Source organism: Bidens hawaiensis, unplaced genomic scaffold (genome assembly GCF_021521415.1).
Source record: "Bidens hawaiensis isolate Kalapana, Puna unplaced genomic scaffold, B.hawaiensis_p1.1 tig00003141_1, whole genome shotgun sequence".
Classification (NCBI taxonomy): domain Eukaryota; kingdom Viridiplantae; phylum Streptophyta; class Magnoliopsida; order Asterales; family Asteraceae; genus Bidens; species Bidens hawaiensis.
Genome location: NW_027491170.1, coordinates 2529136 through 2817493, shown reverse-complemented (window position 1 = coordinate 2817493; position 288358 = coordinate 2529136). Strand labels below are relative to the sequence as shown.

Here is a 288358-nt window from a genome sequence, read left to right as displayed (position 1 = left end):
ATGATTCTATAACACACAGGTGGTCTTTCACATAAACTCTGTAAGCTTTTGAGTGTGTAGAATATCCAACAAAGAAACAATCTAGGGATTTTGTTTGAAACTTGTTCAAATAGTCCTTTGTGTTCAGAAGAAAACATTTGCATCCAAAGGGCTTGAAAACTTGATATAAGGCTTTCTGTTGTGAAATATTTCATATGGAGTTTTGTTATGCCTTTTGTTCACAGGTACCCTGTTCTGAACATAGCACGCTGTATTTATGGCTTCAGCCCAGAAAGTGTTGGGTCAAGAATTTAACCCAAATGAGGAGATTTGACCGAAAACGAAGAATATGGAAGATTGGAATCTTCTCAACCTCCTCAGAAACTGCTAAGTGTTGAATCCGAGCACACCTTGGACCTTCGAGTAAGCTTTTACTTAGCCGAGTACGAGATTTTTCCTTCCGAGCAAGGTTTACTTCAAATAGTCTTCTTAAGTGGATATCCGAGCAAGGTATGCTTTTTGGTGACTTCCCGAGTAAGGATCACTGACTTGGCATCTCCGAGCAAGGTTCACTTTGTCAAGCAGGGTTGTTCTTCAAGATCAAGTATTTTACTCTTCCGAGTAAGGTTTGGTCAACCAAGTCCATGAAGCCAAGTGATTGGAAGACCGGGCAAGGTATTCTTTAATAAATATGGTCCGAGTATACTTGATGAGTTAAGAGAATATTTCTAAGTTATATCGAGTAAGGTTCAGCTCAAGCAAGGTATGTACTCCCGAGTACGCCTTATCAATAAGTTGTTCAACTGACAATGAGCCGAACAGGACCATAGAAGAACAAGGTTGCTCGTAAGGATTTGTCGGGCAAAGTTTGATAAGTCCAAGAAGATTGAAGTCTACTCGGTGAATATTTTACTTGGTAAAATATTCTTTAAGTAAAGTCTACCCGGAAACTGATTCCGAGTACACTTCTATGTTTACCAAGTCTGAAGGAAGGCCGAGTACACTGCGTACTCGGAAACTGAAGATTAATGAAAAGCCTACCCGGAAGACTTGTTTTACACTTAGTTTTATTTTTGAATATGTAATTTGAATATGTATTATCGGATAGGGTTTCTAGAAGGAATGACAGCTGTCTTAGGTTGGAAGGCCTATAAATAGAATATTTAGGGCACGCCGCCAAGTGAGACGGACAGAGGACAGTGACAGACACAAAAACGAGAAAAAAATATTGCACAACTGACGGCTGTCTTAGGATTCCTAGAAAACCCTAAATCGATTATCCTTTTGTATGATTAACATTATATAAATGGAAATCTTTTGAGTGAATCCTGTGTGTGCCTTCTGTCCCTGAATATTCATTGCAACCGTATGTTTGTTATTGATTCCGCCTTTAACAAACGGTCATCTTTCTAAATATAGTAACCCATCATTAACTCTCTTGTCAAAACGATTAATTTTTGTGCGAGTTATGACATGATTGATTAAGATCCGAGTCGAATCGAACACAATTAAGTGGGACCAGACAAGTGGTATCAGAGCCGATTACTGCTATTTTTAGAAAGAGTGTTGCTGATTGAAGATTTGAAGAAGAATGACGTAAGCAGACCACTGTTCGATTGATTTGTGACGTCAGCAACTCTGTTTTTTCATTTTTCTTCCAGATCTACAATCTACCGGTGTTTTCTCTTCCTTATTTCAATTAAAGTTTAAATCTTTATATCTAAATCTTCTTCTAATCACATCAGACACATCAGATCTGAGCATTCTGTTTTCAGATCTGGTTATTTTGAAATTTTTATCAAAGAAACTGATTTTTGACTTCTCAAAATGTCTGGATATGAGGAACAAGAGGTGTCTACTAACAAGATACCTAGGTTGTATGGACAGGAAAACTTTATCAAATGGAAGGTACTCTTTGAAGCAGCCGTATGCTACAATGACATTGACATGTGGAACTCCATCAAGAATGGTCCACAAACTACTGTTGAAGAAGGTGCAAATGCTACTGCAACTGCTGCTGTAAGAGAAAAAATAAGGAAGGTGGATGACAAAGCCTTAGCTATGATTAAGCTAGGTTTGTCTTGGGAGATTCTGACCAAGGTGGCTCATCACACAACAGCCAAACAAATGTATGATGCCATCCTTGAAATGTATGAAGGGAATACTGAACTGAAGAACATAAAGAAGCAAAGATTGAAGCAACAGTTGGAAGGTTCAAGTATAGAGATGGAGAAAGGTTGAAATCAATACTAGAACGATTTCTAAGTATTGTGAATGAGTTGAGAACAACTGATTATGTAATGACTGACTTTGATTTGAATACAAAGTTGCTCAACTCAATGCCAAAATAATGGTATACTGCTTGCAAATTCATCCTTCAAAAGCAGAATTTCAATGAATTGAAATTGGATGATGTGGTATGTTTTCTTCAAGCTGCTGAACTTGAAATGATTGAAAATGAAATGATCAAGGAAGATAGACCAAGCTTCAATATTTCAAATGCATTAATTGCACCTATGGGAAACCTGTCAACAAAGAACCAACAACAAATTCCCATCATAGAAGAACCTGCTGAACATAATGTTGTGACTCCGAAGTCTTTCATTGGGGGTAGTACAAGTACTCAAGGAAATCAGCAGAGGTTCAATGTGCAACTAATTGATGATTATGACTCTGCCTCTATGTCCAGTGGAAATGTTACTAACCCTGTAACAGGACATGTTTAAAACAATGAAACACAAGCATTGTTGTCTATGTTCACTGAGTCTTATAATGCATTTGTTGCAAAGAACATGATTCACACAAGTGTGGTTCAAGACGATTTAGAACAAATTGATGCAGATGACTTAGAAGACATGGATTTGAAATGGCAAGCTGCCATGTTGGGTTTGAGAAGTAGAAGGCTATATAACAGAACTGGTAGAACTCTGGTTTCTGGTCCTAATGACAGGATTGGTTTTAACAAGTCAAAAGCAATATGCTACAATTGTCAGCAACCTGGTCATTTTGCAAGAGAATGCAATCAACCAAGAAATTTTCAAATGAATCAATTCCAGAACCAACAACCAGGAGGTCAGCATCAATATCAACAGAATCAGTCAAGAAGTCAGCAGCATTACCAGCAAGATCAGCTAAGATTCAACCACAACAGCAATCAAATGAACAACTTCAATAACAACAACAGTTACAATCCAAACTTCAACAACTTTCAGCCTCAGATGAACAATCAACAACAGGGTATGCAACAGACTCAAGGGTTTCAGCCTCAAATGAATCACAATCAAAACCTTCAGTCAGTTCAAAATGTTCCAAACAACACTATTCCAGCAAATCAAAATCAGATTAGAAATCAAGGAAATGTGGCAGTGACTACACAACATGAAGGAAGTTTTGATAGGAGCAGTCATGAAGAGGATATTGCTGATGATATCAGGAAGGCAAATGTGGCATTCATGGCCATAATTGAAAAAGAAAAGGGAACCTCCTCTCAGGTACACTCTGCTCCTACAGTTGATTTGAATGAACTTATAAGTGAACTAAAAACAAAAGTAGGAAAGCTGGAAGGTGAGTGTTTTAGAAGGCAAAGTATCATAAATGAGTATGAGGTAAGTGAAATGATTAGTGATGAAAAGATAAAGAGCCTTTTAGATGATTGCATGATCATCTACAGAACTCAAACCAGGTACATCACTGAGATTGATGGTTTAAAGAAGATGTTGGTTGAAGAAAAGGTGCAAAACACAAGACTAAAGATTGAAACTGAATTTCTTAAGAATTTGGTCTCAACTGGCAACATATGTGGAATACTGAATCAAGTGAAAGAACAGGACAAATACAAGACAGTTCCACCTTCATTCAACAACAACTTCATTCCAAAAGTTGACAAAGAGAAAAGAGATGCATACTTAAAACAATTCAAAGATGTCTTTCAAGACAGGGAAGAATTTGTTGATTTATACAGAAACGTAGAAGTGAATGAAGATGGAGAGTTTGTGATTAAGAAAGAAGTGAAAATGGAAAAGTCAATTGGAGTTCAAGTCTCTGAGGATGACTTTGATTCAGATGAGTTGGATCAAGATGATCTGAGTGATTTGAGTGATCAAATTACTGAAAAAGAAATTCAAGCTGCTGAAAAAGGAAAAAAGTATAAAAAACCTGAATCTATTGACAAGCTTCCAAAGTATCCACCAATCCCACCAAAATCAAAGAAGCAAAAGGACAACATTAAAAGGGAACATGTCTCTTTTGACATCTGTGAAGGGAGGAAGATAAACTACAATGCAGTTAGACCTCCAAGCAAGACTGTATTGAATAGGATAAAGCAGAACAAGAAGAAGAAGAAGGTGAATGAAAAGATTGATACAGAAAACTTTATCCTAATTTATCCAATCTTTTCTAGTCATGAAGTGTTGGATGTTGGAGAAGTGGAGACAATGGAAGAATATGAGAAAAGACGGTCAAGGGTTAGAGAAAGCAGTGATGAGGAACATATGATTATGAAGAAGATTGTCTTTGTCAAAAGCAATGTTGAAAGACAAGACATCAAGATTGAGGAATTTTTTCCTTTTTCAATTGACTTTGATGGTTTAAAAAATCAGAAGACTTTAGGAGTCAATTCACCTAAGCCAAGTGAAAGATTCAAGAAACCAAAAGAACATGAAGTTTTCAAAGGCAAGGTTTGGTGCAAAAGGTGTGATGAATATGGTCACCACACAGATTCATGCCATGAGAGATTCAAACTCAAACCATTTCATGTACCAGATGGAAAAACGTATGGTCAAGACTTTGTTCTGTACAAAGAGAAGTATGAAATGTATTTGGGAAAAGGAAATCTGTGTGGAAAGAAGACAAGTAATGAAGAGAATGCTGAAATCAAAGGAAAGAAACAAGTGACTGAGTATGTAGGAAGAAGTAAGTCACCACTGAAGCACAAGAAGATGACAAAGAAGAAAAATCAGTCATTGAAGATTAATCAAGACATTCAATCAGTTAAGTCTGATGACTCTCAAGGATCATCAAACAATGAAAAGACAAGAAGAAAAGATACTTATCAGAGAATGAAATCAACTGAACTTACTGGTGATGAGAAGTTCTTGATGAAACATGGATATGAACCACAAGGTTTCACTTGGAAACCTAAAGCAGAAACTGAAATTGAAGTTGTGGCTGTTGTAAGAGACTACTCAGAAACAAAGGACTATGTCTTGAAAGAGAATGTCACTAACTCAGTTGAGCCTCAATGTTCAGTTTCACTTTTTAAAACACCAAGAGAATGTGGCAATGAAACTGATCATTCTGATAATCTGGAAATCACTCATGCAGATTCTGAACCTACAACACTCACTTCCCAGGCTGCCACTGAATTTGACATTGATATGTTGCAAGTTGATGAAGCTTGCACCTCATCACTTAACTAATGAAATTTCTCTTTGTGCAGGAACAGGCCACTCCATTGAATGACATATGGTATATGGATAGTGGTTGTTCTAGGCACATGACTTGTGACAAGAGGTCACTTGTGAACTATGAAGAGAAATATGAAGGTCCTGTTGCCTTTGGGAGTGATGAAAACGGTGGAAAGATTGTGGGAAAAGGAATCTTGACAAATGGAAAGGTGTCATTTGATAATGTGTTTCATGTTGAGGGACTTCAATACAATCTTCTGAGCATATCACAGATGTGTGATAAAGGTTACAAAGTTAGTTTCGATGATTCTCATTGCTTCATCTTAAAACCTGAATTTGTGATTCCACCTGAGATGATTATGATGATGGCACCCTGAAATGGCAACTTATATGAGTTGAATATGAAAGAAGCTATTTCAAGAGGTGGTGCATGTTTTGTTTCCAAAGCCACTGAAAATGAATCAAAATTGTGGCATAGGTAATTGTATCATGTAAACTTAAAGAACATGAATAGACTGGTCAAGGGTGAACATGTGATTGGCTTACAGACAAGAGAATTTAAGTTTGATGATCACTGTGATTCATGTCAAAAGGGAAAGCAACACAAGTCTACTCATAAGACAAAGCTCATCAACTCAATTGATCAACCACTTGAGTTACTTCACATGGATCTTTTTAGTCCTGTGAGTGTGCCAAGTATTGGAAAGAAAAGATACTGTTTGGTGATCATTGATGACTATTCTAGATATACTTGGGTCTATTTCCTAAGTACCAAGGATGAGTCTGCTGAGTTGATTATGGGTTGTGTTACAATGATTGAGAACAAGCTGAATAAGAAAGTCAAAATGATGAGAAGTGACAATGGTACGGAGTTCAAAAATGGAGTTATGGAAAAATTCTGCACAAAGAAAGGAATATTTCAACAATTCTCAGCTCCTAGAACTCCTGAACAAAATGGTGTGGCAGAAAGAAGAAACAGAACTTTGATAGAAGCTGCCAGAACCATGTTGACTGATGCAAATCTGCTTGTCACTTTTTGGGCTGAAGCAATCAATACAGCATGTTATGTACAGAACAGGGTACTTGTAAACAAAAGACATAACAAGACTCCATATGAAATTTTCAATAACAGAAAGCCTTACATCAAGTTTTTCAAGTCCTTTGGTTGCAAATGTTTTCTTTTGAACACTAGAGATTATTTGAACAAGTTTCAAACTAAGTCACTAGATTGTTTCTTTGTTGGATATTCTACTCACTCAAAGGCATACAGAGTTTATGTGAAAGATCACATGAGTGTGATAGAGTCATCTGACATCATTTTTAATGAAAATCAATTCAACACAGTCAGTGGTGCAACATGGCTGTTTGATCATGAAAAGTTAATAAAGTCATTCAAGATTTATTCTAAAGACTTTGATGATTCATTCTACAAGACCAGTACACATATTGAAGAGACTAAGATGAAAGAACTGGACTTGGAAGAATTGTGGGAAAAGGTTGCAAGAAAAGAAAAGGAATATACTTTTGTGAAAAGCTCCTCAAGCAATGCCATTGAACAAGATGAGGAAGTAAACAATCAGGACATTTCAAATGTACAAAATGATCATGTTCAGAATGGGAGTGACACATGCAACCAATCAAATGAAGATGAAAATGCTTCCACAGCAAGATTTCAAGACTTGTTTCAAAGCTTGAATCTGGGAAACAATGGTGCATCTACTTCAGGACAAACCAATGATGAAGCACCAGAGTTTCATGATGCAGAAGCTGATTTGATCATTGAAGAACCTGAACTCAATAAATCAAATCTTGACACAAATTTGTCTACAAATATGATAATACAAACTCCTACTGTTGAAAAGAATCATCCTGCTGAAAATATCATTGGTGACTTGCATGAAAGAGTAACAAGGAGTCATTCTGAGATAGCAAACATCTGTCTTTACTCTTGTTTTCTATCCCAATTAGAACCACAGAATATTGCTCAAGCCTTAAAAGACAATAGTTGGGTAGAGGCTATGCAAGAAGAATTGGCCCAGTTTAGAGATCTACACGTGTGGGATCTTGTAGACAAGCCACATGACAGATATGCTATTGGAACCAAATGGGTGTTCAGAAACAAAAGGGATGAAAGGGGTTTGGTGATTAAGAACAAAGCAAGACTTGTAGCACTAGGATGTCTTCAAGAAGAAGGGATAGACTTTGAGGAAGTGTTTGCACCAGTTGCAAGACTGGAAGCCATAAGAATTTTCCTTGCATATGCTGCCTCAAAGAACATAAGAGTATTCCAGCTTGATGTTAAATCTGCATTCCTAAATGGAAATATTGATGAAGAATGTATGTGGCTCAACCACCAGGTTTTGAGGATCCCATGTATCCAAACATGGTGTATAAGTTAAACAAAGCCCTTTATGGATTGCATCAGGCTCCTAGAGCATGGTATGATGAACTGTCAACTCATTTACTTGAAAATGGTTTCACAAGGGGAGCCATTGACAAGACACTCTTCTACAAACGAAAAGGGTCAGATTTGCTGCTTTTACAAGTCTATGTTGATGATATCATCTTTGGATCTACAAATGAAAATATGTTTTTGGAGTTTGAAGAGGTGATGAAGTCCAAGTACAGCATGAGTTCCATGGGAGAAATGAACTTCTTTTTGGGGCTACAAGTTCAACAAAAGGATGAAGGGATTTTCATTCACCAAACTAAGTATGTGCAGGACATTTTGAATAGGTTCAACTGTCATGATTACAAGACTGCTTCAACTCCAATGGACACCAAAGAAAAGATGATAGCTGATGAAAAGGGAGAGTCAGTTGATGAGCATGAATACAGAGCCAAGATTGGATCTCTGATGTATCTGACTGCAACAAGGCCAAATATCATGTTTGCTGTGTGTGTGTGTGTGCTAGGTTCCAGTCAAATCCAAAAGTCTCCCACATGAATGCTGTTAAAAGAATATTCAGATACTTGAAGGGAAGACCAGACTTAGGGATTTGGTATCCAAAGAACCAATCCTTTGATCTGATTGCATATACAGACAGTGATTATGATGGATGCAATATGAGTAGAAAGTCAACATCAGGGGGATGCCAGTTTTTGGGAGAAAGGCTAGTGTCATGGCAATACAAGAAACAGACTACAGTATCAATCTCCACTGCAGAAGCTGAATATGTTGCTACATCTGCCTGTTGTGCACAAGTTCTCTGGATTCAAAATCAGATGCTGGACTATGGTTTGAATTTTCTAAACACCCCTATTCTGATTGATAATACTGCTGCATATTTTACTATTAAAAATCCTGTGCAACATTCTAAGACTAAGCACATTGAGATCAGACATCACTTCATCAGGGATTGCAGTGAAAAAGGTCTGATTGAAATGCAAAGAGTTGATACAAGTGATAATTTGGCTGACTTATTCACCAAACCACTTGATAGAACCATATTCAACTTTCTTTTGAAAGCCCTGGGAATGATCAACTCTGATGAAATCTGATTAAGGATGTGTGCTTAGTTGGGTACCTCTATGTGCTACTTGAATATTTTAGAAGAGGTCACACATGTTGAATGTTACTGAGTATGTTACTGAATATGTTACTGAGTATGTTACTGAATATGTTACTGAATATGTTACTGAATTTGTTACTGAGTATGTTAAATGTTATGTGACTTAACTGTTTCTATGTGTGTCTCTCTGTGATAACTGATTATTTTATTAGAGATAACACATATTGATTATGTTTCAACTAAATGTTGATTGAATATGTTTTGATTATGTCACTGTTTTGATGTTAACTGATAGGTGCTTAAGTAACTATCTGTGCAATTTGCTTGAAATTGATGGTAATTCTTGACTATCATGTTAACTGATCTGATGTTATGATAAGCAGTTTGATCTGTTTAGGTGAAATTGAATGCTTAAGTGATGTCATGAGTAATCAATATTTATGGTTACTTGAATATGTTCTTAATCTGATCTTCTGAAGTTGTTAAGATAGGATAGACATTGAATGAGAGTACAGTCTGTTTTTCTTGATGATATTAAGAATGATTAAGATTTGAGTGTGTGATGCAACTGTTTGTGTCAAAATGTGTTTTATGTCAAAATTAAGTGATTCAATGAAATTTATAATGAATTTTGCATAAATACTATATTTTGGTCAAAACATGAGCAAGTTGATTAATGGTGTTGAGATATGATAAGATTATTCAGTTCAAGCTTTCAAGAAGCTTAAAAGAAAGATTTTTTTTAAAAGGGAAATGTCTCAAGTAGTTATTTTTGCTGAAAATTATGTCATTTGCCCAGTTGGAAGGACATGCACTTGTGTATGTTTGGTCCTTAAATCTCTATAGATTCAAAGGATAGCCATTGACCTGAAAACTGAATGCATTTGGGACAATTATGACTTGTTTCTTATTTCTTCACTTAAAACTATGTCAATAACTCTGACTTTGACAGGACATATATTCACATGTATGTTTGGTCCTGTTGACCACTTTTGGTCAAAACAGGATAGCCATTAACCTGATAAGAAAGAGATATTGGGGTGATTGAATATTAAACTGTATTTAATGGGAAATGATAGTACATTGACTACTTAGCTGATCATATGGAATTAATAGGCTAAAAAGACCTTAGTATAGTCATTAACATGTATGGTTGCTTTCCCATGATGATGTAAAATCTAAGGTGATATAAACATAATGAATATGCTAATCTTTATGTGGATATACATAGTTGTCTTTGCATGTCTCAAGATAAATCTCTCCCAATGATAGGCAGAAAAGTGATTACCCAATCATACACGAGCCTGTTGTTATTTGGTCAACCAAAAATGAAACATCTTTAAATATGACAAGGAAAATACTTTAAGAAAATTTGAAAAAATATCAAAAACAAGGGGAAGAATGAATAAATCAACCAAAAGTTGATAAGTGTTTTAAATATTTAATCAAACAAGAGGGTTACAACAAGAACTACAAAGATGTTGGCAAAATCTGTCTCATCTTGAATGAAAGGCTTGTTGCTAACTGTAAGTCCAACGTTCAACCTCTATATATGTTTGAATCTAAAAAATACAAAATACAATAAGTTCTGTCATACAAAAACAAGTTTTTGACCAAATACAGGAGGTTGGAGTCAAATTGGGGTGATCTGGGGAAAGCCAAATAAGCTTTGAGAAGGGATATGAGGCATTATAGAACAGTGTTGACCATTAATGCATTATGCTCTTAATTGAACCTTAAGCATATCACCAAGGAAATGAAATTCATGCTAAGTTTATACCTGCTGTTAACCTATCTATGTTGTCATAATAATGCTGAGAGTGAAGTATTGAGATAGCTACTTAGTCAATATGATCCCATTCTTGAGATCTTTTCAGAAAATTGAAGAAACTGTTTTGAAAAGAAATATAACTGAAATTTGATCTCTAAATGCACCATTTGCTCTTAAACTATGATCTGAAAAGAAAAATATATTTTGACAAAGTGGTTTAAGTCAAAAAGTGTTGCATTTTGCCTAAAATAGGTTGAATATGTAAGTTCGGGTAAGGTTTGATGCGTTATAACCTTCCTGGGCACAAACTGTTTGAATATGTATTTTCGGGTAAGGTTTAATGATTTACAACCTTTCCGGGTACAAAACAGTTGATTATGTGTGAATATGTTGTTTCGGGTAAGGTTTGATATTTTTCAACCTTTCCGAGTAAGCTTAGTCATTTTTGACTAACTATATGATTTTCGGGCATGCTTTGAAGTGTTTACACTTTCCGGGTAAAGTACACTGTTGTACACATTTCCCGAGCAAGCTTGAAGTCTTGAGATGATTATGTGTTGTTATAGCTATCTTTTAACAAGAAATTCTTGTTTCGGGCAAGCTATGCATGTTATACGCTGATTGTGATTCCAAGCGAAATTTATGAACATAGTCAAGTACATCAAGTAAGCTTTGTGATTTGTGTGAATATGTTGTTAGGAAAGGTTTGTTAATCTTTCCGGGCATGCTTAGATATTACTATTTAAGTTTGTCATTTTCCGGGTATGGTTTGGCATGTTGAAATCCCTCGGGTAAGGGCATACCTGATGATTGAATGTGTTTATCCTAGCAAGCTTAGTGCTAACATAGGTTTTTCGGGCAAGCTCTATGAAATTTTAGACTATAGCACACTTAAATGTTTATGTGTTTTAATTTCATTCCGAGAATGCTCTGTGATATGTGTGTTTATGATTTCTTTGAAATTACATGTGTTTTCAGGCAAACTTTGTTTTCCGGGCTCACTTTATATTTCGGGTACACTTTTGTTCCCTCAATATACTTGGTAATTTCAAAACTTAACTTTCCGAGTACACTGTCTGCTAGAAATCCTTTTCCGGGCACACTTTGTACTAGATGAAGGTTATTCGGGTATACTTTGCATTAGAAAGGTGTTCGGGCACACTATTCTCTTGAATGGTTCCTCGGGCACACTATGTTTTCAAGTATGATTGATTGAATATGGTATTTAGTATGATAAAATTTGATTATGATTTTTATTTGGGTTTATGTAGATAAGTTTTTAATTTGAGATTGAGAAATCTATATGGGTGTCTTGATTGATTCCTAGTAAGGATGTTTATTTGATGATTATACTTGATTATTTGCCTTGTGATTAATTTCTCAAGAAATCTAGTATTTCTGGTAAGCTCTCTTCATTATGTCTTAACTTTAAAATAATTTGCTTGAACGAGCAAGGTTTATAAATAGAAGTATTCGGGCAAACTTTGTATATTCAAAAATGAAAATTTTCCAAGCAAAGTTTGACCGGGTAAGCTTTGTAAGTGGATGTATACCGAGTAGACTTTGAAAAGAATAATTCCGAGTAAGGTTTTATTAACTTAAAAAGATAAATATTGTTTTTAATATCAAGTGGATAGTGTTACTGTTTGACAGCTAATAATTCACAAAAAGACAAAGAGCATTTTAAACCCACTTTCAAAAAGTATATAAGAGGGAGTTAGGCAAAATTTTCAACATTATTTTTCCATCTCTCTCCTTCCACTGCAAACTGCTTACTCTCAAAGAAACCCAAACCGACTTATCACATTCTATTATTCCTAACCCTAACTTGAATTAGCCCTCTAATTCCGACTCGGTAAGCAACATTAATCTGTTTTCCGACGACAATTAGACTATAATGGGCTTTGATTATGTATCTGATTACTAATACTCTGTTTATGTGTGTAGGTTATAAATTTGTCGAAGAACAGGTTCTTGATGATTTTCTCTCTTTTCTTTCTTCTTCATTTTATATCTTGAAATTATCTAAAGTACTGAACTTTATGACTAATTTCACTTTGAATATGTTTGTTTATGTGATTCAGATATGGCAGACGATGAACCCAAGTATGTCTTCGAACCAAAACATAATATGTGTGCACATCTACAAGTGACACCTGACAATGAGCCGATGGCTAGGATGATAACTTAGATGGCTCGGTCCAACGTCAGTTTTGCGTTCACCGAAAGCAGTGTCATATAAAGAAATCATTCTTTGGATTTCTGGAGATCTGCTGAACTGATTGAGGACATAAATGTTAAAAGAATCGAGGCAACCATGGCTAGACAAGAGATACATATTACGGAGAGAATGATAAGAAGATGTCTCCGGTTGAATGATGGTGATCACAACTCAATAAACTTCAGCACAACCCACATAATGAATATATTTGAAGAGACAATGGGTTATCAAGGAAATGTTCATGATGGACAGTTTCAGAAGGGCATGTTTCCTATGCTGTACAGATTTCTTATTCACCATGTTATACACGGATTTGCTCCAAGGAAGGGATCGTGGACCTTGATGAGTCACGACTTGGAAAATGCCACAGTTGGGATTGTATATGATTTGCCCTTCAATTTCTCTAAGAAGATATTTGAAGGATTAGTAGGAAATCTGAAGAAGCCTGAAAGAAAAAGATTTTTACAATATCCAAGATTCCTACAGATAATCTTCAATAGTGAGCTTCAAGATCTACCCACTATTGGAACTACACACCAACTGCAAGACCCTGACACATATAGAAGAATCAAAAATCCAGGTGTCTCAAATACATACAACTCAAATGTTCCATTTGAGATATTGCCATGGTTATTGGACCATGACTTGCAAGTGATGCCAGTACCTGAGTTAAGCTCAGAGGAGGAAGGAGGAGAGGATGACAGTGATGATGATGGAAACTCTGATGATGGAGATGGTAATGGAGATGAAGGAGGAGACGGAGTGAATATTGAAGTTGTTGCACCTATTCAGGGGGAGCAACTTGAGCACATTGAACAACAAATTATTTCATCACCACCACAAACTCCACCACACCAGATCACTCACACACCACCTCAAACCCTAACCATTAGCCAACCTGAAACCTCATCACATACATCACCACCACCACAAACACCACCTACATATAGCCCAACCCACACAGACTCACTCATTCCAAGCCCAGTTCATACACAATCACCACCACCATCCACTTACCAAACTCACACCACATAATAACCTGAACATGAAACATTCTTCACAACGCCACCCACATCACCACTCACTAACACAGACCTGTTCCAGAGTAATCTAGATTTGAGGTTAGAGAATGCTGAATTGAAAAGAAGAAATGAGGAGGTGACTAATGAAAATGTGATGCTGTTAGAGAAGTTGGTTCAAGCTAACATGAGAATTCAAGCCCTGGTGCAGGAGGTTGAGAAGACCTCAGCTACCCCAAAACAGGGGGAGAATGAATCTAGGCTAACTGTCTCAAATGTGAATGTTGAAGAGATTGTAGCAGTTGTTGAGACTACAGACAGTTTAAAGCTGATTATGAGTATGTATGATGATGGAGAGGAAAGCAGTGATGAAAGGATGATTGATGACGATGAGTATGAATGAGATATGTCTGAGGGTGCAGAACAAGACTATGAATACATTAATGAAGAAGTGATGAAGAGACTGTTGAGAAAGTAAATGAAATTGAAAAGATAAATGTTGAAGAGCAGGCTGAGACAGAGGAAAGGATTGAGGAGATAAATACATAAGAGAATGTGGCTATCACTGATATGGCTACTGATATTCCTACTGACATTGCTACTGATGTCTTGACTGATATACTTACAGAAGTAGACACTGAAGTAATGAATGATGAAGATACTGCTACTGAGGAGATTGTGCTCACTGAACCAGAAAATGAACAAGCAGAATGCTCCAAGACATCAGTTACAGAAAGTGAAGAAGATTTAAAGAAAAGGCTGGAAAAGGGAAAAGCCAAAGTTACAGAAGAAAACATTGAGAGAAACAAGAAAACAGTAGAGTTGGCAGTGAAATACTGGCCCAAACTATGGACCCTGTAGAGTTGGCAGAGCAGGAAAACTTGATCAATCAAGCCAAATTTGCAAGGAAATTCATTGAAGAAGAGGCTGATCAAGAAGTGATAGAGGCCTTGATTGAGTTAAGAAGAGATGAGGAAGTTGATAACTCCCTAGCTATGGTGGTCAGTATGTTCCAAACTGAAAGTCAACAAGAAACAAAGTCAAATGAGACTGCTGAACCAGTAAATCTGAATACTGATATGATGGCTAAAGAAGAAATTGGGGTGATTGAATATTAAACTGTGTTTAATGGGAAATGATAGTACATTGACTACTTAGCTGATCATATGGAATTAATAGGCTAAAAAGACCTTAGTATAGTCATTAACATGTATGGTTGCTTTCCCATGATGATGTAAAATCTAAGGAGATATAAAGAAAATGAATATGCTAATTTTTATGTGGAGATGCATAGTTGTCTTTGCATGTCTCAAGATAAATCTCTCCGAATGATATGGCAGAAAAGTGATTACCCAGTCATACACGAGCCTGTTGTTATTTGGTCAACCAAAAATGAAACATCTTTAAATATGACAAGGAACATACTTTGAGAAAATTTGAGAAAATATCAAAAACAAGGGGAAGAATGAATAAATCAACCAAAAGTTGATAAGTGTTTTAAATATTTTATCAAACAAGAGGGTTACAACAAGAACTACAAAGATGTTGGCAAATTCTATCTCATCTTGAATGAAAGGCATGTTCCTAACTGTAAGTCCAACGTTCAACCTCTATATATGTTTTAATCTAAAAATACAAAAATACAATAAGTTTTGTCATACAAAAACTATTTTTGACCAAATACAGGAGGTTGGAGTCAAATTGGGGTGATCTTGGGAAAGCCAAATAAGCTTTGAGAAGAGATATGAGGCATCATAGCACAGTGTTGACCATTATTGCATTATGCTCAAATTGAACTTTAATCATATCACCAAAGAAATGAAAATCATGCTAAGTTTAAACCTGCTGTTAACCTATCTAAGTTGTCATAATAATGCTGAGAGTGAAGTAATGAGATAGCTACTTAGTCAATATGATCCCATTCCTGAGATCTTTTCAGTTTAATAAAGATATTGTTTTGAAATGAATTATAACTGAAATTTGATCTCTAAATGCACCATTTGCTCTTAAACTATGTTCTGAAATGATACATAACTTAGAAATGTCTTTGACAAGTGGTTTAGGTAAAAAAGAGTTGCATTTTGCCTAAAATAGGTTGAATATGTAAGTTCGAGTAAGGTTTGATGCTTTATAACCTTCTCGAGCACAAACTGTTTGAATATGCATTTTCGGGTAAGGTTAATGAATTATAACCTTTCCGAGTACAAAACAGTTGATTATGTGTGAATATGTAAGTTCGAGTAAGGTTTGATGCTTTATAACCTTCTCGAGCACAAACTGTTTGAATATTCATTTTCGGGTAAGGTTAATGAATTATAACCTTTCCGAGTACAAAACAGTTGATTATGTGTGAATATGTTGTTTCGGGTAAGGTTTGAAAATTCTCAAACTTTCCGAGTAAGATTAGTCATGTTTGACTTTTTTATGTGTGAATATGTTGTTTCGGGTAAGGTTTGAAAATTCTCAAACTTTCCGAGTAAGATTAGTCATTTTTGACTTGTTTATGTGTGAATATGTTGTTTCGGGTAAGTTTTGATAATTTTCAAACTTTCCGAGTAAGCTTAGTCATTTCTGACTAACTTTATGATTTTTGAGCATGCTTTGAAGTGTTTACACTTTTTGGGTAGAGTACACTGTTGCACTCATTTTCCCGAGTAAGCTTGAAGTCTTGAGATGATTATGTGTTGAAATAGCTATCTTTTAACAAGAAATTCTTGTTTCGAGCAAGCTATGCATGTTATATGCGAGTTTCGAGCAAGCTATGCATGTTATATGCTGATTGTGTTTCCAAGCAAACCTTGTGAACTTAAGTGAGTACACCGAGTAAGCTTTGTGTGAATATGTTGTTAGGAAAGACTTATTAATCTTTCCGGGCACGCTTAGATGTTACTGTTTAAGTTTGTCATTTTTCGGGTATGGTTTGAAATGTTGAGTTTCCTCGAGCAAGGGAATACCTGATGATTGAATGTGTTTATCCTAGCGAGCTTAGTGCTAACTTAGGATTTTCGAGCAAGCTCTATGAAATTTTAGACTATAGCACACTTAAATGTTTATGTGTTTAATTTCATTCCGAGCATGCTCTGTGATATGTGTGTTTATGATTTCTTTGAAATTACAAGTGTTTTCGGGCAAACTTTGTTTTCCGAGCACACTTTATGTTTCGGGTACACTTGATACTTGGTAATTTCAAACTTTAACTTTCCGAGTACACTGTCTGCTAGAATTTCTTTTCGAGCACACTTTGTACTATATGAAAGTTATTCGGGTATAATGTACATAAGATTGTTGTCCGAGCACACTTTTCATTTGAAAGAGTGCTCGAGCACACTATGTATACAAGCATACTTGAATGAATGCGTTGATTGAATATGTTAGTTAGTATGATAAAATTGATTATGATTCTTATTAGGGTTCATGCTAAATAAGTTTTAATTTGAATTTGAGAAATCTTTGTGAGGATCTTAATTGATTCTTAGTAAGAATGTTTATTTGATAACTATATTTGATTATTTGCCTTGTGATTAATTTCTCAAGATATCAAGTATTTCGGGTAAGCTTTCTTCATTATGTCTTAACTTTAAATTAATTTACTTGATCGAGCATGGTTTGAAAATAAAAGAATTCGGGCAAACTTTGTATATTCCAAATTGAAAATTTGGGTGAGTAAAGTTTGACCGAGTAAGGTTTGTTAGTGGAAGTAGACCGAGTAGACTTTGGATATATTAAGCTTTCGAGTAAGGTCTTATGATCTTAAATGAAATTAAATGTTTTAATATATCAAGTGGATAATGTTACTGGGTGACAGCTAATAATTCACAAAATGACAAAAAGCATTTAAAACCCACTTTCAAAAAGGTATAAAAGAGGGACTTAAGAAAATTTTTCAACATTATTTCCCTCTCTCTCTCTTCTTCCACTGCAAATTCTCACGCACTAAGAAACATAACCGACTTATCAAATTCAACATTAATCCAAACCCTAATTTTTATCAGCTTCATAATTCCGACTCGGTAAGCATTAAATATTATGTTTTCCGATCATGATTAGATTGTAATGTGACTTGATTATGTATTTGAGCACTGACACTCTGTTTATGTGTTTAGGTTATTAATTTGTCGAAGAACAGGTTCATGAAGATTTCTTTCTTTCTTCTTCATTTTTATAACTTGAAATTATCTAAAGTATTAAACTTTATGTCTAATTTCACTTTGAATGTGTTTGTTTATGTATTACAGATATGGCAGACAACGAACCAAAGTATGTTTTTGAGCCAAAGCACAACATGTGCGCGTTACTACAAGTGACACCAGAGAATGAACCTATGGCTCGAATGATATTATGGATGGCACAGTCAAACATCAGCTTTGCACTCACTGAAAGCCCAATTATTTACAGAAATCACTCTTTGGATTTCTGGAGATCAGCAGAGCTCGTTGAAGATGTGAATGGAAAACGAATAGAAGCAACCGTGGCCAGACAGGAGATTCAGATCACTGAAAGGATGATCAGAAGGTGTTTGAGACTGAATGACGATGATCACAATCACATAAACTTCAATACAAAGCACTTATTGAAGATTTTTATAGAAACGATGGGGTATCAAGGAAATGTCCATGAAGGACAGTTTCAGAAGGGTCTGTTTCCGATGCTATACAGATTTCTTATTCATCATATTATTCATGGATTTGCTCCGAGGAAGGGATCATGGACTCTGATGAGTCATGACCTAGCAAATGCCACAGTTGGAACTATCTTTGATCTGCCCTTTAATTTTTCCAAGATGATTTTTGAGGGGTTAGTGGGGAATCTGAAGAAACCAGAAAGAAAAAGATTTTTACAGTACCCAAGATTCCTGCAGATCATATTCAACAGCACATTACAAGATTTACCAACAATTGGAGTCACACATAAACTGCAAGATCCTGATGCTTACAAGAGAATAAAAAATCCTGGTGTCTCAAATAACTTTAATGCAAATGTTCCGTTTGAGATCTTACCTTGGTTGTTAAACCATGATTTGGCTATAATACCTGTGCCTGAGCTAAGCTCAGAGGAGGAAGAAGGGGGTGATGATGATAGTGCTGAAGGAGACTCTGATGATGATGTTGATGGCAATGAAGGTGGAGATGGTTTGGAGATGGGGATTATGGCACTTGAACAGGGGGAGCAAAGAGAAGAACCTGAACAACCAATTCCAATACTACCACACTCACCACCACAGACCTCACCACATCAAACACCACTTCAAACCCTTACCCTAGACCAACCATAAACATCCACACATCAATACACACATCAATCACAAACACCACAAACACCTACCACCAACCAACCTGACTTTGAACCATTTACTACATCAAACCCTACAAGTCCACATGTTGATATGTTCCAAAGAAATGCCGAGTTGATGTTGGAAAATGATGAGTTGAAAAGACAAGTTGAGGAGGTTAGGGATGAGAATGTTGAGTTGAGAGAAAAGAATGAAGAGATAACTAGTGAAAATGAAATGTTATTGAGAAAGTTAGCTGATGCTGAAATGAAAATTCAAACCCTGATGCAGGAGGTTGAGAAGACCTCATCTGCCCCAAAACAGGGGGAGAATATAGATGATAATGATGTGGTTATGACTGATGTTGTAAGTGTTGAAAATGTTGATGGTTTGAAGATGATCATGAATGATTATGATGATAGTGATGAAAATGAAGTAGAAGTGAGTGGAGAGGAAACCAATGATAATGAAAATGAAAAGTCAAAAGATGATGAGAATGTGTTAACAGAAGAATTGACTGAGATTGTGGATGAGGAAATGAGTGTGGAGAATGCAAATGTGAATGCCACTACTGAGGAACTGGTAAACACTGAGCCTGAAGATGATCAAGAGGCTAGTTCCAAGAGGGTAGAACATGATTCTGAATTAGATCAACTGTTCAAAGAGATTGATGAGTATGAAACTTCTGATGAAGAAGAAGATGAAGAGCAGTTGAGAAAGAGAAAAGAAAAAGGTAAAGGGATAGCAACAGAGGAAGAACCGGTTGTGTATGTTGAAAAAAATGTAACTTTTAAAGATGATGCTGCTGCTGCTGCTGCTCTTGAAGAGCAAGAAAGAATAATCAAAGAAACTTTGGAGAGGGAGAAAATAGCCCTATCACTTACTCCAGAAGAAATAGCAGAGCAAGAAAATCTGATCAGACAAGCCAACATAGAAAAAGAACTGACTGAAGATGAGACTGAACAAGAAGTGATAGAAGAACTGATCAAAATGAGCAGGGTTGTGGAAGTGGACAACTCTCTGGCTTTGGTAGTAAGCATGTTTCAATCCCAAAGTCAAACATCTGAAACTGATAAACCAGCCAATGTGAATACGGGTATGATTCCTGAAGAGGAAATAGGTGAGTCAATTGCATCGATGGCTGCCAAGAAATGGGCTGAACAAGTAAAAGAGGATTTAAGAAAGAACCCTACTGGTAACTGGCCAGAAAGAAGATTTGAAAAGACTTATGAGAGAAGAAAAAGAACATCTGAACAAAGTCCTATCAGGGCTACACCTTTGCAAAGTCTAAAACATGGTGAACATATACAAGGTGTCCCTGATGTAACAACTAGAGATGAAGAAGATCATCCAGCTCCTGATGAACCAAAGATAGATGCTATGAATGAGCTAACATAAGAGGATGACTTTGAGAACTCTGATGATGACAATAATGACAAACCTGAGAATGATGAAGGGAAAATTGGAACAACAGCTAATGTTATGTCCCCACAAGTTGAAATGACTGATGTACACAGGGCAAACATTAAGCTGAGTATGTTGGAAGCCAAAAGGCTGATGGAACACAAGAACAAAGATGCCAAGAAATACAAAGATTATTTGAGAAGACATGGTTACTCTGAGAAAGATTTGGCACACTTTTCTTTTGATGAATTGCAAAATTTATACATGAATGAAAGAGAGAAAGTAGTGGAAATATGTGTTAAAGAAAATGAGGAAATTGAGTTGGAAGAGTTGAAAAGAAGATTCAATGGAATGTGTGGATATTTATTGGAGAAAGACATGAAGCCTGAAATTGTGAAAAACTTAGATAAAAAGACAGTTGTGGATCAGTATAACAGAAGGAAAAGAAAAGAAAAATCAACAAGGGTCCAAACTGAAAGCTCAATTCAAACTGAAATACCTGATGAGCCATCAAAGAAGAAAAGAAGAATTCAGACCTTAAGGGAAAAGGAAAGGGAGCAAGTCAAACCTGTTGAAATTCCTATCCCTCAAGAAGATGTAAAACCTGAACAAGAAACTGAACCATTCATGCCTTGGGAGAATGAGGAAATGATAAGCATCCTAAGAAACATAATGATAAACAAGAGAGGGATGACTGAAGCAGATTTTAATGTTTTGGAGAAAGAGGATTTGAAGACTCTTTTCTACCTTCAAAAAGATGAGTAGGAAAAGGCTTTGAGAGAAGGAGAAAATCCCAGATATTATGCTGATGGCAGATTTGTACCTGCTGGACTGGCAAGAACTCCAGGAATGATAAAATGTTAATTGAACTGGAGGCAGCAGGACATGACATTGTGGAGATAGCCAACCTTCCTACTGAGATGGTGGAAGCTATATATGTGAAGACATTCAACTTGGGACCTCAAAAGCCCAAGAAATCAATTCCATTCAGACCTCCATTCCATCAAAGATTTCCTAGAGGAAGAGGACAAGGAGGAAGAGGAGAATCAAGCAGCTCAGTACAACACAGAACAAGACCACAATCTGATGTGGATCTACCCAGAGAGCTGTATTATGATTCAGTCACTGATTCCCTCAAAGTGATTATGGAAAGCAGACTACTAAGGGAGATTGTGGTCAGAAGTGACTTCCGTGAGTATAATGAAGATCAATTAAGAAGAATGGCCACACTTCACTTGTATGACTACAGAAACAGGGACAGATCAGCAGGAAGACAGATGAATGACTTATCAAAGTATCTACATGAAGAAGCTGATAAGGGATTCAAGTTTTTAAAAGAAAAAAGAAGTTGGAGAATGATTCAACTTCACAGATCAAAAAGGTCAGAAAAGCTGAAGAAAATGGACAGGGCTGAACTGAACTACCAAATAAGTGTCCGAGATCAGAATCCACTGTCCAACATGGACACGTGTATAAGATTAGGAAGAAGAATGAGAAGGACAAACTATACAGTGCAGAAGAACGGTGTCATTGATGAAGTGGAATACAAAGAAGACACTGGTTATTATGTGCTAAGGAACTCTGATGGAAAAGCTTTGGCGACAATCAAAAAGGATGCAGATCTAACATGCTTACACAATGATGATCTTACAGATATAAGAGACTTGGTGATACCAGAAGGACACACTCACTACCAAGTGCTCAATATCTTCAGAGAAAGAGCTGCATCTGTAATCCAGCTGAGAAGACAAGCAGCCTACAACGAAAGAAGAAGACAAAATAGATAGAATAGCTTTGCTATGTAATGTCTTCGGACAGCTTTTGCTTATGTAATTTTTACTTATGTAATTTGATTATGAAATTTGACGTTTAATTTGATGTGTATTTTGCTAAGTGTAAGTAACCATAGAGTGTTTTGGGTCAGCTGAGGTGTTCCAATCTAGGGGGAGATTGTTGGGTCAAGAATTTGACCCAAATGAGGAGATTTGACTGAAAATGAAGAATATGGAAGATTGGAATCTTCTCAACCTTCTCAGAAACTGCTAAGTGTTGAATCCGAGCACACCTTGGACCTTCGAGTAAGCTTTTACTTAGCCGAGTACGAGATTTTGCCTTCCGAGCAAGGTTTACTTCAAATAGTCTTCTTAAGTGGATATCCGAGCAAGGTATGCTTTTTGGTGACTTCCCGAGTAAGGATCACTGACTTGGCATCTCCGAGCAAGGTTCACTTTGTCAAGTAGGGTTGTTCTTCAAGATCAAGTAATTTACTCTTCCGAGTAAGGTTTGGTCAACCAAGTCCATGAAGCCAAGTGATTGGAAGACCGGGCAAGGTATTCTTTAATAAATATGGTCCGAGTATACTTGATGAGTTAAGAGAATATTTCTAAGTTATATCGAGTAAGGTTCAGCTCAAGCAAGGTATGTACTCCCGAGTACGCCTTATCAATAAGTTGTTCAACTGAAAATGAGCCGAACATGACCATAGAAGAACAAGGTTGCTCGTAAGGATTTGTCGGGCAAAGTTTGATAAGTCCAAGAAGATTGAAGTCTACTCGGTGAATATTTTACTTGGTAAAATATTCTTTAAGTAAAGTCTACCCGGAAACTGATTCCGAGTACACTTCTATGTTTACCAAGTCTGAAGGAAGGCCGAGTACACTGCGTACTCGGAGACTGAAGATTAATGAAAAGCCTACCCGGAAGACTTGTTTTACACTTAGTTTTATTTTTGAATATGTAATTTGAATATGTATTATCGAATAGGGTTTCTAGAAGGAATGACAGCTGTCTTAGGTTGGCAGGCCTATAAATAGAATATTTAGGGCACGCCGCCAAGTGAGACGGACAGAGGACAGTGACAGACACAAAAATGAGAAAAAAATATTGCACAACTGACGGCTGTCTTAGGATTCCTAGAAAACCCTAAATCGATTATCCTTTTGTATGATTAACATTATATAAATGGAAATCTTTTGAGTGAATCCTGTGTGTGCCTTCTGTCCCTGAATATTCATTGCAACCGTATGTTTGTTATTGATTCCGCCTTTAACAAACGGTCATCTTTCTAAATATAGTAACCCGTCATTAACTCTCTTGTCAACACTATTAATTTTTGTGCGAGTTATGACATGATTGATTAAGATCCGAGCCGAATCGAACACAATTAAGTGGGACCAGACAGAAAGTGACAGGCAGATTAGCATCTGCTAACATGGTTCTTGCAGCTTCAATTAAAGTTCTATTTCTTCTTTCTGCTACACCATTTTGTTCAAGAGTTCTAGGAGCTGAGAATTGTTGTTGTATTCCTTTTGCTTCACAAAATTCTTGCATAACTCCATTCTTGAACTCAGTGCCATTGTCACTTCTCATCATCTTGACTTTCTTATTCAATTTGTTCTCAATCATTGTTACACAACCTTTTATCAACTCTGCAGTCTCATCCTTGGTACTTAGGAAATAAACCCAAGTATATCTTGAATAGTCATCAATGATCACAAGACAATATCTTTTCTTCCCTATACTTGGTACACTCACATGACCAAAGAGATCCATGTGAAGTAATTCAAGTGCTTGATCAATTGAGTTGATGAGTTTTGGCTTATGAGTAGATTTGTGTTGTTTTCCTTTTTGGCATGAACTACAATGATCTTCCAATTTGAACTCTCCTGTAGGTAAGCCTATGACATGCTCACCTTTAACAAGTCTATTCATGTTTTTCAAGTTCACATGACACAGTTTCCTATGCCACAATTTTGACTCATTTTCATTGGCTTTGGAAACAAAACACGCACCTCCTCTTGAAATAGCTTCTTTCATATTCAATTCATACAAGTTACCATTTCTTGGTGCCATCATCATAATCATTTCAGGTGGAATCACAAATTCAGGTTTTAGAATGAAACAGTGTGAATCATCAAAACTGACTTTGTATCCCTTATCACACATTTGTGATATACTCAGCAGATTGTACTGAAGACCTTCAACATGAAATACATTATCAAATGAGACTTTCCCATTTGTTAAGATTCCTTTTCCAACAATCTTTCCACCATTCTCATCACTCCCAAAAGCTACTGTACCTTCATACTTTTCTTCATAATTGACAAGAGATCTCTTGTCACAAGTCATGTGCCTAGAACATCCACTATCCATGTACCATATGTCATTTAGAGGAGTGGACTGTTCCTGCACATACAAAGAAAATTTGATTAGTTGAGTGATGAAGTGCAAGCCTTATCAACTTGCAGCTCATCAGATTCAGTTTCAGACACATCTTGGGAAGTGAGTGTTGTTGGTTCAGGATCTTCATGAGTGATTTTGTAGATTATCTGAATTATCTGTTTCATAACCACACTCTCTTAGGGTTTTAACTAGTGAGGTTGAGTTCTGATGCTCAGTAGAGTCAGTGTCACACTTCTTTATCACATAATCCTTCTTTTCATTGTAATCTCTCAGATCAGGAACTTGCTCAACCTTTGTTTTTGTTTTAGGTTTCCAAAGAAAACCTTGTGGTTCAAATCCATGCTTTAACAGAAATTTCTCATCACCAGTGAGTTATGTTGGTTTCTTTCTAGGATATGCATCTTTTCTTGTCTTCTCACTGCTTGATGATCCTTGAGAACTATCAGATTTGACAGATTGAGTATCCCTTTTTGGGATTGTTCTCAAGGGTTGAGAGCCCTTCTTAATAGTTTTTACATGCTTCACTGTAGATTTACCGTTGTTAACAGGTTTGTTCACATGTTTCTTTGCTTTCAGTGAATGCCCTTGGCTCTTGTTTTCTAGTACTTCCTCTTCACAAACCTTTCCCATACCCAAGTATTTTTCATACTTCATTTTGTAAGCCACAAAGTCTTGTCCATACTTTGTTTCATCTGGGACATGAAAAGGCTTGAATTTGAGTCTTTCATTACATGAGTCTGTATGGTGCCCATACTCATCACACTTCTTGCACCAAACCTTTCCTTTGAATATTTCATGTTCTTTTGGTTTCTTGAACCTTTCGCTTGGTCTTGGCTCATTGACTCCAATGGTCTTCTTAGATTTTAAACTTTCAAAATCAATTGAGAAGGGAACAAATTCAGCTATCCTTATGTCACTTCTTTCCACTTTCCCTTTAATAAAAACAATTTCTCTTATACTCAAGGTTTCTTCCTCAATGTTTTCCCTTTGTCTTGATTTCCTCTTTTCATATTCTTCCGTTGTTTCTACTTCTCCAATGTCAAAATCTTCAATGCTTGAGAAAATAGGGTAAACTGGAATAAAGTTTTCAACATTTACATCTTCTTTCACCCTTTTCTTGTTATTCTGTTTTATCCTTTCCAATACTTCTTGGCTTGGAGGCCTTACATCATTGTAGTTTACTTTCTTCCTTTCACATATGTCAAAGGACACATGTTCTCTTTTCATTCTTTCATTCTGATTCTTCATTCTTGATGTGACAGGTGGATATTTTGGAAGTTTGTCAATGGATTCTGGCTTCTTGTATCTTCTTCCTCTTTCAGCAGCTTTGAGTTCTTCTTCAGTAATTTGATCACTCAAATCACACAAGTCATCTTGATTCAAATCAATTGACTCAATGTCATCTTCAGAGACTTGAACTCCAATTGACTTTTCTTCTTTCAACTCTTTCTTCACAACAAACTCTCCTTCTTCACTCACCTCAACATTCTTGTACAAATCTACAAGTTCTTCTTTGTCTTGAAAGACATCTTTCAATTGTTGTAGATATGCATTTCTTTTCTCTTTATCAACTTTTGGCATAAAGTTGTTGTTGAATGGTGGTGGTACTGCTATGTATTTGTCTTCTTCCTTAACTTGGTTTAGAATTCCACAGATGTTTCCAGTGGAGACCAAGTTCTTCAAGAATTCATTGTTAACTTGTAGTTTTGTGTTCAGTAACTTCTCTTCTATAATCATTTTCTTCAACCCATCAATCTCAGTGGTGAATCTTTTCTGAGCTCTGTAATTGTTTACATAGTCTTCCTCCAAACTTTTCATTCTTTCTTCACTTACCAATTCACTTACCTTATATGCATTGATGATACTTTGTTTCTTAAAACACTCACTTTCCAGCCTGCCTACTTTCATTTTTAGTTCATTGATAACTTCAGTTAAATCAATAGTAGGAGCAGAATGTACCTGAGATGATGATCTAGCTTCTTTCTCAATTATGGCCATGAATGCCACATTTGCCTTCTTGATATCATCTGCAATGTCTTCTTCATGATTGCTCCAATCAAAATTTCCTTCATGTTGTGTAGTAATTGACACATTTCCTTGATTTCTTGGTTGATTTTGGTTGGCTGGAACAGTGTTGTTTGGAACATTTTGAACTGCTTGAAGGTTTTGATTGTTGTTCATTTGAAAACCTTGATTCTGTTGCATACTTTGATTAAGATTATTCATTTGAGGCTGAAAGTTGTTGAAGTTGGGATTGTAGTTGTTGTTGGTATTGAAGTTGTTGTTGAAGTTTTGATTGTTATTGAACTTTTGGTTGTTATTGAAGTTTTGGTTGTTGTTTCTTTGCTGATTTTGCTGGTATTGCTGCTGACCTCTTGGCTGTTGATTCTGGAATTGATTCATCTGATAGTTCCCTGGCAGGTTGCATTCTCTTGCAAAATGTCTAGGCTGTTGGCAGTTGTAGCAGATGGCTTTGACTTGTCAAAACCAATTCTTTCATTTGACCCTGATAGGAGTGACCTACCAGTCCTGTTGTAAAGCCTCTTGCTTCTAAGAGCTAACATAGCTGCTTGCCACTTTAAATCCATGTCCTCCAAATCATCAGCATCTATCTACTCAAGATCATCTTGTACTACACTTGTGTGAATTAGATTCTTTGCAACAAATGCATTATATGACTCAGTGAACATTGAAAGCAAGGCTTGTGTATCATTGCCTTGACCATTTCCACCACTTGTGTGAGGAACATTCCCACTTGCCATAGAGGCAGAATCAGTGTCATCAATCAGCTACACATTGAATCTTTGCTGGTTTCCTTGTTGCTAACACCAACAAATGATTTTGGAGTATCAGAATTAAGTTCAACAGGTTCTTCAATGATAGGAATCTGCTGTTGATTCTTGGTAGTCAAATTACCCATAGGTGCAATCAATGCATTTGAAAAATTGAAGCAGGGTCTTTCCTCCTTAATCATTTCATTCTCTATCATCTCTATTTCTGCAGCTTGAAGATAACACACTACATCATCCACTTTCAGCTCATTAAAGTTGTGCTTTGTAAGGATGAACTTGCAAGCAGTGTACCATTCCTTTGGCATAGAGTTGAGTAGTTTTGTATTCAGATCAAAGTCTGTCATAACATAGTCAGTGGTCCTGAGATCATTCACTATTCCCAAAAACCTTTCCAGAATTGATTTCAACCTTTCTCCTTCTTTATACTTGAATCTTTCTAGCTGCTGCTTCAATCTCTGCTTCTTGATGTTTTTGAGTTCAACATTTCCCTCAAACATTTCAAGTATTGCATCATACATTGCCTTGGCATTGGGATGATGTGCAACCTTCGTAAGTAGTTCCCAAGACAGACCTAGCTTCAACATAGCTAAACCCTTGTCATCTACCTTTCTTATTCTTTCTCTTACAACAGCAGTTGCAGCTGCATTTGCCCATTCTGCAACTTCTCCTTGTGGACCATTCTTGATGGAGTTCTACATATCAACATCATTATAGCAAACGGCGGCTTCAAACAAGACCTTCCATTTTGTGAAATTTTCATGTCCATACAACCTAGTAATCTTGTTAGTAGAGACTTCTTGTTCCTCGTAACCAGACATTTTGAGAAATCAAAAGTAGTTTCTTTGTAAAAACAGAGTTCAGAATAATCAGATCTGAAAACCGATTGTTTAGATCTGAGGTGTTTGATGCGATAAGAGCAAGATTTAAATATAAAGATTAAAACTTTGATTAAAAATTAGGAAGAGAAAACACCAAATGATTGTAGATCTGGAAGAAAAATGAAGAAAAATGCATCAATCTTCATTTTCCGAGTACGCTGTGTACTCTGCCATCCTTCAGGACTTGGTAACATAGAAGTGTGCCCGGGATCAGTTTCCGGGTAGACTTTACTTGAAGAGTATTTTACCAAGTAAAATACTCACCGGGTAGACTTCAATCTTCTTGACTTTGCCTGACAAACTCTTACGAGCAACCTTGTTCTTCAATGATCCATTTCAACTCTTTGCTATAAAATAACTTATTAGCAAAGTGTACTCGGGATTACTGTTCTTTGCTTGAGTTGAACCTTGCCTGATGTTACTTAGTGATATTTCATTTCAATCATCAAGCATGTTCGGATCACTATTATTAATGAATACCTTGCCCGGTCTTCCAATCACTTGGCTTCATGGACTTGGTTAGCCAAAAGCTTACTCGGGAGTGAACTTTACTTGGCTATGAAGAACAGACTTGCTTGATAAAGTGAACCTTGCCCGGATTTACATATACTAGTGAACCTTTCCCGGTAATACACTAATTTGCAAACCCTGCTCGGATATCCACTAAAAAAGACTACTTGAAGATAACCTTGCCCGATAGACAAAATATCGTACCCGGCTAAGTAAAACCTTGCTCGGATGTCTAAGGTGTGCCCGGATCCATACTTAGAGAATTCTGAGGAGGTTGAGAAGATTCCAATCTTCCATGTAATTCATCTTGGTCAAATCTTTGACTCAACAATCTCCCCCTTAGGTCAATTGTTTGACTCAACAATACCTACGATAATATCCATAATATGGGACATATGGACGGTGTAGACAGTTTCTAGCAATATGACCAGGAATGCCACAATTGAAACATGTTTGACGTTTGATGTGGAATTCATTGTGTTATAATCCTGGTCTGGACCTGTTGTGTGAGCTAGTTTGCTTTACTTGGCGTTTACCACCTAGCTTATTGCTTGGTTTATCACAATTTTGACCATTTGAACTTCCTTTTTTGATAAACTTAGGTGATATATATTTATGAGGATTCTTATTTTTATCAAATTTATTAAAAGACACACCACCATAGTTCATAGTTTTAAAGGAATCAACCACACAATTGTCTTTGCTCTTATAAATAGAGCCCACACAAACATTTGAAGTCACAGAATTCAAAGCAGGTAAATTTAAAGAAATATGAGAATTAATGTCTTTATTATTCAAAACAAACCAATCATCCTCATCAATCCAATCCTCGACAATTACGTCATCTGCATGTGAAGTAAATGCATTAGTATCATTCACCTCTGAGGTTGATTCAGTAGCTTTTACTAAATCAGGAGCATTTTTGCCATTTTCATTATTTTTACCTTATTGCATGGTTTTTACCCTTTCAACCTGCTCTTTGGTAAGAGGAAGACTAGTGTAATTCTCGTTGTATGGAGGGGGTACAACACTATACCCTATCCCCTCACCAGTGTTTTCTTTCCACCATAATTGATTTTCGATCATGGAGTTAACAACAGCACTGGAGCCCTTTGAATTTCTTTAAGTGTAGTACAGCTCTTTCAAAGTTATTAGTTAAATTTATAATCTCTAACTTAGAGGCTTCTAGTTCAGCAGTTAACTCAATAATTTTTTGTTTGACATCAAGGTGGTGAAAGCATTTATGCTGAAATCAAATTGAAGTTTAAAAAATCCCTTGTGCCTCAATTTTATCTTTGAAAGCTTTCTTATTCTTCTTAAGAGTAAAATTTTCAGATTTTATTCCTTCCATTTCTCTAAGCATGTTACAATTATGGGATTTGTATAAATCTACTTTACTAATACATGCTTGAGAACATAATTGGGAACTTACCTTGGATTAGCTTGAAGAAGTGAAGGCCATGAAAGCAAATTGAAGTTCCTTTACTTGTTCCTCAGCAAAATTTTCTTCTTCAGCGACTTCAATTCGAGCAAAGTTTGCAGCTTGATTATTGATTTTGAGAGCAGACATCTGATCATCCCAAGAGTATTGTTGAGCTACCAAACCTCGCTCACCTTCACCTGCACCTGCCCCATTTTCTCCTCTAGCATTTCCCACTGGGACCAGCACCCTTTCTCTGTTTCCTTCCTTTGCTGGGTTAGTGCATTCAAGAGCAAAATGACCCAGATCGTGACAGTTGTAGCACCTCAGAGTATCCTTGTTAAATCCTACCTTCTGATTTGCTGGCACATTCCAGTTGTTTCTGCCTGTTCTCTTAGTAAATTTCTTTGCGCGAAACACTGCCATGGCGATTTGCCAAGAGATGTCCATTTCCGCTACATCATCATGATGAATTTGATCCAGCTCAGCAACTACAACTTGTTGAACCAGGTCTCTAGCAAGAAAGGCGTTGCATCAGTTCATGAACCCTGCCATTAAGTTGATGTTTTCCTGAGTCTCCTTTAAAATAGAGGGAATCTGACTGGGAGACTAACTGGAAGAAGCAGTAGATGATTGGGGCTTAACAGCAGAAGCAGATGGTTGAGCAGGTTGAGGAAAGAACACAGGAGTTGGTTGTGGTGGTGTACCCTTGAGTAGACTTAAACATGGAGAAGTTGTTCTAAGGTTGATACTGCGGAGTGTACTGCCCTTGAGAAGACTAAAACATTGAGAAGTTGTCTTGCGAGATGAGTGCATTGTTAGACGCAGCACTATAGCCGGCTGCATTGTAGGAGTTTTCATGGTTTATGGCACGCTGCTTCTCATCCATGTCACAAGCCTTGTTGTTTGCCATGACTTCTGGCATAATTAGCCTGTTGAGATCCATCGTCTTCTTAATCACCGCGACATTCATATCCCATCTTTGAGGCAGGGAATTGACTGGTTTATTGTTTATCTTAGCAGCGGTCAGATTAATATTAGCAGATCTCATCTCAGTCACTAGAGATATGAATCTCTGAAGCTGTGTTTCCAAAGATTCTCCCAGAACATGATTAAACATATTGAACTTCTGTCGCAAGAGATCTTGACGGCTTCTCCTCATGTCCTCATTACCCTCATACACTTCTATTAGGGCTTCCCACAATGCCTCAACAGAATGTAATTCTCTAAATCCCAAGGAAATTTCGGGTGAAAGTGCCATTGTTAAAGTAGCAAGCGCCCTGTCGTCCTCTTCAACCTTTTCAAATTCTGCATCATCATACAGTTCAACAGGCTTCACAGCAACTTCTTCAGAGTTTTCACGTTGATACATGATAGCTTGAGAGCCTCTAACAGTACTTCTCTAAATCTTGGCATCTTTCATTTTCACATACTTTATAAACCGAAACTTCCACTCTGCAAACCCCTGATGAGACAACAGACGAGGGACACAAGTAGCAGTTCCCATTATGGAGTCCAGTTCATGATGCAGTGCAACATTTGTTGGGCTATTGGTTATTTGGTCCATTTGAATAAGTAATTAATAGTCTGGTCTAGTAATAAAGTCCAAATAATATATCAGTTATCCTGAAGCACAATAAGATCAGGCGCAGATTTATAGTCCAAGCTGAAAACTATCGTTGGCCGAGAACTTAGAAAGTCAACCGATAACTCTTTTAGTTGACCGAGAACAACCAAAAGTCAACAGAATAACACCAAACTCTGACCGAGAACTATCTAAAGCCACCGAGAACAATCTAAAACCACTGAGAACAATTGAACTCTTCCGAGAGCACACAAATTTTACCGAAAACGACCAGATTATGGCTGAAAATGATGATATCTTGCCGAGAACTCCCAAGAATCCCAAAGAGGCTTTGTCTAGGTAACTTTGGTAACAGAATAAACATCGAAATCTATGGGATTTGATGTAACATTCGTTAATTTTTAAACCCGAAAACCCGACCCGTTTTAAATTTTCGGTTTTGTTTCTATTTAAATTTATATATTTTTTAATATTATTAATTAATCTCAATTTTCGTTAATGTATTTTATGTGATCATTTCTATGCAATTATACTTTTCACCACCCTTGTAGTATTACATACAAACTTAAAACATTCATAATCAAGATCAAATATTTATGTACATGTCCCATGCAATTTACTAAAATTATTATTTAACTACTGCTACTGCTACTGCTACTGCTACTGCTACTGCTACTGCTACTGCTACTACTTTATTATTATTATTAGCATTATCATCATCTTTTCATATTATGTTGCTTACCTAATAAAAAAAACTAATATATGTTTTAATTACATAAAGTTTATTAAAAAAATTAAACCTTTTGAATGCCCCATTTAACTATTTTTAATTTTTGTTTTTAATTATATTAAATATGATTAATTTTCATAAATCCCATAAGACATAACTACATCATATCTTCACTATAAAAGGAGGACAAATCCTCCATTATTTTCACACCTCAATCCACTGTTTTCTTAAGATTGAAAGCACTAACAAGTAAGTTTTATGATTCCATGCATTTTATATTTTTTGTTTTGATTTAATGTTGAATGTTCATAATTTGTTCTTCATGATCATCTTACTTTTATCATAAAAATTTTATATTTTGGTCTTAAGAATCATTATGATCATGGATATCCAAAATAAACACTTTGATTTTTCTAAATCTTGGATCAAACCTAGTTATTTTGAAAGAACAAGCATGAATATATATATTTATCTAAATCTTTTGATTTGTTGATCATCATAAACAATTTACTAAATATTGTTTATTTTATTTCAACATAAACTATTATTTATAATTTCTTTAAAAGAATTTCATGCAAAACATTTAAGTTAATTATTAGTAAATTAATTAATTTTGTTACTAGAATAAACATAAATTGTTTAATCATAAATTGTTATTAATATTGTTATTTAATCTTATATTAATAAGTTATAATTATTTATTTACAAATAATTCTTCAACTAATAAGCATCAAATGATTTATATAAACTTTATTCATTTTTGTTAAACTCATTACAAATCCCCAAGTCCCCATTTGTCATATGTTAATGAAATATATATATTAAAATTAATGCCTAATTCCTAAAACTAATATTATTTAACTTTTATAATCCCAATAGTTAGTCTTTAAATTTTGTATTTTCTTTTTTAATTCTAGTTCGTGACGTTCAATTGCTTCGATTATTTCAAGTTTGTCTTCAACATCAAGGTGAGTTTCTCACACCCCCTTTTTACTCTTTAACTACTTTTGGGGGTAGCATATATATCCTATCCAAATTACGATTTCGTTTATTCATTATTTACAATCTACAATTCACTACATGGACTTGTGTGTTTACTTGTTACTTGTTCAAAATTACTTGCACATAGATTACTTCAATACAGTATGATCATACGCCCCCCTTTGCACTCAAGAAATTTGTTGTTATGAGTGGAAAAGGGCCTCATTATCCGAGTACGTTGGTGCACAATCCCAACTAGAAAGGACCTTACTTGTGCTTATCTGAGTACGCTGGTGCACAATCCCAGTTGGAAAGGACGTTACTTGCTCATTTACATTTGTTCATGGAATTGTATGATTTTTATGTACGTATATCAAAACTTGTGTGAACTCACCAACTATTAATTTAGTTGACTTTATTATATATATATATATGTTACATGTATAATTATTAGAGGATGAAACAGAGACGACACTAGAACTTAGGTTATATTAATAATGGACAAGTTGTTAATTATTATTGTATTTTCTTGTATTTCTTGTTACAAACTTGTGTACTTTATGTTTAAATTAATTAATGATAATATTGTCACTTAATAGTGTCACATGTGTTTTGGGCAATCTATACGTCACACTCGGGCGTATTCCGCTTTAGCCGGGGTGTTACAGATTGGTATCAAAGTCGTGAGTATAAGATAGGACATTAGACGTAATGTTCTAGTTAGTTATAGCTTATTTTTATTTATGTAGGGTTGCATGTTAGAAATTATGTGGGCCCTATTTGATTGTTCAAAGCACTTATTTGATACTATTATACTGATGATTCAATTACTTCAATTACACAAGCACACACAAGTCCAATGCTTATGCCTAAAAACAAAGAGTTTTCCAACATTTTCAATTATTGAATTTTATTGTGGTGTTCCGATATTTATTCTTCTTAAAGATGGTTCTATATGGCGGGTTGTAGTAAACTGTAAGGGGGATGTGCCTGTTTTCCGAAACTCTTGACACCAAGGTTATTTATACGATCATTTACGGCTTAAACTTTTAAAAGTTTGCAAAGTAATAACCGAATTTCAAACGATTCCTTTGTTATTTTACTATTATGTTTTAGAATTGAAAATTCAAAAAGTTATGGTGATACATAAATGGTTGAATTTCGATTCGATCACTATATTATTTTATTCATTTACTACTACGTTTTAGAATTGAAATTCGGAAGGTCATGGTGATACACGAATGGTCGAATTTCAATCCCATTACCTTATATCTATATTTATTTACTCTTGTGTTTTAGAATTAAAAATTCCCAAAACTCATAATGGTACATGAACACTCGATTTTCAATTCGTTTTCACTATTTATTGTTAAATTTAATACTTTTTTCTATATGAGTATTCAATAATTTATGAGATTTTTGTTTATTGAAATGTGAAAACAAACAATTTATGGGGATTCCAATTTCAATTTCAAATTTCGTTTCATACGATTCTTTTCTTTACTTATTTTTACTGAAGTATCTATTAGTCGTTTTCATACTTACGTCCCAAGTCACGCAAATTCTTCACGTTTCGTATCATGCTTCCTTGTTTTCCTAGTTGTCACACTCAACCGGCGAAATGACAATCCAAGTTATCAAGTAAACGGCCTCTGCAATCCCGATAACCCCACGTTTGACCGCACCTACCTTCATCGCTATAGTTAATTCAAATTCAAACCCAACATCATTCTTGGAAACGCAAACTAAGCTCAACCGAAAAGCCTCACGCTGAAACACACCCTTTGTACAGTATGTGTAAATTCCACCACTTTACTTCCCCGAAACGTTGATATGCTTCAATCCGTGGTAGATTCAGTTACAACTTATTTCTAAGACCTACCCAAACTCAACGCCCTCATCTGCAAGACCTGTACCTAACCATTTGTCTCAATCACATGTTTAACCTCATGCTTCAAGCCTACTAGAATTGTGGTGACCTTAGCACACTCGCCATACTTTGGAAGGCCTAACCTATTTCCACTATGCAATATCCTAACCCCGCATCCTTTTTCGACCTTATACGATTTTCCGGTTTCAATACTTAGATCTTTACAAAACTTATCAAAGTCGTCTATATTTTCTTTTGCATACTTTCCTACATTTTATTTCTTTTACTAACACCTCGTGCCTAATCCCAAATTCTCAGTTATTTTTAACTTTCAGTCAAAAGGATTTTCATTAAAAAGAATTTATTATCTCTATTATTATTGTTATTATTATTATTATCATTATCAAAATTATTAATATTATCATCAAAACTAATATTACCACTACTATTGTTATTAGTACCATCACTGTCATCATAATCATTATTGTTACGATAATTATCAATATATTTATTATTAGTAGTAGTAATATCATCATCACTACTATTAATATAATAATATTTAAAGTAAAATATTTGCTGCAAACAAGTTTTGAGCAATTTTGAAACTATTTTTCATTTAACAAGTCAAGTAAGCTAACAATTTTTTTTTATTTCCTATTCCATTGGCCAAAAGAAAACATTTGTTTTTACGTTTAAAGTTTCATAAAACTTGCAAGTCTTAGCGATAGCTAAAAATCTTTTATCTAAATAAAATAGAATAAATTTTATTTCACCATGAAATTTAAAAACATCACGATTTACAACTGATTTTCGTAAATTAGAATATATGTTATATCACTTCCTTTCCTTCCCTTTCGCCGGTGAGTTTCGGCTATGAAATCATGGCACCAACTCACACGTCAACTTTCATACCACAAACCGACATTCGAGAAGACAAGCGTCGCAAGCTGCGTTTTCTTTTCTTTAACTTCTCCTTCACGTATTTTTTTTCGAACTTACCCAAAGTGAGTTTTTTTATATCCACTTCTTTAGAATATTGTTTATGAAGTTTATTTTGATTGTTCATTGATCTTTGATCCATATTCGTTTGTATTTTACGAAACACAAATTCATACATCATTCTTAAATCGCATGTTTTTAATCGGTTTACGTTTGTTATCTCGGGGTCTATGACCAATTTCGCATCAATGTTACCTAGTTACCTAATAGAAACCGTATTAGGTAACTAGACCAATTTCGAAATTGGTCTATGACCAATTTCGCATCGGTTTACGTTTGTTAAGTGGAAATTGGGACTATGAACATGTATTGTACATAGTTACCTAATAGAAACCGTATTTTCATTTTATTTCTACATTTGACTATCGGTGACCGGTTGTCCCCAAACGAATTCGTTTACTTAGAACCAGGAATGTGTCCCATGTACATGTTGAGTTTATGTTATGCTATTTTTACACAAATTGTTTTGGTTATTCATTTAATTCTTTTTCACGCGATGTTTTATTTGAACCATTTGTTTGTTCTTGATATCATCAATATGAGACAAATGCTTTATTTTGATTTTGAGATTTCAATTGTTTACCTTGATAAACTCAAGGTTGCTATTGGAAATTTTTCTTTTTACAAACTTAACCGATTTTTTTTATGTATTAAAATTTCGTTCACTCATTTCATTTTATTATAAACTTACATGTTTGTAGGATGTAATTGTTTATTCATCTCAACGCCGCCATTGGTCACGTCAATGTTCTATTGGAGATTTTCATTTTTTTTAAACATCATGATATTTTGATACCTAAAAGTTTCGTTCATTTAAACTATTCTCGAACCCAATGCGTTAACAAATTACATGTTCATATTTCGTTGGTTAAATGCTACGTTTACTTACCACGTTATTCTCAACCCCATTATTTCAATTACATGTTACGATGTTCATAATTCAAATGCTTCATTCTTTAACTTCATTACCTCGTTTATTTCATTTTTTAAATCGTTTACTTGGTTTAGACCCGATGATTTTATTTACTTAACTTAGTGTTTCTTGTCGTCCTTGGTCTGAATGGTCTATCAATATGTTTTAGTAATGCTCACCCTTTAAATTCATTATTATTTTTATTTTCAACGTTCTATATGAGAATTTTATATATTTATCTAATGTCTATGTCTTAAAACCACACAATAGAGCAAGTTATATGGACCATCCGACGATAGAGGTAATTATGGGTCGACACGTAATTATAAAAGTCCTCGCATGGAAAATATAATAAGTTCGGTTGTGTGAAATAACTCGAAACTTGGAATGATTTTGGAAAAACGGGAGAAATGCAATATTATAAGGGCATGGTGATACGCCGCTGGTACATCCTATATAAGTGTCATTGTCATATTTCCCATTTGTGGCGTCTTTCGGTTCATTCAAAGATCGGCGTTATTTTTTTTATTATTTAAATATGCATGTATGTATAAATTTTGTTTAAACTTTGAACAACTTTTAGTTGTTTTCTTCTAAAATTTTATTTTTATTTTAATTTCGGGATGAAATTTCTAAAAGTTGTGAATCCTGTAACATTCTTTAATTTTAAAACTCGAAAACCCGACCCTTTTTAAATTTTCGGTTTTGTTTCTATTTAAATTCATATATTTTTATAATATTATTAATTAATCTCAATTTTTGTTAATGTATTTTATGTGATCATTTCTATGCAATTATACTTTTCATCACCCTTGTAGTATTACATACAAACTTAAAACATTCATAATCAAGATCAAATATTTATGTACATGTCCCATGCAATTTACTACTACTACTACTACTACTACTACTACTACTACTACTCCTCTACTGCTGCTGCTGCTGCTGCTGCTGCTGCTGCTGCTACTACTACTACTACTACTACTACGACTACTACTACGACTACTACGACTACGACTACGACTACTACGACTACTACTACGACTACGACTACTACTACGACTACGACGACGACGACGACGACGACGATTTTTATTATTATTATCTTTTCATATTATGTTACTTACCTAATAAAAAAACTAATATATGTTTTAATTACATAAAGTTTATTAAAAAAATTAAACCTTTTGAATGTCCCATTAAACTATTTTTAATTTTTGTTTTTAATTATATTAAATATGATTAATTTTCATAAATCCCATAAGATATAACTACATCATATCTTCACTATAAAAGGAGGACAAATCCTCAATTATTTTCACACCTCAATCCACTACTTTCTTAAGATTGAAAGCACTAACAAGTAAGTTTTATGATTTCATGCATTTTATAGTTTTTGTTTTGATTTAATGTTGAATTTTCATAATTTGTTCTTCATGATCATGTTACTTTTATCATAAAAATTTTATATTTTGGTCTTAAGAATCATTATGATCATGGATATCCAAAATAAACACTTTGATTTTTCTAAATCTTGGATCAAACCTAGTTATTTTGAAAGAACAAGCATGAATATATATTTATCTAAATCTTTTGATTTGTTAATCATCATAAACTTATATACTTTCTTTTAAATATAATGATTTATAAAAATTTCTTTTATTTAAAATATTTTACAATAGATATAGCATACTTCATATCTTTAAATTAATAATTGAGTAAATTAATTATTGTTTATTTTATTTCAACATAAACTATTATTTATAATTTCCGTAAAAGAATTTCATGCAAAACATTTAAGTTAATTAATTAGTAAATTAGTTAATTATGTTACTATAATAAACATAAATTGTTTAATCATAAATTGTTATTAATATTGTTATTTAATCTTATATTAATAAGTTATAATTATTTATTTACAAATCATTCTTCAACCAATAAGCATCAAATGATTTATATAAACTTTATTCATTTTTGTTAAACTCATTACAAATCCCCAAGTCCCATTTGCCATATGTTAATGAAATATATATATTAAAATTAATGCCTAATTCCTAAAACTAATATTATTTAACTTTTATAATCCCAATAGTTAGTCTTTAAATTTTGTATTTCCTTTTTTAATTCTAGTTTGTGACGTTCAATTGCTTCGATTATTTCAAGTTTGTCTTCAACATCAAGGTGAGTTTCTCACACCCCCTTTTTACTCTTTAACTACTTTTGGGGGTAGCATATATATCCTATCCAAATTACGATTTCGTTTATTCATTATTTACAAACTACAATTCACTACATGGACTTGTGTGTTTACTTGTTACTGGCTCAAAATTACTTGCACATGGATTACTTCAATACAGTATGATCATACGCCCCCCTTTGCACTCAAGACATTTGTTGTTATGAGTGGAAAAGGGCCTCATTATCCTAGTACGTTGGTGCACAATCCCAACTGGAAAGGACCTTACTTGTGCTTATCTGATTACGCTGGTGCACAATCCCAGTTGGAAAGGACATTACTTGCTCATTTACATTTGTTCATGGAATTGTATGATTTTTATGTTCGTATATCAAAACTTGTGTGAACCCACCAACTATTCATTTAGTTGACTTTATTTTATATATATGTTACAGGTATAATTATTAGAGGATGAAACGGAGACGACACTAGAACTTAGGTTATATTAATAATGGACAAGTTGTTAATTATTATTGTATTTTCTTGTATTTCTTGTTACAAACTTGTGTACTTGATGTTTAAATTAATTAATGATAATATTGTCACTTAATAGTGTCACATGTGTTTTGGGCAATCTGTACGTCACACTCGGGCGTATCTCGCTTTAGCCGTGGTGTTACATTTGAATTTAAAGCCTAAATCAAATCAAATCAAATCATCCCAAATTATCTCAACAACCCCGAAGAACACGAAGAACAGTTGTTCTTCAATTTCCTGAAATCTTCAAACACTTAACAACCAAAAACTAACTATTTAATCAAGGATATCACCTTAACCGAGCCTAGAATAGGTCAGTAGGCTCTGATACCAATTGTAAGTCCTTGGAACGGATCTTTCAATGTGATATCAAACGATCTCGTTGTTACGCAAAAACTAACAAGAGATGATTTAATGTTATGCAATCAAACGCACGAAAAACACAAACAAACTGCTTCAAAAAATACGTATATTACGTCTGGTGCTTAAGCACAATAGTTACACTGATATCTCATTTACTATCTTATGAATGGCCAACCTATGATAAACCTAGGTGCATAGTTTATATAGGCACAACACTTAAGCCCAAAACAACCCAAAAGCCCACCGAGATCCAAGAGTTCTCTTTTTACAATATAAGCACAATACCTAAAACAAACCTTACTAATACTAGCCCAACAAGTAAAGAGGCGATTTCAGCCTCGACTGCAGCGTCAGTCTCACGAGTTTTCTCAACCTCGTGTGGTGGATATTCATATCCCGCGTTATTTCCAGTGACATAACCATCATCACTATCATCACCATTTCCACCATCACCACCACGAGCTTCATCAAAGCTATTGTAGTCGTGGTCATCGTCATCATCATTCTCGTCATCCTCATCATCTTTCTCATTCTCATCATTGTCATCATCATTGTCTTCATCATTAGACTCATCTTCATCATCACCGTTTCAATCACCTCCACCACCACCTTGAGCTACATGTTGTTGTGGAACAAATGGAATCATTGCAGTTGTGACAGAAGCACTGACTTATGCACCTGTGGTAAGTACAACAAGTGGATAACTTGTGGAACTGACCTACCCAGTTGTGGCGGCAGTAGTAACCACGAGTTCGGTGCTCACAACGGTTCCAACAACAGAAGTAGGCTCGTCTACACTTGCTTTTACACCTGAACCTCCTGAATCATCATCTTTCCTAGCTTCTCCTATGATAGGAAACCATGTATGTTTCCTTGAGCTCTGACCCTTTCGGCATCAGCGACCAATTTGCCAAGAGCAGTTTGTCGTCTATTACTCTGCCCGGTCCTTGGCTCGTTTACATGGAGAAAGCCACGGAAGGTCCCCATCAAGTGTTCCTCAGGTTCTCCACATCCTCATCTGTTAACTGCATCACCTCCATGATTGCGAGGTAGCGGTTTACCAACGACTCGTTCACACGACCTTGATTGTCGCGTAGATCCTGCATTTCACCTTCTAGCTGCTCAATCATGTTACAGAGCCTCACACTTTCACCATTCAACCTATCCACGTCCCTTGAAGAACTGGATCCAATTTCCAACATGATGACTCTCGAGCTCAGACTCTCAAAGTATATCCAAACTCGATCAAGTGTGGAATTCAATTCCCCCTTAAAGTTGTTGGAAAATTTTGAGGAGAATGAAAGATCAGATTCCAAACCAGAGACTCGTGACTGGAGCCATTCAGTCTCATCATGAAGCTCAGCGTTCAGCAAGTAGTTTTGATTAGTCAACTCTTATTGATTATCGACTCTTCTTTGCAGATTTTCAATCCATTCCCTTTGACTCACTATCAAGGCTTGGTCCAAGTCTCTTTGCTCTTATAGGCAACCTAGTGGATCCCTGATCATTCTCTAGGTGTGACCTAAAAGGAAACGCTACGGAACGTATGATGCAAACCGGTTGGTTGGGTTACCTCTCAATCTCTCCAACAATATTAAAGTACTCTAATGACTAGATCACCTCTCAGTATCACTAATCACAATACATCCGGGAGTGTAAGGGACGTAAGGAGTAACCTAAATATGCTCAAAAAGATTCGGGATAGAAAAAACCAAAAAACAATAAGGAGAAATTCACTCTCGTGTAATCTATACCCAAACCACCTAATGAACAAGACAACCCCAACTATCCGTTACCTCTCAGTCTTAAGATAGGTAGAACACTTAATTTCTCTAAACCCTTAAACAACAGTTCCTATGGATTATGTCGACTATAAACCAAAAACTAGTTACGAACACATAGTAGGTAACCTAATATGCATCTACACATGAAAGACTTCCACAAAGACACATATAAAACTAATTGAATAAAAGTAAATTAATATTAAACATGCACATTCATCTTTTAAAACATTTGGTTACAATAATATTAGTCCGACACAAGTCACCAATAAACCAATAAGAAATCCAATACTCAACAAATATTCATTCAAATGCTAGGTAACTAAAAGAATTTAGCCAATAATCATGTTCAAGAAAACAAAGTAACTAAGTTCAATAATGGAGTTCATAATAAATAATAAAATCAAACCAAAAGAACCGTTTTAAATGAGTAGGTATGAACCCGAACACAAAACCACCTCCAGTCTCTTTGAATTTTGGGTGCCCTCTTCACGTGAGCAAAGCTCCAAATAGTAATAATGTTGCGGCTGTCTTAAGGAAAATAATAATAATAATGTTACGGCTGTTGTCTTGTGGCTCCAAAAACCCTCTTACCAATTATATTCTCTTTTCTCCTAAGCTTTCGTCCATCTCCAACTTGTAACAGCCCCCCCATTTAAATATTGATGTTGACCTCTTTGCCCTATATTTTGATGACTCCAACAACAACCCATAACCTGATTTTCGTTTATATGTTTTAAATCTTCTTTTGGGCTTATACAGAATCATACTAAATCTTCAAGTTAAGGGCCTCGCATAAATGTAATGTGCTTTTCACGTTTCTTTTGTTGTTGTCTCAATTCAATCTTGCAAAATTAATTCAACAAAATAATAACATCAGTTCATATAATAATTAAAATTTTGCAATGTAGATTGTTTGATTTTTAAATTAGTGTACTACTTGTTCATAACTTAGATTTTCATGTAACTATTTTCGAGCATTACCACAACTGGTTTTCATTAAAATATATTTGTAGTAAACTATTACAATCTTATCAAATAATCAACTTAGTGCTCATTGCCTGTTGAAACTTTTAAACTCACATATGAACCAACAAAAATTAATATTCAATAAAAAACCTGGCACAAAAGTATCTAAAAGTGTAGGAAATATATATATATATATATATATATATATATATATATATATTAGACCATATCAAATATCCCCACACTTGAACCTTTTTCGTCCTCGAAAAATATGTATTGCAATGGAATCATAGTTCAAGATCGATCTTTAAAACATATAGGTTAATTTTAGGCATTGATAAATGCAAAAATCGCGATTGCCGATATTGTTGTCCACTTAAACCCAACCACTAGCCTATCAAGCCCCTATCATATTTAATCGTCAAGTTCAAGTAATAATAATAAACCACGGGTCCCACACCTAGAGAGTTATAGATCTGCTTACCCCCATCTCAAGCATAATCAAGACAATTAAAACCAGGTTGAAGCATAATGTTTCAACCTATCACCGTAGCTAAAAACCCTTTAATGATAAGAAGAAAATGCACTTAGGTGGAAGATGGATGAAATGTCAAGTGAGGTCGTACGAGCATGCCCTAAGTACTATTGGACTTTGTCATATATATTCCCTAAGAAATATTTATTGACCAAGAACCTTGAACCCCAATAGTGCATCTTCAGAGTCACCATCCCCAAGGTAACACGTAAGCTCCCGACCCCGTCTAGTATGTGCACTTTGGCCTCTTTTTCTATTTTTGAGAATTCTTCTTTGGCATTTTACAATACATAATTTCTCACTTCATTCGTTTTTTTGACCAATTCTTGGAATACACTTTCAAAACATATTTTTCTTCTTCTTTTTTTCTTTTCTTTGTTTTTCTTTTTTTTTGTGTTGTGCTCTTAGGCATGTTTACCCTAAAAATATAACTAATATCTAAAGCTCGTATAAAGATGGACATAGCGGGCGCCACCACTCGTTATTTACTTTCATAAAACAAAGTGGTGTGCTAAATTTAAGTGCATGTAATTCTCACCACCTCAAGGTGTCAAATTACGGTAATACTCGCTATGCCTTATCGGAATTTCGGTTTCACTACCCCCCTCAAGATGAGAACCCACAAGGTTTATGGTTATTAGTTTTATTAATAATAATCAGGGGACACCTTTCAAAGCTAGTTGGGTCTACCGACACATCCCAAGTTAAGTACGCTATCTTTTATTTAATCTCATATATAATAGTAGTTTTAAAATATCAACCATAAACAATAATATCATTTTCCATTATGCGCAAAAGAATTTTTGGGACATTTTCTTTTTTCACTTTTTATTAAATACAACTCTTTTTTTCCGTTTTTTTTTCTAATTTATCTATTTTTATTTTTTGTATCTATATAAATATTTTTCCTTTTTTTTATAAGACTAAAAACGTTAATTTCCCATCCCCACACTTAAATTTCACATTGTCCTTAATGGAAAACTGGAAAAAGACAAAATTAAAGCAGGAAAAAAATAAAATAAAACAAAGAATATAGGAAATCGAACAAACTCCCCTGGTAATATGGCAGTGATCTGCGTATGTCATGTTCCGATAAAGCGACCGTAAAGCATTTAATTCGCGGCCGCAGCTTTTGGGTACCTTCTACAACCAAATAAGCTCATAATACCCTTGTCCGAATGGAGATTGAGTACGAATGAAAGTATCCAAACCAGCAAAAAAAGCTCAAAGCAGACATCAAACAGACTTTAAAAACTTAAAACTGACTCAAAATACAAAAAGAAAAGAAAACAAATAAAAATTATACAAAATCTACACTCGGGTATTTACTGAGTCCTATCCCTATCAAGCAATAAAAGTAGATATGTCGAGGAAAAATACGTCTTCCTCGACTAAATCAACTGGCCCACCGATATAATGTTTTACCTATGGCCGTTTACATTCCACGTGCTCCCATCAACATCTTGAAGTTCAACCGCACCATATGGGAACACCTCCTTGACTGTATACGGTCCTCCCCATCTCGATCTAAGTTTACCTGGAAATAGCTTCAGACGAGAATTATAAACCAACACTCGATCCCTACATTGAACTCTTTCACCTTCTTCAACTTCTGAACATGCAACGCCTTTGTTCGCTCTTTATAACTCCATGATCTCACGTATGCCTCATCTCTCAACTCCTCAACCTCATGAATTTGGAGATACCGGTTTTTCACATCTTGGGTTTGGTCAAGATTAACGCATCTCAATGCCCAATATGCTCTATGCTCTAACTCAACCGGTAGATGGCACGCTTTCCCGTAAACCATCCAAAAGGGTGTGGTCCCAATAGGCGTTTTAAACGCTGTGTGGAAAGCCCAAAGTGCGTCATCCAACTTGTCAGACCAGTCCTTTTGGTTCTTGCCGACAATGTTCTCCATAATTCGCTTCACTCCTCGGTTTGCATTCTCCACTTGCCCGCTCGTGTGTGGAGATAGGCGGTGGAAAACCGATGGGTGACCCCATACCGTGCCAACGCCTTCTCCATCTGGGCATTACAGAAATGTGTGCCCCTATCACTGATCAAGGCCTTGGGAGTACCAAACCGACAGAACAACCTTTTCAAGAATCCCACTACAACTCGGGCGTCGTTAGTGGGCAAGGCTTGAGCCTCAACCCACTTGGAAACGTAGTCGATGGCCATGAGAATGTATCGATTCCTTCTAGAAGAAGGGAACGGACCCATGAATTCAATGCTCCAAACGTCGAAAACCTCACAAACCTGAATAGGGTTTTGGGGCATCTCATTACGGGATGAGATGTTACTAGTGCGCTAACATGCGTCACACTGACTGACAAACTCGTGTGAGTCTTTGAAAATCGATGGCCAATAAAAGCCAGAATCTAGAACTTTCCTAGCGATGCAAGTCGAACCATAGTGGCCTCTAGTTAAACCCCGATGACAATGCCTAAGAATCTCACGGCCCTTTTCCCTACTCACACACCACCTCAACACTCGATCGGCACCTACACGAAACAAATATAGCACATGCCATATGTAATGGCTCGCGTCTGCGAAAAACTTTCTCCTCTGCTGATATCTTATGCCCTTGACCACCACTCCTTCGGCCAGATAATTTGCAATGTCGGAGAACCATGGCAGACCCTCCTCTTCAGCATTCATGTACAGAACTGGCTCTCTCTCAAATCTCATTCTCACCATCATCATCGACTCGTGGGGAAACTTATCCCCAATGGCATCTTCTCTGATCTTCTCTCTCTTTGGATTAAGTGATCCGCAACGACATTCTTCGTTCCCTTTTTATCTCTAATCTCAATATCGAACTAAGAAAACAAGAGAATCCATCGTATCAAGCAAGGCTTGACATCTTTCTTGGTGAACAGGTATCGCAATGCCACATGATCAATATAAACGATGGTTTTGGACAGCACGAGATAAGAACGGAATTTGTCGAACGCGAAGACCACTGCTAGAAGTTCCTTCTCGGTAGTCGTGAAATTCTCCTGAGCATCATTAAGGGTCTTACTCGCATAATAGAGAGGATGGAAGTGCTTGTCATTTCGCTGACCTAGAACAACCCCGACTGCAAAATCACTAGCATCGCTCGAAGAGTATGCTCCAGTCTAGTGCTACAAAGATAGGGGTGTTAACCAACTGCCCCTTGAGAAACTCAAACGCCTTCAAAGAATCAGCATCGAAGACAAATGCGATGTCCTTCTCTAGAAGGCGAGTCATGGGCCGGGTGATCTTAGAAAAATCTCTAATGAACTTACGATAAAAACCCGCATGCCCGAAAAAACTAATGGATTTCACACTAGTCGGTGGAGGAAGTCTACTGATGGTGTCGATTTTAGCTCTGTCTACCTCAATACTATCGCGCGAAATCTTGTGCCCGAGCACAATGCCTTCAGTCACCTTAAAGTGGCACTTCTCTCAGTTCAGCATCAACTTAGTCTCTTTGCACCGCCTCATCATCCTCTCAAGGTTAGAAAGACATTGATCGAATAAGTCCTCATATACCAAAAAATCGTCCATGAAAACCTCCATGGAACTCTTGATCATGTCTTGGAATGTCACTACCATGCAACGCTGGAAAGTAGCTGGAGCAATACATAAGCCGAAAGGCATACGTTTGTACGCGAAGGTACCATAAGAGCATGTAAATGTGGTCTTTTCCTGATCCTCATGTGCGACCGGGATCTGAAAATAACCTAAAAATCCATCAAGAAAACAGTAAAATTGTCGTCTCGATAGACGCTCCAACATCTTATCGATGAACGGAAGAGAAAAATGGCCTTTCCTAGTAGCGTCGTTAAGCCTCCTGTAGTCTATGCACACCCGCCAACCTGTGAATGTCTTGGTCGGAATAAGCTCGTTACGTTCGTTAGTGACAACAGTCATCCCTTCCTTCTTAGGGACGGCCTGAACGGGACTCAACCATGATGAATCGGAGATGGGATAGATCAGCCCTGCGTCGAGGAGTTTGATAACCTTTTTTTTTACTACCTCCAACATGTTAAGGATGAGCCTCCTCTGAGGTTGGATTACAGGCTTGTTGTCACACCCCGAGTTAGGGCCTAGAAGTGTGACCAATAGTTGGTATCTGTTTTGTAAATATATTAGAGTTTATGGGTTAATTTTAGCGGAAGACTTTTAGGTTGATTATAATATTAATTTAAATTGAAAATTTACTTGGGAATTAAATACCCAAGTATTCGTTTACGAAATACTCGTTTCATATTACAAGGATTTTAATATGAAAAGTTGAGACATCTTGTTACGTGCTTCTAACTCCATGAGACTCCAATCCTTGCTACTTCATATAATTACTTAATTACCTGCATTGGGTTGGAAAAATACGTCAGCTATATGCTGGTGAACACGCATGACTCCAAAAACATTTAAATAAAAGTTACAATACAAATATAGTTTTATGTACACTCAGCAAGAATTATTCATTCTTGGGATTTGTACCACTACCCTACACACACAAAAGTGTTCCCTAAGCCACGTAGCCCTTAATGGAGAAATGGTTATAACTGTTAGCCCGCAGCGACGTAGCCTTTGACCGTTTATGCTGAACAGTTATGTTTGGATCCATACACATGTGTAATCGGTCTGAGTTGCTTTTATTTTCTACTTTGTATTATAACGTGTTAGAGATCACGTAATCACATGTAAACTTTGACTGACTCTTACTCGTTCATCTTATCAAGTATAAATATGTTTTGACTGATTTGTAAAGGTTAACGTATTCACCTGTACCGTCGGTGCGTTTGAAACCTTTCTTTGATTGAGAATGATATTAACCTATACATAAATAGGTTTGTATATATATTTGAATGGTGTTTCTTGATTAAGCTATGATTGTTAAGCTTAACCTTGAAATCGTTTATCTCTTTGTATGTGAATGAAAACACTTTGTTTTTATGTGACGTTTGATATAGCATGCTTTGGCTTAATAGGTTATAACACGTTGGTGAGTTTCTCCAGGTAAGTAATTAACGGGTCCCTCAGTTGATTGGGATTTGTACGAATTACTTTTCCTTAGGCAAGAAACTCACTACTAGTGATATCACCCTTACAGTTTACTACATGCCCGGCAAAATATATCTGTTGTTAACATTACTTCATTAAGAAGTAAAGTTTATGAAAACTCGTTTATGAATGTTTACAAAATGTTTTCAAGGTTAAAGGCCATAACCTCGATTGATTTTTAAGCTATAACTTAACTAACTTAAACGTAACTCATACCTTAGCACGGATACTCGGAATGATATTAAGAAAAGAGTAAACTTGTCGGAAAGGTTCTTGATCTAACTCGCTTAACTTGTTCGGGACTTCGTTACTTGCAAAAACTTCGAGAAAATAAACGTCGGCTCGTCACGGATACCAGGTACGCTACAATAGGCTAGGTATGTGTGAGTGAGAGTGATTTGGGATGAGAATGGCTTCATTCCCGTCTCCCCCTTTTATACGCGATTTTCATAACCCATCGCGTTTGGGATGAGAATGGCTTCATTCCCGTCTCCCCCTTTTATACGCGATTTTCATAACCCATCGCGAAACGCGATGGGGTTCCCTTTAGCTCCATCGCGTAAAGAAACGCCGCAACTCTCACCGCCTTACCAGGTGGTGACATGTGGCCTATCATATCGTGCCACGTGTTGACACGTAGTTGGACACGTGTACCGGTTACTTAACGTGGCCATCGCGATACGCGATGATCTTTGTTGGTTAGGCCGTAGCGTATCGCTACGCCCGACCAATTCTGGGTCTTTGTGCAAGTCCATAAAGCTACGCGATGGGCTTCATGATTAACCCCTCGCGTATCGCGATGGATGAAGTTTTTCAGAATTTCTATTTTAGTCCCTAAACTTATAAAAGTTATCATAATTGGCTAAATTCTTATAGGGTAATTCGCACAGTGTTACATCCTCCCCATTCCTCGAGATTTATTAGAATAGACAAGGATACTTCTTCTTCAATTCTGACTCGAGCTCCCACATATACTCGGCCCTCGTCTTGAATCCCATTTGACTTTCACGATTGAGTCGCTTGCGCTTGAGGAACTTGATCATACTGTCATCTATTTGAATCGGTTGTTCTACAAACTTAAGCTTCTCGTTGATTTTAACATCCTTTAAAGGCATTGCAAGAGTTTCATCGGTTAAACACTTGTGTAGGTTAGATACGTGAAACACGTCATCAATGCCTTTCATTTCTTCAGGTAATTCCAGTCGGTAAGAACCTGTGTCCAATTCTTTCAAGTATTTTGATTGGTCCAACGAAGTGTGGACTCAATTTTCCTTTCTTTCCGAATCGTACTACACCTTTCCATGCTGATACTTTGAGTAGTACTCTATCGCCTTCTTTGAATTCGAATGGTTTGCGCCGTATGTCCGCATAGCTCTTCTGTCTATCTCTTGCCGCTTTCAAGCGTTCACGAATTTGTATAACTTGATCAGTGGTTCTTTGAACAATTTCGGGTCGTGAAAATTGATTATCTCATGTCTCTAACCAACATACATGTATTCTACACTTTCGTCCATACAGAGCTTCGAATGGTGCCATTTGGATACTCGTATGATAACTGTTGTTGTACGAGAATTCCATTAGAGCAAGATGAGTATCCCAACTTCCTCCTAAATCGATGACACAGGCACGAAGCATATCTTCCAAGGTTTGAATTTTTCGTTCACTTTGTCCATCTTTTTGGGGATGATATGCGGTACTTAAGTTTAATCTAGTCCCCATGGATTTTTGAAAACTTGACCAAAAATTTGAGGAACGACTGTCTCTATCGGAAATGATAGATAGTCGCACACCATGTAAGGATACTATGTTTTCGACATATAGTTGTGCTAACTTATCCATGCTGAATGTTTCTTGTATCGGTATGACATGAGCAGACTTGGTAAGTCAATTTACGATAACCCAAATTGCATCATTTTGGCGAGAAGTTTTAGGTAACTTCATGACGAAATCCTTAGTTATCATATCCCATTTCCAAATTGGTATTTCCGGTTGTTGTAATAATCCTAACGGCTTTTGATGTTTGTTTTTTACTATAGAACAGATTAGGCATTTGGCAACGTATAGAGCAATATCCTTCTTCATACCAATCCACCAATAATAGTCTTTTAGATTGTGATACATCTTGTCGCTTCCTAGATTCATCATATACTTGGACTTATGAGCTTCTTCTAAAATCTTGTCTCTTAAATTTTCAACCATCGGTACCCAAATCCTTGTACCGAGTCTAAGTATTTCATCACTTCCTTTTACCAATTGATCAATGGTACCATTCTCCTTCTTAGCTTTAATGTTTCTTTCCTCCAGTGCTAACTTCTGAGTTTCTTTAATTTGACTAGCTAAATCAACTTTGAGTTCCAATCTAAAAGCTCGGACTCTCTTTGGCTTTTCATGTTCTTTCCTACTTAAGGCGTGTGCCACAACTTTTGATTTCCCTTCGTGATATACTATCTCACAGTCATAATCAATGAGTGTTTCCATCCAACGCCTTTGTCTCATGTTTAATTCCTTTTGATCGAATATATGCTTCAAACTTTTGTGATCAGTGTATATTGTGAACTTTACACCATACTAATAATGTCGCCATAGTTTCAACGCGAAATTTATAACGCCTAATTCAAGATCATGTATGGTGTAATTATTTTCATGAACCTTTAATTGTCTTGAAGCATATGCAATAAATTTTTTTCCTTGCATCAAAACACATCCCATTCCCGTGTGGGAAGCATCATAGTATATGGTAAAGTTATCCAATCCTTCTGGCAAGGCCAAGATAGGTGCATTGGTTAACTTTTGTTTGAGTGTTTCAAATGCTTCCTCTTGTTTCGATCCCCATTCAAACTTAATTGATTTTCTAGTAAGTGAAGTTAATGGGACAACTATTCTAGAGAAGTCTTGAATGAATCTTCGGTAATATCCGGCTAACCCTAGAAAACTTCTTACTTGAGTCGGTGTCCTAGGTTTCTCCCATTTGGTAATGGCTTGTATCTTTGCTGGGTCTACTTGAATACCCTTTTCGTTTATAACATGACCAAGAAATTGAAATTAGGATTACCAAAATTCACATTTAGAGAATTTTGCGTACAACTTCTCGTTTCTTAGGGTTTCAAGTATGATTTTGAGATGTACTTGATGATCGTATTTGGATTTGAATAAACAAGAATTTCATCAATGAATACGATAACAAACTTATCGAGATATGGTTTACAAATACGATTCATCATGTCCATAAAAGTCGTCGGAGCATTAGCGAGTCCAAAAGGTATAACAGTGAACTCATAATGTCTGTATCGGGTTCTAAATGTTGTTTTAGGGATATCTTTTTCTTGTACTTTCAACTGATGGTAACCCGACCTAAGATCAATTTTTGAAAAACAACTTTCTCCTTGGAGCTGATCAAACAGATCATCGATTCTTGGTAGTGGGTATTGTTCTTTATTGTAACCTCATTTAGCTCTCGGTAATCTATACACATTATACACATTCTCATCGATCCATCTTTCTTCTTCACAAATAGTATTGGAGCTTCCCATGGTGACGAACTTGGTCGTATGAATCCTTTTTCCAACAGCTCATCTAACTGTTTCTTCAACTCTTTCATTTTAGTGGGTGCTAGTCTATAGGGAGACTTAGCTATTGGCAAAGTTCCTGGTATAAGGTCAATTCTAAACTCTACTTCTCTGTCTGGTGGGGCTCCTGGTAACTCAACGGGAAACACATCTTGGAATTCAGATACGATTGGCACATCTTCCATCTTTTTGGGTTCAGGTTCTTTGATTATATAGACCATAAAATGCAAGGCATCCTTTACCTAAGAAACGACTTACTTTTATCTTAGAAATTATTCCTATCTTTCCCGCTTCTTTATCACCGGTTATTCGAATGTTTTTATTATTAGACGTTCGGATGTCAATGGCTTTATCATTACATGGGATACGGGCTTTATTAGATGATAACCAATCCATACTTAAAACTACATCAAAACCTGCTAATGTCATAGGTAGCAATCGTACATGTATGATGTGACGTGCTAATGAAATTGTGGCGTTATTCAAAGCCTTGTTTATTTTACTAACATTTCCATTAGCATTTTTGACTTCATAATGTTTATCTAGTTTAACTAAGGGTTCATTCAATAGACTACAGAATTTATAATCTATAAAACATTGGTTCGCACCTGAGCCAAATAAAACCCTAGCATAAATATTATTAATCGGAAACGTACCGGTGATCACGTCCGGTATGTCTGCGGCCTTCTGGGTATCCAGCATAAAGACATGTGCGTTCCCCTTCTTGGTATCGTTCTTAACACCGCTACCACTTGCACCAGCCGCTGTTGTTGTCGGCTTCCTCTTCGGACATTCCGTACTAAAATGCCCCTTTTCCCCGCAATTAAAACATACCACTGCCTTCCTCTTGCAATCGGCTTCAACATGCCCTGTCTTCTTACAAAAATTGCATGTAGTGGTGTTAAGTGGTCGAAGACATTTACCAAAGTGTCTCCTGCCACAAGATTTGCAGATTTGTTGGCTATACATAAACACTCCTTCCCTCTTTTTCTCAACCTTCTTCACCTTTCCTCCAACAGTCAATCTCCCATCATCCTTCTTTCTTTCATCCATATTCCTAATCATCCCGTCCATTAAATACCTAGCCAACTCCATAGTTGATTCCGTGGTGGATGGCATATGTGAACGTACCAAATCACGATATCGATTGGTATCGTGTCACTTTATTAATTTCGGGAGTGACCAAATGAAGGAAAATCCTACAGTAATCAAGAAATTTGGTATTATATTTCTTGAGATTCGTTCCAACAATTTTATGATTCCACAGCTTGGTTTGTATTTGATCGATTTCATTGAGTGGACAGAATTTCTTTAGTATAATTTCTTTAAACGTTCATCATTCCAAATTATACAAATTCTCTCTACCCTTGGTCCCAATGAGGGTATTCCACCATTCCAGTGCCCCCCCCCTCCTTGAACATTTGGGAGGTATATTGAACTTTTTCCCTCTCGGTACCCTTAGGGTCTGGATTAGCGTGTTTTTATTTTACTACTTGTATTCGGCATTGGGTCATTGATCTTGGCATAGTGTCTTTTTGTCGTAATTTTTTTCGAATGAGAATGACGGGGAAACATGTTAAGTTTTTAATTTTTTGGTTTTTTATATATATTTTGAGTTATGATTTATTATTATTATTATTTGTTCTTTTTTTGTTGCCAAAAGTCCTTCTCACATTTATTATTTTTGTCTCTTTTTGCATTTTAACTTTCCTTCTATCTATAATAATAATATATATAATTGCCTACCAAAAAGGCTTATTTGTCGCATTTTGGTCGCCCCCCACCACTATCTAGCCATCAGAGCTTAATGGTGATCTCTATTTAATTTAACCTGTTTTAAACTCGTTTATGTTATAAAATAAGCGGGTCTTGTAGGTCACCAATGGGTTATAACATCTCATTTATTTATGAAGCACTTTCATCATCAAACAATAAATTTCGCCAGTTATGGGTCTTAGTTACCAAACCCATATAGCTGTTAGTTATAACATCTCATTTAAGTTTAAAAAAAAAATAAGCGGGCAATTGGTCTCACCAAACCTAGATAGTCCTTTAACGAGTTATAACATCTCATTTAGTTGTGAAACCCTTTCATCATCAAACCCTAATTTAATTTCTCTCCTATACATATTTTTGGTACTAATCTATCATCTCCATCACCAATTAATTTTCGGCTACTGCCTACCATCGTCAACGTCCCCACTCATGCATCAACCACCACCATCACCTATATTAATCGCCCCTTCTTTGTTGGATTTCTCCTTAATCGCCATTATGAACCGTTCATGAGCGAAAACGAACGTAAACGAACATAATTGAGCAAAGGTAAACTTCACCTATATTAATCTCCCCTTCTTTATTGGATTTCTCCTTAATCGCCATCATGAACCGTTCATGAGCGAAAACGAGCGTAAAAAGAACATAATTGAGCAAAGGGAAACTAAACTAAATGAACATATATTAACAAATGTAAACAGACACAAACAAACATAAACATATGAATAAGCACACTCAAATGAAAACAAATGAACCAATATAAAACATTAAGTTAATGATTTATCCAATGTTGCATCAAAAAATGAACATGATAAAACATAAATGGATCACAATAGGCCTAAGTATATTACAAACTTAATAAATTAAAATTAAAATTCCAAAATATCTATTCACAATATTAGAAATGACAAATGTAAAATAAGCTTCGTAATACGGGGCTAAAAGCTAATATGTGAATATAAAAATCGTAGTGTCCCTTGGGTTGGTAATATAACTTGAACTTTCTTACTAAACCACTTCTTTGGAAACTAGTTTTTTAAATCATATAAGGTATTATCTCACACATGTACACATGCCTTCATAGTTGATATAAACTTGACGAAATAATGTAAAACAAATATGAATGAATAGTAATATTTCGTATCAAAGTTTTAGGCCCAATTGCATGATTTGGTCATGGTTTATCGACTCATAACTGACTTATTATAACCATTAAAACCGATTAACCAAAATTGGTCAGTTTTGATATAATTATTTGTTAACCGATATATTGGTTATGGTTATGGGCTTGACCTGAAACCAACCCACGCACTCCTAATAGACATGAGTTATTTTTTTCAGAGATGATGGTGTTTGAGAAGTCTTGTTCACAACTAAGCATAGGGTTGAAAAGTTTTCCAAACTAATGCAATCTACGTTAGTAACGATAACTTGAAGGAACCCTATAGGGTTGGTAAGGGAATGTGAGACTCAAATTATTGTGAATGTATAAGTTGTCGTTAGTATCAGCTGTTACACCCCGAAAACCTTAATCAAGGCAGCAGAAGACTTTAACTAAGTCATTCGGGTCGTGATAGTTGGCGATAGCCAATCACAATAAAGTACAATAATTTAATAATAAAAGTTGACTTTTATTTGATAAAAAGTATTCTTTTATTACATGATCAGTTTTTTACACGTGCTACCCGCAAAATTTATTACATTGTCAGTTTCCACGTTATTCAAACATACTTCCAACTCCCTCTTTTCCATATCTTCTCGAAGCCATCACTTACCTGAAAAGCATATTAAAATAAATGTCAACACAAATATTTGTGATTTATCTTTATTGAAAATAATATATGTATACTTATATACACACACACACACACACACACAAATACATAGACGGGTGCTCGCGCGATGCAGCGGGCGTTTGAACCTGTTAATTACGTACAAATATAAGTGTTTATGGTTCGGTTAAAACCTTAAAATCGTTTAAATCGGTCATTGATTTGACTTATTTTTTCTTTTTCTTTTTTTACTTTCGGTTTATTGGTCGGTTTCAAAATTTCAAAACTTAGTGAACGGTTGGTTCGCGGTTTATATCGGCAACCGGCCATATGAATCAAGAGCAGATTGTAAATGTTGAATGCAGTTTAATCTTTTTTATTATTAATTATTAGATATGTTTTGTAATATATATTAGATATAGTTAAAATTTAATTGAACATAATCTTTTTACTAAAATAACTTGGCTATACATCTTCAAATTAACCTAATTGCAACATGATTCCTTTTGTAATCTTTGTTGTTATTATTTCACGTCCTAGATCTTCTATTAATATTTACCATTTATGTGGCTGAAGTTATCATTTTTTATTTATGATCATCTCAAGTAATATTATGTTGGTTTTTAGTTAAAATTGATGGTACATTTAAATTATTAATTTTTTTAAACTAAATTTATTATTAAAGTTTAAATTGTTAAACCAAACTAGAACCAAGCAGTTAGTAACGATTCGATTTCAACTTTCAATGGTTGAGTTGGGTTTTGGACAACATAAAATCTGTATTAACGGTTGGAATCACAATTTTAACTTAAAACCCATCAAAACCGACACTGAACACCCCTACGTAACATATTAATTTATTTAAAACGAAAAAAAATACAACAATATCATATCCAAATTAAAGAGAATAAAATGCTCGGTTTTATGGTGCAATTTGTTTATAATAATATAAACGTATGAAAAGGCTATAGTCGTTTAAAAATAATGGGTGGAAAGTTAGTTTACAAGTTAAATTAAAAACATAATATTGTTAAAGATGAGGGACCAAGCTTGTAAGTTGAATGGATTGTGTTTAAAAGACATGTTTACCATTACTAACAAATGTACCTCATGCTTTAAGTGTTGTAAATTACATAAAAATGGGTGTCTTAATTTGCCTTTATTTGGTGTATTATATATAGTATAGATATGCGTATTATAATAAAGGTATGGCAAACGAAAAATCAATATAACTCATCTTGAAAATCATAATAAACAACACTATATCAATTTATCAAGAAATATAGTAAACGAATACTTATAATTTTCACCATACAATGTTGGAAATTATATTTTAGACCGACGCATCGAATTAATTTGTAGGTCAAAATATATTATTTGGTCTCAACCAAGGGTGGATGGCTTGAAGACCAAGTCATGCTAGACTAGTATAAATAGATGTTTTTATTCATTTGTCTAGTATGAGTGACTGTATTGTGTATGTGTGAGATTTAGGGTTTTATCTCTTTGAGAGAGTCTCCGCCTCCAGGATGAGCTCTCCTGGTGGCGGCTGATATTTCTTAATCGATTGTATGTATGAATGTATGTATGAGTGTTTCATCTTTGTGTGAATCATTCGGCTAATATTAATCATACTACCATTTCTATCTTTTGTGTTTTGATTACAATTGTTCATCCTACTTTATTGTTGATTGTTAATCAAATCAGGCTCTCTCTAATACACCTCATCCGTCTAGACATCTTTCAAAAGTGAATACGAGTTAGATTCGATCCTAACCCTAGTTCCGAGCTCCACACTCTGTTTAATAACGATTATTCACGCTTCCGCACCGGGGCTCGGACCTGTCAATTGGTATCAAAGCCTGGGTTACTGAATCGTTCAGACTAACCGCTGAACAGATTCATGTTGCTCTTGAATCCACCATGGACGTTAAACGATGAAGTTCGTTGAAATTATTTTTGGGGGTTTTGAAATTATTTGATGATTTGGAGAAAAGTGTGTGGATTGATGTTTGGGTTGATGACTCGTTTGGAGATCCAACATCAATTTCATGTATATTTGGTCAGAACGGTCCAGATCTGATGTAACAGTGTTATTTGGCTCGTTTTGGGGCAACACTGTTCATTTGATGATTTCCAGATCTGAAAAGGTTGATTATGATATGAAGATAGGTTTCTTTGATTTCGAGATAGCGTGTATATTGCTACAATGATTAATTTCAGATTATGATACCTGTTTCAAGATCTGAAAAATAGGGTTTATGTGTGCTCGTTGTTGTTTATGTTATTTGTGCTGCTCGAACTGTACATGATTTGGTAGACAGACATTACCACTGGTACAAACTGGTATGGAGAATGTACAAGTCAGAATTGAACATGTACTAGAGGCAATATCATTATGGTTTGTTGCAGCAGATGCAAAGTGAATATTCAAGCAGGTTCTGCAAGGGCAAATCAGTAACTAATTATGCAGAAATGAAGTTTTGGTGTCTCGAGCATACTATGATCATATAAGACTGAACTCGAGTACGGAAAATGACTAAGTGTTGCTTCGAGCACAGGAGGTGTTTTGCCCAAGCACATCTTTATTTGGCTCAAGCAAAGGTTATTTCAAGCACATCTAATATCGAGCACATCAAATTCGAGCACACTTTGTGAAACCCAGAGCATATCCTTTGTCTTCTCAAGAAAACTATCTTCTTTAAGTCTCGAGCACACTTTGTTATTTATTCGAGCAAACTCTTTTTCGAGCATACTTTGTTTTGTCTTGAAAAATTATGCTTGTGAAGAGAAAACTCAAGTTTGTGTCGAGCACACCCTTGCTCCCGAGCATACTTTTGCTTCCGAGCATGTTTAGTGGAAAATGAAAAAGCACTAAGTAATCCGAGCACACTTTTGTTTCCGAGTACTAAGTAATCCGAGCACACTTTTGCTTCCGGGCACACTTTGTGCTAGTGGAAAAATTGAAAAATCACAAGTGTTTTGCTTTTCGGGTATACTTTGTGATAGGAAAGTGCTTCCGAGTACACTTTGTGCTAGTTGAAAATTGAAAAAATCACAAGTGTTTTGCTTTCCGGGTACACTTTGTGCTAGGAAAGTGCTTCCGAGTACACTTTGTGCTAGGAAATTGCTCCCAAGCACACTCTGTGCTAGGAAAGGGCTCCCAAGCACACTTTGTGCTAGGAAAGTGATCCCAAGCACACTGTGTGCTAGGAAACAGAGTTTGTGAAATATTTCAAAGTTTTGAAGAAACTTTTGAGATTTTTGGTACCGTTGACCGTTTGACCAAGCTGTTCTCTACGGAAGATATATACCAGGGGTATTTTGGTAATTTTTCTCTAATCATCAACAAGCTTATGGAATTCAAACCTCATCCAATTTCACGACTTCATCAAAAGCTTTACAAGAACAAGTGTTGACCAAGCTTAAGGATTTAATCACTTTTAGTGTCAACCAACATATGAATATGTTTATTTTCAGATTTTTACAATCTTGATAAGGATGATCAAGATTGTTTCACCCACACTTGATTTGAAGACAAATTTATTAAAGACAATTGCAACGAAATTGGGTGAGTAAAAATCTTTGAATTTCATTGCAAACGGTTAGCTTCAAATCAAGTAAAAGACTCAAGTTAAGAATTGAAGATTATTTGATGATCACAATGAGTTTATTTCTTTTTGTGATAACCTTGTTACTTGAAGTTGATATTTGAAGTTCAAAGCTTCGTTCATATTCCCATACAACTATATCCAAAAGTGGTATAAGAGTGATAATTAGAAATGAACAATGGGAGAAGCTTAACGTGAGGGGGAGAATTTCAACGAAAGACAACGAGTTATTAGGTGATATGGAAGAAATTCGATGGCATCGGTTTAAGGGGGAGATTGTTGGAACTTATATTTTAGACCGACGCATCGAATTAATTTGTGGGTGAAAAATATATTATTTGGTCTCAACCAATGGTGGATGGCTTGAAGACCAAGTCATGCTAGACTAATATAAATAGATGTTTTTATTCATTTGTCTAGTATGAGTGACTGTATTGTGTATGTGTGAGATTTAGGGTTTTATCACTTTGAGAGAGTCTCCGCCTCCAGGATGAGCTCTCCTGGTGGCGGCTGATATTTCTTAATCGATTGTATGTATGAATGTATGTATGAGTGTTTCATCTTTGTGTGAATCATTCGGCTAATATTAATCATACTACCATTTCTATCTTTTGTGTTTTGATTACAATTGTTCATCCTACTTTATTGTTGATTATTAATCAAATCAGGCTCTCTCCAATACACCTCATCCGTCCAGACATCTTTCAAGAGTGAATACGCGTTAGATTCGATCCTAACCCTAGTTCCGAGCTCCACACTCTGTTTAATAACGATTATTCACGCTTCCGCACCGGGGCTCGGACCTGTCATACAATGGCTCAACGACCATTCTTTTCATAATCTATTATCATAAGAGACGGTAGTATTCTTTTCTCATCGTTCTTTTAACATGGTAATTTATGTCTTTAAGAATCCATAATATCTGGATTTACCATAAAACAAAGCATTTTATCTTTTAAACAAATCGCATTGTTGTAAACGAGCAAAGAATTCAACAAGTGTATGGCTATCTAAATTAATAACTCGAATCATACCATACTCAAAATATTCTCACTTTTAACCCAACGTGATTGGAAGTAGGGGCGTCATCCCGATAGATCTACCAACATTTCTGTGCCGTTATTAATTCGGTTAACAGTTATTTAACCAATTGTTGACTCAATCCCATTTTTTACACGGTTTGTAAAACAAAATGATTTATAAAAATTTCAATAAAATGAGTAGAAAGAATATGCTATTCCCCCAAAACACAATAAAAACATTTCGAAAACGAGAGATCGATAGAGAAACTCATGGTTGAAGCTTTTCGTCCCAAAAATTGTGTGTTTTATATTAGTACACGTTTTGTTAATAAAACTTGGTTTGAATTTTACTTTGTAAAAGTCTTTTATTTGTTAACCTTCGTCTAATGACCACACTATCAATTAATTTCCTATCCAATCAAGTTAACATGTAGGTGTAGTTCGGGTTTTGTTAACTATTGATTTAATAACTAAATTAAATATATAAATATGATAAAATATTAAAGTTTCAGTTGCTGGAAAGTTTTAAGAAAATATTAATTATTATTTTTAATGGATTTTGTCGGCTTTGTCAGTTTTGTCGTTTTGGCGTTTAAAAACGAACCGGTCGACTTTTTGTATAAAATATAACTTTTAAATCTTGGAAACAATTGTTACATATATATTAGTTAAGTTTTAGAAGTTATTTTACAAAAATATGTTATTTTTCATTTTAGTTAATATTTTCTTAAAACAGCAACTTTTAACGTTTTCGTGGCGGTTTTCGCGGCACGAACCGTCTAGGACCAAGTTTTGGTATATTTTTCTCTTCTCATATATTAACTTATGTTATATATGAGTATTTTACAACTTTAGGGGTTGTTCTAAAACAGTCGTTATCTGTCGTGTCGGTTTGCGTTTAAAAGCCAATTTTTTGACCGTTAAAGTTACCGACATGTAAAATAAGTCAAATAAGCCCATACCAATTATCTTATAAGCTAAATATACACATTTTAACATATAATTTACCATTATTTCCAGATTTGATCACAAAATTTCATATAGCACAATTAAATCTATTTAAGCTCCTAATTCCTAACTTAAGTTTACTATTAATGACAATAATCAAACTTGCCATTTCATATATGAACATATATCATATCATTATAATACTTAAAAGTACATATTCAAATCATCATCATGGTCCTCACAACCAGCCAAATTTACATTTTTCCACTATATTCTTTATTCCTATTTAAAATGTTCTAACATGTGTGTTCTTTTCAAACCAATTCAACAATCGTATGATCATTCCTATCATCATCAAATAATATCATCATCTATGCACAAGTTTAAAGATTTCATTATTAACTAATAAACCTTTTGAATTTCCTAAGTGTTCAATCAATAAAGTTTCCTATTATAGTAACTTTTAATCTTTGATACTTCTATCTAATTCAATCTTTCAATCATGATCAATTATGAATCTTGATTATCTCATTCAACTAATTTGACAAGTTTTCATGCAACCTATTGTTCTATTTAGATTTTGATTCTTCCATTATTCAAGTTACAAAGTTTCTATTTGTAGCAAGTAGGTGCAATTGATCCATACAATAATCCAATGTAAACTTTAATAATGTATTCTATCCTAATTCAAGCAAGTAAGTTATTGTATATCAAAATCACATATGCTAAGTATTCATACCATAATAAAATATTCAACTATTCATTCAACAAAGTTTTCTTATTTAGCAATCTAACAATTTCAACAATCAACTTCCAAGTATTGTCTTTCAAACTAATAGATTGTGAACCCACTAGCATGCATCATATTCTCAATATCAATTAACATCAATCCATATCACTTTCTAATTTCATCAATTCATCAAAATCATCAACTAATCCAAGTAATTCAAAAACCCCAAATTGCAACCTATGAACAAGTTCTTGCTATATTCAATTTCAATACTAGCAATTCAATGGTTTATATTCATATATTAATCCCTATTGATTATTAACTAACCAAACTTCATCCTAACATCAAACTCAAACATCAAATGTATCCATGATTTTACCTAAATATTCAATACCCTAACAATACTTTCAATCAATCTTAACAATCCAACTATGATCTTCAAGATGAATGTATGCATGTATGAGTGGGTTCAATACTTCCCCTTACACATACACACGGCTCATACACACACACACACACAAACATCCATAATTTCCAATCTTTAAGATCAACCTCATCTCAAGAACACATAATCTAACCTATTCAATCATGGAAACCAACTCATAATTATAACTTACTTGAGTTTTTGAAGATCCTAGGATGAAGATAAGAATGTGATGATTGTGTGTGTTATTCCTTCCCTTAATCCTTCCTTCCTAGATGCTAATCACCATCTTGTTCTTGATCTAAGCTTGAATGTATGTGTGTGTGATGATTTGAATTTTGAATGTGAATGATGGTGATGTGTGTGTGTGCCATAGATATAGAGAGAAAGAGGAAGGGATAGCTTTGGTGAGTATGATAATATAGGGTTAAGTGCATGATCTATCTTGATTACAATACCTTAAGTCTAACATTAGAGTTAATCATTGGATAAATGAGATGGTCGAAGGCTATTGGAGGAAAGAGAGGTGGAGAGGGTGAGGTGGCAAGGGGGTGGCAGGCCAGGGGGGGGGTGAAAGGGTTGGGATAAATAATATCTAATTTGGCTAATCGGTTTAACGTATTGCGAGTTTTGGATAATCAATCGAATCCCGTTTTTAGTAATTTTATCAGACTTTGAACGAAATCAAATTCCTGACAATATAGACTTTAAAACTATTTTTCTGAAAATAGTTTGTGTTGGGTCCTTTAAGTGTCCTGTACCGGCTTTCGTTTACTTATTTTTCAGATTTTGCGATTCGAGCCTTCTAAAATTATGTTCATACATTATCTCTAATGTTTTGACATATATTTTAAATTTTGGGGGGGCATTTAATCACATTAATTATTTATTTATTTTCTGGCCCACTGCCCGAGATTATTTCACATAATGCTCGTTACGTGAAGAAATTTAGACTTTTTGTTGACTTTGCAAGATTTTGAATCTTATTAAGGAAAGATTTTATTCATAAAATGATGTTATATTGCTAATCATGATTACATTAGCGATAAATTTTCCAAGTGTTACAACAAAAACTTCTCCCATGGTGTTGTCAAGTTTCCAAAGTATTGGAAATTTACACAAAGTTTCCATCAGAAATGGAAACTTGTGACAAGTTGGCGATAAAAAGGGGAAACTTCAGACAAGTTGCCGCTAGTAATGGCAATTTCTGCCAAGTTGCCGTTACTAATGGCAACTTCTGAGAAAGCATAGTCACATCAATTCTTGCTTTTAGTCACGAGTGGTTAAAAATGAATGGGTGGGTTAAAATTTTATGTTGAATAAAATAAACACATGCATGTAATAAATTGTTTAAAGATGCAAATGAATAAAGATGCACACATTTGTTTTACCATTTTTTATATTCCATGTGACAATTAATATAAGTAGATGGGGGTGGGGGGACAAATATTTCAAGAACTCACCATATATAGTACTTACTTCATAACTTTTCTACCATAACATTATTTAAAAGTCTTGTTTTACAAATTTGTCATTAATAATGGCGATTCGCTACACTGGTGGGCCCTTGAATGATTTGTTGTTTCTTAGCGGAGATTACAAGGTGGATTATATTTTCTCGGTCCTTCAAAAATATATTTTCTCGGAGATTACGATTCAGAAGGGGTACCGAGAAGCTTTGGCATTGTATTCGGTGAAAATCCCATTCCATCAAAAGTTACCGTTAGTAAGAAATTTCTCCCAATTACCGTTAGAATGAAATTTTTGTCAAGTTATCGTTACTAATGAAAATTTCTGTCAAGCTTCCGTTTGTAATGGAAATTTCAGGAGAGCACTTATCTTATCAGTTCTTTTTTTTTTACTCAAGGATGGTTGTTGAATGAATGAGTTAAATGAGTAGTATACCAAAAAAAGAAGAAGCTAAAACGACACTTCCCCAACTAAGATCATTGCATGTAGATAAATCATTTAGAAAGTCTAAGGGGGTGTTTGGGATTGCTTGTTTTTACCAGCTTATAACTTATTAACTTTTTGAAAAGTAATAAGGTGTTTGAGATTGTTTATATTGTGAGAGGAAAAGTTCCATAAGTTAGACATTTGTAACTTATTAACTTAATACAAAGCTATACGGAGGTAAAATAAGGAATCCCAAACACCTCCAAATATTTAACATCAACATAACTACTCCCTTAACCAGGAAACAAGTGTGAACCAATTAGAAGAAAAATAATCATTCTAGCATAGTGACGACATTGATGGCCAGTTGCATTTTCAGGAAAGTTTGATCCCTTTAAATTCTTTATCACACATGGCATATTTATTTTTTGATGATGAATAGCTTTATCCTTCAACGTAATATCCATTAAAGCAAAATTTTCCTTAATCTGTGTTGGTGAAAGATTCTAATCACTACCACAAATTTCATTCCCATCAACCTTTAAACCCCACAAAATTCCTCGCCTTGTAATGTTACTATAACCTCTACAAAAGGCAAATGAAATGTCTTGGTTTCAAACTACCATCTCTACACCAAGGAGGATACCAAAGAATTTTCAACCTTCCTATTATCACGCATAAACACCATCGAAACTCCGCTAAAGTTATGTATTCCATAACTTTTGCTGGAATGGGATTTCCGCGAATGAAACCCCAAAGCTCCTTGGTACCCCTTCTGAATCGTAATAACCTGCCATCTTCTATTTTTGAAGGATGGGAGAAAATATAATCCACATTGTGCTCTCCGCTAAGAAACAACAAATCGTTGTTTGGGGGGCCACTAGTGTAATGATTCGCAACTAGTAACGACAATTTTGGAAAAACACGACTTTTAAATTGATGCAAGTGATACTAGAAAAGTTATGGAGTATATTAGGAGCCAATATTGTCTCAATCTTTTCCTTCTCTATATCCGGTTCTAGTTATTAGTTGATCGTATTTCCTTTCCTTTCTCATTGTATATATGGAGATTGCATCCCACTCTATTATAACCCTCATTCATCAATAAACATATTATTACTCTTGGTACGGATTTCATCATGGTATCATAGCTAGGTTCTTTAACACTCTTTAAACAAATCAACCCTGACCCTAAATCTCAAAGCAGCTGACACCATCCATGGCTGGCTATACAAACGCCAAGACATATTCCGCACTCGAATATGTGGGACTTGATATAAACTCACCTCTCTACGTTCATCCCTCTGATTATCCGAAACAACTTCACGTAAACGAAACCCTTAATGACCACAACTATAACGACTGGTCACATGATATGTTGAATTTCCTGTTCGCCAAAAACAAAGTATTGTTTATTGATGGTACTCTGAAGAAACCAGAAAACAACTCCCCAAATTACATGCACTAGATGCGTGTTTATGCTAATGTAAAGGGATGGCTCATTGCTTTGGAAAAAGAAATATGAAACAACGTGAAATATGCTAGAATTGCTTATGAGATTTGGTCAATTCTCCTTGAATGCTTCGGTAAAGATAATGCTCCGAGAGCTTACAAATTGAATCTCCCCTTGACCAGCACGCAGCAAGACGGATCAACCGTTTCAGTATACTTCACAAAGCTTTATGGCATTTGGGACGAGATCGATGAAGATGTGTCCGTACCCAGATGCTCTTGTAGTGGGTGCACCTATGATATTGGATAAAAGTTAACCGATGCAAAAGACAAATATATGCTTTATGCGTTTCCTATGGGAATAGACAATGAGTTTGGTGTGATTAAACCTTAGATCATGGCAACTAACCCTACACCAAGCTTGAACAATGAATTCCACCTAGTTAAAGACGATGAAAACCAAAGATTTATTTCTTTAGACAAAAAACCGAATTAAGTCACCGCCTTCAAGGCCTCCTTCCAACATCGTCGAGATGGTAGTAGAAATCGGGATACAACAAAATGTGACAAGGCTGTTGTGAAGGATCCAAAATAAGCAATGTGGTTGAGCATTGCACTCATTGCGGTAGAGATGGCCATAACAAAGACGGGTGTTTCAGGAGGATTGGGAACCCGGAGTGGTGTTCGAGTAATCAGGCAAAGCGAGAAGGAGGCAAGGCTTCCTATGTTGAAGCGAACTATTAATGGTCTCATGAAGGAGCAATACGAGGCACTCTTGAATACTTTTGCATGAGACGACAGTAATCAAAAGGGCGACCTGTCACGTATGGAAAACTTTGTAGGTAACAAAGAAAGGGAAGGTGAGTGGATGATGAACTCGGGGCCACCGAGTACATTACTTATGATCTAGACTTCCTTTATAACAAAGAAATTTTGAGGCACCTGTCACTATTGCTAATGGCACCAAGGTGCCAGTTAAAGGAAAGCGGAATGGTGTCCTAAAAAGGGGGGGGGGGGGGGGGGGGAGGGGGGTGCCAAAATAAATAAATCTTGTATGTTCCTGAATTTACCTATAATCACCTTTTCGTGGGAAAGTTAACAAATGATTTACAATGTGTTATCTCATTTTTCCCTGATTTTTGCGTGATACAGAAGCTTCGTATGAAGAGCTTGGTAGATGTGCGGCAATACCAAGAACGTTTTTGTCGGATGGGGATGATGAGGAACAACAAGATGGCAATGGTGGTAACTAACAGCATATGTCATAACTGGTTGGACACGCTTCTGGTGAAAAACTCAACAATGTTGGTTTCCAAATATTTCATTCAATAAGATGTGTGATTTTTGTTCCAAGACTAAAAACAAGAGACTTTCTTTTCCAAATAGTACTATCAAGACAATTGGGTGTTTTGATTTAATGTATTGTGATATTTGGGGTAGTTAACAAATACCCTCTTTTACCGGTGCAAGTTATTTTTTTTTACTATTGTTGATGATTATAGTAGAGCTATATGGATTTTCTTGCTAAAGTACAATAATGAAGCCAGTACGTATATAAAGCATTTCCACAAAATGATTAAAACACAATTTGGAAAAGTAGTTAAAAGAATTAGGTGTGATAACGATGGGGAGTTCACATCAAATGATATTTTTTTACAAGGAGAATGGGATAATTCTTGAAACTACTTGCCCCCACACATCGCAACAAAATGGTATTGTTGAAAGAAAACATCGACATCTTCTCAAAACAGTTCGTGCCTCAAGGTTCGAGGCAAAGTTACCAAAATATTTTTTTTTTTGGGAATGTGTTTTAACGGCTACAAATGCAATCAATCGCTTACCTTCTAAGGTCATTGGAAACAAAATACCATTTGAATTGTTTCACAGCCAAAACCCTACTACAACGTTATGAGGGTTTTCGGTTTTTTAGCCTACTATAGGAACACCAACACAAAAGGGGATAAGTTTGAAATGAGAGGGAGACCCGGTGTTTTCTTGGGCTACCCACAAGGAATAAAAGGTTACAATATTTATAATTTAGAAAAAAAACGGTAACTATCTCTAGAGACGTCGTCTTTCACGATGAGCAATTTCCGTTTGGTCAAGTCATTCCTAACTGTTATAATGATGACATGTTCGAGCAAGATAATTCTTTTATTGAAGATGTCATGGCCCAACCAATGTTCGGGTCCACTACCCGAACACTAGAAACAGGAAATGATGATTTAGACACAAGTGGGCCCAATCACCAACCTGAATCTCCACAATCACAAATGAATGGGCAAAAAAAAGAATGTGGGCCGACAATCAATGAAGATTATGAGGTGGATCTTCACGACCCAAATGAAAATGAAAATGAAAATGGCATTGAATCTGGGGTCCACAATTCCACTATTGGGTTCGAGCGAGCGCAACGAAACAGATGCCAACCCGCACGATTGAAGGACTTTCACGTTAATCTCCCCCATCCACAAATCTGAACCGACTCGCACCATGTCAAGTCTTATTAACGGCACACCCTCTTTCTAATTGTGTTTCTTATAATAATTTTTCCAACGCTCATCAAATTTTCTTAGCGACCATCTCCACCAATAATTAGCCAAAGACTTTCAGACAGGCAATGAAAAATGGTAAGATGCCATGGAGAAGGAAATACGAGCTCTTGAAAAGCCCCCCCCCCCCCCCCCCTAAAACTCCACCACCACCAGTTGGATGGTGAGTGTTTTGAGAAAATTCAGAACCCCCCCCCCCCCCCCACCCACCCCCAAACTTACGTATATTGGATTGTTCTTATATATAACGAGCTTTAGAAACCCGTGTATTACACGGAATAAATTAATATATAAATTACAATGAATAATTTAATATAAATAAAAAATAATAATTGAGTCTCTTTATATTATGTAAAAAAAATGTATTAAAAATATAGTCGTTTTATATCATCAAAAATTTTAAATTGAGAATGAGTTGTTCTACAATCGGTATATAATAATGAAGCAATGCCACTGGAAGCAATGTGGCCTTTCGATGTGAAAGATGTAGCTAAAGTCTTTCACAAAAATGTTATACGTTCCATACCCGGCCATAGACAAAAAACACACATTTTCCTTTTCAAAAAGTTTTCATGTTGTCCTTATAAACACACAGTTGTTCAACTATCACAATAGTCTTATAAATATAAAAAATGAAAATTTGTCTAAAATTTTAAGACTAAATATTTATAAAAAAATATACAAAATTGTTATAGCTTTTTTTAATATGAAGATGTTTCAAAAAGTTGAATGTTAATATACTATTTAAACATAAACTCTTTTATTTATACATTTCAATCTTAAAGAAAATATATTTTTGACACGTAATTATTATATTAATATTATTTTTAAATTAAGTATGTTTAAAACATAATTTATGGCATTAATACTATATTTAAAACCAAGATTTTTTTTCTTTTCCATCAATAGAAGAGAAGAATTTTGGAAGGAATTTGATAGTGGGAATTAACCTTAGAATGACATGTGTCAATAATTATTTTCTTTTATTAGTATAGGTAGATTAAAAAGACGTGTGCATTGTTTTGTTTCTCGTGAGCACATGCTTTCGTAAAAACAATTCAATGCATGCATGCACCTGCTCATTTAGTTTTCTCAACCTACTCATTCATTCAACAACCACCTGTAATTCTTTTTTCTGAAATTTCCATAAATAACGGCAATTTGGCAATAATTTACATTACTAAATGCGGAAAATTTGGAGAAATTTTCATTACTAACGACAATTTGGCAATAACTTACATTACTAATTATGGCAACTTTGGAGAAATTTCAATTACAAAGGCAACTTGGCAGAAATTTTCACTGCTAAAGGCAACTTGGCAAAAATTTCCATTGGTAACGACTAACGGGCAGAAGAAACGTGGCAGAAGTTGCCGTTATTAACGACCACTTGTACATTCCCGATAATGTGAATCTTACATCCCCTTAATTTTGAAAACTTTCCAACCATGTCCTTAGTTGTGAAAAGGGTTTTTCAATTAGCATCAATTTTTTATTTAAAAAAAAAAAAAAAAAAAACTCTAATAGACATGCAAATCTGAGTTCCTGTATTTGGGTCCAAAATGCCTCTCATCCTTTCCTTTTCATACCATGTCGACCCCGACTCTCCTTTGCTATTCCTTTTACCTTTTTCTTTCTATATTTTTCTTTTTATTTTGTTTTCCTTGTTTAAAGAAAAAGTAATACCTGTTGTTTTTTTCTCCTTACTATTTTTTCCTTTTCCTTTTGTGTTTTATTTTCATTTACCTTATTTTTCTTTTTGAGTTTAAAAATGTGATTGTTTTATTGATTTTTACTTTTTGTTTTGTTTTTCTTTTTATTTTCAAATTTAGTTTTTTATTTTCTATTTTATTAAACTAAACATACTTTAGAAAATGCATTTTCCTTTTTATTATCCAACTAAAACTCATAAATTAAAGAAACCAATAAACTAAACATGTTTTTTTGATATATTACAACTATAGTACAGTTTCTTTATTTATTCTATAAATAGACTTCATAAATATAATTTGCACACAAACACTCAATGGAACCAGAAAAGCCAACTGAACCCCAAGGCTTACTACAAAGTCATGACTTATACAAGGTATATGTTCATAGTTCCTATTTTTGCTTCAGATCTTTAAAACTCTCCACTTTTCATGAAATTTATGTGTAGTACATCCTAGAGACTAACGTCTACCCTCGCGAACCAGAACCATTGAAGGAGCTTCGAGCTCTCATCGCATCACATCCTTGGTGTCCGTCATGTTTTTTGAACAAAACATTTATAGTCATGGTTTTGAAGATATATGACCATAAGCATTTCTTGATCATTTTTAGGGCTGTCATGGGTACGGTGTTTTCACAGGCTACTCGTTGCTTTTGGCAGCATTAACAATTCCTGATGATGGCAAGGTTTGTAACTTTGGTATTTTTTTTTAATTTGGTAGTGTATAAAATTTTAACCTTTGATATAGATTGTAGCGATAGATATGGATCGGGAATCATATGATATAGGTCGTCCAGTTATAGAAAAGGCTAAAGTGGATCATAAGATTGACTTTATCGAATCCGATGCTCTACAGGCTCTTGATAAGATGCTAGAAAATGTAAGTTTTTCGTTGGTTTAGTTGTATAAAGTATGAACAATCTGGACCGAGGTAAAATATATTCTATCTTCTTTAGCCTGCTAATGAAGGAAGTTTCGACTTTGCTTTCGTTGATGCGGACAAGAATAACTATGTCAACTATCACGAGCGCGTAATGAAACTAGTGAAGGTAAATGGGATCATGGTGTATGACAACACACTCTGGTTAGGGACGGTAGCACAACCTGAGTCAGCTGTTAATGATTATTTCAAAGAGGGGAGAACAAGGATGATAAAGTTTAACAAATCACTTGCAGCTGATCCTCATATCGATATCTCTATGGTTCCATTGGGTGATGGTCTCACTATTTGCAGGCGTCTCTACTAGAATTTGATATACCATTTCAATGTCTTTCTAATAATTACAGTGGTGACTTGAAAGCTGTTTCTTGTTTGCCATGAATTTGATGTATTGTTTCAATGTCTGTGTACCTATCTTTTATCATCATGCCTTTGCAGCTTGTAATGCGCATTTAGTCATGGTTTCGTTAAAGAAGGCTGCCTTTGTAGTAGAATCTTTACCTGCAAAAGCTGTGTTGCAAGGCAGAAAGCCCTTGTGTTATTTTGTTTTAGCTATAGTGTAGGTATTTTAATGATGCAAAGCCTAAACAATTAGTATGAACAATAATTCATGATCTAGAAGTAACTTATAAACATAAACACTAGGTAATCTACAAATTATCAAGAAATATCATACCAATAGCAAAGATAACACGTTAAAGGTAACAAATTTTATGGCAGATGAAGTCAAATCTTCAAAGTGAAAACAGAAAACCAAAAGGTGCAACCAAATTAACAGTAAACAAAATTTCAACATGAAAACACAACATAAATACGTAATTGTCAACGGATAATATTGTTGGGTAAATCAGTAGCAAATTAGAACAAACAAGTAGCAAATTAGAACTGTTGGACAATCAGAAGCAAAAACAATCTGGGAATATGCACAGAATATGTGTAGTAGAAAGAACAACAAGAATATTATGAACGTGATATATTATTGATAGAATTGAATGATGTTTACATGAGAGTTTGCCCTATTTATGTTGAAACATTGCTTCTAATCAATGCTAATAATCTAAACGGTTTTATACAATAACCGTTATAAACCCTAAATATCTTAACGGGCTTATATCTATATTTACAGTTCTGGCCCTCCTATAATAACAATAATTACAAAATTAATGAATTAAATAATTTATGATTAAATTCCAATATTTCCCCTTAATCATAAAGTGTTCTTCAAGCTTCAAATATTCTCTTCTTTCTTTCAAGCGTGACTGCTTCAGCCTCAGGACCAGCTTCCTTTTTGTTGACCTTGACTTCAATCTTTCTTCCAAGCATTATTCCATGGCACCATTCCAATGTTTCTAAATAGAGCTTGTAAACTGTCCTTACTTCAATGTGCATGTTTTCTTTAAAACCAAGTTTCATTGCTATTGATTTCCATCCATTCTGTATAATGGTTTCTTCATATCCACCATAGAGTTGTACAAACATAAACAAATCGAAGAGATCGATTTCTTCCCCGTTACTTAGGTAAGGTGGTATAGGTCGGATGAAATACGAGTCCATATACTCGTTGTGGAACTAGCTGAGTAAACCATAAAATGCTTCTCTAAACTTATAACAAAATATTTTAGTTTAGACATGGGTCTGCAACATGTCTACAAATGTCATACAATTATCAAATGATGTCACAAGTGGGGGATAGAATTCCTTTTTCTTTTCATCTCTTTCGGCCATGATATCCTTTGTTTCAAAATAATTTACCAAATCTTCATCGACATATATTGTCCCATTTGGTATTTCTTTTACAAAACACATCCCACCATCTACTGTTATATCAAAGACATTTTGCTTTAACTGTTTCAAACTTGACAGATTTTTTTCTAGGCTTGGAACATAAAACACATTTGGAACGCTTATCTCGGTTCCATTAAAAATGAGGGATACTATACCAGCACCCTTAACAAATAAAGATTCTGTTTCTAACCGGGTTTTAGTTCCGTTACTCGGTTCAAAAGTATTAAACACAGCCATGTTTCCTGTCATATGGTTGTGACATGAAGTGTTTAAATACCAACGTTTATCATAAGTTTCAAATTGGGTTCCATAAACCAGAAACTCATTTTCTTCAAATAAATTGAAATCTTTTAGGGGGGCATTCAAATGCAAAGTGACCCGTACCTTTACATTATGGCATTCAACGGGTGATTTTGATGTTTCTGCCATGTTTACTTCTTCCGGTACTTCCGTTTTTCTAACCGTACATGGCTCATTACAAGACGAATTACTTTTCGGTTCTTGCATCTTCTTTGCTTTTGCCTTCATTCTTCTTCGCAAGTTCTTTGCTTGGGGTTTCGTCAATCTACGCCCATCTTTAAACTTTAATCTGTCATCTTCCAATCTTAGACCTCCCAATTCCCTCTGTATTTCATCAACGTGAGTTTTCGGTATTATCGAACCGAACTTCGCAGCGGTGTTAGTGCTGCCACACATGATCCCATCTTGATCTTTCTGAGGCGCGAATTCTGCATGAAACTCCTGGCCAACATTGACACTTTCATGACTAACACCCGGGACGCTCCTTCGTCAAAACTTCCTGATGTCGCTCATGATCTCGACTTCAATCGCCGCTCTCTGACCGGGATTCATTCTTTCATTTCTCCTGGCTTCTGATTATAATTGACACAGGACTTCTAAATTGGCTCTGATGCCACTTGTTGGAAAATCAGAAGCAAAAACAATTTGGGAATATGCAAAGAATATGTGCAGTAGGAAGAACAACAAGAATATTATCAAATATATATATTATTGATAGAACTGAATGATGTTTACATGAGAGTTTGCCCTATTTATACCGAAACATTGCGTCTAATCAATGCTAATAATCTAACGGTTTTATACAATAACCGTCATAAACCCTAAATATCTTAACGGGCCTATATCTATATTTAGTGTTCTGGCCCTCCTATAATAACAATAATTACAAAATTAATGAATTAAATACTTTATGATTAAATTCCAATAAGAACAAACAAGCACTACTAGAAAACAAGTCATTTTTCTTCAACGAATTATGTAAGAAATTTGTTGGAAAAACCCACTTTCTTACAATTTTCCAACAAAAAAGTTGTGTAGGAAAAACAAATGCTTGAAAATCGTTTTCAACCATTTTCTAACAACTTTTCTTACAAAATTTGCAGGCTTCCTACAACTTTTCAACAAAGTTTTCCCCAAAAGCTTTCCAACAAATAGTTATATTTATTTCTAAATATTTCCAACAAAAAAAAGTTTTAAAGAAAAAAATCAAAATGTACCTGAAAATGCAGATAAAAATATATTTTAAAAAAATGAAATATGCTATAAAAAAAACTGTAATATGCAGAAAAATTCAAAAACAAAATCTAAAATAGGTAGAAAAAATCCAACATAACCGTGTTTTGCAAATAAAAAACACTACGATAACAAACACAACTCTTCACGCATGGCTGACTCGCATTGCTTCCTTTCTTCAGGATCGACCCGCTCGCGTTACAATTTTTGCAATGATTGTAAAAGTAGTACGTCACTTGAAAGGAATATTGACGCCGATGGTACTTTGACCTACAACCAACCCCAAACATAATGGCTAAAAGAGTTTTATGGGTTGTGTTTGATCTCAAACGAGCCACATCAGTCAAACTAGCTAATAGGGGAACGGGTGAAATGAGTTAAAAGACATCCAAATACCCAAAGTCAGTCTTTAATGCATACATCATTATATTGAAAGATTTTTAGCACATTAATTAAAGTGAATCATTGTGGATATTTGTATCCACTTACCTGAGCCGTGGGACATTTGAAAGATGGTTCCATTATCAACTCCTTGTCGTCTGTTGCATAAACTTTCATTCCTGAATCACCATAAAACATAAAAGCTATAACTTATTACTGATTAATCTTCACTTTAATCTTCACCTTGACGGTTAGGTGCATAATGAAAGTGAATAGAGTTCAACTGTATATGAAAATGAAGGTTGGTTCAAAAACATTACACTTATCTTGATTGATATTAAATTTTAAAACGAGAAAGTGTGTTACCTTGGAAACACAACTACATAAGGGATATTGACTGCTTAATTTGTAAAAACTGTATTGTGGTTTCCCATGGAAATATCTATCTTTAAAATTCATATAAACATTGTAACCATCTTAATTCTATCTATACTTGGAAAAATTGTCAAGAACCTAAAGTGAGATTAGGCCTAGAAATGAGACAAACAATAAAGATGTATAACAAAAATTTGTATAATTTAAGGCATAATTTTTTATTATTACCAATTCATCATGCAAGTCCAAAATTAATTTGAGCAAAAAAAAGGACACACAGACAAAACCTAACCTTCTAAATCTAATTATTATCAAACTAGAGAGTAATTGGCCCCATCAAATTATTATCAAAGTAATGAAATGGATGAGCATCTGATTATTTGTTTAAGTACTGTCATCGACGACGGAATAGATTTGGGGATTTTGTTAATGGCGTTAATGACTCACTGATTTTGGCTTTTGCTAACAGAGTAGGTTTGGACTTGTTTAAATAAAGGAATTTAAAAACAAAAAAAAAAAGATTAATTGATAAATGTAAGTTGATAGTTTAACAACTTTCCAACAAAATAATAACAATTGTGACTAAGCGGACAACAAGTTATCGCCACCCCCTTTTGAATGGCGAACCCGATCATACTGAAAACAAAGTTATAGTTTTTTGACGTCGATAAATTATTGTGTACGACCCGATGAACTCTTTTCAGAAACGTAATAGCTTCTAGGGCAAGGGACACAAATGTAACAAAAGCAAACTGAATGAAGGCATGTTGATTCTCAACACATTTTTTCTCATGCTTAGCAATTTTTCCTGATTCCGCCTTTAACACAGCCTGCCTAACAACAAACCCAATATCCCTAAGTCCGACAAAGGGTTACTCAAGTAACATATATACAAACGTGCTTCTCCTGCCCATCCAAACACAAGAACATTTGTTGGTCGGATAATAGAGCTTCTTTTTTTGTTGAGATCCCTGCTTATTTTAACACATCACAAAGGAGATCTCTGATTAAATCATGTCTATATTTAAACCCCGGATGTTACTTGCAATGAACGGCATGTTTACCAAAATTATCCAAACAAACTTTGCGGAAATTTGGGAATAGTGGCATCATTAAACAATATATAAGAATGGCCTGGTACTCCGCTGCTGACAGGTGTTTCCATAACCCTTTGATGGGGATGACGGTCAAGAAATCTTGAGCATGGGGAGCCTGAAGGCATTCTAACACCGATCTCTAGCGAGTGAATTAGCTAAACTTCTCTCCCAAACTTTGGACGATTTTAATATAAAGGGCACTTGAAAAAACATGTTGGTCTTTAGGGTGGGGGCGATGTCCTTATTAGTAAACCCGGCAAGATCAAGATCGGAAAGATAACTATGCAAACAGTCCAACGCACTCCCATAATCTGAATCCAACCCATCAATACCATAATCCGCAAAATGTGGTCATGTAACTTCCAAGATAGTACGATTACAATTGAAATAGTAAAACTTGAAATCATAATCGAAAGTACTAAAATAAACAGACTAATGCAAGGCTTAAATTAAAAAAACAAAAAAACAAAACAAACAAACTAAACATCTTCCTACATGCCAAGTATCCCATGATCTCCATTGCTCAGATTTTGTTTAATTCTCCACATTCCCACGTACATCGGATGTTGATCAGTTCTTCCCGTTGTTGATGGAAGACATGAAGATTATGATAAACCTATGACAGAAACATACCTGTCACATCAGAGAGAGAAGCCACAGCTGAGGAGAATGATCCGGACGACATGATTGTCAAAGCTTGGTCAAGTTACCATTTAGGATGTATATTAGTGATGGTTATTAGGGTTCTTTGATAGAACCCAAAATATGGAGAGAAAGAGAGGGGTCACGAAATTTTTATGTAAGGTTTAGGTTTTTGTTATGATGTTAATTAATCTCCTCCATATATTTATATACACCCAAGGGGAAACCCTTGATTAGCAAGAAAGGGTAATATGGTCCATAGCTAATATCATTCCATTTAAGCTTGACAACTTTGGAGGCCGTAAGTCATGGGGTCCCACCCCATTGACATATCTTTCCATTTAAGCTTCACAACTTGATCATTTTGCAAATATCTTCAAACCAACTCAATTCCTTCTGCTTTCCTTCAATTTCTAGCCAAAACCTTATGGTATGATCAAGTTTTAATGAGTTTTACATTTGCTTAATCATGTTTAAACTTAAAGGATTATGTTTTGATTAGTGAAAACCATGTTTATCACACACCAATAACGAATGTTACAATGTTTAACCCTATAAAAACCTTTAAAATGATCCAAAAACATGTTTTGATGCTAAACATGGTTACAAATTAGAATCATACACTTTTTTTTGCCCAAAAACACGAGTTAGGATGTTTATACCATGTTTCTACGTTTTAAAAACTCGATTTCAAACCCTAATTGAAACCCTATGTTACAAGACTGTATGATTAATTTTATATGCTTAATTTTGTTGTACTTGATATGTAGATACTTTATATAGCTAACCAAGGACCCGTAAACTTGAAAAGAGGGCTTAACCGATCGAAAATCGCAAAAGTATTAACCGAAAACCATAGTTTAGGGGTTGTTTAAGATTAGATTGTGACGTGATTGTTGTTAGCCTATGAAACTTTGCAGGGACATCAGGGATCCTTTGAAAGAATTCTTGTCTAAATTTGGTAATTTTTCGATAAACGGAGAATATTTGGTCATTTTTTTACCGTTTATTGGTGATTTATTGGGACAAATAGTTACACAGTTTGGAAAATTATGAATTTTTTTTTGAAGAATTCCGAAATGTAATTGTAAGATCACATATGAAATTTGGGTTCCATTGGAGAACCCAAGATATGGTTTGTGGATCCTCGTTTAATCGCGTTTTAACAACAGAATTATACGCGAAAATGTATTTTAGCTAAATAGTAAGTTTCTGGAAAATTTTCAGGGATAATATGATGATATTTTGACTACTCAAAAATATAATCGGATTTTTCGGGTATCGTTTGGTATAAATGGGAGATTTATTGGTTAAAAATAACATATAAAATGAATTGTTATAAATAAATAAACAAGTTAATAATTTTGGAATTATTTTTTATAAAAATCTACACATATTAATTTGTTAGTGTAAAAATTTCAATAATTTATATATATATATATATATATATATATATATATATATATAAATAAGAAGTTATAATAATTTGAAGATTTATTTATATACGTTTTGATTAAAGTGGCAGCATTATGTTTAACAAACTTATTGGTATATCAAAAGCATAAAAAATTGTCCATTGTCATAGTTTAGAAGAAATTTAAAATGATCTTTGTACGAGATTATCAACGATTCTGGGTGAATTGTACGCGTTTTGTACAATCAAATTAGTTTTAAAACGACAACAAACCATGTAGCAACTCCGTGCATCTAAACCCTAATTTTCTTTTCTAAATCAAATCATTTTATGTTGGGCTTAAATTAAAGTGGTTTTTACTTAGTCTAGGTGTGTGTAAAGGGCCGCGCATGTGAACCGAGATCCTAAGGGATCTCGGTGGGCTTTTGGTGGGTATTGGGTTATTGGGCTAGCTTGTACTGGTTCCCTATATATAGAACACCTTGTATAGGGTTTTAGGTTGTTCATTTAGTTGTTTGTGTTTGGCCATCTAGTGTTTAGTAGACGAGGTTGTAATTGTGCTTAAGCACCTGACGTATAATAATAATACGTGTGTTTTGAAGCAATCTGTGTGTTACTCATTTGTGTTTTTATTGTGTTCCTGAATCACCGAGTATGAGAATTCCACACCAATACTTGGTTTATTGATATCATAATTGTAGTGATCCAGATTCGGGACTTACAATTGGTATCAGAGCCTTAGAACTATTCAGGCTCGTTATTGTGATATCAAAAATTCAAGAATTGTGTTTTTCTTTGGTGGTTGTGTTTGTTTTTCCGGTGAAAAGGAGATCGGAGAAGAAAGAGGTATTTTTGGGAGAAGATTGGCTTTGGTTTGGAAATTAAATCAAATCCCATCTTTCTCGGATAGTTTGTTACACCAAAGATCCTACTGATTGTGTGGTTCTCGGCCATTCTTATCGGTTCTCGGCTAAACAATTGACTTCTCAGTTAGCGAATTGAGTTTTCTTTTAAGAATTAAAGATCTCGGCTGAGTTCTCGGCTATTCTTGGTTCTTGGTCAAGTTTTTATAGTTCTCGGTCAAGATTATTAGTTCTCGGTCAAATCTCAAGTTTTTGGTCAACGTTTATTGTTCTCGGCTTCTTCTCGGTCAACATCTGCTCAAAGTTACCTTGTTCTCGGTCAGAATTACCTAGTTCTCGGTCAAACTTCGAGTTCTCGGTTAACTTGGTTCTCGGCTGCATAAACTGCAATCTTCGTTTGGGCCTAATCAATTTGATTTGGGCTTAATATTTGGACTTTAATACTCTTCTGAACCTAAAACTCATTAACTAATTCAATTAAAATAGAACAGTTAACAAATGGCAATGGTTCAGCTAATTCATCACTTCATCAAGAACTTGACTCTATCATGGGGACCACCATTCGTATACCTCGTCTCTTGTCCCATGAGGGGTTTAGTGAATGGAAATTTCGCTTTGAAAAATACGTTAAGATGAAAGATCCCAAAGTTTGGAGAAGTATTGTTAGTGGGCCTCAAAGAATCACTTATCAAAGGGAAAACTCAACTAAAGTTATCGTGAAGCCTGTTGCATAATATGACGATGATGATTTTGCTAAAGTTGAGGAAGATGAAAAGGCTCTTTCTACTCTAACCATGACACTCTCACCCGAGATTGCTCTTCAATTTAGAGAACTTCAATCTGCTAAAGAGTTGTGGGAGGCACTGATAGAGGTGTATGAAGGAAATGAAGATTTGAAAAGAAGTCGCCAAGACCTGCTGCGACAAAAGTTCAACGTGTTTAATCATGTTCTGGGGGAAACGTTGGAAACTCAACTTCAAAGGTTCATATCATTGGTGACTGAAATGAGATCAGCAAGTATTTATCTAGCAACTTCTGAGATAAACAACAAGCTCGTGAACTCATTACCAAAGAGTTGGGATATGAATGTTGTCGTTATCAAAAAGACTAACACTGTGTTCCAGAGTCTCATTTAATGAGGGGAGGGGAGGGGAGGGGAAGGAAATTAGGAGAGAAAAGAAATGAGAAGAAAATTTTTATTTTGTGTTCCCGAGTTTAATGAGAAGGAAAGGAAAGTCAAGGAATTTACATATTTTATGTGTTCCCGAGTTGAAAGGTAAAGAAAAGAAAGTTATAGTTTGACTATTATACCCTTTAAGTAAAACTAAAATAAAATTAGTTTTGAGGGTAATTTAGTAATTGATAAGATTTTCTCTCCTAATCTCTCCAATTTGGAAGGATTATAATATACTCAAATTTTCTAGCCTTTTCCCTCCCATCCACCTCTTAAAAAATCTCAGGAACATGCTTTTTTCTTATTTTCCTCTCTTTTCCTTCCCCTCCCCTTGTTAAATGAGACTCAGGAACACAGTGTAAAGATCTAAATAGAATGTCTATCTCTGAGATGATGGCTACTATCAAGGCATGTGATATGGATGATAAGCAACGTGCAATAAATCATGCAAACTCCTATAGTGCGGCTGGGTACAACGTTACTTCCAATAGTGCCCTCATCTCTCAAGACAGTTTCTCAATGTTCAAGGCTACTCAACAACCACCTTAGGGAAACTTTCAAATGTTCACATCCACTCAAGGCCAACCATCTTCCATTTCGCCCCAACCAGCTCCAGTATTCTTTAATAAGTCTAGTCAATCTTCAGCTGAAAATGGAAAAGCTTCATTCTCAAGGGTAACTCCCAGTCAGAACTCCAGTCAGATTCCTTCCATTCCAAAGGAGACTCAGGGGAATATAGCTCTAATGGAGGGATTCATGAATTATTATAATGCATTTAGCCAGAGACTTGGTTCAACCTGTGGTTGCTGTTGAACTCGATCAGATCCATCCTGATGATGTTGAAGAAATTGATATCTCTTGGCAAATTGCCATGGCAGTATTTCGAGCAAAGAAGTTCACTAAGAGGACGGGTAGAAACAATTGGAACATGCCTAACAATCAGAAGGTGGGTTTTAACAAGATACTCTTGGATGCTACAACTGTCAAGAGCCGGGTCACTTTGCTCGTGAATGTACTAACCCAGCAAAGGATGGAAACACGGAAAGGGCACTGGTTCCAGTTAGTAATGCTAGAGGTGAAGTTGGAGGTAGTTCAGGAAATGGTGAAAGAGGAATGATTGCTTAACAATTCTCTTGGGAGGGTCAGATGGCTGCGCTCAACATTGGAAATCATACCGCAAACTTGCCAATGTTGAAGACACTGGAGTAGAAAATGTTACCGAGGAGCAGATCAAGGAACTTTAATTTGCATATATGGCGTTCACTTCTCCAAATTTATCTGAGGTAAGTTTTCAACCATGCTCTTTAGATTGTGTTGATAAAATAGAATTATATAAGCTTCATAATGACAACTTAATTAGAGATATGGAAAGAATAAAATTTGAGAACTTTAAACTTAAGAAAAATGAAAAAGCTTTCCAAGATAAAATAGAAGCACAACAAAAGGATATCTCTAAGCTTAAATCTGATTTTAGTATAAAGTGTTGTCATCACCTTGATGCCAAACAAGAAATCGCTAAATTAACTGCTAAGCTGGAAGCCTCCAAGTTAGAAATTTCGAGTCTAACTAGTAACTTTGAAAGGGCTGAACTAGATTTTAAAAAATTCAATGGTTCCAGTAAAGTAGTCAACTGAATGATTGAAAATAAATTGTGGTGGAAAGAAAATGAAGGTGAGGGAATAGGATACAGTCAAGTTCCCCCACCCTACAACCACAATTATGTCCATACCCCTGTTACCATAGAACACGAGGAAAAGGTAAAGGACATGAAGCACGGTAAACAAGACAAATGTGATGAAACCAGTTCTTTGAGTGCTGGTCCGTCCACTTCAGATATGAACGATTCTAACGTGTTTACTTCATGTGCAGAAAAATTAATTGTGAAGGAGTGAACTGATGAGGATGACGACCCTTGTTTTGAATCTTATAATGACATTGTTTCTGATTTTTCTTTAAAATTATCTGTTTTGGATTCTGTTATTTCGAATGTTTGTGTGGGCTCTGTTTTAAAGAGCAAGGATTCTTGTGTGGTTGATTTTGTTAAAACTTTGAATTCTGAAAATGTGGTTTCTAACAAAAGTAAAATTTAAAAAATTTGAACGTATACTCACCACCAAATTTGTGAAAGAGGGATGCTCTTGTTACAAACAAGGTGGTAAGTTCAATAAGGTGAATAACGACCCTTGAAATTTGAAACAAACTGGTCCACACAACCAGTCTAGACGAAGAGTTGCCCAAAATGATTTCATAAAACGACAAATCTGTTTTAATTGTGGCACTCCCGGTCATATTGCCAGAAATTGTCCACATCGTCCTTACATTCCCTTTTATGGATTTTATCAGAGGAATATTCCATATATGCCTCATAAATCATACAGGGAAAGATTCAGGCATAATCAGGCTAGTTCCTCTGACGATGATTGGAATCAAAACAAATCTGGCATGTTTAGTCCTCATCAGACCAATCCTAACACGATTTGAAATAGGGTCAGAAAAGGTGACTCTGTTTCACAAGCGAACACGCATTCTAAACCGAAACAGACGGAAAGGACAAAACCATGTCATCATAAGCCAAAAGCACCAGAGAAGAAATCAAACATTCGTACTTATAATGTCAAATCGTACAATAGTAGACACAAATGGTTGCCTAAATCTCTGGTAACAGAGTCTATAAATCAAACGTTTGATGATCAAAAGGATATGTCATGGCAACCCGTGACAACCTTAGATGAGTCAGGGTCACCCAGTTCCCGCGCTTTGTGCAGGGACAGCTATGAAGGAATATCATCAGACCTTGGTATGTTGATAGTGGCTGTTCCAGGCACATGACTGGGGATATTACCCAACTACACGACATTCAAACATTTAAAGGTGGGCATGTGTCTTTTGAGGGAGAAGAGAAAGGAAAGATTGATGTGTGTCTAATGATGCTCTTATTAAGTAACTCACAACTAGGCTTTAAATTTATAAAACAAGACTTCTAAAGAAACCACACAAAACCGGCAAGTGTACCGATCACTAATAGTATAGAACTAAGGAAGTCCAAGTATCGAACACAAGGACATGTGAAAACGTTTTTAATACTTAACCCTAACCAAGACTCACCTAAGTATATTTAAATGATTTTTCTTAATTAACTACTTAACCTAACTTACTTTAACTAAATTAATTAACTAAACTTAACTTAACTAATCACTTAATAAGACTTAGAGACTTAACTGCACTCGAAGAAAACGTCTACCTAGGTAAGAATCTTATTGAAGGTCTAACAAGCTAATGGATTGAAGAACCTCAGACACCGGTTTCTAAGGATGACACAACTAAGGCTCACTCAAGAAAGCTAGATCACCTCTCGGTCTCACTAACAAACTCTAACTTACACTTAATTGATTTTAAGAACAAACCGGGAAATGAATGCTAAGGTGTTCTAATGCCGACTCTCCTCTCGGTCTCACCGACACACGACCCTAATGGAAACGAATACTACGCAACCAAGGATAGAGGAACAATTTGGTTTAACAAAAACTAGACCAACTAATCGCTCATGAACCCAAACCCGACAAGAACTGAACCCGCTCTCGCGCAATCCTAATCCTAACAAGTAAAAGCAATGAGACGACTTTACTTCCTATCACCTCTCGGTTTCTAAGAAGGTGCTTAACCGCTGAATTATATCAATCAATAATCTTAACAAAACCCTACGGTTGTACCTACCGCAAACAAACTCTAAACACAAAGTAAAGAATTGAACATGCAACTATCAGTCAAAACCAATTCAATTAAATGAAGTATGAGATTATGAGATAAAACCAATAAAATCACTGCCACTAAACACAACCTAATTCAATATTAAACCAAACTTTCAATAGCAATTCAAGTCATATTAATCAAACAATCCATTTAGTTCATCAAAACCGAACAATAATCATCTAACCTAGGTAGAACAAAGAGGTTTAGCCAATCATAATCAATGAACAGTAGATAAAATAGATATAAATGATAAACATGTTAATATAAATTTGATTACAAAAGGTTTGAATGTCTAAAACCGAAAAACGAACTCACAAACGTTAAAACAAGCAAAATCGACAACCGGGTGATGAAATAGCGAACCAGTTGCTTCTCCTCTTCGTAAACTCCTATGGAACTGATGTGGGATGGCTGGAATGAAATTTATTTCGTTCATAAGGTTTATGCTCCATAAATAGATGTTTAAACACCTCCTTCTAATATAAAATAGGTTAAAACAAGCCCACAAGGCCCACTAGAAGACAAAATAGATGGGGCAGCTAAAACCTGAACATTCTTGGAAGCCTTGGGGACATGTGGGATGCCGCGTAGCATGGGCATAGATGCCTGACCTGGTCGCGTAGTGCGGCCAGGTCCTGGGTGCTCGTTTCTTTGTTTTCTGACTCGTTTATCTTCAAACGCGCATACCGGCTTCATCCGAATCCCGTTTGAGCTGATTCTTTCTTCATTAAACTCGTTTTTTAGATATCTTCAACATGGCACCTATCATATACACAAACACTTAATTTCATGCAAGAAAAAGTTATATTCATTAACGGTTTACGCACAAAACAACATAAAAACGGGATAAAACGCTATGTGTTTTGCAACACATCAAAGATCACTCAGAAGGGTACTTTAAGTAACGGTGTTTTAAAATTTGAAAATGTTAATTTTGTTCCAGAATTGAAGCACAGTCTTTTGAGCGTGTCACAAATTTGTGACAAAGAGTTTTCAACTCATTTTACTAAAAAGAGTGAAACTGCAGATTTAATCAAGAAATTTGTAGTGCTCATGGAGAACCAACTGAATTTGAAGCTGAAGGGAATTCGTTGTGATAATGGAACATAATTCAAGAATGCATCATTGAATCATTTTTGTTCAGAAAAAGGGGTTCTTCGTCAGTACAGCGCCGTTCGGACACCACAACAAAATGGTGTGGCTGAAAGAAGAAACATAACTCTTATCGAAGTGGCGAGGACTATGTTGTGTGATTCTAAACTGCCTCTGTTTTTCGGGGCAGAAGCTATTAATACGGCCTGCTATGTTCAGAATCGGGTGATAATTAACAAGTCCAAGATGAAAACCCCATATGAGATTGTCTATGGTCATAAACCCACTGTTGCACATTTCAGAGCGTTTGGTTGTCCTTGCACCTACTGAATCTTGAGTCTACTCCAAAATTTGGGGCTGCAGCTGATGAGTGTTATTTTGTTGGTTATGCTGGCAATACAGCTTACAGGGTCTACAACAAGTCAACCAAACAGATTCTAGAGTCCTATGAGGTTCGTTGGCTGGAAGAAAATGAGACTGATGCTCGTGTCGGTCCGGACTGGTTATTTGATTATAATGAACTCTTCAAACCATTCAATGTGTTTCCAGTCCTCTACACAGAACCTTCATGTGGTCCTACAGTGGAAGCTGCAAAATATGACTCACAGGAAGTATCTCACATCTCTCCATTTCTGGATGTTGATGTCACTGAGTTATGTAATGACTCACCCGCAACCAACGCTCAGCCAAAAGAAACTTCAGAAACAGAATGTTCGCCGAACTCGTCTGTAGATGATGCTTCAGTTGAGGGGGAGAGTTCCATCCGTCAGATCTTAGGGAGCACACTGTTTCCCGATGCCATTCCAAATGAATATGTCGCCAGCACTTTGTACTCTCATAGTACGACGACCTCTGGATGGAAGAATCCTTTTGCTGATGTTAATGAGAACTTGTCAAACTTGCAACATACCGGTGATGTTTCTGATTAATTAATTCAACCAAGAATTCAGAAGAATCATCCAATTGAAAATGCCATAGGTCCTCTTGAAACGGGCGTGTCCACTAGAAGTCAAACAGGACACATAAATAGCTGCCTGTTCTCTTGTTTCATCTCTCAAATTGAGCCTAAGACAGTAGAAATGGCACTTCAGAAACCCGGTTGGGTTGATGCTATGCACAAAGAGTTGAATCAGTTTGATAAGTTGAAGGTTTGGAGATTGGTTAAGTTGTCAGAAGGAAAGAAAGCTCTTGATACAAGATGGGTTTTCCGAAACAAGCAAGACGAAACCGGGGTTTTTGTTCGAAATAAGGCACGGTTAGTTGTTCGTGGTTTTCGTCAGGTTGAGGGACTAGATTACACTGAAGTCTATGCCCCAGTGGCTAGACTTGAGGCAATTAGAATTTTTCTGGCCTACGCATCATTCATGGGTTCACAGTGTATCAGATGGATGTCAAGACCGCATTTCTGTACGGTGAGGTCAAAGAAGAGATCTATGTGGATCAGCCACCGGGTTTTGTTGATTCTAAGAAACCAAATCATGTTTACAAGCTAGACAAGGCATTATACAGGTTACATCAGGCTCCTAGGGTGTAGTATGCCACATTGACCGCACATCTCTAGATCATGGCTACAGGTGAGGAACCTTTGATCAAACCTTGTTCCGTTAGACTGTCGGAAAAGACTTGATTCTTGTCCTAATCTATGTAGATGACATTATTTTTGGATCCACCAGCGCTGAGTTGTGCACAGAATTTGAAAGTGTAATGAAGAAAAGATTTGAGATGAGCTCGTTGGGTAAGATGACAACATTTCTGGGGTTACAAGTTCGCCAAAGCTCAACAGAAATTTTACTGCATCAAAGGAAGTATGTTGAGTACATACTGGCAAAGTTTGAACTTCAAGACTCCAAGAGTGCTAGCACTCCCATGGCAGAAAGATCTTTGTTGGCATCTGATCCTGAAGGGAGTCCCGTTGATCAAACGTACTATCGATCAATGATCGGGTCTCTGATGTACCTCACAACCAGTCGTCATGACATCATGTTTACAGTTTGTCAATGTGCTCATTTCCAGGCTAATCCTAAACTCTCTCATTTTATTGTTGTTAAACATATTTTTAGATATCTGAACGGACAACCGAAGTTAGGTCTTTGGTATCCCAAACAATCAGAATTTGATCTTTATGCTTTTGCTGATAGCAATTATGGTGGAGATTACATTGACAGGAAATCCACATCCGCCGGATGCCAGTTCTTAGGAGATCGTCTCATTTCATGGCAGTGTAAGAAACAATAGAGGGTGTCTACCTAGACCGCCGAAGAGGAGTATGTTGCCGCATCAGCTTGCTGTTCTTAGGTTTCAGGTTATCTGGATGCAAAACCAACTGCTGGATTACGGTTTGGAATTTCTTGATACTCCTATTTTTTGTGATAATGATGCTGCCATTGCAATTGTGAAAAATCATGTTCAGCTCTCTAAAACCAAGCACATCGATATTAAAATTCATTTTATTCGTGACTGTTTCGATCGAAAATTGATTCACCTTGATCAAGTTCACACTGACAACAATGTGGCAGACTTATTTACAAACCGGTCGGAAAAACCAAATTTAATGTGCTTGTGAGTTTTCTTAAAATGCTTCGTTTCGAGGATTGAGTCTTTTTGGGAATAAATTTGTACATGTTCGTTTAATTTTCACAAATTTAGGGGGAGAAAAATCAAAAAGTCAAAATAGTGTGTGTGCGTTGTCTTCAAAAAGTCAAAAAAAAATCAAAAATAGTGTGTGTGCGTTGTCTTTTATTAAAAAAAAATTGTTTTTCAAGATTCATTCTCGCTTAAAATTATGTCGGTGGCACAAGTTTGAAGGACATAGACTTATATATGATTGGTCCGGTGTTCTACTCGTAGATTCACAGGACAGCCATTTACCCAAAGACTGAAAGCACCCGGGGTGATTATGATGTGTTTTGTATTCTTTCACTTAAAACTATGTCGGTAACTCTGAGCTGGAAGGACATGTATCTTCATACATGTTTGGTCCGATTAACCACTCATGGTCATACAAGATAGCCATTTACCTGAAAGCTTAAAAGTGACCGGGGTGACTGGACTCTTAACACGTGTGTTTTATGTAACTCCCTGGGAAATGATATTACTATTCAGCTAACAGCTTTTTAGAAGCCTCAAAATATTTTCAAATGAAAATTGATCCAACCTTTAAAAAATGATAGGTAAATTGTTTTTGTGTGCCTAACGGGTGAATTTATTAAGTTTAAAAGGCCCTAGAACAGTCATTGATTTGCATGGTAGCTTTCCATGACGCGTAAAAGTTGAAGTGATATAAACTAAATATGCTAAACTTACTGTGGAGAGTCATTTTGAATAAATGTGCATGTCTTCATATACATCTCTCCGAATGATAAGCAGAAAAACAATTACCCAGTCATACACGAGCCCGTTAGTGTCTTGATCACCAAAAATATTGTGTATATTAAGTTACGGTTAAAAAAAAGAAAATAAAATGAAAAAAATCTACAAAAGAGTTTATTTTATCCTATTAAAGTCTTGTTTTAAAAATCTTAGAGGGTCAAACTAGAACTACAGAGATAGGGGCATAAAAGTAAGTCCTGTCATGTCTCGAATAAAAGGCATGTAAGTCCGGATGGCTAGTAAGTCCAACGTTCAACCTTAAAGCTTAAAATTATGTTTAATTATCTATAAAAATCTTTTGATCAAGCATTAGGGAGTTGGAGTCAAATTGGGGTGATCTGGGGAAAGCCAAATACGCTTTGAGAAGAGATAGGAGGCATCGCAGGTCCATAAGTGATGTCCATCTAAGCTTTATGCTGAACTAAACCTAAGTCATATCATTGATGCAATGAAAATCATGCTAAGTATGTTATACCTGCTATTAACCTATCTCTTTATGTCATAATAACGCTGAACATGAATCCTAGTGACAACACCTTAAACGATATGATTCCATGTTCGAATCTTTCATAAAAGGGCGGCGTTTTTACAGAAACTGGAATTTGATCCCGATTTTACATAATTCAAGGGAGTTCTTTTGTACGTTGATTTGTATTTATTTTATTTAGTTCATTTTAATTTATTTTATTCTATTTTGTTTGTTTTATCTCGAAATTACTCTCCTCGAAACGTGTAACTTAACTGGGTCATTTTCAATATGAGTTTAAAAAATAACTTGGGTTGTCTGTCTCCTTTGGGCTAACATGATTTTGGGCTGTCTGACTGATTTGAGCCCGTTTAGGGTTCTCGGCCCATGAGTGCTGAGATATAAATACATCTCAGCCTCCATTATTGTTTCTCATTCGTTAAAAAATATCCTTTTTCTCTCTCTCAAATCATCTTTCAACCGAGAACCACCTCTTGCATATTCTAATCACATTAAGGCGCAATCTTGATTTGTGTTTGTTGTCTCATAGGTAAATGAGCAAAGGTTCAATCTAATCTTTATAAAACTTGTGTTCTTGAAGGAATTGACACATAAACAGCCGGATATCATGGACTAAGTGGAATCATAGGTTATTAGGAATTAGGGATTTCGGTTGATGTTTTAGGGTTTAATGGAGTCTCTTTTCAGTTGCCAATCTATAATAATTTGGATTAGTTGCAGGTTTAATGGAGATTTCGGTGACCTGGAGAAGATGAAATACATTCCAAGATGAAACCCAAAGGGTTCTTTGTCGACAGCTGTTAAGGTGTTCTCGGTTGACTTTCGTTGACTGAGATCACCAGCCTTGACCGAGAACTCCTATTCTTGGTTAGATGTTGACCGAGAAATCTTGTTCTCGGCTTACTTTTGTTGACCGAAAACTCAGAACTCAACCGAGAACTCATGTTCTCGGTCAGATATTGATAGAGAACACATTTATTGACCGAGATCTCCCATGTGGATTTAAAACTCACTATTGGGCTTAATCAATATTGTTATTGTGTTCTTATAGGCCAACTAATGAGTTTTTTGGGCTAAATCTTTAATCTTATAGCCCAACCAACTAATGAGTCATTGGGCTCATTCTTTAATCTTATAGCCCAATCTACTAATGAGTTTATATTTACTAACTTGATTCGTTTGGTGCAGTAATGGCCGATCACACTCCGTTAAAATTTGTGGATACACATAATATTGCTGGACACTTATTCGATCCACCACTGGCTCACAAGGAATTCAAGTCTATGATCGTTGGCCTCAAAACTTGCAGGATTTCTCACGTACTACGAGAAAATCCGGTCATATGCAAGAAGATGGTCACGGAGTTTTGGAATAATGCCTCCATCAACCAACGAGGGCAAGATGGAGTCGTGTCGATAGACTCCAAAGTTCAGAAGAAGCCAGTCAATATCACATAGGCTATTATCAGGGAGGTGCTGCGTTTGGTGATCAACCTGATTATCCGAAAAAATATTCTACTGCTGCTGTTATTGAGATCCTCACCAGGATGTGTTACGAGGGTACTTATCCTCCGGCAATCAAGAAATTATTTCACCCCTACTAGAGGTTTTTGATACACACGTTTTTCACATGCGTGTTGGGTAGAAAGGGAGGGTCTGACGAGATAAGCCATACCCAGATGTCTGCTGTTACTGCTTTGATCATGGATGGGAATTACAACTATTCCAAGTTTCTCTTCAATGAGATTATGAGCGATTTGAAAGGAAAGAAGAAATAGATGTTCCTAATGTATCCAGATTTCTGAATATGATCTTCGACTCACACTACACCGATCTTGTCAGATCCGTTGATACGTTAGATATGAAGTCGATGGGACCCAACTCCTTTGGGTTGATGAAACAGTCTAGAAAAGGGTCCCAGATAGTCTATATGGGCCGTTATGATTTGGAAAAATTTGGAAAATTTGCTGAAACTGAAGCTGTTCCAGTTACTGCTCAAGTTGCCGACGAACATGTGACAACAATTCAAAGGCGTTATGCTGCCTTTGAGATTAGTTCAGATGAAGAAGATGAACCAGAACACCGTGAGACAGATACCATTACGAATACTGATAAATTAAGTGATCTTGAAGCTGTCAAAGCATTATTACAATCAACTACTCTGAAACATCCTCAAGCATTTGATGTAAATGAAGAAGATGATGCTCTTGAGGAACCGGCCAATGACCTCATTCCACGAAAAAGGAGAAAGAAAGACCCTAGGTCAGACGTGCTGGTTCCTAGAACTGAAACAACAACTGCTACACCAACAAAAACAACCACCGCAACAACAACAACCGCATTCACCAGCCTACAACAACCTGAGTCACATGCTTCAGAGACTCACGTTGAACGAAGTTCATTCACTGAAGAGCCACTGATTCAAGATCGGGTATTAGATGACATTGATCGCGATTTTGATTTTGAGTCAGAAATTCCTCACACTGATGAAGATAATGTTCCATTCACTGCTGCTCCCTCAGGCTCATCAGGCCCAGCAAACCTAGGTCAGTCAAGCTCAAATTTTCCTGATAAGGTTGCCCAGATTCTTGCTATGCAAGAAAAATTTATGCAGAACAAAGGCCTGATGAGCCTGTTCATTGTGCGTCAAGCTCATTGTGCTAGAAGATGCTCCAGTTAATGTACAAGCTCTCCAGCGTCGAGTCTTTGAACTCGAACAAGATTCCGTTGTTAAAGATGTACGTATTCAAGAATTGGAAGCTAGTAATTCTGAAAAAGACTCCAAAATTAAAGAAATGCAGCTCAACATGGGAGGATTAACGGCTATGTATCTTGACCTCCAACAAAAGCTCCTTCAAATGTTTTGAGATGAATTTAAATGTAGTGATGATGTGGCTTCTCAAACTACTCAAGTCAATCAAGGTGATAGCTCTGGTTATTGTCCAGGAGAGAACATTGATGATTCTGAGACGCTGAAAAGGTACATGGATACACCTCCATTCACCAAAGAAAAGTCGGAAAGAGTTCAGAAGAAATTGTTAGTGATGAAAATTTAAATCTGAATGTTGAATCATCCGATCACCCAGACAGGTTCGTTGTTACTTTTCAGAAGGGTTTTTATATATATATGGTGATCGATCAGCAGTTCTATCATAGGGCTTTTATGCTGAGAAGAATATGTGGTGGGTAAAGAGGAAGTCAGGAACCACTGAATACTATAAGAAGATGAAAGATTTCGGTTCCTGGACAAAAGTGGATCTAAGTGATTTGATAAACTCCCCATTCCACAACCTGTCTATTGATAAACGTGCTAGGGATTTCTAGAACTTTTTGAGAAGTCAGGTTGATCGAGGCTTTCCAACAATGCCAACCGCTGAGTCATTCTTGAAGAAAGCTAAGGGGGTTATGGATTCAAAAACAGGAAAGACAATGATCAACGTTATGTGGCCTACTACAGAGAAGGCCACCCACATTCCCGTACCTGATGCGATTCCAGATAGCACATTAGACAACATAAGGTTCTGGATGTTTGATAGTATTACTGCCACTGTGGTTGTCAAATTACAAAAGGGCAAAGGACAGTATAGATTCGTTGATCCAAGAGATCTATTAAAGTTTGGGGAGAAGGATGTCAAGACTCTCAGCACCTTTCAGATAATAGTTGATCCAATCTTTGAGACTGCTGCCAAAGAATACACGAGTATGGTAGCATCTATTATCAGGTGCAAGTTTTGGGCTGGTGCGTTGAAAGATGCTGATATTGACTACATGGAGCATGATTGAAGACCAAGCTACAAACCAAGGGGGAGATTGTTGGGCATAAATTAAAGTGGTTTGTAATTAGTCTAGGTGTGTGTAAAGGGCCGCGTATGTGAACCGAGATCCTAAGAGATCTCGATGGGCTTTTGGTGGGTATTGGGTTATTGGGCTAGCTTGTATTGGTTCCCTATATATAGAACAACTTGTATAGGGTTTTAGGTTGTTCATTAAGTTGTTTGTGTTTGGCCGTCTAGTGTTTAGTAGACGAGGTTGTAATTGTGCTTAAGCACCTGACGTATAATAATAATACGTCTGTTTTGAAGCTATCTGTGTGTTACTCGTTTGTGTTTTTATTGTGTTCTTGAATCACCAAGCATGGGAATTCCGCACCAATACTTGGTTTATTGATATCATAATTGTAGTGATCCAGATTCGGGACTTACATTTTACCAAACAATATGTTTACTCAAGTTTGTGTGATCTTATCTATTTCTGAAACGCTTAAATATATGACCAACTTAGCCAGGCATGTAGGTACAACTGAACTAAGACCGATTTTGAATATTAGATATTGTAAAATGTCACAATCTAAGACTATATATAAATAAGGAGTTATAATAATTTGAAGATTTAATTTATATATGTTTTGATAAAACGGAAACATTATGTTTAACGAACTGAGTAGTATATCAAAACATCAAAAAAGGTCAATTGTCATAGTTTTGAATAAATTTAATAAAAACGATCTTCTTACGAGATTCCAGGATAATACGGGGTGATTTGTACGCGTTTTGTACAATCGTGTAGCAAATCCGGGCATCTAAACCCTAAATATCTTTTCTAAATCACATCATTTTACCAAACAATACATTTACTCAAGTTTATGTGATCTTACTAATTTATCAAACACGTAAATGACCAACTTGGTCAGGCACATAAAACGGTAAAACTGAGGCAAGACTGATTTTGAATATTAGATATTATACAATGTCACAATCTAAGACTACTGACATTCTGGGCGTAACAACCATACCCAGACTAAATATGTAGTCCGATACAGTTTAAATACTAAACACGTATTAATAGTACAATACCGATTATAGGGTTCGAGCTATAATCGGGACATAATATTTACAACGTGTTGCTGATACTATCCTACGATAAGGTGAGTTTCATGACCCATCTTTTAAACTGTTTTATGAACTTTTGGGGAGAAAAGCATGGCTACATCTATCTATCCGTCTGGCTGTCTATCTGTAAACATGTTATGATGTGAATTATTTAAGTGCTAACACTTGAAAGTCCCCACAAACATAAGTGATTTATTTCGAACCGATGACTTGTGCATAATACTATTGGTTTGACAAACCCAATTTGACAGTGTCGGTGGAGAGTACCGGAACATAACACAATTGCACATGACCGTATAATTATACAAACATAGATGCTATGTGGTGTTAGATATATTATCCTAGGGCATGTGGAAATTGAGGCCACGAGGATGTTAGGGATTTAGGTATTTCAACACACACACAAACACAATATAATCTGCAAGAGAAATAATAAACGAAGATGAACACACGAGATTTACGTGGTTCGGTAGGCTGACCTACGTCCACGGGATGCAACCAGGGTGTTTTATTATTGCTACTACCTCACTCGTGAGGAATTACAAGTACAACGATTACATTATAAAGAGACTAGTTAGGGTTTCTAGCTTTGGGAACAAGATAACATAAACGGGCCCTAATTAAGAGATATAGGGCCGGCCCAAAACCTCCCATGTCTTCCATATTTATAAACCCATTTAATCTGTCTTCAAGTAAACCGGACCCAAACCGAGCCCAAGCCTCCACAAACCCAACAATCTCCCACTTGGAGGCTTGATATTAATCTTCAAACTGCCTACCGATGATCTCTTGTACCTCTTGTAATCTTCCTCGTCTTCCTGGTTGCATCTGCCTTCTCATTAGTTAACCTGAATGCCCGTTGAAGCTCCCCCGAGCTCCAACACATCAGTCATGGCTACAACTGCCACTGCCTCATTCTCTGTCCCTACCGGCTCCCACTTACACGAACTGCCGAGTCCTGGAATACCTTGAGAACAAACAACACTCTCCATATTAATCAGGTAATCTTCTGGAGAGACTTTAACCGCTGAAATACTGGTTCTCTTAACCCACTATCTGGTAACTCTGGCAAAAGCTTTGACTGACTAATTGCCAGTGCTCCCACTGCCACGAAAACCTCTGACTGGTTTTTCTGAACATATTCTAGCACGTTCAACCTGAATCTGACATGTGGCTCTGGATTTATCTCCTGCAAAACAAACCTTCTTCTGCCCACTAGACTATGTGAACCGGACTTTGGTCTTCTTCTTAACTGGGTCGGTCACTCCCTAAGACGATAAACTAACCATATACAATGAACCCCTCTTTCTTCCTCGAGCAATGACAAGATATCCCTTTACAACTTTCCACTGTCTGTTCCCAAATTTAACCTCATGTCCCTGTTCATCGAGCTGCCCGACAGAAATCAACTTTTTCTTTAAGCTTGGAATCACTCTGACATCCTTCATGGTCTATGAACCGGCTGAAGTAACTAAATTCATGTCACGAGTGCCCGTAACATCAAGAACATCGTTGTTCGCCAGTTTAACCTTACCAAAATCACCTTCCCGCAAATTCTGCAATGCTTCACAACTGTGGGTAGCATGAAATGAAGCACCAGAATCCATGACCCAGAAATCAACATTATCCTCAACACTAAGAACTAAAAACTCATCCTCTAGGCATTCTTCTGGAGTGTTGACTTCTTTCTTTTCATTCTTATCATTCGGACACTAATTCCTGAAGTTTCCCATCTCTTTACAACCCCAACATTCAATATCTTTACAAGTCCTTGGCTGACTTCTCTTCTTGCTCCCACCGCCTCATTGTTTTCCCCTACCTCTACCTTCTGTGACTAATATATTACTTGTGATTCACCTGAACTTCTGCGTCTTGAATATTATCCAAGAATCAAATCCCGAATCCCATCAAAAGTAATTTTTGTAGACGAACTACAAACCACAATCACTGTTTGCGACCAACTGTCGGGTAAAGATGATAACAACAAAAAACCTTGAACTATATCATCAAACTTAATGTCGACCGACACTAAGCGGGACAGGATCGAATTAAGAATATTAATATGCGTTGCAATAGACCCACCCTCTTTCATTCTTGTTGTTACTAGCTCTCGGATAAGATAAACCTTATTCGCTGCCGAAGGCTTCTCATACATGTTCGACAGTGCATCCATCATACCACGCGCTGTGGTTTCTTTCATGATGTTAAACACCACATCTTCCGACAACAACAATGTAATGCAAGCCCTAGCCTTCTTGTCTTACTTCTTCCAATCTGCTTCTGACATCTTTTCTGGTTTTTCATCTTCTAGCCCTACATCCAAGTATTTCTAACAAAGTAGCGCTTCAACCTGCATCTTTGTAACATCACGGGTTAAAAATGTCAAGTTTCCAAAGACAAGGGACCATTTCTGCCAAAATTCAAACCTTAGGGTTCAAATGAAAATATGTTTTTCCTGTCCCATCACGGCACACAATGGATCAGAAGAGAACCCATCGCGTATCGCGAAGGGTTGTCTGACAAGTTAATACGTGGTATACCACGTGGCCACACGTGGCATAACGTTCGCCACGTGGCCACACATGGCATGGCAGCCGCCACGTGTCAACACGTGGTACACCGTCTGCCACGTGGTGACACGTGGCAGACCTACATGGCGACTGTCCAGAGCTACGTCGCGATATGCAACCAGCTAGCCAAGGGGCCATCGCGTATCGCGATGGGCTCCTGGACATGCCTATAAATAGCAAGTCCGAGTTCAGCCATTCTCACACTCAAACCACATACATATCTCTCTCTAACATCTCTCTAGAACCCTTAAACCATAATCCCGATCTACCTCGATAAGTGTGCCTGATTCCTCGAATTCCCTGTCCATATCCTCGATACTCGTGCCATATTTCGACGACATTCCAACAAAGAAGCCGATACCATCCCGACGTCTCGACGACTCGCCTCGTGATGCGTGCCAAAGTGAGAAGGAGTATTGGTGTACCTCGAATTGCGTGCAACAGAAAGTGTTGATCGAGAAGATACGGAAACCAGGCGGCAACGAAATGCTGCTCAAGTGTGCAGGGTTTTATAAGCCAAGTAAAGGTAGAAATAATCCCCAAATAGAATAAAATATTGAAAAGGCTTAAAACACGAAGACGAGGAAGTACTCGATACCTCGATAAATCAAAAGAAAAGTATAACAAAGACAAGAAAAGAAAGAAAACAAATATATATGAAATATATATGTGTGTGTGTGTGTGTAACCATATTCTTTGTTATAAACTATTATTTATGCCATAATAAGTATTCTTAAATAATAAAGAAAAAGAAAGATATACGTTTCTTAAAGAAGAAGAAACGTAGGGTTTTATAAATAAGATATCTATAGGTTATCTTATAAAGAAAGAAAGAAAAGAATTTAAACTAAAGGTTTAAAAAGAAAAGAAAAGAGGTTACTTTATAAACTAGAGGTTTTAAAGTAAATCAAGGTGGCGATTATAAAAGAAGACTAAAGGTCTTAAGCCGGATTGTATATCCGACTAATAAAAAAAGTTATACTCGTACTATAGGTGCGAGATAGCAAGGGAAAGACCCTCGGACGGTGTTTGAAGCCGATCCAAAATTAAAAGGGGAATACGCCCCAAACTTTTAAACTTATTTTCAAATGAGTCAAACTTGTTATGTGAAAAAGGTTTACATGAGACTACGTGTCTCTAAAACATTTATAAACAAAAGTAAAAACCTAGCCCTCAGGCTATAGTATACTTTGTCTGGATCCTTACATATGTGGTAAAATGCGGTGGGCACATCTCGCCACGCTTGATCATGACCTCCAGCTATGATGGGTCGAACCTAAGTACGTCCGAGTGAGACTGATCATGTGTATATATATGGTACCTAAGAAATGTCGAAACGCTGCGGTGTTTTGCCGGGGTGTCTTATGTAGAGAATTGAGTTTATAAATTGTATTGTTTTAACTTAATTATTCCTAAGCCACGATGGGCCGAACCTAAGCATGTCTCCAGGGGTAATCAAGTAAAAGAAAATATTTTCGCGTCAGCATATTCACCAGCATTCGTTGCTGACGTATTTTCTTAACATTTTGCAGGTAATCAAGATTAGCGCTTGTAGAGGTGAAGTGCTCAAGAATCCGATGGCTCGGATATTTATTAAACTTAATTATAAATTAATGATGGTTTTGTAAACTTATAAACAAGTAAACTTAAGTGGGACTTGTGTCTCATATGTTGTATTGTAAATATTTATAACTTGTGTCTCAACTGTTGGTCTCACTCCTAGACCTTAGATGGGGGTGTGACAGGTTGGTATCAGAGCCATCGATCTTAGCGAATTAGGTATTACAAGATAATACCTAAGCTTCGATCCAAGCATAGGAAAAATATTTTCTATTACTTGTTTATTTGAATATGGATAAGAGAGGTCGGTAACCTTTTCTTTCCCTCTCCACATTCTAAACCACCCAACTTAGATGTCTTTCAAAGAATTAATGGAGAGTTATGATCATGAAGCAAAAAGAGCCAAAATTTACTATTCATTTCCAAAAGACAACATGAGCGAGGACTACTATGAAGCATTCTTCAATCCCGACGTAGAGCATGATCTAACCAAACCATATCAGTACTCCGGTACAGAACAAAGTCTAATTAGCCTTCCCAATGACACTCCAAATCAAGCATATCAAGCACCAAGACACTCAAGCTACCATCCCTCAAGTATACCGACATATCAACCATCGGAGATTCCACCGTACTACCCATCAGAAGTTCCAACTTATGTGCCGCCAAATCCCCATCCGCCATACTTCTTCCTTGCCAACAAACAAGTAAAGGAGGAACCTAAGTCTCCCTCATTAGAATGGATGCAATGCCACTCAGATCAACGAAGATGGCATACCGGAACCTCTACCACGGATTCTATCGACTCTCGTCCCAACAAACAAGGACCATCCCGCAAACCTAAAATGAGGGCGATAATGCCGTACAAAAACTTTCGCATGCCCGCAATATCAAAAGAGACTGCCCAGTTAATGGACGAAGAGGACCCGAAAGAAGAAGAAACGGAAGAAGATCCAGAGGAGGAATACCCCGACAATCCTAATGAAGAGACAAAGCCGATGGAAGAACCATTCTCTCACCAAAACCCAAGTTATGGTTATGTTGATCCCTACATGCAATTTCTCCAATAACTCAAAGGCAAAGCATCATCAAGCTTCCCACCGTATCAAGGCAAGATCCCATCAATTGAAGATCAAGTGAATGAAATCCGGGAGCAGAACGAGGCTGCTGAAGCTTTCTTCAATTATCAGTCCGATGTGATTGCATCTTCGTATCCAGATCCAAGGAACCATTACGACATAGTGAGGATGGGTTACCGTGACCCACCTTCGAAGTACGGATACCCCAATGAGATCCCACAATCACAGGAGGAGCACCTGGATCGAGCCTTGCACGAGACTGATAATCTTAGGAAGAAAATTGCTGTGGATGAGAAGAAAAAGAAAAAGATAGGAGACAGCTTCTTCGAAAATGTAACAAGTTAGCTAAAGTTGTGAAGAAATTTATTAAGAATTGAAGGATGTGTGATGAAGAGTGGTAGTGGTGAAGAGTTTGTGTGATAAGATAGCATGTGTGTTATGTGTAATAAATAAGGATAGGTGTATATATATCGAATAAACGATATATATAAATATGTTGTAAAATAATATATATCATTTTATGATATATATGTAAGATAAATAAAATTATGTTTTAAGAAAAGAAATTTATTAAATTTCAGATAAAAAAGAAAGTTGAAAAGAAAAGATAAAAATGTCTTAACAAAGCAACAACTTTGAGGCTTCCAAGAAAGAAGCTGACAAACGAAAAAAAAAGGGGAAAGTCCCTGAAAAAGAAAAAGAGGAACCAATTCCCGACAAATACATGAAACAAATACAACAAATAGTTAAAGAAGCTGTTAGGATTGAATCTGAGGCAAGATCTTAGTCTAGACAATCTAGACAAACGAAACATTCGCAATCTGTTAACCCTTCTCAAAAATCCGTCAAATCCCGTCCTAAACCGTCCCATATCGAAGAAAGTGTTCATGAGTCCAATATTCGATGGTGGTGTTAGGCAAGAATTTAAGAAACTTAAGATTGGTGGTTGTTCGTTTAAGGATTTTAAGTATTTTGGTCCTAAAGAGTTTCATGGCGATAAGGGAGCTATTACGACTGTGAGATGGCTCGAGGAGATGGAATCGATAGTAATCATAAGCAAATGTTCTGATGAAGAGAAAATCCAATATTCCGCTCAGATATTCAAAGGAGAAGCGCTCGAGTGGTGGAATACAATGATTATGAGTAGGGGTCGCCAAGTGTTGTATGATCTTTCATGGGATGAGTTTACGGAGATGTTGATGGCAAAGTTTTGTCCGATGCATGAGACCGACCAAATCCAAACCAAGTTTCAAAATCATAAGGTCATTGGAAAAAATCTAAATGAGTACAATACCAAGTTCCACGAATGTTGTCGTCTACTTCCCCAGCTGGTTAACCCCGAGTCCAGCAAAGTCACAAGATATATATGGGGACTATCACGAGAGATTTTTGACATAGTGAGGTCTCACTTGCCACAAACCGCCGACTCCACGATGGAATTGGCAGGTTATTTGATGGGCGGAATGATCCGCAACAGAGAAGAAGATAAGAAGGTCATAACAACGCACGACCCAAGGAAAGGAGGAAGCAACCGTTTCAAGGGTAAGGGTGCCAATCAACGCAAGTCTAGTTTCAACCCCAACATTCCACAATGCAAAGTGTGTAAGAAATATCATAGGGATCAATGCCATTAAACTCCATCGGTCTGTGAATCATGTCATAGATCCGGCCACGCAACGGCCGATTGTTGGAAGAAAAAGATGACATGTTACAAATCTTATTTTTGAATGCCCTAAAAACAAACCCGTGACTAGTGGTGCGGGTGGAAGTGGTCAAAAGAATGAGCCCAAGAAGGGCAATGCAAGAGTCTTCGTCCTTGACACAAAGAAAGCGGCCGACACACCGGAAACCATCACTGGTACGTTCCTAGTTAACGACACATATGCTAGAGTTTTGTTTGATTCAGGTGCCAATTTAAGTTTTATAGATTATAACTTTTGTAGTCTATTAAACGAACCTTTAACCAAACTTAATAAAACTCTAAGCGTCGAGACCGCTAGTGGCGAAATTGTTAAAATCTCCGAAGATCTAGAAAACGGAAAAATCTTATCAGCCGGTTATGTTCTGCCTATTCAATTATTGCCTATGACTCTTGCTGGTTTTGGCATTGTACTTGGTATGGATTGGTTATCCAACAACCATGCCCGTATCATTTGCAATACCAAGACTGTTGAACTTCGAGCCCCTGATAAACGAACCATTCGAATTGAAGGGGATAAAGACGCTGGCCGAGTTAGCCTAATCTCCATGATAAGGGCTAACAAATGTTTAAACCAAGGATGCTTAGCATTCATGGCCTACGTCACCGAATAATCTAAACTGAAAGAAATCAAAGACGTTCGTATCGTTTCCGAATTTCCCGATGTTTTTCCCGACGAACTTCCTGGAATCCCTCCCGCTCGTGAAGTAGAGTTTAGGATCGATCTAATTCCCGGTACTGCTCCGATCGCCAAGGCACCATATCGTTTAGCGCCAACCTAAACGAAAGAATTAAAGAAACAACTTGACGAGCTTCTCGAAAAAGGCTCCATACGACCAAGTTCATCACCATGGGGAACGCCGATACTTTTCGTCAAGAAGAAAGATGGATCAATGCGTATGTGTATCGATTACCGAGCCCTCAACAAAGTCACAATCAAGAACCGTTATCCACTTCCTCGAATCGATAATCTCTTTGACCAACTCCAAGGCGTAAGTTTCTTTTCCAAAATCGATCTTCGTTCCGGCTATCACCATCTCAAAGTTCAATCCGAAGATATTCCAAAAACCGCAATCCAAACAAGATATGGACATTATGAGTTCACGGTCATGCCGTTTGGACTTACTAATGCCCCAGTTGCGTTCATGGACATGATAAATCGAATCTGTAAGCCTTACTTGGATAAATTTGTTATCGTATTCATCTACGACATACTCATTTTTTCTACGTCAAAGATTGATTATGAAATTCGCCTCCGAACCTTACTTGAAATACTAAGGACCGAGAAGTTGTACGCCAAGTTCTCAAAATGTGAATTTTGGCTTCCCGAAGTACAATTTCTTGGACACATCATCAACATGAACGGTATTCAAGTCGATCCCGCTAAGATTGAATTATCTCTAAGTGGGAAATTCCAAAGTCGCCAACTGAGATTCTAAGTTTCTTAGGATTGGCCGGCTATTACCGAAGGTTCATTGAAAACTTTTCTCGCATAGCCGTTCCTCTAACCTCATTAACCCGAAAGAATATCAAGTATGAATGGGGAACTAAACAACAAGAAGCATTCGATATACTTAAACAAAAAGTCACCCAAGCACCTATACTGGCCTTGCCAGAAGGTACAGAGGATTTTGTTGTCTTTAGTGACGCATCTGATTACGGTTTGGGATGTGTATTAATGCAATGCAAGAAAGTAATCATTTATGCTTCTCGCCAGCTCAAAGTGCACGAAAAGAACTACACAACTCATGATATAGAGTTAGGGTCCATAATCTTTGCATTAAAGATATGGAGGCACTATCTTTATGGAGTCAAGTTTGTCGTGTACACCGATCATAAAAGTTTAAAACACATATTTGAGCAAAAAGAACTCAACATGAGACAAAGGCGCTGGATGGAAACTATAAACGACTACGACTGCGAGATCATTTATATATCATGAAGGCAAAGCCAACGTTGATGCCGATGCCTTAAGTCGTAAAGAGCATGAAAAGCAAAAAAGAGTCCGAGCGTTAAGATTAGAATTTCAAATAGATCTCATCGAAACAAATCAAATCCGCTCAAACTCAAGTGATTAACGAAAACAAGATTTCCGACGAAAAACGCAACGACAGCATTGACTCGCTAGTCAAAGGTGACAATGGTATCCTTAGAATGGGAAACCGGATTTGGGTACCAATCCTTGGGAACTTGCGTGAGAAAATTTTGAATGAAGCTCATAAGTCCAAGTACATTATGCACCCCAGTAGTGAAAAAATGTACCAAAACCTAAAGCCGAACTACTGGTGGAATTGAATGAAAATGGACATCGCTTCACATGTGGCGAAATGTTTAAATTGTTTGAAGGTCAAGGCTGAACACCAAAAGCCTTCGGGATTGCTTCAGCAACCCGAACTTCCCGTATGGAAGTGGGAGTTAATAACAATGGACTTCATCACCAAACTCCCGAAAATGACTCGACAACATAATGCTATATGGATTACCGTGGATCGATTAACAAAGTCCGCACATTTCATACCAATCAATGGGTCGTATTCAATGGATAGACTAGCACGAATCTTTGTGAACAACATTACTTTGCATAGAGTACCGCTATCTATAATTTCTGATCGAGACAATCGTTTTACGTCTCATTTCTTGAAAAGTTTCCAACAAGCACTCGGTACAAAGCTAAACCTTAGCACCGCCTATCATTCTCAAACTGATGGGTAGAGCGAAAGAACAATTCAAACGTTGGAAGATATGCTCCGCGCTTGTGTGATAGATTTAGGTGGAAGTTGGGATGACCACTTACCCCTGATGGAATTCTCGTATAACCATAGTTATCACACGAGTATTCAAGCCGCACCATTCGAGGCGTTATATGGCCGAAAATGTAGAACGCCCATGTGTTGGTCTGAAACCGGAGATAATCAACTATCTGGACCAGAGATAGTCCAAGAAACCACCGACAAAGTTCTACAAATATGAGAACAACTTAAGACGGCGCGAGACCGCCAAAAGAGTTACGCCGATGCCCGTCGAAAGCCGTTGGAGTTCAATGTTGGTGACAAAGTTCTATTGAAAGTCTCTCCATGGAAAGGCGTCGTTCGCTTCAGCAAGAAAGGAAAGCTAAGTCCTCGTTTCGTTGGACTCTTCGAGGTACTTGAATGAATAAGTATTGTTGCATACCGTTTGCAACTACCCGAGGAAATGCAAGGGATACACGACGTATTCCATGTTTCGAATCTGCGTAAATGTTTATCTGACTAATCTCTTTCGATGCCATTAAAAGACGTAGAAATAAATGACAATCTAAAATTCATTGAAAAAGCAATCCAAATAGAAGATTCGAAAACAAAGAAATTAAAAAGAAGAACAATGAAAATCGGGAAAGTAAATGGGATCCGCGAAGAGGGTCCGAGTATACATGGGAACTCGAATCTGAAATGAAAAAGAAATGCCCCCACTTATTCTCGTGAAGCAATCTCGAGGACGAGATTTATTTTAAGGTGGGGAGGATGTAACATCACGGGAAATTTCGAGTTAAAAATATAAAGTTTCAAAAGACAAGTGACCATTTCTGCCAAAATTTTAGGGTTCAAAATGAAAATCTGGTTTTCCTAACCCATCGCGATACGCGATGGATCAGAAGAGAACCCATTGCGTATCGCGATGGGTTGTCTGACAAGTTAAGACGTGGTATACCTCGTGGCCACACGTGGCATAACGTTCGCCACGTGTCCAGCCACGTGGCCACATGTGGTATGGCAGCCGCCACGTGTCAACACGTGGTACACCGTCCACCACGTGGCGACACGTGGCAGGCCTACATGATGACTGTCCAGAGCTACGTCGCGATACGCGACCAGCTAGCCAAGGGGCCATCGCGTATCGCGATGGGCTCCTGGACATGCCTATAAATAGCAAGTCCGAGTTCAGCCATTCTCACACTCAAACCATATACATATCTCTCTCTAACATCTCTCTAGAACCCTTAAACCATAATCCCGATCTACCTCGATAAGTGTGCCCGATTCCTCGAATTCCGTGTCCATTTCCTCGATACTCGTGCCATCTTCCGACGACATTCCAACAAAGAAGGCGATACCATCCTGACGTCTCGACGACTCGCCTTGTGAAGCGTTCCGAAGTGAGAAGGAGTATTGGTGTACCTCGAATTGCATGCAAGAGAAAGTGTTGATCGAGAAGATAAGGAAACCAGGCGGCAACGAAGTGCTACTCAAGTGTGTAGGGTTTTATAAGCCAAGTAAAGGTAGGCATAATGCCCAAATAAAAAAAATATTGAAAAGGCTTAAAACCCGAAGTCGAGGAAGTACTCGATACCTCGATAAATCAAAAGAAAAGTATATCAAAGACAAGAAAAGAAAGAATACGAATATATATGAAATATATGCGTGTGTGTAACCATATTCTTTGTTATAAACTATTATTTAAGCAATAATAACTATTCTTAAATAATAAAGAAAAAGAAAGATATACGTTTCTTAAAGAAGAAGAAACGTAGGGTTTTATAAATAAGATATCTATAGGTTATCTTATAAAGAAAGAAAGAAAGAAAAGCATTTAAACTAAAGGTTTAAAAAGAAAAGAAAAGAGGTTACTTTATAAACTAGAGGTTTTAAAGTAAATCGACGTGGCGATTATAAAACAAGACTAAAGGTCTTAAGCCGGATTGTATATCCGACTAACAAAAAAAGTTATACTCGTACAATAGGTGCGAGATAGTAAGGGAAAGACCCTCGGACGGTGTTTGAAGCCGATCAAGTTAAAAAGGTGAATACGCCCCAAACTTGTAAACTTATTTTCAAATGAGTCAAACTTGTTATGTGAAAAAGGTTTACATGAGACTACGTGTCTCTAAAACATTTATAAACAAAAGTAAAAACCTAGCCCTCAGGCTATAGTATACGTTTGTCTGGATCCTTACATATGTGGTAAAATGTGGTGGGTACATCGCACCACACTTGATCACGACCTCCAGCCATGATGGGCCGGACCTAAGTACGTCATAGTGAGATTGATTATGTGTATATATATGGTACCTAAGAAATGTCGAAACGCTGCGGTGTTTTGCTGGGGTGACTTGGGTAGAGACTTGAGTTTATTAATTGTATTGTTTTAACTTAATTATTCCTAAACCACGATGGTCCGGAGCTAAGCATGTCTCGAGGGGTAATCAAGTAAAAGAAAATATTTTCGCGTCAGCATATTCACCATCATTCGTTGCTGACGTATTTTCTTAACATTTTGCAGGTAATCAAGATTAGCGCTTGTGGAGGCAAAGTGCTCAAGAATCTGATGGCTCGGATATTTTATTAAACTTAATTATAAATTAATGGTAGTTTTCTAAACTTATAAACAAGTAAACTTAAATGGGACTTGTGTCTCATATTTTGTATTGTAAATATTTATAACTTTAAATCCACATGTTTTATAAAGTCTTCCGCATTAACCCGCAACTCTGATATATTTACAAATGTGGTACCAATTGTTGGTCGCACTTTTAGGCCTTAGATGGGGGTGTGACAATCTTCCACCAACCAAACTTCTGCCCATCAAACTTCTGTATCATAACATTTCCGTCTTCTGCCATGACAATGACCAAACGAAACCTAGATACGAACAAATACAGACATAGCAATGGCACGGTTCTGAACTTAACGACTGTTCTACTAAACTTTGTTAAACAAAGGCACTTGGCTAAACTGCCCAATAAATACGCCTAAAACTCGATAATCAAAAACCCACTTCAAACTCACAAACCAACCCCAAACCAAATTAATAGTCGGAAACTGAAACGAACTAGAAACGCGAACCTGTTCTGACACTTCTTTCTGATCAGAGATGGTTTTAAAAAAACAAAACAATATTCTTTCACGTTGATCGATGCCTAAAAAAACTACTTTTTCATTGGAATGATTAATTCACAACTAAAAAGTTTGTTGAATTTTGATTTATTTTGCGTCGGGTTGTGTGCGCTCACTTAAGACAATGATGGAAAACCTATTTCAATATATCTTTTCTTTTTTTTTCTTTTTTTGTCTTTTGCTGGGTGATATTGGCGTTGATGAAAAAAAATACCTTTTATTGAACAACTCAGGTTTTAATATAGTCGGCTGCCAAAAAAAAAATGTAACCCTTCGATCCAAACAATTTCTCTCGCGTTGTGTTTCTCCCGTGTGTAACCGTAACCTCGACTCTTGATACCACTTGTTAGGGATTCAGGTATTTCAACACACACACAAACACAATATATCTGCAAGAGAAATAATAAATGAAGATGAACACGCGAGATTTACGTGGTTCGGTTGCTGACCTACGTCCTTGGGCTGCAACCAGGGTATTTTATTATTGCTACTGCCTCACTCGTGAGGAATTACAAGTACAACGATTACATTATAAAGAGATTAGTTAGGGTTTCTAGCTTAGGGAACAAGATAACATAAACGGGTCCTAATAAAGAGATATAGGGCCTGCCCAAAACCTCCCATGTCTTCCATCTTTATAAACCCATTTAATCTGTCTTCAAGTAAACGGGACCCAAACCGAGCCCAAGCCTCCACAAACCCAACAGAGGAGAGTACGGGCAGTGAGGGGCCACGTGATAAAAGCACGCCAATGGTTCATGTATGGCTTAGTATAATTACATCATATACATACATAACATAAATGCTATGATTACGTAAATTGGTTTCGTTTAAACTTGTCAAACTCACCAACTATTCGTAGTTGACCCTTTTTAACATGCTTTTCAGGTATACCAAGGTTGGAGTAATATGTTAATGTGCTACATGTGTTGGAAGTAGACAACACAACTGTAGATAGAAACAAATATATTAATAAAGAATCAAGCAGTTGCGAACTGGTTAATATTGTGTAACGCCTAGTTTGTAAAAAAAAGTTAGAATGATGTAATATAATGTAAATTAGTTTGTTAATGTTTCTTTATAAACAATGTGGTTGATACTAGAGGTGTCTGCTATATTCCCGTATAACGCTTCCGCTATCCTAGTGTGACGTTTCCTATGGGTGAACTTGCACGCGACGTACGGAAGCAACGATCATAGATTGTTTCGCTCGTGACAAAATGCCATGAGCGATCCATGGATTTTACTACAGTGGACATTCTGGCACTGTGTTTTCTCTAGATTGTCTACGACTTTTTGCCAATGGATGTACCCAGGTGTCTCTAGACTGTCTACGATCTTAGACGTCTACAACTTTTTGCCAATGGATGTACCCAGGTGTCCCTAGACTGTCTATGATCGTAGATGTCTACGACCTTTTGCCAATGGATGTACCCAGGTGGCCAGACATTGTTTTGCTAATGATTTCACTTTTAATGTTTTGGGTTTTATACGATGACTGTTTGTTATCTCCGGTTGATGATGGGGTGTTTTTACGGCGACTGTTTGTTATCTTATCCCCTTAATCAATCGATAGAACACTAAATTAACAATTTCAGAGTTCAGACAATTAGACAAACTTACATCGCTGCTTTTTTGGTTCGTTTTCAGTTTCAATTTGTTTACATCTTTTATACCTTTTATATTTTATAAGTAATGAATAATATAATTTTGTTGACACTCTGAGTGTACCGTTAACGGTTTATCATACAGGTCCTTTGGGACATTGATGAGCAACAAACATTTGGGTAATGTTTAATTCATCTACATCTTAACTCTTAAGGTAAAACTTCCTCCTTATGCAATAAAGTTGACTTCTTAATGCGTTCTTTAGGTAACGTCATTTTAGTTGTACTAAACCAAAGTCATTAACAGTTACACAAAACTTAACCCTCAAAAACCGTTACTCCGTTAGAAATTTAAATTTATCCATATATTTGAAGTCTCTAGAGGATATTAGATTGCTAACCATTCTTTTTAGCTTGATGCACATATGTAAAACATGCAGCAACTGTGCAACAAAACTTCACACTATCACAATAGGAATGCATTTCATAAATGCAAACAAAGGCTTGTTAGTGATTACTTAAGAAAAATAGGTCGAAGCTATTCACTGTCATAATACCCAATGACCCGGCGTTTTGTGCAACTCATGGCAAAAATAACTTCTGTATCATTATTTTTTGGTACATTGGCCAATAATGTTGTTAAAGCACTTCAATTAGAACTTGGTTTATGTCTAAAAAACACTCCAGACCATCCACCCATTCTGTTTATATATTTATTTGGTTTATGCTTTAATAATTTTTCGTAAATTTATCCTCTTTGTTAGTAACTATATAGACATCAACAACTAACCTATATCTCAAATAATTGCAGACGTGTTGGACAATTTTCCCTGGCTTATGTTCTGCTTACTTTCGAAAGTGATTAGCTGTTGCGCAGTTTAAGGTATGTACCGGTGTTGATGTGTTTTGTGGTGTTTTTATTATTTTGTGGCTTCGATTGACTGTTGTCGGGTTCCATTTGGGACAAGTTTAGTGCAGTTTCATATAAGTTATCTGTTAACGGACTGCATTTTTAATTTGACCTTAAAGGACTACATTTTTAAGGATTGCATGTTTCCGAAACTGCTGAAAAATTGACCTAAAAGTGCAGTTTCATATAAGTTACAGGTCAAAAGGACTGCATTTATAATTTTAGGTCAATTTTTCAGCAGTTTCAGATTAAATTTCTAAATCAAGAGTGATTGTAGCTTTTATTGAATTGAATATATTTATGGTTGTCTAACGGGATCCATATTCAATTTCGACGATGGAGTTACAAGAGATTGACATCGGTAAGTCAATCACCATAATGCCATGCAACGCCAATAATTGATGAACCTAGAAAACAAAAATCAAACTGAATTCAATATAAACAGTTGAATAATGAACTATTTCTTTAAAAAAAATTCTAACAGATGTTAGATCAGCTCCTCATCACATATATGCTTTGTGGCAATTTTAATATTGGCAACCAGCACTTGGCTAAAGGAACTGTAACATATCAATTTTTTAGGTTTTAAAACTAAGATATAACTATTCATTAACGATATAACAACGCTTTTAGTTTTTATTGATCGAACTTTTGTTCATCACTTATTTTGCAGCCTTTCCGTTCAAGTGTGCAAACGGATGAAGTGTTGATCAGTTCTTCATGTAAGTAATATAAAACATAATAAATATTAAACCTATGAAACTGTTACAGCATGAAGAGTAGTAACCGCAGCAGGGTATGATGTAGTCGACATGCTTGTCATCTTGATCAAGTTCCCCTTTAGGATGTATAGTTAAGAATGGTTAGGGTTCTTGAGAGGAACCCGGTTTAGAAGAGAGAGGAGACACATGATTTACTTATGTGTGTGAGATTAGGTTATGATGTTAATTTATTCTCTCTATATATACACCCAAGGGGAAACCCTTTATTAGCTATTAAGAGTAATGTGGTCTATCAACAATTACAAAGCTAATATATAATAAGGTATAATTAATTATTTTGATCTATTATTATATAAATGATAATGATGGCCATATAAATAAATATATAAAATATATTTGTTCTTACATTCTCCCACTTGGCCGAGTAATCATTTATTATGAGTATTAGATAAGCTTGACCAAGAGTTAACAATCATTTTAGTTTTAAACTCAAACTAGAACAGAGAAATACAATCATTGAATTGAACATAAGCTCAAAACCCCCATTAATCATACTGCAGTCCTTATTTAAAATCTAAGTAGTTATGATCAAAATTTTCAAGTAAGCCCTTCAGAACGTTTGATTTGTATATTTAATTCGTATATATGTCATTATGCATGCAGAACATATTAAGAGACGTACAAAATCAAAACTGATGAGGAAATTTATTAGTTAATCATTCATAGTACGATATGCAGTTATACGTGGTCATTAATAAACCCCTCATGATTATAAGCGCTTTCATAATACTTATGGGTAATAGACTTTTAGTTATAGGATTCTTAAGCATATCATGAATGTATTCGATATGAAATTTAGATTCCTCAATTCGTTCATAAACAAATAATTAATTTCATATCAAAATTTAATGCAACACCTATCAAACTGTTACTGTTTGAGAAAACATGGTAGCTGACATTATCACAATAAGTCTTCAATATATAATTTATTTGGAGTTTAATAAAACTTATGAGTCCACTAATAAATATTCAACAACATTTATTGACAACAACGTTGTAATTAATCAACATATTATGTTTTTATGACTTAGGTTGTTGTTATCAGTTCACTATGACTCCTCCATGAGATAGATTTATCTACTAACATAGGAATATATCCCAAAAATTATATTTTCTTATCTCTGAATATGACAAAGTTTAGAGTAATATACCGGTTTGAATTCTCACTTATTCTTTTAAATTATAGTCTTCCGTTTCTTTTAAATATATTTTAATACTCTTTTAGATGTTTCACATTAATCTAGGCATATCTAGTGTGTTACAATTTTGAGTAATATCTGAATGAGTATAGACTTGAACCTACATAAGGCTTCTACTTAATGAAGTATAAGGTAATAATCTCAATGATCCTATTATCCTCTAAAAAGAGCAATATTGTTTGTTACATGTGTAAGGACCCATTTAAGGTAAAACTTATAGAACAAAACTAATGTCCATTTGGGTCTATCTCAGAATGTTATGATATCTATTATGCAAGGGATATCTTTGAGATATTTCATATCAAAGTGTGTGAACAATACTTTGACTTATGTAACATATACTTGTCAGAAGAATGTCATCTATATAAGGACAAGTTTGTTTTTAGTTGCTCCCACTCATCTTGAGGTAGGTACATTAATCAACTTGGTTTTTGATGAAAATAATTGTATAAATATTTCATCAAATTTTGATGTTTGCATTATTCCATATATGGATTTTATTGACTTATATACTAAATGTTCATTAACCTTCAGTTTATAACATTTTGGTTGTTTTATGAGCATGTAGATATGTAAGTCAGTTATTAGGGAAAGTTGTTTTAATGTTCTTATAACGTAGCTCTTTAACTATTATAAGCTATTTGAACAGTGATGATCCTCAAAGAAATGTTTTATAATATAGGTTATAAGATTCTTTGATGATTTATTCCCTTTTGAATCTAACCTTTAATAATCAATTATGCTTCTTAGTGTCTTAACTTTTGTGTTAGGATTTAGTTTAGTTATGAACACCTTTAGGTGATTCAACCAAATCTCAAAACGTTAGTGAATTATGGAGTCAATTATGATTGATGATAATGGTTTAATTATAAGGGGTATGATCATTAAACTTTCCAACATCCAATTCAACTTTAGTTAGGGAGGTTACATAAGCATCAAATTTAGTAGGTTTTAAAACCTAGATGGCCTCCTAAGTTGAATATTGGGTAATTTTAAAAGTCTCAGTTTAATGGATTAGCTCTTAGTTAGGTTGCTATCATTTTCAGGATTCTAAGTGTGTAAGATTTGGCGTAGTATGGTGTACACGAGGTGTAATTTGAGTAAAATTTAATATCTCTCTTTCCCCCGCCTCTTATACTTCTAACAAGTCATTATAAAGACTTTTACTGCTCCTACTGACCTTAGAAACCTTTAGGAAATTAGCATACTTAGGGTCAGTATTTAAAGACCAATAGATTCTAACAGAGAAACAAGTTAATAATATAAGTTTTTGCAGTTTCTCTTGGTGAGGATTAATTTAGTAAGAAATCTTTGTCCACGTTTAAGCAACAATGAAACTTTTGTAAGAGTAGTAGTAAATTCTAAAGAGATAAGTTTTGATGGAATAGTGTTATGATGGAGCAATGTCTTGTACAAGAGGTGTATTTGAGATAATATCAAGTTTTCACTCCCCCGCCTCTTGCAAATCTTGTAAGTTGTGATTGAGACACTTAAGGCTCCCACTGATCTTTAATATCTCTAGGAAAATTACAAGAGAAGTTTCAATGATGTACATGACATGGGAATATGTCATATATATGCTAGACTTGATTTGATTCCATTAACATCCAGATGTCATAATAAACTTAAAGGACATATTTAGAAGAAATCGTATTAAGTATATATGAACGGATCTCTTTAAGACCACGGACCATAGAATACTGATTAGATATAAGTAAATAGTATTTTAAATGATAAAAGAATTATGTCTGAATATTCCGTTTGAATAAGTTTCACGAATTTCAGTGAAATATAACTTATGGTGGACCCATACTTATTCCTTAAGCCAAGTAATGTTTAGTGTATTTAACACATGATTCAAAATCACTAAGAATGAGATTATATGAAAAATCACCCTCATCAACCATGTCATGATTTCTCATGAAATTTGGTTTTAATAGATGAATATTATAGGTCTCATTTGTCTTTCATTAAATTTTTATTTGCATTATAACAAAAGTTGTGAAAGTATATATTATCATCTAGTTCTATTTTATAAATGTTTCAATCCAGATATTGATAACAAATAATATAAGAGTTTAAGGTAAGAGTGACTTTATGTTGGCTATGCAAACCTTAGAACTGTCATAATGTAACTTAAGTATTGATACTAAATTTTGATTAATTTTCAGAATATTTAAGGTATCATAAAGTGTAATTAAAAGACAGTTTATCATGGTTCTAATAACGTTAACATTTAAATATGTCACTAACACTCATGTTAGTTATTTGTTGATTTCGGGCAAACATATAGAACTAGACTCAACAAATCATGTGTTAATGGGAATATTAGGATTAGCAGACTTATATATCATTATTATACAACTATCAATTTTAGCCAGTTGTTCTTTTGAATTATGGATAGTCTTGTAATGTCTATGCCTAATCTAATGGCATATTTTTGCAATGGGACTTCTCCTTAAGAAACCTAAAGCTGGAAGTAATACTTGTATTTTGTCTATGAACCTTAGAATTATCCTCTTTTAGGTTTTAGTGGTAGTGAGTTGAATAACATCTTATTTCTAGCACCAGACATTTCTTTTCGTGTACATATGTTGCTGATCAACACACTCATTTTCCTTTGGTACTTATGAGTGTTATAGTTGATTCGTAAGGCACCAAATTGTACTGCTGAAAATTTTAGTATGTAATGTACTAAAAAAATGTATTTATTTCCATGTGTAAGCCCTTAATTTTATGGGTCATGATATTTTACATTATGATGTATTCGATAATGCCATTTAACTTTATAGTTAGAATTTTCAAGAAAGAATGCATGCATCTTATGAGTTATTTTGATTAGTCTTAGGAAAAACTAAATCAAGAATAACTCTAGTGATAGCATTTATTTAAATAAATTATTGATTATCATTATTATAAGAGACATTATGATTGACGCATCCCATTAGTTATGCTCTAGTTTTTAATGTAATGATTGTTATTAGAAAGAGAAGTAGGATAGCCATATCATGTCTTAATAAATAATTAAAATTGAGAAGAGCTAAATGTTATTAAAACTCTTTATGAGACAAAATTCAATTGTATTTTAAGATTAGAGTGGATGATTTGGATGAGATCGTTATTTATGGAAGAAAATATAGTGAGTAATATTATGGGATATTAAAATAATATAAATTAAAGTTTATGATCATTAGATTAATGAAGGATCATTAATATGAGGATCACTATATTTTATTGAATTTGTGATATGTCTATTATTAACATCAAACTAATATACTATAATTAATAGTTATACTTAAACAAAAATAAATCACCTTTGGGCAGAGTTAAAATTTATTTAAGTATATGTGCAAAACAATTGTAACACATCACCTTTGGGCAGAAGTGAGACAATTATTTTAATTATGCACGGGCTAGTTTTGCTAAATAAAAATGTAACAAATCACCTTTGGGCAGAAATGAGACATTTGTATCATGTTAGGCAAAACTAACAAAAGCTTTTCAGTTATACTTGAATGATAGGGTAAATGTAACTCATCACCTTTGGGCAGAAGTGTTACATCAAAAGTTCATTCAAGTTAAGCCTTTATGTTTTGTAAAATTTTATAATATTTAAGGTTTACAAAACATTTAATTAGTTAATAGCAGAAAATGTTTAGAGTAAGGATTTTTAAGTTTCCGGTAGGATCTTATTTTGCGGAATTAGTTCTCAGAAATTTTGGGTTCCCGAGAATTGCCAGTTTCCGGCTTTTAGTGGGTTTTCAGTATTTGGGTGTTTACATGATTTTATGGAGTTTTATGGAAAATGTTGATTCCGGTATTAGTGAGTTTTCGGGTTTATGGGTTATGATCCTAAACCATTTTAGAAACTCATAAACTCTTAGAACACATAAGCTATTTTAAGCCCATAATACATGATTTTTAAATAGCTCGTGAACCTGTAAACTAGTTTAAGCCCTTAACCCATGAACTTTATTAACTAAATTAATAATGATAAGATTTGGTTCAAATCTTTTTAGTGATTAACAATTATATTTGTTTCCTATTTTAAGGAGATTCAAATCTTTTAATAAAATATTAAAACTTCTAAGTTATCCAATATTTGAAAAACTATTTCCCTAAATAATCATTAACAAATTTTAATCTAGATTTTGAACCAACATATGTATAATTTTCGATAGTAATGATGAACACGAAGAACATCATCGAAAATTTTAACAATTAAAAATAAAAAAAACTTGGAATCGAAATCTTTAAACATGGAATTAACAGATTTCAAAAATATTAGAGTTTACTAAATATGAATTTTAGCGATTTTAAACAGTTTCATGTATTGTTTTCATAATAGAACATGAAAAAAAAAGAAACCTAAAAAACTAGGGTTTATCAAGTTTTAGTCCATGTCTTATGATTCAATTCCAGATTTACAAAAAACATGAAGAACTGATTAATCAACATCACTCTGATGCCACATGTTGATTAGTTCTTCATGTAAGTAATATAAAACATGATAAATATTAAACCTATGAACCTGTTACAGCATGAAGAATAGTAACCGCAACAGGGTATGATGTAGTCGACATGCTTGTCATCTTGATCGAGTTCCCCTTTAGGATGTATAGTTAAGGATGGTTAGGGTTCTTGAGAGGAACCCGGTTTAGAAGAGAGAAGAGACACATGATTTACTTATGTGTGTGAGATTAGGTTATGATGTTAATTTATTCTCTCTATATATACATCCAAGGGGAAACCCTTTATTAGCTATTAAGAGTAATATGGTCCATCAATAATTACAAAGCTAATATATAATAAGGTATAATTAATTATTTTGATCTATTATTATATAAATGATAATGATGGCCATATAAATAAATATATAAAATATATTTATTCTTACATGAAGGTTTTACCTATATAGAATGTCAACTTCGACGGCACATTGGGATACGTTCTATTTGTTTTTTTAATCTTTTAAACATGAATATTGGTTGCATAGGTTATAAAGGTTTTGATTTATTAGCTGCTATTCTAAATGAATTTTTTGTTGGGTTTATGCTAATGTAAAAGATGTCAAAACTGTATGTGTTAACCTCCCCCGCAACGCGGGGGTTTGTATACTAGTTTAAAAATAATATTTAATAAGGTTTCATTAAATAAAAATTACATTAAGTAAGATAAAAACTACATATAAACGTAGATAACATATAATTAAACACTAATTTAAATACATTTTAAACAAGTTGTGATATTCGTCATTTTCGATTTAACTTGTATTTGCATTTGTATCGGAAACCCGACCCATTTTGTCTTTCGGATTCTTCGTTATTAATAAAATATTGGGTTTGATGTTTTACAATTGCCGAATCAATAAAACACCCTTTTATTATTAAAAACGAACTTCAGGGACCCAAATCGTCAAACAACCAAAGCTAAAGGGGGTGTTTTAAACTAATGGATAACCCTTATGGGCAACCCTTGCTCTTTCCACTATAAATATAGGTCAAATGCACCCATTTTTGTTGCTCATTCTTCCTCAAAACTCTCCCAATCTAGATCTAAGTATTCTTCTTCAAACTCTTGATAGTTTGACTTCTCTAGGTCAAACTAATACTAATATTTCTTTCTAACTAATTCTTGTTAGTTAAAGCTTGATATTATAACTTGTTTAAAATATACTCCCCTTGTTTCATTGGCTTTCCCTTTTCCGACCATGTCGGTTTAGGTATATTGCTAGGCAAGGCTTCATGGAGGACTATTATAGTCCTTGATAAACACTATAATTTATGCTTTAATTTTGTTTAAGCTTATTAATATTGTTTAGTACTTAATGACTTTTCGTTTCCAAATCATTTTAATAGTTCAATGGTATTTGGGTATGTGGTACCCATCCTTGGTTTCATCTTGAGTCAAGAACCGAACCAAAACCGAACTTTTGTTTAAATGTTTTATTATTAACATGTTGTATGTATGACTTGAGTACTATTATTTATAAGTTTATTTTAATGAGTTCTATAGTAATGGGTATGTGGAAACCATCCTCGGTTTTATTCCGAGTCAAGGATCAAACCAAGACCGAACTCTCGTTTAGATGCCTTGTATTTAAAATGATTTAATAATATGTTACATGTAAGATTTGTATATTATAAATTCTAAGTTCATTTTAATAAGTTCTATTGTATTGGGTATGTGGTAACCATCCTCGGTCTTATTCTGAGTCAAGGACCGAACCAAGACCGAACTAAACCGAGTTCACTCGCTTAAGACACACTAGTTGTGTTTTGGGCCACCAAATCTCGTATTTTTCTCTAAAACTATATTATAAACTAATTTTAATTATTTCTCAAAATACTTGGCATGTCGGATCCAACTTGATCTCATAACAAGTTTGGACCGACAAAACCAAACACTCGCTTAATGGACGTTGAGATTCTCCTTAATAGAACTACACATATGGTTAAGTTTCTTTTGATTTCATTGAGTTATCTCATAATATTTATTTCTTTGGAATCTTCGCTTCGAGATTGGCCAATTATCAAGACTCGAACCGACAAATCCGAACACTCGTAAAATCTCGTTTTGGTATCTATCTAATAAAGGATCTTGCAGTATTGCAACCTTACCCAAATATTTACTTAACAAAAGTTAAGTAAAACTAATTAATAGAATACCGAGACCCGATTTCGAGTAAACCAACCTTTCTAAAACCATTACTTTAATTATTATGTATTTACACTTTAACTCTCAAACTTTAATTATTTGTTTTAATTGTCAAGTTATTTTACTTTAAAGCTTTTAAAACCATATACTAACTCAAGACCATTTTTAATCTAGGTCTTGCTCGTTGAACTTACCATTCCCCGTTTTATCGCAAACTATCATTCAAGTTAATTATTTCATGTGAGTATATTTCATCCCCCGTTTTCATTTTTATACTTTGGGGGTAACATGCATACTTATTTAAAACAAAAATGATTTATAATACTCGATCCTCAAACCACAAACTTTAGGGTGTATTATACTAGAATACCTGCTCTATTGTGTGTTATATGCTTCATATGCTTTACGTGCACGGGTGTTTATTTTGATGTTGTTGAGCCTCAATAAGTATGATCACACACACCCCTAACCACTTTAGCCTTGTGCTAGTAGAACAGGGCCTCATTATCCAAGTATGTCGGTTGTTACCGATTATAAAGGATCCTTATTTACGTACGATTTATATACAACATATGATGCTTTTTATTTATGGTCTCATATACGTTTGTGGATTTTGCCTCATATTATATATACTCAAAAACTATGAAATTGCTCACCAACATACGTGTTGACAAATATTATTTTATGTGTTGTTACAGGTTTGATTATTGGTTGTTTGGAGTTTGAAGATGCTATCTTATTTTGAGACCGTTAGGTTACTAGAAAAATGAACAATTAAATTCTTATATTTGATGTTATTTTGTATGAACAAGATGTGTTACTTTTGGTGTTTGAATGAAATTAATGAGTTATTTTAATATTGTCACTTTACTAGTGTCTTGTGTTCTTGGTAATCCGTTGCACTCCGGCATGTTCCGACGCCTTTGATCGGGATGTGACACAAGTAATCCTAGTCGTACTTGTCTTCCCTGGAAAATCCGGAACGGTTTCACGTTGACATGGAACACGCAGCATGTACTCATCTTTCAATTTCGTTCTTCGTCCTCCTCTTCCGGTAAGCATATTCCCCTCTTCTATACATGGTCAAACACATAATGCGAATTGAAATCACCATCATTACCCCATGGGCCATGGGCATTGGGATTTCAGGTGTGTAAGGTCAATATCATTTGGGTTGAAATTGCTGAATTTGCAAATTTTGATCGGACCAAATTATGTTTCAGTTCAGTTTTTAAAGGTTTTTAGTTTTTTACTTTAAAAGGTCAAACATGTATTTATGAAATTTTATTTTCGATGAGATACAATTCTCTGGAGAGAAATATCAGTTATTTTGTATAACCTTTAGCAAAAGCTGGTGACAATATTTTGTTTAATAAGGCTACAAGACTCGGTGACGGAGCTACCTTTACGGGACCGGGTTCGCCCGAATTCGCTAGAACCCGGTGTATTATCGATTTTATATAGAACGTATAGTATTAATGAACGGATCCGTTCTTTTTCAACGATCAAATCCGATCCATTATTATTTTAAAATGATAGGAAGAGAACATTGAAGATAGATAGTCTAAATAGTCAGAGTCGTGATTTAGTTTTCATGGCGTTGGACTAACTCTCGCTCTATATAAACAAAGAAAGAAGAAGGTTTAGAAGAAGATTTTAGAGTGAATAAAGGTTATTTGTCAAAAGTCAAAACCTATCTTAAACCTATTTCTTACACACATAATTTAAAATCAATAGTTTAAAGTAATTTTATAATATTTTTTATTTTTCTATAAATTTTTTCCTAGTATATCTATTTTAGTATTTTAGGGTGAAGCTTTATCTTTTTATTAATGGGTTCGGTTCTGTTAACGTTCGACTATGTATAGGACACCATTAACCATTCGTTAACTTTGTTATCTTTATTGGTTAACTTTGTTTTCTTTTTGTTTATAGCTCCAATGACTTTGTGTTTATGTATTGTTATCACAGCCTTTTGTTGATTTACGAGAAAAAAATTATATAAGGGCTCATTTTATTAGTACTCGTTTGGGGCAGCCGAAGTCTCAAAGACGACCCTAATTAAATCAAGGACCGAAAACCACCGAACCCATAAAAAATAAATCTTGACTCCGTCACTGTCTAGAATTTGTTTTTTGTAATCAAATGATACACTCATCTGATTATATAAATAAAAAAAAACTTGATTGTATATATGTATAATAACAAAACTGCGAAACATATATTACAAAAAGAAATATTATTGACGATGACGTATAAGTTTACTATAAGGATAATTTTAATTCTTCTACTAGATAAAAACAATAATTCATGTTGCCAAACTCTCCAAATGATTCATAAAGTTCCTCTTGTTTGCATATAAAAATAATTTTTTGGTATGCAAATTAACAACTTTATGAGTGAAAACAAACCTACATGTACGGTAACTGTCACAAAACCATAATAATTTCAATTCTTTGAGTTTTAATACAACGAAACAACAATTGATCTAATCGAAAAATTACAAAATAACAACCCACATAACAGCATCTAAAGACTCAAATATCATACTAATCTAATGAAGACCAAGAACTTAATACAAAATCTGTTCTATAAAAAAGAAGGGGATTGTAACATTTAATCGCTAAGAATAAGAAACTGAAGAATAGAGAAGATAGCGATACCCACATATAACGTTTCTCTTTTTCTTTTATATATTAGACACAACCAATCCATTTAATAGATGATATGTGTTAGGCCCAACTTAAGACCAATCAGTAGCAGCCCTTTTAACCCACAGTTCAATAGACGGCCCATATCCATCATTCTCGGCGTATAACATGAAACATAAACAAAAAACAAGTTAACCTACAAATTCGTGTGTATGTGTGATAATGAATTGGAAGCATGTATTTCAACAGTAACGAACAAAACTAATACAGAGCGAGTTCCCACCATAATGTGTAGGTTTAAAACAACAAATGTGATTCTATCTTCACTAGTTTAAAGACATTCTTTCTTCGTTACTAACTATTTAAATATATACTCAACATAAAAATTTTATCTTGTCTTGTATGAACCTGTTGAAGGGCCCACAAGTAATTACGAAATTCTTGTAACCATCGTACACTTAAAACGAAATCCATTATTAAAATCAAATTATTTGACATTATCCCAAAACATTTGTTATCACCCCATGCACCATCCTCTTTATTAATACACAAAATTTTATATCTTGTCTTGTATGAACCTGTCTCTCAACATGCCTTCATCCAACCTCTCATTGTCCTCTCAAAATCAAAACCTCCAAACCCTTTTGGAATCCGCCAAGCCATTCATCCGCGAGGAATTCGACAAAATCGATGAAAAACTTCCAACCCTAATCAGTATTCTACGTTCCGCGGGTGCCGGAGAGTGTTACCACCGTCTAGGAACATTCCTTGACCACCTCCGTCATGTTTACCGCATCATCAAGTTATGGAAGGCCCCGGATTCGATCGCTCTTTGCGCATTGTTTCATTCGGTTTATTCCAACTCGTACAGTAACATTGTATTGTTCGACCTACAAACTACTGGCCGCGATACGGTCCGTGGCCTCATAGGTGAGGCCGCAGAGCGCATCGCGTACTTGTTCTGTGTCGTCCACCGCCAGTCTCTTATTCACAAAAATATCATGTGCCAGTTCACTGAGCTGGAGCTTCGAGAGTATCTCGAAGCTTCTGACGTTTCACTATCGAACGCGCGTGAAAACTGTGCGTTCGATAGTGAGGAAAAATGGCGTAAGAAGATACAGTCACTCGTTCCGCCCGGTGGATTACTTGGGAAGCACCACACGACGGGTGAAGAGATTCCGGTATCGCGACGAATGATCGGTGTATTCCTCTTGATGACCATAGCGGATATTAGCGAACAATACTTCGGTTTCCAGGTATTAGAGAATATTGGAGAAGATGCAATATAATAATCCTTAAAGTACCTTAACGTATAAGAATACCTATATTCATGAAACTGATCCATAAAATCACATCTCAACATCTCGGAATCATTAATGCATACCCAATTAATCATCGATTCACCGAAAAAACAGATTTGGATGGTTAATCGATCATTTTTTTACTTTTTTTCCGAAACTCGTTTTTGAGCATTTTATGAGTCTTTTAGTTTTTGGCTGAGCGTTTTGAGCGTTTTAGTATTTTTGCCTTTGAGCGTCTCGTGTACTTAGCGTACGTTAAAGCATTATTGTACAATATCTCGACCCTAGAGAATATTATTATTAGAGTTTGAGTATTGTATTTTATTATGTTTCCTTGTATTTATCTCATTATACTCATATATATAGTTTTAATAATACATTACACCTTATGGGGTTTTCATTATTCTCCACCAGGATGTTTTATATGAAAACACAAACGGTCGCCTTGAATTAACCGGATCTCGGTCTGATACTTTGTATCCTGGAAATGGGAAACCAGGTTTATGGATGAATGTGGCTTCAAGAATGGCCGCGGTTTATACATTACTAGTTCGGGAAGAATCTATCTTCTTGCAAGAGAAAAAAACCTTAAGTGGGATCGATAGAGATGAAGATATTGAGCTTGTAATCCCTCCGGTTTTCGACCATTGCACTAAGATACTTGATGCAAGTGACCAGATCATGGCTAGTGAGTTGTACTGGGAGGTGGTGTGTGATGATGGGTGTGATCAAGTGAAGAAGGATAAGGGTGAATTGAAGCTGGTTAAGTGTATTGAGCTGAACCCATATGTTGGTGAGCCACATGTGTTGTTAGGTCAGTTTTATATGAGTAGAGGTAGGTTTGAGGAGGCTGAAAAGGAGGTTGAGAAAGGTTTGAGTCTTTTGTTGGAGTGGGGTAGTTCATGGGACAAGAGGATATCATGGGAAGGGTGGATGGCTTGGTGTAGGGTCATGTTGAATAAGGCAAAAGAGAAGTCTTGGCCACAAACTGCATGGGGGGTCATCAATTTGGGGCTTGTTTAGGGGAGGCTCGGGGGTGAGCGAGCCGCACCATCCGCGGGGGCATAAAAGGTTTGGGGGCACAACTTTTTAATACATATTACATATATACGTTTTTGGTGTTAAAAATAAGGTTATTTGCAATGGTTTATGAGATAAGTACATGCTCAGAATGGTCTCTGCTTATAATAAACCGGTCGATAAAAGTTTTATCCATGTACGCTAGCGAATAAAAACTTTTCGTTAAGACATATAGGCCTTTTTATTTTTGCTCGGCCAAGGTAATTAAATTCTCAGAGACGGCCCTAGACTCGTTAAGTGACTTTATGCTTGTTTGGCTCTTGGTAATAAAACAATGTGTTGGTTTGTTTTCATGTTTTACTAGTTGTATTGTGTTTACTTTATTTGCTAAATGTGTTAATCATATCTCGTTTGGAGTTTTAAAATGTTGGGTAAATGCGTACACATATTAGAGCATTTTCATCTGAAAGTTATATTGTTTACTTATTTGCTTTAACGATACAACTAATGGTTGGTAATTTAATGGTAATGTTACATGGTAATGTAGAAGTATATATACATAAAACAGATAACCGGTTAAGCGAATCTAAACCAGTTAGTAATCGAAACTAATTTACCTGAAAACCGATTATTTGAAAAAAAAACCGTTTTGTAACTGATTCATATTGTAGGTTAGGAACTAGTTATGTTTATTAAGTGGAAAGTGGTTATGGATTAACCGGTTATTTTGTTTAGCTTAATAATTGGTTAACTAATTGTTACCTTTAGAAATATAAAAAAAAAATAAAAAGCAACATTATAACACTTCTTTTTTAGCAAGGAATTGGCCAATGAACGAAAAGACGTTATTATAAAACAACTAGTATCTCGACCCCCCCCCCCCCCTCCCCCCTCAAGTCCCGGATCGATAATCAACACGCGAATTAAACGAATAACTCTCGTTTATATTAATCATAAAATCTAACTCAAAAAACTGATTACAACTCTCGAACCCTAACTCGGTTTAACTCTTAATGAACCCTACTTGGTTACATCTGGATGAACCCTAACTCGGTTACATCTCGTGTGTGCCTCTTAGATGAACCCTAACTCGGTTGCATCTCACACCTCCACACAATCTATAATGTCTAACCTATCTTGTTTATATAGACTAACCTAACTTGTTAGACAAGACATTACTTATTATAATTACAATACAATTAGGAAGCATAACCACTATGACCTACTTGTCAATATTGGTCTCTCAAGTTCACCGACTTGTGACTTGGAGTCCAAAATTACTTCCAACACCCCCCCCCCCCCCCCCCGTTTGCGGGGGGTTATGAAACGTTAGGAGAAGCTCGGATCTTGGTGGTCGAGAGTCAATTGATCCTTCTCGATTTTGATCATAAAAGCATAAATGAATTAAAATAAATTTAAGGAACAAAACAAAGGCTTAATTCAAGTTATCTTAGACAACTTGTCTAAAAGGTTCATTGAAAAGATTTCTTTTAACATTTCCACTATGTGTCTTTCTACCGGACTTCTACAGGATCATTACAAAATTCAACTGTTGTTATAGGCTAGTTTTAGTAACTATAAAAATATTAATTACAAAAGCTGGTAAAGAATTTTTTTAATAAAAAAATTGTGCAAATATTAAAGTATTCATTGTCTACAAGAAGTTGCAAAAGGTCTCGTGCAGGATTTTCTAAAGAGAAGTAACGACTTCTATGTAGTAAGTGGTTGATGTGTATGTAGCAAGTAGTTGTAAAGATTTAAGTTGAGCTAGTTACCTGGAGTGTTTGAGATAATCTTCCTAAAAAAAACTACCACAACTTTTCAAGTCAAGCTGATCTGCAATCATCATGTCATGTTCATCTTCTCTATATAATTAAAAATAGAAGATAAATATTAAACAAAGTAAGTTCACTAAAATCATCAGGTAACATATATATGCAATATTCATACGTACTCTATTAAACTGAGTAAGTTTTAAAAACTTCCCCTGCTTTCGACTCGGGTTATATCCACCCAAGCCAACCAAAGTTCCCAAATCGACCTATATGCTTTTGACCCGTAACCCAATCGACCGATTAATCAAATTGTTTGGAATGAACCATGCCATACGTCAACATAAATACTGAAAAGAACATGTGTACAAAAACTATAAAGACAGAATGTTTACTAAACCAAAAGGCAAACATATGTATGCAACTTTCATACCTCGTCTACTTCGATAATTAGTAAGCAAAACTAAAACCATCCATATAAAAGATAAAAGTTAGATGTAATACCTCAACTTATTGTTTCATGTCTATCGAAATCTTATTGTTTCATATACATGGAATACCTAAGTATTCCATATAATTCAAATTAGAAATACACTCAATGTTGTAAAAGCAGGTCTACAAGGCCAAGTACTCCCGATTACTCGCTACAAGTATGGCGCCGATGGGTGTCTATTTAAAGCCGCGTAGTTACTGAGAATCGACCAAAGGTGGTCAACCTCAGCAAGAATCACATCTAGTCGGTCAACTTGGACCGATTTTGACTTAAAAAATAAAACATAATTCATGTTTTTATAATATTAAAAAAAGAGCATCACTTTTTTTAACTACTGATCAACTAATTTTAGAAGAATTTAGTATTCAAAAATGCATTTATCTTTTTTATATTGATATTCATTTATTTTATTATAAATATTAGCAAACTTATGATATTTGACATATATATAGTATCCAAGAGTTAATTTTCTTTATATTTACCATTTCCGAGTACTCTCCGAGTACTCCCCGAGTACTCTAAATACACACAACTCTCCAGTTGACCTCCTAGGGTCCGCCTATCGACTTTTGCAACCTTGAATACACTCTGGCATTTAGACAAACACCTAACATGCATGTCTAAAAATACACAAACAACATGAAACCAAGCACGATGAAAGCAATTGTCCACAAATTATACCTCAACTATAAACTGGGGAAGGAAAGCATCAAACCGAATCACGTACCCGTAACTCTGCCGCCGAATACGTCCTGCCAATTCACCGGCTAACGTAAGTCAGTCGCTGGAAACCTAGAAGTAAACGGTCATGAAAAAAACATTAACAAAAAAGAGTCATAAGTGAGCAAACCGATTAGAGGAAAAATAAAAACTACCCATATGTCGCCAGGAACCATTAATTAAATGACGGTGGAGATGAATGAGCATTCAAATTACAAATACAAACACCTACCCGTAAATCTGTCTTAGTAAATCACCAATAAAATCACCAAACACCGTAAGTGGGTCTCCGGAAAACTCCACTTGAACTGTGAAGATGAAAACAATGTTTTCAGACCCGGCCCGGACGTCGACCCGGACGTTTTACCAGGTCAACGGTCGGACCGACCCGGAAGGGCGGACCGGTGTTTGACTCGGACGACGTCATAAATAATTTAAATATATATTAATATATAAATTAATAACCAAATTAAATATAATGAATTAATAATATATGGAAGTCACTTTCCTTGTAAAAACCCACTCAGTTATAAAGCCCAACAACTAATATGCTTTAAGGCCCATCATTATACGAATATAGGGCTCCTTTACATATACAATACAAAAGAGATTAAAAAGTCTTGAAGTAACACAGCCGCCGTCAACATCATCCATTAGAGCCGCCGTCAAAATCATCCATTAGACCTGCTATGAATATTAATATATGGGGAAGAAGATAAACATCAGATAGTTGAAGAATTGATGGTACTCAGATGACAAGCAATGATAATCTGGAGAAGTAGGCGGCGAGTATGGGGTTTTGTAAGGCCCCGAACCCGGTAGCCCTACTATAGCGTCGGATTTACTCATAAACACAGTTCTTCAAATCAGAGTTTATTAAAACTTTTCGCGGAATATAAAACATCAATCATTTGTTACAAAACATTAAATCTTTTCTTTGATACCATAACACAAAACTTTATATTTAAAACATCTTTACTTCTTTCTTCAGATGCCAGCCGTTCAATCCATGCCGTGCGTCATCCTCATGCTAACTCTATAATCAGCTCACCTGCGTGCATACTAAAAGTCAGCTACGCTGAGTGAGTTCTAGTTAATCAAGCAACTTATCATACAACCACTTCATACAATATATACGTATCCGAAGACACATAGCCCACTGTCTAACATGCCACTGTGGAACCACTTAATTACCCCTATAGCTTAGCCTCTTAATTACCCCTACAGCTTAGCCACTTATGCCACTATATGCCACCTTAATAACGAAGTCACGTATAGGCTTACCCTACCACGTACTATCGTCATGCCACTAACACTCTTACTAGACTCTGCCACTTCTATCACGTTCTACCACTACTTGTCAACAGCACTCTTTATACCAAAACAATATTTACATAATAAGCAATCGCATCATAGAATACATACACACTAACAACCACTTGACAATCACTCTCCTTGACGATACGTGCAATATCCGAAGACCGTTCACGTACCGACAAGCATTACATAATAGCTACTTGTATAACATCTATACACTTACCACTTAAGGTAAGTGTATTCACACTTTCGCATCTAACCTGCTTAACTTACCACTTAGCCTCTTATTTACACCTACCACCTTGCCACTTTGCCACTTTAATAACGTATAACGTTATGCCACTTTGCCACTTAATAACGTATAACGTTATGCCACTTTGCCACTTTAATAACGTAAAACGTTATGCCACTTTGCCACTTTAATAACGTATAACGTTATGCCACTTTGCCACTTTAATAACGTATAACGTTATGCCTCTTATTTACACCTACCACCTTGCCACTTTGCCACTTTAATAACGTATAACGTTATGCCACTTTGCCACTTAATAACGTATAACGTTATGCCACTTTGCCACTTTAATAACGTAAAACGTTATGCCACTTTGCCACTTTAATAACGTATAACGTTATGCCACTTTGCCACTTTAATAACGTATAACGTTATGCCACTTTGCCACTTTAATAACGTAAAACGTTATGCCACTTTGCCACTTTAATAACGAAGGCACGTATAGGCTTACCCTACCACGTACTATCGTTATGCCACTAACACTCTTACTAGACTCTTGCCACTTCTGACACGTTCTACCTCTACTTGTCTACAACACACTTCATATCATTTACATAATAAGCATGTCACATCAACAATCATACACACATAATAACGATGGCACGTACAGGCTTTCCCTATCACGCGCTCACGTTATGCCACTAACACCCTTGCTAGACTCTTGCCACTTTTAACACACTCTACCTCTACCTGCCTATATCATACTTCATATCAGTTCGGTATGTACGTAATAAACCAGTCACATCATAACATTCGTACACACTATCAACCACTTGGAATTTACTATCCTTGGCGATACGTGCAATATCCGAAGATCGTTCACGTACCGACAAGCATTATAAAATATATACCTCGTATAACATCTATAGCATACACTTACCACTTAAGGTAAGTGTATTCACACTTCACATCGAGTATGCACACAGCCCCGAAAACATAACAAGGAAATGGGGCTAGAAACTCACCTGGACTCTGCTTCTTCCTCTGATAGCTGTAAATCCCTTCTCTATCTGGGCTCGGCTGACTGTACAAGTTACACGTATCAATACTCGCCTGATCTAATCTGGTGGCCTAGTATTAGCTTACTTTAGCTTATCGCTTTATAATTTATTTTCTAATCAAACTTGGCTTTAGGCGAAGTTAACCTTAGGCGAACTTGGCTTCAGGCGAAGTTAAACCTTAGGCGAACTTGGCTTCAGGCGAAGTTAAACCTTAGGCGAACTTGGCTTCAGGCGAAGTTAAACCTTAGGCGAACTTGGCTTCAGGCGAAGTTAAACCTTAGGCGAACTTGGCTTCAGGCGAAGTTAAACCTTAGGCGAACTTGGCTTCAGGCGAAGTTATCCTTAGGCGAAGTTACGCTTGAAGGCGAAGTTACGCTTGAAGGCGAAGTTCATCAGGCGAACTTAATCTTGCAGGCGAAGTTATCGCGCTGCAGATCTGTTTGCCCATAAATCCTTCGTTTCTTAGCCAAATAACTCGATTTTGGTACCCACGGAATCGTATGATCGGCGCCTACAAATCCCAACCATCAAATCGGCCTAAAATCGACGTTTTAGGGGTCCGATTTGGGCAGTTTGGGTTTCGGGTCCGGTTAACCCATCCAATCCTAACCATTTTCAGTAATATTAGCTTTGTTGGATTTGCTCTTACCTTACCAACTCAGATCTATCAACAAAATCTCGGGTCTCGGCTTCGAATCTTGATCGGTTAGAATGTGTGTGTGGAGTGTGCTTGGATAAAGATAGAATGAAGATATTTTGGGATTTTGGGGGTATTTATATCCCTGAAATCCCATTCTCATTTAACCCATCTCAATTAATCCAAGTCCATAACCCACATCCATTACCCGACACTAGCCCGACCCATACCAACTCCTACACTTTTATTTATTTCCTGATAACCCGAGTAAACTTTCCCTCTATTATTAAGTAATATAATTAATATTATCTTGGAATTTTGGGATGTTACAAGTCTTCCCTCCTTAAAGAGGTTTCGTCCCCGAAACCTAACTTATTCCCTATAAAAGGAAAACTTCTTATATTTACACGCTTTATCGAATCGCCTTCGTTTTCTGTGTTACCCTTCTTACTTCCGACTTTGCAGTCATCGAATGGTGGTCATGTGTTTTAGCTATTACGGCAGCTTGTCCATGAAGCCCTCGATGTACCAAGTCTCGTATCGCCTTCCCGAGGAACCTTGTTTTATATAATAACGCTAACTCCTAAGGCGACGCTTTACCATCACACAACTATTTATTATAACCAACATGCATTCAAGATAAATTCATATATCGCTCATACAAAAGCACAAGAAGTCTCAAGTACTTCATAACATAAAAGGAAATCATTCAAGCTTGCTAAACAAACATAGGTTCAACTGTAACATAAAACACTCTTTAACTACTAAACATAAAACAACTGTGACATGCCACTTATTCTCCGGCAACCTCCTTAGCAGCTAATAGACCATCCTTTCACGCATTTCCTCTTCCTTCCCCCACTGCCACGGCTTCTCCACACTCCCTAGCTATGTGACCTGACTTACCGCACTTGTAACACTTCTGGTCCTCGGTGCATTCACGGGAGATGTGCCCCTTCCTCCCACATCGGTAGCACTGATTTGGACCAGCCTTGCATTCCCCCAAGTGCATCTTCCCGCACACCTTACATGCTTCCCTTCCTGCCATCTTCTGTGTCTTTCTCCCTGCACGCTCCACGACATACCCAGCTCTTTTAGTTCCTTTCCCTTTTTCCTCATCTTCCATTTCCACATCATCCGCCGCCAGATCATCATAGACCATCTCCGCCAACTCGACCGCAGACTCAAAGGTAACAGGTTTGTTGGCCCTGACCAACATGCGGACCTTCTGGGGAAGTCCTCTAACGTAGCACTTGATCCGTTTCGCCTCGGTGTTCACCATGTCAGGAACCAGCCTAGACATGCGGTTGAATTCAGTGGTGTACTCACGATGTGTCATCTTGTCCGCCTTTAGATTTAGAAATTTCATCTCGGCCCTCTCAACCTCAGCATCAGCACAGAACCTTTTCATCACTAACTCCTTAAGGTCATCCCACCTCATGGCCTTAATCTCCTCTCGGGTCTTCCTTTGTTCGACAGTTTCCCACCAGTACATAGCCTCATCTACGAATGACTGAGTAGCATAACCCACAGCTTGGTCGGGACGGCATTCGCTAATGCGGATAACCTTGTCCATAGCGGTTATCCATTGGAGAGTAGCGATTGCGTCTCCCAACCCGGTCAGCTTTGGCGGGTCGCATCCTTTGAAGGACTTATAGTTGCACCCACCTTGGCCTCTTCTCCTGTCATCGACTTTCACAGACTTATCCTCACTCGAGGCCCCTCTTTCTCCTTCCCCATCCTTCCTACCATCACCACCCGCCCCTTCAGCAGTTCGTTCACGGCTTCCAGCAGATCCTTCGGGATTCAGGTTCTTCACAGCAGCAACTACAGCCTGAACAATGGCTGCTTGAACTGCAGGGCTAAGTTGAACTTCCTCGTTGTTGTTCTGGTCTCCTCCAGCTGCGCTTCCTTCATCTTCGGTATGGGAAGCTTCTTCTACCGAGGGTTGCCGGACAAGACGAGGCCTGCCACGACGTCCAGCGCGACCCCCAGTTCCAACAAATTCTCCAGCTCCAGCCATCAGTATTCTTAAAGGGACAACACAAACATCATCACTCAAGGAACTATTTAGTACAAGGATAGCAAGGCTAACAGGTAATAACAGTGGCCAGCTGTGACTAGCTGATCACGTTGCTTTCCGTGTCCTATACACTTCCCTTTATGAGTCTATTTGTGCTGGTTCTACTTAAGCAGTTAGTCAAATCAAACAATCAAGTATTCCTATCCCTGTCGTTCACATATATTTTCTTTCTCATTAACATATATCATTTAATCATACCCCTTACCTTTACTGATTTTTGCTTGAGCGACACATGGCATTCTTGAACTGGCATCTTCTTTCTTTTCTTACTTAAATCCCATTCTCTGTTCGAGTCTAAGCATGTAGGATGCTTAAATCTCTCGAACTTATGCTCTGATACCAACTTGTAAGGCCCCGAACCCGGTAGCCCTACTTTAGCGTCGGATTTACTCATAAACACAGTTCTTCAAATCAGAGTTTATTAAAACTTTTCGCGGAATATAAAACATCAATCATTTGTTACAAAACATTAAATCTTTTCTTTGATACCATAACACAAAACTTTATATTTAAAACATCTTTACTTCTTTCTTCAGATGCCAGCCGTTCAATCCATGCCGTGTGTCATCCTCATGCTAACTCTATAATCAGCTCATCTGCGTGCATACTAAAAGTCAGCTACGCTGAGTGAGTTCTAGTTAATCAAGCAACTTATCATACAACCACTTCATACAATATATACGTATCCGAAGACACATAGCCCACTGTCTAACATGCCACTGTTGAACCACTTAATTACCCCTATAGCTTAGCCTCTTAATTACCCCTACAGCTTAGCCACTTATGCCACTATATGCCACCTTAATAACGAAGTCACGTATAGGCTTACCCTACCACGTACTATCGTCATGCCACTAACACTCTTACTAGACTCTGCCACTTCTATCACGTTCTACCACTACTTGTCAACAGCACTCTTTATACCAAAACAATATTTACATAATAAGCAATCGCATCATAGAATACATACACAGTAACAACCACTTGACAATCACTCTCCTTGACGATACGTGCAATATCCGAAGACCGTTCACGTACCGACAAGCATTACATAATAGCTACTTGTATAACATCTATACACTTACCACTTAAGGTAAGTGTATTCACACTTTCGCATCTAACCTGCTTAACTTACCACTTAGCCTCTTATTTACACCTACCACCTTGCCACTTTGCCACTTTAATAACGTATAACGTTATGCCACTTTGCCACTTAATAACGTATAACGTTATGCCACTTTGCCACTTTAATAACGTAAAACGTTATGCCACTTTGCCACTTTAATAACGTATAACGTTATGCCACTTTGCCACTTTAATAACGTATAACGTTATGCCTCTTATTTACACCTACCACCTTGCCACTTTGCCACTTTAATAACGTATAACGTTATGCCACTTTGCCACTTAATAACGTATAACGTTATGCCACTTTGCCACTTTAATAACGTAAAACGTTATGCCACTTTGCCACTTTAATAACGTATAACGTTATGCCACTTTGCCACTTTAATAACGTATAACGTTATGCCACTTTGCCACTTTAATAACGTAAAACGTTATGCCACTTTGCCACTTTAATAACGAAGGCACGTATAGGCTTACCCTACCACGTACTATCGTTATGCCACTAACACTCTTACTAGACTCTTGCCACTTCTAACACGTTCTACCTCTACTTGTCTACAACACACTTCATATCATTTACATAATAAGCATGTCACATCAACAATCATACACACATAATAACGATGGCACGTACAAGCTTTCCCTATCACGCGCTCACGTTATGCCACTAACACCCTTGCTAGACTCTTGCCACTTTTAACACACTCTACCTCTACCTGCCTATATCATACTTCATATCAGTTCGGTATTTACGTAATAAACCAGTCACATCATAACATTCGTACACACTATCAACCACTTGGAATTTACTATCCTTGGCGATACGTGCAATATCCGAAGATCGTTCACGTACCGACAAGCATTATAAAATATATACCTCGTATAACATCTATAGCATACACTTACCACTTAAGGTAAGTGTATTCACACTTCACATCGAGTATGCACACAGCCCCGAAAACATAACAAGGAAATGGGGCTAGAAACTCACCTGGACTCTGCTTCTTCCTCTGATAGCTGTAAATCCCTTCTCTATCTGGGCTCGGCTGACTGTACAAGTTACACGTATCAATACTCGCCTGATCTAATCTGGTGGCCTAGTATTAGCTTACTTTAACTTATCGCTTTATAATTTATTTTCTAATCAAACTTGGCTTTAGGCGAAGTTAACCTTAGGCGAACTTGGCTTCAGGCGAAGTTAAACCTTAGGCGAACTTGGCTTCAGGCGAAGTTAAACCTTAGGCGAACTTGGCTTCAGGCGAAGTTAAACCGTAGGCGAACTTGGCTTCAGGCGAAGTTAAACCTTAGGCGAAGTTATCCTTAGGCGAAGTTACGCTTGAAGGCGAAGTTACGCTTGAAGGCGAAGTTCATCAGGCGAACTTAATCTTGCAGGCGAAGTTATCGAGCTGCAGATCTGTTTGCCCATAAATCCTTCGTTTCTTAGCCAAATAACTCGATTTTGGTACCCATGGAATCGTATGATCGGCGCCTACAAATCCCAACCATCAAATCGGCCTAAAATCGACGTTTTAGGGGTCCGATTTGGGCAGTTTGGGTTTCGGGTCCGGTTAACCCATCCAATCCTAACCATTTTCAGTAATATTAGCTTTGTTGGATTTGCTCTTACCTTACCAACTCAGATCTATCAACAAAATCTCGGGTCTCGGCTTCGAATCTTGATCGGTTAGAATGTGTGTGTGGAGTGTGCTTGGATAAAGATAGAATGAAGATATTTTGGGATTTTGGGGGTATTTATATCCCTGAAATCCCATTCTCATTTAACCCATCTCAATTAATCCAAGTCCATAACCCACATCCATTACCCGACACTAGCCCGACTCATACCAACTCCTACTCTTTTATTTATTTCCTGATAACCCGAGTAAACTTTCCCTCTATTATTAAGTAATATAATTAATATTATCTTGGAATTTTGGGATGTTACAGGTTTAAGTTTGTTTTGATTTTCTTTTTCAGACTAAAAATTAAAAGAAAAAGATAACAAAAATTGCTTTTACCGGCTCAACCGACGGGTCACCGGGTCCGGTCCGACCGTGAACCATCTGAACCGGCCGCGTTTTTAGAAAACGGCTCAAATACCCTGACCCGGACCGGTTAAGAGACCGGGTTCCGGTCGGACCGGTCCGACCGACCGGGCCGGGCCAGGTTTCAAAACACTAGATGAAAGATATCAACAAAAGTCATGTGTGATCATTATTTTACAAAAGTTGTTAGTGATTAAGAGCAAGAACGGTAATTAACTAATAAAAAATAGATTTAAACAAGGGATTCACTCTCCTTCAATTAAAAATAAAAGACTGCGTACAAAATAAGAAAACCTAGCAGGCTCTATATAGCCATACACCTAACGTAAACAAAAATGAAAATTCAGCAACAAACTCGGTCATAGGATGACCAACGTCGCTTATTTAAACTCAACATGAAACGGCTAATTGAGAGAATCCCTAGCACGTGCACAATTACTCCTTAGGCACTTGTCAATTATCTTTAACACTTCCCCATAATTCATAATCCATAACCCCTAATTCATATATGAAGTACACAAACTTGTCTTGAGGAAGTGCCTTCGTCATGATGTCTGCCAACTGCTCTTTAGTATCACAATACTTCAACTTGATTTGCTCTTATTCTACTATATCTCGAATAAAATGTAACTTCAGCTCTATATGTTTGGACCTTCTATGAAGGACAGGATTCGTTGACAAACATATTGCATATTTGTTGTCATGGTGTATTATAGTAGCTTCATCTTTTTCCATCTCATGTCACTTAGCACCCTTCTTAGCCAAATAGCTTGACACGTGGCACTAGTTGCTGCAACATATTCAGCCTTAATACTTGACAATGCCACTCTGGGTTACTTCTTTGAGTTCCAAGCGATCACTCCGCTACCAGTTAAGAAAACTTTCCCTGACACACTCTTTTGATCATCCATGCACCCTGCCCAATCACTATCAGTAAACCGATTGGCGCAATTCTTTTATCATAATAGCTTCTCTTGTACCACAAACCAAACTTCAAAGTACCAACCAAGTACTTTAGTATCCTTCCACTTCCCCCATATGACTTCTTGAAGGAGATTGGATAAATCTGGACACATAACTAACTGAGAAGGCAACATCAGGTCTAGTATGTGTAAGATACATCAACCCTCCCATTAAGCTTCTATAAGTAGCGGGATTCGCTTTGTCAGCTCCGTCTTCAATCTGTAATTTTTCATTTAAATTCATAGGAGTTGGCTCATACTTATAGTCCAACATATTATGTTTGTTTAGAAGCTCAGCTGCATACTTTGCTTGAGACACATACACTCATTCATCTGACTGCCTTACTTCAAAACTCGTCATCATTCATTTCAACCCAAGCTCAGTCTATTGTTTAAACTCATCTGCAAGAGAACTGCATGAACTGGTGTACACTGTATCATATACATAAATACATACATAGATAACATCATAAGCCTGAGTTCGTTTAATCTACAATTTGGGCTCGTTAGCACTCCTTTGATAACATTTTCTATAAAATATATATCAGTCTTTGCATACCAGGCCCTAGGAACATGTTTTAGACCATCTAGAACCTTGTATAGCACATACACATAATCCTCTTTTCCCTTAACCACAAAACCTTCAGGTTGATGAACAAAATTCTCTTCTTCCAACCTTCCATTCAAGAAGGCTGACTTCAAATCTAATTGGTGCAGACACCATCCAAAATAGACGGCAATTGATAAAAGTATTCTAATAGGTTCAAACCTAGAAACAGTGGCAAATGTTTCTTGGAAATCAACGCCTTCCTTTTGGGAATACCCCTTGGCAACCAATCTTGCTTTGTATTTGATAATTTCACCTTAAGAATTGAGCTTAGTCTTTTACAACCACTTCACACCAATGATGTTTTTGTTAACCGGAGGCATGACAAGTTCCCAATTATTGCTATGATTTATGGCATCAAGTTCTTTCATTGCAGCTTGCCATTCCAACTTCATACATGCATCCTGTAGGTTTGAGGGTCTGTTGTTGATAATGCAAACTAACAAGAGTGCAGCACATCCTTAAGGTTCCTGACCTTGAGAGGTGTTGTAATATAATCAGTTGGTTCCTGATCAAGAGCAAGAATTTTTTTTTTTTGAAATTTTTTTTATATATATTTATTAAGAAATATAGATATTACATCAACATAGCAGGTATGCGGGCAACAAGCTACGCCGCCACCCCTTTCTGAATTGCAAACCCTAACCTGCTAAAGACATACCCCTGCCCCTTTGGAGTTGACACATTGCTATGCACAACCCGTTGGACCCTGGTTAGGAAATGGATAGCTTCCGGTGCCAAGGAGCCAAATGTATCAATGTTTAGTTCAAATAGATCACGAAAAGGTTCTGCTGAAGCTTTAAGTACAAACCAATCAAATTTGCAAGGATTCGAATAGAATTAGTAAATGAATCGAATAGGATTTTAATTGAATCCAATTGGAATTTGAATAGAATCGAAATGAAAAAGCAATCAAATCGAATTGTGATTCGATTCGATTGGTTTGAGAATTTCAATTCGAATGGTTTCTTAATTCGACGCTACAACTTGCTACCCAACCCACTCATATTTCTTGTCTTGTTAATAATATTTGTTGGTTAAAGTATTTTAGAAGTAATATGATCAATTGGCGTGTTCATAAGTCATGCATATTTTGATTATGGTAGCATCCAAATATGTTATTGGGCAACAATGATCTATTGCACGCAACTTGGAACAAAATATGAATCAACAATAAATATATTTAGAATTTGTGATAAGGGTAGATCGATCATTTGATCAACCAAAATCAATAAAATGAGTGGTGCAATGAACGAGACTTTATAGAATGAATCAATTCCCTTGCAAACCCTGATCATAAAAATCAAAAAATATTTCTTTTATTTTACTTCTCAAAGTTACAAGAACCCATTTTTTTTTAAGTAAATAGGTAGGAATGAAGGTTTAAATAAATGTCAAAGTGATACAATAAAACTTTTATTTATTAGAGTTTGACTATGATTTTATAATTTTCTATATACAAAATGAAGATTTAGAATATAAATATATGTGTATATATTAAATGTAGTATACTATTATTTTTCTTAGAATAATAACTTTCTTTTTTATGTTTAAATCAATACACTCTTTAATTTGGAGAGCCTCATTATCCCCATTTTGATATGACATGTGCTTGAAATTTACTTTTATATCATATTTATTATTAGTACTTACTAGCTTGCATTTATTATTTATTAGTAATTATCAGTTGACATGTGTTAAAGTAAGGATTAGAAAGGCTCATGCAGTGCCACATAGGATGAAGAGGAATTAGAAGATGTATTGTGGCATTAGGCGTTTTCTTTTATTAGTATAGTAAGATTATTATTATTAGGAAAATTGGATTTAAACAATCCTAACAATGTGTTATTGGCAAATAATAGTTTCAATTAACGAGTTGATGGTCTCATCTTTTAACGCGTGTGTTCCCAACGAGCCAGTAACATAAGTTTAACTCCGTTTGTTTCCAGTCGCCAGAAAAACCTTTTTGTCTGGAAACTCTGTTTTGGCCAGAAACACAACGCTTTCGTGTCAAACCTTTTTGTAACCTTTGAACGAACATTTAGGGACCTTTCCTAGTAAACCCACCCCCCCCCCCCCCAAAAAAAATGTTGATGTTTTCAGAACCATTGAACTACCATCGAAGACGAAGTCAATAGAAGAAAGAGGGTCACACCAGCTCTGTGATGGTGATGAGTAGTCGTTTAAGGTAAATCCATCGAGCACCCAAACATTTAGACGTCGAACTAGGGCTCTGTCTATGGGGACGAATGACTGTATGTCGGTCAATTAGATTAAGAATCAGGAGAATCCCTAATACGCAGAAGGTTTTTAGCGACAATGGTGATGGTGGTGGATGCTAGCGATGGTGGTGGTGTTCAAGTGGTGCTATTTAGCAATGGTTTTAAGTGGTGGTGGTGTTGTTAAAAAAAGAGTATTTTGATTTAAATACTCCCAACTATCAATATTGGCCGGAAACACTCCTAACTAACAAAATGCTTACCAACACTCTCAACTTTCACCTTATTTTGTTCCATCACTCCCAAGCTAACGTGAAACTTTGGTTTTTTTCTTTATGTTTTTGATGTGACATTTTAAGGGTTGTAATAGCGAAAGTTTTATGTTAAATATATTCACACTTAAAAGTTTTGTGTTAAATATATTCACACTTATAGTTAGGGTTGTTCATGAATCATGTCTAATTTGAAAATCTTGCTCATGTTTGTAGGAATTGAACTTATTCACGAAGACAAACAACACTATTTAATAAAATAAAACACTGTTAATTCAAAACACTAGACATAATCACTTTAATTAAATATAAAGTAAATTACTTGAGATAATAATATCATAAACATAATCATTCCCCGATCACGGTTTATTCAGATAATGTTAACGAAGCACAAGTTAAATTTATTGTCAGTTAAAGCAAAACTTTATAAAATAAACCATTAACAAAACGAACTTAACATAAACAATAAAATTATATAACTTAAATATTAGGTTGGTTATTAGTTACTACAGACAAAGTATTATAAAACTATAAAACAAACCTTTAACTTACGAACATAAACATACAAACGTAAACGAATATAAATGACACATTACCAAACGTTCATGAACACAGATGAACAAACGCGACCTTTTCACCATTTATTAAATGAACGAACTTAAACGAACTTCCAGGCGGTTCACGAACTGATTAGTAATACCTTGGTGATATTTTCCCATGTTTTTCTTCCTCGTAAAAGCTTCATGTGCCTATAAATGGACTTGCTCTCCTTCACAAGTTTCACATACAAGCACACGTACAGCTGGGTGCTAATGGATCCTACAGACAAGCCAAGTGAACTTAAAGGCTTGCTGCAAACTCATAACTTGTACAATGTATAATATGTTCAATATTATTCCTATAATCTGCTTCAAATCTCCAAATTTTACCAGTTTAATTTCTTGTGATTTAATGTAGTACATCCTGGATACTAACGTCTACCCTCGTGAACCCGAACCGTTGAAGGAGCTTCGAGCTGTCACCGCTCCACAATTTTGGTCACCATCATGTTTTATAAAAAGTTAAAAATAATAAGTTGTATGCATATCCAGGTTTTAAAGATATCTTGATTTTCAGGTCTTTCATGAGCACCGCACCAGATGCTGGTCAGATGATCCAGATGTTGTTGAAGCTAGTTGGCGCGAAGAAAACAATGGAGATCGGGGTTTTTACAGGCTACTCGTTGCTTTTAACCGCGTTAACTATCCCTGAAGATGGAAAGGTTTGTAACTTTTGTGTATACTTGGTACTTTTTTTTATTGGGTAGCTTATTAAAATGTTAACCTTTAATATAGATTGTAGCGATAGATAGGAACCGGGAATCGTATGAGATTGGTCGTCCGGTTATCGATAAGGCAAAGGTCAAGCACAAGATTAACTTCATCGAATCGGAGGCTCTACCGGCTCTTGATAAAATGCTGGAAAATGTAAGTACACATGCATGTGTGTTTATTTATACTCTTTCCGTCCCGGTCAAAGTGTCTTAATTTGAAAAACACAAAGTTTTAGGTAGATTATATTATTGTTTTTTTTTTCTTACTAAATGACAATAATGCCCTTGTAAATTGGGTCCATAAATATTATTTATTAATGTTAGTTGTGTGTTTTTAAGGGTAAACTTGGAATTTGGCTAATAAAATTTGTAAGTGGATATTTGTAATGGGACAAATAAAAAAGGAAATATTGACACTTTTAATGGGACAGAGGGAGTATAAAGTACACATGTTCTTGGTTAGGATTGGTCTGGTTTCGGTTTTAAGTTATATATATTTATATATATAATTTATCTTTTTTTTAGCCCGATAATGAAGGAAGTTTCGACTTTGTTTTCGTTGATGCGGACAAGAATAACTATATCAACTATCACGAGCGAATAATGAAACTATTGAAGGTGAATGGGATGGTCTTGTATGACAATACACTCTGGTTCGGGACAGTAGGACAACCCGAGTCATCTGTTCCTGAGCATTTGAAGGAGATCAGAGTGTACATCATAGAGTTTAACAAATTACTTGCAGCTGACCCTCGTGTTGATATCTGTATGGTTCCATTGGGTGATGGTCTCACCATTTGTAGACGTCTCTATTAGAATTTGAGATATTAATTTCAATGTTTTTATAGTTTTGTTGGAGGAATAAAAAGTTGTATCTTTGGATGTAATAACATAATAACAAATTTCTTTATTTTAAAAATTAAAATAAAATAAAGGTAATAGCAAAATATATACCGTGGTAAGGAATGTGAGCTGTAATATGAGTAAATTATGGTGAATAAATCAATGAGAAAAATAATTCAATTATTGAGTAGGTTGATCACACCCATTACTCCCCTTCAACATGAAGCATGCAGGTCACGAATGCCCATCTTGTCAAGAAGTGTTTGAATGTGTTGTGCACCTAATCCCCTGGTAAATAAATCAGCAATTTGCATCTTCGTGTCAATATGCATTGGCGTGATTTTTTTAGATTTAACCCGTTCACGAACGAAGTAGCAATCCATTTCAAAATGCTTGGTGCGTTCGTGGAAAATAGGATTGTTGGCAATGTGACGTGTCGCCTGGTTGTCGCAAAGCATAGGTGTAGGTCCCATGTGGTCTATCCCCAATTCTTTAAAAAGCCAACGCAATTTGATGACCCAAAGCTCCAAAATCGTCCAAGACGGCGGGGGTATGAAGATATCTGGAATTAGGGTCAGACCCGGCTTATAAAAGAAAAAAACCCAAAAACGGCATTGTGCGTCGGGTCCAGTAGGGGTGAGCATGGTTCGGTTATTGGGTGAAACCGAAATCTAAGCTATCGGTTATTTTAGAATACCAACCTATCGGTTTTTGGTTATTCGGTTTTTCGGTTTTCGGTTATTCTCGTTTTCGGTTATTTTCGTTTTTTTATTGTGAGTAGACATTTAAAAAAAAGATAATTCGAAAAAATAAAGTACACCTCATATATATTGAATTCAAAATACAAATATAGGTACTTATTACGTGGAACCAAACAAATACAAAGTTTTTTGAGTAGTAGAGTTTAAAATTCAACAAAGTTCTTAATTAAAAAAAACACTAAAAGTTTGGCCCGAATCTTCCTTCATTATCTTATTCATCTTCAAAGTTTAGACTCAATCTTCAGCATCTTCATAATATTCATCAGTCATCACCTTCAATGGTAGATTCTTTTGATGTTTTGTTTTCGGTAATAACATCTTAAAAAAACACGTAGAAAACATAGGTTCAATTGATCGGTTCGGTTTGGTTTTTTTAAAATAAGTAACCGAACCTAAACTCAAAAATAGGTTTTTTGTAAAACTAAAAAATCAACCGTCAGTTAAAGCTTCGGTTCAGTTATTCAGTTTCATTTCGATTAATCTGGTTTTCTGCTCACCCATAGGGTCCACCATAAGCTACGGTGGAGCCACCGTAGGTTACGGTGGAGCCACCATAGCTTACGATGGCTCCACCCTTACGATAAATTTCTTCTGGCTTACGGAGAGCTTACAAGCATTTTTCCCCAGTTAGCACCGTAAGCTCGGTGGACTCAACGCCAACTTCTTTTTCCCATTTTCAAGATGCTTCTTCGCCTTTTAGACCCCTTGGTCCTTCCTTTTATCCATAACTTGATTCCTCGACATCTTAAGTGCTTCAAATTAGTTTCTTTAAGCTCCGAGATTCTGCCATTATAAAACGAATCAACATACTCGTATTCGATATATCAAAAATATTTAAAATAAAGCAGTATTAAACATTAAAAAGTGTTATTTCACCCACATATCAGTAACATGCATTTAAAAAGTGTTATTTCACCCACATATTTTATACAATATTTAACATAAAATTAAGAAAAAAAATTGTATCATGTACTGTTATTGGATAGTCGTGGTAATGTTTAAAACAATTAAAAAAACAAAATATATTAATACTAGTTTTTATCCCCTGTATTACGGGGTTGTTTTATATTATTTGTTTCTAATATTTGTTTTTTTTTTGAATTTTTTATTTTTTTTATTTTATGAAAGTTAATAATATACTTATGGTTTGATGATAAATTGTTTCACAAATAAATGAGATGATATAACCCGGTTTAAAAGCTATATGGGTTTGATGAGAACCAAGACTCGTTCATTTTTTTACTATAAAATTGGTTTTTTAATTATAAATAATATATATTTTTTTCAAATAAATCAGATATTAGTTTTTAGTATATCTCTACTATATAGAATTTATATCAAATATTTGGTGAGATTAGTTTTTAATTTAATGAGATGTTATAACCTGTTTAAGAAATATTTGGGTTTGATAAGACACATACTCGTGAATTCGGGTCAAATGCATGAGAAGTCTCCATTTAAAATTCAAGCAAATCTGGTCACTCAAAAAAAAGGAACGACCACTTCGCGACACATAGGATTTTTATGATTTTGTTTATGTATATTATAGATGTTATACTATATTTGTTGTTATTTTGGTTAGTAACTACACGAATTTAAGGAAAAGATAACATGTAAACAATTAAAATTCATAGAGTGGGAAATGATTAAAAAAAGCCCACTTTAGTGTTAATCCCGTATTGATAATCCAGGTTACTTTGTTCGACGTATGAAGGTTGAAACAAAGCTAATAGTGCTCAGCATCATAGATGAACTCTTGAAACAAAGCTTATAATTTGATAATAAAATTTGAGTTAGTTACTATTGCATTAGTTTGTAACTTTTTGAAAAGAAAACTTGTAACTTTTAAAATTTAGTACGGCATTCTAATTATTATATATATATATATTAATTTACCGTTATTATATATATTAATTTACAACTTTAGTTGAAGTCTTTTTTGCACAGTTTTTTGTTAGAATAGTAAATGTTGCTTTAGAATTATACATTTGGTTCTTTTAGAGCATTCTCATCCTATCTTCTATAATTGTATAAGGAGAGTTTAAAAATTATAAGATGAGGCTGTGAGTGTAAATTATAGGGTCTAGAGAAAAGTAGTGATTTTTTGTAAATTTAGGGAAATAAAGTTTGCCTCTATTTATTTTTAATATTTGTTGAATTGGTTGTGAGTAGAAAAAAGAGAAAACTATAATGATAGAAATGTAATGTTTTTAGTGTAATTATAGAGATGGAGATGAGAAATATATTGAGAATGCTCTTAGTTATACAACAAGCTATAACTTTTCTTATAATCTCAACATGCTCCACGTATACATTATTACTTTACATGTGCCTCTTGTTTAGTTAAAACACGACATAATAATCATTTTATTATACCACCGCTACTCTCTCTATTCGACCATTTTCTCTCTGTATGTATTTTACCCACCGGATTCTCTCTCTAATAGAGTTTATTTTGCGTTCTTTGAGCTAATAGATTGCTTTACTTTTGCAATTGGAGATAGCGAACGGGATGGAGTTCTTTTCTTTCAAAACCTCGACACAAGTTCATGCATATGTAGTTCTATGTTGATCTTTGACTTTATAGACTTATTAGTTTTGACTTTTGGGAGATTTTGTGTAACTGATGAAAGAACATTGAAGGCTTGCTCTGCTTTGTTGTTGAATTTCATAAGGTAATCAGTAGATGTGCAAATGTTGGTTATTAGTCAAGATCTTTAATCTTGAAATTATTTGGAAGCTTGAAGTAGTTCACATATGAATCGTTCGAATCTATTGGTTTATATTCCTTTTGTTTTTATTTTCATTTTACTTTGACGAATACTTTGCACAAAGCTACGTATTGGAGTTTGAAATTGCGAGTGCATTGAGAGAAGATTTTGGGTCAAGCTAAGGATCTTATACAAAAGGGATTTTGCTTTGGCTCAGATTTGGCTAGTAGGCATGGGCGGCCCTACAGCATTGTCGGCTAAAGTTACAGCTTGAGGCCTCCGAAAAAATAAGGCATCCCTAAAACTATAACTCTGACTGGGCGCCACGTGACGCATAATGCCTGAAGGTGGAGAGTTATGACTACACATGGTGACTACACATGGTCTAAACTGCCTTCTTTTTTATCTTTTATTTTTTTCCTATTCTAGGTGTTTCTTATTTTCTTTTCATTTTGCATAGTTGTTCATTTCCACAAGAAAGTTGGATGCTTTTAAATTAATATTTATACCTTCTTTTTTATTATATTATACATAAATCAAACTCTTTTATTAAAACAAAACTGAAAATTTGTAATTTCACATACCAAAACACGGAAAAGCTTGGTAATTTGAAAATTAGAAATTGTAGATTTTGTCTTTTCGTCTCTAACTTCCGCTAAAGACCTCGAATTTTTTCTTCGCTTGAGGCCTCCAAAATGGTTGAGCCGCCTCTACTAGTGGGTGCATGTTATTGATTAACTAATATGCCAATTACAAGCAAAGGGTAGTGTTGGAATATTTTACCATTGATTAACTAATATGCAAAAACATCCAAATGATATAATTTTTAAATCACGAAGAATATGTACAAAATAATAATATGTTAAAAAGGAAACAGCTCGCAAAGAACAGAAGCATGGCGCAAACACACCCCCAACAATGACGAACCGGCGTCTAGACTGCATGGGAGTTAGTTGGTAACTTGATATTCTACTATTGATGTTCTACTCTGCACTAAAACAAAAAAAAATGTCAAATATCTATACATCAATGTAGTTGACATTAGTTAGTCAACAATGGAGTTAAGTTTGCTATCAGTTACTTCACAGCCCATAAATGTGTAAAAAAATAAGAAAAAAGTAAAGCTTAAAATAAAAAACGGGTCAGGTTATAGAAATAACTATCCATAAAATAATTGTTTGAAAGTCAACCCAAGGCACTTTTATAAGTAGTAAAATGACACAAAACATGTTTGGCCCGTTATCCACATGCTCGACTTTGAAATTTTGCTTTATTCTCACTCAGAAAATGAAAACTAAAAAACATGGGAAATTAAAGTAAAGAAAAAAAATACACCATTATCTGAATTTGAGTGCCATTTTGCTTCCCAAGGTTTTTATTTAGAGCTGAATTTGAGACGTTGCTGTGGGAGATCATGTAACTCCACATTTTGAACACACATTGAATTGATCCATATAATTGTCAGAGGACGAAGTCCCATTAGTTTGTTCAGATTTATTGCATCATCCTGATTAATATATATTGGACATATAATCAAGAAAAGTAAGATAAGAAAATTTGAATTAGCAAAATTTTAAGGAGGATCATTTAATACATATATAATATGAAAAGAATCAGAAGTTACCTTCGCAAATGAAGCGACAACATCTACTTCCAAAGAGTAGTATCTAAATCAATAACCCTCAAATTCAATGAACACCAATAACCCTCAAAAATATACATGTGAAAACCACCTATTAACTTCATTCATTGTCATAGCCTTTATCAACCCAAAAATGCTAAAGATTTTAATTACCAACGTTTTCAAGCAACGGCCATGAAGTAAACGTGTACATAGTTGGAAATAAAGTGTAGAAACACTCAATTAAAAAGGCCAAAATAGACGTACTTTGGCGGCAGCAACATAAACGCCACATAAGGACACAAAGCAAACAGAAAATAATCATAACTAAAACCAATTAGGCTAAAGCAATATAAAATAAATTCAAAATAGATCAAATCAAAGCAATTAGGCGCATATAATATGATAGTGCAAGCGCTTCAGGAATCCAAAAACAACATGATATCACTTACATTGAAAAGTAAACACTCTATTAAAGCTAACCACTTAAATATCATCTAACTGAAATGTCACACTATTAGTCAGAAGCAATAATGAAACACATAAGTAATTATTTCAAGAAACAGAGTTAAAGAGGGTTAATTAGCACAAAAATGGGTCAACGAAAACTGCTAATCCTTAACACAAAATAATTTGGTTGGAGGTAATGGAATGAACGGGGAATGGAATGAGAGAATGAATGAAATGAACAAGTGTAACATCCTACTTTCGGTTATAATAATAAAATAAACTTCGTCTATTTTATAGTGGGTCGTTATCGGTTTAGATAAATAGGATATGTGAATGATAGAGATAGGAATAATTGATTGTTTGATTGGTTAACTATTTAGAGTAGAACCAGCACAAATAGACTCATAAGGGGAAGTGTATAGGACACGGAAAGTAACGTGATCAGCTAATCACAGCTGGCCACTGTTATTACCTGTTAGCCTTACTATCCTTGTACTAAATAGTTCCTTGAGTGATGACGTTTGTGTTTTCCCTTCCAGAATACGATGCCTAGATCTAGGGCAGTTGTTGGATCAGGAGGCCACACTGGACGTCATGGCAGGCCTCTTCGTGCCCAACAACCTTCGGTAGAAACAGCTTCCAACACTGGAACTGAAGGAAGCGCGGCTGGAAGAAACCCTGAAAACAATGAAGGGGTTCAACTCGATCCCTTAATCCAAGCAGCTGTCGTTCAAGCCGTAGCCGCTGCTGTAAAGAACATGAATCCGGAGAGGTCTGCTGGAGACCGTGAAAGAACAGCTGAATGAGCGGGGGGAGGTGGTAGGAAGGATGATGAAGAATAAAGAGAGGCCTCGAGTGTGGTTAAATCTGTGAAAGTTGATGAGAGGAAAAGGGGCCGAGGTGGTTGCAACTACAAGTCCTTTAAGGGTTGTGACCCGCCGAAGCTGACTGGTTTGGGAGACGCAGTCGCTACCCTTCAATGGATAACCACCATGGATAAAATTATCCGCATTAGCGAGTGTCGTCCCGATCAAGCTGTCAGTTATGCCACCCAATCATTTGAAGAGGAGGCGATGTATTGGTGGGAAAGTGTGGAGCAGAGGAAGACTCGGGACGAGGTTAAGGCCATGAAGTGGGAGGATCTGAAAGAGCTGGTGATGAAGAGGTTCTGTGCTGACGCAGAAGTTGAGAGGGCGGAGATGAAGTTCCTAAACTTGAAAGCTGGAACGATGACACATCGTGAGTACACCACAGAGTTCAACCGAATGTCTAGGTTGGTACCCGATATGGTCAACACTGAGGCTAAGAGAATCAGGTGTTATGTGAGGGGACTTCCACAAAAGGTTCGCATGTTGGTCAGGGCGAATAAATGTAAGGCCCCGAACCCGGTGACCCTACTTTAGCGTCGGATTTACTCATAAACACAGTTTTTCAAATCAGAGTTTATTAAAACTTTTCGCGGAATATAAAACATCAATCATTTGTTACAAAACATTAAATCTTTTCTTTGATACCATAACACAAACTTATATTTAAAACATCTTTACTTCTTTCTTCAGATGCCAGCCGTTCAATCCATGCCGCGTGTCATCCTCATGTTAACTTTATAATCATCTCACCTGCGTGCATACTAAAAGTCAGCTACGCTGAGTGAGTTCTAGTTAATCGAACGCCATACAATACATACACATACATACATATCCGTAGATACATATCCATACTTCACTAGTTACCCTTCTGTTCTACATACATACTTGCTACCATACATACATACATATCTACAATCACTAACCTCAGTCTACCGAGAGTACGTTCATAGTTCACCGTCTATACCTGTACTCAAGGTCGTGAACACGTACAAGGTTCGCAGTCCTTACCTATGTTCACCATTTATGGTACGTACAAGGATCGCGGTCCTTCCCTATACCATAGTACATCCACAACACGTACAAGGTTCGCAGTCCTTCCCTATGTTGCAACCTAATTCATAGCACGTACGAGGTTCGCAGTCCTCCCCTATGCTACAAAATCAGCACGTATAAGGTTCACAGTCCTTTCCTATGCTGAAATACATCCACAACACGTACAAGGTTCGCAGTCCTCCCCTATGCTACAAATACAGCACGTATAAGGTTCACAGTCCTTTCCTATGCTACAACCTAATTCATAGCATGTACGAGGTTCGCAGTCCTCCCCTATGCTACAAAATCAGCACGTATAAGGTTCACAGTCCTTTCCTATGCTGAAATATATCCACAACACGTACAAGGTTCGCAGTCCTTCCCTATGTTGCAACCTAATTCATAGCACGTACGAGGTTCGCAGTCCTCCCCTATGCTACAAATACAGCACGTATAAGGTTCACAGTCCTTTTCTATGCTGACGCCTATCTACATTACGTATAAGGTTCGCAGTCCTTATCTACGTTTACATATATCATCTACTTCACGTATAAGGCTCGCAGTCCTTAACTACGCCATTACCAGCCGAGTCTATGTCCGACAGAAGCTAGAGGGATTTGCCATCCTAACTTACTATGTCGAACGTAGAACTCACATGCCATTCGTGTACCTATATACACATACTTACTTTATAACATAAGAACACTCTAGGCATTCTTTACCTCATTCATTTAACAACCATACCCCTTGTCGTTACGTGCAATATCCGAAGATCGTTCACAGCCCCGACAAGTATTCATTTGAAATATTCATACATCTTCGATATATAATATTCGTACCTTTATTTTTAACCTGACAGTACGCGCAATATCCGAAGATCGTTCGCGTACCGACAAACAATCATTCATATCTATCACACATATCACATATGACATACACTATCACTTAGGATAAATGTATTAACAACAAATCGAGTATACACACAGCCCCGAAAACATAACAAGGAATGGGGCTAGAAACTCACCTGAATTCTGCTTCTTTTTCTGATAGCTGTAAATCCCTTCTCTATCTGAGCTCGGCTGACTGTACAAGTTACACGTATCAATACTCGTCTGATCTAATCTGGTGGCCTAGTATTAGCTTACTTTAACTTATCGCTTGATAATTTATTTTCTAATCAAACTTGGCTTTAGGCGAAGTTAGCCCTCGGGCGAACTTGGCTTCAGGCGAAGTTAAGCCTCAGGCGAACTTAGCTTTAGGCGAAGTTAAACCTCAGGCAAACTTATCATCAGGCGAACTTAAACCTCAGGCGAACTTGTCATCAGGCGAACTTAATCCTCAGGCGAAGTTCATCAGGCGAACTTAGCTTGCAGGCGAAGTTCATCAGGCGAACTTAGCTTGCAGGCGAAGTTCATCGCTTGAAGGCGAAGTTGCCCGGATGAAGGCGAAGTTGCCCAGATGAAGGCGAAGTTGCCCAGATGTCCGCTGTTTCGGTTTCTGATCAACATTTCGGGCGATTTTAACACCCTTGTTAAGGTTCAATACCACCCACTACACTTCCCGACCATTTTTGGGTCGTTTATACACTAAAAGCTCGGATCTTTAAACTTCCAAGATCAAGAATCATACCTTTTTGGGCTTGTTTGGGTCTCGTTTACTTGCTTATCACCACTAATCGTTCTCTCTCTCACTCGGGTCTGCCGGATCTGCCCGGATCTGCCTTCGGTCCGGCGGCGGTATGTGTGGTGTGTGTTAGGGAGTTTGGTGAAAATGAAGATATTTTGGGATTTTGGGGGTATTTATATCCCTGAAATCCCATTCTCATTTAACCCATCTCAATTAATCCAAATCCATAACCAACGTCCATTACCCGACACTAGCCCGACCCATACCAACTCCTATTCTTTTATTTATTTCCTGATAACCCGAGTAAATTTCGGGATGTTACAATAAACCTGCTACTTTTGACTCTGCTGTCGAACTCGCAGAGATGGTTTATGAGGATCTGGCTGCGGACGATGTTGTGGTGGGGGAAGAGAAGAAAGACAAGAAGTGGGTCGCTCCTGTTAAACAACCTGGTACCCAGCTGTGGAACTCTAAGGACAAGAAATAGAAGGTGTGGGAGAGAAAGACGTGCAAGACGTGTGGGAAGGTGCACGGTGGAGAGTGCAAGTGGGGCACTGGTTCGGATGTGTGTCACAAATGTGGAAAGGCTCATGGTGGGGAGTGTAGGCTTGGAACAAATGCCTGTAATAAGTGTGGGAAGGTGGGACACTATGCTAACGAGTGTGATGTAAAACCCGCATGCTACAAGTGTGGTAAGACGGGTCATATGGCAAGGGAGTGTACTGATGGTGGAGCTGGAGGTAGTGGAAAGAAGGATACCGATCAAGCTAGGCCAAGGACTGGAGCCTACATGCTGACCCAGGAACAGGCTAAACAGATTCCGGATGTTGTAACTGGTACGTTTTTAGTAAACGGTATTTCTGCTTCAGTATTATTTGATTCGGGTGCAAATAAGAGTTTCGTAGCTACACTATTTAGTAAATTAGCAAAAATGAAATGTTGCCGAGTGTCTGAAACTTTTATAGTAGAAACCGCTAGTGACGCTTCAGTTAAAATAATGAAAATGATTAAGAACTGTAAGATAGAGTTAGAGGGACATGAGTTCCCGGTTACTTTGTATGTTATGACCTTAGGAGGGTTCGATGTAGTTTTAGGAATGGATTGGTTGTCTGAGTACGAAGCTCAGATAGTGTGTAAGAGTAGGATAATAAGGTTAAAGTCTTTGGATGGTAGTGCGGTGACGGTGTATGGTGATAAGGAAAGTTCGGGACTTAATGTCATTTCGATGATGAAAGCCGAGGGATTGTTAAGGCGAGGGTGCGGTGCCTACCTGGCGTATGTTGTCAACGCTACAGCCGAGACGAAAGAGATGAAAAATGTTCCTATCGTGTGCGACTACCCAGAAGTATTCCCTGAGGATCTTCTTGGGTTGCCACCGGAGCGAGAGATAGAATTTCAGATAGATTTAGTACCAGGAGCCCAACCCGTCGCGAAAGCGCCTTACCGTCTAGCACTGTCTGAGATGAAAGAATTGATGTCCCAACTGCAGGAACTCCTCGATAAGGGTTTTATTAGACCAAATGTTTCCCCATGGGGCGCACCAGTGTTATTCGTGAAGAAGAAGGATGGAAGTGTGAGAATGTGCATAGACTATCGCGAGTTGAACAAGCTTACGGTAAAGAATAGATATCCTTTGCCAAGGATTGATGATCTTTTTGACCAACTGCAAGGTTCAAGTTGGTTCTCACGAATAGATCTCAGATCAGGCTATCATCAGCTGAAGGTGAAAGAGGCAGACATCCCTAAGACAGCGTTTCGGACGCGGTATGGACACTACGAGTTCCTCGTGATGTCATTCGGTCTAACGAATGCTCCCGCAGCATTTATGGACATGATGAATAAGGTGTGTCCGCCAATGTTGGATAAGTCACTAATCGTCTTTATCGACGATATATTGATCTATTCCAAGAGCGAGTCCGATCATGCTGAGCATCTGAGAGAAGTATTGGAGACTCTGAAGAAAGAAAAGTTGTACGCTAAGTTTTCGAAATGTGCGTTCTAGTTGCGAGAAGTGCAATTTCTAGGTCACGTGATCAATCCTGAAGGGATTACCGTGGACCCAGCCAAGATTGAGGCGATAACAAACTAGAAGACTCCACAGAATCCGACTGATATACGAAGCTTCCTAGGGTTAGCTGGCTACTATAGGAGATTCATCGAAGGTTTCTCTAAGATAGCCGCACCGTTTACCGATATGACCCGAAAGTCGATAGTATTCAGTTGGGGTAAGTTTCAAGAAGAAGCTTTTCAGGAGTTAAATAAAAGACTCACGCAAGCCCCAATCCTTGTTCTACCCGACGGTGACGAGGATTTGGTTGTTTGTACTGATGCTTCGCATCGTGGGTTAGGTTGTGTGTTGATGCAACGAGGAAATGTGATAGCTTACGCGTCTAGACAGTTGAAAGTCCATGAGAGTACTTATCCGACGCATGATTTAGAGCTAGCAGCAGTAGTGCATGCTCTCAAGATATGGAGACAATATCTGTATGGTACTAAGTGTACCATTTACACAGATCATAAGAGTTTAAAGTACTTCTTCGAGCAGAAGGAGCTGAATATGAGACAGAGAAGGTGGTTAGAGCTGATAAAGGACTACGACTGTGACATAAAATACTACCCCGGTAAAGCGAATGTAGTCGCCGATGCGTTAAGCCGTAAGAATGCGGAAGTCCTTGCAACAGTGAAGTCATACCAGCTGATTATGAATTCAAGTCTGTTTGATGAAATCATCAAAGTACAGTCTGAAGTGCTGGTAGATGAAGGGCTAGTGAAGAAAGAAAGGATTTTCGGTCAGAAAGACGAGTTGATGGAAAACACTCATGGTGTTAAGACTAGGTTTGACCGTATGTGGATACCACGCCATGGGGATCTCAGAGGTCGAATCTTAGATGAAGCTCATAAGTCAAGATATTCGATTCATCCAGGAACTACGAAGATGTACCAAGATTTGAAAAGGGATTACTGGTGGCCAGGCATGAAGAATGATGTAGTATATTATGTCAGTAAGTGCCTAACTTGCTTGCAAGTCAAGGCAGAGCACCAGAAACCTTATGGAAAAATGCAGCCTCTAGAGATACCAGAATGGAAATGGAAATACATCACCATGGATTTCATAACTAAGCTACCTCGTACAGCTAAGCATCATGATACCATCTGGGTGATAGTGGACCGTTTGACCAAAAGTGCTCACTTTTTGCCCATACGAGAGGCCATCTCGTCAGAAACGTTAGCAAATTTGTTCATAAAAGAGGTTGTGGCCAAGCATGGAGTGCCGTTATCGATCGTGTCTGATAGAGATACTCGATTCACTTCGAGGTTTTGGAAGAAGTTCCATGAAGCTATGGGAACGAGATTTAACATCAGTATGGCGTATCATCCTCAAACCGATGGGCAGTCTTAAAGGACGATCCAAACCCTTGAGGATATGCTACGTGCTTGTGTTTTAGACTTTGGAGGAAGTTGGGATGATCATCTGCATCTAGCAGAGTTCTCCTATAACAGCAGCTACCATTCAAGTATCGGTATGCTACCGTTTGAGATGCTGTACGGTAGACGATGTAGGAACCCGGTGTGTTGGGGAGAGATTAGCCAGAAAGAGATGGGAAGCCTAGAAGTTGTGCAAGAGACCTCTTCGAAGTTCGATTTGATCAAGGAAAGAATGAAAGCTGCTCAAGACATACAGAAGTCGTACACTGATAAGTGACGACGACTGATTGAGTTTAACGTTGGTGACAATGTGATGCTCAAGGTCTCGCCTTGGAATGGAATTATCCGTTTTAGGAAGAGGGGGAAGTTGAGACCGAGGTACATTGGACCGTTTAAGATTATAGATCGTGTAGGTGAAGTGGCTTATAAGCTGGATCGTGTAGGTGAAGTGGCTTATAAGATAGGATGAGACTTGTAACATCCTACTTTCGGTTATAATAATAAAATAAACTTCGTCTATTTTATAGTGGGTCGTTATCGGTTTAGATAAATAGAATATGAGTCGGACTAGTGTTGGGTTAAATGGATATGGGTTATGGACTTGGGTTATAAAGAAAGAAGGAAAGACCATGGGCTTAAGCCCATGATCCCTAAATATATAAACCATAATCACCATTAAATCCCTCATTTCACACATATTCCATACACCACCCAAAACACACACTTAAGCTTTCTCTCTAGTTCTTCATTTCTCTAAGCCGAAACCAAGAAGGAAACCGAGCACCGACCCGAGGTAATAATAGCTTGATGTTAATAAACTTAAACCCCGTTAGATTTAGTCACGAAACGACGAGCCGACACCGTTAAACCGTTAAGTTACGAGATCCGGGTATTATCGAGTATAAACCGAACCTAAGATGAGCTTAGGGACCACCCTAGCTCAGATCCGGATCGAACGGGACGAAAAACGATGAAAACGGTGTAAAATGGGGTAAACCGCGTTTATCCTGCCACCGCCCGGTTTTCCGGCATGACGGCGCCGGAAAGGCGGCGCATGTATTTAAGGATGTCAGGGAATGTTCCTGACATTCTCTAACAAACCCTAACCCTAATTCGTTACGGAAGCTTAACGAACTAACCCATGATTCGTTAAGCCAATTCGCTATGGAAGACAAACGAACTAGCTTCATTCGCTAATTAATTCGTTAAGCAATTCGTTAAGTAGTTCGTTAAGGGGGAACTGGCAGATGAACCCAAGTTCGTTTAAGGTTCAGTTCGCTATGAATTTCTATTCGCTAGCCAGACCAAACGAATGAGGTCCAATTCGTCACATGGACCAGTTCGTTATGATAGTTAATTCGTTAAGAACTAAGTAACGAACTGCAAGTTTAACAAAATGACAGAACAGTCCATGGACTTAGAAAAAGGAATGAATTAATTACAATTAAGCCCTTGAACTTTTGAGTTAGCGAATTAAATAATGATTTAAAATCCTAATGGAAAATGTGTTACGACAGCTCGACCCCAGCCAGGGGCTCTGCCCCTTGAACCCTGCTAGGGGCTGCCGCCCCTAGACCCCGCTGCCAGGAGCGCTGCCCCCAGACCCCCGTCCGTTGAGGGTTATAATTAGAATAGAAACGTGATATGGCTAGTGATAGATAATTGATACGAGTAATTGTTATACAGTTAGTCGCGTACAACTAAAGAAGGGAATAACTATTAACGGCGAACGTAACCGATTTCAGGTGAGTTTCTAGCCCCATTCCTTGTTATGTTTTCGGGGCTGTGTGCATACTCGATGTGATTAGTTAATACACTTATCCTAAGTGATAAGTGTATGCCATATATGTATTATGTGAAATGTATGAATGATTTCTTGTCGGTACATGAATGATCTTCGGAATTGCATGTACTGTCAGGAAATGGTTGATGTTATATGTATAATCTAAGATGAAGAATGAATGATGTATGTATGTGCGAAACTTACGATTATGTATATAGAAAGTATGTTAAGGAGGTATGGAAGAAAGGGTACCGGACCCTAATAATATCCGAGGATGGAGGGCACCGGAACCTAATAATATCCGAGGATGAAGGGTGACCGGACCCTAATAATATCCGAGGATGAAGGGTACCGGACCCTAATAATATCCTAGGTATGTAGGGCGAATGCTCTTTATAACGTAAGGTTAGTTATGATTGCGCATGATGATTGATGGACAGGTTAAGTATGTAATGTGTACCCTCGGGCACGTATATGTGTATGTAAAGTAAGTTATGTGATTAACTAGAACTCACTCAACGTAGCTGACTTTTAGTATACACGCAGGTTGACAGATTGAGACAGCTAGTTTGAGATGGACACATGGCAGGATTGAAGAGGCTGGCATCCGAAGATTGTCATGATGTTTTGAATGTTATGATTTATGTTATGTTTTGAAAGACAAATTATGGATATATGTAACGAATAATTGATGTTTTATATTATTCCGTTAAAGTTTTAATTAACTCTGATTTGTAGAACTGTGTTTATGAGTAAATCTAACACCAAAGTAGGGCTACCGGTAACGGGGCCTTACAACAAGGGAATGAAATGGATTATTACCATTCCTTTGTCTAGTTTGGTTAACCTATGAGAATGGAATGAATTATTTGTTAATATTGTTTGGTATCCAAAAAAATTTAGGAATGAAATATAAATAATAAAAACACTTTTATCTCAAAGTAAATATTTTACCAACCCCCCCCCCCCCCTCGCAATGGAGATGGTGGTGGTGGTAAATCCTGTTGGGTTATGAAGCCCTTTAGGCTGTTTTTATTAGGAGGCCTGATTTTGGTTCCTAATTATGTTTAACCCTAATCTTGTTTATTATATATATCTCATCATGTAATTGTAATCGTGGTTAGGAGCTAATAAGAAAACCTGGTTGCAGCCCGTGGATGTAGGTCCCCTCGTGGGGACCGAACCATGTTTAATTATTGTGTCGTTTAACTTTCGTTTATTTGTGTTTATCGTTGTGCATGTGTGTATTGTTTCGCTTCCGCGCGCCGCTTTGTTCCTAACAAGTGGTATCACAGCTTAGGCTTGTTGAACACACACGGTTGATTTGCACTGAGATGATTTGTACAGGCGTTTATCCCCTTCTTGTTTTAGATCGAATATTGGAGTTTCTTAGGGTTAGGCCGAAACCCTTGAGAGCCGCCAATATATACTGTTCGAAGACCACAAGTTTTTGTGGTGGTGGATATTACTCACAGTTAAAAGAAGAAATAAAAATAGAAGAGGTTACGTTCTCTTGGTTTGTGTGCAAGTAAGAAACAATTAATTTGTTTCTTTGTAAAGTGCATGCCACGTATTATTTGGTGATGTTATCCAGCGTGTACCAAAACGAGAAACACAATTGTTTTGGACTCTTAGCCAGATTCTACCGGTTAAGGTTAGGGGTTTGTTTTCTTGAGTTCGGGCTTTGACTGATAATTATCAACCGTATTTTGGGAAACCGTGTTTTGTGAAGAACAACTGTTTTGGGTCAGATTTGTCTATAGGAGATCGGTCAGAGGTTAGAGATGAAGACGGGATGGTTGTGACCGGAGTGTTCAACGGTTAATTATTTGGTTGGTTGGTTGGTTGGTTGGCTTGTCAAAGGGAACTTAGATGTGGTACTAATATGGGGTAAACTTGGAGAAAATGGAACCAGCGGGTGTGCTGGTGACGACATAAGTGAAAAAAAATGAGGTTAGTGGCAAGTCATATGAACTATTGCTCGTTTGGATGATCTTTCGGTTAGGGTTTGAGTTAAATGATCGTGTGTACGGTCATAGAACCCTTGGTACCCGCTTGAATTCATGAAAGTTCTACTGTTGTTATAGCTGTTTGCCTGTTAGCTGGTTCGAAACTGTGATTATACTTCTTTTTCGTTTGGATTTGTGAAGTTATATCTTGTTTGGTGGTGATCAGTGGTACACCATTTGAGAGGTTCAGGATCTCATGTTGGGTAAAGTTATTTGCTGGAAAAGTACGAGTGGGGTTCGTCTCATGGAGTATTGGTGTGACATGGGTTGGGATAACAGAAACAGTTGGAGCTAGGCATAGTCGACTTGGTAGGTTGCGTAGAGGTGAGACATTTTAAGAGTCGATGTCGAAAGGTTAGGAATTCTGCTTTTGAGAATGTATCTGGGTTGATGCATTGGGACTTAGTGAAGGCGGTGAAGACTCTTGGGTTCAAGATTCTGGTATGCTTTATTTCTTGTTACTCACTTCAATAAAGCATTGGTGAATTTTATTTTTTTTAGTTAAAGACTTTTGGAAGATATGGTTTATGTATCATTGGAAGAAGTGAACCAACTTTCGAGTTATAAGGTCTTGGCTCGCTGAATCGGGTAGAGCTAAGGGGTTTCAGTTTGCATACATGAAGCCTAGAGCCACGAGGATGTCAGCTTAAGCGTATTCGGAGGAGGTCTGAACATGTCCTGGGTTTCGGTAACAGTGGGAGCACGCGGTGTGTTCTAGGTTCGTTTCCAAAGGGACATTGGGTTCGGAGGACCAGGAATCCAAATGTGAAAATCTCTCCTGATATAGCCTGCTGATTTGGAGAGTGTTTATCCCCTTGGAAATCTTTGGAGCCGGTAGTGTGAGTAAGTGAGGATCGGTTAAGATTGAGGATGAGTCATTGGCGGGTTTTGTCATGGTTGGGTATGAGATGACCAGATTGGAGCTCTCGGGAGCTTCAATGAGCCTTTCAGGTAACTGATGAGAAGGGCCGCAGCAACTAGGGTAGATTGGTAGAAATCTTAGTTTGTTCCTAGGGAACTGAAGGCTTGAAGAACTTCTTTTGTTGAAGTTTTAGCTTGTTCTTGGAACTGGAGGCTTGGTAGATTTCTGTTACTGAAGATTACTAGAGTTACTGGATGACTGGGATTGTTATTTGCTTGGACGGTGGGCAGGAGTTTATCGCAAGGCCTTCAAGTGGGAGATTGTTGGGTTATGAAGCCCTTTGGTTCGGTTTTATTACGAGGCCCGATTTTGGTTCCTAATTATGTTTAACCCTACTCTAGTTTATTATATATATCTCATCATGTAATTGTAATCGTGGTTATGAGCTAATAAGAACACCTGGTTGCAGCCCGTGGATGTAGGTCCCCTCGCGGGGACCGAACCACGTTAAATTCTTGTTTCGTTTAATTTTCGTTCATGCGTGTTTATCGTTGTGCATGTGTGTGTTGTTTCGATTCCGCGCGCCTCTTTGTTCCTAACAACTCCGGCGAAGAAAATGGTGGTGGTGACGGTGGTGGTAGTGGAGGTCAAGCGGCAAGGGCGGTGATTGTGGTGGTGGTGGGAGGGATGGCGGTGGTCAACCGATTGTAGCATTGGTAGTGATGGCGGTGGTAGGGTGGTGACGACAGTGGTGTGGCAGTGATGGTCAGGCGGTGACGGTGGTGGTAGTGGAGGTCAAGCGGCAAGGGCGGTGGTTGTGGTTGTGGTGGTGGTGGGAGGGATGGCGATGGTCAACCGATTGTAGCATTGGTAGTGATGGCGGTGATAGGGTGGTGGCGACAGTGGTGTGGCGGTGATGGTCAGGCGGTAGCGGTGACAATGGTTGCGATGGTTACGATTACAATGGTTGTGGTGGTTATGGTGACAATGGTGGCGGCAGGAGTGGTAGCGCTGGTGGTGGCAGCGGCAACGGTGGTGGTGGAGACGAAGACGGTGGTGATGGCGGTGATGTTCAGGTGGTGGTGGTGGCTATGGCAGTGGTGGTGGTGGTTGTCGTTGTTAGGTGGTGGTTGTGTTAAGAAAGTAGGGTGAATGAGGAATGGAATGAAAAAAAGAAGGGGTAGGAAGGAATGGATTTGATGGAATGGGATTCCATGTGTAATGGATGATTCAATTCCATTAAGCAACCAAGCACCACTTTTTTCATTCCCAAGCAATGAATCATTTCATTCCTCCTGTGATAACCACATACCAATCACTACCTAAGTCTAAAACATTTTCCAAAAGAAGCCATAAAAATGTGTAATCAATAATGTAGACCAATACTTCTAACCAAATTCAACTCACATAAATTTAGGGATGAGGTCGGCACTGGTACCAAAAATCGTCAAAAATGGGTAAGGTACCTGTACCAAAAATGCTTAGTTTAATCGCCAAAAATACTAATGATTTTGGGCATCATTAGTATGGTTATTCGTCATCCGAGCTTTCATTTGATGTATTTATATTTCTAATATTTCTCCAAAATACTATATTCATGCCTGATAATCACAAAAAGTTATTTACTCTAAACAAACTGTTGTAAATATAAAGTACGAATAACTAACCTCATGGGCGATGGCTTCACCGATATGGAGAGCGGCTTGAACCACTTTTAATATGCTTTGTTATATTATCCTTTCGTTTATCTTAGAACGACATGTTAGGGGCGTGGCTCTGAAATCATTCCTGACAGGCTCACTATTAGATAAATGCATGCCTCTGAAAAATAGATTATCAAATCGAAGGTTCTGATAATGGTTGAGCAAAATTGTTTGAAATGCTAAACTTCCTAATGAAGATGAATAAACCCCAAATAAATATGCAAAATAACCCATCTGCATATGTGTGTATTTTTCATAGTTTCATAGTAAATTTTTGTTATTATGTTTTTTTTTTTGTCTTTCAACTTATTTTTTTCATTAAATAGAAACATAAATATTACATCAACATAGCAGGTAGGCGGGCAACAAGCTGCGAACCACCCCTTTTTGAAAGTTTACAGCCACAAAATAAATAAATATAAAAAAGGAAAGAAATAATAATTTTGAATAATAGCAAAGTCTTGGATTGGATGGAGATTGAGGCGTGACGTGGGCTGAAAATCAGGCAATAATTTATACTATCTCTCAAGTTGGGGCGTGTAAGTCACGAACGCCTAACTTGCCAAGTAGGTATCGTAAATGTTGAGAGCCCAATGCTTTGGTGATAAAACCGGCTTTTTGATTTCTTGTGTGAATAGCTGTTGGTTGAATGTCCTTTGATTCAACCCGCTCACGAACGAAACAATAATCCATCTCAACATGTTTCGTGCGTTCATGATAGACAGGGTTGTTTTTAATATCTCTAGCGGCTTGAAGGTTGCAAAAGAGAGGGGTCAGATGCTCTTGTGGTAATCCAGGTTCTTTCAAAAGCCATCGCGACCACAAAATTCCACTTACCGTGGTTGCCATGGCACGATATTCTGCCTCCGCTGTGGAGCGAGACACAACGGAATTCGTTTAGACTTCCACGAGATGGGGGCTCCTCTTAAGAGGAGCAAGTAACCAGTTCTTGATCTTCTTCAGTAGGACATCCGAGCCAATCTGAGTCACTATATTTGGTGAGGATGGTTCCTTCCTTTGGTAACAAGACTCCTTGTCCCGGGGTCATTTTCAGATATCTTAATATTATCGTAGCTGCTTTCATGTGACTTTGTCGAGGATCGGAAACAAATTGACTTAAAACATTGACTTAATAAACGATGTCCGGTCGTGTAACTTGCAAATAAAGTAACCTAACTGTAACAACTCGGGTTTTCGAACTTATACTTTTACCCAACTCGGTACGATGTTCGGGTTATTTTGTTAAATATATTGTGTTTATTAAGTTTAAATTAAATAATATATTATTATTTTAATTATTTATAATTATAACTTTTACGTTTTGACATTTTTAACCCAAACTATAAGCTTTAATTTCCTTTGTATCCATCCTTAAACTTCAGGGTCCTTTTGTAAATATAGTTATAACCCATTTTCACCAATCTGGATACCCATTGATCCAAAACCCGAATCCATATACATTTCTAATATCTGATTTGCTAATCTATTAAATTGAACTTTGAATCTCCGTTTGTTTGTTGTACTTGATCTCGTAATTATCTTAAATGCCGTATTTGCGGCTTATTAAACAATAAAAAAATGTTAATTAAGTTCAAATCGGTCATCGTTATCCCGTATTATCCAAACCGAAACCCTAAAATCCATTTTCGATATAAACGAGCATAATATCGCAATTAAATTCACACCAACCTTCCTATCTCCATCGCCAACTATAACCCTATAGATAATTATATTAACTTTTCCGTTTTCTAGCTCGTTCGTAAGCATCTTTAGCCGGAAACTGTGGGATCTCTGTAACATCACGTAAATTTCGGGCCAAAAATGTCAGTTTCCAAAGTCAAGGGACCAATTCTGCCAATTTCCAAACTGCAAGAACTAAAGTGTAAATTCTGGTTTTCCTGACCTATCGCGGTACGCGATGGGTGCTTACCGCGATAGGGTTGTCTGACACATGTGACACGTGTGCCACGTGGCACACGGTGGCAATGTCAGCCGCCACGTGGCAACACGTCAGCCACGTGTCGCCACGTGGCGCGGTGCCTGCCACGTGTTGACACATGGCAGGTCTACTGTGTGAGTCACCAGGCCTACGTTGCGGTACGCGACGGGCCAGCCAAGGGACCCATCGCGTACCGCGATGGGATCCAAAAATGGCTCTATAAATAGCAGCCACAGGTTCTTCACAAAACCACACCCAAATCACACACTTTACTCTCTCTCTAACTTCTCTCTAAACCTTGAAATACGTGCCATCGATCCCTCTCAAAATCCGTGCCCCGTTACCTCGTTTTCCGTGCCCATTATCCCGTTATACGTACCAATTTCCGACAACGTTCCAAGCAAAGAGAAGTTGCTGCCCCGACGTCCCGACAATTATCTCGAAGTGCATGCCGAGAAGTGTTGGTGTTTCGAGAAGCGTGTCAAGTGTGGAATGGGTGATTGATAAAGCGGCGACGAAGTGCTGCCCAAGTGTCTAGGGTATTTCTAAGCCAAGCAAGGTAAGCATAATGCCCGACCAAAATAATAATAAAATATTATAAAGACTTAATACCCCAAGTCGATGTTATTCTCGATAAACAAAGAAATAAATAACAAAGAAAATAAAGAAAGAGAAACAAAATATATATATATGAGTATATATATGTATATGAATATTCTTTGATATAAAATATATTATTTAAGTATAATGAGTATACTTAAATAATAAAGAAAGGAATACGTTTCTTATAGAAGAAGAAACGTCGGGTTTTATGAATAAACTAAAGGTTTATAAATATTACTTTTCAACTAAAGGTTTTAAAGTAAAATGAGATATTGAACTAAAGGTTCATCGAGATAAATAAGACTCAAGGTCTTAAGCCGGATCGTGTATCCGACTAACAAGGTTATACTCGTACTATAGATGCGAGATAGCAAGGAAAGACTTAACGAACGGTGTTGGAAGCCGATCCCATTTGAAAGGTGAATACGCCCCACTTTTACAAACTTGTTTTCAAAAAAACAAACCTGTTATGTGTAAAACTTTACATGAGGCTATGTGTCTCTAAAAACATTGTAAATAAGAGTATAAGCTTAGCCCTCAGGCTGTGGTATACGTTTGTCTGGATCCTTACATATGTGGTATGTGGTGGGCACATCGCACCACCTTGGTCACGACCTCCAGCCACGATGGGCCGAACCAAAGTATGTTTGAGTGAGAATGACCTTATGTATATTTATGGTACCTAAGTATGTCGAAAAGCTGCGGTGTTTTGCTGAGATGACCTAGTGTAGAGACTCGAGTTTATGATGATTGTTTAACTTGATTATTCCTAAACCAAGATGGGCCGAGACTTACGTGGCCTCGACGGGTGATTAAGTAAAAGAAAATATTTTTAGCGTCAGCATATCCACCAACATTCATTGCTGACGTATTTTTATAACATTTTGCAGGTAATCAGGAATAGAGCTTAAAGGACGAAGATTCTCAAGAATCCGATGGCTCGGATAATTTTGTTTAGATATTAAAATATGATGTTTTTGTTAAACATATAAACAAGTAAATACTAAACAAGACTTTCATCTCGTCTCTTTTGTTGTAAATATTTATAATATAAATCCACATGTTTTTATAAGTCTTCCGCATTAACCCGCAACTCTGATTTATTCACAAATGTGGTACCAACTATTGATCACACGCCTAGGCCCGAAATGGGGGTGTGATAGGTTGGTATCAGAGCCATCGATCTTAGCGAATTGGGTATCATAAAACAATACCCAAGCTTCGATCCAAGCATAGGAAATAATTATTTGTTCATTTGAATAGGGATAAGATTGGTTGGTAACCTTTTCTTTCCTTCTCCTCAATCTAAACTACCTATCAAGATGTCTTATGAGAAGTTAATGGAATACTATGATAATGAAGCAAGAAGAGCAAGGAAATATTACAAATTCCCAAAGGACATCATGAGCAAGGATTACTTTGAATCATTCTTCAACTCTAATGAAGAAAATAACCAAAACCCCAATCCAAGTCCAATCTACCACCTAGACAACACTCCACATCAAACATACCAACTCCCAAGGCATTCAAGCTATCATCCAACAAGCCTACCTATGTATCAACCATCTGAGGTTCCGATGTATCATCCAACCGAAATCCCGACTTATCAACCAACCGAAACTCCACCATATTACCCATCCGGAGGATCAACACATTTACCACCAAATCCCCATCCTTCATATGCTTTCCTCTCCAATTTACCGATCAAGGAGGAACCAAAATCTTCTTCATCCAACTGGATGCAATGCCACTCTGATCAACGAAGGTGGCATACCGGCATTTCAACTATGGATTCTGTTGATTCCCGTATCAACAAGGAAGGACCCTCTCATAAGCCCAAGATGAGAGTGACGATGCCATACAAGAAGATTCACATACCAGCAATGACATAAGAGGAACCAGAAGAGGAATCGGAAGAAGAAAATGACCCTGAAGAGGAATATCCTGACAACCCAAATGAATAACCACATCGGAGGAAGAACAACACTCAGCTCCAAGTTATGGTTCAGTTGATCCGTATGTGCAATTTCTCCATGAGCTCAAGGGTAAGGCGTCATCAAGTTTTCCACCATACCAAGGTGAGATTCCATCCATTGAAGAACAGGCCAATGAGATCCGTGAGCAAAATGAAGCAGCCAATGCATTCTCCAATTATCCCTCTGATATGACTGCAACTCCATACCCCGATCCCAAGAACCACTACGACATTGTGACGATGGGTTACCGCAACCCACCTCCAAGGTATGGGTATCCTACCGACATACCTCAGTCCTAGGTGGAACATTTGGATCGAGCCCTACAAGAAACGGATGAGTTGAGGAAGAAGATTGATGTGGATGAGAAGAAAAAGAAGAATATAGGAGACAAGCTTCTTCATAAATGCAACAAGCTAACAAAGGTGGTGAAGAAATTTATGAAAGACTAAGTGGATGGTGATGATGGTGTGATTAAAGAATGAAGTTTATGTGTGTAATATAGTTTGTATGTTATGTGTGATGTATGTATCATGTGTAATAAGGATAGGACCTTATATATCGCTTAAACGATATATAAGTGTGTTGTAAAATAATATGCATATCAGTTAGGATATGTATATGAATGTGAAATAAATAAACTTGTATATTAAGAAAAGAAATATGTTAAAATTTCAGATAAAGAATGTCTAGACAAAGCGATAACCGAGAGGTTTCCCAAAAGGAAGCCTAGAAACGTGAAGCAAAAGCGAAAGGTCCTGAGAAAGAGGAACCAATTCCCGACAAATATATGAATCAAATCCAACAAATGATTAAGAAAGCTGTTCGGGAAGAATCTGAAAATAGATCCCAATCTAGACAAACAAAACATACTCAATCTGAAAATCCTTCCCACAAATATGTTTCTAAACCCCGTACTTGACCTTCACGAGATGAAGAAAGCGAACATGAATCGAACGCAGACGGAGGGGTTCGTAAAGAATTTAAGAAACTCAAGATAGGAGGATGTTCGTTTAAAGACTTTAAGTACTATGGACCAAAAGAGTTCCATGGTGACAAGGGAGCCATCACAACCGTGAGGTGGCTAGAAGAGATGGAGACAATCGTTATTACAAGCAAGTGTTCGGACGAGGAGAAGATACAATACTCCGCCCTGATGTTCAAAGGCGAAACGCTTGAGTGGTGGAACACGCTGATAATGAGTAGAGGAAGGGAGGTGATGTATAGTTTGTCTTGGAATGAGTTCAAAGAATTGTTGATGTCAAAGTTTTTTCTGATGCACGAGACGGACCAAATTCAAACTAAGTTCTCGGCTCACAAGGTTGTTGGAACGAACCTTCGTGAGTACAACACAAAATTTCACGAATACTGTCGTTTGGTTCCCCAGCTAGTCACCCCGGAATCCAGCAAAGTGACACGTTATATATGAGGACTGCCACGAGAGATTCGTGACATGGTGAGATCGCACTTGCCACAAACCGCTGACTCCGCGATGGAGTTGGCTGGATACCTGATGGGTGGAATGATCCGCAACAAAGAAGAAGACAAGAAGGGTGCAACATCACAAGACCCGAAGAAGGAAGGGGATACCCGTTTCAAGGGTAAGGGAGTTGACCAACGAAGGTCAGGCTTCAACCCCGACATCCCACAATGCAAAATCTGTAAGAAGTATCATAGGGGTAGATGCCATTTAACTCCACGACTTTGTGAATCATGTCACAAATCTGGCCACGCAACGGCCGATTGTTGGAAAAAGAAGATGACCTACTACAACAGTAAGGAGATGGGACATCTCAGCTTTGAATGCCCCAAGAGAAAGCCCGTGACTGGTGGTGTGGGTGGTAGTGGTCAAAAGAATGACCCCAATAAGGGCAATGCAAGAGTTTTCGTCCTAGATACGAAGAAAGCGGCCGACACACCGAAACCATCACTGATACGTTTCTTGTTAACAATGCTTATGCTAGAGTTTTGTTTGATTCGGGAGCCAATTTAAGTTTTATAGATTATAAATTTTGTAGTCTATTAAACGAACCTTTAATCAAACTAAATAAAAATCTAAGCGTCGACACCGCTAATGGCGAAACTATTAAAATCTCCGAAGCCCTAGAAAACGGAAAAATTTTATTAGCTGGTTATGTTTTTCCTATTCAATTACTACCCATGACTCTTGCTGGTTTTGATGTTGTAATGGGTATGGATTGGTAATCCAACAACCATGCTCATATCCTCTGCAATAGCAAGACCGTTGAACTTCAAGCCCCGGATAAACAAAGTATTCGAATTAAAGGGGATAAAGACGCTAGCCGAGTTACCCTAGTCTCCATGATAAGGGCTAACAAATGTTTAAATCAAGGATGCTTAGCATTCATGGCCTACGTCACCGAAGAATCAAAACCCAAGGAAATCAAAGACGAACCTGTTGTTTCTGATTATGCTGATGTTTTTCCTGATGAACTCCCCGGAATTCCTCCCGATCGAGAAGTAGAGTTTAGGATCGACCTTATTCCTGGTACTGCTCCGATCGCAAAAGCTCCATATCGCCTTACACCAATCGAGATGAAGGAATTAAAGACACAACTCGACGAGCTTCTCAAGAAAGGATTTATACGACCAAGCTCATCACCATGGGGAGCACCGATACTATTCGTCAAGAAAAAGGATGGATCTATGCGCATGTGCATCGACTACCGAGCTCTCAACAAGGTTACAATCAAAAATCGTTATCCACTTCCTCGAATCGATGACCTTTTCGACCAAGTTCAAGGTGCTAGCTGTTTTTCAAAAATCGATCTTCGTTCCGGCTATCGCCAACTTAAAGTTCAATCCGAAGACATTCCAAAAACCGCCTTTCGAACAAGGTATGGTCATTATGAGTTCACCGTAATGCCATTCGGACTCACTAATGCGCCAGCCGCATTCATGGATATGATGAACCGAATTTGTAAACCTTACTTGGATAAATTTGTTATCGTCTTCATTGACGACATACTCATTTATTCTAAGTCTAAGGACGATCATGAGAATCATCTTCGAACCTTACTTGAAATTCTTAGAACCGAGAAATTGTACGCCAAGTTCTCGAAATGCGAGTTCTGGTTGCACGAAGTACAATTTCTTGGTCATATCATTAACGTTAACGGTATTCAAGTGGACCCCGCTAAGATTGATGCTATCTCTAAGTGGGAGATTCCAAAGTCACCAACCGAGATTCGAAGTTTCTTGGGATTGGCCGGCCATTACCGTAGGTTCATCAAAAACTTTTCTGGAATCGTTGTTCCCTTAATTACTTTGACTCGTAAAAATATTAAGTATGAATGGGGAACAAAGCAACGAGAGGTGTTCGATATACTTAAACAAAAGCTTACCCAAGCTCCTATAATGGCCTTTCCAGAAGGTACCGAAGACTTTGTTATCTTTAGTGATGCATCTAATTCTGGCTTGGGATGTGTACTAATGCAACGAAAGAAAGTAATCGCTTACACCTCTCGTCAACTTAAGGTGCACGAAAAGAATTATACAACTCACGATCTAGAGTTAGGCGCCATAATCTTTGCACTTAAGATATGGAGGCACTATCTCTATGGAGTAAGATTTCGTATACACTGATCATAAAATTTTTAAGCATATCTTTGATCAAAATGAACTTAATATGTGCCAACGACGCTGGATGGAAACTCCTAACGACTACGATTGTGAAATAGTTTATCACGAAGGTAAAGCCAACGTTGTGGCCGACGCCTTAAATCGTAAAGAGCACGAAAAGCCAAAAAGAGCCGGAGCGTTAAGGCTAGAACTTCAAATCGATCTTATCGACCAAATCAAATCTACTCAAGCTCAAGCTATCCACGAAAACAAGATATCCGATGAAAAGCGTAACGGCACCATTGACTCATTAGTCAAGGGTGATGATGGTATCCTTAGAATGGGAAACCGAATTTGGGTACCAATCATTGGGGACTCGCGTAAGAAAATCATGAATGAAGCACATAAGTCCAAGTACATGATGCACCCCGGTAGTGATAAAATGTATCAAAACCTCAAGTCAAACTACTGGTGGAATGGAATGAAAAATGACATCGCCTAGCACATTGAAAAATGTCTAACACGTTTGAAAGTTAAGGCTGAACACCAAAAGCCTTCGGGACTTCTTCAGCAACCCGAACTTCCCATATGGAAGTGGGAGTTAATAACCATGGATTTCATAACCAAACTCCCGAATACGACTCGAAAACACGATGCTATTTAGGTGATCGTCGATAGATTAACCAAATCCGCTCACTTCATTCCAATCAATGAGTCGTACTCAATGGATAGATTAGCGCGTATTTATGTAAACAACATTGTTGCTTTGCATGGAGTACCGCTATCTATAATTTCTGATCGAGATAGCCGTTTCACGTCTCATTTCTGGAAAAGCTTCCAACAAGCACTCGATACAAAACTAAACCTTAGCACTGCCTATCATCCACAAACTGATGGGCAAAGCGAAAGGACAATTCAAACGTTGGAAGATATGCTCCGCGCTTGTGTGATAGACTTAGGTGGAAGTTGGGACGACCACTTACCCCTAATGGAATTTTCATATAACAATAGTTATCACGCGAGCATTCAAGCCGCACCATTCGAGGCGTTATATGGTCGAAAATGTAGAACGCCCGTGTGCTGGTTTGAAACTGGGGACAAAGTTCTTCAAATCCGTAAACGACTTAAGAAGGCACGTGATCGCCAAAAGAGTTACGCCGATGTCTGTCGTAAGCCGTTAGATTTTAATGTCGGTGATAAAGTTCTTTTGAAAGTCTCGCCATGGAAGGGCGTAGTCCGTTTCGTCAAGAAAGGTAAACTAAGTCCTCGATTCGTTGGACCCTTCAAGGTACTCGAACGAATTGGAACAGTTGCCTACCGATTGCGACTACCCGAGGAAATGCAAGGGATACACGATGTATTCCATGTCTCGAATCTACGTAAGTGTCTAACCGATGAATCTCTTTCAATGCCACTAAAAGATGTAGAAATTAATGAAAACTTAAAATTCATTGAAAGACCAATTCAAATTGAAGATTCGAAAATTAAGAAATTAAAAAGGCGAACCTTGAAAATCGTGAAAGTAAAATGGGACTCACGAAGAGGGCCCGAGTATACTTGAGAACTCGAGTATGAAATGAGAAATAAATACCCCCACTTGTTCTCATAAGCAATCTCGAGGACGAGATTTATTTCAAGGTGGGGAGGATGTAACGTCACGTAAATTTCGGGCCAAAAATGTCAGTTTCCAAAGTCAAGGGACCAATTCTGCAAATTTCCAAACTGCAAGGACTAAAGTGTAAATTCTGATTTTCCTGACCTATCGCGGTACGCGATGGTTCAGAGGAGACACCCATCGCGTACCGCGATAGGGTTGTCTGACACATGTGACACGTGTGCCACGTGGCACACGGTGGCAATGTCTGCCGCCACGTGGCAACACGTCCGCCACGTGTCGCCACGTGGCATGGTGCCTGCCACGTGTTAACACGTGGCAGGTCTACTGTATGAGTCACCAGGCCTACATCGCGGTACGCGACGGGCCAGCCAAGGGACCCATCACGTACCGCGATGGGATCCAAAAATGGCTCTATTAATAGCAGCCACAGGTTCTTCACAAAACCACACCCAAATCACACACTTTACTCTCTCTCTAACTTCTCTCTAAACCTCGAAATACGTGCCATCGATCCCTCTCGAAATCCGTGCCCGTTACCTCGTTTTTCGTGCCAATTATCCCGTTATACTTACCAATTTTCGACAACGTTCCAAGCAAAGAAAAGGTGCTGCCCCGACGTCCCGAAAATTATCTCGAAGTGCGTGCCGAGAAGTGTTGGTGTTTCGAGAAGCGTGTCAAGTGTGGAAAGGGTGATTGATAAAGCGGCGACGAAGTGTTGCCCAAGTGTCTAGGGTATTTCTAAGCCAAGCAAGGTATGCATAATGCCCGACCAAAATAATAATAAAATATTATAAAGGCTTAATACCCCAAGTCGATGTTATTATCGATAAACAAAGAAATAAATAACAAAGAAAATAAAGAAAGAGAAATAAAATATATATATGAGTATATATATGTATATGAATATTCTTTGTATAAAATATATTATTTAATTATAATGAGTATACTTAAATAATAAAGAAAGGAATACGTTTCTTAAAGAGAAGAAACGTCGGGTTTTATTAATAAATTAAAGGTTTATAAATATTACTTTTCAACCAAAGCTTTTAAAGTAAAATGAGATATTGAACTAAAGGCTCATCGAGATAAATAAGACTAAAGGTCTTAAGCCGGATCCTGTATCCGACTAACAAGGTTATGCTCGTACTATAGGTGGGAGATAGCAAGGAAAGACTTAACGGACGGTGTTGGAAGCCGATCCCATTTGAAAGGTGAATACGCCCCACTTTTACAAACTTGTTTTCAAATAAACAAACGTGTTATGTGTAAAACTTTACATGAGGCTATGTGTCTCTAAAAACATTGTAAATAAGAGTATAAGCCTAGCCCTCAGGCTGTGGTATACGTTTGTCTGGATCCTTACATATGTGGTATGCGGTGGGCACATCGCACCACCCTGGTCACGACCTCCAGCCACGATGGGCCAAACCAAAGTATGTTCGAGTGAGAATGACATTATGTATATTTATTGTACCTAAGTACGTCGAAACGCTGTGGTGTTTTGCTGAGGTGACTTAGTGTAGAGACTCGAGTTTATGATGATTGTTTAACTTGATTATTCCTAAGCCAAGATGGGCCGAGACTTACGTGGTCTCGAGGGGTGATTAAGTAAAAGAAAATATTTTTAGCGTCAGCATGTTCACCAACAATCGTTGCTGACTTATTTTTATAACATTTTGCAGGTAATCAGGAATAGAGCTTAAAGAACGAAGAAGCTCAAGAATCCGATGGCTCGGATAATTTTGTTTAGATATTAAAATATGATGTTTTTCATAAACATATAAACAAGTAAATACTAAACAAGACTTTCGTCTCGTCTCTTTTGTTGTAAATATTTATAATATAAATCTACCTGTTTTTATAAGTCTTCCGCATTAACCCGCAACTCTGATTTATTCACAATTGTGGTACCAACTATTGATCACACGCCTAGGCCCGAAATGGGGATGTGACAATCTCGTTCACCATCAATCAAAGCGAGTTATGGATTTATCGTCAACGTGTGATTTCCGCATATCATCATTCTTAATATTCTCATTCATTTTGTTCTCTATTGAGGTGAGTACCACATTCCCCTCTTTTTACTCGTTTTTCACGTTTTGGGGACATATGTGTAAACCGTATTTCTCATATATACTTATACACAAAAATGCAACTTTGTCTTATGTGTTAACAACTTATACTTTACTTGTTTATGTGCTTATATGCTTTCGCATTCGGAGAGGTCCAACATAATCGCTGAATAGTATGATCATACGCCAGTCGTTATAGCTTTGTGCTTCTCGACATCTCATTATACTTGCTTATTTGGTTAATATGTTATACTCATATGACTTGTTGCAACTACTTATCTTTATTTATACTTTTGAACTGATATGTTGCTCACTCAACCTTGTGTTGACAAAACCATTCTATTTTCAACGCATATGCAGGTTATCGTGTGATGTGAAGTTAAGTCAAGATTTGAAAGAAACTTAGGATGCAAGATTGAGAAATAAACAAGACTTTTGATTTATGATATGTGTTGATTGATTTTGAATGTTTGATTATTCTTATTTGAAATTAAATTTAATAGATACTGAAACTTCCAATATTGCATGATAGTACCTTGAGAGCTGTGGCAATCAGCTCACGCCCCGGCATTTTCACTGTAGGTTGGGGTGTGACACATTGGTATCAGAGCCGAAGGTTTAAGATAGGTCGTTAGAAATTTCCTTAGACGCATGTTTAGGAGCCATATACATGCTTATCTGTATACCGTTATGTGTTCAAATTAAATTGTTTACAGCTTTCTTAGATAATTAATTATTATCTATTGTATTGTTATGCACACACACACACACATAAACTCGAGGCTATTCCTCAACATTCAAATAAAACTTTTCAAAAACTAGATTGCTTTTATTATCGGCAAATTCCTTAAGAATTCCCACCTGTTGTTTTCGCTCGTACACCTTAAGGCTAGGTTATGTGGCATGTCCCTACGATAAATGAAAGGGGAAGAGAAACTGTGAGTTGGGCACTGACAAAACGGTTCCCAGAACCAAAGGTAAGACGCTATTCCTTACCTGGGTGATAATCTGACCACAATACTTAACCCTATGGACCCGAGCGAGGCCCGAAAATGCCATATGACCGACACCCTAAGCTGTAAACCGTGACCACATTAGTGGTTGCATCCCTATAATATTTTAAAACCGAATTCACGGTGGTTCGTGGCTAAACTCGGTTTTCCCGATTATTGTGTTTCGTTATTTAGATGATTAGTTGGGTGAAAAATCCATGGAACCCGTTGGCACTCCTACTATCCATTTCTTAACTTGTTTTCGTATTTTGTTGGAGTGTTTAACGTGGTTCACAAGATACTCCGACTACCCATACCTATTTCGATAGTTCGTTATTTAGTTTGGTTGGTTAAAACGTCGTGTAACGCTCATTGGGCCGAAAAACTTCATTGCAGTGTTAATTCGTTAATTAGTTGGGACAATCAAATTGCCATGTAACGCTCATGTGTTGTCCAACTCAGTTGTTTTCGTTAGTTCGTTGGGCCATTCAAATTGACATGGAAAGCTCATGGGACGCCAACATCCACAATTTATATTTCATTAGTTTATTGTAAACTTAATAATCTAAATTTTAAACTGACTTAACTCCTCATGTAGTCATCACACATTAATCTTATTGACTACATCATTTAACAACTATTTAAGCTATGTACCCCTCATCTTATAATCTTTTACATTTAATCTTTGTGGTGCAAATACTTCTTAAGACAACATTATTATTTCCACATAATAAAACATTTTTCTATTCTTATGATTTCCACAATTTATCCTTCATCTTATAAATCCTCATTTTTTATCCCTATAGAGTGTCGTCTCTAAGAAAACAACGTCGTCAATGTTCATCTGGTTCACGCGATCGCCGCTTGGCTGCTAGGATCACAAAAGAATTCGCTGCTGCAATGCCCAAGATAGTCACTCAGATAAAGCCTCAACTACAACGGATCCGCCTCATCGTCTGCACCAAATAACTATGATTTCTGTAACTTTTTAAACACCAAACCTCCATCCTTCTGTGGTGAGGAAAATGCCACCGCTTTGCTTCAATGGTTCGAGGAAATGGAAAACATCTTCATCCACTGCGAATGTCCGGATGCGAAACGGACCAACTTCGCCTCAAGCCGATTCGAGAGTCGAGCTGTCCTTTGGTGGAATCCCTGAGGAATGATAAAGGATCTGACTTGGTCATATGAATGCCTTGGGAAGAACTTAAGAAGGCAATGAAGAAGGAGTTTTGCCCGGAACACGAACTGCAAAGACTTGAGACTGAATTTTGGGAACTCAAACAGGTTGGTGGGGATAACTCTACCTACTCAAACCGTTTCCTTGAAATTAGCCGAATCGTACCTCACCTTGTAACCCCCGACAACCGAGGCATCAGAAATACATTCACTTTTTACCAAGTATTTTCCGTGATGCTGTGACGAGTCGTGATCCCTTAACAATTGGTGAGGCTATGGACCTAGCTGCTTCCCTCACCGATAGTCATGTTAGGGATGGAACCTTGTCTCGCAAGGATTCCAAGCTCAATCCCGACAAGACCGAAACCGACTCATCTTCTAATGTTAAAGCCAAACCCAAACCTGCTTCCAACAACAATAACCACAACCACAAGCGTAAAGCCTATGCTGTTAACCAACCCAATAACAACCTCCTCCTAACCATAACCAAGCTGCCCCGAACAACAAGACTTACCTTGGACCTCATCCCCTATGTGCCAAGTGTAACTTTCATCACTCTGCCCAAACCCATTTCCGACTATGCACTCAATGCAACCTTTATGGCCACCTTGCTAACACTTGTCATATCCCGCTTTATGCACAAGCCACCTCACATGCTCAACCTAGTACTCCTAATACCCGTGCTTGCTATCATTGTTGAGACCCAAACCATCTTTGTAATATGTGCCCTCAACTTATCCATGCCCATCAAGCCCAAACAATGACTACACCCGGTTACTTGACCCATGCTCATCAAGTTCAAACCCAACCACCTCATGTTCTTCAAGCTCCTTCCATCAATACAAGTCAACCTTACTTAACCCAAATCTATCAAGCTCCGCATCCCCAAGCTCAAGTGTACCAAGCCTACTTTGCTCAAGCCCCTACTATGCAAGCTCAACCTAATCAAGCTATTCCAAATCAATCTACCTCAACTGCTCCAACTTCTATGAATGCAACTCTTCACGGTGCTCCAAGTCAAGTCAATTAAACTACTCCCGGATCATGAAGACTTTTGCCATTCCCTTTATCTTAATTTTATTTTGTCTTTCTTAATTTCTTATTGTAATGCCTCTTTATGGTCTTGAACTATTTCCCATTTGAACTATTTATCTTTTATCTTATGAATAAATTCCTTTTTGTTTGAATAGATTGTTTGCTAAAGCCTACTTCTATCTTATTTCTTTACCTTCATTAACCTTAACTATTAATAAGTCATCTTTTCTCCGACTTTAAATACTTATATTTTTGCGATGGCTTGGAAATTTCCTTGCTTTAGTTAAATTCCATTGCAACTTTTGAAATTGTTTTATACATTTGTGATTTTCTAACTAAAACTCCTTAAAATTTTTATTTCCTCGCAATCATGTTTTACTTAAATGTTTTGTAACCCACACAATGGGACGAATTATGTGGACCATCCGACGATCTAAGTAATTATGGATGCATACGTAATTACCAAGTCCTTGCATGGAAATCATGATCCGAATAGTTGTGTCATAATAAAGAACCGAGAGTAGTTGAGATAACGGTACGAATGCAAAGATGATAAGGACATGGTGGATACGCCGCTGGTACATCCTATATATAAGTGCCCTTATCGAATTTTCATTTGAAGCGTTACTTCAACTATCTAAAGTTCTGTATTACGTACTTTTAGTTAACGGTGCTGTTATAGTATTCCTTAATTTCGAGACGAAATTCCCTAAAGTAGGGGAGACTGTAACAACTCGGGTTTTCGAACTTATACTTTTACCCGACTCGGTATGATGTTCGGGTTATTTTGTTAAATATATTGTGTTTATTAAGTTTAAATTAAATAATATATTAATATTTTAATTATTTATAATTATAACTTTTACATTTTGACATTTTTAACCCAAACTATAAGCTTTAATTTCCTTTGTATCCATCCTCAAACTTCAGGGTCCTTTTTGTAAATATAGTTATAACCCATTTTCCCCAATCTGGATACCCATTGATCCAAAACCCGAATCCATATACATTTCTAATACCCGATTTGCTAATCTATTAATTTGAACTTTGAATCTTCGTTTATTTGTTGTACTTGATCTCGTAATTATCTTAAATACCGTATTTGCGGCTTATTAATCAATAAAAACGTGTTAATTAAGTTCAAATCGGTCATCGTTATCCCGTATTATCCAAACCGAAACCCTAAAATCCATTTTCTATATAAACGAGCATAATATCGCAATTAAATTCACACCAACCTTCCTATCTCAATCATCAACTATAAACCTATAAATAATTATATTAACTTTACCGTTTTGTAGCTCGTCCGTAAGCATCTTTGGCCGGCAACTGTGGGATCTCGTTCACCATCAATCAAAGCGAGTTATGGATTTATCGTCAACGTGTGATTTCTGCATATCATCATTCTTAATATTCTCATTCACTATGTTCATCTATTGAGGTGAGTACCACATTCCCCTCTTTTTACTCGTTTTCCACGTTTTGGGGACATATGCGTAAACTGTATTTCTCATATATACTTATACACAAAACTGCAACTTTGTCTTATGTGTTAACAACTTATAGTTTACTTGTTTATGTACTTATATGCTTTCGCATTCGTAGAGGTCCAACATAATCGCAGAATAGTATGATTATACGCCAGTCGTTATAGCTTTGTGCTTCTCGACATCTCATTATACTTGCTTATTTGGTTAATTTGTTATACTCATATGACTTATTGCAACTACTTATTTTTGTTTATACTTTTGAACTGATGTGTTGCTCACTCAACCTTGTGTTGACAAAGCCATTCTATTTTCAACGCATATGCAGGTTATCATGTGATGTGAAGTTAAGTCAAGATTTGAAAGAAGCTTAGGATGCAAGATTGAGAAATAAACAAGACTTTTGATTTATGATATGTGTTGATTGATTTTGAATGTTTGTATTATTCTTATTTGAAATTAAATTTAATAGATACTGAAACTTCCAATATTGCATGATAGTACCTTGAGAGCTGTGGCAATCTGCTCACGCCCCGGCATTTCCCCCGTAGGTTGGGGTGTGACAGATTGGTATCAGAGCCGAAGGTTTAAGATAGGTCATTAGAAATTGCCTTAGACGCATGTTTAAGAGCCCTATATGTGCTTATTTGTTTATCGTTATGTGTTCAAATTAAATTGTTTACAGCTTTCTTAGATAATTAATTATTATCTATGACCGACAACCTAAGTTGTCAACCGTGACCACATTAGTGGTTGCATCCCTATAATATTTTTAAACCGAATTCACGGTGGTACGTGGCTAAACTCTGTTTTTCCGATTATTGTGTTTCGTTATTTAGATGGTTAGTTGTGTGAAAAATCCATGGAACCCATTGACACTCCTACTATCCATTTCTTAACTTGTTTTCGTATTTTGTTGGAATGTTTTACGTGGTGATTCACAAGATACTCCGACTACCCATACCTATTTCGATAGTTCGTTATTTAGTTTGGTCGGTTAAAACGTCGTGTAACGCTCATTGGGCAGACAAACTTCATTGCATTGTTAATTCGTTAATTAGTTGGGACAATCAAATTGCCATGTAACGCTCATGGGCTGTCCAACTCAGTTGTTTTCGTTAGTTCGTTGGGTCATTCAAATTGCCATGGAAAGCTCATGGGAGGCCAACATCCACAATTTATATTTCATTAGTTTATTGTAAACTTAATAATCTAAGTTTTAAACTGACTTAACTCCTCATGTAGTCATCACACATTAATCTTATTGACTACATCATTTAACAACTATTTACGCTATGTACCCCCTCATCTTATAATCTTTTACATTTAATCTTTGTGGTGCAAATACTTCTTAAGACAACATTATTATTTCCACATAATAAAACATTTTGCTATTCTTATGATTTCCTCAATTTATCCTTCATCTTATAAATCCTCATTTTTGATACCTAGAGAATGCCGTCTCTAAGAAACCAACGTTGTCAGCGTTCATCTGGTTCACGCGATCGCCGCTTGGTTGCTAGGATCACAAAAGAATTCGCTCTAATAACATCAAATCGGTCGTCAAACAACGCTCTAATAACATCAAATCGGTCGTCAAACTTTGTTCCGGCCAACCCATGGTTCTCCGTCAATCCGAAACCATATGAGGTAATTAATACATGATTTGTCATTGTTTTTGGCCGTCTAATAAAACCTCTAAACTTTATTGATCAAACTAGAACGGATTAAAGGAATTGAAATCCTAGGGTCTAGGTGAAGAAGATGAACATGAAGCATATTTAATATAAATATATTTTCTGATCTTATAAACAACTTGCAAACTTGGTCCGTTGGTTAGTTCATGAGTGTTACAATAGAGGACCCGGGTTCAAACCCGGGTCAGAGCATTTTTGTTTTGTTGTTATTTCCAAGACCTTTTCTTTAAAATATATTAATCAAGTTAAATTATTAAAAATCATTATAAATCAAATAAATTATTTTAAGTTAAACAAAATTAAATATAAATTATAGTTTACCATTTTTCACTTAGAAACCCAACTTTCGTTTCCGTTAGAAACCCGATTAATATCTATAACTATTATTTCGTTAAACTTTAAATCACACTAACACTATTATTTTCAAAGCTAAATTTCGTTAAGATCTATAACTTCATAAAGGTTATAGTTTTCGAACCTGTCAAGCTCGTTTAAAACTAGTTTAATTTATATATATTTATATACACACACACACACACATATTGTCGTTAGTTAAACTTTAAAATTCGTTAACATATTCGTTATTCAAAATAAAATATACCATTAACATCAAAATTTCCATAAACGTTATAATACTCGAATTTGATAAATCTCATAATTTAAACTACTATTAAAATAATAATTCGTTAAAATTTGTTAATATATAAAATAATATTATAATATCCAACTCCATAATAAAATGTACATTCAACACCTCTAAATCCCGACAACCCGATTTACCTATTTTTATAAGACGTTAGTTAATATTAATTTTGTACTTTTAATTCTAGTTCGTGAAGTTCAATTGCTTCGGTTTCATTTACGCACTTTCAGTTTATTTCAAGTTGTCTTCAACTTCAATGTGAGTTTCTCACACCCCCTTTTTACCCTTTTTAACTATTTTGGGGGTAGCATATATATCCTATCAAAATTCAATTTCGCTTATTTATTATTTACAAACTACAATTCGCATCATGGACTTGTGTGTTTACTTGTTACTTGCTCAATTATTACGTGCATGGATTTCTTCGATAAGTATGATCATATGCCCCCCTTTGCACTCATGGATCATTGTTTCTAGTGGAAAAGGGACTACGATCTGAGTACATTGGTGCACAATCCCAACTGGAAAATACCTTCATTTATTCTTTACACTCATGGACCATTGATTCTAGTGTAAAGAACCCTTATGTGTTTTTCATAAGTTTTCATGGAATTGTATGGTTTTTATATATTATGTGTTTTTCACAAGTTTTCATGGAATTGTATGGTTTTTATATATTATTTTCAACTGTGTGAACTCACCAACTATTCAGTTAGTTGACTTTATTTTATATATATGCTACAGGTACTTTCATTAGAGGATGAAATGACGAGGATACTAGAAGTTAGGTTATCTAAATAATAAACAAGAAGATGTTTGTTTTGTTCCTTTTCCCTTATGTTTGTTCATTTGAAATAACTTATGTACTTGATGCTTTGAATTGAATTAATGATAATACTGTCACTTAATAGTGTCACATGTGTTTTGAGCAATCTGTACGTCACACTCAGGTGTTTCCGCTTTAGCCGGGGTGTTACATATGTATGAACTCTCGAGTGGGCAAAAGTGAAATTGCACTAATTTTGACGTTATTTTACCAATCTCGTGAAAATAGCGTTAAAAGTGGCGGAAGGTTAATCAGGCATCATGTGGTGGCGTTGATAGCCGAAAGACAATGGTACATACACCAATCGGTGGTGTCCCGATGGTTGAGTGTTATGTGCCTTATGTCCAAGGCTTGATGCAAAACTACTATCGAGCCGGAGGTCTCACTGGAAGCAACATCTCTATTCCTAAAGGTTAGAGGTAACGTTGTCTACATCTTACACTCCTCAAACCCTATCATAGCTTTGCAATTTGTGGAATATACTGAGTACGATGATGATGATGATTCTGAGACACATGAGCCTCGGTTTCAGTAGTTGGCTCATCATTATGTGATTCATTCACACCAACAGTTGGTGTACGGATATCGCAACCGATGGTTGCATCAACATTAACAGTAGGCCCAAGATCATTTTCTTAGTTTGTTTGGGCCTCATCATTAGTAACATCGGGGATTTAGTGTGTTTGGGTTTCTAAGTTCTTTTGTGTGTAGTTTTACTCATATTTATAGAAATATGTGTCGGAAGTAGTTTTACAAAATGTACTATGATTGGATGATGTGATAGAGTGAATATTTTGAATCTAATACTTCATTATGACACAAGCGTGTATCTTTGTCGGTTCATATTGTCTACATTCTTTTATGCATATTTTTAGGTTCTTTGGGTTATAGCAAGGTTTTGTATTGTTACAAACCAAGGTGCCGCAAGTTGCCGCCGCAAACGTGCGAGGTCCAAATTTGTAGACCCAACCTGCCGTAGAGTGCAAGAGTAACCAACTATGCCGCAACATGCGAGGTTCACATTTTGCCAAGTACTAATAATATTATAACGTTGGATGAATTTTCATTAGCAAATCTGAAAAACAACTTCAAGCGCAAACACAAACTAGAATATTGGCTTTACTGAAACTAATAGACGACGAATAATATACTCAACGTCACCTATACTATAATTAACAACCCTACCGCGTCAACTCAACATCACCTCTACTAAAATTAACAACCATGCCGCAACGCGGGCCTAAAAAGTAGTTATCATTGAAAGTTAAACATTGAAAAATTGACAAAACAATTCATTAATCAAACAACTAAATACACAAAATAAGCATGCATAAATTGAGTCGAGTAAATTGTAACTTACCTGCTAAAATTAAATTGGGTCTAAAGAGGGGCGGAATAATAAAAAAGAACGATGGTCTAATAAGATTCCATGTGACACGACAATGATTTTATTTATTAGATTAGGGATTCAAAGTGACCAAGCAGCAAGTTAAAAGTGGCCAATCAAGGATAGACATTAACCACTGAAAACAACGAAAAAGGAGTAGTGTTTCTATGAGCGAGAAAATTTTTGATAAATAGAATAGGGTTAATAATAGTTCAATTAATTATTTAGAAATTATACGAACACATTACACATATTTAGGGATATATTTATGAACCTTCAACTTTCTAGGCGAAGTATAATATTTTTCCTTCTTCGTATTATATATCGGATGTCCTTAAGCAAATATTATGATTCCCCTGAATTTAAATTGTTTTTTATTATCATTGAAATTTTCTTTTAGATATCTACAACTAGATATAATACTCATATATCAAACATATACATATACGCAAACACAAGCTACAACACTATTCCGTCATTGCACGTTGTTGTATCGTCCTCTGTCATGACAACCATTGTTATCCTCCATCATCTCTCCATTCTTATGTTTGTTAATGGTGTGTACAAATTTGAATGTAAACTCTAAACATTAGCTTGTTATTGAGACAAAAATGTTATGTTGTTTTTAAATAATTTTTCTATAAAGGTAAACTAATATTAAGTTTCAATATAAAGTAGTATTGAATAAATATATGATCGACAACATGTGTCGTTATATATTTTATTAAAAATAACATATCTAGACACTATAGTACGTTAATTTCATATGTTCATATGTGTGGGCCATAGTTTTAGACTTATTTCATCACTTTAAGATACTTTAATTTGACCAAATTATTTAATAATAACTTTTTAAAGGTTATTTGAGAATTTTATACTTGATTATTAATTATCAAGACAGACAACAAACTGATTATGAGATAAAAACTTCGTAAAACATTTCATACAAACCATAACTTGTCTTAAAACAACATCTCGTCTTTCAAAATAACAAACATTAAACTTAAACGTCTTGAGTCTTCCGATGCCAGCCTCTTATTCAATGCCACGTGTCCCCTCAAGCGAGCTGCCTCATCCTACTCATATGCGTGCATACTAAAAGTCAGCTACGTTGAATGAGTTATAGTTAATCAAACATAATACAATATATACGCTTACCTTCAATCATGCATCCGAAGATACATAATAATTACTTTGCTAACTTACTCTCATTACATAATTTCATAAGTATATTCATACTTTATTACTTTCATACTATATAGATACTGTCCATTCTATCACAGATATTATTAGGGTCTGGTCCCTCTTTTCTTTGTCTATCTCAGATATTTTAGGGTCTGGTCCCTTTCTTGTCTATCTCAGATATTTTAGGGCCTGGTCCCTTTCTTGTCTATCTCAGATATTATTAGGGTCTGGTCCCTCTTTCTTCATCTTCGTACATACTATCTTTACATACCCATAACATACATACTTTCTTTAATCAATCATACATATTCATATATTGTACGTATATCTATCATACACATTCGTCCATCATAAACATACCTCCCTTGTTGGCACGTGCAATATCCGAAGATCGTTCACGTACCGACAAGCTTTCATTCACATTTAAGATATACATACATATCATATAAACCATATAAGGCATACACTTACCAGATAAGGTAAGTGTATTAACTATCACATCGAGTATGCACACAGCCCCGAAAACATAACAAGGAAATGGGGCTAGAAACTCACCTGAATGCGGTTACGTTCACCGTTAATGGTAATCCCCTTCTTCAGTCGTGCACGGCTGACTGTATAATAATTACACGTATCAATTAACTATCACTACTCATATCATCTTTCTAGTCTTAGCTATTACCCACAACGAACGGGGGTCCAGGGGCAGCGCCCTTGGCAGCGGGGTTAAGCTGCCAGGTCAGCTTGGAAAAATTTTATTTTCATTAGTTGTCTTAACACATTTTTCATTAGAATTTTAATTTATTTTCTAAGTTGGGCTTGCTTAGTTTTGATGAATTATGGACTTAAAGTTTGTGGACTCAGTATGATCAGGTCCAAACTGTCCATTAAACCACTTAGGCCCACTAAGATCAGGCCCAAACAGACACTGGGTCAGCCGAGAACTCTAAGCAGAGAATCCCTGTTGACCGAGAACCATAATGTTTGACCGAAATCCATGTTTGACCGAAAACATGTTTGGCCGAAAACATGTCTGACCGAAATCAATGTTTGACCGAAATCTTGCCACCGAGAACCCTTACCGAGAATTCTTGGTGTCCGCCTGTTGACCGAGAACCATAAGGTTTGACCCAGGGTTCCCAAATTTGGCCGAAAACACTCAGGTCCAATATTTTCAATTCATTTCTCCATCCTAATCATTCCTTTCTCATCACTGTTACTGTTTTATGGTTTATAACCAGAATTTCAACTACCTTATCTATTCATACCAACCGTTTTACACCCGTCACTAACCCATTATCTAGATCTACTTCGTTTTAGCCATAAAGATTGGATCTTTATACATTTAAAACGTTCTAGGCTAGGTCTAGGGTTCATTTGTGAGCCGTATGTTGTCATAAGTCCATTGGATTCATTTTAAACCATCAAGTTTGCATTTTTATGAAACATCTAGACCTGATCTACTCTAGGGTTAAGTTTCATGGCAAACCGTTCATAAAAAACGTAACCTTTAATCATAAAGAACATACCTTTGGATGTTACTAGGCTACGGATTAGCTTGTTTATGAACTATGATCTTCTAGTTAACTCGTATATAGCTTGTACACCAAAGATCTATCAATAAAAGACTTGATTTGATCTCGGTTCTTCTTCCTCTAGCTCGCGGCCGTATATGGAGGCTTGTGTGTGTGTTTTTAAGGTGTAGAGAGAATAAGATGGATATCATGGATGGAAATGGAAAGGATTAGGGTTTAAGGGGTATTTATACTCCCTTAGGCCCATGGACCTAAGGCCCATCTTTCCTTTTTGGTCCATAATTACCTCCATCTAATTTATCTACCTATCTTACAACATTTACTATTCTACCATTTGATTATTAACTCAAGTAAACTTTTCCGTCATAACAATAAATATAAAATATTATTATTCGAATTTTAGGATGTTACACTTCAACCCATTCATTTTAATTAGGGATGTGATCCTCCCACACCACCCCCACATGCCTATACGGCTCATATAGGCCTATACACATGCCTGACAAGGGGACAAAAAAACAGCTTTTTACAGCCTATACGACCGTATAGGCCTATACGACCGTATAGGCATTAAAATGTCTCGTATTGCATTCAAACAAAACCATAAAAGCTATACGGTCGTATAGGGCTATACGACCGTATAGAAAACATTTGCAGAAACATTCAGACTGCCTTAATCGCTGCCGGAAAACGATTTAAAAAAAGCCTCAAATTTTGGGGTGCATTTTTATTTTAATGTATGTTGACAATATGTTAAAAAACCTCAAATTTTTATTATATGTAAGCAACAAATATGCCTAGACAGTCTTTAGCTTTTGACGAGCTAAGCTTGAGCTCAACATTTAAACCCGTTAAGATAAATGAACCAAATACGACCCGTATAAATCACATATATTGTATGTATGGTCATCATTTTTTTAAAAAAGTGTCTATAAACGAGCCAAATACGACCCGTATAAATCACATATATTGTATATATGGTCATCATTTTTTTAAAAAAGTGTCTATAAACGAGCCAAATACGACCCGTATAAATCACATATATTGTATATTCGGGTCCTATACGACCGTATAGCCCTATACGAGACGTATAGGACAAAAAATGGTGCATGAAGATCCAGGGTGGTGTGGGAGGATCCCTTGCCTTTAATTATCATTTCATTTTCAATGCTCAAACTAACCACGACTCCACCGCACTCGAACACGTTAACTTGAACATTAGTCACTCGAATTCCCACGACTGACCTGACAAAAGTCAGGTCACATGGGAGAAACTGGTTTTAATTGGTTTCGGTCAGGCTGGTTTGGCCCGGTTTCGGTTTCGGTTAACCTTGGAAATGGTTTTGGTGGAGAAAATTACAACCGGTTCCGAAACTACGGTTTCAATCGATTTCAAACTAGTTTATATATAATTGGTTTCAAACTGGTTCGATTTTCGAGTCACTTCAATTAACCGGTTTATTTACACACCTCTAATTAGCATATCTAAAACTAACTAAACTATATATACACAAAAGTAAAACCATAAATAAACAATTCTACTTCAACTCATTCATTTTTATCATTATCTAAAACGTTCTTTTCCCCCAAAACATTTTTGTAACCTTAGATCATATTTTTAGGAACCTTTTTACAGTAAAAACCCCAATTATTAAAGTCGTCGGAACCCTAGAACCATCGTCAGAATCAGTTGGTGATGTTCAGGTTGAGTTTTCCGGGAAAAATGTGACTTTTCCTGCCAAAAGCATTTTTCAGTGACCTGCAAGTAACGAGGTCCTGTTAGTTGCAGACCATTAGAAACATATACATCAAAAGATGGGTCTGTCAGTAGCCAATTTGTAAGCTGGGACCAGTAACCAAAATAATATAGTTGAAATTAATAATATCTAATATATCAAAATAAAACTATAAATAATGTCACCTAAAAGATAGGACCATCAGTAGCCGGTTCGTAAATTAAAACCAATAACAACCAAAAGATGATATTTGGGTTAATAAAATCCGAATATATCGAAATAAAACTATAAATAATGTCAACCCATTCATTTTACATTCCGACACAATCAATCAATGGATAACCTTCCAGAGTCTCTAATCCTGGAGATCCTGAGTCGACTCACCGACTCATCCGACGTAGCTCGTTGCCGACTCACTTCCAAAACATTCAACAACCTCTCACCATACCTCCGATCCATCAACCTCCATTGCTCATTAACCCGATACATCAAATCAAGATCAAAAAACCCGAATTCAATCACACCCTTTAAGTCAATTTTCATGAATATTGTGTCGAATTTGAAATCGGTGGAGTCGGTGTGTATCGGGACCGAAAAGCCGTTACGAGACGTGTCGTATGATGATGTGGAAGATGAGGCGGATGATTTGTTCTTGACGGATGATGGGTTTGTGGGGAATTGGTTGGTTAAGGTTTGTGGGACGTTGCGGGTGTTGTCGGTTTCGGATTTTTGGGTGCAGTCGTGTTGGCGGAGGTCGGGTTTGTTGCCGTTGGTTTCCGAGTATTGTAAGTTTGTGTTTGTGTTCATGTTTGTTCGTTTAGTGTTTATTATTTTTTTTTGTTGGGTATGTTTTTAATTATTTTTATATTTTTTGAGAAAAAACATTAAATGAATTTAAGCCCGGCTTGAGCCCATGTAGTACCTTAAACGAGCCAAAGTTCGGGGGTGTTTGGCCTAGCTTTTTTAGTTTTTTTGTTACAAAATAAGCTTAACTTGGTGTTTGGTTTAGCTTTTTTAGCTTATGCTTATAAGCTTATATAAGCTAATTTGAAGAAGCATATTTGAAGATGGTTTTTTAGCTTATTTGAATAAGCTTATTTGTTTAAGGGGGTAAATTTACTCATTTGCCTTCATATGGTGATGGATTAATAATATTGAAGCAACTTATTACTGTAACAAATTAAAGAATGATGGATTTAACAACTTATTAAGACGTATAATCAACTTGTAAAATATAAGCATAAGCAATAATCTAACTATCTACATAATTATTTTCCATAAAATCATACGTGTCGCTCTCACGTTGCTCCCCAACCCTTTTAGAGCCACCGGATTGCTTGATTTTTGAATAAAGACCTCTCATTGATTTAACCTTATAAAATTCACAGGTCATTATCGGATCCTCCTAACCCGGAATCAAATAACCCGTTTCTTCACTATGGTTTTCATTGTAAACCCTTGTAAACTCTAATCTCCCCTGCGAATGAATCCATCACCTTAATTCCACGTTTTATAAACTAGGATTATTTTTCCTCTTTCATAAACCCTAATTTCTGTGATTGTCTTCCGATTAAACCCTAATGCCTCATACACTCTCATCATCGTTGTTAACCCTTAGCTTTAATTTTGGAGCATTTTCTTTATTTTTAAAAACCAGAAAGACCAATTGGTAAGCAGATTCCAATTTGAGTATACACTTTTGATGATTATGGGCTTTATTAAAATTTGAGTGATTTCGTATTCCTTTTAATGATTTTGGAATTGCTAATTAGGGGAAATTCTGTTGTAGAATTATGAAGGAAATCGATCACGAATCTTTCTTCTTATTTATGAGATTATGTTTCTGGGTTTAGGATTGTATCGTAGTATGATTTAATCTGCTAGCCTAATTCAAGTTTTTATTTTTATTTTTGTCAAAAATAGTATGTTTTAATATGAATTTTGTTGATATGTTTTGATGTTTCTGCTGGCTGAATCTTACTTTAAGAACGCCTTAAGGTTTATTTATTCATATATTTATTAATTTCAAATGTTAACAACTAATGATTTGTAAACACATAACTCTAAGTTTTGTATTTCAAGAATTGAGCTTCTATTTTATGAATAATTATGTTATAATTACTATTTTGAAGGCAAGTTTGCTACAACTACATTATGCAATGGGCTAAATTTGATCCTAATAATCATTCCCTCAACAACCCTTTGTAAAGTGTCCCCACTTCCCCCTCGTAAGGTTTGTGAAACTTATCTTTCATGCAATCAATCTTGCACCAATTAGTATGGTTGATTCGACTTTATTATTTAGGTCGTCTATTCCGGCTTATTGATTATGATATTTTATCCTATAACCTATCCATATCACATTCGGGATCGTCGGGTTCTGGTTGTATAAAATGTTTTGGTTTACATATTACACTTTTGGTTCAAAGATTTTACCTATTCTGCATATGATAATGAAGTTGAACAATTAACACCACTCACTTAATAGCATCTTACCTTATTCCATAATCAAAACATTAGTAGGTAAAGTATTCCATGCGGTGTGTTTGGTGTCAGTTTGGTGTATTTGGAAGAAACGTAATGTGTTAGTCCATAATGGAACTCCAATACGCGTGACTGATTTGGTGGAAGAAACCAAAGTGATGGTTTTTTTTGGATAAAGAATATATCTAAAAAGAGTGGGTTATTGTGGGAGGATTGGTGCAAATTTCGAATATAATTCATGTATTAGCTCGTTTTCGTAGGTGGTAAGCCTTTGTTGTAAATGCCGGGTCTGGTGTACGATAGCTATTCTTGGTGGTCTTCTAGCTCCTTGCTAGAATTTGTATTCTTAAAAATAAAATTTGTTGGTCGTTCAAAAAAAAACATTAACAAGTACACAACATTCAAATAACTTCAACAAATCGATACATAAAACACATAAGATACATATAACACAGAAGGCATGATACGATCCTATTATATTAATCCGTTTATTATTATTATTTAAGTTTATCTTTTATTCGATTTCCTTTTTGTAGTTAAATTATGTTTCCTTATTTTTTATCTTTTTCTATATTTATGTCTTTGTTTTCTTATATATTGTAATCTTGTTTAAGAAAAAGAATTTAGGGGACTTTCAGTTTGGGGTAGGGACCCTAATGGGGCAGAGGCGGTGCTTCACAGCGCGAACCTGTTTCTTAACTCCTTTAACGCGGACGATTCTTTAGCTATGCTTACCGTGTACTTCTCCAACGCCTTCAATATGGTCGACCGCACAGCCCTTCTCCGGGAGGTTCATCATCATTGCCCGTCTATCTATCTATGGGTCCAGTTCCTTTATGCCCAGCCGGCTAGGTTGTACGTTGGTGATGACCGTATAGGGGCTACTACTGGGTTCAGCAGGGAGACCCCCTTGGGCCCCTCCTCTTTGCCTTAGCATTACACCCTCTTGTTCTCCGGGTACAAAATGACTGTAACCTCCCATTTCATGCTTGGTACTTGGATGATGGGACTATTATTGGTGGTGCCAACGAAGACGCTAAAGCCCTAGACATTATCAGCTCGGAAGGGCCATCATTGGGGCTTCAACTTAATATTAAGAAAACCGAGGTTTTTTGGCCAGCGTGTAATGGAGTGAAAGTTAAAGATGGGCTTTTCCCTAGTGGGATTGGTAGACCAGAGAGAGGGGTAAAGCTCCTTGGAGGGGCTGTTTGTCGAGATCCCTACTTTATTAAGGAGTTGGCGAAGCGGAGAGCATCTCGTGCGGTTGATCTTATGAAACTCTTACCTTGCCTTAGGGATCCCCATATCGAACTCCTCCTGCTTAGGTCTTTCATGGGGGTTGCTAAGTTGCTTTTTGGGTTACGAACATGCCACCCCCATATGATGGATGATGCGGTATCCTGTTTTGATAAGGGGCTTCGAGAAGCCATCGAAGACATAGTTGTATGTGGTGGCCCGTTCTTTGGTGATCTTCAGTGGCGACTTGCATCTTTACCGATGCGCTGATTGGGGGGTTTAGGCCTTCTGTCGGCTCATGATGTTGGGGTTTACGCTTTTGTAGCGTCGAGGGCTCAGTCTTGGAAGCTACATAATCACATCTTAAGGAATAGCGGAGTTGTCGACCTGGACTCAGACTACGTGCAGGCCCTGGAATGCCTAAATGGCGCTCTCCCAGACTTTGACATTGGCGGTTTCTCTAATAAGGAAACCGCCCCACCAAAGCCTCAAAAAACTTTGGCGAATGCCCTTTTTGGCAAAATCGCTTAGATCCTGGGAGAATTTTTTGGATTGTCCCCCCGACAGAAGGCGGTTATTGAATGCTTACAAGGTCCTCATGCCCAAGATTTTCTGACCGTTATCCCGATTGATGGCTTGGGCCAAAGCATGTCTGCGGTCGAGTATAGGGCCATTCTTAAGTACCGTTTGATGGTCCCAATGTACCCAGAAGACGAAACATGTCCGATCTGCCGTAAGGCTTGCCTGGATAAATTCGGGGAGCATGCAGTTCATTGCAAGGAGATGCCTGGGTTCAAATATCGACATGATTGGGTGCGGGACGTTCTTTGGGACATCTTAAGGCGAGCTGAGATATCAGCTAAAAAGGAATCCCCTGTAAACTTCCTTACAGACCCCACGGAAGGGAGATCCAATCTACGACCGGCAGATTTGCTCGTCTTTGGTTGGGCCGGGGGAAAACACGCTTGTGTTGACCTCACAGGGGTATCTCCTTTAGTTGGTTTGAGGGATAATGGGTTTGTAGCTGGGCAAGCAATGAAAAGGGCTGAAACGAAGGTGGAGAAACATGCTAAAGCCTGCGAAGAGAACCAACATGTTTTTGTCCCTCTGGCTTTTGATACCTTTGGCTCCTTGGCACCGGAAGCTATCCGTTTCCTAACCAGGGTCCAACGGGTTGTGCATAGCAATGTGTCGACTCCAAAGGGGCAGGGGTATGTCTTTAGCAGGTTAGGGTTTGTAATTCAGAAAAGGGTGGCGGCGCAGCTTGTTGCCCGCCTACCTGCTATGTTGATGTAATATCTATGTTTCTATGCTTTTGAGTTTATTATTATTGAATAGAAAAAAAATAAAAAAATTGTAAATTATAATAGAACACAAAGTTGTGAAGGCGTCAAGCTCAAAAATGTATGATAATAAGTTTATTAGTATGACTGTTTTACAGACCTGTTATAAGTGAATATATCTATCTATACTCTACATAAAAGAATAACACATTTTGCTTATATGTCGCGCTCATGTTAATCCTTGCTAATTACTTAAGGGATATTGGATTATAATAATCCAAACTTTGCCTTGTTGGCGGGCGTTAAGCCGAACTTTAGAAATATACTACAACAGTCCCAACTTTCAAACCATTGGCCAACAACGAGCTTTTCACTAACGGAGTTAGAGGCAGTTAGTTTTTGCTGACGTGGCTGCTTAGGTGGGAAAAAAAATATTTCTAATAAATTCTTACAAGTCCAGGGGGTGAATTGAAAGATTGAATACAAACACCACCGCCTCACCATAGCCTGCACTACCACCGGCCTCCACCACCACCACCACCTGCAACATCATCATCTTCATCACCATCTTTCAATCAGGAACCAAACCAAACCCTAACCCTAATTCATGTCAATTGGAAGATGCGTGTTACAACCACCGCCACCTGCCACCACCCAACTGGTTCATCGACACAAGAACCCTAGAATCGGCCCTAATCTTTGATTTTAAAATGTCATGTTCGATAGTAGAAATGAAACGTGATAGGAATCGATTGGTGTGATTTAACTACCTTGATTGATGCTTGTTTCTACCGTCTTTTGGCCGGAGAACACACAGAAACGACGACGGCGGCTTAACAGAGAGAGATGAGGATCGATTGAGGTAGGGGAATCGGTTTTAGGCTATGAGTCAAACTGTTGCATCAGTTGTCAGTTTCGGTCATGATTTGCGTGTTTATAGTTCTCGCCGGAAAATGCGTGATTGGTGACCGGAGTGACACCGCAAGTTCAGAACAATTATGTGAAGCTCGGTTTGAGATTACGAGTCGAATGATTGTTATTAATTATCGGTATCCGTCATAATTTGGGTGTTTGTGTCTCGTCGGAAAATGGCGAGAGGTGGCGGTAGTGAGACATGGGGACTAGAAGTAGATGCAACTTTGTTCAATCTTTCAATTTGCCCCCTTGGACTTGTAAGAATTTTTTTAAAAGAACTTTTTTTTTCCACCTAAGCAGCCATGTCAGCAAATACTAACTGACTCTAACTCCGTTAGTGAAAAGCTTGTTGTTGGCCAATAGTTTGAAAGTTGGGACTGTTGTAATATATTTCTAAAGTTCGGCTTAACGCCTGCCAACAAGACAAAGTTTGGATTATTATAATCCAATAAACCATTACTTAATTATAATTCAATTATTTAAATATGATAATTCCTAATCCTCACAAATTATTTAATTATTGGTACCAGTGTTTATTAAAATATTTGGTAGTGAAAAAAGTTACCAGGACTGTAGTTTATTAGAGTTCAAAATACCGTGTTTTTATTTAAGTGGGAATAAAACCCGTATTTATACAAACCATAGTTTTACAAGGATAAATCATAATTTACAAAAACATATTTCTTTACTCTGGCGACAAACCACTTATTTAAGTTGGAGTGTCATGTAGCACTGTTTCTATTTCTTCACAACAAGTCACCTGAAACATGCTTCAAAAAACATTTGATCAGTGGGAAATAGGAAAATACTGGTGAGTATATTCATTTGAAAATCAAACATTTTTACAGTATAACATTAAGATGTTACAATTGACCGCTTACACATTACCGAAAGTTATTTACTTATTGGCTAACTCTTTGTCCAATAATTAACCACCTGTAAGTCTATAAAGACTTGATCACTGTAATGAAAATCGTTTGAAAACATTTGGGCTATTATACTCTGTCCAGAGTTATACAAGTTTTAAAATCTCAATGTCATTATTAGAAAACTTTGGGTGTTAAAAAAACCCGAATCCGTATCCGACATATCCGAAAACCGAATCCGAATTATTCGAGTTTTGGGATTTGGATAGTAATAAATAATAAATATTATTTATAAATTTCACATAATTTTTATATAATTTCGGATACTTTTTTGGATATGATGGATAATACATAGGTTTTTTTTTTTCTAAATCGAGGCCACAATTAATTTTGGTGAGCAATAATCTAACTATCTACATAATTATTTTCCATAAAATCATACGTGTCGCTCTCACGTTGCTCCCCAACCCTTTTAGAGCCACCGGATTGCTTGATTTTTGAATAAAGACCTCTCATTGATTTAACCTTATAAAATTCACAGGTCATTATCGGATCCTCCTAACCCGGAATCAAATAACCCGTTTCTTCACTATGGTTTTCATTGTAAACCCTTGTAAACTCTAATCTCCCCTGCGAATGAATCCATCACCTTAATTCCACGTTTTATAAACTAGGATTATTTTTCCTCTTTCATAAACCCTAATTTCTGTGATTGTCTTCCGATTAAACCCTAATGCCTCATACACTCTCATCATCGTTGTTAACCCTTAGCTTTATTTTGGAGCATTTTCTTTATTTTTAAAAACCAGAAAGACCAATTGGTAAGCAGATTCCAATTTGAGTATACACTTTTGATGATTATGGGCTTTATTAAAATTTGAGTGATTTCGTATTCCTTTTAATGATTTTGGAATTGCTAATTAGGGGAAATTCTGTTGTAGAATTATGAAGGAAATCGATCACGAATCTTTCTTCTTATTTATGAGATTATGTTTCTGGGTTTAGGATTGTATCGTAGTATGATTTAATCTGCTAGCCTAATTCAAGTTTTTATTTTTATTTTTGTCAAAAATAGTATGTTTTAATATGAATTTTGTTGATATGTTTTGATGTTTCTGCTGGCTGAATCTTACTTTAAGAACGCCTTAAGGTTTATTTATTCATATATTTATTAATTTCAAATGTTAACAACTAATGATTTGTAAACACATAACTCTAAGTTTTGTATTTCAAGAATTGAGCTTCTATTTTATGAATAATTATGTTATAATTACTATTTTGAAGGCAAGTTTGCTACAACTACATTATGCAATGGGCTAAATTTGATCCTAATAATCATTCCCTCAACAACCCTTTGTAAAGTGTCCCCACTTCCCCCTCGTAAGGTTTGTGAAACTTATCTTTCATGCAATCAATCTCGCACCAATTAGTATGGTTGATTCGACTTTATTATTTAGGTCGTCTATTCCGGCTTATTGTTTATGATATTTTATCCTATAACCTATCCATATCACATTCGGGATCGTCGGGTTCTGGTTGTATAAAATGTTTTGGTTTACATATTACACTTTTGGTTCAAAGATTTTACCTATTATGCTGCTTAGAAAGTTAATATAACTCAAGACAATACCATAACCCTCCTACTAATTAGAAGGCTAATGTGTACCATGAATTCTTGATAGCATGCGAAAATGGTTTTTGACTGCAGTTTTGGTAATTTTTTTAATTAGTGTTCTATACACCAGCTGATTTACTTATAGTGTAAATATATGCGGCATATTAAAGAATGTCATCAAACTCGTATATAATGTTGTGTTTGAAATAGAGCTCAAGCTTCAGAAATTATAAATAGAGCTCGAAATGAGCCAAGCTCAAGCTCGAGTTCAATCCGACCATGTTTTATTTTATTTATATATATTTTTATTATTGTACCCATTGGATCAGTTAGAGATAAAACATAACCCCAGTCAACTCATGCATAACTAAACGTGTTGAAAACACCAATACATTATTTCTTTATAATTATTATTATTATTTTAATTTAGATAAAAATGATTGTTGTGGTTGGAGAACTTGGTGGCCAAGACGAGTATTCATTAGTTGAAGCACTTAAATCGGGAAAAATAACCAAACATGTGCTCGGGTTAACCTGCGCACGCCTCTTCAATCCGAAGTCCAATTCGGTCACACAGTAACCTTATTTTTATTTTATCTTACTATGACCTTATATAACAGGAAAGGGCGCTATGAGAGCCAAAAATTTTACATGTGGGCAAAAGTTTCTTTGATTTATTGAGTACATGTTTTTTTCATTTGCAATGTGGCAGTGGCAGCCTTAAAGAGAAAGGATTATGAAAAATCAAAAGAAGGGATACATTGTAGTGGTGTGGTATGCCAATCTTTCCGTATGTTCTACTTATATTTCTAAGAAAACCATTTTAACATGTCAACATAAATGAGAGAGAACAATCACTGTTAGGAAAAAAGAAAAACGAAATGTGGGACAAAGTTTTGATGTAGTGAATGCGTTAGGTTTATTGGATGGCTGCCAGATATTCAACAAAAAGATATTGATGAATCTCTGGATGTCTTTATTGACTTCTATGTGGTTTTACTTAATATCACTCTCAAACTCAAATAGTAAAACGGGCAGCAAAACTTAAGGGCGTGCTCATTTCACGGAATAGAATGGAAATGGAATTGGAATTTGCATAGGAATTGGAATTTAAGATTGGAATTGGAATTTAAACATTCCCATAGGAATGGAATTTGCTGGAATTGGAATCCCAATTCCATCTAACGTGTTTGGTTGGCTATTGAGTCGGAGGCAATCACTTTGACCCACTCTACAGATGACCCACAACGTTTTTGGACGAGTCGGCCCGCTGATGATCCGAACCGCTTCCACCCGACCCGACTAGGCCCGCTTTTGTTTTTTTTTGTTTCGTTATTTTTTCCAGTTTCATTTCGGTTCGTTTCGTTTTTCGTTCACCATCAATCAAAGCGAGTTATGAATTTATCGTCAACGTGTGATTTCTGCATATCATCATTCTTAATATTCTCATTCACTTTGTTCATCTATTGAGGTGAGTACCACATTCCCCTCTTTTTACTCGTTTTCCACGTTTTGGGGACATATGCGTAAACTGTATTTCTCATATATACTTATACACAAAACTGCAACTTTGTCTTATGTGTTAACAACTTATAGTTTACTTGTTTATGTACTTATATGCTTTCGCATTCGAAGAGGTCCAACATAATCGCAGAATAGTATGATTATACGCCAGTCGTTATAGCTTTGTGCTTCTCGACATCTCATTATACTTGCTTATTTGGTTAATTTGTTATACTCATATGACTTATTGCAACTACTTATTTTTGTTTATACTTTTGAACTGATGTGTTGCTCACTCAACCTTGTGTTGACAAAGCCATTCTATTTTCAACGCATATGCAGGTTATCATGTGATGTGAAGTTAAGTCAAGATTTGAAAGAAGCTTAGGATGCAAGATTGAGAAATAAACAAGACTTTTGATTTATGATATGTGTTGATTGATTTTGAATGTTTGTATTATTCTTATTTGAAATTAAATTTAATAGATACTGAAACTTCCAATATTGCATGATAGTACCTTGAGAGCTGTGGCAATCTGCTCACGCCCCGGCATTTCCCCCGTAGGTTGGGGTGTGACAGATTGGTATCAGAGCCGAAGGTTTAAGATAGGTCGTTAGAAATTGCCTTAGACGCATGTTTAAGAGCCCTATACGTGCTTATTTGTTTATCGTTATGTGTTCAAATTAAATTGTTTACAGCTTTCCTAGATAATTAATTATTATCTATGACCGACACCCTAAGTTGTCAACCGTGACCACATTAGTGGTTGCATCCCTATAATATTTTTAAACCGAATTCACGGTGGTACGTGGCTAAACTCTGTTTTTCCGATTATTGTGTTTCGTTATTTAGATGGTTAGTTGTGTGAAAAATCCATGGAACCCATTGACACTCCTACTATCCATTTCTTAACTTGTTTTCGTATTTTGTTGGAATGTTTTACGTGGTGATTCACAAGATACTCCGACTACCCATACCTATTTCGATAGTTCGTTATTTAGTTTGGTCGGTTAAAACGTCATGTAACGCTCATTGGGCCGACAAACTTCATTGCATTGTTAATTCGTTAATTAGTTGGGACAATCAAATTGCCATGTAACGCTCATGGGCTGTCCAACTCAGTTGTTTTCGTTAGTTCGTTGGGTCATTCAAATTGCCATGGAAAGCTCATGGGAGGCCAACATCCACAATTTATATTTCATTAGTTTATTGTAAACTTAATAATCTAAGTTTTAAACTGACTTAACTCCTCATGTAGTCATCACACATTAATCTTATTGACTACATCATTTAACAACTATTTACGCTATGTACCCCCTCATCTTATAATCTTTTACATTTAATCTTTGTGGTGCAAATACTTCTTAAGACAACATTATTATTTCCACATAATAAAACATTTTGCTATTCTTATGATTTCCTCAATTTATCCTTCATCTTATAAATCCTCATTTTTGATACCTATAGAATGTCGTCTCTAAGAAACCAACGTTGTCAGCGTTCATCTGGTTCACGCGATCGCCGCTTGGTTGCTAGGATCACAAAAGAATTCGCTCTAATAACATTAAATCGGTCGTCAAACAACGCTCTAATAACATCAAATCGGTGGTCAAACTTTGTTCCGGCCAACCCATGGTTCTCCGTCAATCTGAAACCATATGAGGTAATTAAAACATGATTTGTCATTGTTTTTGGCAGTTAAATAAAACCTCTAAACTTTATTGATCAAACTAGAACGGATTAAAGGAATTGAAATCCTAGGGTCTAGGTGAAGAAGATGAACATGAAGCATATTTAATATAAATATATTTTCTGATCTTATAAACAACTTGCAAACTTGGTCCGTTGGTTAGTTCATGAGTGTTACAATAGAGGACCCGGGTTCAAACCCGGGTCAGAGCATTTTTGTTTTGTTGTTATTTCCAAGACCTTTTCTTTAAAATATATTAATCAAGTTAAATTGTTAAAAATCATTATAAATCAACTAAAATTATTTTAAGTTAAACAAAATTAAATATAAATTATAGTTTACCATTTTTCACTTAGAAACCCAACTTTCGTTTCCGTTAGAAACCCGATTAATATCTATAACTATTATTTCGTTAAACTTTAAATCACACTAACACTATTATTTTCAAAGCTAAATTTCGTTAAGATCTATAACTTCATAAAGGTTATAGTTTTCGAACATGTCAAGCTCGTTTAAAACTAGTTTAATTTATATATATTTATATACACACACACACACATATTGTCGTTAGTTAAACTTTAAAATTCATTAACATGTTCGTTATTCAAAATAAAATATACCATTACCATCAAAATTTCCATAAACGTTATAATACTCGAATTTGATAAATCTCATAATTTAAACTACTATTAAAATAATAATTCGTTAAAATTTGTTAATATATAAAATAATATTATAATATCTAACTCCATAATAAAATGTACATTCAACACCTCTAAATCCCGACAACCCGATTTACCTATTTTTATAAGACGTTAGTTAATATTAATTTTGTACTTTTAATTCTAGTTCGTGACGTTCAATTGCTTCGGTTTCATTTACGCACTTTCAGTTTATTTCAAGTTGTCTTCAACTTCAATGTGAGTTTCTCACACCCCCTTTTTACCCTTTTTAACTATTTTGGGGGTAGCATATATATGCTATCAAAATTCAATTTCGCTTATTTATTATTTACAAACTACAATTCGCATCATGGACTTGTGTGTTTACTTGTTACTTGCTCAATTATTACGTGCATGGATTTCTTCGATAAGTATGATCATATGCCCCCCTTTGCACTCATGGACCATTGTTTCTAGTGGAAAAGGGACTACGATCTGAGTACGTTGGTGCACAATCCCAACTGGAAAAGACCTTCATTTATTCTTTACACTCATGGACCATTGATTCTAGTGTAAAGAACCCTTATGTGTTTTTCACAAGTTTTCATGGAATTGTATGGTTTTTATATATTATGTGTTTTTCACAAGTTTTCATGGAATTGTATGGTTTTTATATATTATTTTCAACTGTGTGGACTCACCAACTATTCAGTTAGTTGACTTTATTTTATATATATGCTACAGGCACTTTCATTAGAGGATGAAATGACGAGGATACTAGAAGTTAGGTTATCTAAATAATAAACAAGAAGATGTTTGTTTTGTTCCTTTTCCCTTATGTTTGTTCATTTGAAATAACTTATGTACTTGATGCTTTGAATTGAATTAATGATAATACTGTCACTTAATAGTGTCACATGTGTTTTGAGCAATCTGTACGTCACACTCAGGTGTTTCCGCTTTAACCGGGGTGTTACATATGTATGAACTCTCGAGTGGGCAAAAGTGAAATTGCACTAATTTTGACGTTATTTTACCAATCTCGTGAAAATAGCGTTAAAAATGACGGAAGGTTAATCAGGCATCATGTGGTGGCGTTGATAGCCGAAAGACAATGGTACATACACCAATCGGTGGTGTCCCGATGGTTGAGTGTTATGTGCCTTATGTCCAAGGCTTGATGCAAAACTACTATCGAGCCGGAGGTCTCACTGGAAGCAACATCTCTATTCCTAAAGGTTAGAGGTAACGTTGTCTACATCTTACACTCCTCAAACCCTACCATAGTTTTGCTATTTGTGGAATATACTGAGTACGATGATGATGATGATTCTGAGACACATGAGCCTCGGTTTCAGTAGTTGGCTCATCATTAAGTGATTCATTCACACCAACAGTTGGTGTACGGATATCGCAACCGATGGTTGCATCAACATTAACAGTAGGCCCAGAGATTATTTTCTTAGTTTGTTTGGGCCTCATCATTAGTAACATCGGGGATTTGGTGTGTTTGGGTTTCTAAGTTCTTTTGTGTGTAGTTTTACTCATATTTATAGAAATATGTGTCGGAAGTAGTTTTACAAAATGTACTATGATTGGATGATGTGATAGAGTGAATATTTTGAATCTAATACTTCATTATCTGACACAAGCGTGTATCTTTGTCGGTTCATATTGTCTACATTCTTTTATGCATATTTTTAGGTTCTTTGGGTTATAGCAAGGTTTTGTATTGTTACAAACCAAAATGCCGCAAGTTGCCGCCGCAAACGTGCGAGGTCCAAATTTGTAGACCCAACCTGCCGTAGAGTGCAAGAGTAACCAACTATGCCGCAACATGCGAGGTTCACATTTTGCCAAGTACTAATAATATTATAACGTTGGATGAATTTTCATTAGCAAATCTGAAAAACAACTTCAAGCGCAAACACAAACTAGAATATTGGCTTTACTGAAACTAATAGACGACGAATAATATACTCAACGTCACCTATACTATAATTAACAACCCTACCGCGTCAACTCAACATCACCTCTACTAAAATTAACAACCATGCCGCAACGCGGGCCTAAAAAGTAGTTATCATTGAAAGTTAAACATTGAAAAATTGACAAAACAATTCATTAATCAAACAACTAAATACACAAAATAAGCATGCATAAATTGAGTCGAGTAAATTGTAACTTACCTGCTAAAATTAAATTGGGTCTAAAGAGGGGCGGAATAATAAAAAAGAACGATGGTCTAATAAGATTCCATGTGACACGACAATGATTTTATTTATTAGATTAGGGATTCAAAGTGACCAAGCAGCAAGTTAAAAGTGGCCAATCAAGGATAGACATTAACCACTGAAAACAACGAAAAAGGAGTAGTGTTTCTATGAGCGAGAAAATTTTTGATAAATAGAATAGGGTTAATAATAGTTCAATTAATTATTTAGAAATTATACGAACACATTACACATATTTAGGGATATATTTATGAACCTTCAACTTTCTAGGCGAAGTATAATATTTTTCCTTCTTCGTATTATATATCGGATGTCCTTAAGCAAATATTATGATTCCCCTGAATTTAAATTGTTTTTTATTATCACTGAAATTTTCTTTTAGATATCTACAACTAGATATAATACTCATATATCAAACATATACATATACGCAAACACAAGCTACAACACTATTCCGTCATTGCAAGTTGTTGTATCGTCCTCTGTCATGACAACCATTGTTATCCTCCATCATCTCTCCATTCTTATGTTTGTTAATGGTGTGTACAAATTTGAATGTAAACTCTAAACATTAGCTTGTTATTGAGACAAAAATGTTATGTTGTTTTTAAATAATTTTTCTATAAAGGTAAACTAATATTAAGTTTCAATATAAAGTAGTATTGAATAAATATATGATCGACAACATGTGTCGTTATATATTTTATTAAAAATAACATATCTAGACACTATAGTACGTTAATTTCATATGTTCATATGTGTGGGCCATAGTTTTAGACTTATTTCATCACTTTAAGATACTTTAATTTGACCAAATTATTTAATAATAACTTTTTAAAGGTTATTTGAGAATTTTATACTTGATTATTAATTATCAAGACAGACAACAAACTGATTATGAGATAAAAACTTCGTAAAACATTTCATACAAACCATAACTTGTCTTAAAACAACATCTCGTCTTTCAAAATAACAAACATTAAACTTAAACGTCTTGAGTCTTCCGATGCCAGCCTCTTATTCAATGCCACGTGTTCCCTCAAGCGAGCTGCCTCATCCTACTCATATGCGTGCATACTAAAAGTCAGGTACGTTGAATGAGTTCTAGTTAATCAAACATAATACAATATATACGCTTACCTTCAATCATGCATCCGAAGATACATAATAATTACTTTGCTAACTTACTCTCATTACATAATTTCATAAGTATATTCATACTTTATTACTTTCATACTATATAGATACTGTCCATTCTATCACATATATTATTAGGGTCTGGTCCCTCTTTTCTTTGTCTATCTCAGATATTTTAGGGTCTGGTCCCTTTCTTGTCTATCTCAGATATTTTAGGGCCTGGTCCCTTTCTTGTCTATCTCAGATATTATTAGGGTCTGGTCCCTCTTTCTTCATCTTCGTACATACTATCTTTACATACCCATAACATACATACTTTCTTTAATCAATCATACATATTCATATATTGTACGTATATCTATCATACACATTCGTCCATCATAAACATACCTCCCTTGTTGGCACGTGCAATATCCGAAGATCGTTCACGTACCGACAAGCTTTCATTCACATTTAAGATATACATAGATATCATATAAACCATATAAGGCATACACTTACCAGATAAGGTAAGTGTATTAACTATCACATCGAGTATGCACACAGCCCCGAAAACATAACAAGGAAATGGGTCTAGAAACTCACCTGAATGCGATTACGTTCACCGTTAATGGTAATCCCCTTCTTCAGTCGTGCACGGCTGACTGTATAATAATTACACGTATCAATTAACTATCACTACTCATATCATCTTTCTAGTCTTAGCTATTACCCACAACGAACGGGGGTCCAGGGGCAGCGCCCTTGGCAGCGGGGTTAAGCTGCCAGGTCAGCTTGGAAAAATTTTATTTTCATTAGTTGTCTTAACACATTTTTCATTAGGATTTTAATTTATTTTCTAAGTTGGGCTTGCTTAGTTTTGATGAATTATGGACTTAAAGTTTGTGGACTCAGTATGGTCAGGTCCAAACTGTCCATTAAAGCACTTAGGCCCACTAAGATCAGGCCCAAACAGACACTGGGTCAGCCGAGAACTCTAAGCAGAGAATCCCTGTTGACCGAGAACCATAATGTTTGACCGAAATCCATGTTTGACCGAAAACATGTTTGGCCGAAAACATCTTTGGCCGAAAACATGTCTGACCGAAATCAATGTTTGACCGAAATCTTGCCACCGAGAACCCTTACCGAGAATTCTTGGTGTCCGCTTGTTGACCGAGAACCATAAGGTTTGACCCAGGGTTCCCAAATTTGGCCGAAAACACTCAGGTCCAATATTTTCAATTCATTTCTCCATCCTAATCATTCCTTTCTCATCACTGTTACTGTTTTATGGTTTATAACCAGAATTTCAACTACCTTATCTATTCATACCAACCGTTTTACACCCGTCACTAACCCATTATATAGATCTACTTCGTTTTAGCCATAAAGCTTGGATCTTTAAAACGTTCTAGGCTAGGTCTAGGGTTCATTTGTGAGCCGTATGTTGTCATAAGTCTATTGGATTCATTTTAAACCATCAAGTTTGCATTTTTTTGAAACATCTAGACCTGATCTACTCTAGGGTTAAGTTTCATGACAAACCATTCATAAAAAACGTAACATTTAATCATAAAGAACATACCTTTGGATGTTACTAGGCTACGGATTAGCTTGTTTATGAACTATGATCTTCTATTTAACTCGTATATAGCTTGTACACCAAAGATCTATCAATAAAAGACTTGATTTGATCTCGGTTCTTCTTCCTCTAGCTCGCGGCCGTATATGGAGGCTTGTGTGTGTGTTTTTAAGGTGTAGAGAGAATAAGATGGATATTATGGATGGAAATGGAAAGGATTAGAGTTTAAGGGGTATTTATACTCCCTTAGGCCCATGGACCTAAGGCCCATCTTTCCTTTATGGTCCATAATTACCTCCATCTAATTTATCTACCTATCTTACCACATTTACTATTCTACCATTTGATTATTAACTCAAGTAAACTTTTCCGTCATAACAATAAATATAAAATATTATTATTCGAATTTTAGGATGTTACATTTCAACCCATTCATTTTAATTAGGGATGTGATCCTCCCACACCACCCCCACATGCCTATGCGGCTCATATAGGCCTATACGGTCGTATAGGGTACACATGCCTGACAAGGGGACAAAAAAACAGCTTTTTACAGCCTATACGACCGTATAGGCCTATACGACCGTATAGGCATTAAAATGTCTCGTATTGCATTCAAACAAAACCATAAAAGCTATACGGTCGTATAGGGCTATACGACCGTATAGAAAACATTTGCAGAAACATTCAGACTGCCTTAATCGCTGCCGGAAAACGATTTAAAAAAAGCCTCAAATTTTGGGGTGCATTTTTATTTTAATGTATGTTGACTATATGTTAAAAAACCTCAAATTTTTATTATATGTAAGCAACAAATATGCCTAGACAGTCTTTAGCTTTTGACGAGCTAAGCTTGAGCTCAACATTTAAACCCGTTAAGATAAATGAACCAAATACGACCCGTATAAATCACATATATTGTATGTATGGTCATCATTTTTTTTAAAAAAGTGTCTATAAACGAGCCAAATACGACCCGTATAAATCACATATATTGTATAAATGGTCATCATTTTTTTTAAAAAAAAGTGTCTATACGGTCGTATAGGCCTATACGAATCACAATAAACGATGGCAGACAACCTCTGACACGATTCGGGTCCTATACGACCGTATAGCCCTATACGAGACGTATAGGACAAAAAATGGTGCATGAAGATCCAGGGTGGTGTGGGAGGATCCCTTGCCTTTAATTATCATTTCATTTTCAATGCTCAAACTAACCACGACTCCACCGCACTCGAACACGTTAACTTGAACATTAGTCACTCGAATTCCCACGACTGACCTGACAAAAGTCAGGTCACATGGGAGAAACTGGTTTTAATTGGTTTCGGTTCAGGCTGGTTTTGGCCCGGTTTCGGTTTCGGTTAACCTTGGAAATGGTTTGGTGGAGAAAATTACAACCGGTTCCGAAACTACGGTTTCAATCGATTTCAAACTAGTTTATATATAATTGGTTTCAAACTGATTCGATTTTCGAGTCACTTCAATTAACCGGTTTATTTACACACCTCTAATTAGCATATCTAAAACTAACTAAACTATATATACACAAAAGTAAAACCATAAATAAACAATTCTACTTCAACTCATTCATTTTTATCATTATCTAAAACGTTCTTTTCCCCCAAAACATTTTTGTAACCTTAGATCATATTTTTAGGAACCTTTTTACAGTAAAAACCCCAATTATTAAAGTCGTCGGAACTCTAGAACCATCGTCAGAATCAGTTGGTGATGTTCAGGTTGAGTTTTCCGGGAAAAATGTGACTTTTCCTGCCAAAAGCATTTTTCAGTGACCTGCAAGTAACGAGGTCCTGTTAGTTGCAGACCATTAGAAACATATACATCAAAAGATGGGTCTGTCAGTAGCCAATTTGTAAGCTGGGACAAGTAACCAAAATAATATAGTTGAAATTAATAATATCTAATATATCAAAATAAAACTATAAATAATGTCACCTAAAAGATAGGACCATCAGTAGCCGGTTCGTAAATTAAAACCAATAACAACCAAAAGATGATATTTGGGTTAATAAAATCCGAATATATCGAAATAAAACTATAAATAATGTCAACCCATTCATTTTACATTCCGACACAATCAATCAATGGATAACCTTCCAGAGTCTCTAATCCTGGAGATCCTGAGTCGACTCACCGACTCATCCGACGTAGCTCGTTGCCGACTCACTTCCAAAACATTCAACAACCTCTCACCATACCTCCGATCCATCAACCTCCATTGCTCATTAACCCGATACATCAAATCAAGATCCAAAAACCCGAATTCAATCACACCCTTTAAGTCAATTTTCATGAATATTTTGTCGAATTTGAAATCGGTGGAGTCGGTGTGTATCGGGACCGAAAAGCCGTTAAGAGGCGTGTCGTATGATGATGTGGAAGATGAGGCGGATGATTTGTTCTTGACGGATGATGGGTTTGTGGGGAATTGGTTGGTTAAGGTTTGTGGGACGTTGCGGGTGTTGTCGGTTTCGGATTTTTGGGTGCAGTCGTGTTGGCGGAGGTCGGGTTTGTTGCCGTTGGTTTCCGAGTATTGTAAGTTTGTGTTTGTGTTCATGTTTGTTCGTTTAGTATTTATTATCTTTTTTTGTTGGGTATGTTTTTAATTATTTTTATATTTTTTGAGAAAAAACATTAAATGAATTTAAGCCCGGCTCGAGCCCATGTAGTACCTTAAACGAGCCAAAGTTCGGGGGTGTTTGGCCTAGCTTTTTTAGTTTTTTTGTTACAAAATAAGCTTAACTTGGTGTTTGGTTTAGCTTTTTTAGCTTATGCTTATAAGCTTATATAAGCTAATTTGAAGAAGCATATTTGAAGATGGTTTTTTAGCTTATTTGAATAAGCTTATTTGTTTAAGGGGGTAAATTTACTCATTTGCCTTCATATGGTGATGGATTAATAATATTGAAGCAACTTATTACTGTAACAAATTAAAGAATGATGGATTTAACAACTTATTAAGACGTATAATCAACTTGTAAAATATAAGCATAAGCCAAAAAATAAAAGCTAGGGGTCGATAACTAAATGAAGTTCCGAGGAGGTTAAACTTATAAATACACAAGGCACGTTAACACTCAACGAGCCTATATGAGCTTCCTGTACAAGCTCGGGGTCGATAACTAGATGAGCTTTATATGAGGCTCGGATTTGGCTCGAGCTCAAAGAGGCTCGGCTTGTATCGAGCCTTTTTGTCTTTCCGATCTCGGGTAGTTCGTGAGTAGGCTTGGCTTGTTTGCTCCCTTCTTAATTAAGAATGTGATCTGATTAATTGCTAAATATTTATAAAACTGATTTCTGTTTTACCATATTTATCTGATTGTGTGATCGGTTCGAATTAGATACTTTATGATGTGATAGTTATGTGTTGTGTCAGAACTCAGAAGTAATATCGGTTGTATAACCTCATACGCACCATTTGATACGTTGAAAATGTATATAAAGGCCCGACGGCCCGTACAATGTGTCATACGAGTTGTTATATAGGTGACAGAGGTGTGTTGTGTCAAAAGTCATACAGGCTGTATAATGTAAAGCTTTTTTTATACGACCCGTATGATGTGACATGTATATATGGTATGCCAAAGTCATAAAGGTTGTCAACCTCATACTACACGTATGACGTGCAAGTGACAAGCATGCTGGTGTGCAGTATGCAAATTTTGGGTGGTGTATATATACTTATATAGCATCACCTGTCACTGAAAGTCTGCATTCTTGTCAAATCATATGGCCCGTATAATGTGACCTCATATGGCCCTTATGACGTGACAAGCATGCTGGTGTGCAGTCTGCACATTTTCGGTGTAGTATCACCTGTTACTGAAAATTTGATTCTTGTCATATCATACGGGCCATATAATCTCATATCATGACATGCATGCTGGTATGCATATTTCGGATGATGTTCATTTACAACATCACACTTCTTAGAATTTAAATTGTTAAAATCAACTCTGTTTTGGTCAATGCAGGTCACAATCTTACGTTACTAGAAGTGAAGAATGCATGGTTATCAGTCGAAAACATGAATCCGATGCCAATGCTAACAAGTTTAACTCTAGAGTTCATAAGATTAGATGACGAAGATCTAACCGAGTTCAACAAATCCTTCCCAAATCTTCAAGTTCTTAACTTAATAGGCGTTGGCGGTTTTAAACGACCGAAAATCCACCTCCTCAACTTGAAAACATGTCATTGGTCAGTATCTAACGCCCCCTCGTTTTTAACCTTAATCACACCAAACCTCATAACTCTCAAACTCGAATGCATACACCCCGCTTCACTTCACATCGACGCTCCATCACTATCCAATTTCCATCTCGCCTTTGACTTTTCAGACACGTTTTCAGTCAAACCGTTTGACCGTTTGACAACGTTTTGGCTCGAGTGTTTGTATATCGACTCGTTACTTTCAAACTTCCCGGTTACTCAAACGGTTGAAGCGTTAACATTAGATTCACGAAACTGGACACGAGGGGCGGTTAAATATTCCGAATTTACCCTTGAGAAGGTGTTCACTGTTTTCCCGAACACGAGCTCGTTATGCATCAAGTCGAGCGCGTGGTTGGAGCTAGAGTCGTGTTACAACCCGTTAGGTTTGGGTTGGGACGGGCGGGAAAGGTTTAAAACATTGCGTGTTTATTTGTTGTTAGTTGACCCGTCGTTGACTTTTTCGTGCGTCGCTTGTGTGTTTGACCAATGCATCGGGTTGACTGACGTGTCGGTGTTTATTCACCGGGATGTTGTTGGTAATGTGTCTAAAAGTTTTATATCGAAGTGTACCGCTCGTTGGGCTAACTTGATGTGGAAATGGGGCGTTTGGAAGGAAGGAATGGAGGATTTGTGGATACCCGACGGGGCGTTTTAGGGTTCGAGTCGAGCGGTTAAGTTTGTAAGTTTATTTTAATGTTTTGTGTCCTTGTTTGCAGCATATGGTATGGTATTAATGTGGGTGTAAAATGTAAATGTTATCATCTGTAATCTGATATGTATGTTGATGAAGATAATAATATGCTCATAGTTTCACATGATCATTTGTAATCTGATATGTAGAGGAAGTGGAACCGGTTTCGGGTATGGTCAACCGAAGTCAAAATAGGGTCAGGTAGGAAATGGTTCCGGGTATAGTCGGGTATTTGACCAGGTTTTACGGCGGGTATGGTCAACAGAAGTCAAAACAGGGTCGGTTAGGAATTGGTTCCGGGTATAGTCGGGTATTTGATCAGGTTTTACGGGATTTTTTTTAGGTTTTCGGGTTAGGTTTTGACCGGGTAACGGTAGAACTGGTTCTGGCAGCTCTGGGTTGGGTCCGGTTCCGAGTACATGTCTTAGGAAGAAACCCAATACCAGGTCGGGTACAGGTAGGAACTGGTTCGGGTATACTGGGTCAGGTCCAAAACCGGGTATTTTGTGCACCTCGCGTTTAGTGGTGTGGGTTGGGTATGGTGTTAAATAAGTCCAGCCCGGCACGAAACCAAGGGATTAACATGACCCGAACTAGAGTTGAAACCTGTATGTGGGTTGACATGAACATGACATGCGTACTATGGGTTGACATGAACATGACATGTTTATCCCAAAAGTTCCATATAATTGTATTTTATTTTTTACATATTCAAAGCTGGTCTATATAAAACAATGACATTTTAGTTATAAGATCCTATGTTAATTTCTTTTTAAAAATTAAAATTTAGTTTAGCTTAAGAATACCGATTCAATTTAATTTATTAAATAAAGTGTATTTTAAAATATAAAACGTAAATGGTTAAATGGGTTAACTTATGTATCGGTTGGATTTAACCTAAACACTACCCATTTAACTAAACAGGTTTACCGGTTTGACCTGAAACTGATCTGAACCTATTTATACCAAACCCAAATTCACAAATTTTATGTTTGGTCCGTGTTGTGTTTTGGGGTCATCCCCTCATTCCCTTGGCATAGAGGTGCACAAAAAAACTCGAACTTGGAACCGAACCCGATAAAATATAACCGGAACCGGTTTTTTTATACCCAAATCCGACCCCACCCGTAGGGTATGGATATGGTATGCATTTCAGTACCAAAACCTGTACCTGGAACCGGATCTGATTTGTACCCGGTAATACCCGAAAACCCGAACCGGGTTTTACAAATACCAGGAACCTGGTTTTTCAAATACCCGATATTACCTGAAAAATACCCGTAAAAATAATCCTAAAAGGTGCAAACCCTTAAAAAAATAAATATATATACGAAAATTTCCCGAAAAAAGAAGCTGAAAAAAACCTGAAAACATGGTTTTTTCAATACCTAGAAATAGGGTATTCCAAATACCCGGTTTTAGAATACCCGGTTCTATACCCGAAAAAAAGCCGGAAAAAACCTGAAAACATGGTTTTTTCAATACCTAGAAATAGGGTATCCAAATACCCGGTTTTAAAATACCCGGTTATATACCCGAAAAAAAAGCCGGAAAAAACCTGAAAACATGGTTTTTTCAATACCTAGAAATAGGTATATAAAAACCCGGTTTTAGAATACCCGGTTCTATACCTGACCCGAACCTGATGCATAGGGTATGGTGACAATACCCGGACCCGACCCGGGTATTGCCAATACCTTATTTTTTAATACCCGATTCTATACTCGAATCCGGGTATTTAAAAAACCCGATTTATACACCTCTACCTTGGCATGGGTGAATTACCCATGTGTATCCAGTTTAGTGCACACTGAATTTATTATTTGTTCCGAAATTAAATATGTAAATATTGAATTAGAGTTTAAAAATGTTAATGGATAACTACAAGAAAAGTTAATTTTAGGTCTATTTGTTTTTAAAAATAAACATTCCTGTGGTCAGATTTATCTTTATAACCAAGTAGCCAGCCATACATAAACGGAGAAAATGCCAAAAATGGTCTTTCTTTACTATCGCATATCACGGGCATATAAGCTTTTTTTCTTTCTTTTATATATTTTATTATCATCGCATGTCTAGTTTACATTTTATAAAAATTAAGTTAGGTTCATTTAGACATTTTTTATGATATATATGATAATAATATATACACAAAAGTGATAATTGTTTCTTCTTTACGACCACTTGTTTTGTGCATATCTACTTCTTGTGTCCCGTTTTTTATATTTTATATATTTTATTATCGCATGTCTTTCTTTAAAAAAAACTAGGATCCTGGAACCCATGCTTTGAGACGGGGCCATAAACTCAACAAAAAAACATGCGTAAAAAAGTTAAACCACGAACACGTTATAAGTTGACCTGAAATCAGCTTGAATCGGGTTACGACATCAAACTAAACAAAAGAAATAAACTCATTAATGTCAAAATACAACAAATTATCATAGGTGGAACAAAAAAACCAGCACTTTACAGTTGTGAACCGATGCAAATTCAGTTAGTATCAACAGTACAAGCAAAAATTGGTAACCACGAATTAGTATGCCAAAAAATTATATTTTAAAAGCGTGGTATCAAATGTTGAGACAGGGATATAAAAACATGTGATGGTGGGACAATTTTAAATCCTGAAAATTTTTTTGGTCAGTTTAAAGACCAACTATAACAAATACGAAAGCAAAATTTAAGAAAATCGTTTAACCGAAAAGTAAAACATGTAAAGCCGATACTTGTCCAAGTTTGAAGTTTAGAAATATAGTTTATTAAATATTATAATTAGTTCAAACAAAAAGTGAAATAAAGAAAAAAAAAGCCATCCGATAGTGTACCAACCTATACTGGATTTTTAAAAGTTATATATAAATAACAACCAATAAACTAAAACTTATGGTTTTTTTTTTTTGTCATATAACACAAACCGAGCTACATCTGGATAATGGGTAAGCGAGCAACAAGCTGTGCCGCTATCCCTTTTTGAATCGCAAAGCCTATTCTACTAAATATAAATTCTTGGTTTCTCGGGCTCTGCGAGTCACTGTGGACCACCTTCTGCACCCGCTCCAAGAAGCGAACCGCCTCGGGAGCTAGGGACCCAAAAGTGTCGAAGGCAAATGGAATGAACACGTGCTGATTCTCCAAACACGATGTCTCATGCTTAGCAACCTTCCTAGACTCCAATCTCAAAACCGGTTGTCCAGGTAGAAGCCACTGTCTCTCAGCCCCACCAACGGGACACCCCAGTGAGGTCAACACATGCATGCTTACCCCCTGTCCAGCCAAACACAAGAACATCCGCAGGACGCAGGGTAGATCTTCCCTCTCGCGAATCAGTCAAAAAGTTAACATGTGCCTCTTTCTTGGCTGAGATCCCGGCACGTCTAAGCACATCCCATAAGACATCTCTAACACAGTCATGACGATACTTGAATCCCGGCAATTCCTTACAGTGGAGGGCATGCTCACAAAATCTATCCAAACAAGCTTTTTTTACAAATGGGGCATGATTCATCTGGAGGGAAAAGATGAATCATAAGCCGATATTTAAGGATTGCTCTGTATTCAACTGTCGACATCCGTTGCCCAAGACCTTCAATGGGCACCACAGTCAAAAAATCCTGGGCGTGAACCCCCTTGAGACAAGCTAAAACTGCCTTTTGTCTCGGGGTCATATCGAATCGCTCCTCCAAATCATGTACGTGTTTACCATAAAGAGCACTCGCCAAGGTTTGTTGAGGTTTCTTGGGGGCGGTCTCCTTATCAGTAAAACCGCCTATATCAAGGTCCGGGAGAGTTGTTCCAATATTACCAAGTGCAAAAGAGTAGTTAGGATCTACCTCCATAACACCAGCGTTTCGTAGGACGTGGTCCTGCAATTTCCACGACTGAGACCTGGAAGCCACAAAGTCATAAGCGGAGACATCCTCAGCCGAGAAAATTCCTAAGCCTCCGCAACGCATAGGGAAAGAAGCCAACCTCCACTGGAGGTCCCCAAAATGCGGTCCTCCACACACAACAATATCTTCAATTGCCCTCCGCAGGCCCGCATCAAAGATGGATACAGCCTCTTTGACATGTTCAAGTTAACATGTAAAATGGAAATTAAAAGTGAAAAAAAAGTGAATAATAAATTGAATAGTGAGTATACAAAAATCCTTTTTTTAAAATATATATATTAATGAGTTAGGCTAGAACTTTTAACATTTATCATTACATGATATGTATGATAATATATATATATATATATAAAAGAGAAAATGGTCTTTCTTTAAGATAACTTTGTGTCTCCATTGTTTTCATTTATATATATGTTATTGCATGTCAAGTTTTGTCTTTAAGAAAAATGAGTCAGGTTTCAACGATGCTAATATATGAAAGATGATTTTAAATATTGTTTGATTGTTATTATTGTAATTAACCATAAGTACAGAAAAACATAAAGAAAGAAATTAACTCTTGTTTGTTGAAAACTGAAAACAATAACAAAATTTACAAATAAAATAGATTATATAATTTACTACAATTTAGCCAAACTATAATTTATAAAAATGTGACAAATAAATTAAGATGTCTATATCAAAATATGTTATATAATTTGGAAAACCAATGTGGTTATATTTTATATAGTCCGATTAATTAAAAAACCATAATAACCTCAAGCCACTTGAGTTATATAACCCAGTTATAGCATAAGAAGCCAAACACTTTTATAATATTTTGTCATAAACAGATAGACGATTGTATTACCTAATTTTGTAAAACTCGGTGAAAACTCCAAAAGCAGTTATATCTTAATATAACTATCACTAGTTGTATATAACTATCACTAGTTGTAATGTATGTAGAACATTGACATAGTAAATGTAACATTATAGATTAAATAATGGTATATAACGTCTTTGGAAATTTAAAAAGTACATTTAAATTCAAATATTCATCAAACTTTACCCTTAACTTTACCTTTAATAAAAACTTGCACAATTATTCATAGCATTTAAAAGTTTATTTATTTGGATCATCAAACACAACACCACAATCAAAGGTTATAGGTATACGAAATCGTTAACGAACCCATAGATAAAACATAGAAAATACGACTAAATATTTAATACACACGCCTGCAAATGGTGATGCCATCACCTAACGCGGCTGTGACGATTTTCACACGAGGGTCCATTGCAAGTGCTTCATTAAACTTTAGAACACAAATTCGTCCTTGTTTCAGTACTTCAGGAACTGTATCCTCGGACTTGGCAACAGATCCATACCAGAGCGTGTTGTCATACACTATTATCCCGTTGACCTTCACAAGTTTGATCACTTTCTCGTGATAGTTGATATAGTTTATTTTGTCCGCATCAACAAAGACATAGTCAAAGCTTCCTTCGTTATCAGGCTATATAAAAAAGCATAATAAGTTACAGATATGTTGAGAACACATAATATTAATGTATACATTGCTTTAAATATAATACATATAAAGCAATTTTATAACCACCACCGCTCACTTTCCCACTCCTATTGAATCAATATATTATTGTATATAATTGTATTATGCGATTCTCACAATTTTCATAAACAAAAAGCAAGAAAAATGTTACACGTTTAAAAACAAAAGCTTACATCTTCGATGAGTTTATCGAGAGCCGGAAGAGCCTCTGATTCGATGAAGTCGATTTTATGCTCGACCCCAGCTTTTTCTACAACCGGCCTACCAATTTCGTAAAATTCCCGATTTACATCTATTGCTACAATCTGTATCAAATAAAACACTTCAAACTGTTTAGTACAAATTGCTACAATCTTTTACATGTTTTAGGAGATTTATAAGTCACGATAATATTTTGGTCCGTTTAAAATAAAACATGACTCAAATGGACACAATATAATAATAAATGTACAACCCTAAATTGTCACTAACCTTGCCATCTTTAGGAATTGTTAGCGCGGTAAGTAACAACGAGTAACCCGTATAAACCCCAATCTCTAATGTCTTTTTCGCACCGGTGAGCTTCAACAACATCTCAAGCATCTGGCCCGCATCTGGTGACGTACCCATGAAAAACCTAAGAAACAACAACCCATGCAAGTTTCAAACTGCACAAAATTATTTAAAACAATATTATTCGTATAACTTGTTTTGAGAAAAATGAAACCGACAATCTATGTGAAGCGGTAAGAGCTCTGATCTCCTTCAACGGTTCGGGTTCTTGAGGGTACACATTAGTCTCCAAGATGTACTACATGCAAAGTACAAGAAAATGGTTAATGTAAAGATTTGAAACACATATTAATCAAAAGTAGGTTGTGTGAGCAAATATGTTAAACCTTGTATAGGTCATCACTTTGCAACAAGCCTTTATGCTCCATTGCTTTTGGAGATGTATATTAACCTGCATCACAAGTCACAAATAATTATATGTAATAGATGGTTTAGAAAAAAGCTCGCGGCCCTCGATAAAATCAAAAAGCTAGCTGAAAAAACTTGATTTTAAATTACCTGAGCTGACTCAATTTTGTAACCTAGCCAAGCTCAGTGGCTCGTTCTTAGACTCGTTAACTTCAAACTCAAGCTCAAACACACGTTGGCTCGATTCAGCTCGACTCATTTACAACTCTATAAATCATTTAGATCACTGGTATTTTTAAGTGATTTTTGAGACCATTGTGAAACAATCAATGCTAGCTTATGGTTCAAGCGATTTTAAGGAAAATCTTAACAACTTTTTAATATTTGGTTGTGGTTCACTAATTGGTAAAAGGTATAGCATAATCTATATTCTTATTCATCATGCTTCTCCTTTTCTCAGTGCTTCATTTAATTTTCCTTAATTTTTATATAATTTATTTAGTTAAAAACAAAACAGGACTTTCTTATTTTTATTGAAAACCGATTTGCATTCAAAATATAATGCGTTTTGAGGTCCTAAATATAAATAAATGTTTTAGTTCGAATCACAATTAGGTATTTGATTAAAAACTAAAACTAATTAAACAAGACTATATATTTAGAGTTTGATAAGAAAAAAACTATTATAAACTATCAAATATAATCAAACTATATATCAAGTGAAATAATGTAGTAAGATAAAAAAAAAAGAAAAGAGAAGAAATATTGAGAATATAGATTTCATGCTCAATTAATTCCATTACCACCCAAAGCAACCTCAATCAAACCTCAAAAAATTGTCTTTCAATATTTGTATGTATATAATATAGTTAAGAATTTATGGATTTATGCTCTCCTCATTCAGTTAATTACTTCCAATTAGGGATGACCAACCGATTATAAAAACAGTATAAACCGAATACCATACTGGTTTTATTGAACCAGTTATCACTGATAATATCAAAAACACCGAAATCAAATGATATTGATACAAAAACTTGTAAACAAATATCATGTTTAGTATTTTCATTTTATTCACTTTAAAAGTATTAACACCGAATACCATATTGGTTTTATTGCTCATTCCCACTTCCAATCCAATATAAGTGTTGATATTTAGTTAATAATTTACATTTTCATAGTTACATCAAAATGAGTTAATATTAAGTATAAAATTCAGAAGGCAGTTTGATGTGTACGTACCTTAATATTGACGAATCAAATAATGGGAGCTTGCCGGCTGACTGATGAACAACGTTGTATGGTGGAATATACTATATGTGGCGATGATAAATATAGAAATGGATGCAAGTGGGAATCTTAGTTTAAAACTTTAAATTTTAAAACCAACGTGCGTGAAACATAGGATAGTCATCCCAATTATCTCGGAAAGTCAGTTGAGCTAAACATAGGAAACAACCTTGTACAAAACATATTTATGTTACTACCAATTTAAACAACTTGTTAATGCATGAGACTAAAATCCTAAACCCTTTTTAATATTTGTATATGATTTTTCAAATTTAGAGGCTGAAAAGGATTCAGGTAAGACCGAGTAATTCAGATATCTGATTCGGGACCGTTTAAGCATATTCCGTCCTGTTTTCGGCCTTATATTTAGAGATGGATTATGGTAAAAAAGACTGATAGTTGGAATATCTTAGCATAAGAAATTTATATATAGTATTGGACTAGCCTGAAAAGACTGAGACCGAACCATCTTTGTATTGGTCTCGTCTTCACTTTCGAATTCTTATATTTTCGGTTTGATTTGGTATCAACGCACCGCGCGCCCTTACTTAGCCTAATATATGTATATTAGTTAACTAGCTAGGTTATGGAGGTTATGGACCTGTGTATTATATAGGGAATGGATGATAAAAATAATATGTATGCTTTTTATATAAAAGATATAATCCATATTGTGTGGGTCAAATAATGAAAGAAATGTTCAACTTATAAAAATGTTTCATTTTCTTTTTAAAAAGAAAATGTTTAAAAAAATTATAGTAATAATTATTATTTAATAGGATATAGAGATTGAAAACAAAAAAATTATTAAACGAGAGAGAGGTGTGAAAAAATTTATAAAAAAAGTGAAACGTGACAAATAATTTACTCCTTTATTATATACTGTAAATACAGATATAGATTATAGATAAGCTCAATAATAAACTTTTAATGAGTCAAACCACACATTGCACCCTGAAAGGAACAAATGTGTTCTAGAAAGATGATAGCGAGCAGGATGCTTGATATTGGACCTATTGGTTAAGAAATAGAGAGAATATGACATTACAAAATCCAAGTAGATAAATTTAAGTTTCATTTTCTTTCCCATAGTTGTTGTGTAAATGGAAAAATAAAATAATTATTCCATGCAGATTTTATAATAGTGAGAAGGAAAAAAGATGTCATTCTTTTAACTAATAAGAAATCTCATGCGACTATGGAGGTTCTGTTTGATGATTAGGTCGTTCTGTGTTTATGGATTGCGGCATAGTGCAACGGGTTTTCATGTCGTTTAAAGAGAGATGAATGCGTTCGATTTTGCCCTCTTGTATGGTTTTGTTTAATGTACTTTTCTTTTCATGTGTTTCAAGAGTATGTTTATGTAGAGTTAATTGGTTTTACATTTGTTTTTTTCAGGTGGATCAAATTATCTTAGGTTTGTGGTTCGGAGTAGTCTCATTTATTTTGTGTGTCAAGTATTTCCTTTGTAGTTTTTATTTTTTTTTTTGCTAGGAGTTTGTTTAATAAAAACTTTATTAAAAAAATAATAAAAGAGGCCAACTGCCCAAAAAGAGGAACAAAACTATCAGGCCCACCAAAAATGAATTGCTGGCCTTGCCCATAAAATGAGGAGATAGATGTGAAGATATAAACCGGTTTTGCGAACTTGACCCTGTTTTTAACCAGAATCAAAACTGATTATGAATTTGGTTTGAGAACTCGTCAGTTGAAACCAGAAACAACCAAAAAGTACCGTGAAAACCAGTTTTATACCAAACCATTTTTATACTGAACCAAATCTTTTCATTTGAAAACCGTTTTCAAAACCAACCCGGTTGGGACATAAATCGGTTTAGATAATCTCTAATTGAAACCGAACCGGCTTCTAACTCTAACCGGTATGGTTGACAACCCAACTTATGCACCTCTAAAATGAGGCGGTTGGCGGTTGTTAAATCAAATGAAGCACCAAAAATCTTATAAAACTAGGGTTGAATAGTGATTTCCAAATATAAAGTTTACTTTAGTTTTTTATATATTTTAAAGTATGAAATATGGGGATCGGGACAACAATATACGAGTGAAATGAACAAAATCTGATATTTCTTTTAATAATTTGGGTATGAGGAAGGAACTGAAAACTCTATTGTCAGTGTTCTTATGAATGCAATCACAATTATTCATTCAAGTACACTACTGTGTTTATGTTATTCGCAACATTTTCTTATTTTACAAAGTACCAATATAAATTAGATTTGTGTCCAAGATTTATCATTGTAGCACATATATTCAACACCGTTTATTTTGGTTCCCATTAATATTTTTTTGTTAGATCATTATAATCAAGTAAAATTTTACTTATTACTTAAATTATTCTATATATTTAGGTATTTACTATTAGTGATAAATGATCCAATACAATAATCCCTAATCGTACATTACGTATGCGACTCGCATTCCCGTCGATTTCAAATAACACGCGGTGGCAATATTGTAATATTCATTAAATCGTTGCTCCCATCGATTTCATCTACCTTCAACATGACCGTTCAGCAATCCGTCACCATCAAACGATCCTGTCCACCGTCCACCATCCAATGATTCCGTCCACCGTACACCATCTTCCTCCGTCACGACCTGTTGATAAAATTGATCAATTGAAATTGAAATTGTTGAACTAATTGACCAATTAAACTTTGAAATTGGTCCAATTAATCATCAATTTGAAGTTTCAATTGATCAATTTTGAGTGATGGGTTTTAACTGAACGTTTAAAGTTTTAAGCGCCATTTGCAGAAACCCAGTTGCAGACGTTCCATATTTTGTTCATATGATCGAATCAATGATCAAATTAACGGTCGATTGACGATTATTTGATGATTATGAGATTATATGAAGTGATTTCAGTGTTCAATTTCATGTTTACAGGTGTTTAATTTTTTTCTGTTAGTTTTAGAAGTTCTGAACACCCAGAACTTCTTAGAACTTCTAAACTTTATCAGAACTTCTAAACTTTTTTTAACACCCAGAACTTCTTAGAACTTCAAAACTTTATCAGAACTTATAAACTTTTTTTAACAACCTGAACTTCTTAGAACGTATTAGAAAGTTTCAAAGATGTTCATTGTTTTTTGAACACCCAGAACTTCATTGAACGTTTTAGAACGTTTAAATATGCTCTTTTTTGGTCAGAACGTTTAAAGGTCTTCAGTTTTGTTTCAGAACGTTTAAACATAATATTTTGAACCCTAATCAGAGCTCGATTGAGTGCGTTATTTCTGCAAATCCATAATCAATTGATGATTCTAAAGCCTCTTATACATCAATTCGATTGATCAAATCATCAATTTTGGTGTTTATTTTGGTCAGAACGTTTATACTTTGAGCAGAACGTTTAAACATGAACCCTAATCATAGCTCAATTAAGTGTGTTAATTTGTATTTTCATAATCGATTAATGATTCTAAAGCCACTTACACATCAATTCGATTGATTAAATCATCAATTTTTGATCAATTTGAAGATTTTTAATATTCAGGGACGTTCTATTTCAATTTTGGTTTTTGACTTTAGAGATTTCATACTTTAAGCTGTGATTAGAGTTTAAAAATTGGATTAGATTGAGCGACAAGTTCCGAATTTGGATCAGAGTTGATTTGTAATCGACGAATTTTTATCGCGAACTACTGTTGGGTTATTTACGATATTGCCACCGCGCGTTTTTTAATCAAACGCTCTGGAATGTCGCGTACCTAATGTATGATAAGCCATTATTGTACATTAACACACCCCTACTATTAGTATATGTTACCCTTACGTAACAAACTTTTTCATAACTGTGTTTCTTAAAAGTAAGTTTGTTTCCCGCACGTTATCAAAGGAATCTATTCTGCATATGATAATGAAGTTGAACAATTAACACCACTCATTTAATAGCATCTTACCTTATTCCATAATCAAAACATTAATAGGTAAAGTATTCCATGCGGTGTGTTTGGTGTCAGTTTGGTGTATTTGGAAGAAACGTAATGTGTTAGTCCATAATGGAACTCCAATACGCGTGACTGATTTGGTGGAAGAAACCAAAGTGATGGTTTTTTTTGGATAAAGAATATATTTAAAAAGAGTGGGTTATTGTGGGAGGATTGGTGCAAATTTCGAATATAATTCATGTATTAGCTCGTTTTCGTAGGTGGTAAGCCTTTGTTGTAAATGCCGGGTCTGGTGTACGATGGCTATTCTTGGTGGTCTTCTAGCTCCTTGCTAGAATTTGTATTCTTAAAAATAAAATTTGTTGGTCGTTCAAAAAAAAACATTAACAGGTACACAACATTCAAATAACTTCAACAAATCGATACATAAAACACATAAGATACATATAACACAGAAGGCATGATACGATCCTATTATATTAATCCGTTTATTATTATTATTATTTAAGTTTATCTTTTATTTGATTTCCTTTTTGTAGTTAAATTATGTTTCCTTATTGTTTATCTTTTTCTATATTTATGTCTTTGTTTTCTTATATATTGTAATCTTGTTTAAGAAAAAAAATAAGAAAGAATTATTATTTGGGTCTAATTTCTCTTCTTCTCTTGTGTTCTTGGGAGATTGACGATTGTCTCGAATAAACCGTAACAAGGCACGACTCGTATCTAATAGACATGTCTGCAAATGGTCATGCACTCATGCCAGTATTTCTAGATCGATTGTATTTATGAAACCATCTATGTAACTACCGAGGACAAACATATACAAGTCCATGAAGAGGGACTTTATGAAGGATTGGATGATCGGTTTTCAACAACATGACAAACAAGGTGGTGTTACATTCAAACGGTTTTCTCCCTTCCCATTCAAACGGTTAAGAGCATCCCCCCAAGTTGTCGTTTGGCGTTTGCTCAGACTTTGGCATGCGCTTTACGCAAGGTAGTAGATTCACCAGGCTCGATTGGGAATTGGGTCAAATTACTATTGTTGCCGCGTTGTACTTTAAGGGTGGTGAAACATTCCACTAGGCAGGAACGCAGGTCAGGGAATTGAAAGTCTTTGCAATGTAGTAGCATTCAGCAAGCACTTGCGGTGTGGAAAGATGGATATGGTTTTGCTGACTTGGTTCTTTCTCTCTTTGATAACGTGGGGGGAAGCACTTTTTCTAAAAGAGAGGTGGGAGGAGAGGAGGGTTCTGAAAACAGCCTCAATATTAAACAATGTCTCAGGAAAGTCAGGGATGGTCATTTCACAGCTGCAGTCAAGGTATTATGCTCAAGTGGGGTTGCCCCTCTCGGAGATTCAACCATGAAAGCCCTCATTGATAAACACCCAATGGTGCCGCCTCCGTCCTTTCCTTCTAGCTCTGTCGCCCTGCCTACTCTCTCTATGGATGTGGACTGTGTTCTTAGATGTATCCGGTCATTTCCAAAAGGGACCTCATGCGGGAGATACGGGATGCGGGCGCAACACTTGTTGGACGCTCTTAGTGGTGAGGGATCAGTGACTTCCATGGGTCTGCTCTCAGCCATCACTGAAGCCGTCAACTTATGGCTAGGGGGTCTGTGTCCCAAGGTGCTCGCTGAGTTTATTGTTTCGGCCCCCTTACCCCTTTATTAAAGCCGGATAATGGAATTCGGCCCATTGCTGTGGGGGCTATCTGGCGTAGGTTGGTTTCTAAAGTGGCTATGAAGATGGTTGGAAAGGAAATGACTCAGTATTTAGGGGACTTTCAGTTTGGGGTAGGGACCCTAATGGGGTAGAGGCGGTGCTTCACAGCGCGAACCTGTTTCTTAACTCCTTTAACGCGGACGATTCTTTAGCTATGCTTACCGTGGACTTCTCCAACGCCTTCAATATGGTCGACCGCACAGCCCTTCTCCGGGAGGTTCTTCATCATTGCCCGTCTATCTATCTATGGGTCCAGTTCCTTTATGCCCAGCCGGCTAGGTTGTACGTTGGTGATGACCGTATAGGGGCTACTACTGGGTTCAGCAGGGAGACCCCCTTGGGCCCCTCCTCTTTGCCTTAGCATTACACCCTCTTGTTCTCCGGGTACAAAATGACTGTAACCTCCCATTTCATGCTTGGTACTTGGATGATGGGCTATTATTGGTGGTGCCAACGAAGACGCTAAAGCCCTAGACATTATCAGCTCGGAAGGGCCATCATTGGGGCTTCAACTTAATATTAAGAAAACCGAGGTTTTTTGGCCAGCGTGTAATGGAGTGAAAGTTAAAAATGGGCTTTTCCCTAGTGGGATTGGTAGACCAGAGAGAGGGGTAAAGCTCCTTGGAGGGGCTGTAAGTCGAGATCCCTACTTTATTAAGGAGTTGGCGAGGCGGAGAACATCTCGTGCGGTTGATCTTATGAAACTCTTACCTTGCCTTAGGGATCCCCATATCGAACTCCTCCTGCTTAGGTCTTGCATGGGGGTTGCTAAGTTGCTTTTTGGGTTACGAACATGCCACCCCCATATGATGGATGATGCGGTATCCTGTTTTGATAAGGGGCTTCGAGAAGCCATCGAAGACATAGTTGTATGTGGTGGCCCGTTCTTTGGTGATCTTCAGTGGCGACTTGCATCTTTACCGATGCGCTGATTGGGGGGTTTAGGCCTTCTGTCGGCTCATGATGTTGGGGTTTACGCTTTTGTAGCGTCGAGGGCTCAGTCTTGGAAGCTGCATAATCACATCTTAAGGAATAGCGGAGTTGTCGACCTGGACTCAGATTACGTGCAGGCCCTGGAATGCCTAAATGGCGCTCTCCCATACTTTGACATTAGCGGTTTCTCTAATAAGGAAACCGCCCCACCAAAGCCTCAAAAAACTTTGGCGAATGCCCTTTTTGGCAAAATCGCTTAGATCCTGGGAGAATTTTTTGGATTGTCCCCCCGACAGAAGGCGGTTATTGAATGCTTACAAGGTCCTCATGCCCAAGATTTTCTGACCGTTATCCCGATTGATGGCTTGGGCCAAAGCATGTCTGCGGTCGAGTATAGGGTCATTCTTAAGTACCGTATGATGGTCCCAATGTACCCAGAAGACGAAACATGTCCGATCTGCCGTAAGGCTTGCCTGGATAAATTCGGGGAGCATGCAGTTCATTGCAAGGAGATGCCTGGGTTCAAATATCGACATGATTGGGTGCGGGACGTTCTTTGGGACATCTTAAGGCGAGCTGAGATATCAGCTAAAAAGGAATCCCCTGTAAACTTCCTTACAGACCCCACGGAAGGGAGATCCACTCTACGACCGGCAGATTTGCTCGTCTTTGGTTGGGCCGGGGGAAAACACGCTTGTGTTGACCTCACAGGGGTATCTCCTTTAGTTGGTTTGAGGGATAATGGGTTTGTAGCTGGGCAAGCAATGAAAAGGGCTGAAACGAAGGTGGAGAAACATGCTAAAGCCTGCGAAGAGAACCAACATGTTTTTGTCCCTCTGGCTTTTGATACCTTTGGCTCCTTGGCACCGGAAGCTATCCGTTTCCTAACCAGGGTCCAACTGGTTGTGCATAGCAATGTGTCGACTCCAAAGGGGCAGGGGTATGTCTTTAGCAGGTTAGGGTTTGTAATTCAGAAAGGGGTGGCGGCGCAGCTTGTTGCCCGCCTACCTGCTATGTTGATGTAATATCTATGTTTCTATACTTTTGAGTTTATTATTATTGAATAGAAAAAAAATAAAAAAAATTGTAAATTATAATAGAACACAAAGTTGTGAAGGCGTCAAGCTCAAAAATGTATGATAATAAGTTTATTAGTATGACTGTTTTACAGACCTGTTATAAGTGAATATATCTATCTATACTCTACATAAAAGAATAACACATTTTGCTTATATGTCGCGCTCATGTTAATCCTTGCTAATTACTTAAGGGATATTGGATTATAATAATCCAAACTTTGCCTTGTTGGCGGGCGTTAAGCCGAACTTTAGAAATATACTACAACAGTCCCAACTTTCAAACCATTGGCCAACAACGAGCTTTTCACTAACGGAGTTAGAGGCAGTTAGTTTTTGCTGACGTGGCTGCTTAGGTGGGAAAAAAAATATTTCTAATAAATTCTTACAAGTCCAGGGGGTGAATTGAAAGATTGAATACAAACACCACCGCCTCACCATAGCCTGCACTACCACCGGCCTCCACCACCACCACCACCTGCAACATCATCATCTTCATCACCATCTTTCAATCAGGAACCAAACCAAACCCTAACCCTAATTCATGTCAATTGGAAGATGCGTGTTACAACCACCGCCACCTGCCACCACCCAACTGGTTCATCGACACAAGAACCCTAGAACCCGCCCTAATCTTTGATTTTAAAATGTCATGTTCGATAGTAGAAATGAAACGTGACAGGAATCGATTGGTGTGATTTAACTACCTTGATTGATGCTTGTTTCTACCGTCTTTTGGCCGGAGAACACACAGAAACGACGAAGGCGGCTTAACAGAGAGAGATGAGGATCGATTGAGGTAGGGGAATCGGTTTTAGGCTATGAGTCAAACTGTTGCATCAGTTGTCAGTTTCGGTCATGATTTGCGTGTTTATAGTTCTCGCCGGAAAATGCGTGATTGGTGACCGGAGTGACACCGCAAGTTCAGAACAATTATGTGAAGCTCGGTTTGAGATTACGAGTCGAATGATTGTTATTAATTATCGGTATCCGTCATAATTTGGGTGTTTGTGTCTCGTCGGAAAATGGCGAGAGGTGGCGGTAGTGAGACATGGGGACTAGAAGTAGATGCAACTTTGTTCAATCTTTCAATTTGCCCCGTTGGACTTGTAAGAATTTTTTTAAAAGAACTTTTTTTTCCACCTAAGCAGCCATGTCAGCAAATACTAACTGACTCTAACTCCGTTAGTGAAAAGCTTGTTGTTGGCCAATAGTTTGAAAGTTGGGACTGTTGTAATATATTTCTAAAGTTCGGCTTAACGCCCGCCAACAAGACAAAGTTTGGATTATTATAATCCAATAAACCATTACTTAATTATAATTCAATTATTTAAATATGATAATTCCTAATCCTCTCAAATTATTTAATTATTGGTACCAGTGTTTATTAAAATATTTGGTAGCGAAAAAAGTTACCAGGACTGTAGTTTATTAGAGTTCAAAATACCGTGTTTTTATTTAAGTGGGAATAAAACCCGTATTTATACAAACCATAGTTTTACAAGGATAAATCATAATTTACAAAAACATATTTCTTTACTCTGGCGACAAACCACTTATTTAAGTTGGAGTGTCATGTAGCACTGTTTCTATTTCTTCACAACAAGTCACCTGAAACATGCTTCAAAAAACATTTGATCAGTGGGAAATAGGAAAATACTGGTGAGTATATTCATTTGAAAATCACACATTTTTACAGTATAATATTAAGATGTTACGATTGACCGCTTACAAATTACCGAAAGTTATTTACTTATTGGCTAACTCTTTGTCCAATAATTAACCACCTGTAAGTCTATAAAGACTTGATCACTGTAATGAAAATCGTTTGAAAACATTTGGGCTATTATACTCTGTCCAGAGTTATACAAGTTTTAAAATCTCAATGTCATTATTAGAAAACTTTGGGTGTTAAAAAAACCCGAATCCGTATCCGACATATCCGAAAACCGAATTCGAATTATTCGAGTTTTGGGATTTGGATAGTAATAAATAATAAATATTATTTATAAATTTCACATAATTTTTATATAATTTCGGATACTTTTTTGGATATGATGGATAATACATAGGTTTTTTTTTTCTAAATCGAGGCCACAATTAATTTTGGTGAGCAATAATCTAACTATCTACATAATTATTTTCCATAAAATCATACGTGTCGCTCTCACGTTGCTCCTCAACCCTTTTAGAGCCACCGGATTGCTTGATTTGTGAATAAAGACCTCTCATTGATTTAACCTTATAAAATTCACAGGTCATTATCGGATCCTCCTAACCCGGAATCAAATAACCCGTTTCTTCACTATGGTTTTCACTGTAAACCCTTGTAAACTCTAATCTCCCCTGCGAATGAATCCATCACCTTAATTCCACGTTTTATAAAATAGGATTATTTTCCCTCTTTCATAAACCCTAATTTCTGTGATTGTCTTCTGATTAAACCCTAATGCCTCATACACTCTCATCATCGTTGTTAACCCTTAGCTTTAATTTTGGAGCATTTTCTTTATTTTTAAAAACCAGAAAGACCAATTGGTAAGCAGATTCCAATTTGAGTATACACTTTTGATGATTATGGGCTTTATTAAAATTTGAGTGATTTCGAATTCCTTTTAATGATTTTGGAATTGCTAATTAGGGGAAATTCTGTTGTAGAATTATGAAGGAAATCGATCACGAATCTTTCTTCTTATTTATGAGATTATGTTTCTGGGTTTAGGATTGTATCGTAGTATGATTTAATCTGCTAGCCTAATTCAAGTTTTTATTTTTATTTTATTTTTGTCAAAAATAGTATGTTTTAATATGAATTTTGTTGATATGTTTTGATGTTTCTGCTGGCTGAATCTTACTTTAAGAACGCCTTAAGGTTTATTTATTCATATATGTTTTGAGTACATGTTTTTTTCATTTGCAATTTGGCAGTGGCAGCCTCAAAGAGAAAGGATTATGAAAAATCAAAAGAAGGGATACATTGTAGTGGTGTGGTATGCCAATCTTTCCGTATGTTCTACTTATATTTCTAAGAAAACCATTTTAACATGTCAACATAAATGAGAGAGAACAATCACTGTTAGGAAAAAAGAAAAACGAAATGTGGGACAAAGTTTTGATGTAGTGAATGCGTTAGGTTTATTGGATGGCTGCCAGATATTCAACAAAAAGATATTGATGAATCTCTGGATGTCTTTATTGACTTCTATGTGGTTTTACTTAATATCACTCTCAAACTCAAATAGTAAAACGGGTAGCAAAACTTAAGGGCGTGCTCGTTTCACGGAATAGAATGGAAATGGAATTGGAATTTGCATAGGAATTGGAATTTAAGATTGGAATTGGAATTTAAACATTCCCATAGGAATGGAATTTGCTGGAATTGGAATCCCAATTCCATCTAACGTGTTTGGTTGGCTAATGAGTCGGAGGCAATCACTTTGACCCACTCTACCGATGACCCACAACGTTTTTGGACGAGTCGGCCCGCTGATGATCCGAACCGCTTCCACCCGACCCGACTAGGCCCGCTTTTGTTTTTTTTTTTTGTTTCGTTATTTTTTCCAGTTTCATTTCGGTTCGTTTCGTTTTTTTATTTCAGTTGGTTAATTTATTGGGTTTTGTTCCGACTCGGTTTCAATTTTTTTGGTTCATTTAGGTTGGTTTTTCGTTTTCTATTTTCTTTGAGTTCGTTTTTTTCATTTTTTTGTTTCAGTTTTTTGGGTTTCAGCCCGTTTCGGTTTTTTTGGCTCGTTTAAGTCGTTTATTTTTATTTCTGTTTGGTTCAAGTTCGTTTTTTTTTTGCTTATTTTGTTCATTTTCTTAGGTTTCGGCCCATTTTGGTTTTTTTGGTTCGTTTATGATGTTTTCTTTTGTTTATGTTTGGTTCAAGTTCGTTTTTTTGCTTATTTTATTCAGTTTTTTTGGTTTCGGCCCGTTTTGGTTATTCTGGTTTGTTTATGTCGTTGGCGTCAAACCAAACACAAACTGACGCGGGGCGCCGAACCGAATGCGAACTGACCCGGGGCGTTGACCCAAACGCGACCCGACCCGGAGCACTGAGCTGAAAGCGCTAAGACTCGTAGCGTCGACCTGAATGTGAACACGTCCAAAATGTCGACCCGAACGCTACCATGTTAGTCGCCCAATTGAAGATTCCATCAAATTTACTTGAATTCCTTCACATTATGGAAGGATTTAGAATCCCTTTGCTTAAAGGTATTTGAAGGAATTGAATTCCAATTCCAATTCCTTGTCAACCGAACACACCAAAATGGAATTTAGATTCCAATTCCAACGAAACGAACACGCCATGTCATGGGATTTAAATTTCAATTCCTTTGAATTCCCACGAATTCTACGAAACAAATGCGCCCTAAGAGTTTTGTCATATTGTGCAAGCATTGATGGTGTCACGATGGCTGGTGAGGGCTAACCTGCACTTGAATTGTATGGAGCCATGGTTGAGTTGTTTATTGTGTCGTTGGGACCTAAATGGTGGAATAGGTTTTCGTTATGGCTATTGAATAGGTTTTTCGTGTTGTAAAGAAAAGAAAGTTCTCAAATAAGGCTATTATTATTATTATTATTATTATTATTATTCTCTACTGTGGATGCTCATACAATCCATCATATGAAAATCATACGCCACATTATTACTTATCATCTAATTATACTCTTACTTAAAGTTTTTCACCATTTCATTTATTCTTTATACTTAAACAATAATGGCAAAAGGGAATTAAACACTCAAAAGATTATATCACGCCTGAAAGAAAGCAATGCAAGTTATTATTTGCTCTGTATAGTGGAGCACTTGGTTGGTGTTAACTAGAAATGGGTTTGATTAGTTCATGTTGGCACTTATATGGACTGCAACTCTCTGATCGGTTAATGGGACTGAATGTCGTTAGGTATTTTATTCTACGCAAATGTTCATCAATTCGGTATTTTACTTTTCGATGCCATTATATTTTTTTTAAGATTGTTGTTAGTGTCAAGAGAAAATAAAAATAAAAATTGAGACTTTTAGTGTATATGATTCAGCTATACGGTTTGGGTAATCGGGCCGGTATCACCTAATACCATACTCGTGCATGAACCTGTTTTCTATATAATGTGTGGCTTTCAGGGTGCTTAGTGGCGATGATGTGGTCAAAGACACCTGTTGCGGTCACTGTAATGAGGACAAAGGCAAACAAGAAGTAACTATTACCAAAAACTTGGAAATAAGCAGTTAGATAAAGCGTTTGTTTGACAAGGTCTGATTCTTCATTAATCTTTGTGTAAATATGTAAAATTTGTTGGACCTTCATTGGTTAAACATATATTTGTTTGTATAGGTGTTTGGTCTGGGCTCAAAACAAATAGATATGCATGATCAAGTGGTTAGCCTGATTGCTAAAGAAGTTCTTGAGGGTTATAGTTGGACTATGTTTGCTTATGGCCAAACCGGTACAAGAAAAACTATAATGGAAGGTAAAGGTGGAAAACAAAGATTACAATAGTTTGCTTATGTATGTTTTATAAATTAATACACGTTATGTATGCCCAATTTCAACAATTTGACCTACTTTTTATTCATAATGGAGAGTAGGGGTGAGCAGAAAACCGAAAAAACCGAACCGAAACCGAATTAACAGAAAAAACCGAACCGAAACATTAACCGACGATTTTTTTTGTTTTTTTTAAAAACCGAAATTTCGGTTTCGGTTCGGTTACTCATTTCTAAAAAACCGAAAAAAACCGAACCGAACCGAACCGACATATTAACCGAACCGAACTGATGTATAACCGAACCGAACCGTATTGCTTCAAGATCCACTAGAATATTTAATTTATTTAGCCCAACTTTGTGGTCCACAAGTCTTTGTTGAATTTAAACTCTAGTAGGCTTTGGTTATTTTTGTGTTTTGAACCTAATATGAATTTTCATTATTTTAAATTTTTTTGCAATGTCTACACATACACACAAAAAAACCAAAAATAACCGAAACCAAAAAATCGAAAATCGAAAAACCGAAACCGATCGGTTTGTATATTTGAAAAAACCGATATTTCGATTTCGGTTTTACCTAAAAACCGAACCGAATCGAACCATGCACAGCCCTAATGGAGAGCTTCATGAGTATGTTGGAGTGATTTTCTAAGTGAAGTTGAGTAACATTTTAACACGAGTAAAAATGTAAAATTATAAATTGGTGGATTCAACTTTTTGAAAGCATGGTTCATGCAAAGTCAATTTGACTTAAATCATGATTTTTAGAGTTATTTGACCATCTATTATAAGAAGTTAGTTTCTTGGGTTCTGTCAGCTGCTCATACAAACAAAAAAGATAACAATTCTTTTCATACAAATAAAAATAATTGCAAATGTCTTAAATCTAAACAACCTTTCATACCTGTGACGAGCGAACTAATATGCATGTATTAAATATAAACAAACTTCCGTCCATAAAATAAAATTAACGTCGACCAAAATAAAATTAACATTAATATAAATATAGAGAACTAAATAGTAAGCATTTATTTATACTTGAATTTAAACTCCAACCTAACAATAAAGATAGCCCATTTCGATATTAAAATAAGAGAATTCTGCAATTTGTCTCCCTGGTATATGGACCAATTCGCAGGTTTGACACTGAAAATGATTTTGCGAATTATTACCATCGTGAAATTTCGGCGGGTCAATCTGACTCCTTGCCGTCAGTTGACCGTGAGTTGACTGACCAAAGAACGGTGAAATTGCCCTTTTACCCCTGAGTCTATAATTAAACCTAAAACTAAATATCCAAATTTCGTGTAGTGGGTGGGGTTCGAACCCCCCGACCCCCGGTTTAACAACAAACAACACAAACCAGTTGAACTGAGCTACCATTTAATAAAACTACACAATATGTAATATATATTAAGTACCACAATGTGTTGTATATGTATGTTGTATATATGTTCTGTATGTATGCCGTATAGTATATATATATTGTGTATATATACTCCGTATATATATGTTGTATATATATGCTGCATATATATGCTGCATATATATATATATACTGTATATAATATTTGCTGATCGGGTTTTTTTAAACGGCCAATTTTTTCTAAAAAATCAAAACGAGCCCGAATACGACGAAACGACCCGTTTTTTAACAAACTTTTCGTCCGAATATGACGAAACGGCTCCTTTTTTAGTAAAATTTTCACTAAAAAACGACGAAACGGGTCGTTTTTTAACAAACTTTTCGTCCGAAAACGACGAAACGGCTCGTTTTTTAGTAAATTTTTCACTAAAAAACGACGAAACGGCTCGTTTTTTAGTAAATCTTTCACTAAAAAACGACGAAATGGGTCGTTGTTTAGTAAAATTTTCACTAAAAAACGACGAAACGGGTCGTTTTTTAGTAAACTTTTTGTTCAAAAACGACGAAACGGGTCGTTTTTTAGTAAACTTTTGGTTCAAAAACGACGAAACGGCTCGTTTTTTAACAAACTTTTGGTCCAAAAACGACGAAATGGGTCGTTTTTTAACAAACTTTTGGTTCAAAAACGACGAAACGGGTCGTTTTTTTAGTAAACTTTTGGTTCAAAAACGACGAAACGGCTCGTTTTTTAACAAACTTTTGGTTCAAAAACGACGAAACGGCTCGTTTTTTAACAAACTTTTAGTTCAACCACCCGAACCCAACCTCCCGAACCCAACCACCCGAACACAATTAACACAAACATTTTTTTATATATATAACACGAACACAAAATACATATATCAAAACACCCGAATTATAAACTTCTGGATTTCACATACATAACATACCTAATATTTAATTATTCACCCGAATTATAAGCTTCGGGATTTTATAAAGGTAGCATCCGGAGACGCGACCCCAAATTCCACGTACGGTGGAAGTTAATTTGGTTATGGCCGGCTAAGTCGACCACAAACCAACCCGTGATCTCTCGGATACGGAACTAAATCCGGAGATTGAGTTCTATTGGGACTCCAAAAAGAGCCCTATTGAAGTTCATGTTCAATATTAGAACCATCTTGACGGAGTCGGAGAAGGGGAGCGGGTGCCGGAGACGGGGAGCCGGAGACGGTGGTGAGCCGGAAACACAGTGGAGGGGCTACGGGTTCGGGTCTTGGATGAAGATGTGAAGTGTTGTGTTGAGGATGGAAGATGGCGACGGTGGTGAGTATATATATATGAAGAAGGAGTGTTGAGGAAGAAGGAGAAGAAGATGTGGGTAAGGAAGAAAGGAAAAGAAGGAGAAGGTGGGTAATCTTACGGTGGAACCAGGGGAAGAAAAAAATACCCGGTGGTCGGACTGCCATTTTTAGCGTCAACCTGGTTTTCCAAGCTTTCAAAAAAAATTAAAAACAGAATGACACATTTTTATCGCCAAATTTTCATTTGTAAAAAGACCAAAACACCCTCCGTCTTAACAGCCTTTAACGAAAATATTTTACGGTTGGGTACAGATTGACCCGCCGAAATTTCACGATGGTACATAATTCGCAAAATCATTTTCAGTATCAAACCTGTCGAATTGGTCCATATACCAGGGAGACAAATTGTAGAATTCTCTTAAAATAAAACCTACAATCAAAATGACATTAAAAACGACAACCGTAGTCCATATAGATTTATTAAAATATATAACAAATTACATATTAAAAAAAACCTAAATAAGTTGTTTTTTATTAAAACAACTAGTTGCTAAAAAATAGTTGTTTTCATAAATAGGTATTAATTTTTTTATTATTTTTTACTAGCAAATCAATTTCATTAATAGGTGGGCCGCATAAAATAATTAGATAAGCATTAATGTGATATTTTCGTATTAAAATAAACTAGAACTTCTTGAAATTCTCATCAAATTTGGATATGCTTCATGCCACAGTTTCATTTTTAGACTTCTTCTTCTTCTTCACAAGTGTAACTTACGAACACACAGCCATTAATGGCAGCAGAGAAGCCAGCTAAACACAACGGCTTATTGCAAACTCATGAATTATACAAGGTATAATATTCATAAATCATAATTCCTATATTTTGCTTCAAATCTTCACCTTTGTTGAAATATATATTATGCAGTACATCTTGGAGACTAACGTCTACCCTCGTGAACCTGAACCGTTGAAGGAGCTTCGCGCTCTCACCGCTTCACTTCCAAGGTAACCATCATGTTTTTTCTTAAAATAAAAAGGAACTTTTATGCAGGGCCGGCTCCGAGAAAGAAAAAAAATGTTTTGCGTCGAAGGCGAAAATTTTTTTGGACCTTAATTAAATGTATTTTGTTAGCTTAAACAATTCAATTTTTATATAGGTTTACTTTGTTATAATTTGGGTTGTATAAACAACTTTTGTATAAAAATAAGATTAAGCATGTCTCAAATGATACTAGAACCCATAACCTTTTGGTTGGAAGTAATACCTATTTGCCACTAGACCTAGCTAATGAGTATGTAATTAGGTTTAAACATTAAATATACATATTGTTTTTTTAATAAATAAATATAATTTCTTTTATAAAAAAGAAATTCGGGCCTAACGGGGTGTTGGGCCTGTGACCGTCGACCACCCCGCCACCCCTATGGGCCGACCCTGCTTGTATGAATGTGGTTTTGTGCGGTAACAAACTCAACTCTATTTTTTTTTCTCAGTTAGTGATCGTAATATACTTAGGGCTGTCTGTGAGACGTGTTAAAATTTTTTAGGCTAAGGAAGAAATTAAATTTTGGGTCAGGTTTTTTTTCGTTTAAACATTTAAATTTTTAAATGAGCTTATCTGGTTATGATTTGGATTGTTCATAAAAAAATTATGTCAAGTGAGATTATAGCTCACAACTTTTTGGTTGGAAGTGATAAAGATTTGTGACTAAATCAAGCTACTGGTTGTGTAACTTAGTTCAAAGCAGTGTTGTAAAAGTCAGATTCCAAGGCCGACTAGTTGGTTATTGGACCCCTACCTTAGAGACTTTTTACAAGTCACCTTGGATTAGTCGGAGTCGGTCAAAATTCGGGTGAGGTGGGCTAGGCGGTCAAAAGTCTGGCTAGGAATTTCTAAAAGATGGTAAAAAGTTGGGCTAGGCGGTCAAAAGTCGAGCTAGGTGGGCTAGGGTTCTCTAAATTTAGTTAAAATTATTCAAAAGTTGTCGAGTCAGTTAGCGTACACATTTGACGTGAATTATGCTTATTTTGACAAATATATAATATCCAAAAATTAATTTTCTATATATTTACCATGTCCGAGTACTCCCAACTTCCCAGTCGGCCGCCTAGGGTCTGCCTAGAGACTTTTGCAACCTTGGTTCAAAGTTTGAAACTGCATATTTGTTTACATAAAAATATATATAAATTTAAAAAACAATTGGGCCTAGTTTGGTTTCGGCCCGGAGGCGGTCGACCGCCCTGTCCCCTTTTGGCCGGACCTGTATATACTTAAATGGTCGGTCAAAATCCTTACACGATAATAGTACTAATATTTTTTTAAATTCAGCGGGACTGTCGTCCCCGTACCAAAAGAGTAGGTCTGCTTGTTTTGCGGATATAGACACTTAAAATATTCCTTGATTTTCAGGTCTGGCATGGGTACCGCACCCGATGCAGGTCAGATGATTCAGATCTTGTTGAAGCTCATTGGTGCGAAGAAAACAATAGAGATTGGGGTTTTTACGGGTTACTCGTTGCTTTTAACCGCGTTAACGATTCCTGATGATGGCAAGGTTTGTAAATTTGATAATCATGGTACTTTTATTCAGTAGTTTATTATAAGAATATATCAACTATAGTCGTTTTTGAGATTTCGGATGCCCAATATGAGTAAAGAAAAAATAATAATAACTCATTTATATAATTTTTGTTTAAAATAAAGTATATTCTTAACTGAACTTATAGTTATTGAAAATGGCTTAATTAAGTTGCCTATAGTTTAAAAAAGGGTCTAATCTCTTAATGTTTTATTAATATATATATTATATAGACACATACACAATTAAAATTACAGGCCTGAGCCGAAAACGGGTCCTAGACGACAGCCAAGCTATATATCTTCCAGATGACTTTGATTTTAACGTTTGATATAGATTGTAGCGATTGACATGAATCGGGAATCGTATGAGATTGGTCGTCCGGTTATAGAAAAGGCTAAAGTGGAACACAAGATTGACTTTATTGAATCGGAGGCTCTACCGGCTCTTGATAAAATACTAGAAAATGTAAGTTTTTTTATTTTTCGTCTATATTCCTAATGGGGACCGAAAATGATAGGTTAAATTTATGTTTTGTTTATATATTTGTACTTACATTTACATAATTGAAAATATATTATAAACAATATAGTGGTGTCGACCGTGTCGGGTAAGCGAGTTGATGGTTTAACTCAATAATAAAATTATTATTATTCATGTCAAAAACTTCAACCCTAACCCGCACAAAAAAAAATATTGGTTGACCCGAACACGACACGTTTAACTCATTTAAAAATATAAAAATACAAATTGTTATAAATTATAGTTGGTAAAGTAAATGAGTATTATTATTATTATTATTATTTGTTGAAAATTATTAAATATCTTGAAAGGAATTGGAAATTACAAGTGTAATGGAATACAAAAAAAACACAAATAAAAAGATAACGATAAAAGTTTTTTTTTAATATTTAAACGGGTTAACGGGTCAATCCGAACCTGACAAGTGTATTAAGTGGGTGATGTTAGTCGACCCTGAACTTTTTTTTCTCGTTTCGGGTTCGGGTTGTGTTTCAGGTCGCGTCAACAAGTGCCGCCTCTGTGGTCCCTTTAAAATTGTGGGCTTAATATACAAGCCTTATTTTATCTTCGACACCATTACTAATTCTGGTGTTGAAAGCTAGTTTTTTTAGACGCACATTTAGTTCGTTTAAAAAATTGTGTTTTTTGTTAACATGTTTAATCCGTTTAGTTAAACTGGTCGATTCAATATTAACCTATTCAGTTAAACACCTCGACCCACTAACCCATTTATGCTGAGTTTAACTCATTTTTTGTAATCCACCAACCAAATTAACGAGTTTACAACTTGATTATATTACCCGTTAAACTGTTTGACACGTTTAGATAAATGGGTTAAACTGGTCGTGTTCGACTTAGGGTTAGTGTTTTATACACGAATAAAGATATGGCCATTGGTTTCATTTTAAGTTGTAATAAAATTTACATATTATTGATCTTTCTTTAGAGTGATAATGAAGGAAGCTTCGACTTTGCTTTTGTTGATGCGGATAAGATAAACTATATCAACTACCATGAACGACTAATGAGATTGTTGAAGGTGAATGGGATTGTGGTGTACGACAACACACTCTGGTTTGGGTCGGTAGCACAACCCGAGTCATCAACAGATGATAGTTATAAAGAGGGAAGAATGAACACCATAAAGTTTAACAAATCACTTGCAATAGATCCTCGTGTTGATATCTCTTTGGTACCGTTGGGTGATGGTATAACCATTTGTAGGCGTATCAGCTAGAATTTCTAAGTGTCATTTCAATGTTTTTTAAATAATTTTAATGGTGAAATATAAGTTTTATGTTGTATTTTTTTTCTAAATTGATTATATTGGACCATTGGTGTATTAAAGTTAGGTTGTGAAGTTAATGTGACATGTAATGTGAACCGAACACGAAATTTACGAGTACTTTAGTCTAATTTAATCTAGTTTACTTTTAAGTCGAACCTGCAGAGCTCTTTACCTAAACGGGGTCAAGTTAATTTTGACCTAGAGGGTTTGCGGGTTGACCATTTATTTCAATAAAAAAAACTCAAAAACTAAGAGTTAATTTTTTGTCATTTTGGGTATTAATGCTTACAAAACTTTAAAAATTTAAAAGAAAAACATAAATTTTACAATTTAATGGTGATTATTCATATAATTTTTTTAGCTAAAATTTTAAAGTATTAATATGCAAAACTAAAACAAATAAAATATCTAGTTAAACGGTCTTGCTCCTATCAACTTGCAAATATTTGAGTTTTGATTGTGTTACCATGACCGATTAGATTTTCTTGTTGGACTCATATTTCAAGTTTTGATGGATTTAACTTGCATACCCATATGTATGAGCACGATTTAACACTAGAGTGGGTTTTTTTAACCATAGCCCGAAACCCGACCCCAACCACACCCAAACCCGATTAACCTAGACCCGAATAAGGAATAACCCGAACCCAGTCAGATTTAAATTGTTTGGGTTTAAAACACCTAGGTAAATTGGATCTTTCAAAAGTACAAAACGATTATTGAGTTTTAGATAGAGATTAGGGAGATTCGAGTTAACCCGAAAAACCTAATTTTCGGTTTAAACTAAGTGAGGTCTTCTGATTTTCCACATACATGATTATCTTTTTATTCGGTGACTTGAGCTTTCCTATACATGATTTTTTCAAGGCTCAAGCAATTGAATACTAGCAATTGAATAACATATATACCAAGACTTCTGAAATTACCCAATAATCAACTGATCAGGAGGTCATCTAGATTTAAACCTACTAACATTATTGATTATATAACATCTCTAACTAAAGTTAAAATGGATGTTAAAAAGTTTACTGATCCTACCCCTTATAATTAAACCATTAGCATCAATCATAATTGATTCCATAAGTCATAACTAAACTAAATTCTAACACAAACATTAAGATACTAAGGAGCACGATTAATTGTTAAAGGTTATATTAAAGAGGAAACCAATTATTTAAGAATCTTCTTACTTATATTACCAAAGATTTCTTTGAGGATCATAATTGTTCAAGTAACTTAAAATAGTTTAGAGCCACGTTAAATGAGCATTAAAACAATATTCACTAACATCTGACTTACATATTTACATGTTCATCAAACAATCTAAAAGTTTTAAACTAAAGATAAAAGAACCATGAGTATGAAAGTCACTAAAATCCATGTATGGGTTAATGTAAACATCATAATCTGATGAAATTATAATACAATTATTTTCATCAAGAGCCAAAAGGATTAAATTACAACATTTTTTACGCACCGAGTTGACTTTACATATGTATAACGGACTTTTAAATTAGTGTAATCACTATGCATTTTTATTCTCGCTCATACTTAATTTTTTAATCAGATTTAATCTCAACCACATAATATAACTTATTTAATTAAATGTATGGTTAAGAATTAGGTTCTTAAAATTCTTAAAACTCAACAAGTTCTGAAATGATCTCTCTCCAATTACTTATATTGTTGTATATCAAATAATAACTTATATATAAAAGAAAAGTTTTATTCAATATTTATAACTTACGAAGAGATCAATACAAGTCAAATACATTCAAATAGTTTTTATATAAAAATTCATTTTAAAATCTTGATGCACATACATTACATTTATTTTAATACAATACTTCAAAACATCATTCGTTTGATTTCAAATGGTTATATGAATTCATCCTCAATGTTAAAATTCTTTTTGGAGTTAAAGATGAAGATAAATTTATCAAGGTCTCTTCGTATGATATTTCTGTTGATAATTAAAAAGTACTAGTGTAATTATGTACAAAGTGAAACTGAAAATATTGATTTTCCAAAATATAAATTGACCTTAAATTGAAGAACAACCTAAAATAAAAAAACAATGAATAGATTAAAATTGATGGACAGATACACCAAAGGAAGATCAAAAGGCCTATGCCATTTAACATACGAACTCCTCCGCTTAAGATATCTGCCAATCCTATGTTCTCTAAAGGCTTATCCACTAGTAACGTTCTTGGCTCTCATTCCTTATGAAGTTCTGCACAAGCTGAGATGTTCTTTACCTTGCATGGTTAGGACTTCGCTCCAAGAAGTGATTTGTATATTTTATTCATGGGCAATTCTTTATATTTAAAAGTGCAATACAACATTAAGTTTCTGATTATTTTTATTTTATTTTTTCTCTCAACCCTAAGCCGTGAAAAAAAATGATATTTTATTCATCTAAATATGAAGCGTTTACATAAAGATAGAGGGTAAACGAGCAACAAGTTGCGCCGCAAGCCTTTTTTGAATAGAAAAACCCAATTTATAAAACACTACATCAATAGTTCTTGGAGTCATAACATTATTGTGCATGACCCACTGAACTCAGTTAAGTAGCCCTACAACTCAGGTGTGAGAAAACCAAAAGTGTCAAATGCGAAAGTATAAATACATATTGGTTGTTAAGACAAATAATCTCTTGATTAGTCACTTTGCATATAACAAATTATAGAGTAGTTTACCCAACCATGAAATCACTACACCCTAAACCCACCAAAGAGGAAGCCCACTACACCCTTTTCATATTTGTCTTTTAAAGGATTTATTATGAGATTTATATTTATTTATTTTTTATTCAATCATTTATTCTTTAAAGTACAATTGATTTATATTTTTTGTATTTCTTATTTCAACATTAAACACAAAAATGTTGTTCAATTCAATGAAGCATATGTGTAAAACCAACAAACTCTATATAGTAACCGGTAAGAATATTTATTAATTTTAATTGCTAATGTTTATTTATTGTTTTAATTAATATTATTACAGCTATGTTTTTTACAATTCTTTAAAACTAAAATTGAAGACAAAACTTTAATCTCTTTCATCACTCTCCTCCATCACCTTCTTCACAGTATAGTCAAGTGGTTTCTAACAGCGTTTTCGGGCCGGCCGGTCAAAAGACGAATCGTAGCCCAATGGCTTCCTTTCATGGCATGCATATAGTCCTCTGCGGGTGTGAAATCATGGTGGTCCACACATAGTGAGAGCTGGTTATACCATCGTGTCTTGCATGGTATTGATTGTCTGATATGGCTAATAAGCGGCCAATTCGTCTTCTTGTTTTGTTCAACGAAATGAAATCTGATCGGATCAACATATTTTTTCTCACCATTACCTGTCATAATATAGAGAACTACCAGAATTTGTTGAGTTTGAGTGCCCTTAATAAAGTTGGTTGTTAATTATGAGACCTAAAAATGAAGTCATTAATTTTGTTACCTTTCGGAGTGATAACCATCGAGATGTTATAAACAATCAACATGTTATAGAGCCCTCCTAATTGATTATCCAAATCTAATTGTATTGTGAGATGCGCAACATCAAACCTAACATCTAAAATGGACAAAAACGAGCCGAAAACATTAAATCCCCAATGCTTTAGACATACCAAGTATGAAACCAAATAATATATTGCCATTACGAATTATTCTTCATTTGTTTGCGATATATATTATAACATGCTTGTAGTAAAACAAAATTCTCAAAATGATTAAAAAAATCTCACGTGTATTTACTTTATTTCTCAGACATCAAAAAAAATATGTTACGTTAACCAAATCAATGGATATATATCCATAAAAATACTAAAACTTAAAATTCCCCGATTCGTAATTTTGAAAAGAAGCCATAATTTTGAAACATGTTAAGAATGATTGTGAGGAAAATTAGATTTGATAAAACATAATTAAAAATGCTTACATTGATCTCTGAATAAGATAGATCGTTTATAGTAGGGGCATCGGGATGGGAAGGGTGCGTCGAATAAACTACTATGTTGGTACTCGATTTTCATTCATTTATATAGAAAGTCTGTTTAATCCTAATCCATATTTTGCTATGACCATTCACGACATGCTACTTCCTTTTGGAGATAATCAATTGGATAAGGCTCAAAACTTTAGGTCTTGAATTCAAATATAAATAAGAACCAAACAAGAATTTTTTGTCTTTGTTTTCTCATTTCTTTTATTATTTAAAAAAGTAAAAATGATAACGATATTTGACATATTACACATGTGTAACATAACACTGTTAGATATAATAAAGTAATATAACACACACAGATAGATATATATATATATATATATATATATATATATATGTATATGTAATATAACACTATTACACACACATATAATATAAAAATATTAGATATATGCAATACAATAATATTGCATAAATGTAATATCGCGATCAACATTTTTTATATATATTTATTTTTCTATAAATTTTGGTAAGGAATAACAACATATAAGAACGATACATGAAAATTTTATTTATCAAAATATTTGTTAGCTAAGTTTTCGAGAGTTCTTTATTAGTTCTCTCTTTATCACACACACACACACACACGTAGAGGAAGGATTAAAAGAAAACTCCTTCTTAGAGAAAACTTAAAAGCTATTAAAGAATTAATTTTAATTAAAAATAACTAAAGTATTTTCAAATTTTTGTTTTTTCCATTCTTCTTATATTTTGAGTCTAATGGGATCTTTATTCAACAGACACAATATGTCAATGATATCCTTGAAAAATTCAACATGGCTGACTCATCGCCGAGTAGCACTCCTATTCCGGTTAATCATTGGAATTGGTCCTGATCCGACTGGGGAGAAGGTCGATGAAACACTCTATCGTTCTATGATTGGTTACCTCATGCATCTTACTACTTCTAGGCCAGACATCATGTATCCGACATGTCTTTGTGCCCGATATCAATCCAGTCCAAGGGTCTCTCAGCTAACGTTGGTGAAGAGGATACTTCGGCATCTTAAGGGGAATCCATGGGTCAGTCTTTGGTATCCTCGAGACGATGTATTTGAGCTGAGAGCTTTTTCGGATTCGGATTATGGTAGCTGCAAGTTGAACGCCAAATCTACCACCGTCGGCTGTCAATTCTTTGGTAGCAGGTTGGTGATATGGCGGTGTAAGAAGAAGACGACTGTGTCACTATCCACCTGTGAAGCCGAATATGTAGCTGCTTCTAGCAGCTGTCCCAGGTTTTGTGGATACAACAACAAATGAGCGACTACGGTTTGAATTTTCTTACTAATCCTATTTTGTAAATAATACCGCTGTCATTTCCATAACTAAAAATCTAGTAACTCACTCAAAAACAAAACATATTGATATACAGTATACAGTATCACTTCATCCGTGATTGCTACGAGAAGAAGGTGATTACCGTAGACAAAATTAACACCGACGAGCAGCAAACAGATCTTTTTACTAAAGCTTTCGATAAAAACATATTTTTGTATTTGTTGGGGCTTAATGGTAAAAAGTACATGGGCAGTGGGAAAGTGAGTGATACCGAGATTATGGATTCCGACCTTTGAGTAACCGTTCATCGAGTCAAATTTTATTTTTAAATGTTTTAAATGGTTTTTGATTTTAGAGGGAGAAATTGTTTGGGAAAAATACAAAAATATTGTGATTTCAGTTTGTATAGAGAAAAATCAAAAACATTCAGATATAACCTTTCACTGAAAATTATGTCAGTTACTCACAATTTTAAATGACATATACTTGTATATATTTGGTCCTGATATTTACTTGTGAATAATCGGGAGAGTCATTTACCTAAGAATGGAAAGTAACTGGGGGTTTGGTATAATTCAAAAACATTTATAAACTCTTAAAAGCCAAAAACATTGAACAATGTGAAAATTTCAAAAACAATAGAAAATTGCTCCTCTAAATGAGTTTTGAAGCTTAAAAGGAAAATGATAGTACATTGATTGTCTTCTTCCAAATCCGGTAAATTAAAGAATAAAAATCTATTGCTTAATGTTCGGTGTATGGGTAGGCTTTTGAACAAACAAGTAAGAGAATAAGTGATATAAACATAAATTGTCATGTTGAAAGATGGGTTAGTATTCTAGCAAAAGGTTTGGTAATGAAGGCAAAAATGTAATAGCCTGTCATACTCAAGCCTTATGTTTCACTAGATTTCAAAAATAAAGTGTTAATAAAGCATTTTAAGCTTCTGGTACGTGGTCTACATTTCAATGGTGCATGATTTTATAACCTTCAATCTTGTATTGGTGGGATGCATTAGGTTTCTGGAGCCATGAGTTCTTTATGCGGTTTTCATCTGGGTATTCGAAAGAATATTTTAAATCTAGCTCAAGCGAGCAAACCCTTGACAAGTCATTAAACTTGATCGCTATGTATAAATGTACAAAATTTCACTACTGACTTGATCAAAAATGTTAGTCATACATTGTTCCTTCCTTGCGCGCGCCTTAATACCATTAAGAAATGGACCCAGGGGAATACAATGTATGTAAGGCAACAGATGAAATCGTGCATACTCATCCTTGGCAAAGGAAGCTTGGTGTGTTGCTTGAAAACGGGGATATGCCTTGTTGTGGAATGTAAGTCCCCGTTACTGGTAGCCCTACTTGGGTGTTGGATTTACTCATAAACATAGTTCTAAATATCAGAGTTAATTAAAAACATTCGCGGAACATAAAAACTTTCATAAAACATTTCATAACAATCCAATCTTGTCTTAAACAAACAACTTGTCTTTCAAAAACTAAGTAATTAAAACATAACACGTCTCGAGTCTTCCGATGCCAGCCTCTTATTCAATGCCACGTGTCCCCTCAAGTGAACTGCCTCATTCTACTCACCTGCGTGCATACTAAAAGTCAGCTACGCCGAGTGAGTTCTAGTTAATCACATAACATACAATACATTCATGACTACGTACTTTCATACTTTCGTTTATAATATACTTACTTACCTTCGCACTTTCTTTCTTTCATATACTTACCTTACGTTTTAAAGAGCATTACGCCCTATAACCTTCGCATATGTTATTAGGGTATGCAACCCTTTAACCTTCGCATATATTATTAGGGTATGTAACCCTTTATCCTTCACATATATTATTAGGGTATGCAACCCCTTTAACCTTACCTTACCTTTCATTATCATATCCATACAATTAATACTATACACAACATAATCGTACATACTCCCTTATTCACATACACATTTCATACATACTATACTATACTATACTTACCTTAACAATACGTGCAATACCCGAAGGTCGTTCACGTACTGTCAAGCATACATACATAACTATCACAATCGTCAATAAGACATACACTTACCATTTAAGGTAAGTGTATTAAATTTCACATCGAGTATGCACACAGCCCCGAAAACATAACAAGGAGATGGGCTAGAAACTCACCTGTATGCGGTTACGTTCACTGTTAATGGTAATCCCTTTCTTCAGTTGTGCACGGCTGACTGTATAATAATTACACGTATCAATTAACTATCACTACTCATATCATCTTTCTAGTCTTAGTTATTACCCACAACGAACGGGGGTCCGGGGGCAACGCCCCTGGCAGCGGGTATCTATGGGCGGCAGCCTCTAGCAGGGTTCAAGGGGCAGAGCCCCTGGCTGGGGTCGAGCTGCCAGGTCAGCTTGGAAAAATTTTATTTTCCTTAACTGTCTTAACGCATTTTCCATTAGGATTTTAAGTTATTATTTTATTCACCTACTCATTCGTTAGCCCGATTCGTGGTCTAGTACTGATTACTTTTACTTAGCATTTTAAGCGAACTTAAACATTAAGCATACTTAAACATTAGCGAACTTAAGAATTATCATGTTCGGCGAACTTGGCGTCCAGCGAACTTAAGCTTGGCGAACTTGGTCAACTGGCGAACTTGTTGATAGGCGAACTTAACAACAAGCGAAGTTTGCCAGCGAACTTAGTATCCGGCGAACCTAACTATTAGCGAACTTAACCTTTAAACGAACTTATCCAGCAGCGAACTTGATCAACAGCGAAGTTGATCAGTAAGCGAACTTGCTTGCAAGCGAACTTAAGCTTGCAGGCGAAGTTGTTCAGTTGCAGCTACGACTCATCCCGAAAACCTCTATAATCGTCTCAGTTTTATCGTTTAATTCTTGGTTATCATTTTAACCAACCCGCGATCATTCCTTTGGTCGTTTTTTGATAAGATTCGGCCCGAAAACGCATAAAGGTTGGACGTTTAAGCTAAAAAGTTCCAAACTAGATCTTAGGGTTTTCTTTTAATCGAGCCGCACAGGTTTATGGGTTCATTAGGTTCGTTTTATCATCAAGTTTACAACTTTACGTTTCATTTACACCCGATCTAATCCCGTTCTAAGTTTCAAGACTACACGTTTATAAAAACGTAAACTTTAAGATCAAGAACATACCTTTACGTGTTTTACGGGTACGGTTTAGCTTGGTTACGAACTTTAGGCCTTGTATCTACCTTGCACTATGAGGATCTATCAAGAATCGACGTTCGTTTGGCTCGGATATCACCTCTCTCTCTCGGCCGTATATAGTGGTGTAGGATGTGTGTGTGTTTTGAGTGTGTAGAGATTTATGAAAGATGGAAATGATAGTTAGGGTTTTAGGATGGTTTAAGGGGATATTTATATCCCTTAAAGCCCATGGACCTAAGGCTCATTACCCTTTAATCCACCATAATTAATCCAAGTCCATGATCTTTCTTCATTTAATATTTATTAACTATTAGCACACAATAACTAAACGCGACTGTCTTTATTTAATATTAGAATATTTTAGGATGTTACATGGAAAACCGTTGCTATGATTGCCAAAAAGTTCAATTTTTAAATAGTTTTAATCTACTGGTTCTAAAGTTTAAAATTTGGGGTGACATGGTAAAAATCAAATTAAGCCAGAATCAATATTAGAAACTGATCATGTTCTGATATTATGTGCATAATTGAACCTTAATCATATAAATGATGTCTCTGAATCTTTTGTTACAAAAGTTTAAGTGGGACAACAATGTCAATAACCGGCTTAACATCAGACATAATAAAACTAAAAATCATGATGGAAGAACGGATTGATCAATATGATTCCTTGCTTAACTCACAAAAATATGTGTTTATTTGGTATTTGTTCTTAGTTTGATATATTTTGTTTTGTTTACATTTTTAACCAAAAAGATTTTACTTTTCTGAATTATTTTCGACTTTGGTGAAAGGTGATTCGGGTCTGGATATCCAAGAATCGGAATCGAGAGGTTGTTTTCTGACAAAATTATTCAATAATGGGATTTAAATGCTTTAAAGAATTGATCGAGGTCATTAACTTGGACTTGATTAAATTTAAAATTATGTGAAAATGTTTGTTTTTAAAAATCAAAAAGCAAAATTGGTTCAAAATTTTCAAAAGATTCATCAAGGTCATTTGTTTGGACTTGATAGGGATCATATGTGTGAAATTTGGTGGTGAAAGAACGTGAGACGGACCGTAATCAAATTGATGAACTTATAAGGGCATATAAGTTGTTTGACTTATACGGGCGTTTAAGTCAAAAGCGTATACGGGCGTATAAACGTGTTATATATAAGCATGCTATGCGTTCAGTTCACATTATTTTCAAATGTATACACTTTGAGACTTACACGCTGGTTCGCTGTTCAAATCATTTGTCCGTATATCTGTGTGCTATTGATTTTTCGTTGTACTTGTGGTTGATTCTCACACTACAATTATCATTCAAGGTATAATATTTCAGGCTTATTTGACAGATCTGAGAGGGGTTTTTTTTGTTATGAACAGTGGTTTCTTTAAATCGATTTTAATCGGATTTAACTGGAATTATTTTCATAGGGGCTTTCTTTGTTTGTGGTTCACGATGTAATTCCGAACCTGATTGTCCATAATATCATGTCTGTTGTTGTCTGGATTATTCAATTTTTGTTTGATCTAGATTGAAAAGTATAAGTGTGTTGAACTTATACGGCGTATAAGATCAACATACTTATCCGTTCATATTCTTAACCATTCAAATGTTTATACGGTTGTTGATCTTACACGCTGATGAGGTTATACGTGAAAATGAACTTATACGTTTTGTGGACCTTATACGCTTATTGGAATATTATATTGATGGAATGTTCTAGTGGGATACTGTTTGCACATGTTTCAATGCTGACCAACAAACCGGTTGGTTCAGTATTAATAAGTCTGCCTTTATATCTTTCTGTACTTAAACACCTGCACACAAATTAGTTCATATCTGTTTCGTGTATTATTTCAACTTTTCTCTCTAGGTTGTAACTATCAAGGTATGACTGCTTGTTTATGTTTTTACACTGCATATGTTTGATATTCTTGAAACGAGTCTTTTGCGAGTTGGACTGTTATTGTTTTAGGTAAACAGTTTGAAATAACAGTTTTTATCGATCATATTTTTTTAACTGCATGTGTTGAGTTTGTTGTTGCAGATGAAGATAATTGATGCAGATGAGGATGAAATGGAAGATGATGAGTTGATGATTCTGGTCATAGATATACAAGTAAAGGACGAAAGAAAGATTACAAGATTTCTGTTCAAGTCTAATATCCGCAAGTGGGTGGATTATTTTCCATAATATCATTTGTCCGTATCTTGGACACCTTATTTGAATCTATGATGGTGTTTTCGTAAAAATTTTATTCACCATCATTATTAAAGATTCAACCGAGGTCAGCAGACTCGATCTTCGGGTGCCTGAGGTGCTGCCATCCATGGGTAATTTGATAGATCCAAATTTTCAAGTTGATACGACCGAGGTCTACTATATCATTAGTTAGTCGAAATCCGTTTTAGAAATTTTGTTTGTAATTAAGATCTAGCATTATCCAAGGGGGAGTTTGTTAGAGCATTTTTGTCTAATGCTAGGTCTAGTGGGCTAAATGTGTCATTTCTATTTTTTAAAGGCCTGATTAGTCAATATTTATAAGTTTGTAAAGTGAAACGTATAAGTCAGGGTGCGTATAAGCTTATACGCACGTATAAGCTTATGGGTGACCACAACTTATACGCTGTCTCTATAGTCTATATATAGGGCTTTCATGTTTAGATTTCATAACTGTTTTTGATAGATTGATCTGAGTTTGTACTTCATTGTTATATCAATATAGTGAATGTTATGAGTGATTGTCTTGTGACTACTTTATGATATATTTCCGCTATATCTTATCGTATAGTAAATATAAACGAATCGGTCCTAATCATTACGAGTTAACGTACATGATGTTTAGCATGATGAGGATCATGTTCCTACATGTTCTTCTCAAAGTATCTCTTTGGAAGGGTGTTGACCCCACTTCTAAAAGTTCTTCCTCTACATGGGCTAGCCACATTTTGAAAATTTGCAATTTTTAGCCAATCAATTTTTTTTGTTATACACAAATTTTAGTTAAACTTCGCATTTATTACCTATAAATAACACATTTATTTTTACTTAATGTAATACATTATTGCAATTAAATATTATAAAATATCTACATTACATGCTCATCTATATTATTTCAATATAAATACATATGTTTTAGAAAAAGACCATCACTTATATATTTGTACATTTAGTCACGTTCGTTGAAATAATTTGTGATTCTTTTTCCTAGCGACAAATGTAATTACTACTTTGTTTTATAGCAATAATTTATGCATTTGACCGAGCTCAACCTGAAACCTAAGAGGCATATGCCTCTACCAAGTGGGTTAGCCTCAAATTGACAATTTGTGATTTTTTTAATTTATCATTTTTTATTGGTTAAACTAGAATGTGAGTGTATGTCGCATTTAATGCTATAAAAAGATGTATTTATTGTTATTTAATATCATCCATTTATTGTTATTTAATATTAAAATATATAATTTTTTCACATGCTTTGTTTAATCTAGTATAAATATATAATTCTTAAACAATCATAAAGAATCAATTTCTTGTTGCAGTTTAAATATACCAACAAGTTATAAGCATGTCACCCTTAAAGATTTATGTTGCAGTTTTTTTCATACTCGCAATTACTGGTAATTTATCTATACATTACTTCATGTATATAAAGAGTTAGTGTTTTATTTATGACCTTATAACATTTTTATATGCACTTGTGATGACTTACTAATTATTTTTAATTGTTCAACATATACTTAACTAATCAGGATACACAACGGTGATTGAGAAATTTTGTACAGAGCAGTGGGAACTTAATCCATGTTATCCAGAGGTATGCAGAGAAAAGTGCATATCGAGAAGAGGGCCTAATGGCAGATTTCGTTGTATTACTTATACTACTATATGTTTTTGTGAGTGGTGGAATTGTTAAGACCCATGATTTTTAATAAAAAATAATTATTATTACTATAGTTAATTAGAAAATATCTAATGCCAGAAATGACGCTATTCTAGTAACCATATCAAGAACAAATTATTCTTACAAAAGGATATTAATAGCTGTGGAAATAGTGATTTCTAAAAAAAATTTGTTGATAAATAAAATTAAGTTGTTTTTTGAGTCAAAGAGCTAAAAAAATCGTTATGTGGAGAATCTTACGCGTTTTCCATTTTGATTTAAAATTAAATACTTAGCATGAAATTATATACAACTATATTGGGGTTGTCATGGAGGTATTCCTCTAGGATTTGCTTCTAGGGGACGTTAAGGGTTCGAGTCATAGGAGGAGAAAATTGGCCAAAAGTGCTTTTATGGACAAAGGTGTAATTAATGTTAAAAACAACGTTGCTTTATATAATTTTATAGTATTTTACTTTATAAATCATATCGATCCAAACATTATTATTAGTTTTTTTTTTTTTTTTTTTTTTTTTTTTTTTGAACATACAAGCTTTCCTCCTACTATTTACATTATACCGCCAATGCCAGGAATCGAACCCTGGACCTCTCACCAAAAGGCCAAAGCCTTTACCATCCCACCAAAGTGGTGATGGCTATTATTAGTTTTAATATGAACACATTTGACCTTAAAGTTTTTACCATTCTTAACTGTATATTCATTAATGAATAAAGAGTGTATAACTATTGGGTTATGCTCACGTGCCAGCACGGTCTTCTATAAAACTTTTATCGAAACATAAATGTTTTAACATATATGTATAATTTAGCTAAACTGAGACGGTTTTATTTTTATGAAACCGGGATGATAAATAAGAATTCTGGGTTTTTTTACTTTTTTTTATTTTTGCATTTTTTTTGTTTTATGATTTTTTTATTTTTAGGTTATTTGTGGTTTAAAATGGTTCTCAAAGTTCTCAATTTCAAAATAGTTCTCACATGATTTCAATCCAATATATATATATATGTAGTTGTTAATTCAAACTGATTCACAACTTCAATTTTAAAAAAGAAAAAAAACTACAAATTATGTAATAGGACAGGCTAGTAATATATGCATAAATAAATATATACAAAAACCATATGCAATAAACCCTCTTTTTGTGACGTATAAATCGGTACTTAGTTAATTTAAATTTGTTTAATAGTTGACAGAGGTTATTAATTTTAAAATTAATAGGTTGAAATTTGTAATAGTTCACTATTAATTAATAAAAAAAATTAAAAGAGCTATGAAGTAAATTACAATATAATTAACTAAACATTTTAATGGATGATTAGTTAAGTGTTAGCACATTCAACTTCAAAGTCTTCAATGTAACAACTAATTAAAGAAAGAATAAAAAAAAGTGGATGCCATTTAACAATATCAATGAGTGAAGATGATCGTCAGTTGCAAAAAATGACTAAAGTGTATCAAATAAAAAAACAACGATCCCGCGAAACAAAATAAAAAGAGTTTGCAGAGTCAGTGAGAAAGAATGAAATATCACAGATGTTAATAAGAAAAAGAAGACCAAAAGAGGAGAGCACATGTGAGGGATTAAAAAGTAGTGTTCAACCATGAAAATAATTGACATGGTGATTTTGGTTGGTTATTCGTATTTTGTTTTTGTTGAAAGTGGGTACTCGTACACTAATCAACCGGTGAAGAATTTCCAACGATAATTGTTGGAGAACGAATAGGAAAGCAGACGTTAGTGAAGAGGAGTGATATGCATGTAGCTAGAAAGAGCAGCCACATTTAAGCTGGTGGAAGGTTCCATAGAGACGGCCAAGAAACTCTTGATATAGTTAATATGACTGGATTTAGCCTGCTAAATGTTATGATAAATTCATGAAGTAGGGGTGTGCGTGGTATGATACGGTATGATTTTTGGCTAACCGAAAACTGTAAGGCCCCATCACCGGTACCCTACACTGAACGCTGGATTTACTCATAAACACAGTTCTAAATTAGAGTTAATTAAAATTTTCGCGGAATATAAAAACTTCAACCATAATATATTACATAACATTCAAATCTCGTCTTTAACAAACATTCATAGTCATTTAAAAATAAAACATAGTCTTTAAACCATCATAACATTTCCTTGAGATGCCAGTATCTTCAATTCCATGCCATGTGTCCACATCAAGCGAGCTGCCTCATTCTACTCACCTGCGTGCATACTAAAAGTCAGCTACGCTGAGTGAGTTCTAGTTAATCAAGTAACATACATCACATTCATAATTACATACTTTCGTTCATACTTATACTTCCATATATTCGTTCATTATACACTTACTTACCTTCCTATCTTCCTTATTTCATTTTCATACCTTACGTTATAAAGAGCATTACGCCCTACTTTCCTCGAGTATTATTAGGGCCCGGTTCCCTCTTGCTTCGAGTATTATTAGGGTCTGGTTTCTTATTACCTCGAATATTATTAGGTTTCAGTTACCTCTTGCCTCGAATATTATTTGGGTTCGGTTCCCTTTTGCCTCGAGTATTATTAGGGCCCGGTTCCCTTTCGTTACCATACAACCATACATTACCTTTCTTTGTCACAACATTCACACATACTCTTCATAATATCATACGTTCAGTAATCATACGTACATACTCATTTCATACTTACTACACTGTATATTCCTTAGCAATACGTGTAATATCCGAAGATCATTCATGTACGGTCAAGCATTCATTCACAATATAAACATAACTATTACATTCATCATTAAGACATATGCTTACCATTTAAGGTAATTGTATTAACATTCACATTGAGTATGCACACAGCCCCGAAAACATAACAAGGAAATCGGGCTAGAAACACACCTGGATCCTGTTAGGTTCTCCGTTTATTGTTATTCCCTTACTTAACTCAGCTCGGCTAACTGTACATTAATTATACGTATCAATATATGTTCTATTCACATTATTCATATTTCGGCCAAAATGGCTAGGTCTGGTCTCTTCTAATGGTCTGTTTTTATAATACAATTTACTTAAAATATTTTATCCTTAAACCCTAATGCATTTGAATACAAGGTATTCAATTATTTTAGTATTCTTTTCTTTCTTTTCCTTTGTATCAATTAGAATATCATCTTGTATTCAATACATACGGGGTTCAAAGGACATGCAAGCACCTATCTTATCCATGCATTCGAGTCCTCAAGTGTATTTGGATATGTTGTATGCATGCGGGTGTATACATGTAGGCGTATGCATACATGTGTTTCATGTATAAGAATGCATACATGTATTCAAATACATATAGGTGTGTGCGGGTCTCTGACGTAATCGAATACATACGATATATGTGAACCCATACATTGTATTCGAAATTTCCAAGAACCTATATTGTATTCGAGTGTAGCACATGTATTCGATCATAAGGGGTGTATTTGAGTCCCACAATGAAATTGAGTCTCCATGTAAACGAATAATGTATGGTATGCGAGTTTCATGCATGTAATCGAATATGCTCATGATTTAAACCCTTGCATGGTAATCGAATGGAGGATTTATAGGGTGTATGGGTTGTATTCGAATGCCCATTGTAATCGACTTCCATAATGCAATTGGTTAACTCATTGTAATCGAACCATATGATTGCATTCGAATGTACGATTGTATGCGAGCATACATGTATTCGACTCAATGTATGGGTTGTATTCGAATGCCCATTGTAATCGACTTCCATAATGCAATTGGTTAACTCATTGTAATCTAACCATATGATTGCATTCGAATGTACGATTGTATGCGAGCATACATGTATTCGACTCAATGTATGCGGACCTGTTACATGTATTCGAGTATCCTTTTTGTAATCGAACTTATCAATGTATTCGAGTCTTACTATGTTTTCGAATATACATTGTATGCGATCCATTGTAAGCAATTATGGCTATTGTATTCGAATTTCCCTTATGTAACCGAGTCCATATATTGCAATCGAAATACCTATGTATTCGGATGAAGATATTGTATTCGAACATATAGAGGTATTCGAATGACCCACTTGTATTCGAGCTTAGGCAATGTAATTGAATGGCCTGAATTTGTATGCGAATGGGTATATATATATATATACGGATATATACTCAAGTGCTGATACTGTTCCTTTACTTTATTCTCCTTATCTCATAGTATTTTAACATTTATACTTCCATTATGGCCCTATATCATTCCATAAACGATTCCCTAACCACATTCAGCTAAGACTTAACCCGGCCACCCAAAAAGCTTGAACCTTTATGGGTTTAAACATTCAAAGGCTAGATCTAAGGTTTCTTTTATGAGCCATTTACAACCATGAGTTCGTTAAGCCCATTTTAAACATCAAGTTTGTAACTTTATGGTTCGTATAGACCCGATCTACTCTAGGGTTAAGTTTTAGGGCAAACTGTGCATAAAAACGTAACCTTTAAGATAAAGAACATACCTTTATGTGCTCTTTAGGTCACAGCTAGCTTGATATGAAATATTAATCTTGTATCTTGTTCGTTTATCCAAGATTTATAAGAATCTAGGCTCGGTTTTTGGTCTTTGATATTCTTCTTACTCACGGCCGTAAGAGAGGGTGCATGTATGTGTGTTTTGAGTGTGTAGAGAATAAGATGAAGAGAAATGAGGGTTTTAGGGAGGTTTATGGGAGTATTTAAACTCTCTTAAGCCCATGGACCTAAGGCTCATCCCATCCCTTATTCAACCTTTCCCCACCCAAGTCCAAACTCCTTATTATATTTAATTTTAATTAAATATTAACAAACGTTTAACAAGCATTAAGTTCCTTTATTTACTATTATAAGATTTAGGATGTTACAAAAATCAAAATTTTAATTTTTGGAGTTTATGAAACCGTTCGATTTCGGTTTTTTCGGTTTTCATTTTGGTTTCGAATTTTTCGGTTTCTGCCGTTCGAGCTTGAAAATTTTAGGTCAAAAAAAGGTTGGAAAAAAATAATGAATTTAGGTATAAATAATTTTGTTAATTGTAAAATAATAGACTATTATACATTTGATAAAAAAAATTGGAGTTACATATTTATTAAATTCTTATAAATTAGTTAATATAAAATATATAAAAAAACAAAACATTAGGAAATCGGTTTAGTTCGGCTTTTTCATTTTTTTTACATGCAAAACCAAAACCGAAAAGTTAGTGCGGTTTTTACAAAAACATAAAATCAAACTGTCGGTTTTTGTTTCTGTTCGGGTTTTCGGTTTCGGATCAATTTTCGATTTCTTCCACACCCCTACCATAAAGCTCTAATATTCGATCAACACGCAGTCCAATATGCAAAAAATAAAGAGAACTTATTACACAAGAAATAACTAACATATAAAATGGATGACTAAATTTAAGAAAAGAACATATATTTTAACACATCCCCTCAATTTAGTAATCCAGCCATGTCAAGATAAAAAAATGTTTATTAATTAGAAAAATGTGACGTTTAGCCTACAATCAAGATAACAATATTCCATAACTCCAACTATATAACATATTCTGATCAAAATATACAATATGGTTGCATAAAAGATTCATATACAGATAAAATGAAACATAAAATCACATGACTTTTTGGAGTTCAGAATTAAGTTTGAAAGGTTAGAGCATTCACATTCAAACAATCAAATTTGGTGAGTGGGATTTTTATAATTTATGGAGTAGTTTAGGGTATTGTGAGTAGATAAGAGATGAAATGCAGTGATTTTTCTATATATATGAAAAGCTACTGTTCACCCCCTACAATTTGTTAATATTTTTTGAAAATGGTTGTGAGTGAATGAGAGAAAATGTGATGATAAAGGTGTATAAAAGTATTATTTAATTGAAAAAAGAGATAAATGTAGTGATTTTTAATGTAATTTTGGATTTTTAGTGTAATTTTGAATTTTGGATAAATTAGTGTATTTATCTTAAAGATAAGAGTTGTGAAGAACTAAAAGACCAATTTGAATTGATCAAAAAATTAACAACTTACAAAAATTAATATCTTATAAAAAAACATAAAGACTAATTTAATATAAACAAACATTTTTACTACTTCACAAATGAAAACAAATCCAAGATTCTATAAAATATGTTAAAAAACGTCTCATGACTTTTAAGACTTCATAAGCATGTCTAATTAACAATACATGTGATGAAATTAAAAACAAGTTTAACATTATAAAAAATTTTACAACTTTAAGATAAATATTTCTTTTGGGTAGAGAACATAATTTAAGCAAAAACTTTTACAACTTAACAAGTAAAAACAAATCACAATATTCAATGCATGCATCACAAACAAAAAGTCTCATTACTTTTAATAATTAATAGGAAAATTGGTTTAAATAATCTCAACTATGTTTTATTAGCAAATAACAGTTTCAACTTAGCACTTGGCTGGTGGCAGCCTGAACTAGAGGTGTATTTGTTTGTAACGGTCTGCGACTAACGGATGGTTAACTTCGTGAGTCTGATGTCTAACATGACACGCCTAGTTGTCATAAAATTTCTTATGTGGCGGCTTACGTGGCACAGTCTGATTTTATTACTCTCTCTACGGTAAAATAGTCTCCGCTACCGATTTTTCTCAAACGTGCAACTTCTTTATAAAAATCATCTTCCATGGCCTTATAATTATCCACACTAAAGTTATCCCCAAAATTTGAGCACACCAGACGCATCCCTAAAACGAGTCATCTGCTTCTGATCAACCCGAAACACGCCGGTAATAAATTTAAAGATCCAGAGGATCTGATTTTCGATTTATCTCATAAACTGATTCTATTGACGATTGAACGGTGTGCATTATGCTCGTAATGGGTCGGATGCAGATTAGGACTTTTGGTGATGGTTGTTCGGAGAAGGTGATGGTATCTAGACGGCGAAGTAAGCAATTTATGGACAACTAGATGTGCCACGTAAGTATCAGACTAACGGAGTTAACTATCAGCTAGTCGCAGAATGTAACAAACAAATGCATATTTAGTTTGGACCGTCACCATCCATGTGCTTAGTTGAATAAGGTATAGTTGAGATTATTTAAAACAATTTTCCTAATTAAAAACTATGGTTAAAAATCAATGCCTGTGAAGAAGATAAAGACTAATTTTACTTAATCAAAAGCTTTTTCCACATTATAAAATAATAATAAAATAGAACCTGTAGAAAATATAAAGCTTAGATTGATTCAATCAAAAACTTTTACAACTTCGAAAAAAACAAAAAGAATCTCAAAAATTCAGACAAGTCTAATGATGATGATGATAAACAATCAATTATTTTAAGTAATTTCAGACGAAATAAAAAGTTGACAATTTGCTAAAAAGAACTTTTCAAAATGAAAAATAGTTAAACCGTACATCAGCATTAAGGACAACCAAAAGTCGAAACATACAAAAAAAAAATTGAAAACACACACATATTTACGTACAGGTAAAGAATCCAATACTATTACTAGGTACCATACATTACATACGTGACTATAGTACCCTTGATTTCAGAAAACACGTGATAGCAGAATTCTAAGTTCTTTCAATTAGTTTCGATCCTAACTAACGTTAAAACCATTTAACCAGCATCACGGACACCATTTGCAGACTCCACTTAATTGGGCTCACACTGGCTTCAGAGTTTGGCTTAACCATTAAGACCACGTTGGTTTCAACGTCACCGACACAATTCGCCGATTGCCACTTAACAGTCGTTGTGCTACCACAAGAGCATAACTCTCTGATATAACACACGATGGAACCAAAACCTGGGTTGGCACGGACTCGAACTAATAACCTCGTAAAGCCCAGTTCAAATACTTCATTGCCTTAAGCCACCTAAAATGACATAAGTGGAGATCAAACTTGAGTGTTCACCAGAGGACCCATGTCTCCAACTATTAGGCCACAAATAAGGGATTAATAAAAAGGTTTTATGGTTTGGATAAATTTGTAGTTTTCTTTTAATTTCTTTTCGTTTATTTTTCTTTTTACTAGCTTAATAATGCAATTCATAGGGATCGGACCTTGACTTCTATTTTCAAATATCACATAAAATTAAACTCTTTGTTTTTTTATTATCTCTATATTCTTTTGTTAGTCTTTTATTTATAAGAACTCGTTGGTAAAATGTGAAAAATAATTTACTTACAAACAAATACCATCATATGGTACGCTATAACTTGATTTACATAAGTATACTTAATAAAGCTGCATATGTCCCTATGTTTCAAACGATATATGGACGTTAAGGAAATCAAATCAAGTCAAACGTATACATGACAAATTCCCATATCACGTTCATCATTGAAACTTCTCATGCAGTTTTCTTAGAGATATCAAATATTAGTGAGAGCTTTAAGTTTCTGAATAATAATCTACAAGATTTGTAAGAAGTGTGGAGTGAAACTTTATATTAACTCATTTACACCTCTTGTACAACACATTGCTTTATCACAACATTGTTCCATCAAATCTTATCTCCTTATAATTTAGGGGGTGTTTGGGATTCCTTATTTTTACCTTCTTATAACTTATCGACTTTTGTAAGTTAAAAAGGTGTTTTGATAATGTGACACTTTTAAGTTTTTAAAGAAGGAAAAAGGAGTTTTGATAAGTTATAAAAATGTAACTTATCAAAAACTCCTTATTTTAGTCAAAAGGAGGTGTAAATAAGGAATCCCAAACATGGCCTTAATATTACTTTTACAAAGGTTTCATTTTTGCTTAAATGTGGGCATATTTAGATTTCTTACTAAACTAATCCTCACCAAGAAAAGCTATAATAACTTATATTATTACCTTTTTTCTCTTAGAATCTATTGGTCTCCAAATATTGGCCATAAGCATGCCAATTTCCTAAACGTTTCTTTGGTCAGTAAGAGCAGTAAAAGTAAGTCCTTATCATGACTTATCAAAAGTAGAAGAGGCGGGATGAAGATAGTCATTATATTTTACTTTGAATTTAACTCCGATTATACCTCTTGTACAACATACTGCACCATTACACACTTAGAATCTTGAAAATAGTAGCAACCTAACCAAGAGCTAATCCATAAAACTAAAACGTCCAATAAACACAGTAATCAACTCAGGAGGTCATCTAGGTTTTAAACCTACTAACTTTGGTGATTATGTAACCTCTCTAACTAAAGTTAAAATGTATGTTGGAAAACTTACTCATCCCACCTCTTCCAATTAAACCATTAGCATCAATCAATCATTTGACCGGAATAAAGCTATTATTAGCAAGTTAAACTAAACTTCATAAGTTTGAGATTTTGTAGAAACACCTAGGGGTATTCTTAACTAAACTAAATCCTAACATAAGCGTTAAAGCACGATTGGTTATTAAAGGTTATATTCAAGAGGGGATATATCATCAAAGAATCTTCATACTAGTATTACAAAAGATTTCTTTAAGGATCATCACCATTGAAGTAGTTTATAATAGTTAAGAGCTACATTAGATGAAAATTAAAACAACTTTCCCTAACAACTGACTTACATACTTACATGTTCATAAAACAACCTGAAAGTTCTAAACTAAATATCAAAGAATACTTAGTCTTTAAGTCAATAAAATCCATGTATCGGTTGATGCTAACATCAAAATGTGATGAAATATTTACACAATTTATTTCATCAAAAACTAAGTGGATTAATGTACCTATCTCACGATGAGTGGGAGAAATTAAAACAAACTTGTTCTTATACAGATGACATTCTTTTGATAAGTATATGTTACATATGTCAAAGCTTTGTTCATACATACTTTCAAATGATAGATCTTAGAGATATCCCTTACATGATAGATATCATAACAATCTGAGATAGACCCATAGGGGCGATAAGTATATCATACGTACTTTGATATGATACATACTTTGGGATATATTCTTAAGTCAAGAAATAAATCTATCTCATTGAGGAGTCATAATAAGCTGATAACAACAACCTAAGTCATGATGACATAGCATGTTGATTAGTCACAACTCAATTGTCAATAAGTGTTGTTGAAAATTTATCAGCGAAATCATAAGTTTATTAAATCCATATAAATTATATATTGAAGACTTACTATGATAAAGTTAGCTTCCATGTATTTTCATACGCTAAAAGCTCGAGAGGTGTTATATTAAAATTTCGATATGAAATTAATTATTTGTTTATGAACGAATTGAGGAAACTATATTTGTATTGAATACATTCATGATATGCTTAAGGATTCAATAATTAAAGGTATATTACCCATAAGTGTTATAAAAGTGCTTATAATCATGAGGGGTTTGTTGATGGACCATATTACCCATAATTAACTAATAAAGGGTTTCCCCTTCGTGTATATAAAAAGAAATAAAATTAACAACATAGCCTAATAAAAACCATACATACAATTTTGCGTACCTCTTCTTTCCCAAGATGAGTTCATCTAAAGAACCCTAACACCAACCTTAGGTATACACCCTAAAAGGGAACTCGATCAAGATGAAAAACGTATCGACTACATCATACTCTATCGCAGTTACTACGTACTCTCCCTGTAACAGGTTCTTAGGTTTATTATTATTCATGTTTTCATTACTTAGATGAAGAATTGTTCAACACTAAAATGATAATAGAACTGAATACTTAACGCGCATCACGGGAGAAACCTAACATTTTCACCGGAAGACGAAATTAAGGACTCAAATTAATGAGGTTTTTGTACGGAGATGTGTGTGAGGATATTTTTAATTGAATTTATAAAGGGTTATAATATCGTCTAGTCATTTCACTGTTTATATAGATATTGAATGATCTAGAAAGACCATGATTGTATATGTTCTGACAAGATAGTGTGTATAGTTTATTAATTTATTTTTGTTGACACCCAGAATTACTTGTAGCCACACAAAATATAAAACATGACCGGTAGATTTATTTTAGCCACAAAAATTAAAAGAAGTGTGACCATAAAACACTTATAGTTATAACTTATAAGTTAAACATTATTCCTTGGTCACACGCACAAATATAAGTGGCCATATGCATTAACTTTTAGCCGCATGATCAAACAAAAACCATGATAGTTACACAAATTTAGCCACTAATATGCTAAAAATAGTTATATAAAAACACGCTAATCTAGACACTAAGTAATAATTTTAGACTTTTAACTTAACTCAAACTACAAACTGGCAAGTGGGCCGGTCGACTCTAGTACAGCTAAGTAAGTTCAGATATCGAACTCACGAGACTCTTTTAATTACGTAAACTAGCTAAATTAGACTCAACTACAGACACGACTATTTATTTATATTAATATAGGGGGTTTTACTAATAACTATATTTAACTAACTAAAACTAATTAAATAAAACTAAAGACGACTTAAATCTAGACTTAACTCAAACGATGACGAACAACCACCTAGGCTAGAATCCCTAATGTATCAATTATCAGATGGTTGGGAAATGCTAAGTTATGGAACGGGGATCTTAAATTATTCACTTAATGGGAAACCGAACAGGACCCTTGACCTTTCAGTGAGACACCTATGGAATCTTGATAAGCTATTAAAAATACCGGTTTAATTAGACTCACTTACGGTTGCTAATTTATTTTATGACAAATACCCTTATAAGAAATCCTACTTTACAGAGCGGAAATCAAAGGTAGTTTAAAGAATTTACTCAACTAGATAAACAAGGCAAACAAACCAAACCTAGACGGACTCCTTAAAGAGAACTAAATCTAGTAATTCATCAAACAAGACATATCACATAATCTATCACCTCATAGCTATTTAGATTAGCAGCACACTTAAGTTTACTTGATTTATTAATATTGTTCCTATGGTTTTATTGCAAATCAACCATAAATTCGTCAAAAACACACAGTAGATGACCTAACAGAATCCTATTATATGACAGACAATCACTAAGGAAACTGTGAAACAATAAAATTTGTCAAACAATCCTAAGCACACATATGCATCAAATGAAATTCAAGAAACCTTTTACTTAATCATAAACCATAGACGAAAACAAAATCCAAAAAAAAATTCAGAATCAACAAAGGTTCATCATAAGCCTAAGCGGTCTAAGGGGTTAATCCAACAACCATACTCAAGAACAAAACAATATAGATTGGTTCAAAAATGAATTCATAAAGATAATAGTAAATTCAAACAATATAGAGTAGGTGTTGAACCCAAACTCTCTCTGCTCGAACCAAGGTGCTTCGCTCTCTTTCTATCTTTACTTTTCGGCTACCCCCTTCACTACTCTTTGATTTCGTCTGTAGGGTATTTCTTTTTTATTTTCGTTAATTGACAGCCTCCAAGAGAATTTATAATATTGTTACCATATGTTCAAAACCCTCTTGTGAACCTCCTTTATTTATTCTTTACGATTTAGTGGCCAGCCTAGCAAACTTTGTCAATAATCAAATTAATTACATTCTTTGTAGAAGTTAACTTGTAGTCCACGAATTTTCTGATTCATCAAATAATATTGTTTTTTTTATAATTTGATTTCAATTCTTCTTCAATGCACTTGCGTATGAAAAAATATATATATATCAATTAATGTCTCACTTAACTCCAATTTCAATAATAGATAATAAATATTAGAATCTGTAACAAATTTTGAACACGATTTTAATCAATATAATTATTAATTAACTAACAAAATATCTAATAATAAGATATAATTTTTTTGTTGGAAACTAGTCAAAATTATATAAATTTATAAAAGAATATTTGCATTATATATATATATATATAAATTTTAGCGTATCAGATATCCCCACACTTAAACCTTTTTCGTCCTAGAAAAAGAAATTTGCAATGGAATTTTCTGATCTTAAAAACATATTGGCTATCTTAAAGCTCAGATAAAAGTAAAAATCGCGATTGTCGATATTGTTGTCCACTTAAACCTAGCCACCAGCCTATCAAGCCCCATGAAAATTAAGCATTTAAGTTTAAGTAATATCAAAAACCTATGGGTCTCACACCTTTAGAGATAAAATTCACCTACCCCATCTCAAGCATAATAAAGACAATTAAAAATCAGGTTGAAACAAACTGGTTCAATCTATCACCGTAAGATAAGAACCCCTTAATGGTAAGAAGAAAATACACTTAGATGGAATTATGAATGATAGGTCAAATGAGGTCGTACGAGCATGCCCTAAATATTATTGGATTTTGTCCTGTGTATTCCCTAAAAAAAATATTTATCGACTAAAAATTTTCGAGCCCCAATAGTGTATCCTCATAGTCACCATCCCCTTGGTAACACGTAAATTCTCATTCTCTTCTAGTATGTGCATCTTTGGCCTCTTTTTATATTTTTGAGAATGCTTCTTTGGCATATTTCGATACATAACTTTACTCACCTTTTTGAATTTCGGACCAACTTTTGGAATACTTAACTTTCATAACATAACTTTTTTTCTTTTCTTTTTCTTTTTTTTTTCTTTTTTGTTTGTGTACTTATGCATCTTTAACCTATAAATATATAACTAAAGACTAAAGCTCGTATAAAATTGGACATTGCGGGGCGCCACCACTCTTTATTTATTTTCATAAAACGGAGTGGCATACTAATTTAAAGTGTATTTAATTCTCACCACGTTAGGGAAATCAGCTTATGGTAATACTCTCTATGCCTTATCGAATTTCAGCTTCTGCTATATTAAAAATATGCAATGGAAAACCTTTCATGACTAGTTGGGCCTACCGGCACATCCCAAGCTTAATACGCTTTCTATTTATATTATCTCTTATTATTAGTAGTTTGAAAGACCAATTTTCAATTTTTCTATCATCTTCCATTTTATTGCAAAAATTTTCATTAATCTATTGGGACATTTCAAAAAAAATTTTCAATTACTTTTTTTATTTTTGCCAAAAATATAAATTTCGAAAGCGCCACACTTAAATTTCACATTATCCTCAACGTGAAAAAAAGGAAATTACAAATTAAATAAAGCAAAAATAAACTAATGAATTGGAATAAGCACCCCATGTAAATTGATGATATGCCTCGTGAATCGTGTTCTGTGCCCTCCAATTCCAATGCGATCAACAAACTATCTTCAAATAATGTCATATCTCACGAACAAAAGCAACAATATTGAAACAAATGGCATCCCCACATTTGTTTATAATCATATCTCATTAACCATCTCATAAGCAACCTTATAACAACCTGCAAGTAAGAGAAGAAACAACCGGGAGAGCAAAGAAGTAAAAACAAAATAGAAATGAAAATAGAAGAAAAAGATAGTACCGGGTTGCCTTCCGGGAAGCGCTAAGTTTACTAAAAGTCTTCGGCCAGATTTACTCAGGAAACCTCAATCAGGAGACTTCTCCATGATCTTCTTTCCATTAGTGCTTCTCAACACTCTCCTCTTACAATCAGTTGGAAGAAACTACTTCCCAAACACATGTAGGCCCAAAAATACGCATTTAACTCGATCCACCCATTACTAAAATTCTGAAAATATGACCAATTAGGCACACTTTGATTCCTGAGCCCCAAATATCTTCCTTCTTGGGGCTCTTGATTTACGTGGCTATCCACGAACGTATATTTCTAAAAACCGATCAGCTTTAACGCCCAGACGCGGATGATGTTTCACAATGAGATGCAGTTCTTCATTCTTCAATTCTTCGGATATCTCTTGTGATTCATCTTTGACATTTAGTTTCTTAACCGGCTCCCCAAATAACAAAACTTCAAGCTCCTCAAAATCTCTTTCGGGGTTAAAATCTCTTTCATCTATATCAGCTAAACCAACCAAATCTTCACCGAATTCTTCCGTAAACTCATTCTCCAAAGAGGGAATACGCTCCTCGGTCTTATCCTGCAAACCCAACATCCTCAAACTCGATCGCTGGCTCATTAAATTGTATTTGATACTTTAAGCGCGACCGGAAATCATCCATGATATCTAAAAGTGGTGCTTTTGGATTAATGCTATGGGTGACACGTAAAATATCGTATAATATCTCTTCTGCATGTGGTATGTGATCCATCACTGCACCAGATGAGTCTTTACAACCGATGATATTCCCCATCTTATCATACACCACGCAGATGCTGGGCTGGTAGCTGTGTCTATCTAAGTGGTCCATAATTGCCTGTACACTTCTGACTCCCATATAGATAAACCTCTTTGATCTTTATGAGTATTGGCTTCAACTCTGGTCCCGTAGTAACAATCCATGAAGATCACTGCAAAGATAAACTTAAACAGAAAAGGATCACGAACACCAAATAGTAGAAAAATAAAATATATTAAAGAAAACTAAACTAATTAAAATAAATTGAACTAAAATATATTAAACTAACTCCTACGACTCAAAACAAACTATAAAAAACAAAAATAAAAAAGAAAACTACTTAGACTCTTACGATTATAAACAAAAAATAGCACGTATATAGCAAGTAAGTCCAATCAAAGCTAATAACACAATCGCCAATAGTTCCGCGGCAACGGCGCCAAAAAATTGATGTGCTAAAAGTAGTTATATAAAACACGCTAATCTAGACACTAAGTAATAATTCTAGACTCTTAACTAATTAACTCAAACTACTAACCGGCAAGTGGACCGGTCGACTCTAGTACAGCTAAGTATGTCCGGATATCGAACCCACGAGACTCTTTTAATTACATAAACTAGCTAAATTAGACTCAACTACATACACGACTATTTATTTATATTAATATAGGGGGTTTTTACTAATAACTATATTTAACTGATTAAAACTAATTAAATAAAACTAAGACGACATAAATCTAGACTTAACTCAAAGGATGACGAACAACCACCTAGGCTAGAATCCCTAATGTATCAATTATCAAATGGTTGGAAAATGCTAAGTTATGGAACCAAGATCTTAAATTATTTACTTAATGGGAAACCGAACAGGACCCTTGACCTTTCAAGGAGACACCTATGGAATCTTGATAAACTATTAAAAACACCGGTTTAATTAGACTCACTTACGGTTGCTAATTTATTTTATGACAAGTACCTTTATAAGAAATCCTACCTTACAGCGTGAAAATCAAAGGTAGTTTAAAGAATTTACTCAACTAGATAGACAAGGCAAACAAACCAAACCTAGACGGACTCTTTACAGAGAACTAAATCTAGCAATTCATTAACCAAGACCTGTCACATAATCTATTAACTCACAGCTATTTAGATTAGCAGCACACTTAAGTCTACTTGATTTATTAATATTGTTCCTATGGTTTTATTGCAAATCAACCATAAATTACTCAAAAACACACAGTAGATGACCTAACAGAATCCTATTATATGACAGACAATCAACAATGAAACTGTGAAACAATAAAATTTGTCAAACAATCCTAAGCACACATATGCATCGAATGAAATTCAAGAAACCTTTTACTTAATCATAAACCATAGACGAAAACAAAATCCAAAGCAATATTCAAAATCACAAAAGTTCATCATTAGCCTAGGCGGTCTAAGGGGTTTAGCCAACAACCATACTCAAGAAAAAAAGAAAATAAATTGGTTCAAATAAAAGATAATAATAAATTCAAACCAATAATAATGATGTTTGGTTGAGTATGTGTGAACCCAAACTCTCTCTGCTCGAACCAAGGTGCTTCGCTCTCTTTCTTTCTTTAATTTTCGGCTGTCCCCTTGCCTACTCTTTGATTTCGTCCGTAGGGTATTTCTTTTTTCTTTTCGTTAATTGACAGCCTCCAAGAGAATTTATAATATTGTTACCATATGCTCAAAACCCTCTTGTGAACCTCCTTTGTTTATTCTTTACGTTTTAGTGGCCCAGCCCAGCAAACTTTGTCAATAATCAAATTAATTACATTCTTTGTAGAAGTTAACTTGTAGTTCACGAATTTTCTGATTCATCAAATAATATTATTTTTTTTTATAATTTGATTTTAATTCTTCTTCAATTCACCTGCGTATGAAAATATATATATCAATTAATGTCTCACTTAACTCCAATTTCAATAATAGATAATAAATATTAGAATCTGTAACAAATTATTTTTTTATTATTGCCAAAAATATCAATTTCCCAGCCCCATACTTAAATTTCACATTATCATCAACGTGAAAAAAAAGGAAATTACAAATAAAATAAAGCAAAAATAAACTAATGAATTGGAATAAGCTCCCCTGGTAAATTGACGATATGCCTCATGAATCGTGTTCTGTGCCCTGCAATTCCAATGCGATAAACAAACTATCTTCAAATCATGTCATATCTCATGAACAAAAGCAACAATATTGAAACAAATGGCATCCCCACACTTGTTTATAATCATATCTCATCAACCATCTCATAAGCAACCTTATAACAACCTGCAAGTAAGAGAAGAAACAACCGGGAGAGCAAAGAAGTAAAAACAAAATAGAAATAAAAATAGAAGAAAAACGTAGTACATGGTTGCCTCCCGGGAAGCTCTAAGTTTACTAAAAGTCTTCAGCCAGACTTACTCCCAAAACCTCAATCAGGAGGCTTCTCCTTGATCTTCTTTCCATCAGTGCTTCTCAACACTCTCCTCTTACAATCAGTTGGGAAGAAACTACTTCCCAAACACATGTAGGCCCAAAAATACGCATTTAACTCGATCCATCCATTACTAAAATTCTGAAAATATGACCAATTCGGCACACTTTGATTCCTGAGCCCAAATATCTTCCTTCTTGGGGCTCTTGATTTACGTGGCGATCCACGAACGTATAATTATAAAAACCGATCAGCTTTACCACGCAGACGCGGATGATGTTTCACAATGAGATGCAGTTCTTCATTCTTCAATTCTTCGGATATCTCTTGTTATTCATCTTTGACATTTAGTTTCTTAACCGGCTCCCCGAATAACAAAACTTCAAGCTCCTCAAGATCTCTTTCGGGGTTAAAATCTCTCTCATCTATATCAGCTAAACCAACCATATCTTCACCGAATTCTTCCGTAAACTCATCCTCCGAAGAGGGAATACGCTCCGCTGTCTTATCCTGCAACCCAACATCCTCAAACTCGATCGATAGCTCATTAAATTGTATTTGATACTTTAAGCCCGACCGGAAATCATCCATGATATATGAAAGTGGTGATTTTGGATTAATGCTATGGTGATACGTAAAATATCGTATAATATCTCTTCTGCATGTGGTATGTGATCCATCATTGCACCAGATGAGTCTTTACAACCGATGATATTCCCCATCTTATCATACACCACGCAGAATCTGGGGTGGTAGCTGTTTTTATCTAAGTGGTCCATAATTGCCTGTACTTCTGACTCCCATATAGATAATCCTCTTTGATCTTTATGAGTATTTGCTTCAACTCTGGTCTCGTAGTAACAATCCATGAGGATCACTGCAAAGATAAACTTAAATAGAAAATGATCACGAGCACCATATAGTAGAAAAATAAAATATATTAAAGAAAAATAAACTAATTAAAATAAATTAAACTAAAATATATTAAACTAACTCCTACGACTCAAAACAAACTATAAAAAAAAAGAAAAATAAAAAGAAAACTACTTAGACTCTTACGTTTATAAACAAAAAATAGCACGTATATAGCAAGTAAGTCTAATCAAAGCTAATAACACAATCGCCAATAGTTCCGCGGAAACGGCGCCAAAAACTTGATGTGCTAAAAGTAGTTATATAAAACACACTAATCTAGACACTAAGTAATAATTCTAGACTCTTAACTTATTAACTCAAACTACTAACCGGCAAGTGGACCGGTCGACTCTAGTACAGCTAAGTATGTCCGGATATCGAACCCACGAGACTCTTTTAATTACATAAACTAGCTAAATTAGACTCAACTACAGACACGACTATTTATTTATATTAATATAGGGGGTTTTTACTAATAACTATATTTAACTGATTAAAACTAATTAAATAAACCTAAGACGACTTAAATCTAGACTTAACTCAAAGGATGACGAACAACCACCTAGGCTAGAATCCCTAATGTATCAATTATCAAATGGTTGGAAAATGCTAAGTTATGGAACCGGGATCTTAAATTATTCACTTAATGGGAAACCGAACAAGACCCTTGACCTTTCAAGGAGACACCTATGGAATCTTGATAAACTATTAAAAACACCGGTTTAATTAGACTCGCTTACGGTTGCTAATTTATTTTATGACAAGTACCTTTATAAGAAATCCTACCTTACAGCGTGAAAATCAAAGGTAGTTTAAAGAATTTACTCAACTAGATAGACAAGGCAAACTAAACAAACCTAGACGGACTCCTTACAGAGAACTAAATCTAGCAATTCATTTACCAAGACATGTCACATAATCTATTAACTCACAGCTATTTAGATTAGCAGCACACTTAAGTCTACTTGATTTATTAATATTGTTCCTATGGTTTTATTGCAAATCAACCATAAATTACTCAAAAACACACAGTAGATGACCTAACAGAATCCTATTATATGACAGACAATCAACAATGAAACCGTGAAACAATAAAATTTGTCAAACAATCCTAAGCACACATATGCATCGAATGAAATTCAAGAAACCTTTTACTTAATCATAAACCATAGACGAAAACAAAATCCAAACCAATATTCAAAATCACAAAAGTTCATCATTAGCTTAGGCGGTCTAAGGGGTTTAGCCAACAACCATACTCAAGAAAAAAAGAAAATAAATTGGTTCAAATAAAAGATAATAATAAATTCAAACCAATAATAATGATGTTTGGTTGAGTATGTGTGAACCCAAACTCTCTCTGCTCGAACCAAGGTGCTTCGCCCTTTTCTTTCTTTACTTTTCGGCTGCCCCCTTGCCTACTCTTTGATTTTGTCCGTAGGGTATTTCTTTTTTCTTTTCGTTAATTGACAGCCTCCAAGAAAATTTATAATATTGTTACCATATGCTCAAAACCCTCTTGTGAACCTCCTTTATTTATTCTTTACATTTAGATTCTTTCTTTTTTTTTTCAAAACAAAACCTAGGTCTATGCGCAAGCATAAGAGAAGAGACCAGGTTATCTTGTTTACTAATTATATAAATAGAGAATAAACATAGCGTTGTTTTTTTACTATTTTTAAAGATACACAAGATACTCTAGGTCTATGTGCAAGTAGAATAGAAGAGATCAAGTTATATTGTTAATTATATATAAATAGAGGATATATAGTCTTTTTTGACTATTTATAAAGATATACAAGATACTCTAGGTCTATACACAAGCATAACATAAGAGATCAGGTTACCTGTTTAATTAAACATAAATAAGGGATATACACAGTCTTTTCGACTATTTTTAAAGATACACAAGATACTCTAGGTCTATACGCAAGCATAACAGAAGAGATCATGTTATCTAGTTAATCATAAATAGATGATATACACAGTCTTTTCGACTATTCTTAAAGATACACAAGATACTCTATGTCTATGCGCAAGCATAACAAAAGAGATCAGATTATCTTGTAAACTAAACTTAAATAGAGGATATACATAGTCTTTTAGACTATTTATTAAGGATACACAAGATAATCTAGGTCTATGTGCAAGCATTATAGAAGAGATCATGTTATCTTGTTATTTAAACATAAATATAGGATATATATACAATCTTTTTGACTATTTATAAAGATACACAAGATACTCTAGGTCTATGCGTAAGCGTAACATAAGAGATCGATCAGTTTACCTTGTTAATTTTTAAAGATACACGGCATACTCTAGGTCTATGTGCAAGCATAACAAAAGAGATCATGTTATCTTGTTTATTAAACATAAATAGAGGATATGTACAGATATTTTAGCAATTTTAAAGATACCTAAGATACTCTAGGTCTATGTGCAAGCATATCAAAAGAGATCAAGTTATCTTGTTTACTAAATTGAAATAGAGGATTGAAAGGATATGCACACTAGTTCTATGCATGGCATAACAGAAGAGATTGGTTCTCTAGGTCTATGCATAACATACAAAACATATCTTGCATAAGATCAACACATTATATTCAATGATACAATAGTGTATGTACATGATCCACCCATCTTACTCGACTTATAGGAGAAAGTATTACACTTATAATCCTGAGATGAGAGTACCAGATATTAATGACACCTTAACTATTCACAGAAAAATGTATATTTTTAGTCATATGCTTAGTTATGAAACTTATAATGGCAATACACAAAAGAACCACCATGCAAAAGATAACTGGTAAACCATTAGAAACTTATAAAGTTGGCGTATGCAAAACAAAGAAAAGACAAATTTACCTTTTGAAGCGATAACTTGAAATTGGCCTTGATCTATGTTTCATATGTCTTTCCACATTTGGTGTTGAAATCAAGATTCTTTCACATTTGGAGGGGTTGATATAATGATAAATATATAAATTTTCCTTGTATCTTTTATATACTATTATATTAGTTTTTGTTCATTTTTAGTCAAGATTTGTATACTACTAACATAATTGTATTTTGTAGGTTCCATGAGTTGAACGTGGTTGAAAAGGGCGAAAAATACGTAAAAACAAGACAAAACGAAAAGCCGGAATGCATCAGGCTAATAACCCGAAGGATAACCGGTTGGACCGGCCGGTCAGACCGGCCCTCCCACCTGACCACGCCGAGCCGAGCTGCCAGGTGGTCAGGCCCCGGTCGTGCAACGCCTAGACCCAATAAATCTATAAAGTTCCCTGTTTTGATCAGTTTTGAGCAAGGTTTCACTATATAAACACCCATAACCTTAACCTGAAAGATACCTTACAGCCACCAGACGAATTTGGGGTTTATTAGAGCATTTATTCAAGATTCTTAGCGGTTTTGAAGGGAAGGAAGCATTCGGTGAAGAGATATACATTCATGATTGAAGATTACAAGTTTTATCACCTTCGATCTTCCGTTTTCATTATTTTCACCATGATTTCTTTTAATATTGTTTTGTTTGATTTTAAAATGCTAGGCTAAACTTAATAGACTACCTAAGCTATCGATGGACCATCGTTGATGTTTTGATTTTAGTTGGATTATTTCTTTTCCGTTATGGTTTTATGATTCAGTAAACTGTTTGATTTTATTTGATTGATGCATATGTGCACTTGGTTTTGGTGGTTCTAGTTTTATTATTCAATATTATCCTTAGTGATTGTTTCATATGATAGGATTTTTTTAGGTCATCTACTGTGTGTTTTTTACTAGTTTGCGATTGAATTCGAATAAGATCATAGGAATAATATTATGAGTTAAACGAATAAAAGTGCGTTGCTAACCTAAAAAGTTGTAAGGTGATACGTTATTGTTAGATCTTTGTTGATTAAAATTGTTAGATTTAGTTCTTCGTAAGGAGTGCGTCTAGGTTTGATGAATTAATATTGTCTAGCGAGTCAATTGAGTTTATCAAATTACCTTTGACTTTCGCGTTGTAATTAGGTAGGATTTTACTATAAATGTACTCTATTATAATTAATTAAATAACCGTAAGGGAGTTTAATATATAAACTGGTGTGTCTTAAAACTTAGTAGAAACTCATAGCTGTCTTCTCGAGAAGGGTCAGGTCATGTTCGGGTTTTCTTTTAGGTGTCTATTTTACGATCTCAATTCCATAACTACTATTTTTCAACTATTTGATAACTAAAACTGTGGTGATTCCAGCCTATGTGGTTTTTCATCGAGTCAGTCAAACTTATTTCTTTTGTGTGTTTATTATTTAGTTTATTTTATTAGTTTAATATTAGTAATTAACTACCCCTTTAGTAATTATAAAATAAATAGTCGTGTCAGTCAGTTGAGTCCAATTAGTTAATTTAAGTAATTTAAAGAGTCTCGTGAGTTCGATATCCGGACTTACTTAGCTATACTAGAGTTGATTAGTTCATTTGCCGGTCAGTAGTTTAGTCCAGTTTTCAGAGCCTAGAGTATTACTTACTGCCTATTTAGCGTAACTTAATGAATAATTATTTGACTACTTTTAGCACATTAAGGTGTTCACCCAAATACAAGTAAAAAATAAATCGAATTAACACCGTATCAATACAATAAGTATGCTAATATATTGTACTAACTTAGTTGTTAAACCATTAGAAACTGTTTTTACAAAATTATAATTTATGTTGCCTTTTCAAAGTTGAATTAGTTTTATTTTATGTTAAGATAAACATGAATATAATTTCACAATATACTTTTGCTTGGTTATAGATTAAACTAAAATGTATATAAAGACTATATAATAAAAAAACGATAAAACATAAATTAAAATAAAATTATAGATGTTATTGTAATTATATATATAATCGTGAGATTTATTATAGAACACAAAGTTATTGCAAGAACAAAATTGAATCTAATTTTTTTAATTTTTAATTAATGATTCATAATTTTTTTTTAAAAATTTATACATCTTAGATGCTAACATATATTATCTTATTATACTAATAAACAAAAATAATTATGCTTATTTGTCATAACCCCATTCAGTCCTAGCATAAATCTTCTAATCTCTTTACTCTTTAATCCATACTATTCATGGATCATGGGTGAAAATAGTTTGACACATAAGTTACCACATTTTCAATATATTTGAAGATATTATGTAGACATTAATGACCATTTATAACAATTTAATATCTAAAAGATAATTATGCTAAATATATACCCTAGTTTTTATTAAAAGAAGTCAACATTTTTAAACAATAATGACTCGCGAATGTAGTTTGAATTATACAAAGCTTCTCACTTCATATATGTACAAAGTTTTAATTATGTCATTTAATTTAAATTTTCAATTATGTGATTATTTAATTTTGACACTTTAATTTAATATTCTAAACATAATCATTTAAAAATAATTTTTAAACATTAAAACCATTATTAATTATAACTAAAAAATTCGAGTCATACAATTCATGTTTTTTTTGCTGAAAAGTTGAAAATCCGAGTTGGAAACCGTCAATTCTTTTTTTTTTTTCCATTTCTTTTACTTCATAAACACCTATCACATAATCAATTTCAACAAAAGAAATATGATTACATACAAAAAAAACAACTTTTCATGATATTTACTTTCGTATGACATGTTTCATCAATCATTCTATGTAATAATTTTTTATTTATATTATTGTTGTGAATCAGTTTGGATATATTTTTACTACTTCTTCGAACTCATAGTGCACATTATAATTTTCGTTTTTATGTTTTCCACATGAATGTAAATTTGAGATTCTAGCATTTTTCTTGTTTGTACTAAGTATTTCATTCTTTTTAACTTTAATTTCGTGTCTATATTAAAATTAATGAGCTTTATTAATTTTTTTCTTTTGGAAAGTCACATATAATATACGCGTATATCGTTTGAATGATTAAGTTGCTAAATATCCAGAAACGCAAGTCTTGTGTGTCAAAACAAATGAAAATTAGTAATAACAATTGAAGTTAGTGAAATGAAATCCTATAGCGATAATAAAAGACAGTTTTAATCCAATTGAAGTTGAGCTGGCCCTGACCACTCGACATTCAAAGAACGTTATCCATATAATCTCCCAAATTCATGCATGCTAACAAACATATATAAGGTTATTCATACATGTAAAAAAGAAAAAGAAATCAATATAAAACATTAACTAACATACTAATAGTCTATAATGGAAAAATTAACACAAATAATGAAATAAAATAGTTAAAACAAATCTACAAATAACAAAACTGAAAACCAGTTGAATACCTTCAATTTGATTATAGAGGCTGTGAAATTTTTGAGTAGGGTTCAACGCTCGTACACGGAACCTCTTCAGCTTCTAGGTCCTAAAGCTTCGTTTTTAGCAGGATTGGCTTTGCTATTCAAAAGGGGGTTGCGGCGCAGCTTGTTGCCCGTTTGCCTGCCACTTTATTGTAATCGTTTTATAGTAAATTATATAAAATTTGATTATTCAAGCCACAAATAGTTTGTTGTAGAGGTTTGGATTAGAGCCTGTTTGATTGTTGCCAAAATAACCAGAAACACCATAGACACATTTTGTCGAGCACTTGATAGGCAACAGTAACACAAAAGGAGAAGAACACTTAGAAATTGAAGAATTAACTTCATCTTCAAAATAGATTGCGGATTGAAGGGGTATTGTCACACCCTCAAAATCCACTAACGGAGTTTTACCGTCAGAGGGTGTGAACTAACAGGATCGGAATCATCAGTTATAATCAAACCATAAAAACGTTTAAATGAAAATAAGTGCGGAAGCGTAAAACCATAGAACAATGTTACGTCACGCAGGACGATTTAAAAACCAAGGATAACAGTTAAAAACAAGTTTGCATAGTAAAGAGTTTATCACACAATGCATGTTCCTAAACCGCGCGCCCGCCTCGGCTACCTGAGAATAACATACTAAAAGTGTCAACACAAGGTTGGTGAGTTCACAAGTTATATAAAATAAATCGTTTAGCATTTGCGTTCAGCGTTTTACGTTAAGTGTTTTGCGTAACCACGTTACGGCGTTTAAGCGTCTTGCGTAACCACGTTACGGCGTTTTGCGTTACCAGATAGTGTTATGTCAAATTATATATCGATAGGTAGCTAATCTATACAACAAGTATTACTAAGTGTTCGACACCGAAGCTGACTCGTTTAGTAAGTGCCTTGTCACCAGGTCCTCCAGACCATGGTACGTGTTAGCCAAAATTACACCCGCTCGACCTCCAGTCGAGTTTAGCGTTGGGTGGGGTTTGTCAAACCCAGTAGTACTACTCAACAGTGACTCGCTATCTAAGATATTAACCGGTTCGATGTGTAGGACTTCAAATGTTTCGTTTGCCACTTAGCCTTTACAAGTGATATATAATTTATAACAAAATCTTAAATGCGTTGTGGAGTATGTTATCTCCCCCAAGTGAAAAACGTTTGAAAACAGTTTAAAGAGGGGAAAGTGAAACTCACTGTTTGCGAAGAATTTCCCAAAATAAATCACCAAGATGCGCGTCACCGAAAAACTCTCTCTAACGTTTTAAAACAACAAAGAGATTTTTCTAAGTGTCGGAATATTATCGAGTCTCTAGACCCGGCACATAATACCTATGCACATAACATGTTTCGTGTTTCGCTCGTGAATCGTGTGTGACTTTAACAAGTGTTTTTGTGACACATCACATGTGTAAGCAATCATATACGTGTCATGTATTCATAATGTACATTACTAGCAATTTTTCCCGTAAGAGAATTTTGGTCAACAAATAACAATTAACTAGCCATTATTCCCCATAAGGGCAATTTGGTCAAATCATGGCAATCAATTAGCAACTATTCCTCGCAAGGGTATTTTGGTCAAAACATAACAATTATATAACAAATATCATATTTCATGCATTTTTACACAACTCAGCAGCTAATTTCACCGAGACAGAAATCCTACTAGAAAGATTGTACTATTTCACCGATCATAGCATCTCAATTAATTTACCAAAAATCATCACAGAAGCATATATGTCTTAGGTTTCCAGAAAATATTTAATCATATTTTTATTCCACATAGTTTTCTCACAATCATCAAATCATTACAGCAAACTCATAACAGTCGGATTCATGCACAACAGAATGTTATTTGCAATTCCCATTAAACGAAAAATCCAATAAATGCAAGACCACTTGGCTTTGGTTCCTAACTCAATAAGTCAACTTCCAGAAGTGGAACCAACCCAATTGGCCTCGTAGATCATGAGATATAATATTTACAAAACAGCTTAACAGCAGGTCTAACAACTCAGCTTTGCACCACGTTTTTGTAAAATCATAAAAGTTATCCTTCACATGTCCAAAAATTACAAATTTATATTCTTTAGAAACTAGACTCAACCTAGTTTACTGTAGTATCAATTATCTCAATCAATTTCCACTTTTACATCCCGTTACAGTCATTCAAACATCAACAACACAATCTGTCCAGAAACTGTTTGTATCCAAACTCAGCAATTCAACTATCTATAGACAACAAATCATTCATAGAACATTCTAGACATCATAACTCCTATCAATCGGCCATTAAGGTTCACAATTAACCCAATAAAACTAACAATTAAACATAGAGGATGCATAGAATAGTTGTTTATACCTTCCTAGCACCTTAATCTTCAATCAAACTTGAAAGATCTTGATTGTGTATGTGTGTATATTTATCGATCACAAGGAGAGGGGAGAGGGGATGGCTGGCCGATTTGGGGTTAGGGTATGGGAGTAGGAGATTAGGGTTTAGGTTATCATGTATTTATAGACTATATGTTACACTTTGGCCCCTCAACTCCTAAGTATTACTTTTTTTCTAGAACCTTCTATCATAACTTGCACATCAAGTTAACATTACTAGAACCTTCTATCATAACTTGCACATCAAGTTAACATTACAATAATGTTATCACATAACACATAATCCTAACACACAATGATCACATAATTAGTGTCTTGACGTTTTTCGTTTATTCATCAATCGTTTGCGTCGACTTGTTTGCGTTTCGGTGCAAATCCCGAAAGACTACACATGTAGTAAGTGTTAAGCGTCATTTAAACCCTAGTTTAAATGTAATGAAGTTTGCGTTATAGATTCAATAAATCTAAAGTTTGAATTGACGGAGTTGAGTTAACGGAGTTAACCTGAAATTGACGATTGTCACATCATTCCCATGTTAAAGAATTTTCGTCCCGAAAATTTGAGTCAAGTCGTGATGAGAGTCTGAAAGAGTAAGAAAAAAATTTCAGTTTGTCATATCATCCCCTGTCCCGAAAATTTGAGTCAAGTCGTGATGAGAGTCTGAAAGAGTAAGAAAAAAATTTCAGTTTGTCATATCATCCCCTAGTAGAAAGAAATTTCGTCCCGAAATTTAATTCATACCTCCGGTGATGTCTGACGGTTTGACGAGTTTCGCGGTTTTTGGTGTTTGGTTCGCCCTTCAAAAAGGTGAGGATACTTTTTCATCATTTGATCCTCGCGTTCCCACGTGAACTCCGGTCCACGTCTCGAGTTCCATCGAACCTTAACGATTGGAATTTTGCTGTGCTTGAGCGTTTTGGTTTCCCAATCCAAAACCTCGACTGGTTTCTCAATGAAACGTAACTGTTCATCAACTTGTAGTTCCTCCAAAGGGACTACTTGGGTTTCATCAGATAGACATTTCTTCAAATTTGATACGTGGAATACATCGTGTACGCCACTGAGTTCTGTTGGTAGGTCCAGTCGGTACGCCACCGGACCAATGCACTCAGTTATCCGGTACGGACCAACATACCGTGGGTTGAGTTTGTTTCGCTTTCCAAAGCGAACCACACCTTTCCAAGGTGAGACTTTGAGTAACACCCGATCGTTCACTTGAAATTCGAGAGGTTTTCGGCGCTTGTCTGCGTAACTCTTTTGGCGATCTCGTGCTGCTGCCATGCGATTTCGGATTTGAACAATCTTTTCCGAGGTTTCGAGTACCAGTTCTGGACCAGTGATTTGGCTGTCACCCACCTCTGCCCAGCAGAGTGGTGATCGACACTTCCGTCCGTACAGCGCTTCAAACGTCGCTGCCTTAATACTTGCGTGGTAGCTGTTATTGTACGAAAACACAACAAATGAGACAATAGTCTAATCCAAATCAGGATAAGGACAACCATGATTGTACTCATCAGACAACCTTCCAGAAGGTATCTTTTAAGGAATAAAGAATGCGCTGATGTTGACAGCTGCCAATGAAGGGTGGACAACTCAGCAAAACCCATGTGCCACCACGTGATGGCACATGGGTCAGGTAAAATACCTTGGTCAGAGAATAATCAATGAAAAAGCACCAGGTGTCCTAAGTACACGTGGCGCGAAGCAATAAGAGGAGGCCAAAAAGGCCCTAATTGGGTCTGAACCCAATCATTGGAAACCCTAATACTATAAATACCACACCACCTCCACAGTTGGGGCCATGCAAGAAAATATATTCTAAATCCTTTACTCATTCTTACATTCTGATTATCCTCTCCTACAATATCTTATTCTCACACCGGATGGTTACCCCAAAGAGGACCCCTCTGTCCCTTTCTGAGGGGTAAGCTCACGGTGCTGTTCGTTTTGTAGGTGGAAGAACTCATATCTCGGAAAACCATCGGTGATATAGCACACTCGTACCCGAGGAACGTTGATCGTATTCAAGTAAGTCGATCCACGCTTCTTCATTGGCGCCATCACTTGTTACAACGGCAACAAAAAAACTATTTCATCAGTTTTCTCTCTGAAAATCTTCACCATGATTTCCGGTGTTCGAAACAGCGATGAAGTTCTGGAGGATAATGAGCTTGAGGATGTTAATGAGGGACATCAGGTTCTGAGGGCGCCGCGTGACACTGCGCGCACCACCAGTAACCATCCCTTCAACACAACACCTCATGGTCAAACTGAAACTCCCTCAGACGATCTCACGTTCCAAAATCTGACTGGTACAAAACAAAAAGGACCAATAGGCCCGGAAGTTGAAACCAATGACCCTAAAGAATGGCTCATAAACGAACAACGGCGTTTAATGGACAAATACAATGAGTTGGTAAAGCACAAAAAGTTAGCCGATTTAACACAAAGGCTCGCATTTGATAAACAAACCATTCAGGGAACAACAAAAAAGACGCTCGCGCTGGAAGACGGTCATTCTGTTCACACCGAACAAGCTGATATTAGGGATGAGGAAGAGGTGCACAGCATGAAGAAGACGCGAGATACTCATGCAGGAGGTTCACAGCTTCGCGCACACATGCACATAGCACCTGGAGCCAAAGCTGATATGGATTTATACACACCATACAACCCACAAGCGAAAGGGCAAGTGGACGTAACCACACCATATAGGCCAGCCATCTTGGTAAAACATTCAAAATTCTCTGAGCGCATTGCGCAGGCTCCCATTCAACACAAAACCAAGATGCCAAGTGGTTTAGGAAAGTACGATGGCACAACAGATCCAGATGATTTCTTACAAGGTTTTTATAACACTGGAAACTTAGAAAGCTGGACGATGCCAACATGGTGTCACATGTTTGCTCGCTGCCTCACGGGTGCAGCGCGTGTCTGGTTCGAAAGCTTGCCGACAGGACAAATCGATGGGTTCGAAGAGCTATTGGAAAAGTTCCAGGCTCACTTTGTACGGCAGCGCAGACACACGCGCGACCCCGATAACATCATGCACTGCGTACGCAGGAATGATGAAACAATTGAAGACTACATAACTCGTTTCAATCAGGAATCTCTTGCAATTGGAGGCATCACTGAACAACTCTTGCGCGTGGCCTTTATACAAGGTGCGCGCAGTGATCAACTTCGCAGAGCTCTCGTGAGCAGAGAAGGCATGCCAACCACTTGGGCTAAGCTCATGGAAGCATCGCGAGTCTTCGCGCGAAATGAAAAACAAATTGCCCAAGACAGAGCAAGAGATAAAGGGCATCAAACAGAAGCACCACGCAACAATGCAAGAAGGGGCAAACAAAACTCCGTATGGTCCAGGTTGCAACAAACCAATTATTCTCCTGCAGAAAATCAAGCGCAACAAAGTTCACCCCAACCCCAAAAAGACATTCTTAATCGCGGAGAAGGTGACAAGAAGGAAGGCGGCAGAGAGCCTAACAGACCTCTACCAAGAATATGGACTCCCCTCACCAAAACGCCTTCGCAAGTGTTAAGCACAGAGAATGTCCAGTTTAAAAGCCCCAGGCCATTACTCCATAAGGGACCACCAAACAGTGGCAAATATTGTGAGTTTCACAAATCCACAGGGCACAACACCGATGCATGACACCATTTGCAGGATGCGATCGAAAAAGATGTGAAATCAGGCAAGTTGGCTCACCTAGTAAAAAACCCAAGACCAGAGAATGAACAACCAGACGGAGCCTCAGCCATTAAAAAATTCAAAAGAATCTGTGTAGCTGAAGGAGGAAGGCAAGGGCAAAGATCGAGGAAGAGAAGCGCGCAAATCCAAGGGGATTGGCGTGAGCAACAAGTAATCTTTCCAAGAATCAGAGGAGGCCCGTTTATCAGCAATCCTCTAGTCATCACTGCACACATCGCTCATTATGAGGTGTCAAGAGTCCTGGTGGACACCGGTAGTGAGTCAGACATCATGTATGAGCAATGTTTCAGGAAGTTGGATCCAGAAGACCAAGCAAGGCTCGAAGTTGTGAATGCACCAATCTCGGGTGTCTCAAACGAAATTATTCACCCCCTAGGTCAGATACAATTCGAACTAACTATGGGGGATGAGAAGCACAAGCGAGCTGAAGTTTTCAACTTCCTGGTCTTGCCCACCACTTCATACCATAGTATGATCTTGGGTAGAGGAACAATTGCCCAATTCAACGCCATACCGTCACCAGCGCATGGCGCGTTGGGATTCCTAACACCAACAGGAGTAACATTTGTGTATCGAGATCATTTAGGCGCAGTAACAAGTATACCTCGAGAAGGGAGAATGAAACTTCCAGTGGCAAACAACACGCCAGAGGAATGGATTCTCAACCCAAATTTCCCAGAACAAACAATCACAATCGGAGCTACGATATCAGATGACACAAGAGTGAGAATGAAAAGATTGCTCACAACGTATATGTCAGTCTTCGCGTGGCAACATTCTGATATGACTGGGGTTCCACGAGACCTGGCGCAGCACTCTCTCAACACATTCAAGTCCGTGGAGCCAATTGCTCAAAAGAAAAGAGTCATGGGAGACGAGAAGACAAAGGCAATGAATGAGCAAGTAGAAGATCTACTGCGCGCGAATATCATTCGCCCAATACGATATCAAACATGGGTAGCCAATCCTGTGATGGTAAAGAAGAGCAATGGGTCATGGAGAATGTGCATTGATTTCAAGGACCTCAACAAAGCGTGTCCAAAAGATTGTTACCCCCTCCCAAACATTGACGCGAAGGTGGACTCTGTGGCGCCATTTAAGCTCAAATGTTTCCTGGATGCCTATAAGGGCTATCACCAAATTCAAATGACACCACAAGATGAAGACAAGACTGCTTTCAGAACTGACAAGGGTGTTTTCTGTTACACAAAAATGCCCTTTGGTTTGAAGAATGCAGGAGCCACTTACCAAAGACTCATGGATGCAATTTTCAACGAGTAGATTGGAAAAAACTTAGAAGTCTACGTGGATGATTTGGTGATTAAAAGCAGGGAGGAAAAACAAATGCTCAAAGACATCGAAGAAACCCTTCGGCGCCTAAAGGAAGTAAACATGAAGCTCAACCCGAGCAAATGCACATTCGGCGTGGAAGAAGGGAAATTTCTCGGCGTAATGGTCACCAAGGATGGTTTCAAGGTGAACCCAGAGAAGGTGGAGGCTATCCTCGGCATGGCCTCACCATCCACCATGAAGGAAGTTCAAAAGTTGAATGGTAGATTGGTATCAATTAACAGGTTCCTAGCAAACCATGCAAGCAAATCTACCCCATTCATTAACACACTGAGAAATTGCTTAAAGAAAAGCCAATTCAAGTGGACGCTTGAGGCCGAGCAAGCTTTCAGTGAGATAAAAGAATGTCTGATAAATCTGCCTGCGCTCACAGCTCCACTACCTGGTGAAACTTTAACGTTGTACTTGTCAGCAGGAGAGCGCGCTATTGGCGCAGTACTATTGGTAGATCGCAAGGGTATCCAAACACCAATTTATTATGTAAGTCGGGTGCTGACAGATCCTGAGACGCGCTACACCATCATAGAAAAGTTAGTTTTATCACTAACGCATGCGTCGCGCAAGCTGCACAGATATTTCAATGGTCATCCTATTGAAGTCCTGACTGATTACAACATTCAGCAAGTCTTGCGACGTCCCGCGCTCTCAGGAAGGCTGACAAAATGGGCGCTGGAATTAGGGGAGCACACGATCACCTATAAGCCTCGTCCAGCAATCAAGGGACAAGTCTTAGCTGATTTCATCGCAGAAATCCCTGAAGGAAAAGTCGAAGAGACTCAGCGCGAAGTAGACCCTCCGCAAGCCAATAATGAAGAAAACGTTTGGAGATTATTCACTGATGGAGCTTCAAACAACGAAGGGTCCGGCGCAGGCCTCAAACTGGTGGATCCAGAAAATCATTAGTATGCTTACGCAATCAGGTTGGATTTCAAGAGCACCAACAACGAAGCTGAGTATGAAGCCCTGCTGGCTGGTTTGCGCATCGCGCACAAATTCGGAGTTAAAAAGCTAGAGGCTCATGTAGATTCATACCTGGTAGCAGCACAAGTCAATGGCCTTTATGATGCCAAGGAGAACACCATGCCTCTGTATCTAGAGCAGGCGAAGAAACTCACCGAACAATTTGACTTTTTCAGAATCATACACATTCCGCGCAGTGAAAATAAATCTGCCGACGCGCTAAGCAAGATGGCATCAACCAGCTTCGATCATTTTGGCAAAGATGTCAGGGTGGAAGTAATGAGCAACCCGTCAGTGGGAGCGAAGTCTGTTCTTGTAACTCATACAACACCTTCATCATGGATAACTCCAATAATGGAATTCTTGAAGGAGGGAAAGTTACCAGACGATCGCGCACAGGCGAGGAAGATACGACACAAGTCGCAGAACTACGAAATGCTCGATGGTACGTTATATCGACGCTCTTATCTTGGACCACTCATGAAATGCCTAGACGCTGAGGAAGCAAGCTATGTGATCAGAGAGATACACGAAGGAATCTGTGGAATACATGATGGCCCACGCATGGTGATCGCCAAGGTAATGAACGCAGGTTACTATTGGCCTGGCATGTACTTGGACGCGTTAAAAGAGATCCAAAAATGCAAAGCGTGTCAGAGCTATGCGCCAAATACCATGCGGCCAAAGAACAACTTGATTCCGGTGACCTCTGCATGGCCTTTCCACAAGTGGGCAATCGATATTGTGGGTCCCTTACCACAAGCGCCAGGGCGAGTAAAGTTTTTGGTAGTAGCAGTAGACCATTTCACAAAATGGGTTGAAGCCAAGCTACTGGCAAAAATCACAGCCGAGGCAATGAAGCAATTTATTTGGAGCCACATCGTATGCCGTTTTGGCCTGCCCATGGAAATCGTGAGCGACAATGGCAAACAATTCACTGACAGAAAGATATCCAGTTGGTTCAAGGAATTGCACATCAATCAGGTCTTCACTTCAGTATACCACCCTCAAGGGAATGGCCAAGTGGAACGCGCGAACCAAAGCTTGCTGAATGGGCTGAAGAAAAGGTTGGAGGGAGAGTCCCATGCATGGGTCGAGGAATTACCTAATGTCCTGTGGGCGCACAGGACATTAAGCAAAACCAGCAATGGCGAGTCCCCGTTCAGCCTAACCTATGGAACAGAGGCTATGATTCCAGCAGAGATTGGATGCCCATCCTATAGAGTGCTCATGATAAGTAAGATGGATAACGAGCAAGAAAGGAGGTTGGATCTCAATTTACCTGAGGGACGCAGAGAGGCGGCTATCATCAGTGAAGCCAAATACAAGAAAAAGCTAGAAAAATACTACAATCAGCGCGTAAAAGAATGCCACTTCAAGAAGAATGATTTTGTCCTTCGGAACAATGAAGCTAGTCGCGCAATACCCCCGGGAAAGATGTCTCCCAACTGGGAGGGACCTTATCAAGTCTCGGAAGAATTGGGAAAAGGCGCATACGCTTTAAAATATTTAAATGGAAAGAAGATCCAGCACACATGGAACGCAGCACAACTTAGAAAGTGTTTCATGTAACAGTTGTCAAGTTTTAATCAAGGCTTTTTAAGCCATTACGAATAATGATACGCTCTACCTTTTCTTAATATGCGTTCTATTACCTTTTGCATACATGTTTCACACTTCCCTTTATTAATTTTGAGCAATATGACAACATTGTATTGACATCAAACTAAAAATAAAACGAAGTAAAACATACATGCGCGAGCTTCACGCTCAGACGCGTTAACGAGTTTTAACTCTAAAACGTCAGGGCCTTAGCCCAATAATATGAGCCTTAGCTCAAATTACTCATAGCGCGAGATTCAAGCTCAGACGCGTTAACGAGTTTTAACTCTAAAACGTCAGGGCCTTAGCCCAATAATATGAGCCTTAGCTCAAATTACTCATAGCATCCATCCTACGTATTGCGCAGCTGGACCATAAAAATACCTAAGCACAACTAAGGCAAAGCACATGCCAAAGCATAGTTGTTAAGGTCTCAGGTCGGGGCCGCGCATGGGATTATAATGGATATAGGCAGAGTAACACATACTGACACGTAAAGGCTAAAAAACTCATGCATAATTCCCTATAATAAATGCACGATAACGTCGCGCAAAAGAGGAATAATGAAATGCCAAGGCACGTGTCAGCATATTCAGAATATCGCAAAGTAACTTGAAATATGACAACTGTTAAGGATTAAGTAAAAATAATTTCCTTACAACCTTGTTCAAGTTTCAATGTGTAAGCATACCTTATATTCAACAAGCACACACATGCAATATAAAGAGATGAATTGGGAATGCGCAAGATGCGAATAAGGGAAAAACAAAATTTCATTCTGAAACATAGAAGTTTACAAATTAAATGATGAGGTAAAAACTACAAACACACAAAAAAAAAAAACAAGAAGGGCTTTTCAAGTCTCTATGTTAATATCAGCCTCTTCATCTTCCTCATCATTATTTCCTCCCTCAGCATCTGTTGCAACCCGCTCCTCGTCATCTCCAAACTTACCATAATCAAGCTGTTCGTCTTGAATATAGTCGTCTTCTGTCATGATAGCGTCAGGAGTAGGTCCTTTGGCCACGCCAGAGCCCCTGGCAGAGGTAGCGTTGCCCGCGCCATCATTACTGCCACCAGTCCCTTCACATTCATTAAGTAATTTCTTTAAAGCGCCAAGATCGGGCTGGTCAGCAAGCGCGGCTATCTGCAAGTCACAAGGAACAGTATAAGTACAAAAGATTATAAAAATAAGTCAAGTAAACTCATTAAGGTTAAAATACCTGCTCAAGGATGGGAACTGGAGTATTCAAGTACTTCACCCCCACCTCAGCCATGTCAGCGCAGACAGCGTCGAGCTGATAAGGGTAGTCGGATGGATTCTTCTTTAGCATGCCATATTCATAACCATCCTTAAACCCCTCAGCTCGACCCACCAAGCGCGACGCCGCTTTACAATCCATCACAAAGGTCTGAAACTCGTCTGAGTATTTCATCGCATAAGCGCAACGAGTCACACCCTGTGAAATCAGCCATTGACGGTCCTGCGCGAGGGAAGAAACAGACGTCTCAAGAGCAGGGATCTGAGAGTTTAACAACTCAACAGTTTCCTTGGCTTGTTTTAGCTCTTCTTTGTCAGACGCCGCTACCGCCAAGGCTTCATTCTTTTCCGCTCGCGCAGCATCGAGCTCTTTCTTCAGGCGCGCAACCTCAATCTCCAATAAAGATTTGTCAGTATTAACCTGCGCAATAGTTTGGTCACGCGCCTCTGCTTCCAACTCCAGGTCACGCGCTCGACGCGCGTACTTGGCCGCGTCTGCCTCTGCCGCTTGCAACTTCTCCCGCGCAGCTTGCAGCTCAAGCCCGCGCTTCACAAAAGCAGCGTTGGCACTTGCCCGGTTCTCGCTAAGTTCTGCTTGGAGTTTCTCAGCCCTCTCTCGGGCATCAGAAAGATTCCAAGCAGCAATCTTAGCCTCTCGCTTGGCCTCCGCAAGGGCATCACGTACCTTTATATAATCGCTGCGAAGCTCTTGGGAGGCAGCAAAGAACGCAGACCCAGCAAAAAGGTGGTCATTAAGCAAGTCCACGCAAGCGCGGTCCTCTTGGAACCTCCTTTCAGCTGGAGAAACAGAGTGAGCCCAAAAGTCTTCACATACGCCCAAGGATTGGAATGAGCTCTCTTCAGTGATACTCCAGCTCGGGCGGTATATGTGATCGGCTCCCTACAAACACAAAGCAACGCAAAGAAAGGTTTTAGTTATCTAAACACCAATTTGGAAGTCTGCACAGCGGAGCAAAATAAACTTATACCTGCGGAGAACCGGAAGAAAGGTTAGCGCCAGCTGGTGAGCTCCTGCCCGCCCCATGAGAAAAAGGTTGCGCCACGAAATCTCGTGGCGCTATAGGGCTTACGCGGCCACCATCAGAATCTTCAAAATTAACCTCCTCATCATCCTCTATAACAGGTCTATTCTCCTGCGACTTGGAAGAATAAAAAATAGTCTCACGAGGAGGGCTGCGCGCAGGAGGAGGTGAGGGAGATCTTGACGCTGTTAGAGTAGCGCGAAAAATAGTCTCCTGCTCCTTAGTGATCCCAATGAGGGGAGATTCAGTACTTGTTGGAGCAGGAGCAGAACTAACGGCGCCAGCGCTAGCAGTGCCACCAGCAGCTTGTGTGCCAGCTATTATTCCTATGAAAAAACCAACAAGGAGAAATGATTCATGACTTGAACTAAAGGAAAAAAAAATCAGACAATCAAAGCGCAATAAATACCTTGGCGCACCGCAGTCCGTGAATTAAGCATCGCCATGAAGTCCATTTTCCCTCTTTTCGAGGGTAAAACAGGGGACTTCAAAACAACCTTAGGCGTAGCCTCGGCACCTTGCTGCGCCTGAGGTTGAGCCACCAACGTTGCCGGCTCTACAAACATTTGAGTGAACAAAGCTTCATTAATAACTTTATCGGAATCACGCTCATAAAACTACAAAATATAAACAAAGTATACCTGTTGGAGAAGACGAAACAGCAGGCGCAGCGCCGCTTCCCTTGTCCGCCGCGCGAAGAGATGAGGTGGCAGCACCCAACCTCGTGTGGACTGGAGGATTGCCCACACCTCGAGCCAAAGAAGACGAGGAAAACTGGGAAGTAAAACCCTTGGTTTTCTCAAGTCCCTTCGCCTGAGTAGGATGAAGATTCTGGGCAACAGAGGCATCATCTTTTTTCTGTTTTTTACTGGCCCCTGCGCCAGTTTTGCCTTTAGCCTTGCGTTTGAGTTTTTGTGCTTCAGCTTCTTCCTCCTCCACTTCCTCTTCCACAAGCTCCAACTCAGAATTAGCGAGCGCATCTACAATACGCGCAACAGAAATGTTAAAACCAAATTTGGTACTCTAAGGGCCTAAGCACAAATACAAAGGCTTACCAGGCGCATCGCTGTCAAAACAAAATTCTAAATCGACAGGGATGAACATATCATCGAAGCGATCAGGGAAAGCAACTTCCCCAGCGCTCAGCGCGACAGAGCCACCTTCCATATGCTCGTCATAGGCGGCGTGGATGTATTCCCTGCTTTCTGCATAAAACAAGACAAGTGATATCAGCAAAACGAATTATACTCGCGCAAAATTAATACAATGAACAAACAACCCACCTGAGCCATCAACATAGATGACAGGCTCAGTCTCGCTGTCAATCCACCTCTTGCTCATGCCAACCCCCACCAACGCTTCCTCGCAAATTTTCCTGGCGGGGGATGGTTCAGCAGATAACTTCTTAACCCACGCGCCAGATGGATTCTTAAGAACGTCATCATCCGCGGGCGCGGAAGTAATCGCGCGCATAGTCATGCGGATGGGAATCACACCAGCCTTGATATAAAAGAATTTTTCAGCCCAGTCATGAAGGCTTTTGAAGGAAACAGTGCAGCACTTAACCTTCTGACTGCGCGGTGTGAATGAGAACCAAGAATCTTGGATTTTCGGCTTATAAAAATATTGAAAGCGCCGAGGGGTGGGCTCCTCATGCTGAGCTTTGCACATGAACTCAAAATGAGTCATGCGCACTAATCCACAGGGATGAACCTGAGATATATGAATCCCGTAAAACTGGAGGAGCGCACCTATAAACCTCGTCATTGGAAGACGAAGATTACAGTGGGTGAAAAAATGAGAGTATAAAGAGATATAGCCGGCGGGAGGATCCGCCGCCGTCTGCCCGGCTCCCGGGAGCAGACAACCATACTCAGGGAGAAAACCCTAAGAAGCAATGAGACTATCAAGATCATGTTGTTTCAACTTGCAGGGAATCTCATCCCATCTCTTCACCGTCTTGTTCTTCCCTCCCTCCTCCGACGAGGCCTCGGCAACCCTAGTACCCTTGCCGGTTTTCTTTAAAGTAGACATAACCACAGATTTTACACGGCTTTTACTAGGGGAAATTGTGGTGTCTGGGTTATCAGACATACAATTGCGAATCGAACAATATGGTTACTTTAAGCACGGAAATCTTGAAGCAAAGATAAAGGCTCTTAATCGGAATGTAAATTGAAGAAGCAAAAGCTCTGAAAATGACAATGGAGATGAAGAAAAAACCGTTCAAAAGGTTTGGTTTTATAGGCCTAGGGGAGAGAAAGAGAAACAAGTAATAATCAGATCTACGCTCACGCGCCCCCACGCGCAGGCGTAGGCCAACATAAGCGCGACACGTGTTCCTGACACTGTATGAGGAGACGTGAAAGGCAACTGTAGCACCTCGACCACGCGAAAGGTCTGACACATAACGTCTCCATCTCTGATGCATGTCAGCATCAACCAACCACGTGCATTGACGATTCGTTTTAACCAAAGGGATAGAATTTCGCGCAACGCACATATGAGAAATGAAAAAGAAAAGACAAACCCTATTAAAAGAGCAAACTATTAAGTCTAATATCTATCTTACCTCGCTCGCGCGAGACAAGACACACATTAGACTGTGGGGGCTTGAAGGGGTATGCACCCGCCTTAACATCGAGCGGGGCGGGTCAACCCACAAGATATAGACAATTGGCTTGAAATCAGGATGTCATGAAGACACAAAGCTAAAACCTATGCGCGTGGCGCATATCACATATGCTCACACATATCACATATGCTCACGCATACCACATCTGCGCGTGGCGCATATCACATATGCTCACGCATATTACATATGCTTACGCATATCACATGCTCGCGCATATCATATCTGCGCATGAAACATCTGCGCGTGAGAATAAAGAGATGACCTTGCGCATTCCCGGGATAGGCGCATAAAGGACAACACAACAAATGAGACAATAGTCTAATCCAAATCATGATAAGGACAACCATGATTGTATTCATCAGACAACCTTCCAGAAGGTATCTTTTAAGGAATAAAGAATGCGCTGATGTTGACAGCTGCCAATGAAGGGTGGACAACTCAGCAAAACCCATGTGCCACCACGTGATGGCACATGGGTCAGGTAAAATACCTTGGTCAGAGAATAATCAATGAAAAAGCACCAGGTGTCATAAGTACACGTGGCGCGAAGCAATAAGAGGAGGCCAAAAAGGCCCTAATTGGGTCTGAGCCCAATCATTGGAAACCCTAATACTATAAATACCACACCACCTCCACAGTTGGGGCCATGCAAGAAAATATATTCTAAATCCTTTACTCATTTTTACATTCTGATTATCCTCTCCTACAATATCTTATTCTCACACCGAAGGGTTACCCCAAAGAGGACCCCTCTGTCCCTTTCTGAGGGGTAAGCTCACGGTGCTGTTCGTTTTGTAGGTGGAAGAACTCGTATCTCGGAAAACCATCGGTGATATAGCACACTCGTACCCGAGGAACGTTGATCGTATTCAAGTAAGTCGATCCACGCTTCTTCACGGATTGAGAGATTAGAAATGGTTAAGGGTTAGCGTTTGTGAAAGAGATGGATATGTGAGCATGTTAAGAAGGGAGAAACCATGGCGATTGAGAACTCGAATCCATATCCTCGGATTGATTGCAAAGTGTAGACTCTTTACTTTCTCCTCTGCACACCAAGGTGGAGAAGTGCAGATTAATGAGACAACTTCTTCATTCAGCTGCCTTTAGAAAAAACACCTTCGTCATTCAGTTGTAGATCATGCTTAATCATTTGTACAAACTACACTAATTTCAACCGTCACATTCAAATTAGTGAGACAAAAGCACACGTGTAAGAGATTAAT

At 36.2% G+C, this 288358-nt stretch overlaps 4 protein-coding genes and 1 long non-coding RNA gene across 7 annotated transcripts; 3 read left to right on the top strand and 2 right to left on the bottom strand.

Annotated features, from left to right (window-relative positions):
- The first annotated feature begins 70612 nt into the window (after window positions 1-70612).
- On the top strand, window positions 70613-235964 carry LOC143622497 (putative caffeoyl-CoA O-methyltransferase At4g26220). 3 transcript variants are annotated; one of them, XM_077093626.1, is made up of 5 exons: window positions 70613-70676; window positions 231551-231630; window positions 233037-233181; window positions 233542-233673; window positions 234674-235964. In XM_077093626.1, the coding sequence occupies exons 1-5, from the start codon at window positions 70617-70619 to the stop codon at window positions 234962-234964; spliced, it is 708 nt and encodes a 235-aa protein (XP_076949741.1). In that variant the 5' UTR covers window positions 70613-70616; the 3' UTR covers window positions 234965-235964. The 3 variants fall into 3 exon arrangements, with proteins under 3 accessions (XP_076949741.1, XP_076949739.1, XP_076949740.1); XM_077093624.1 differs by lacking the exons at window positions 70613-70676; window positions 231551-231630; window positions 233037-233181; window positions 233542-233673; window positions 234674-235964 and adding exons at window positions 139199-139419; window positions 139502-139581; window positions 139661-139805; window positions 139879-140010; window positions 140382-140728; XM_077093625.1 differs by lacking the exon at window positions 70613-70676 and adding an exon at window positions 231259-231476 and having other exon boundaries at window positions 234674-235953.
- On the top strand, window positions 121266-122999 carry LOC143622447 (uncharacterized). Its single transcript, XM_077093593.1, has 2 exons — window positions 121266-121931; window positions 122391-122999. The coding sequence occupies exons 1-2, from the start codon at window positions 121266-121268 to the stop codon at window positions 122997-122999; spliced, it is 1275 nt and encodes a 424-aa protein (XP_076949708.1).
- LOC143622495 (F-box/LRR-repeat protein At4g29420-like) lies at window positions 204346-207294 on the top strand. The gene is made up of 2 exons (XM_077093623.1): window positions 204346-204796; window positions 206236-207294. The coding sequence occupies exons 1-2, from the start codon at window positions 204346-204348 to the stop codon at window positions 207129-207131; spliced, it is 1347 nt and encodes a 448-aa protein (XP_076949738.1). The 3' UTR covers window positions 207132-207294.
- On the bottom strand, window positions 212112-213686 carry LOC143622441 (putative caffeoyl-CoA O-methyltransferase At4g26220). Its single transcript, XM_077093587.1, has 6 exons — window positions 213664-213686; window positions 213492-213556; window positions 213324-213403; window positions 213085-213229; window positions 212787-212918; window positions 212112-212559 (listed from the first exon to the last, which is right to left on the bottom strand). The coding sequence occupies exons 2-6, from the start codon at window positions 213531-213533 to the stop codon at window positions 212269-212271; spliced, it is 690 nt and encodes a 229-aa protein (XP_076949702.1). The 5' UTR covers window positions 213534-213556; window positions 213664-213686; the 3' UTR covers window positions 212112-212268.
- Window positions 235965-238064: 2100 nt separating the features above from the next.
- Window positions 238065-239167, bottom strand: LOC143622440 (uncharacterized). The gene is made up of 3 exons (XR_013151706.1): window positions 238961-239167; window positions 238481-238587; window positions 238065-238376 (listed from the first exon to the last, which is right to left on the bottom strand). It is a non-coding gene; the product is annotated as an uncharacterized LOC143622440 (long non-coding RNA).
- Between the last annotated feature and the right edge of the window lie 49191 nt (window positions 239168-288358).

Bases quoted from the DNA above. Each gene is read 5' to 3' on its own strand.
- LOC143622495 (XM_077093623.1), top strand. From the start codon at position 204,346: ATGGATAACCTTCCAGAGTCTCTAATCCTGGAGATCCTGAGTCGACTC. The intron at 204,797-206,235 runs GTAAGTTTGTGT...TGGTCAATGCAG, and splicing joins GCCGTTGGTTTCCGAGTATT to GTCACAATCTTACGTTACTA.
- LOC143622447 (XM_077093593.1), top strand. From the start codon at position 121,266: ATGCCTTCATCCAACCTCTCATTGTCCTCTCAAAATCAAAACCTCCAA. The intron at 121,932-122,390 runs GTATTAGAGAAT...ATTCTCCACCAG, and splicing joins AACAATACTTCGGTTTCCAG to GATGTTTTATATGAAAACAC.
- LOC143622497 (XM_077093624.1), top strand. From the start codon at position 139,300: ATGGACTTGCTCTCCTTCACAAGTTTCACATACAAGCACACGTACAGC. The intron at 139,420-139,501 runs GTATAATATGTT...GATTTAATGTAG, and splicing joins AAACTCATAACTTGTACAAT to TACATCCTGGATACTAACGT. The intron at 140,011-140,381 runs GTAAGTACACAT...TCTTTTTTTTAG, and splicing joins TTGATAAAATGCTGGAAAAT to CCCGATAATGAAGGAAGTTT.
- LOC143622441 (XM_077093587.1), bottom strand. From the start codon at position 213,533: ATGGAGCATAAAGGCTTGTTGCAAAGTGATGACCTATACAAG. The intron at 213,230-213,323 runs GTCGGTTTCATT...GTTGTTTCTTAG, and splicing joins CTTACCGCTTCACATAGATT to GTTTTTCATGGGTACGTCAC. The intron at 212,919-213,084 runs GTTAGTGACAAT...TATTTGATACAG, and splicing joins CAATTCCTAAAGATGGCAAG to ATTGTAGCAATAGATGTAAA.